This window comes from Perissodus microlepis, chromosome 4 (genome assembly GCF_051167445.1).
Source record: "Perissodus microlepis isolate ML-2025 ecotype Zambia chromosome 4, ASM5116744v1, whole genome shotgun sequence".
In the NCBI taxonomy this organism is placed as follows: Eukaryota; Metazoa; Chordata; class Actinopteri; order Cichliformes; family Cichlidae; genus Perissodus; species Perissodus microlepis.
The window spans coordinates 8,029,932-8,265,596 of NC_140464.1; the positions used below are offsets into that span (position 1 = coordinate 8,029,932).

Genomic DNA, 235,665 nt, shown 5'->3' on the forward strand with positions numbered 1-235,665 from the left:
AAATCAAATGATAGTTTGTGGGGAGAATAATGACATATAATGACAATAACGTTTTCCAAACAGTATATGAACAGGCATCGGCGCGGGCACCAGCTAAGCTAGCACGCTTTTTTTATTATCCAAAATAAATTAAAACAGACTGTTGCGTCGTGTTAAAAAAAATCAAAAGGCAAATTAACTTAATTTGTAAAGACGAAATATTTATAGATTTATTTCCCGGTTGGTCGTTAGTAGCTCCTAAAGAAGTGTACGACACATCTGTTTGACTGTCACCAGCGAATCTGAGACACCACTTAATCTGAAACACCAGTATTGTCGTTACTGTCGAGATTTTTGGTGACTATTTTACGTGGTAAATAGTTAATGTTAAACAAGAGACTGAAATATGAACTTCACTACGTGTTATTAAAATGGTTATAATATTGCGAATTAAATGGCACAGTGACAGGGTTTCAGGGTGTAACTTATTTTTGAAACCAAGCAAAAAAAATTACCAGTAATTTAACATTGTGTTAGAATATTCATGCTACATGATTGAACCGTTTTCCTTTCATAAATGATATGTGATTTAACCTCTTAAAATGCCAAAAGAAAAACCAATACTGTAATGTTTCCTACATTTTGTTAAAAAATGCATAGCTCTCTGTCAACTAAAATAACACAGACTTTTGGACTGTACAGTCCAGTAATGCAATGCAAGAAAATGTCTTACAAAACAACTTTAATTTCAAGAGATGACATTAGCATTTCATACATCCAAGGACACAAAGTGTTGACTATCACATGCAAAGCAAATTACATAGCTTATTTCAGTTAATATTTGCAGTGCCATTTATGTTAGGTCATAAAGTGGAAATGAATATCATTTCTCCGCTCCGTAACCCTATACTGCTATAATTAGCGCTGCTTGAGTGGGAATTTCTGAATGTCAGTCACAACACATTCATAAAACAATCCCTTTTGTTTTAAAGTTTTATTCCTTGTTTTTCTCATTTCTACGTCTCTTTGGCGGGTAAAAAGGAGTCTTCCGACAGACAGAACTCCAATATACACCAAACTTTTACAAGACATTTAATGTTGGAAACTAATCCTCCAGCAATGATAACATTGTTGTTTCCAAGAAGATTAAATCTCACTGACTGCAAGACAGCTAAAACAAAGCCTTTGCAATATACAATCAGCTCGTCTGATATGAAATAAACAAAACAAGTCAAAGTGCAATGGCAACTTTTTAAAGACTTTAGAAGTTAAAGAGTGGCGTTCCACAGAAGCTTTTCCCATTCTTTGCAGAGTGATAACCAAGCCCTACACATCCTCCCACACATACATAAAGATTAAATATGTCTTTGTTGAATGAATGGGAATGCACTGGGCAATAGATAACCAAAGTGCAAAAAAGGAATGATTAAGCTGCTGCTGCTGATTGGTCCTTAATGCAGTTGCAGAGCAGATTGTTTCAATGTTAGCTTACTCAAAGGAATGATTTCATTGCATCTTATCACATATTTTGGGATATTACGGTCCTCTCATCTTTTCACCTCGTCAGAAACTTGGAGAAACATTACTATTGTTACATGAGCAAGAAAAGTTACACAAATATATAACTGTCTACAACTAGTCTACAGGATTTTATGATTAACAACCTCCTCGTGTTAATTCATATTTAGTTTTTGTGCCTGTACAGTAACAAGCAAAGCCGTAGTAACAGAGCAGTTAAGATACAAGGGGTTTGGACCGATTGTCACAGTGTTACAATGGAATGAGAGTTCATTAAGAATGCAGGAATGCAATTATTACTAATGCCACGTCGTCTTCCAGTACAATAAAGGAATGTAAAATATCCATAGAAATGTATACATATACAGCTTTTATACTATTTATGTATAAAGAGATAAACAGCCTCTTTAACAACATAAATGGCTAACAGATATTTAGTTGTTGGCTGCACTATAACACTCTTATTCACATATTTATAATCACATCCCTTCTCACAGACCACCAGCAGGACAGCACACACCTGCCCACATATTTCATGGCTTTCCACAAATGAGCCAATAACACAAACACAGCATGAAAGCTGATGACACACAGTTCAGATTAATGAAATCCAGGACGAGAGCAACAGGACCTGCTTTAGTGAATGACTCAAGGTGGAGGACAATGGTAGCTGCATTGAAATTGGGGTTTGCAGGAAATCTTCGGACAAAGTCACAGTGGACAGTTCAACACTCTATCTGCGACTGGAGCTGCCGGCGCAGGGTGAGGGTGCGCCGGTGAAGCTGCTGCATCTGCTGCATGCGATCTCGCTGGCGGGCAAGGTTCTGGGGCATGGGGTACCGCTGGCAGCCGTACAGGAAGCGGTATGGGATGCGGACGTGGCAGGCAGTAGCTCGACAACGAGGCTGAGGCATGGGTGGCAGCAGCATCCATCGCTTCCTCTCGGCGCAGTAACGGTAGGCCTCCTTGCGGTACTGCTTGTCTACATCGTCGCTGTTCTTCCAGCCCCCGATGATGAAAACATCCTCATCAAAGTGGCAGATTGCAGCACCCTCAATGCTGGTTACCTCTGGCGGAAGGCTTTCTAGGATCTCATCAGATATGCGCACACTAATCTTCTGCCTGGCAACCTCATCCCGAACTGTGTAGCTTTTAGGACAGCAGGAGGCTGTGTGGTAGAAGTTAGTGGATGCCACAGCCATCTGGAAGATACAGTAGTTGTCAATAAGAGGCAGGGAGTCAACATCCTGCCACTGGCGACTCTCCGTGTCATAACGAGTGGTCACCGTCTTCAATCCGTCATCATTATCTGTATCGACGGGTGTGCGTGCTGTGACATAAACATAGCGGTCCTCCACACTCACTGCCTTCACGTCTCGCAGGATTTTGGGAGCAGATTCCAGATTGTGCCACTTGTCCTGCTCTGGCTCATACACACTGACATCCTTGAAACCCGGGCTGAAGTTGCCATGGCCACCAATGCTGTATAAGATATCCTTAATGCAAGTCAGGCCAAAAGAGTGCTTGCGTGTGGTCAAGTTGCTCACCTGCTCCCAGGTGTTACGATTAGGGTTGTAACGTTCCACAGTCTTAGCGAAGCCTGGCTCCATAGAACCAGCTACATAGACGTGGGACTCTGTGGCAGCGATGGCGTGGCCATCCAGATGGTTATGGATGTGAGGCAGATTGACCCAACGGTCCTCATAAATAAAGTAGCCCACACATTCGCTAAGGTAGTCACCTCCCTCTGAAACTCCACCTACTACCATGATAACGTCCATATTTTGACCAAAGCGAGGCTGAAAGGAGGCCATGTGCGAAGACCAGAACTCCATATCAGCCGACTTGAGGTTTTCAAATCTAATAGCATGGCCCTCTACTGCCTCCGACACCAGCCGCAGGCAGGCCTCGTTGGATGCCACCAGTCGTTCATTTTTCACCACTCTGGTCAGGTAGGTGGGCTTGATCTGGGGCAGCCTCAGGAGACGAAACAGCTCTTCAAAATAGCGGCTTCTCTCCTCTGGGTTCTTCTGCACCCACTTCACCACAGCCTCAAAAAGCACTTCCTCAGAATCCACGGTTATCTCTGCATCTGATAGCCAGTCACGCACCAGGTGAAAGGGGAGCGTGTAGAACTCCTCATCCTGGATAACCTTGTGGAAGTTGCGGCGGATCATGTCTGCAGCCCGCAGAGCCAGCTGGTCCAGGGTGTACATGTGAGCCAAGCTGTGGACGGCCACACAGTTGGTCAGACTCAGCTTCTTCTTAAGGAACTCTCCACAGAAATCTTTCAGCTGCAGCAGCAGGAACCTGACAAAGTAAACAAAGGAAATACAGTAAAGATTAGACAATGAAATTTCCTGCCAACTACATAACAGCATTCTGTTTACTCTTCTTTCTGCAAGAAGTGCGCAAAAACAATACTTCTACGGAAGGCCCAATGCATAGCATGCAGAGTTAATTCATCTTTCTGAAAGGAAAAAGAAAAGATGCGATATTAAACTGATCATACCTATCAGCCAGCTCCAGAACTTCATGCACATTGCAGGTACTGACGCGTATTTCTCCCGTATACATATATTGGATAACACTCTCCACCGTCTCGGGGTCCGGCCCCAGCTCTGAGCTCCACTCCTTCATCTCCACCCGTCCGGACAAGGACTCGGAAAACTGTCCCCCCAGCAGTGGGGTGAAGTAGTCGGTGGCCGCAGCAAGGACAGACCTGTGGGCTGAAAACTCACAGCTCTGGAGGCTGCCCATTGCCGCCCCGCTGCTGAAGGCCAGCGTCACGTCGCAGAATAAGCCCTGCTTTCTCTGTTCGTTCTGCCGCCGCGAAAGCTCCGAGCAGTGGGAAGACGAGGTGAATTCCTCGGCCTCTTCCGCGTCTCCGTCTCCAGCAAGCGCACTGGGCGTGCTGGTGCCGCTGCTACCGCTGCTCCTGGTGGAGTCCTCCGGGTTGGGTGCCGCCGCTGCCATTCTACTGCCAGCACTGGAGATGAGCAGTGGTGGGAAATGAAGTAAACTAGCTAAGGAACGGGGGAGACATATAAGCGGAGAACAATGAAGTGCGTTTCGTATTCGTTGCGTCACTTCCGGGGCGAAAAGGGGATGGTTTACTCTAAAAAAAGCCGCTTCAAATCACCCCTTTTTTTCAGCTTTTAGTTTAATTTTAGAAGAAAAGACCTTAGTTTAAAATAAAAAAGAGGTTATTTTTAATGTTAGTTTTAGCGTTCTGGTCTGTGCAGCACATGATAGCATTTAACACACAGGACACAATGGATACATTTTCAATTACTTAATGCAATAGGCAAAAAATTGGTGGCCTTTTTTAAACATGTACTGTCATACATTAAGTTTAAAGTGTTGTTTTTGCGGGGCTTTTTTTTTGTAAATAAACAGAGTCACTGACATGCGCACTGAGTAAAAGGCGTTCCTACCTGTCTACACATGGAAAGGAAAACATAATTGTTTTCAGTCTGCAGGTTCAGAGCAAGCACGCTGTAAATACACCAAATATGTATGTAATCGCTTTAACATCGTTCGTTCGCAGTGGATATGAAAGCCGTTCAATGCATTTGTCTGAAACAAAAACGTCCCCGTCTAATAATGTCTCTGTGATTTGAGAATTACATCTAAAGGCGAAACAATTAACTCTCAGCAGGGCAAAGCAAGTAAACTCGCAGTGATTATACAGGACAGTAAGATACCTAATTCACTCAAATGCACAGTGACGCTACCTTGTTATTAAGTCATGATGTAACTGCTTTTGTCTCACGATACGTCGAGACGTTCATAACCCTGTCTACACGTGTGTACCTCAAAACAGCTGGAGTGATTTTTTTAAAAAATAAATGCTATCCCGGATTGTAGAGTTTTCTTTTTGTCGCTTTTGTATAATATTTTACAAAATAATTGGGAGAATTCAGCCGTTGTCCAGTCAGTGGCTTCCGAATATCGTAAATTACACGTTTACCTTTGAGGGAAAAGTCTATGTAATGTCACCCAGAAAACATTAGTCTCAACAGCTTAAAAACAGAAGGATACTAGACTTCTTTAAGTTTAGATGTTAAGGTTTTCACAAAAGGTAAAGAAGTCGGGTTCCTTTCTTTTTTAGCTCTTAAGACTAAACAAGAAAACGATCCCCATTCCTGGAGGAGATACTAATCCCGTGGGGTTCTGGCGCCCCCTTGTGAATAAAGACAAACACATGCATTGATACATTTTAATGATTACATTTTAATGTACTTAATTATACCGTTATCAACATACAACAAATTAGTACACTTAGCTCACACTCAAAGATAAAAAACATAAAACATGAAGACACTGAAAACACGTTTCTGGTTTCTCACAGATTTGATACACTTTTTAACCACAACTGCATAATGGATAACACTGGTGATGCCTGCCACATATAGATACCCTTTTGGACCTTGTTTTTTTTTTTTTTTTTTTCTAAAGAAGTTCAGTCATTCTGAAAAGATTTTTCACACCAGGCATGAAACAACCTTCAAAACTGCACTCAGAAGAATTAAAAATCAGAATGAATAAAAACCATACCTCATTAATTATACAAAAATAATACATTTTATTTAACCCCAATTGTGCTGGCTCAAAGATATTTTTATTAATAATTTAACTTTTTGTTACTAACTCTCTCATTTATCATATGCAATGGCAGCCTCTTAAATAACCAGGTAAGAGGAAAAACAAAACAAAACAAAACAAAAAAAAACAGTAATTACATATTTGTTGTTCTTATGACTAATAACATTATCTGACCATTTTGATGCTTTCAAAAAATACTCCCTCATATTGTACCAGCTGGGACAGAACATTTCCTGCACACTGCAAATGGCAGCACCTCCTAGGAATGACTCATAAAAATGGTCCCATCACCCACAGTAAGCAGACTACAAGCATCACTCATTACTACTGTGTCAAAGGCAGTACAGAAAATACAAATTATAACATTCTTGTACCATTTGGTTAGTTAATTATTAATTCATATGTACACAAATACAGATCTGATATACAGTATGTTCTGATATTATATAGGAATTATTGCACTACATGTTCACCTCTTGTAGTAAATGGCACAGTGAAGAAAGCAGCACAGAAACATGAAACACTGTCGCACAGACACACATGCTACTTTAATATAATGATGTAGTATTTGGGGGTAAACAACAGTACTTCTCTAGTCATCAGTAACTTTCTGTTTGCTTCCTCCACTGTATACCTCATCCGATTGCTCTCCAAAACACATTTTAAGACGGAAGGTTCACAGTTTAGCAGGTTATATATTAATCATGTGAGCAGCGCTGACAGGTTTCCAGAACTAAATTCTTTCCACCACTTGGCATTTACAGCTATATTAATCGTAACATCTTCCCTATGTTATGGCACTGATTTGAGATGATGTCACAGTATGTGCAGGGGTACTGATGGCAGGGTGAGGGACCAAAAAGCTGCTGCTATACGGTTTAGTCCCTCTGATTACATAGACATGTGCTCTGGGAGTACATAGGAGATGTCATCCCAAGGGTGGCGATACAGACCCTGTTTCAGCCTCTTCTGATCCAGGTAGTGTCCTTAAGGAGATATATAAAAGAAAGACTGGTTATCATACAAAGTAGAAGTGTTTGCTGTCTTGCAGACATTACCATGCACGCAGATAACTCACCAATGAATCCCATACTGCGACCCAAGACAAAGATGCCATTTAGAGCACCAATTTCCACAAACTCATCCGCTTCATCCCTGTGAATGTGTGGTAGACAGGGAAATGGGCTTTTTAATAATATAGACATGCTTCTGTCACATAATCCCAACAAGTTTCAGCACATCTTCCTAAGCAATCATTTTTATTAAAAAGCCTGGAAGAAAAACTATGCTATCCCTTAATTCTAGTTAAAGTGCCATTCTTAAGAGAAACCTGGTTTAAACTTTAAAGAGAAACTGGCTCACCGTGTAAATCCACCACAAGTCCTGAGCAAGTCCACAAAAGCCACACCAATGAAGCCATCCACATTCAGGATCAAGTTGGGTTTCTTGGTAACACAAGCACAGCATAAAATCATTACAAGTAGACTTTTCATACCCTTCATTAATCTCCCTCCCTCCCTCTATATATAGACATTATTACAATAAGAAATACTCATATTAAACATGATAAGAGTTTCAAATAATGACGTTAGAATATAATCTGTGTTAGCCAAATGCTTAGACGGCTCTAAACATTCAGCTTCAGTCTTTTCTGCTCTTTGCTGGATACAGACGTGAAAAACAGGTGACATCCCAAATTTCATTGATTATGGAGGCAGCCAATGAGACGAAGCTCCGCTTAAAGTGATCGTGACGTTAAAAGTGAAGAGAAGCTAAAATCACTTGTTTCAGATAGACGATGAACTGGCAGCACCAAGGCCCTGGATGATAAAGGTTATTTTGAACTGTGAATTATGCAAAGCTACTTTGGTAGAGTCCAACAATTTGGAGCTGGATATAATTAGAATAAGTCCCCTATAATGTAAGAAATTTGTTTTTTCCAAAAGCTATTCCAAGCTTACCTTAGAGGTGGTGATTTTCTCTACTTCCAGAGCATAGTCCAGCAGCTGTGTGGAAGGAAAGTGCTGCTTCACAAAGTCCTTTAAGATCTGGACTCTCATGTCTGGATTGTTAATCTGAAAAGCACAGACAATTCAATTTCAACATCTCTTCTCCCCAGTCAAAATTGTTGTCTTCCTCTATCAGTATTAGCCCGTGATATAAGAATTATTAGATATGGTGCACATCTATATTTCTTGTATTTTTAAATACTTAGTTTAAATACTTAGTTTAGCCAGAATAACACGATGCTGTATCAGATGCTCACACGTTAAGTAGCCCTGGTACTCACCGACTTGACTCTGTGTCCAATGCCCATGATCAGCTTGCCATCCTTCTTCATCTTGTTCACAAATTCCATGGGCAGCATGCCGCTATCAAATGCTTTGCTGAACTGCTTTGCTGCAGCATCCAAAGCGCCTCCAAAACGGTCACCCTAAAACCCCCCCCAAAAAATTAAAAATTACAGGAAGAAAGACATAGATTACATTTAGGTGGATGAGTTTTATAGCTATATAAATCAAGTAAATAAATCAAAGACAGGTGTGGGTGTCTTACAATGGTGAGAAGGCCTGAGGTGAGGCTGGAGATGAGGTCTTTGCCAGCTCGGGCACATACAATAGTGTTATGTGCACCAGAAACAGCAGGGCCGTGATCCGCAGTCACCATTAGACACATTTCGATGAACTGGCAGGCATACCTCGGCAACCTGCACACAAAGATGATGAAATATCATAAAAAGGTTGCATAGTTCAAAGATTTTTCCGGAGCTATTTATGGCTGGGTTAAGAGCCTGACCTCCTCTGGAACCAAAGCAGCCCCAGAGTGCCTCCGAGACCTATTTCTGACTTGAAGACTTCAGTGATGGGCATGCCAGCATAAATGAGCTCCTGACCTCTCTCGTCACAGATACTGGTCATGAAAGAAGCTGGCTTACGGATCAGACCGAGCTCCTGAAAGGTAAAAACAATGAGAAAAATGAAAAACAACTGCCACCACTCCCTTTAAAAGCTCTGCTCTTAAAAAGGTATTCTTTCTGGCATACTCACTCTTGCCCACGAGTAATCCATTGGTACAGTGGGAGGAGGCAACTCTTCAGCTGGCTGAATAACTCCTTTTGCAACAAGGTCATCATATACAGATCTGCAAAATTAAAAATAACACAAAAATTAATTACATTTAGATCAAGAATCGCTGCATAAGAATATTAACCCTCCCCCTCATGAACATGCACTGACTTGATGATATCCCCAAGCTCATCAAAGCTTTTAGGGACAAATGCACCAGCTTCCTTCAGAGCTTTGTTCTTAGCTACTGCTGTCTCAGAGGCCTGGTTGGCACAAGCTCCTGCGTGGCCAAACTGAACCTGAACACATTGTGTAACACATTGAAGAACACAATTAAAGCGACAATTAATTTCTGGAATGTCTCATTACTCATCTGTTTAATATGCATCAGACACTAAATCTGCCCTCTTACCTCTGAGGAGAACATAGTGGCACAGGTGCCGATACACCAGCACACAACTGGTTTTGTGATTCTGCCCTGTTTGATAGCTTGGCAGATCTTGTATTCCTCTGTGCCACCAATCTGTTACAAGGGCACAGACAGTCAGAAATTAGCAGCCAACAACAGTTTAAAGCTCCGAGCACCAGTGTGTGATCATTTACTCCTCACCTCTCCCAGTACGACAATCATCTTTACTCCAGGAGTGTCTTGGTAGCGCAGCACATGGTCCGTAAATACAGAGGCTGGGTATCTGAAGAAGAATTATGAATTAAGTCCCAGCTCACACCACATTTAAATCCAGAGCCAAAAAGCACATACGTACCTATCCCCACCGATGGCCACACCTTCAAATACACCATCAGTGGTGCGGGAGATTATATTGTTAAGTTCATTGGACATGCCGCCTGATCGGGACACATAGGCCACGCTTCCTGGGCGATACAGCTTGGAGGCGAGGATGTTATCCAGCATGCCTCCCGTGTTCCCGATCTTGAAACAGCCTGGCTTGATTCCTCCAACCTGGACAAAACAAAACAAAAGGTGGTTTACTTAAATTAAACAACAACAAAACAGAAAGATCTGGTAAATTCTCATTAGAGGTGAAGAAAAACTAACAGTTGCTGGTCCAATGATTGTGACACCCTTCTCATCTGCTGTCTTGATAAGCTTCCTAGTGTGGGCTTCAGGGATTCCCTCAGCAATGATGGCAATGGTGCGAATCTGAAGACAAACAAAGAGAAATGCTTAACTGTGAAGCCCTTATTAAAGTTTTTATAGGCCACAGATGCTGCAGCTGGGTACCTGTGGGTACTGCATGGTCTCTATGGTGCTATCAAAGGCTGAGCGCAAAGAGGCAAAGTTGATGAGCACATCTACATCTGGATGCTTCTTCATGGCATCGCTCATGTTCTTATACACAGGGAGGAGGATCTCTTTATGTCCCCAGTAGAACTTCTGTTTGTGGTCTCCACTGGAAGGCAGCCAACAAGAAATGCATATAAGAAACAGTAAAAACAGTACAGTACTCTCAGAGGTTCTTACAGTTATATTACAGCAAACGGGCATTACACTGAAAGCAGACACAAGCTAAAGAGGACAGGCGCAGCATACTTACGTGAATGGGTAGACCATAGCTGCGACAGATGGCTCAGCTCTGGAGCAGATATAGTCAAAGTCCAGCATGCCCTGTACTGCACGAGTCTGCATGCCCCACACTATCGACTTTGTGTGTTTAGTGAAGAGGGTAGTTGCCTTTCCTACAGAGAAAGGAAAGCTCTTAGATACTGGTGGCACTGTTAACAGTGTTTAAATAAAATTGGACATAAAAAAAAGAAAATCGATATGTAAGTCCTTGTATTAAAACACTGTCACCTCTATTTTCTCCCAGAGTTTGGAAAATATGAAAATGAAATTTGAAAGTGGAAGCATGGAAATAGTTTTTGCAGAAACCTATTGCTGACCACAGAGGGCGCTATAATACCTATAGTCAACTGTGTATACATACAACGCCTCTACCTACTATCCAGTGATGGATGCAAGTATGACAAACAGAAAGGTTTTGGCATTTATTGTGTAGTCTCGTGGTCGGGGCGTTTCTCACCAACGGGGGCTCCAGTTTTAGGCTTCTTTGCTGGTGAACTCTCAACTTTGCCTTTGTTTTCAGAGAAAGAAGCAGTCCTGCTGGATGCTGGCGTCTAGAAAGTATTAATTTAAAAAAAAGAAAGAAAAAAGTAACTTTTTTTCCCCTCGCATATCTCAAAAAAAAGTTTCTGAGTAAGGACAGCCTAGTTGGGACAGCTTTAGCTGTGATAGCTGTGATAAATGGTAGAGCCGCTGGATAAGTTGAGATCACGTGCACTTGATGTGCATGTGTCCTGGAAATCTATTAAAAATTGTTTTTGTTGATGACCCCAGTTTCCTAGTACTTCATATTTATTCACACCAATTCCCAGTAGGACAATTCATATTTCATTTCACTTTGTTCTTCTGTTGTAGCGCACATCTGAAGCAAAGACAAACACGCATGCACACACACGCACTTCCTTTGCTGAAATCTTGCACTGCACATTTTTAATGGATGCCTCGAGCGGCACGCTACAACCTTGCACTTCCAACTGCAGACTCACGACTAAAGCAGCCCACAGATCCCTGCAATGCTCTTTATATAAGAGCATTGCAGGGAACTGTGTAATCTGGTTCACTATGAGGACAAGATAATAGTGACTGAAACAGAGGCTGTGGCATGTAACCTACATTTAAGGGAACTGACTGATGTAAATACACTTCACAGTGAATTGCAAGAATATCTTGATGGTTTATCAGGCCAGTGCGCGTCATACCGATGTGCTGCTGTTGGAGTTGAGGAGGAAGTTGGCAGTGTGGGCAGCAATAGGAGGCAAGTTGGCAATTGGCCTGTGGCCCAGCGCCATGCCAACAATGGCAGTCATGTGGGTTTCTGTGCCAAAGACATGAATTGGGATGCCAGTGGTCTTTCCTGTGGAGAAAGGTCCAGAGCTGAATTAACTGTGGTGTTTAACAGCTGGCAGGTGCTTAGTCTCAAGACTACATTGATAGATTACAATATGAAGCCTAAATTTACAACATATCTGGAAAAACATACCAACTTCTCCCATCACTCTTAGACCTTCCTGGTAGTTGGGGCCTCCACGTCGCACAAAAATAGTGACCTCATGCTCCTTCAGTGGCTCCTGATAATCTCTGATAGCCCGAACAATTCCCTTTGTCCAAAAGGACAGAGATGCTCAATTAACACATGATATTAAATAAGAAATACTGATATACTAACACCATGCAAACAAAATGCACACTGTACCTTAAATGTTGCTGCAACATTTGTGAAGTTTGCAATGCTTCCTCCGATGATCAAAACCTTCCCTGGAACACATTAATATGGAAATAATTTCATATAGAAATAATATTGTTAATAATAAAAAAGAAAGAAAGAAAGTAAGAAAGTTTACACAATTCCCACCATCAGAGTGCTTTTCTCTCGTCATCAAAGATAGGATGGTCTTGGCATAATCATAGGTCTGCTGTTCACTCGGTGCTCCAGAATACTCTCCATAATTGGCCAGCTCGTTAACCCCACCAAGATCACAGATTGTGTCACTGAGGGTGTTTCATATTAGTAAAGAGATAGAATAGAGGGAAGAAACAGATCAACAAAAGCAACCGCAGCTCTGTTTTTCTTATATGGGGCATTTTCAGCTGCAACAATAAACACAACTTCAGGAAAAACAGACCTCCAGAACACATCCCCTTTATTCATTTAATACTGCACTGTAAACAGATACAACTTAACAGTGCACAGGGGAAATAATTAGTCACGCCTGATGGGTCTGCAAGTCCCGCTCTACACCCCCGACAGACGGCAGAGCGAGCGAGGCACCGCTCTTTCTTCCAGACTCTCAGTAAAACAGCAACATCTAGGAATCCAATTTAGCTGGCAGCTGAATGGGCAGAGTCTAAACTGCTGCACTATCAGTATCCCTACTGCATCTCTGGCATTCTCCCCTAATGCTAAACCCAATTATGCACAGAGGAATGAATTTAATGGTGATCAATACTAGAGATTGTTTAGGCTAAACAAGATTGTTTAGTCTTGAGAGCCATGGATTCTAGTGTGTATGTTAGCACTATGACTGAGTACCTGTACACCACTGAGGCACCGCCGCCTGCCACCATGGTCCAGATTCTGCCTCGAGGATTAAGGAGAGTGAGTTTGAGGCTGGCTCCACTCTTAGCATCAAGGTCTGCAATATAGGCCTCCTACAAAAGGAAAAGGAAGATAAAGTAGTACGGGCACTGTTAAATATTGCCTTAATCAGAGACGGACCTTTTACAAGCATTTCACTACATAGTTGTAATTTGTCCTTTGCCTGCCCTGTAACATTAAAGGGGCCATTAATTAGAAATACTGTATAGATATTGACAGCGACAGAGGATGTGATGCACATCAGTGGTTGTTTGTGACAGTCAGGTCCACAGCTGGTGGCTGAGAGTAAAAAAAGCTCCCAATCAAAGGCACCTGCTGTCCCTCGTCTCCACTTCGACTCGCAGCAGCCCAATTAGACCGGGCCGTCTGCTACACAGACAGACAGTCTGTCTCAAACCAGCTCCCACATGTTTCACCCAAAAACAAACAAAAAAACAACCATCCTGTAAATAAATGAAAAAGGAAAAAACCCCCAGCCTTTTTCCATTTAGAAGCTCACTACATTAAATATTAAGTTCTGTCAGTGTCATTCAAAAGTACAATAATCAGTCATATTCATCTTCTAATTATTGAAACAATCTTTCATGTTATAGATCTTTCATTTATTATAAATATAGCTCCCACAACAAATAAAGCAGAACATTTCATGCATCTATGGGGTAAATTTATTTATTTTCTCCAAATCTTTATGCACATGTTGCAGCCCAGGCAATCTTTTCTGGAGACACGTTTCCTCTCCAAAGTGAGACCTACAGTCTTTTTACGTGTGAATATATTTGACGATACCACTGTTTCTAAATAATTATACAGGAGCTAACCTGTTTAAACCCATTTAAAAAAATAATAAAATTTATTCTTCAGGTTAAAAACAGGTTTACAGGATCCATCGCAATTAACACTATCCCCTTCTTCTTACCTTTAAAGTACTGAGGAAGGTCATCACAAGAGGTCTAGGCCACTTTAATTAACTGAAACAGTGCCATTATTTTAGTTTGGTAAGGCACAATTTATGAAATGATGAAGGTGATGGATGTTCTACTGTACCTCTGATAAAAAGCTAATGAGCAATAATAAGAAACAGTCTCAAGAGGTCACAATTGGAAGTCTGATGCATTTCTACCTCTGTCCCTCTAGACCTCCCCTCACCTCGGGATAAGCCTCCCTGCCGAACGGTGGAGGAAACTCCACATCTCCCCACTTGGCCTTGCAGATGTAATCAGCTGTTGCGTCGATCTTAGCGGCCATGTCCAGCACATAAACTCCATCTTTTGTGACCACTAAAAGGGGAGATGTCAAGATGTAATATTAAAACGTATACTCCAGCATGCTAGTATAAACTAGAAATAATCTTCTAATTAAACACACACCACAATCATATAAATCAGATACAGATTTAAGTTCTTACACTCCCACATTATTGTGACATGCAGTCATTGAAGCTGTATAGCAAATGATTAGTTTGATTTAATTAAGTATGATTAATGTGCTTTAATACACATTAAAATACTACACTGTATTCTAAATGATGGCACCCACATTTGGTTTATATTGTTTTGTCATTGATTTATATAAGATACATTAATTATTTATTTCCTCGGTTTTCTTGTGTTACTTGTCTGTTGATGCACTCCGCCTTATTTTGAACAAAGGAGGAGGCTGAGGGTGAAGCTGTTTTAAATGCCAACCAATTGAACTTAACCATCTGCTGAGACCACATTAAGGGAATGTGGTTTCTTTACATTAAATTTACTTTTTAGTCCCTGTGGTTTCCACTGCTAGTCACGGTGGATAGTTCCCCCTCCCTGAGCTTGGTTCTGTCTTTTAAAAGGGTTTTTTTCCTTCCCACTGTTGCCAAGTGCTTGCTCATAGGGGGTATCTGATTGTTGGGGTTTTCCCTGTATTATTGTAGGGTCACCTATGTCTAAAAATAGCCTGTTTTCATGATAGAGCATTTTTCCATATAATTTGTCTTTTCTGGATATAATAAAACCCACATTTAAAAAAAAAAAACCCAGTGATTATACATCCTTTAACTTACACCACATCAACAGGAAAAACTGCCAGAGGGCATGTACTGGTGCCTAATTACATCTTTGCAAACGCATGCTGCCTTCATCAAACAGAAAGTGCATGTATTATTTAATGTTTTTTCCCCCTCGGTGTCAAAAATGTGTGTTTCATAATGATTTCTTTGTGATGCTTTCCTCTCTAATTTCCTTTTGATGTTCCCTTTCCAATTTTATAACCTGATAACATATTAATAAGCTGGTGCAAAAATAAAGTGTAGATGCTATAACGGTAGCCTGTTCAGATATAGTTTGAGATGTTATTGTGGACTTGAGAAAATCAAAGAAAAAAAAAAAAAAACATACCCAGAGGGTTGATCTCCAGATATGTGAAGAACAGATCTTCATACAGGTTGAAAAGTCCAACAATGAAACTGGCCAAGATGCTGAAGAAAAAGAGAGAGAGAGAGAGAGAGAAACAATAAGTTCAGTGTATAAAAGCCTGATTTTTGGATTGGTTGCAGCAGTGCCAGAATTAAATGGAGATGTCTGGATGCCGTGATGCATAATACAAGACAATCACATTAGAAATAGGGGGGAAAAATTAAATACATGAAAAATCCACTGATATAAAACAAATTGCTGGCTACAAATCTAGGGCTAGCCCAAGCTCTTAGTCACTTACTTGAGTGTAATAGCTTGAAAGACTACCTTTGAAGAAGAAAAGTTGCCAACTAAATACACTACAGCCAATTTATTATGAAGAAAAATTCCCTAGACTTGTCACTGACGCCTTGTTTCCCCCAGTATAATAAGGTTTTATTATTATTATATTAGTGGTGACTCATGTCTTATGAATCTATTCTATGAAGCATGACTGATACAAGCCACAGACTGTTTCGATAAGGAAGGACTACAAAGTATAAATATGAGTGCATGACTTTACCCTTTGCCACAGACAGTATAATTAAATGACAGACACGGGCTTCCAGGTGTAACACCTGAAACAAATGGGGAAGTTCTTGAAACCTCATTTAATCTAATCTGCAAGATGTTCATCTTGTAAATCATAGTCCTACTTATAATAAACGAGACAGTCAAGCAGGATAGAGAAAAAGAGGGCAATTAATTATTAGCCATTCAAAAAGAGAGGAGAAAACACTGCACTGCCCTTCCCATGGACTTTGTATTGCATGAAGGTGCAGTGTGGTGGAAGTCACAACCAACAGAAGTAAGCTGAGGAAGCAAACAGCTGTGCTTTTTGCAAAATCACAAACAGGATAAAACAGAAAAGGAAAACTCCTTTATACTGACATTAATTATACTTAAATAGTTTTTACAGATTGCATTTTAAAGGTATAGAATTTGCATCATGGATGACTGTATGATCAACTTATGAGGTGATTTTATCATGTTTAAAAAATTCTTAACTAATTAGATCATCTTGATAGCAAAATATAATTAGGAATAGGGTGCTAAAATTATCCTTTGATAGTGAAATGTATTTGTGGTCACAAGCTTGTGAATCGATAGTGAAACAGAGTTCTAGAGCTGGGTTGCATATTGTGAAGCCAGCTGTTTTTCACTCCTGTGCTCTGTCTCCATGCTTGTGATACAGATGCATGGGTCATTCGTGTTATTTCAGTCAGATCCACCTGTGGAAAATTATAAAAGATGGCAGATATGAGGGAGAAAATGAGACTGGGCCCATCTGTTATACACAGTACAGTCTATGATCTTTGCCTACGTAGACTCTGATTCCCATGAGTCCCTTTAGTATGCTTATGACACACAGCAATGAAAACTTTGCAAAAGGACTCATCTTTGTGAATCCATCTCTTTTTGAATATCAAAATATCCATGACAAAAAAAAATGTAAAACCTGCAAAACATTCACATGCAAAGCACAGTTTCTATGGTCTGTATTCAATTTCTTGAATTGAATCTAACTATTTTTATCTTTAATCTGCAAAACAAATTATCCTCTGCATATTAACAATAATGCTATAAATATACACAACAGGAGCTGCATGCAAACAATCTAATTTGCCTTCTCCATCACATGTCAAAACAGAGAAGTGAGAGGTTGCTGTAGGGGAGGCAGTGCTTTGCTCTCCTCTCCTGTCTGTCAGTTCTGCAGGCAGCTCTGAGCCTCTGTACCCGTATCAGCCTTTTGTCAGGTCGTCGAGTGGCCCGTGGGGGGAAAAGAATGACCGAAACCCCAAGTGACTCAGCTTCTCATGTCTGCTAGCTAAAATGCGGGTTTTGTTTTCAGTCCAGAGTGTGAGGAAAAAAAGTGTTTGTGGGGGTGAGGAGGTGAGCTGGGGCTGGTAGAGTGATTTCTGGGATGGCTTCTTCAATGTCAGCCAAGACAGTGAGACGGCCAGAATCTGCCATCACAAGAGCAATGCAGAAGAGATGGATAAGAGGGGTTGGCGGAGGGTCAGCCACTGTATCCTTCCCATCAAAATAAATGGACGTGTTCTGAATGTGGCTATAGCGTTTAAAAAAAAAAAAAAAGGCTGGGAGGTGGAGGCTGATCGAAGAAAGGCAAAGCCAAGGAGAGAGTTTGTCATTTGTCTAATGGGCAAATGGAAACCCTCTGCCCGTGTACTGCTCCCCCCACGTGTACTGCCAATATTAAAGTGCTCTCTCCAACTTAATTTATTTGCTGCTCCTCCCTGTTGGTCAGTAGTTCCTTCTATTTTTAGCAGTTTAGTGATGAATACATCAATGTTTGGGTGACAGGGTGTATTAATGAACATAAAATTGTTAATAAAATATTATTTTGCAATGTTTTTATTCAGTTATGTTGTCTTTTTTAATATGAGAAGGTCTATAAATGTTTAATTGTTCTCTTGTTTAAGTGCACATACTGTTTTGTGGGGACTTACTACGAAATAAGGTAAAGGCTTCCTGTAAAAAACAATTTAATCATGTAAGAGGTGTTTTAGTATTTAAACAGGTTTCACAAAGATGCTGCTTATTCTGTGAGGATGAGACTGTGTAAAGGCAATATACGATATTACTCCTGCAAGAGAACATATTTAGGCTAAATATGCAGCAACTGACAGAGTACACAATAACAGAAACCCCAGTCTAGTCTGTAATGTGCAAAAAAAATGCAAACTCTAACTAATGCTGAGTTTCATGCTCATTTTCATAAACTGTACATACTGTGTCCACTCCCAGTCTTTGTCTACCCTGCACACATCAAGATTCTGCACATGCACTCCCTTTACCATTTCTATCCCACTTACACTTTCTTGTCATTGGGGACATGAGTCAGCAGGTCTTTCTTCACCAGGTCTTCACTGATCTTTTCATCCACCTTAATTAGTAGCTTCTGTGCCTTGGCGTCGACGTCTCCTACATCCACCCCGCCCTCGTGGTGAAACAGCACATAGTCCCCTTCTCGAGTGGCGTATATGCACACATAGAATTCCTCCTCCTGACCAATGGATAAAGTTTACAAATCTGTCCATTATATTTCTTGAATACTTTAAATATTTGATTTAGCATCTATAGTAATACGATATGAATAGGCTAAGATATAAAGAAGCAAGGAATTTATTTTACCTGCTTATGTGGGACAAATGGCTCAATGAGGAAGTTTTTGAGAACACCCTTGGCTTTTCCCACCTGCAAGTCATTAACACAATAATAATCTTCTTAGGGAGCACCAAGTAAAAAAAAAAAAAAAAAAAAAAAAGCACATTATAGCATGGTCTATCTATTATGGAAAACAACAGATGTTTAATTACTGCCTAATTCCAATTTAAAGATAAATTTACTGTGGGAAAAGCAGACATGAAATTAAAAATGATAAAGTGCAGAAATAGCACTGTGAATGAAGGAACTGACATTTTTAAAAGACAAAAAAGGAAATGCTCTCATGTAGAACTGCAGGCATAGAGTGCTAACACAGCCACAGCTCATTTAGTAAAAGCTGTCACTGTTCTTCTGTTAAAGGCCAACAGGCGCAACGCAACCAGGGACCGGCTGAGAGCAACCAGCCGTGGAGGAAAGAAAAAAATATATATAATAAGGGTGAAAGCTGCCATTTTCAAGGGGAGAAATAAAAAGAAAAGATTGATGACAGTAGTGAAAATGATTGAAAAACTCACAGTAGCTTATACTCAGATAAATAAAGTGGCAAATATGAAACAGGCTGATAAAGAAAAATAGAAAGCAATGCCTTTATAGAATGTCGTATTGTACCTGAATTTTTCAACCTAACCACTTATGTCACTATTACCCCACAAAATATTAAATACTAATTGAAAAAACTGAAGACGTGTGGGCAAGCAAAGTGTGAACATCATAAAGGAAGTGACAGGATATATTTATTTAGAAGTGATGTTGAGGAAGTTAATCTAGTATGGGTGTTGTTCCTGTAAACAGCACCACTTTCATTTTTCATCGAAATAGAGTCAGAGAGGAAGACAAGCATCAGAAAATATGAGATCAAAAGAGTTAATGTTAAAATGTCCGCGGGAGGGCGGACAGCGTAGATGTCTAAGTCTGTGAATGTGATAACAAGACAACGAAATGACATGGGAGCTTCAAATTGATACCATAGATTTATCCACTAAAAATCTCAGACAAGTTGGAATCTAAGTGACCTTGAACTAAAGAGCAGAGGTCAAAGGTCAGGTTTGCTAAAACGTTGTGAATGCGTTAATGTGATAACAAGGAGACGTAGGATTCTGAAATTGATGCTATAGCTGTTTCTACAGTAGGATGCTGACGGGTAGCACTGGTCAGTGCCAGTATTTTAATAATATGCATTCACTGTGTGCATTTTGAGGGCAAAAGAAGTAAATCACATATGAATAAAATATACATGTTTGTACTAGTGAAGGTAATTTATCTGCAAAATTACTTCATCCAGTTAAAATGATTACTCTACTGAATTACACTTCTCCTCGGGAGGGGACAATAAAGATGACATGGCCCAGCAAACTGAAACACTGCACAGACCATCAACAGAGCAGCAGTGGCTGCAAGTAGTAATATATAGTATTTCTACCTCTCGGCTGATTCCAAACAAACGATGTTTTCTACATGGCCAAATTGTGTGCTAACTACCTCACACCGCTGTGTCTGGGGTCCGAAAAAAAAAGTTAAAATGATATACCTTGCGGCAGTTGTGAAGTGCTGAGGAAAATACCGTGTGTCTGATGGGGTGATTTTATATAGGTGGATTTGGTTTCAGTTGACCTCTGACATGCAGAGATAAAGAGCAGGTTGTAAAGAAAAAGGTGGAAACTATAGAGGTGCACCTTTCTATGTGAACGTTAGGGTGCGTGTCCTCGGATGCTCTTGTTAAGGAAACAACCTTTATTGTTTTTTCTGACTTGTTTTGCTGACTGTTGGGGACCCACCTGTAACCCCTGTGTCTAATCACTGAGTCTTACTGTTGCAGTATGTTTGTGTGACTAGTAGATAGTTATAGGGGTAGTTGCATTAAAGGAGCATTGACTAGTGACTAGGTGTGAATATGTGTTTTTTTAGAAGTATCACAAGAAAAGTTTAAAAAAGTGCAGGTATATTACTACTGCTACATTTATTCTTATTTACAGCCAGTAGCACTGCTGACACTGTCACCTAATTTGCAAGAAGATATGCAGTTTCAGTGCTACACACACTCTTCTTCAGTGCTTTATGAACCAACCCAGTCTCTCCGTAACTCACTTCTGGGTTTATGAGGCAAAGCGGCGTCTCAGTGCTATGTTGATGGAGTGAGTGTTTCTTCAGTGGCAGCACTTGCCTCAGCTGACTGGATTGATTTAATACCAGCAGGCTAGCAATGAAGTCAATAACAAACTGGGCAGCTGTTTAGGCAAACGTGCATCAGGGGAGGAATAAACATAAACCAGGCACATGCAAGGAAAACTGGGAAGGAGGGTAAGAGAAAGGGGAAAGAAGAAGGAAAAAAAGGGGAAAAATAAAAACACTGGGATAATATTGACTGGAGGACGGTTCAGCAAAATGCACGCTCTCAAGCAGAAGGGTGGGTGGAGGGAGTTGCCTGAGAGACAGCAGAGAGGCAGAGGGTGGATGACGTACTGTGGTTTCTTTCATAAGGCGGGGTTTGAGCCACTCTTTGACGCCATTTAGGTCCAGGTTGACGCCAACCAGACCCAGCTTGCCTCGTCTCTTGATGAGCTGGTCCGGCTTCACCACCAGTCTCTGAAGGAGGAAGGGAAAAAATATCATCAGCAAGCTTTGAATGAATCCATCAAATTGACCTTTTCAGTTTGAAAAGCTAAGTCTAAAGTAAATGTTTTAATTTAATCTGTAGTCATTCTGCTTTTATACTATTATGTAAATATTAATTTAAAGGAGCAAATTGAAAATATTAAAGCTGGAGAGGTTTCTAGAGGTAACACTTAATGCATTTTAACAGCATAAGTATGAGATTTGACACCAGTGCGATGGTAAAAATGACCCAAAAAACCCCAAAATCTGATTCTTAATCAATCCTTTTGAAATTTCCTGTGTGGGAAAAAAATGTCATCCCACACAGGTTTCCAGCTTCAGTGCAACTATTTCATTATAAAGTATATAGTAAAAGTACTGAGCCACATACCCATTACCCACGGGAGCTGCTCAACACCCATGCCAAGAACCTGCCGGCGCAGTTTTTTTTCTGATTTTAATAACAGGAGGTTTGGAACTCTGCACTTATTGAGCTAAGCACCTTGTGTGGTGGCAGGTGTGCAAAAACAGGATGGAGTCTGATATCTGAATCTGACTAAGTCTGATGTCACCTATCTTTATGCCACCTCAAGTTTATTCAGTGCAATTTTAACTTTTATCAATCTTCCAAAAAGAAAAAAAAAAAAAAGAAAAAGAAAGATGTAATCTTTGCCTTCTGGGAATTATAATTTATGAATCATGAATTTTATGATGCTTTCTACATTTATTAAACAGTAGAATGCATAATCACTGCATTAATTGGCAGAGTAATGGTAAAATCTGGGGATGTTATTTGCAGTACTGAATGAATTCTGCTTTCAGTGTAAGCCAAATGTTTCAAAGTGAATTAATGAATGGAAAAGGCATGGATAGGGGCCGACATATTCATGTTGCAGTGATAAAACACACACTGTTTTCCTCAGTTCATTTTATTTCAGACCACAAGACTGTAGGTATGTCTTTTATAGGATTGCTAAACAATTCCTTACTGCTCTGGAAATCCCAAGTATTTAGTACCTGAACGATGAGGTGCCATGTATTTGAGAAATTATCTCTCATCTACCAACCATCCCATACGATGCAAATAAAAAATTACATAAAACCCCTACTGGCATCACCCAGTTCCTCTTACTTTAGATGAAAAGAATGACTTATGACAATGGAGCCATTACTATCTGGGTGCTTGCCAGTGAGCAAATGAGGAGAGGGCTGAGGGTGAAAGTTAATGCAATTTCTGAATCAATTCTGCAGCAGGACACATCACTGTGGATCTGCCCTAAGCATCCTCCTAATACCTTCCAGATAAAATCTATCAGCAGAGAGGGAGGCAAACACAGAATGACATTTCATCGAGCAAGATGAGCAACAGAGTAATTAAATCAACTGATATGATAGCTGTCTATGTACGTCACAGCAGAGCAAACTGGAAGCCTGGAGAACCTGTGCAAAAATGCAAAACCCAGCTCAACATTTGGCTTCTGCTGGGTGGTGCAAATATGAATTTTTTCTAAGTCTTCTTTTTTTCTTGTGCGTTCACTTTTCCCCATTTCCACCAAGTATGGAACAGAACTGATGGTCTCCTCCTCTGTCTGTGATTTCAGCTAACAAGCACCAAGAGAGCGCTCAGCTGCCAGCCTAAGTAATCGCGCCTATAAAGAGGATATCCTTTTCCACAAGCAAAAGAGACTGTGCTTTGGAGATCAATGGTCTATAAATTAGAGACATAACAAGATGACTGTTCAGTCAGCTAAATAAAATATTACTTCACCATCCACATATATTACCGCCCTAAATGTTTCTCCTGCCTCACCTCTGTGAGCAGCCATGGGTGCTCCTGAGCCAGTCGGTCAAAGTTGGTCTCAGGTGTCACGTTTGCATAGCGGAACCTGTTCTGGATGGCCGCTGATGTGCAGATGTACTTGTAGAGGAACTCCTTTCCCGTCTGCTCAGAGATGGCTTTGGCTGACATGCCTGCTCAGACGAGACAAACAGAGAGAGAGATGTATGAGGAGATATGCAGATGAGAAGTAAGGGTTGATACAGAAAAGCAAACATGTGGTGGATAAAAACAAAACTAAGCACAAGATGTTACATTGAAGCATGCTTTTTTGGGGGGGGGGGGGGTTTTGTTTTGTTTTTTTAAAACTAAAAAATTATGCAAGAGTTCCCTAATGCACTGCTGTGCTCCCAGAACTGTCAAGAAATGGTCTGCTAACAGGATGACTGAAAGACAGCTCAGCGGTTTATATTCAGTGTGAGTAATAACAGACATACTTAACGGTAAAGCAATAAGAAACACGGTTAGAGGCACTATCAGGCCTTCTATCCTTCTGGACAATCACATATGAGGTTTGTTTCAACCTGACAGGACACGAACAATGAAGCCAACCCTAATGTGATTAGTATGGGTTTGTTTCATCTGCACACTAATGAAGTCATGGGCAGTTAGTTATTTGCTCAACAACCGGATCCACACAAAAGCTCCAGCAGAGCAGGAGGAGAAATGACTAAATAAACTCACCTCACAAATTTACAGTTGCAAGATAAATTATATGATGATTATAAACAATAAATATGCAGCAAAGATAAGAAATAATCTTTGGATGCAGGACCTGCTTTCCTTTACTGACAAAATGTGACGGAAGTAAAGTAAGAAATTCAGGCATCTGTAATAGCATCTGTAAAATTTTACTGCTAAAGGGTGGGGCGTGAACTTTACACTTTTGCCACATGTTTCACTCAGTGAGGTCATCTCCACTGGAGTCAACAGAGGTCAAAACAGGACATCAGTGTTTGGGGTTTATAAGCAGCCAGTTCTACCTATTATGCACAGACACATCTGATTTCATAATACCAAAACCACAGCAAAGTAAATATGCTGATATGAACAGTCATGAACAGCTCCAGGACTTAAAAATGAGAGAAATAATGTAGAAGCAGCAAAAATATAAGGAAACCAGTACTTCTGCAGCATCACCGAACCCATCTCCGATGACAGCTGTTCATTTTTAAACAGGAGAAAATCTCACACTGAAGACTTGCATTTTTCTTTGCATACTGTGCAGAACATCTTGCAGAAGCACGGCATTAGATCTTAGCTTTTTTTTCTTTTTAGGTTCAACTTCAACTTACTGAAATTCTGACCATTTCCATTTCGAACTTGTTAGACATTTCAGTTTTACTGAGAAAATCTACGTATGTGCCTTCTTACCATCATTTCTTGGTGTCCATTAGATCCGATCTGTTTTAAGATCATTGAAGTTTTTAGTTTTTTAAATTAAATTTTTTATTTAAGCATTGTCATTTTAACTGCATACCTTCACTTGTATTTATGTCATACACTTCTGATACACTGACTGATGTAGTTGACCCTCCAACTGTGTGTTGGTAAACTGATGAGGCTCTGGATTCTCCATGTAACCTTTCAGGGATGGAGTACCTGCTCGGTCTGTTGCTATAAGAGATTTAATAAGCTGAAAGCTCTGACGTCTGCTCGCAGTTCTCTGCGTGCTACACTGCGGACCTGGCAGCTATTTCTTTAACGGATTAATGGGACTGTCATAGAGCTTTCTCATTATTGATCACTGCTGTCTCTGAGTCACAACAGCACCGAGTCCAGACCAGCAAATGTGGTTCAAGCAAAGCTCATCGGGGGTCACATACATCATCTCATTTCTCTGTTGCACCTGACCTGTCAAAGGTGTTAAATATCACTGCTCCACAGAAACACTGGTTCAGATTACACACTATAACCTAAATTAATAACAAAGGGTGCTGGATGCCTGGGGAAGGGAGAACTGAAGCAAAACAAAAAGCCGTTTTAAAAGAATGCAATCCAATATCAAAGTTGGAGGTTATTGTATAATTTTTAGCTTTCATTATAACCCCACTAACTATTACAACAAAATCTTCCTGACACAGTTAAAGGACCGAGTTACTGATTGAGTCACACATCCCTCAGTGGAAGAATTTGGTCAGTCTGGTTCATTCATTTACAAACCGGTCAGACAGCCTCCCAGTTATCTGGCAAACATCCACATCACTACTCACTAAAGTCTTACTTAAAAACCAGGATGTAGGAAAAGTACAAGTTAAACGTGGTTTGTGGACTGAGTAGTTCAACTTCTCTTATCAGACAGAGAGAGAAAACAATAGACAAATAGTTAAAGGAAGTTAGAAAAAAAAACCCACAGACGCATTTTTAAGTAACAAAGTGGCGTATTTTACCTTGTTTTTTGTTTTTATGTCGTCAGCAGCTGTATAAGTTTGTTATGGTCTGATGGGTGAATTTCCTCGGCAGTGTTGCTCCACTCTTGCCGCCTGCGGTGACCACTGGTGCGGGAGAACGAGGTTCCCAGTCAGTTTTGTCTCCATCGCCTATCTGCTGACAGGCTTAGCTGATGTTTCCTGGGCTCTGATTGGCTCTTTCCATAACGTACACTTTTGCTGCCTTCATGAACAGTAAGAAATATTACAACTAAGTTACGGAAGACACACTCGAGGCAAATAAACTGGTAACACTGTATATATAGTAATTTAATTTTAATACATAATTTTTAATGCTTATCTTTTTGCTTCTGTAGCTATAGCTTTGATCTTAAACGTTTTTAGCCCACGTGCGCATCTTTCCTACATTATTGTCTTTATTGATGGATGTGTGAGTGGGCAGTTTTATTCATACTGTACTTGAAGATAATCAGACAATTAAATAATACATTTATAATAATCTTTTAAAATATGAAGCATCGACAGAGATTAACCTTACACAGGAAAAGCAGGCATAATTACTAGAAACAATAAGAGGAAAGATTTCCGGGAGCACTTGAAGCTATCAATGGTTTTCTCACAAACCTGGCAGAGAACGAAAACAGTGCGATCTTGCACCCCTGACGTTGATTGGTTGTCATTGTTCTTTATCTACCCTGAGCCAATGAGGAAATCACTTGATCCTACACACAACCAGCACTGCACAGAAAATGAACTAAGAGGTGAACTTTATGACATATAGAGCACCGGGTTATGGCCGAGTTTACCCGTCCATGGTCAGTTATTTTTAGCTCAAAAGGTGCAGTGAAGGGTAAGCACACTTTAGATAGCGGCATGGAAAAAAGGAAAAAAAAAAAATCAATACACAGCTTCTGAGGGGGGGAGAGGTGGAACCAGTAGTATTTGTATTGTAACAGAGTATGCACAACTAATAGATTAAAAAAAAAAAAACAACTAATGGTGTAATAGAAGGATAAATGAAATATCACACTATATTAGAACATGTTAACCATGTCAGCTTATAAATGCAGATTACATCTGAGCACTTGCTTCATCACGTGAAATACTTTTGGCAGCCATCATATCTATGATGAAGTTTGAAACATGTTTACTGTGCCAGATTCTTGTGCAAGGTACACCGATGTTCAGACAAGTATTGCAATCCAGTCTGTGATTGCAGTGTTTCATATCTTCTTGCAGTATTTGCAAAGTATTAAAGCTAGTTCTTGAACGTTAAATGACAAGCTATTAATGGTTTGCAGGCAACAATTTACCACAAACAAACAGTGTAATGGCAGCATGGGGCAACCAACAGCGCCCTCTGCTGGAGTGCTCAACTACAAGCACAGTGAGAAAACGACCATCTGGAGATAATGACTTTTTCAGTTTGCATGCATGGAACCAGAGTAACTAGACAGATTACTGGAGCAAAGCATGTTCTTTTTATTAAGTGTACAAAACAAGTGCAAAAATAGTGATTCATAAGAGCGACACAAAGTAGGACTTGCCCTTCAGAAGGTTCCATCACAGGATACAAATTGTAATTCAATGCATGAAGTGCTTTTTGTAGAGGATGAATGAGTATTGCGCAGTACAAAAAAAAAAAAAAAGAAAAAGAAGAAAATTGCAACACATGGACTTTGATTCACAGCATTTGATAAGTACTAAGTGCAAGCTGCAGAAACAAAATGCCATCAGCATTCTCCCTCTCAAACTATGCACAGTGCAAAGATTTTTTACTAGGAAGGTTCTCTAAAAATGACATTCAATCTAATACACTTATTCAAATACTTAACTTTGGCCCATATGTTATTGTCACTAGGCTGCGCAAACACAGAAATGACACTACTACGTCAAAGGAAACACCAGACAAATTCTGTTAAAGTGGCAGAGCTACTCTTAGCAGGTCAGTAATGTGTAAATACGTCATAGCATGCAATGAAAGTACCTAGTTTATCACAGCTGAGTATAGTGAGAAACACTGATGTAGACAGGAAATCTAGAAAGAAGTGATAAGTGGAGCTGAAGGAGGGCAGACTATGTAAAACTGCAGCTAACAAGACCTCAAACAGCCAGGTACTGCAACCTCTGGCACTGATCTGTAAAAGAAAATACTGAACCGTGTTAACAACAAGCCCAATGGGATTGAAGGCATCTTGGGTTGTGGTGCAAATCAATCGTAAAAAAGGCACACAACTTGTGGATTTAGGATGGCTATAAGTGAAACCCCAAACTAACACACAAACTCTGCACAGAAGAAGCCCAAGTTTAATTCCAGTCATCCTAGCTCACACATCCCATGTTTGCCATTTACAAGATCACACACTTTTGCTTCTTTTTCTTCTCGTGGTCTTTTTTGGTCGGCTCAGGTTCCTTGCACCCGTAGAAGCTGGAGAAGCAGGCTGGTGCACTAATTGGCTCTCTGAGGGTGAGCAGCCACTTTCCTGTACCGTAATAGGTCAGCGTGCCGAGCTCCATCTCTTCAACTTGCTCCCCCTGCTGGCCTTCCTGCTGCAGGGTCAAGATTTCCAGCAGATCGACGCCTGTCTGAACGGGCTCGACACCCTCTGCGCAGCCCAGAGTGACATGGGCGCGGCTTCCGACAGGGAGTGAGGCAGCTGCGGGGACCGACTCTGCCTGCTTTTCAGCATCAGCATCAGCTGGCCACAACTGAAGCTGTTCCTCAGTGAGAGACACTCTGGCACCAAATGTGCGAGGGGTTACAAAGAGGGCACTAAGTGACAGATCGAAGATGGAACCATAGAAATCTTTTACAGCCTAGAGAAGAGGAAATACAAAAAAAAAGATCAAATTAAATGAAATTATGGTTAGTATTCAATGTTAGTTCAGCAATTACAAGTAAATGAATAATGCTTTCATTTCTGGGAAAATTGAATTGTTTCTTGCCTGTTTCTCTGCATATTCTTTGGCACCCTCTGCTTTTCCATAGTTACAGAATTTCGTAGTGCAATGGAGAATTCCTGTTGGTTGAAAGTACTGCTCAAGGTCCACCTCCTCAGCTTTTCCTGAAACTGTTTATTACAAAAAAGGAAAAGAAAGAAATAAGTTTTCACCCCTAATTAAGCGAGTTCAGTTGCTTGGTAATAAAAATTAGACACTCACAGTCAATCAAATGTTTCTTGAAGGCCTCCAAGGTGTCCAGTGTTTTCAGGAAGTCCATTGACGTGCATTTAATCTTGTCCTGGATAGAGGACAGAAGGAACCAGCCAAAGTAAAGAGGAAGGGACACTTCTTCAAGGGGTCCTTTCATGGCTGCCAGATGGGCTTCCTCTAGGCCACGCTTGGTCTTCTTGGTCAGCTGTCCAAGATCTCTGTTCCATTCAGTTTTTGGCTCCAAGAAGATAGCAACAAGATTGTTCTCCTCGGCAATCTCTCCTAGGCGGGCCAGGCGATCCTGGGTGTGGTTGGTGTCGTCTACCACTATCAGCACAGAGGAAGCGTTTCCGTCTGTGCAACGAGCAACTACAGCTTCATCCAGTGCCTTGTAGCCCTCTGCATTAGATTCTGGTTTTTCAGGTTTAACACCATGGTCATCAGCACTAATGACGGTGCAGTGGTCTTTGTAGGTGTCGGCTATGGCACGTGCCAAAAAGGTTTTACCGCTCCCTGGAAGGCCTCTAAGGACAACAAGGGTACGAGAGATTCGGAGGGCATCTTTGGTCTGCTCCTGTTCTAAAAAGGCAAAAGACAGAGAGCCAGAGACTGGGACGATATCCTCTTCTTTTTGAGGCTCCGACTCAGGGCTCACATTTCCAACTTCTGCTGAAGCCTCAGTCTTTAGCATTTCAGCTTCTGCTGGCTTTTCTGAAGAAGTGTCAGACACCACAACGGTCTCTTCTGGTTTGGCTTCTTCCTTCTCCTTAGGCTTAGCTCCGGAGTCACCTTCAGCCTCAGTATCCATTGCTTTTTGCAGTTCTCCCACAGACTCAGCTTGTTCCTTCTCTTTTGGGCCCGGTGGCTGTGTATCTACTGGCTGCTGTGTCACGGCCGAGTCAGGTAATGTTTGCACTTTTATTTCTGGAACAGATTCGGCCGCTTTCTCTGGCGCTGGTTCAGGGGCGCTCTCTGCCAGGGGCGTTTGCAAAGCCAAAGATTCTGGGTTGTTCTCTGGCTGCTGTTCAGAGATTTTCTTTTCAGATGACTCTTCTGGTTGCTGTGACGCTGCTGCGCCAGGCACTGAGTCTGCATCAGCTTTTTCTGTGGGACCTTTTTCCTCAGGCATCGCCACCTTGTCTGTCACACTCAGCGCCTCCATTTCTTTCACGACCTCGCTTTCCTGACCATGTACTGCCATCTTCCCAGTCGCTTCCTCAGCAGCTGGTGACTTCTCAAGCTCTGTGGATTCCACTGGCGTCTCCACAGCTGCTTTTTCCACTGCAGTCTCCGCTTGCTGTGGAGTCTCTGACGCACCTAAAACCTCACCACTCTTCTCAGTATCCATTTCTGGTTCAAAGTCCAACTTTAAACACCACCATGTACCTTAAACATACAATCAAAAGACAAATCGTTTTATCAATTTACTGAATTCAGGAAAGGAAAGGCTCACTAAGGATATTAAATTCATTTATCACTTTTAAAACAGATCTAGCACATTAGCCTAAATTAAAAATTTAAGACCAGGTTACATTTTGGGATTTCCAGAAGTTTATCAGACAGAAAAATCATCAATTCCAGTTAAAAACAAACAAAAAACAAAAACCCCACTTTAACTACAACCGACAATGCAAATGTGCAGCAAACATATTTAAAAAAGGAACTCTTAGTCTTTTTTTCCCCCCCATAACTGTTACTTCTGAAGTCTTTTGATGGTCATCAATTTAAGCAGTGCTGCAAGAATTGCAATCAGAATGTCTTAAGGGGAAGTTACACAATATTGAAGATTTGCAGAGGCTGTATTATACTCCTCTCCCCTAAATCAGTAACACACACACACACACACACACACACACACACACACACTATTTTACATCTGCAGAAGGTGGGGAGAAAAAAGAAAATTCTGGCATGCAAATAACTTGAGCTTTAATGTTCATTTTTGGAGACTGAGGGGGTTTTGCAGCTTTGTGCACATAGAAGAAGTGAAAGAAAAATGCCGTCTTCTTCTCCTCCCCCTTTTACGTGAATTCCTATTCATCTGGTAAAACCACAAAAATCTCCAGTTCACTGGTAAATTGAGGGAAAGCACTGTATTAAAACCTTGCATATGCGCCACAGCTTGCCAGCAAAAAACAAGACAAAGGGCAATAAAGAAAATGGGGCATCGCGGAAGTGTAGTTACTTCATAGTGTAACCGTATGGCAAGCTCTCTGACCAAATATTAAAGCGTTGCTAAACGCTGGATTTAACAGATAGGGTGAAACTACGACGTGTCATTGGGGAGAAGGGGGAAGCTCTCACGAGACAATGTGGCAACAAAGCCAAGCTGGCCGTCGTTAATCCCGGTGTTTTCCAGTTTAGAAAACAAAAAGAAGAAGAAGAAAACCCCTAAATGCACAGCAATCGAAACTAGAGACACGGAGGGGCAACAAGAACATAAAAAAAAAAAAAAAAAAAAAATGGGTTCGTCTTTATCTCATACACAATCAGTAAATGACGATGATTCTCATTTTGTTGATTAAATAAAGTTTGAATTACATTAAAGACACCACGCTAACTGTATTTCTTTTAACCAAATCTATGAGAGAGGACCTTAAATACCGTTTTAAACAAAGGAAATCGACGCAGTTTGGCGATTAGCCTGCATTTTACTATCAGCACATTGTGGCTAGGCGGGGAGTGGCGTGCACCTACCGTTAGCAGCCCAGACAAAACCAATTTAATCTGGCAGTCAGTAGAAATTAGCTGGACCATCAGCAGGCGCAGCGCCACGACTCGACAACTTTAACACGCAGGGTGTAAACAAGTCGACGCGTGTTACTGGGCCAACTTATTTTTAAGGTAGTTCGTGAAAACAAAAGCGTTGAAGCACGCAGTTCAAAAGAGTTTTGTTCGCTAAAACGTCCGCTTACCAGTTATGTCGCCGTTGTGGAGCTGGTCGTGGCTGCCGCTGACCACGCGTTTCTCTCTGAATACAATGACAACGCAATCCTGAGCACAGACGGGTACCCGCCCCACTCTTCAAGGGGTGGAAGGAGGAAAAAAAAAAAGTAAATCCCGGGAACGCGCATCTGGGCGTGGTCAAGAACACGCCCCTATAGACCGGAAGTCTTTTGTGGAAGCTGTACCTTTAATCTAATATTTATTTTATCGGTTATTTTTCTTTTTTCCAGTGTATTTGCATTGATTTCAGGAGAAGCTCGTGAATGGAACTAAAACTACAGAGAAAATAATATTAATAGATGCTGATATTAACATAATAGAGCATCTGCTGTTTAATTAGTTATATTCCCCATTTTATAAAATGAATGGCAGTTAAAATATTAATGACAATTAGAACCTTGCAGACATATTTTAATCTATAGCAGTTATATAGGCTTTAATATATCTCTTGTAATTCCTATTTATATTTGATACCTCATTTGTAGTTTCTTATCCAATTTGTTACAGCTCTCTGTTCCATTTTACGTATATTTTGTTCACATTGGGTCAGTGGAAAAGCCATTGTTTAAACCTGTACACAATGCAAAGTTGACAGTAAGGCTGAATCTCACTTTGCAAAGTATTATGTTTTCAGGCACAAATACTTTTGTCCTAATCACGAATAAAGGTGTTTATAAAACATATCCTCCTTTTAACCTACCCTCAGACTAAATTAAATTATACAGATATCAACAACAGTATAAGTAAAAGAAAGGGAAGTAATTTTCCGTTGTCACAACCACTACCAAACAAAAGTCACACAAGAGTCACAGAGTCAAGAGAGGAAAAAAAAACAGATATCCAAATTTTAAAAAGGCAAACAGGTTTCTAGTATATCTTAGTTTGCATATACAGGTAATATTATGCAAACATTTTATGTGGTTAAAATTCAAAGGCAACTACACACACTGCCACTCATATCACAACAATCGTGTTTCAGTAAAAAAAAAAAAGTTTGCATAAACACTTGGGTACGTGACAGTAACACAACTTCTCTTTAATGAAAAACAACATCTTATTAAAACTTCAGTAAAATAAAGGTTCTGTGAAGAAACTATGAACTGTAAGCAGGCTGTGTTTCTATCAATGGGAAATTTGCGAGAAGCAGTCATCTGTTTGCAAATCACACAGTGCACGCCTTGTAATAGGGGTACTAGGAAGGTGAAATAAGGAAGTTCTCTATAATAAGTTAATCTCTATATATGGAAGCTCTAAGGTAATACTGATTAATGGGACTTAATGGTTGCCAGGTTGCAGTATTTATATCAGTAAACAGAACTTTGTATATCAAGTGACACATTTTCCAGATAACATTTCAGTTTGTCATGGAACTTGCACAGAACAAAAAGATGGGCTCAGCAATTACATCATGACTGTACCTGAATATATTCATTTAAAAAAAAAAGAAGAGTTTTTCAGAACTACTGTAATTCTGCATAAGCTTTAAGAATTATAGCTTTTGTAAAAATGCTACAGAAAATGTTGGTATGCATTGTTCTTCTGAACATCCGAAATTCAAGTTTTAAGCATCTCCCATAAACACTTTTTATTCCTATGAGAAACACAACGAATCACTGTTCATAAAACTGATATATTTTACTACTCTGAATATGATCTTCTCATTTGATTAAGTTACTGCTTTATTGCTGTGTTCCATATAGGTGTGTAAATGAACGCACACACACACACACACACACACACAAAATGAGTTGAACACTAAATGAGTCTTTCTTCTTCTTTTCCTCAACCATTCTGACTGAAGGGGTTCCTCATTGTGTTAGGTGTTGCCTTGCTTCATGAAGGGCCTGAAAACAAATGAGAAATGTCAGGACTGAAAAAAATGATAACTTAAGTGAAAAGGAAAACAAAAGAATGTATACAACAAAGAAGCACGAACCTTCTCAATAGCATCCATGGCAGAATCATCTTCTAGAAGTTTGGCATAGGACAAAGCTCTTTCAAAGTGGGTGACACAAGATTCATAGTTTCCAAGCTTCACTGATATAAAAGAGTAAACTGGGATCAGGTTAAAGAACTGTGCAACAGTATGACTGATTCAAACACATTGTGGTTTAAGAAGTAAAGTATTAAAGTTGCGTGTCTCTGTTTTGTTAATATAAAGTGATGCATCATAAATAAATAACCAATTACATTCTGACTGTGCAACCAAAACATTGGCATTCAACTGCCACTTCTTATCGGCGATTCCATCAGCAGCAGCTACTGAACGGACGCCATAATCTCGAGCTTCTTCGTGGTGATCGAGCTTCAGGTAACACAAACCGATCTCATGTAACAACCATGTCTTCTCCAAATCACTGCAAACCAGCGGAAGCTTCTTTTCCCAGCTTATAAACAAAATGGAATAAAAAGGATTAAATAAATGTGTCAGAAATAAGCATAGTTTTTGGATGAATTCAAGTGCAGGTATTATTTGATTATTTACTTACACTTGAATGGCCTGTGCAAACTCTTCATTTCGAACATAGACTCGGCCAATGTTGTCCAGAGCTCTGGACAGTGCTCCTGGGAGCTTGCTGTAGGTAAAAAAAAAAAGATTTCTTAATGTTTAATAATAATAATAATAGTGATTAAAAAATATTTATAGGAACCTTTCAAGACACTCAAGGACACATAACTGTATGCATAAAAAAAATGGAAAAACTGTAGAATTAAAATTCAGTAATACAGAATCAAAGAGAATAGGCGAGCTTAAAAGGATGTATTTTAATGCTGGTTTTAATAATAGGAAGAAAATCAATATTGTGAGTGTGCTACAGGAGAGATTTCTAAAGATGAGAGGTCTACTCGGCTGAAAGCTCTAAAATCCATGGTAGTCAGACGAGTAGTTGGTATAATGAGAGAAAAAGAGGAGGAGGATCTCAAGGTATAGCAAGGAGTAGCAATGTGCAGAAGACCAGAGAGATAAGGTTGTGCGGAATTATGGAGAGACTTGAAAGTAAGAAGCTAAATCTTAAAATGAATGCAATACTTTACAAGAAGCCAGTGAAGCTGCTGACGGTCAGTAGTAATATGTCCTACAGAACTGGTTCTGGTCTATGAAGAAGTTTGTGTGGTATGTAATATGTAGTTTTACTCCTATTCTGCCTTTCTTCTCACCACTGTTTGGCCAACTCCAGGTCTTTCTGATGATGCTCCAATGCTTTGTCCATGTTTCCCAGGTCAACCAAAGCATTGCCAATGCAACTGTGCAAGGTGCCCAAAACCTCTTTTTTATTAGGAACCTCTTTCTCAGACCACCTCCGCACCATCTTCATGACTTCTTCTGCCTTCTTCAGAGTGCCTTCTGCATTTCCGGACATAAACTCTGGGATGACAAAGAGGACAGTGAGAATTTTTAAACTGAAAGTAAAAGAGAGAATCAAGGTCCATGTTTATCCAGAATGCTATCTTGCCTCTGTCAATTTCATCCAGGCTTTTCAGCAGAAACCCAGATGAGAGTGCGCTATTACGGTGCTTTGTACATTTCTGTTGCATGAACTTCTGCCTCATTTCTTGTGCAGAAGTAGGCTTCTCCTGGTGCCAAAATTCAGTGCAAGTGTCAAGGTAAGACAGACATCTCTGAATGATGTCCTTCACCTTCTCCCCACTCTTTGTTGTACCTTCTATCAAGTCTGCAAATCATTACATAACAGCTATTAATATTATTCAACAAGAATGAAACAGATATAGTTGTTTTTTTTTTAAATAAACATTTTGAACAGTAAATGTTAGGTGACAGTTAGGTACATAGAAACATACAGTGTGTGTAAATTTGAACAAATAGCAAAGTACCTTCATCTTTCATCAGATTTTCTAGATATTTCTTGTCACTATAAAACTCGCCCAGAAGTTGTTTGGTTGTCTTTTCACTCTTTGGGGTTTTCTCAGTCTTCTGTTTTTTCTCCTTTGTGAGATTCTGGATAGCTGCAATTGGTTTGGCCCTCTTAACAGTTCAGAAACATAACATAACACTGTGCATCAGAAGACAGGTCAGGCTAAACATTGCATACAGAAAACTGCAGGGGTTTTTTGGGGATTGAGACAAGACACATAATTGAAGCAATGACTCAGCCTTGTTCTACAGAATACATACAGGTGGTAATAGGATTTAAGTGTGCATGGATTTAACTGTTTATGTAACATTTTCAGTCTCTTTCAGTGGGAGAAATGTTTCATTGTTCTTCTTCAGACATGGATTTACCTACCTGGATGATTAAGCATGCATCAAGACAACTGTTCATTGGATTCATAGCAAGAGGGAAGAAATCTTTCTATTGTCCAGCAGTTTTGATATACAGCGAGCTGTATTGGCTTCCTGCAACGAATCCTGGCTAAATGACAAATACTGTCATTTTTATTGTTATTCCCCTTGTACCATTAGAACAGCTCTGCCTCTAAGCGTGCATGTTAAATACACTGCTCAAATAAAAATTAAGGGAACTTGCATCAGGAGAAAGGCTGTTAAAGAGAGCTGCACCAGTATTTTTTTCCTTGGTGCAAGGAGGAACAGGAGGAGCACTGCCACAGCCCTACAAAAAGACCTCCAGCAGGCTAGTCATTCATGCTGCTCTGACCAAACTGCTCCACACTCTAGCAACTGTGCTGGGAGACAAAGAAAACGTCATTGCAATGGCACGTTGAATAGATGTGCCATCCTAGAGACACATCTACTTTCATCCTAGTTACCAGCTGCAAAGACTTTTGGAGGTTTCCTTGGTCTTACCTCTCCAATGCACCAAAGCACGATTCACATTGGTTTAAGCATCCCCGCTGGTAAGATGATGTCCCTTAAGTTTAACTGAGTTTTTGCTGTACTGTGATAATTGTGACTTACCTCAGTGGGGTTGTTTTTATTATTATTATTATTATTATTTACTGAAGATATATGCACCAAAGACTCACCTCACCACCTATGTTGAGAAATGACAGGTCTCCTTTAATCTCCAATTTCACATTGGAAGGACCTAAAATATGGCAAAGAACAAGTGGTTCATATTTTAGGTAAGGAGATGTGAGATGATTGCAACACTATTAACAAGACACTTACTGCCAACAGAGTTTTCTATGGCCTCCTGTGCTTTCTGGATACCCAGTCTGAACTCCTGCATTTGTGGACGTAGTTTATGGCCTCTGTGGTAAAACACCAGGGCAAATTCAAATTCTCCCATGTAGTATAAAGCTTCTGCCTTCAGGTACAAACCCTAAAATGGTGATTCAAAACAAATGTATACAATAGGCACTGAACCTTTAGCGGGGATATAAAGATACATTTTACTCATTTTCTATCATGACAGCAGAAAAACATTTACCTCAAAAAACGAGTTGTCTCTTTTAAGTGAAGCTTCTGCATCTCTCAAAGCGTTGTCAAACCCTCCCATCTTCAGGTAACATCTGGACCGAGCAACAAAGCACTGCTTGTCACTAGGCTTTAAAGCCAGTGCCTAAACAAAGAAAAGAAGTGAGCCATTTCTAGAGTGCTTAAAAAAAATCAGAGAAAAGGTAACGACGACACTTAACACTTACCTCTGTGAAGCTGTCTATAGCTTTTTTATACTCTCCTGCCTGGTACATCCATTTCCCATCGGCCATTAAAGTTGCGAATACGCCCTTAGATTGCTGGTCTTCGAGGTCTGCCATTTTTGGCCACTTTTAACCTTTCTTTCCGTCAACTTGAAGCCAGTTTAACTCGTATAAACTTTAGCCCAACACATCGATCCACGTTTAGCTGGTATCCTAGCAACACCAACAAACGAATCGCGAGGAAGCAGCGCCCTCTGCTGCTCATTTCCTGCAGTACACCAACCTCCACGCTACTTTTTTCTTAAAATTCCGAAACAAAACAAAGATATAAACCTATTTTAGAAGCCTCTTTATGACTGTGATATTTTCCCCACTCTGTGGTTCACATTTTACTCACTCCAGTTCTTTTTTGGCAACTTAAAATATTTTTAAAGTTTTAATTTCTGCTGCCCTCTTGGTCAGATCTCTTTTGAAAAAGACATTTTTAATGTCCGTGAGATTTTACTAGAACAAATAAGACATATAAAAGTCACTTTCCCAATAACTGTTTGCAGCTCTATTCATGAGATACATCATTCTTTTCTGGCAAATACAGGACATCACTTTTTTTGGCATGATACCAGATTGCAGGACTCACTCCCACAGCAATCTGTAAAACCACACGGTATCTTTATGCAATACTTCTAAACTAATGATTCCAAACAAAAGAAAGATATCAATCTAGGGGAAACCCAGAGGAGGCCAACTTTATTGTCATGGCTGGTACTTTTCCAGGGAAAAGAGTGAATGGTCTCACCATAAAGAGCAAAAACAATCAGAGCAAAATGAGGACACTCTTCATACTCAAGTGCACCAATGGACTAATGGGGAAATGATTAAACATTCCTACATTTCAATCATCACACAGCACCTGAACATTTTGGACAACAGCAAACAGATTTCACTTTATGTGGAGCAATAAAGTTGTCACTTTTGCTCGATGCCTCCACCTTGCATTGAATAAAATTAGACAGCTTCAATGTCAAATAACCTCTACTGTATACTGTAATCTATTTGAGCTTAAAATGCCATGCAGATCTAGCAAACCAATCATCTTCCTGAGTTTTTTTGGTTATTTTTTTTCCCAACGTAGTGTTCATGGTGGGTGCCTCTTTCAATCTTAGGAGAAGAGCATCTTCATCTTACGCTGACGTTTATATCAGACAGCAAATTTACAATAAATATACATTATGACGATAAAAAAATGGAAAAAAAGAAACTCAACTATTATCACAAATCAACACTTTACATTCCAGTAAAATGTACAATGCAGCAATCTGTGAATGGCAACATCAAATGTGAAACAACAGAAGGGACGGGGGACTTTGCTGACAACAAAATCAGTACGGCCGTCTCCTCTGCCGTCTTTCTAGTGTGCTTCGGCTGAATTACATGCGTAGGTCTAGACTCCAGCTGTTGTCAACTTAAAAAAGAAGATTGAGTGCTCCCAAAGGCTTATGACAAGGAGGCAGTTTTCAGTGCGAATTCGTAGCAGCCAACTGTCTGTGTGACAGATTCGTCAAAAAAAACAAAAAAAAAAAAAACGGGGATGGTGCAGCTTGCTCAGTGATTTCCATCACAAATCAATGAGCAAGTTATTAACTGTCATGCAGAGAATACCCCCCCCCCCCCCCCCCCCCCTCAGCAGTAAGTTGAGATGAGCAGGATAATAGCTTGCTCGAGAGTTTTCCCCAAGATGGCACTTCCTGCATGGATCCCCAAAAGCTCTAATATAATAGCTGTGCAATCTTTCCTATTTGAAAAATCCAGACTATTTGGACCAGTGTTGTTAGCCATTACTGACTTTCAAGTTTGTTTAATTCTGGAAGGAAGAAAACTAAATCCAAAACCAGTAAAACTACCAACTCAGTTTGAGCCAACTTGGTGTCCTTTGCTAGACGGGCATTTGCTGCATTGGGTTGCATTCATTCAGTCAATGGCATATACAGGAAACTGACTTGCAAATCAGTCAGTTATTAAATACAGATGATGGGTTGTGGGGTTGACATTGTTGGAAAGTCCTGATGTAGTAACTGTTTAGGTAGTCGACTCTTCCAATTAACCAAACTGGAAGAAGAAATTTCCAGGTCCAGATGCTGAAAATAATAAAAATAAAACCATTAGCGCATTTAGAGTATTCTCAGATCTGGGACTCCTTCCAAATGGCTGGCAGAGGGACAGATTTTTACTTTCAAACAGAACATATGTTACCTTCGAAACTAAAACCCCCTGGACCTCCAAAGAATGCCTTGAAAATGTTGTTGGCATCAAAATCTGGAAAGAAAGAAAACACAAGAAGCGACATGAACACAGAACTATCAGGCTGAATTTTCTCGTATCTTTTCATCATTTGCATTTCAATCTGATCATCCTTGAGACCTCACACACTGAAGCCGGCCCATATGCTCACCTCCCATGTTCATGCCGTCATCCTCTAGATCCTGTCCGGTGTCGTAGCGAGACTTTTTCTTTGCGTCAGAAAGCACGCTGAAAGCTTCGCCCACTTCCTTAAACTTCTTTTCTTCTTCCTTCTGTACCTCAGCACTAGCTCCACTGTGACGGTCTAAAGGGAGGGGGAAAAAATGAAAGCAGTATTATATTTGGTAATTTAACTCAAAGTCCTTCAAAGTCCAGCAAATCTCACAGCTCAGCTGCCATACCAAAAATCACCCATGTCACTTATTTAGGCAGTTATTTTGAAGGATTATCTAAACTGATTTTCATTTCAAATGTCTGAATAAAAATAAGATTAAAAAAAAAAAACAGTTCCCTAAAATAATGTTTTAAAATATATTTTTTCACTGGAAATTATATGGCCATATTTGCTGCAGAAAAACTTCCCCCTACAATTCAGGACTCTTCATTGATGTGATGTTTAGTTCTCTTTCTACATAGAAATCAAGCACCTGGGTGATGTAAAAGTGCCCGTTTGCGGTAAGCTTTCTTGATCTCCTCTTCTGTTGCGTTCTTATCCACCCCGAGGATTTTGTAGTAATCTTTCCGTTTGCTTTTCTTCAGTTCCAGCTGGGCATTCTTCAGGAGTTGCTTGTGTTCTAGGTAATAAAGTCAAAAACACACAGCATGTAGATTAGTAAGCATTGCATTAAAAAAAGTTATGTAATGTTCATAAAGTGGCAACTTAATACTAGTCCAAAGGTGTCAATATGTGGAAAAGGAGCACTGTGAGGTGGTAATATCTCTGCCCCCACCTTTTGTCTTCTCTGTCTGGTAAACCTTTTCATAGTCCCGCACTGCCTCTTCATACTGCTCTGTGTCCATGTAGCTGCAGGACACCAAGGACAAGTCTTTCAGTCAATTCATTACTCAATTTGAACTATAAATTACAAAAGTGTAGGTAAAAAAGTGAAGCTTCTGCTTAAAGAAACCAAATGACATACAAGTTGGTCTGTCTACTAGCAACAAAGTAACAAAATCTTTGGCATACCACTGTGCTCTCCTTAAATAGGCCTTGATGTAGGTCTCATCCAGTTTGATGGCCTTCGTGCAGTCTTCAATGGCCTGTTCTAGTTTCTTGAGCTTTCAAAGAAAAAGAAAATGTGAACATGTGAGGCAAAGAGATAGGAAAAGGTAGTGACCTGTGGTGTCTGTATGCCTACAATTGACATATTTTAATGAAACCAATTTTATGTCTTACCTTTGATCCGACTGTAGCTCTATTACAGTATAGCTTGGCATTTGTCTTGATGTTATTGGGGTCTATTGTTAGTGCCTCAGAGTACAGCTCACATGCTGCCTCATAGTTTCCCTCCTTGAATGCCTTGTTTCCTTCCTCCTTCTTGGCTTTTAGCGCTTTGGCATTCTGGGTAGAAAATTCATACAGCAGCTTTAAAAGCTCCTCTGAGCTAACTGAAACCTCAAGCAGACTGGTGAAGGAGACTTTTTTCCCCCTTGCTAAATTTAAAGCAGTGCAACTGTTAGCTACTGAGTTACTCACTCTGCACGCAAGCCGAGCCTTGTCATGGTCAGGAGCCATACGCAGGGCCTGGACAAAGAACTGCACAGCCTTATCAATGCAGTCCTCATAGTACAGACAAAGACCACGCACGTACAGAGCGTCTGCATTAGTGGAGTCCATTCGAAGAATATCACTGGATAAAAACAGATAATTACAGGCAAAGTGCAATTAAAAAGAGTAAATCACATTAAAAAATGTACTGTTACACCATCTTCAAAGGAGAAGTTCATTTCTGAAAACTCAACTGTTTAATGTATTACAGACAACCTAGTAAAGATCAGAAGAGTCAAATCATGACAATCACTGTTCCCACTATTCAGAACATATAGTAAGCACTACACATAAACACAACAAGGAATCTTCATGTTCAAGGCAAACTGGAGTGATTAAATTTAAGGATCTGTGCCCTGTCCAGCTGTGATTTTTCATCCTGACAGTTCTTCAACCTGCATGGAAATCACTGCTTGCACATTTCAGTGGCCCTGTCTGAGAAAGGCATACTGTTTTGCTGTACTTCATGTTAGGGCAACTACACACCTCAGTGACTTTTCCCCCATTATATCCCTTTGACAATAATGTCAAAAAATAAATAAATCTTTTCAAGTGTGCATTCTTACCTGGCTACAGACTGAGCCTCGGGGTATCGCCCCAGCAGGGCTAAACACTCTGCTTTTAGTATCTTGAACTTGTGACAAGCGGAGGCAGAATCCAAGGCACGGTCCATGCAAAAGACAACCTAAACACAAGCAGATACCTGCAGTACGTGATGCTTGACTTGGTAGGTATTTATGACATAATACACCTCACAAATAACACACACACACACACACACACAAAAAAACAAAAAAAACAACAACTAAAACTCTATCTAATGAGTAGCTTACCATCCTGAAATCTCTCTTCTCAAATCCAATCTCTGCCATTCTCTCATATTCAAGGATAGATTCTGCATTCTTCAGCTGCCAAAGGAATTTATGGTATTCAGTAACCATGAGGAAGAACTTCAGTGCTTCTCAGAAAATGCTAGTCTCTTGAGTGCCATGCTTATTAAATCCAGGTCAGAATAAGTACAAGTGATTGTGAACTACTACTACTGGATTTCCATTCAAACCTTTTTTTGCTCTTTATTTTCACTGGCTTGGCTACAGCCAATTTAATAGTAGATAATCATGTCCAAGTTGTTAGGTCATGCTCTCTGCAACTGAGGCCAACTCACCTCCTGCTGGGCCTGGCTGTTGTCTGACTCCAGCTCTAGAACTCTCTGGAAACAGCGGCTGGCAGCCATAGCATTCCCAAGCAACAGGTGGCACTTGCCCTCTCGCAGATGGCCCTGTAAGTAAAAGATTTACAGTTCACAGCCTAAAGTGATAATACCCTGTAATGACCAACCTCATTAAAAACATATGACTGCCTCTAAAATATTTATCTGTTATGTAATATATTACTAGACTACAACCAACAACAGTGCTGGAGCTTATGTGTTTATTGGCCTTGTAATACTACAGACATAGACCACTGGTGACTTATACAAGATCTGCAATAAACAAAAGCTTTTACAGTCAAGTCTATGTGAAAATCTGTATTGCTCTAAAGCCATTGCTTGTTAGAAATATTTACAAAGGACAATCCTCACTACTAAATATATATATATATGAAATTTCTTTAATTCTTCAACCCACCTTGATGAAGGTGTTGTCTAGTCGTACTGCTTGCTGGCAATCCTCTAGAGCGTCTCTATACCGGCACAACATCATTAGTGTCGCTGCCCGATTTCCATAGTAACTTGCATTCTTTGGGCACATATCTGTTATGTTAAATTAAGAAAATTTTATTAATATTCTACCAGGGACATGTTGGATGCAAATGTTAAATTCTCATCCACATGAGAAATTAGCATAGCTTCTATCCACAGAAATATATACTGAAATTGTTTAGAAAGAATTACCAATGGCCTTGGTGTAATAATTGAATGCTTCTGCATAATCCTTCTTGACATAAAAAGCATTGCCTTGTTCTTTGAAGCTCTCTGCTTCCCTGTGTAGAAATGGGCAAAAAGACAGAAATCAAATAAAGCTTGCAGGCAAATCTAAAACAAGTGAGAAGAGAAAAACACATGACAGGTGGTAAGATAAGTAGAGGTAGACTTGCTGAATTGTTTCTTGACTAGAGGTAGGTAATTACTTTTTTTCATATTCATGTTTTCGAGTAAAGAAAGAATGACACAATGTGCATTTGACAGTTTGCTGGACTGAGTTAGCTAAACATAGAACAAGTCAAACTAGCAGGACAGAGTGCATGTATTCCCAGCCAACACGCAGCAATGAGACTGAGCCAGGAACATATGACACCATCCTGAAGGGCTACTGCCGTTACTTTTTTTGGAGGCCTGTCATACTTCACATCACGAACACTCATTAACTGAATGGTGCCATTAAGTAATTAGCCAGCTTTGGTCATTTCTGGGATGTGAAAGCAAAACTCTAACTCCGATCAACTTTCACACTTAACGATTAACCACCAACTTACATATGTTACTGTGAACGAAACCCAGAAATCCAACACAAGGGCTAGCTAAAGTGGAAGGCAACCGAGCTAGATGCTTTCCAGGGCCAAATTTAGCTAAACTGTTAGCGGTAGCGCGCTGGTAAGCTCTCATGTTGCGACAAGAAAATTAACACGACGGGGGCTTTGGAGCACACATATCAATAAAAGACTTTGATATACGCGTTTTTCATTCGCTGACAACACAGCTGTAATTTCCACCACCTTTCTAATTCTTCATCGCTGAGCAGTTCCATGTCAGGGTCCATGTTCACAGCATCACAGCTCTCCGTCGCCATTTTGCCGTCAATGAGAAAGGCGGGACTACATACTGCAGTCGTTACGTACAACATAAACAGGAAGTAGCACATTTGGGAAGGTAAGCGTTTTCTCAAGCGAAATTATGACAATTAGCAAACAAATGTCGGCAAAATAACCAGAAGTATCAGCGTGTGTATTTTTGAAGACACGTTTTACTAGAATTTGTCATATACAGGCAACATTAATGGCTGGTTTTGTGATATAGTGGTTTTGTGTCTTCCCGAAGCTAATGCTAAGCTATTTTTTGTACAAACGTCTCCAAATTAGCTACCGTTTGCGACGCAAAAACTTAAAATAACTATGTCAGATAAAAGTTGTTTTTTTTTGCCAGTGGGCTCTTCTAACTTGTAAGTTAGCTAGTGTGCATAGTAGCACAGTTTATCTACAAAGGAAACCAAATAAGGCGTACTGTGTTGTTGTGTTTTGCATTGTTTCTAAGTAATGGCTTTGATCAATTGGGTAGTTTTTGTTTTTGTTTCTTCTGTCCTAAACAGATTTTCGGACTGGAGAGTGAGAAACCGTCATGGGTAAAAGCTGTAAAGTGGTGGTTTGTGGTCAAGCCGCAGTAGGAAAAACGGCTGTGTTAGAACAACTACTGTATGCCAATCATGTTGCAGGTATGTCGCTTCCCTACATTATCATATATTACCTCAATGAGTCAAATGACGTATGATCAATGTGGTTTATCCCCGAGTGGTCGCAGCAAAGCATAATATAATTTGTTGTCGACTTGCAGTAGTGTTGATGTTATTGAGTGAGTATTATCTCTGTCGTCCATTAGTTATTTATAACTGATGTGACAGTATGTAATCGTAACTGAAATCGTGATTAAAACGTAGCAAAATTGATTTGGTGCTATATAAAGTTTAAATGAATTAACTCAACGCTCGGTGAGTTAACAGTATATAACAGTTGTATTAAAAGTTTATAACATCTAAGACTCGCATGTTGTCATCTTAATATTTGTGCAGCATATCACATCATTTGTGTCCACCTTTGTTTATTTCCTGGTAGGTTCAGAGCCAATGGAGACCCTTGAGGATATCTATATTGGCTCCATAGAAACTGACCGTGGCACACGAGAACAGGTGCGCTTCTATGACACCCGTGGACTCCGGGATGGGATGGAGTTTCCCCGACATTACTACACTTTTGCTGATGGCTTCGTACTAGTCTACAGCATTGATAGTAAAGAGTCCTTTAAACGAATGGAGGCCCTTAAGAAAGACATTGATCGCCACAGAGACAAGAAAGAGGTAAGCAGTAAATACAATTAATGTGTATAGTGAGGGCATGGGTTTTGATTGGTACACTTCACAGTTACTTGTTCTGTTCTAGCAATTTCAGAATAGAAGAAGTTATGTTTATTAAAAACCTCATAAATATTCTGCTCAAAGTGTGGCTCATCTAATGTATGTGATATCTAATATATCACCATTTTTTTATAAATAGATATACATAAAAAGGTTTAGTATAGGTGGTGTAGTGATTAGCACGGTTGCTTCACAGTAAGGAGGTCTTAGGTTTTAATCCACCAGCCTTTCTGTGTGCCCATCTTTGCTTGGGTTCTTTCTGGGTTGTCTAGTTTCCCACAGTCCAAAGACATGCATGAGTTAGGTTAATTGGTGATTCTAAATTGCCATTATGTGTAAATGTGAGTGTGACTGGTTGTTTATCTCTCTATTTGCCTTGCGTTAAACTGAGGGCCTGTCCAGGCTGTCCCCTAAATTGGATAAGGGAAAGAAAATGGATGGATAAAAACAGTACAATATAGAATACATAAAGCTGCAGAATATTCTGCACCAGTATGCAGAATGAATTGTTATTTAATATTGTAACATTAGTTGTCAGGCTTTAGTCATTGTTGTAGCCTTGCTTTGGGGGTCATGTTTCATTAATGTGCACTTAAAGAGGGATGCCAAGCCTTTGTAAATTCATGACACAGCAGTTTGAGAGCTTTTTGGGTCTGATACAGGTCTCTGGGATATTAAAGAAGCAAGCAAGCCAGAGATGCTAGATATTGATTCATCCGCCCTATGTCCTGGGATGATATTTCTAAATTATTAATTTGAATATTGTTTCCTCCCAGTCATATTTAATTCTCACCAGACAATCTGCTGTATCTGAAGCCACAGCAGCTGTCATGAAGCACACAACTCTAATGTGAAGAGTTGTAGAGTGACTAATGTGGAACTAACTTGATAATCTGATCTATAGGTAACCATTGTTGTGCTGGGTAATAAACTCGACAAGCAGGAAGAGAGGAGAGTTGACTTGAACGTGGCCCAGAATTGGGCGAAGAATGAGAAGGTGCGTCTGTGGGAGGTGTCTGTAGTGGACCGACGTACACTCATTGAACCCTTTGTCTACCTCGCCAGCAAAATGACCCAGCCACAGAGCAAGTCCACTTTCCCTCTCAGCCGCAATAAGAATAAGGGCAGTGGTTCAACAGATAGCTAAAATATCCAAAACAGCTTTTGAAAGGGGAGGCATGTTAAAGGGAACCCTGTTTTATTAAAACATATATATTTTATCAACATGAAGGATTGACTTAGTAAAAATTTGAGAAGGCAGAGAAATTATGTTTAGAAGGAAGGCAGGATGATTGTATGGATCTTTGTAAACAGCGAGCACTGTTAATATTAATAAAACACCTACGTTTCATATTTGTTAAAAACAAAATTCTTAACTAATTATGATTTTTGTAAATTCGTTATGTCTCTGTCATCTGTATCTGTATCACATTTCCCGTTCTCAAATAATTCCCATTTTTTCCAGGTAGAAAAATGTTCAAACTGTTTCACCTGGATTGATAAACATGTGCGATAGACTGTGCGATTTAGAGCTACATACTGTAGCTCTTGATCTACTGACAATCATCATTTTGATCTCAGTTTATATTTGAGATTCCAGAGGTTTAAGCTATCATAGTCACTTGAGGCTCACTGTAATGATGACGAAGGACCTTACACATAGTTTGTACACTGGCTACTATTTTTTTTTTCTTTCGGTAAACCTGTGCACTAAATGTATACACAGACTGAACCAAAAATGGCAGCAGTTTCAAATGTTACCCAATAACTGCATCACACAAATGCTGAATATCATATTGGAAAAGGAATGATGACTGAAGGGGTTTCATAGATGCATTATTTATATTGTACATAAACTGTCCTGTCTGTTGATGTGGAGATTTGTTACACCTTACACGTTTGTTGCTGAGATTTACTGTTTAATATTGTCACGTGAATCACTCAGATTCTTTATCACATTTAGCTTTCTGTACGGGTGTGACGAGTCTGACTACAAGATGGTCACATGATATTTCAATGTTTCTGCAGGCTGAAGTGCTACTTTTTCTTGTTGCATGTAAAAGAGAACACTCAATTTAGTTAAATTCCATTTCAATGTCAACACGATTCATTCGTCACTGATGAAATCGGTGTATTGTTTTGTTTTTTTCTTCTGAGGTGTAAAGTAGAACCTATCACTGGACTGGTGTAGCATGAAGTCATGTATGAGCAGCTTTTAATGTTAGTTTCACTAAAATGGGGAAATGTGAAAATTTGTCAGTTCCAGGGTCTGTCAACACTATATCATGCAGCTTTTTTTTCTTGTGAAGATTAACCTTTCTGTATAAATATCCTGAAAATGTGCTTTTTTGAGATGTTTGCATGTTTTGTAAACAGATTAAAGCCTTTGACTGTGCCTAATTAGAATTTGTGGTTGTGGGTTAGGTAATTCTACATAGAACAGGTGTCACTCTATTTTTCTGTTTGCTATTTTCTGCACCGTCCTTCTTATTTCTACTTTTCTATTTACAAAATTGTGTCAGTAAGATGTAAAACTCAAAAAACAGAAGCTGGAATTGAAGACTGAAGATTTAATCCGATTTAGAAATTTTGAGTAAAACCAACCTCTGCTGTCACTTATTTTATTGCAGTAGGTCTCTGATCTTGTGGTTAAACAGGATCTTCACATGGTTTTGTAAAACGACCCTACTTTCATTTGACTTTCAACTGTAGCTAATCGATTATCACAAGTCACATCTAATATCAGTTAAAACATGTTTGTTGTCTTCACACACTTGAAAATAGGCTCATGGCATTTGAAGGACCACGAGTGATGTGGGTGGCCCTCCACAACAGTCCCAGTTTCTCATGTGGCCCCTTAGGAAAATTAATTGCCCACGCCTTTAAGATGTTTCACCTCTAATTGGAGTCCTTTAGGTTACATGAGTGTGGGTTGAAACGCCTCTCAAGAGTGCCTTAGAGCTGGTGGACTTAAATGTGAGTGACAGGGTGGGTCAATGATTATCAATGTGACCGTGGGCTTTTAGAACTGGAGAGACTTTTCAGATGGGAGGTGAGCCTGCTTGGAGAAGCTTAAAAAATGCAGCTCCCTTCAACTCAAGCACTTAAGACCGCCACGACCTGCATGAATGAGAACCTACATAGACCAACGTACCATTGAAATCAGTGACTGCGCAGTCATTGATTGAAACATACACACTGAAATAGGAGAATTTGGTGCCCTCCAGTGGTCACTGTAAGGAACTGTAGAATAAAATAGAATAATCCTTTAATTGAAATTTGGTTTTAACAGCAGCCAGAAAAACACATATACAAACAAACAGTACACAGAACAGAAACATACACATTTTTTTTTAACATCACACTAGGATCTATATACATCTGGACATACTGGAATCCACATCATAGAGTCAAGTTTGTCCAGCACAATAAAAACAAAAAGCAGCAATTGATTTTCTGCAGTTATGTTCTGAACTATGTGAATAGATTGAGACAGGATTTGCACTTTAGCCTATAACCAAAAACTATAGTACGTAGCAAACACTTTTGTTTACTGAAGACAGACATTGTTTTTTAAAGGCAGTTTTTGTCTATGTGAGGCACAAAGTTTTCTGCCGATGTAAATCAATAAATTCCTCTCTGTGTTTCATGGGAGGGTTTCCGGTTAAGTCCATGAGTTTTGAACTTGTAATTTTGCCTCAGTACACAACATAAGCGGGTGTTAAATCAAACAACCAATGTGATTGACGTACAGATTTTTAGGAATTGGAGACATTTTTAATTGGCCACACTAACATAATTTTAGATATAATTGTTTTTAATACTTGGATGAAAATCTTTGGCAGTCAGTGACTACCTAAAGTCTTAAACCCATGTAGATAAACGCTGTGTTTTCTCCTTTGAGAGGCTCTGCCAGGCCTTTACTGCAGCCACCTTTAGTTGTGCTTGTTTATGGGTCTTTTTGTATTCAGTTTTCCATCTATTAACCAAAAATCAAGCTCTGTTGGGACTGACTGAGCTATTAAAGAGTATTCAATTTCTTCACCTTGAGAAACTCTTGGGCTGCATTTGCATTTCACTTTGGGTCACTATCCATTTGCTTCATGAAACACTGATCAGTTTTAAGCATTTGGCCAAATCTGGATAAAGACTATAGGTGTGTAGACTTCAGGATTCATCGTGTGCCCTTTATTAGCGATAACATCATTAATAAATACTAGTGAAGTGGTTCTGCTTGTAGGTCAATTGTCCAATTAAGTCTGACCCCCATCCAGGAATAATATTTTAATGCTGGGCAGCATGGACAATAATGACTACTGGTTCATTGCCCTAACATTTCACCAAAACCAACATGCAGTGGATTTTGATCTGCAATTTCACAGCTAAAACAAGTTAAAGATAAAAAATGTTACTGGGACATGAATTAATTTTGTTCCATTCATCTGTTGTTTAGAAGTTTTAGCAGAAACAATGTCAGTTAGACAGGGTCTGGAAATTTCAGCAAAGGAAATGATCTGCCGGCTCCAAACAGGCATGTTGACTGGAAAGGTTAATGCAAGATAATGAGAAAACCTCAAGTGGAACATTTAAGAAATTATATTACACTCACCTTAGTTTCCCCCTGAGGGTGTTATCATGTACCATCTCATTTCAATCATGTTCTTTTTAATGGCCTAGAATTGATCCAGTGCAGTAATGTTACTGCACTCAAAATGGTTCAGTGATTATACCATACATTTGGGCGATGACAGTACACAATGGTGTTAATTTTCATGCCCCTAAGCTCAAAAAGCGAGGAAGAGATTTCTGTAAAATGCCAATATGTTTTCTTGTCAAAGGCTCTCTGTGTAATAGCTCAGTGGCTGTATTGACCCGCATAAAAGACAGAAAAAGGGAGAGAAAAAAAGATTTTAACAACACAAATTCTAAAACATTCACTGTGGAAGGATTGATTTGTCACTTGCTTGGATGATTTATGAATGTTCTTCCTCCTTTTGACAACACTAACCTCAAAAGGGAAGATTTTTACTTGCTAGTCACAGTCACAGTCACAGGGCAACGAGGCAATGCAATACCATTGACTCTTTTACTGATGCATGACAGTGTGACTCACGATTGCGGCTGAGCATCCACCTCTCACGGGGACCCATAAAATAGATAACATTTTAAATTTCGTTGTCTTTTCAAAGGAAAAACAAAAAAACTACTTCCACTATGGAAGCTGCCGCACTGATGCTCTTTTCATTTTCACCATCATGAAACACCAGGGTAACAAAACAATTCCACACAGCAGTAAACACGAGCAGTTTATGTATCAGTGCCACCTTTATTCTCTGAGCTTCTGACCTTCTTCTAGCTGTAAATATCAGCTGCTTTTAAGCCATCAGTCGTGTCGCATGCTAGTTGTTGTGCTGACTGCCCACGAGCTTGTGAGACAGAGTATTTGTCCTGAAAGCACAGGGTAAGTTCATCTTAATAAGTCAGGCTGAAGGCGTTTTGAACCTCGCAAAGACAAGATCTAGGTTGTTTTTCGTATTTTGTCCTAAACCATGATGTGTTTATGTGCATTCTGTGAGTCTGTTGGAAGTGTTTGACACATCTGACGAATACTTGGGAACAAGCAGACAAAACGTCTCGCCAGTCAATAGAAAGACCATTTATCATCAATAAAGTAAAGTAAAGTGGAAGCTGAAGAACAAATTGATTTACTCCACTGCTTAACAAACTCTAGTCTCCATTTGTTTTTGTTTTTTGTACCACAAACAGCGGCATCAATACGGCACTATTGATGCTTCTATTTTACAGCACAACAGCATCCCAGTGTTTTGAATATAATCAGGATTATCTGTTGTTTATTAATATTGCAATAGAGATATGCTGTTTTTCTGTGTTACATTCTGACTAGTGTGAAATTTCTCATCTTAAATGTGTGCGAAGTCACATTTCCTGTCTTTAAAACGATATTATATTGTTGTACCAGTAATAAAATCTAAAAAAGTTATTTGCTGTAAAGGATGTAAATTTAAAAAAAATCCAAAATAAAACAAGAAAACCAGGTTAAACTATGTGAAATTTTACATTTATCTTCATTTTTATTTAAAATAATATAGATACGTGTATAATTGTTCATGGAAAGAATATTAAGGCCAATCTTACAGAAAATGTTCATCTTATAAATGATTAAAAATCAAACAAAACTACATAAACACACACATGCACGCACACACACACGCACACACACACAGAAGCAGTGTAGCTTGACTCTTGACTGAAGGAGCAGTGTTTGACCGCAGCAGGAGACAAGAGTGTCACTCTCTCCTTGGAGAGCAGTCAGATAAGATAATGGATCAATATGGCAGACACACCAGTGTCACAGCTTAGCAAGGTCATCGCATCCTTCTGCCATATCACTGAGCTCTAGTAAGTGCCAGGCTCCAATGGTTTTTCTTTGATTGGCATGGCAGGAGGTGGCCAGCTTAATGTTGTGCTTATCTGCTGTTTCCACAAAGGAAGGGCTGACATGTTGGCTTGAGGCGTAAAGGGAAACATCAATATACAATTCAAGGGCTTCTCATCAAATAAAACATTAAAGAAACTGGGAAATTAATACAGACCAAACCGAGCTAAATGCACGATTATCGACTCTCACGCGAGGAGTCCAGACCAGATGCTCCTTTGCTTGGTTTTGGTATTTCAAAGCTGGCTTCAATAAGAACAGCACAGACAGGCAACAGTGTATCATTTTGGCAAATACATATTAAATGTGGAAGAGCAGTGATCTGCTGTTCTACAATCCAGGAGGACTCATTGTTTGGCATTAAATCTTTCGCAACTGCTGGAGGTAATACAATGTATTATTTTGGCCATCTGTGGAGACTCATCTGAAGATAAAGAAGATTAGTTTGTCTCTAAACCATATCAGCCACTCAGGTATATTACTCTATCGCTCCTCTGTGTGCCATAAATGCAGCAGTGCCCAGACACAGTAGCTGTAAACTGTTTCCATTTGCTTTCCCACCTATACTGTGTGTCACCGGTCTAGCTGTAAGAAGTTGTTCCTGAAATGGATAGAAGCTGGTAGCTGTGGGATACCACATGAGCAGATGCTGTGAGGGTGTTGCACACTTTCTGAGAAGCCAGAAAACCTGCACCTGCAGACCAGTAAAAAAGTCTTTTTATTTCAGTTGGCAGAGTGTTTAAAAGGAGTGGTGTTTTGTTAACATCTGAAGCATCTTTCAACTGTATGGAATGTAACTGTAAGTGAAATATTGATCTTCAGAATTCTAAGCATTTGTGTTGTCACTGTTTAATAATTAGCAACCATCTTCCTGAGTTTTCTGCCATTTTTTCTTCGCCCGCCCACACACATATTGTTTTTGCTCAAATATCAGTCTGATTTAAAGTTCTGCCTTCTGGGATGCTTCTGTTTTTCATTTTTATCCAAGACACACAGAGGGATACACACACACAGATATTATTCCATAAACACTAAAAAACATGCACATAAAGTTCTAAAATCTTTATTTTCCAAAATCCACCCCTTCCTCTCTAATGTACAGCACTGTAAGATTTTTTTATTTTGTTTTTTGTCAATCCATCCATTTGTACAGTGTTTCCTGCTCTCTAGAGCTTTGGAGGGATACCCTGAATGGATGGTCATGTTAGCAGTTGCTCAACCTGTCACCCCTGAGAAGGCCTGGCTAATGTGACATTAGGATCTGAAAAGGCCTTAAAATTACATTATTAATTAAGTCATTGTCAACAAGGAGAAAAAAAACACACTGAAAAAAATTTGTTTAAATATTCTCTTGTACTTTAAAAAAAAACATTTCGGCAAAAACCATGTAAACAAAAAACAAAATATAAAGCAAAGCATTTGTTCTTTCCCTGTGTGAGCCTACGGTAACATAATCTACTCTCTTATATGATAGCAATTCTTTATGATACAGATAACGATAGCAACTCTTGTAAAATCTCTATAGTTACTCTAGGATTTCTACATATAATTTGCCTTCTCTAGATTCTTTATATTAAGAAAAAGTTTCACTTCTTTAGGTCAGAGTTCCCACTGAGCGAGAGAAACAAACAAACATACAGTGAAGATTAAAGGCTGGCTGGTTCACTGAGTAGTGCGACTGGGGAGAATCATATTAGTATGGCGAGGGAGACCCGGTGGCTTTGCCTGTCCAAAAAAAGGCTTGGGGGATCCTTCAACACAAACGTACATTGGATCACAAGCTCTAGTAGTAGATGGCAGTTATAGGGTTTTCACGACAGATGGCACTGCTGTGTCACACACAACTACACGTGTAGCACAATGGGAAATGCATAGGATTTGCTCCATTACTGTAATTTAAGAGAACATGATTTGGTATGAGCGCCGAGGGAAGGATGACTTGTGTGTGTGCTCCGAGTCCTCGTGAGATCTTGTCAAGAGTCCATTTTGGCGTAAGGAAGGGTGAATGTCAACAGATATTCAGGGTGGGAGGGGGAGACGGCACACTAGCATAAACAGCAATATGACATTTGATGTTGCACTTGTGACACTTATCCAAAACACTTCACTATGACGGCAATGTTTTGCTCAGTGGAAGTCATACAAAGGGTCTTCTGCTCCACTAAAGAGTGAAACAGCAATGTCATATGGCGCTGAAGCACCCTCTCTGCAGCGCAAGAGCAGCTATAAATGGAACGGCTCAGCCCACAGTCACAACATGTGGAGACTGACCATGAGCATCAAGCATCAAGGGCAGCACCGGGACAACCCATTATTTCAAATGACTCTTCGCTGACATATCAGAGTTGGCCCTTGGCTGTGTTGGAATACATAATACATCGTTACAGGTGTTTACAGTAGAGAATAGATAAAGCCATTGATACACTGGAAACACATCATAAACATAAACATATTGAATGTATTGCTTTAAATGTGAGACTTATCATAGTCCTTAATAAACCATAACGTGATCGTTCTCACCTGATTGTTTTTTTTTTTCCCAAAAAAATTATCACTGAAATTGACATGGGATCATAGAACATACACAAAAAAAGCTTAATATAAACACAATTTCCATTGCTTTTTAGGTAAATTAGTTTTAAGGTGCTTTTAATGTGGTTGCCATGGCACTGTGCTTTGTTCCCGCCCACGTCTGTGTGCAGACACTGCAAGAAGATGTCAATCAAATACTGGTTGAGCAGCCTCCCCACCTACTGTCATCCAAACTTTTTATCAAGCTCTGAAATCCCATCAAGTCTTCAAGTTATCCATTGTGTTTTCATTATGTGTGTGAGTGTTGTGCTTGTGACTGGTGGAGGGAGGAGGGGGAGGGGGGTTGCTTTCCCTGCTGCTCATCATCTCATGCTGAGATAACGCCAGAGAAAATCAAGGGCAACAGCGAGGTGACGAAAGCGGGGTGGAGGAAAAGAAAAACAGCAGTCATGAGGGGAAAGAAACTATGGCGTTTTGCAATATAAGACATCCATAGCAGCAGAAATGTTGTCATGCCGCCAGCTTGGCAAGAACATAACGTACAAGTTGCATTGCGTGAATGATGCACTGGGGCAAAAATCATTCTGAAGACAGATTTGCAAATTGAAAGAAAGTCAAGTTGACAGGTTGACCTTTTCTGGATTGTAATGACTGCTTAATCCTGGGGATACGGGAACGGAAAAAAATCTGGAGGGCTATGACTGTGGCTGTGACTCAGAAAGAAAAAGAGTGACGTGTTTTATTCGTAAGAGTTAAGGGCTGGGAGAGCAGTATTTGGCTGAGGGCTGGAGGTGCAAAATGTTGTTAATGAGGTTTTAACACATGAGTATACTGTATGTAGTTATTGATTCACACTCTACCCACAAATAGCAGTCACTTTTATCCTTCATAAAAGCTCAAAGTTAAGTGGAGGTAATTCTCCAGACAGTTGCTTTAACAATTGCCGTATCCCAACTGCAACGTAACCGCAGCATTTGACCTCAGTTGATCCTTTAAGCAACTTCGCTGAAGACGCTGATCATTGAGAGTGGCACGTGCAACCATCTGGATTGGGTTCAGCTGCTTTAATGACCTATGATGACCTTTCATCAAACCTCCAAACCAATACGTTAAAAATGTTTTATAAGAGCATCAAGTAAAGGGACCTTATTTTGTGGCAACCACACTAAACATACATCTAGACTTGTCTATATTTGTTCTCTAATAAATTACACAATAATATTCATAATTCAAACCACGTTGACCCATGAAATGGCTATAAAAGCGGCCTCAGTTCACCAGTCACTGTCTGGAGGCCTGTCCTGCTCCTTGGGTAATTTTAAGAGGAGCAGAAAGAAGGCATGATGGGGGATCTTGGCCTTTTTTAAGAACAGCTCTTAGGCATAATGGCCTTTCGAGAGTTTGAAGTTGTGCACGCTTTCCATTTTAAGTCAGGCAGGCTGCATAGTTTGCGTGTGGCCTTTGTTGTATGGGTCACACTTAAGGAGGGCCTTGGATTTGGTAAAGGGACAGGGGTGGAGCTCAAATGGGAAGTGGGTCAAGTCTTTAGTAGGGGGAGAAGATGATAGGTGTGTGTGTGGCCCGCAGGGGCCCCGGAGCAGGCCGGAACAGTGCAGGGCCCAGGAATGGGGTCTGGATGAAGGTGGTTGTACCCACTGGGTGGCGCAACGCCAGTGGGTTAGTTGCCACTGTGCACAGAGTTGGCGGGGTGAGGGGGCTGGGCAGGAAGCCAGTTGTCAAACTCTTGGTCAGCTGCTTCTGCAAGGCCAGTTTGGTCTGGAGAAAACAGGAGGGGGAATGGCAAGAAGTGAGAGAAGAGCACAGTGAGGACAGAACACGTTTACTGGACAAACATGTCTCCCAAAGCCATGGCCCTTTTTCCACACAGAGCTGCAGCAGAGTAGTACATGTTCTTACTAACAGACCTGAATTCCTGATGGCTTGATTCATTAGGCACCTCTAGTTAAAATCCATATTTTGTAATAACACAGCAAAAACAGCCAACATTAAAAATGTTCTCAAAGTTTAAGCACTGTTTATGTTATTAAGCTAAAAAATAATAGAATGTGCAATCTGCATGTGCAGCGGTGCAGTAACCTTTATACGTCATTACTTAGTAACAACCTTTGGCACTTATCATAACTTCCTCGGTCCTTGCAATATGCAACGCATGTTTAGGATCCCACTGATTTTCTATGATATTCAAGTCAGGGAATGGTAATTCCCATTTCAGAAGCTTTAAGTTGAATTTCTTTAGGTAGTCACGGTAGATTTTGAAGTATATTTTGGATTATTGTTCTAATGAAAAGGCCAGCGTCTTTCAGTTTTACTCTCTTGGTGGACTGTATTAGATGTGTAGCCAGAATCTTCTGACATTTTATGGAATATTTTCTTCTGTTTATCCATGGCTTGTGCCACTGGCTGTCACAAAACCTCAAAGCAGAATATTTCCATCCTTGTTCTTAAGCCTTGGCATTGCTTTTAGTATTTCATCAAATGCTGCTCCTTTATTTACCCTTCCAAAGACATCCTTGGGTAATTGCGGCATAAGGGCTCCCCTTTTCCCTTGTCTGTCTACAACACACCCAAAAAACAACCTCTGGCTTATCCAGATGTTGCTTTTCATACTTTAAATAATGAACTTTGTGATATGGGTGTAGGTGAGGTTTTGTTTTTTTTGACTCCTATATGTAGGTCCTTTTATTCATGACTGCTGCACACTGCAGTGTGCACTGCCATTTATGTGTCAGCTAAATCTTCCTGCAGCTCCTTTACAGCCATTTGCAGGGTTTTGCTATGCCTAAGATTTATCTGAATGTTTTCTTCTTCCCGTCAGATCCAAAGTTCTCCTCAACTGTCATTTTTAAAATTTACATTTCAGACAAGAAAACTTGCAAGCTGGAAGTGCTCTGACATCGCTTTACAGTCCCTGTATTTGCTTCATTTTAGCTTCACTTTTTTTTTTTTTTTTTTTTTTTTTTTTTTTTACTTCATAGCAGTCCCCAGGTTGTGAATTTTGATGAATCACAGAGTTTATTAAAGTCTGGAAGGACATTTTTGACCTGCTTCAGAGTCAGTTGAAGTTCAGAGACATCTACACAAGTATGTCCAAAAATAATAATAATAACAGTGCGTTAACGATTGAAAAATTCTCATTTTTAATGTGTTTTTGCAGAGGGGATTTTTTGTTGTTGCTTTTTTCCTTATTTTCATTTTGAAAATCAACAAAATATGAAATTATTCAGAGGTGCCTAACTTCCATAGATCTGTACACAACAGCTGAAATCTAGGACCAAAGCATGGATGCACTTCAGCCTTTTTCATCAGGACAAGGGTTAAGCTGGAGGCTGTAACTCTAAAGCTCTCCAATATTAAAGGGATAGTTCTGATTTATTTTTTTTCTTAATCAAAGGTCAATTGCTTTAACCACTGGCCATGATATAGCTTGAATCAGAAATCATTTACACATTTAAATACAAAAAAATAATTAAAAACAATTTTTAAAGAAGTAAGAATGTAATATTTAGAAAATGCAAATGAAACTGATCATAAATAAATTGTAGGCAATTAAAAAAGAAAAATCTGAAACAGTCTCAAGATAAGAAACATTTAAGTCCCCGTCATGATACCAACTTTAATCACTTTAATTTCAGATCATGCTTCATCCATCATTTTGGTATGATGGCTACAATTACTGCAATATTAATGAGTCTTGGCAATAAGGAACGCTGTAATCGATGAAATAACCAAAAAGCATACGTTGCCATAGTGATATTATCCTGTGAATAAGGAGCAATAGAGAAAACACAGGGTTAACTTTGAAGATACCTGGATAAGCCCAAACCCTGCTATATAGCACTGGCCACATGGCGTGCCATATTATTTAATGTTATCTGCTTTATTGGTATCACCATTAGCTAGTTAAATAAGTAGCACCTCATGTAAAACATGGAAACAAATCTAAAATAAATAAATAAATCAGAACAATCCCTTTAATGCAAACATGACTTCTTTGTGAGATCTGCTCAGTCCCCTGCCCACGGCCAGGCCTAAAGTTCAGCCAGCTGCAAGTCTCGCCTTCCAATCCAACCCCAGTCTCAGGCTCTCCTGCCACTGACCTGCGAGGAGAGGGAGGTGAGGTTGTACTGGCTGAATGCTTTCTTCATGGCAGACACAGCCACGCCTGCATAGCCACTCCATCTCACGTTCTGTAGGATGGAGGAGGAGGATGAGGAGAAGGAGAGATGGAGAGGTGTATACATGACAGGAGCAGAGAAATGATTAATCTGGAGTGCTGATTCAGGCTGCTGTTGTCAGAGCTGGTCAGTGGGGACAGCGGGACTATTTTAGACCTGTCTCAGGGTAGGGGACTTACTGAGTATAAAAGTGTGCTTAACCTCTATGACAGTTGCAGGCACACAAGCATGCTGCCTCACCAAAACACTGAAGTCCCTGAGTGAACCCTGTGTAAAGTGATCTGCGTGTTTGCAGTTTTCATTGAATGTTTGTCTGGGCCTGGGTCAAATCAGTTAACTGTTACAGAGAAAAATTAAAACTGTTGTTTAAAAATGCATTAGCTTACAAGCTAGACTGAAATTATTCCAGTTTTGGGAAGAACATCCAAGCATATCTGCTGTAAGAAAAGGCAATTATGCTTTGTTTGTTTTCCTTGAGTGTGTGTATGTGTGCATATTTGCATGACAGTGTTTTGTTTGCCTGTGTCTTTATGCTGAGACTTACCGCTAAGCTGGAGCTTGGCTGGCTCTTGCTGTGGGGGGTAAATTTGGGTTTGGGCGGTTTTCCGGCCAGCCTATCCTTGTGCCTTCTGCTATTCATGTGCTGCTGAGACCAGCGGAAATACCATTAGCAAGCTAACAAGAATCTGTTGTACCACAGTGGAACAACTTCAAGTGTTATCTGCTGAATTAATAATGGATAGGCATTGAGTACGACTGAAGTGAAGAGAAATTACATCACATTACTTTCTACCTCTGCCGCGCTCCTTCTCTGTCTCCAGTACTTAAAGGGTACGTCCTCATGGGATAGAGGTTTATATAAGACTGGTGAAATGCATTTAAGGCTAAAGAAGGGTGCTGACACGTGACAACATATCCTGCATCTTTTCCACTCCAGCATATACAGTCCCACGACACAGATGTAGCAGTAAATGAACATCAAACGCAGAGAAATTCAATCTCAGCCCGGTTTGATGTTGGTATAACCAGAGCAAATAGAGAAAGCTTTTGCACTAATGAGAGGTAAATAATTGCTCAATGAGGAGTTAGTTAAAGCATCAGATGGTATCTGTGTAAAAATAACAGCTTGAATGTATTCCTTTCAATTGCTTGATTCATGCATCCGTAAATGAAGCAGCTTTGATTTAAGTTTGCAGATTTCCCCCATAAAGGTGACGTTAAAATTGTCTCCCGGATCGAGTAATGTCTTTAAAATCTCATTATTCATATTTATCACTTTAATGCACATCTTTTTTTTTTTAGCTTTTATAACTGTGACATTACAGGGCAATGTGATTTAAGTTCAATATGTAATATTAAACCCTCAGTGTCTGGGGTAATTGTGTGTGCAGACACTTTTGTTTTCTAATTAATTCTGTGGCCACATCATCTGTCTGTGAATGTGAAGTAATTATACAGTATGCAACATTTTATCCGAGTGGCATGATTGGGCTAGAGTGCTTTTCCCTGCAGAGTCAATAGCACTTTTATGTCCTTTTGAACAAAATCCTACCAGGTTAGCAAGATTCTCACTTAGTATGCATTGAGAAACCTGCAGGACTTTCCCAAGCCCATGTTTCCCTCCTCATATTTCATTTTATACCACACAAGAAGGATAAATAAGTCTGAGAGTGTTAGATCTTGAATTTTGTTCCCCTGCCCTCCTACATAACAGCAGAAACCTGTGATGCCCTTTGTGGTGCTCGTGTTAAATACGTTTCTTTTTATTTATGCCAACTCTTATGCAATGTGAACAGTACCTCCTTTACAGGGCAAAAGGTGTAAATGATACATTAGTAATTATTTTACCTGACTCAGTTGGGTCTCAGAATTCACAAAGATCTCACACACTTCACACTGGAAGTTCTTGCTGGGAACCCCAACGCTGCCTTTGCTGCCCAGCCGCTTACTCTTGCAGCCTGCACGAGCTGCCACCACTTTGCCCCTGCGTCGTGGCAGAACACTGTGACCCTCCAGCATCAGTTTGTGCTTTGTACCTAGTATAGACAGCAGAGAGTTGGCAGGTAGGTTGGAGTGTGAGTATATAATTTGGTAACACTGAACCAAATGTTGAAAATGTGAAAAAAGATTTCAGAACATTTCTGTTTTCAAGAAAGAAAGTGCAAGCCTCAAGGTCACACATCACGCTCTTACCGCTGTTATGTGCTTCCAGTTGGGAGATTGAATTTACTGTGACTTTACAAACAGGACAATGGAGGTGAGCTTTGCTCTTCTTGGGGTCTTTGTCATCATCTGTACCAGGCACCCCATTTGTGCTCAATGTGTCGGCACGGATGCCTGACTCGTTGGTTGATCCCACAGTGTCTGGGACTTCAGGGGCACTGGTGTCTGAAGCTGTCTCAGAGAGCTGTGAAGAAGGCGAAATCTGAGGGGGGGAAAGAGTGACCAGCTCCATAGAAGAAACCTCAGATACAGGTGTCAGCATAACCGAGCTCTTGGGATTCTCCTCGGGCTTCACCTCCAGGTTGGCTGATTCTAGATCAGACTGAAGACCTGTAAAAACATTAAGAACGGAAAGAGAACAATAGCTGACTATTATTATTTAACAGTATTCAACAAATACAGTTTAATCCCTCTGAGCTCAGTGGAGAGATTGTTTTTTGTCCACATTAGCTTGAAGCAATTGGCCTCTCCCAAAAAGAACAAATGTCATTGATGGTTCGTCATGAACATGTTGCATCACTAGTTATTATTTTGCTTGACATCACTACTACATAATTCACTGAATTCATTGACATTGGTAGCCTATTACTGTGTGGACACCCTTTAACAAATGAATAAAAGTTAAAGGTTTATTTCAATTTTAATGCCTTGTTTATTTCTTCCTCTATGTCTAAAGTACAGTGTATGTGACATTTGGAGGTCTAATTGGTTAGAACCTACCCATATACTCCTATGAAGCCTAAAAAGTGGAAATGTAATTACTTGTTAAACTTGTAATGAATAGTTGCATTTGCAAAGTAACATTTCCTGGGATGACTACAAGCTGTTTGATCAGAATTAATATAATCTCTACAGAGCATGATACTGCCTGAAAAACAATCAGACTCGCACAAAACCTAACATACAACAAACAGGAATATACAGTCACCAGATGAAAATCTTCAAAGAAACATTTTTTTCATGATAAAGTGATGAAAGCCAGGTTAATAGAACCTATCATGTGGCTTGTGCCTTGAGGAATTCTCTGATATAGTATCAGCTTTTGTTTTAAATCATGTGGAACAGACTGGATTACAGTTGGCTTAGGTAAGTAAATGCCATCAGCCTCCTCCCATTCTTCTTTCTCTCTTTCCCCTTCTTCGTTCTCCCTCTCTATTCAAATATCAAGTGGACCTGGAGTCTTAGTCAAAATAAACAAACCCATCGACTGCTGGCCCCATAAGTAACTGGAGTTCCATTACACGTCTCCCCTTCACCCCATGGCCCTCCCGAGGGAGTCACGCACTTCACCCCAGAGCACTGTGTGCTACGCTCAATGAATATCTCCATTTCATTTGGAGAGTGTTCGTTCTTTCTTTCTCTCCCTCAGCTCAGACACACACACACACACATACACACACACAACCCTCTGTGCAACTGTGCTCCATTGATTTTTCCTTTTTACGTCCCAGAGTAAATTCATCATTGGAGATAAGGGTCTTCCTTTCTCATTACTACTAAAGAAAAAGAAACTATATAGAAGCAAGATTAGACAGTCCCCTTGGTGTAATGAGAGTGACCCTTGAGGGATCTGAGCTCCTCTCGAGGGGGGTGGGGGCAGGTATGATCCTGAGTGTTGGTGAAAGACTGGGCCACCTGAGAAGTCTCTAGAGGGGAGTGATACTGATCAGTGGATTAAGCAGAGGAAGACATGGAGGTTGGTGGGAATCAAAGCCCTCAAAAATCCAAGGATTTAGATCATGAGGTACCTCACTCTGTGCTGCTGGATGAATATCAAATACCCCTGCTGAGTTTCAGCAGGGGTAAGATCTCCATTTTTAGAAACACTACATTTCAACAGCTAAGAAAACCTTTACTCTTCCACCATTAGCGCTGAAATAAGTCTATAATTCATGCAATTATTCAACATGAAACTGGTGCCCATTTTGGTAATTTATTAAGACAAACTAACTAGATTTCTGGCACCTAAAGAATAAAATGCTGAAGAAGTCGAATCTAACAAATTAAATATTTAGATCCAGATTTGACTAGGGGGTGGCATGGTGGGACAGTAGTTAGTATTACCCTCTCACAGCAAGACTAATGTAGGTTTGAAGAATCTTGTCTCTATCTGAAGTTTGCATGTTCCCTGTGTGGGTTTGTGCCAGGTTCCTTCTACAGCATAGTGAAATTTATGATTGATTAATTGGTGACTGTTTGTAGGTGTGGAATAGAGCATACTATAATTAGCATCTTTGTGTTAGCCCCATGAGTGAATCTCTAAACCTGTCCAATGTGCATCTTTGGATGTACCAAATGGTACCTGTAACAATTTTGATGAGCAGTATTTCCTTATATTAATGCCATGACTTTGCCACGCATCCAAAAATGCCTTTTGTGTCTCATTGTCATTTGTCCCATTTGTCCTCTGACTGTTTACATTATAAGCAGAGACCAAAACTAGCAAAATATCAGATCAAAGGCTTGCTCTTAGCAGGCCTTCTGTGGAGCAGAACTACAGAGCAGCAAATTATGGATCACTGATATGCAGGTAATCATCATATTTCTTTAACCTGAATAAGACTTAATCTATTAAATAGTTAATCTTTTGACAGTCTAGTTTAATAAAACAGATTTTAATAGCTTTTAGATCTCTCAATTCAGCAGACTGATCCACTGAGAACTTTAACCACTGACAAAATAACAAAAAAATATGGATACTGGCGTCATTAAACACAAATTCTCTTACACATACAAGCGCTGAGCACTTGATTTAGCAGGCAAGTGCTAATTCAAGGCAGCTTCAGAGCATAAACAACTTCTCTGGGGAAAACTCTTGCCTTTAAATCATCATTACTGGTGACAGACATAGTCCCAGCAAAGACGGGTTCAACAGTGGAGTCAATCAAAGCCAAAGGTGATTGATGCTTGTCATGATTGATGCCGGCTCTCTGTCTCTTAGCACCAGGCTGGTGCTCTCTTCACTTGCTCAGTCGCTGCCCTTTGTTAGGATAGGACATGGTTTATAAGCATCGATTAGTCCCCTTTGTACAACTCCCTGTCCTTTCTGAATGTATGGACTGTTGAGGTTCCCTCCAAGAAAGAATAGTTTGTTTTAAAGTGAAAGAAATTAAAATTTTTGTAAGCAAGAAGAGCACTTTTGATCATTTGAAGTCATGAAAAAAAAATCCACATTTTGACAAAATACATTTTCCTAAGAGTTTATAGATATGTTTTTCTTACATTTTTCTTTTTAATACTTGCTTTGTAAATGATAAACTGGCTCGAAATGGCCTCAAGCCATGATCCAGTTGGATATGTTTTTGGCCTTATCCGTGCATAAAGAGATTTCTATGGATTCTATGAATCTTTTAATGTTATGTGATAATGAAATCCTCACTGAAATTCAAGCTCTCTCTTTCACACAGAGGTGAATCCCTGTCCATCTTTACATTTGAAAGATTCAGCCTCTCTGTGATGCTCTTTTGAATAGGCAATCACATTACTTAACACAAATGGCTGTGTGAAGTTCTACAAGGCGTCTTTTGTTAGCATCACACATATTTTTTTTTCAATTTTCATTGCTCCTGACTAAACTTCAGCTGTTTTTATGAAATCTAATATTTTTGCTTTTAAAAGACTGGGGCATTATTGCATTCTGTTTTTAATCAACATTTCACAGCACTTTTTGAAAGCAAAGTTGTACAACATTTGTCACTGCACCTCTAAACAACAAATATAATTTCATTCTACAGAATAACATTGTTTGCCACTGCCTTCCTAACTGCACTGTTTTCTGAACTCACACAATTATGGCTAGATTTACACAATGAAATCACAACACTGTGGCTCGGGTTAAAAGCAGTACTTCATTATCCTCAGAAGACCTTTGTCATCATGGTTACAATAATTACCAACTAGATGAGGTGGTCAGACTTTAAAGAAACCAACATGTTGTGGGATGGTTACCGAAACAATGATTTTGAACACATGCATTTATGTCTCACCCTGCTATACTGTTATGAATGCATGTGTCCTGCTATTATTGGTTCTCTTATTTGTGCTGTGAAAAGGCTTAAACTTTAATTACCCACACCACTCCATGGTGGCAATTCTCCAAATTTTCTTGGAAAACATCTTGTGTTTAATATACACTTTGAACCCCATCCAGTGCTGATGTCGAGAGGTGGTGCACGAGTAGTAAATGTCTTCTGTGTCTAAATGTGCATATAAGCATTTTCTAATGAGGCTGAGGAGGCTGACCTTGTGGGTTGAGAAGAAATCTGTTTACTCTGAGCCAGGGAGCCAGAGTGCTAAGAATAGCAGACAGGTGTGTTATTGGCTCCTGATGGCACACAATGTGGGCATTAGCCTCAGACAGCTCCTCACCAGCCTTTACTTTCATGGCAGATATAACTCATTTCATAGAGTGTTAATTTGGAGCACTATTCCATTACAGTTTGGCATTGTGGTGCATGCCAGCACTGGCTCGCACTGCTGCATTTCAATTTCACATAAGGCCAATCACACAATTGGGCTTATTAAAGAGTGTTCCTCCTCACAAAATTTGCTTAAGAACTGCAAAATTATTCACAGCATAAAAACTAGCATTGACTTATGTACTTTCTCTCTTCACTGACCCCCTCCTCCATGTTCTTTCTCTTTCTCGTATTCTTTCCCTTTTCCCTCAGTGTTCTTCATTCATTTCATCTTATCTTTCATTTTCCACTCATCATCTCATTTCATCTCTGCTGTTGCATTCCTCTTTCAGAGCTCTCCTTTGCAACAGCGGAATATTAAAATGATATTTGATGAGAGCGTTATCAGGCTTCTACTCTTTTGTCCACTTTCTCCTTTCTGAAGGAGACTCAAAAAGTGCTCCAGGCAAAAAAAAAAGTGTGTGTGTATGTGTGTTCATGTGCATGTGGACATGTCTGTCAGATGGGATAAAGTGGAAAAAGTCTCTTTCCAACCCCAGCACCTTCATATCTCATCTCTGATATTCCATCTAGCATCCAAGAGTATTTTGAATTTCTGCCTAGACAGTGATCTTCTCTGGGGGAGGAAAGTAAAAATTTAAAAGACAGAGGGGGAAAAAGTGCTCTGGCTCTTCTCCATTCCCATCAGCTGTGATGGATAAATGAAATGTGTGGACGTAGACAAGAGCAACATGAGATGTAATGGGCTCACTCTGCAGTCAAAATGCCACCGGAGCAATTCATGCTCTCTGAGGTAAAGTTGCAGCTGTGCGGTGAGAAAAAGTCAACATTCATTTTCTGTTGAAAGAAAACCAATGCACTTCTATTCCTTTATCACAAGTTAAAATGTCTATATTTACACTGCCAGTGTGAAAACATTTGAACTTTTTGTAAAAGAAGATAAGTGCCTTTGATGTCTTCTAACTTTATTTTCTATTTGACAGCCCATTAAATGAATGCTCTCACCACAATCTGGAACCCTCTCAATTCTCAACCAGCAATATATGGTTTTCTTTTCATGCTGCACAGATACACCAATTCTGGTTCTGTAACTACCCTCTGCATCTAACTGAGATTGAGAGAAGAGAGCATAGAGTAACTGAGGTGAAGTCAAGCAGTTGAGGCAAAGGGGCTAAAAATGACCCCAGTAAGGCTTTGATCGATCCCAGTCTGCCCCTGTATTTACACAGCATTTCTTTATCCCAGATTTTTCCCCATTCCCATAGCATCTGAGCCTTCCATCCATCACAAGGCACAAAGACAGAGGTTCTAGGGGAAAAAATGTGAGTTACAATTTCAGAGGTCTGAATTTATAGTGGGGATAGGAGGCCAAGAGGATGAGGGATAAGGTGTACAGAAGATATAATCTCAAAGTGTAACACACTGGAGCTGAGAGAAAGGGATAAAGGTGGCCAAGATATGGAGGGGGATGGAAACTGTCAATAATGTGAGAAGCAGATTGGTTGATGGGGTTTAGAAAGATGCAATGGAGCAGAAGAGGAGTTAGAGGAATCAAAGCGTGATAGAGTGATATCGAGAAGGTGGAGAGGATTGGAGAAGGATCGGTTACAAATAGCACACTCTTGCAGATGCCTTCGTCCCATCTTTCTGCCACTATACCTACTTGTTCCCTCCTCTAAGCAAGTATCCATAAGTGTGGGAAGGGCTGCCTCAGATGTAGATGTCTTGCTTATGTCCCGCTCTCGTTCCCGGTCTCTGTCTCGGTCTCGCTCTCTCCCTGTGGATGACTCCCCCCCAGCTCGTCGCTGCCTGTTTTTCTGGGCCTCCATGGCTTTGAGTTTACGCGCGTGCTTGTGACCTTTATAGTGGGCCTCTGCTTGGTTCTGTGGGAATATGAGACAAAAACAGGGCAAAAAGGAAAATCAGAAATTACTTCATGAATAATCTGCTAGAAAGACTGGAGTTCGCGTGCAATAAATGTTAAAATGCACGCCTGGAATATTCACTCTCTCACAGGCATACGCAGGCGGCAAAGAGTAGAGTCTGTTTCTACCTGATAACAGTGCTGGCACGTTGGGAGGCCAGAGGTATAATTGCATGTGGAATATGCAACAAGAGAGAGGATTCCATCTCTACAACTAGCCTATAAATGCTCACTGTGAGAATCAGCCTCTGCAAAACCTAGACGCATCTGGCAATACATGCTAATGTCACACACATCTGAGCGCTCGTGAGCACGCACAAACCCACAAACGCGGATCAGACGCAAAACACATTCTGACTGACTGCACTGCAGCAATAAACACGCAAGTTTCTCTCCGGGCGGATTTACCTTCCCATTTGCATCACTCTCACGACCTCGGTTCAATCCCAGAACAAAGCCCCTGTTGTCAGAGTAAGCATGGATACATACGAAAAGAAAATAAATCGATAAAGAGATCACTCATTAAAAGAGAAGATAAATTTTAGGGATAAACTCTCTTCAGAGCGTAGTCTGGATAGAACGTAGGTACAGAAGGGAAGATTTCAGACCCATAATGAGAGACAATCACAAATAACATACATGAATTGGAATTTACACAAATTAAATACAAATCACAAAAACACCTATTTTTTAAAAATGCGAACATTTCCAAACACACTTTTTTGTAGCACGGTATGATGTAGCTGTTTCTCAAACACATCAAACTTTATTCTTAAGCTTCTAATTTAACACTTCCTGAAGAAACAACTCATGCAAATCCTCAGGTACTAAACAACTTGCATGAAAAGAGAGCTGACATTTATCTGAAGGACTCCTTAGTGAGAAATAAATACATGCAACAAGAAGATATGAGACTTGTGATCTCATTAAGGCCTTTTCAATAGGATCAAAATGCTGATTTAACCGAATGAACAATAGATTAGTCCTAAGCCAGCAGTTCCTAACCTTTTTCATCTGATGTATCCCACAGGCCTCTCAGATGGAATCAAGCACCCCTTTGCCACCAACTAACTGTTATTAACATATATAAGTGGATATTGTTAAAGTGTTTTTCCATCCAGCAGAACAAGCAATGTTATTTCAGTTGGATTTAAGCTAATTATTAACCCAACTAAGATATATACACTCCCGGTCATTTCATTTCATTTGCTTGTTAACACAAATATCTAATCAGCCAATAACATGGCAGCAACTCCATGCATTTAGACAAGTAGACATGATTAAGATGACCTGGAGAAAATTTAGATTGAGCATCAGGACAGTTAAAAAATATGATTTAAGTGACTTCAAAAGTGGCATGGTCTGGTTGTTGTTGCCAGACATGCTGTATTTCCGAAACTGCTGATCAACCGGCATTTTCCCACACAACCAGCTGTGGGGTTTATAAAGAATGGTCAGAACTGCAGTTCTCTGTGCAAAAATGTCTTGTGGATACCAGAGGTCAGACTAGAAAGGACAGACTGCTTTGAAAGCAACAGTAACTCAAATAACACTCCTGATAACTAAAGAAAGCATAATAGCATGAGCGAATGCACCGCATGTTCAACCTTGAAGCAGATGAGCTATAACAGCAGAAGACCATACTGGGTGTCACTTCTGAGGTTTCATTTTGCATGGGCTCACCAAAATGGGATAATAGAAGATTACAGAAATATCGCCTGGTCTGACGACTCTCTATGTCTACTGCTACATTTGGATGGTAGGGGCAGAATTGGCATAAACTATATGAAAACATGGATGCGTCCTGCCTTGTATCAGTGGCTTAGGCTGCTGCTGGTGGTGTTGTGCATTATTTACACGCAAATGCCTATGAATCCTCTTGCTGATCATACTGACCTTTTAATGACCACAGCGTTCCCATCTATTGATGGCTGCTTTGAGCAGGATAACACGCCATGTCAAACGGCCTCCTCAGTTTCCAGATCTTAATCCAATAGAGCACCTTTGGGATGAGAGGGAACAGGAGATTCCCAACATGGATGTGCAGCTGACAAATTTGCAGCAACTGTCAGTATGCGCCCAAATCTCTGAGGAATGTTTACAGCATGTTGTTGAATCTGTGCTCCAATGAATTAAAGGCAGTTATGAGACAAAATGTGGTCTAACCCAGTATTCGGAAGCTGTACCTAATAAAGCATCTGGTGAGTGTTTGTTTTTCCAAGTTATCCATTACATTTGGCTTTTTCAACAATGTATCACTTTTAAAGATTTCAAGTCTTTACAGTTATTCTTAGCTACGTATTTCTTCCAAACAAATCTTTACCTGGATTAGCTGGATTAGCAATTACATGGATACCATCAACTGTTAATCAATAAATTCCAGCGGACCGTTTTCACCATTGACCTCTATTTTACTCTATTTAACATCTTTGTTTAACAAGATATTTCGACTGTTTACGCATCCTCTTAATTTGAACTGCTTTGGTTTCAATCGTTTATTAATTTTTTTTGACCAATGCTTTTTTTGTTTATTCATTTATGCATTCCTTTTGGCTGTCTGTTTCAACTGCTTATTCATTAATTTTAATGAACAGTAACTTTTGTTCTCCAGCCTGTTCAGGTCCACTCAGTTCTTTAATTAAAATTATAATTTCAGTTTTATACTTTTATTTAATTTTATTTTTTTGTTGGATTAGTTGAACAAATCTTTGCATATACCCTGTGGCAACAAAACTCCCCCTGGGATATTTCTACCACTGATTGCGAGTCACTGCCATAAGCAATAATTAAGTTTACTGCTTATGCAGTATCGTGGCAGAGATACAAGGTCAGTGGCACACACATACACAACCACTACCAGCCTACAGTAAACAACAGAAGTTGGACTATAGAGTGTTAACCATGTATGCGTAGCCACCATAACGTGTCCGTCAAAAGATCTGTAAAAGGAACTCAAATACCTCAGCACATTGTCTGACTGATTTGCAGTGAAAAGGCTTCAGTGCTTGGCTTCACAGCTTGATTTGACGAATTCTGCTGGTGAGCCCTCCACCATTTGCTTCTCCATCCAACTGAGACTCAGTGGAGGCTTGAAGGACAAGGTGTGAAATGAGCTTTGGTTTTCACCATCCCAGCAGCGAGACTACAGGGAGATACAGTTTCTTCAAAGAGATTCAAGAATGTCCCGTGATTAAGAAATCGCTGCGATAAAAGGAAACACAAGGCTATATTCTGCCAGACATATGTTGTGGGGGTGTGAAAAGTGCCCCATCCCATAGCTCTGAAATACTGCGAAATTGTCTCATCCAATAATGACTTTCTTGTAGGAAAGGAAACTGACAAACAAGTGAAGTTGTTTTGCCAGTTGGTTTGTTTAATTCAGCAAATGCATAGCTCCCCCATTTCATTAAATTGATGAATTAACTTTTCATTATTTCCTTAAATTACAAGTATAGGGTCAATTTATAAATACAGGCAGCCAATGTTCCCTCTAAGCTTCGGCGCGTGCGTAATTGTGCACTGCTGGCACAGTCTCTGCACACAGAAAATCTGTGTTGCGCACAAAAAAAATCTAACCTGAAGTGAAATTAAAATAAATACATTAACAATTCTGTTTTGCAGTGTTAGTCAGTAAGTGACTGGCTGCTCCAGTATGGGATTAGAACGATGCCACCTTATCCCATAGTCCAGCCAATAATGCGATTCACATTCGTATATACGCAGCTAATCAACGTCGACAGGCTATGACAGCGTCCTTATGTGCCGACACCGGTGTTTTAGCTAGCAAAGCGGCGTGGCTGATGTGGAGTGAAGCCACGTTAATGACAACGTGTACAACCATTGGAGATGTGAGCAGGACAGACGGAACAATTGACGGAGAGAGTGTGGACTATACCACAATTTAAAAACGATAACAGTTTTTACTGTTATATGGCCACGTAAAACCAGAGTTATGATAAAAAATAGATGCAATGTTTGGTTTTCTTCCTGAATACTATTGTTGTTTATATTTACTGCGGGAAGAAACGGTAAAAACTGTGTTTTATAAGGAAAACGCTCGAAAGCACTCTCCGCCTGTGAGCAAACCCCCTCCCAGCCTTTCCTATTGGTGGAAAAATGTACTATGTGGACCAATCAAAAAGTGATATGGCATTTAGATGTTTAGGAAGAGGGAAGTTTTAGGAGTGACGGCGGTGTTTTGAGATGTGAGAGATTTGCGACGTTTAGCGCAAATCTTGTGTAGTTAGTGTGTAGTGTAGTCAATAGTTTTGTTGTGTGTGTCAGAACAATGAGGCGACTGCTGAATGTTACAGGTGTTACAGGAGTGATACATCTCCTGTTGTCAGGCCTGCAGGTATCAGGCTTGGGATGTTCTCCTTTATCTCATAGTGGACAGAAATTATGTTTTGGAGTGTCATAAATAATTTGTATGGCATCAGATTTGATGCAGAACAGCTGATTGTTCTGTGAATAGTTTGAAATGTTTATTTAAAAAACCGCCTTGGCTGCTTTTTTAGGTTAACAGCTGCAAAAAACGTTGTTGTTTGCAAAATGGTAAATGGCCTGTATTTGTATAGCACTTTACTAGTACCTAAGGACCCCAAAGCGCTTTACACAACCTGTCATCCACCCATTCACACACACATTCACACACTGGTGATGGCAAGCTACATTGTAGCCACAGCCACCCTGGGGCGCACTGACAGAGGCGAGGCTGCCGGACACTGGCGCCACCGGGCCCTCTGACAACCACCAGTAGGCAATGGGTCAAGTGTCTTGCCCAAGGACACAATGACCGAGACTGTCCGAGCCAGGGCTCGAACCGGCAACCTTCCGATTACAAGGCGAACTCCCAACTCCTGAGCCACGATCGCCCCAAAACTCAGTTACTTTTTTGAAGAAGTAACTATATAATTAATTGCCCAACATTGGTCATTATATACTGTATTTTGCAGAAAGAGAGTTACAGGACTGTCTCCCAGACCACAGACTCATACTCATAATACAAGTCAGAGAAAAAAAAAAAAAAAGAAAAAAAAAGTTGTGTTTTCAAAATTAGAGTTCAAGTTATTTTTACTTCCAATAGTGTTAACATACTACACAGGTCATGAACACGATTTTTTTACATTTTCATTGTAAGTGGGCTAAAGCAGTTAATTAAAAGTAGTCTAACATAAATGTAAATGCTGTAATTTGATTATTTTAATAAACCATGTAACTTGGATGGATTCGATGCTGGCGTGACCACAGTGCACACGTCTGCTGTTGCTCACAGTGGTCCAAGGGACCGCTCAGGGAGTTTGTGTGTTCGCTCAGACACATGAAAAATTAGAGGGAACATTGCAGGCAGCCCAATATTATTGTAAAATGACAACATGTTATATGGCAAACACAAGGAAGGATATAAAACATCTTTAGCAATTATTCTCCACACTTTCAGTACCCTCACCTTCCAATAACATTACACAAGTAATATAAACCAAACTTTACTGTAAACTCTTTATTCTCTATGACCTTCTCCTCCTCAATCTAGACCAGAATTGTTTGTTTCTTTGTCCATGAACTCCCCCTAAACCATTAGGAATTAAGCATCGAAAGTAACCACACAAACATCTTACACCCCGGAGGTTCTTAGCTATAACGGATGTTATGACTTGGCTTGGCAGCCTCCTAGCAACAGGCTAAAGTGACCTGTTTTTGCATTTATGCACCTATAATACCTTAGAAATCCATTCTATCATTTTTATTTCACAATAATAAGACCTTCTCTATGTCCATAAAAGTTGAACTATATATTATATATTGTGACATTATCACATTGCCTAGCAACCACCTAGCAATGGGCTAAAACGACACATTTTTAGTAAATGAACAACATCTACCACCCCTGTGTTTTTTAAAAAAGCTTTTCGCTGTGTGATCAAGTATATTAGTTCACCAATATACTTAGTATAGTACTTAAAACAAATAATGTTAAAAATTCAGTAGAAGCAATTAATGGTCCAAATACACTGAAAAAAACTATAATAGCTAAATCAGTTTTGGGAAATGAACTTTTTTGACTTCTTGCCAACTGAGATTTATTCTACTCTCATTTCAATAGAGACGGGTGACAAAAACATGTCATAAGAAGTTGCTGGTTTTCTGTGTGTCAATTGAATTTATATCTGGTGACAACAGCTTATGAGCTCACATAACACTTAGTGACCCCTCATGCCTTACGGATGGAACCTCTTCTTATCCTCAAGGTGACCAGAGCCATGAAAATAGAAATATTTTTATGCAAAATGGGGTCACCAGGAAAAGTGATGATTTACCCTTTGAGACATGTCTTAAAAAAGAAATATGGTGCGAGTGTTTGTATTCTGTGTTTGTATTCTGTACTGTTCTGTACAAACTGTACAGAAAAAGAACATATATAGATATTTTATTCTATTATATGTTCTACTAACACATATTTCAGAAGTCTGACATTTCTCCACTATATTTGTATATGAAAATTATAATTATTACAAATTTTAAAAATTGTGACTAAGTAGCCTATCTTTGGCTGAATTCTGAAAGTTTTGTTTATGCTAGAATTTCTGAATAATCTGGTCCCTGTACATGTATTTATCTGTTTTTGTAGTCTCGCCATGTCTATCCAGCCTTTCCTTTAACAATACACTGTCTAACATAGACAGGCTTGCCTGTCGAAAGAAAGGTGCACACCTGCGTGCCATGGATCCTGTGGCAAGATCATACAGTGTATAGGTGAGAGTGACAGAACTGCATCTAATGTGCGTCTTGTACCAAATGATTGTTTTTGTAAAATTGCTGCTCAAGTTCAAGGCCAAACCAACTCTCAGGCCAACAGACTGACTGTCAGCGCTCCCGACAGCCAGTCCCCCACTGGTTATTAGTCTCTTGAAATGATTTTGGTTCATGTTGGTACGGTCATTTTTCAGGTGGTTTATAGATCATCAAAAATTTCTGTGGTGGTTTTTGCATTCTTTGACACCAGCTCTATTTTTCAGTGTTATAAAATACATAACAGAAGAGTTTAAATTGAAGAGAAATGCTTTCTTGTTCTGCACTACTACTACTGTTGTGGAATGAAACATACAATCGTGCTTGTAGTTTTGGGCCACATAAAATGTTACCAAGGGCTGTTACACTGGCCCAACAGGGATAACCCTGCCAGTGACATTCCCCCCATCCGGTTGCACAACATCGCCTCATGATCAGATTTTTTCCCATAATTTATATCTGTCTGTATGGCTAGCACAAGTAGCTGGTTAGCCTATAAGCTTAGCACAAATACTAGAAACCTGGAAACATCCATCAAAGCTACACCCCAGAGTACACCTCTGCATCACTGCAGGTGGGTGAAAGGTCGAACCACTGAGGAATTGCTAAAAACAAGATTGTCAGCTGGTGTTAAGTTGCTCTTTAAGGTCTATTTGTGCTCTACTGAGCAGCAAAGTGAGCTTACTTATTTCCCCTTTGAGAATTATGCATAAGGATAAGTTGGTATAATATATGAGCAAACTCTAAGGAGGATGCATGGAAGTGTTAGAAAAGTATTCATGCTCTCTGAGAGACTGATAAAGCTACAGTCAGACCTGACACTCCTCTTTAAGTCGGTGTGCGGAGGCAGGGAATGGGATTTGCTCTAGTGTGTGAAGAGCACGACTGCATCTCTGCTCCCCCCTCAGCTCCCTGTCTCCTGTGCCTCAGACCTTCTTTGAAGATGGAGTCCAAATAAAAGTGTGTGACAGCGAGTGTGTGCGCTTAGCTGTGCCTAGACCGAAGAAGTCTTCTGGCTTTCTGGACATTTTCTTGCTTATATAAATATGCATAAAATGTCATGGGATGTTTTTCTGTGTTTGTGTGCATGCAATCTAGTCTGCACGTTTGTGTGTGCATGTATGTGCTTTAGCGAGGGTGGCAAAAATGGAGTAGGGAACTGAGAATGCTGCTTCCTGCTGTGGCGGCTGATTGTTTCTGCTCTTTGCTGATAAACGGCAGCTTTCCCTGCTGTCTAATCCCTCATACCAAAACAACTCACAAGAAAGCAAAACCGAACAAACTTTTACATAGAAATAACAATCAAATGACCAATTTTTCATTTAAATATACAATCATTTGGAGAAAGGGAAACACTCAGACCTTTTTCGCATTTCCTTATACACACACAGCATGCAAAAATGCAGTGATCTGAGGTAATTGCAGAAAGAAAATAAGAACTAAATTGTCACAGTCTGGCAGAGGCAGACTATAGGGAGTGGAGAGGTTGGACCCAAGTGCGTACACGCAAAATAACAAGACTTAATATTAACTGAAAACGAGCTATTTATTGAAGGCTGATTTTAGCAAAGAAAAACTAAAGCAAAGACAAAACCTAAACTGGGTGAGCTAAACATAACAAAACCCTGGAACATGAACATAGACATAGAGACCTGGCATGGAGATAAGGTAGGATAGCAGATGCTCAGACAAGGCATGAATGAACACACACAGACTAAAAGCACACAGGAGGTGATCAGGGGAAGTGGAAACACATGGGGAAAAACAGCTGACACAAATGAACATAATGACATGCAGTAGAAGAGTAAAATTTCTACTCTTCAATGAACACAGGAACACATGACCGTTTTCAAAATAAAACAGGAAACACAATGAGACAGACATGACAACATGAACTTGACAACAAATGACATGCAGACATGAAACACATAGGACAGGGGAGGCTTAATACAGGGGTAGAAAACACAAAGGGAAACTAACAAACAAAGAACTATAATGACAACCTAGGCATGATAGAATGAACTTAGAAAACCTAAAGGACTTAAACATAACAAACTAAAACCAAAACGCTGATCGTGACATAAATTCAAGAAGATAGCAGAAGCCCAAAACGATCTTCTCCGAGGCCAGACTCACTTTCTAGTATAGTGTGCTTTTATGTTTTAAATTACACAGTCTGGCGTACTGTCTGTTTCCCTGCCTTGTAGTCCAACATTATCTCTTTCTTCCTCATAAACACCGAAACATAAAGCCAATGCAGCGTGTCTTACCGTCGAGTTAAAGCGCAGGTGGCAAATGTTGCAGGAGATAATCTGTTTCTTCTTGAGTGGCTGTGGAACACCAAAAGTGTGGTTGATCACAGCCTTCTGGACAGGGTCCATCTGAGAAACAGAAACACATGACAAGTATAAGCTATATTAGTTCTATATAATTTTATTTTCCCAAATGATGTTCTGGTCACAGAGTGCAAGACACAAGAGCATCTTACCAGTTAGCTTTTTGGGAAATTGTTGAGATATATGATCCAAATGATAAGTCTTCATTTTTGTTTCCATTTTTTTTTTATATGACCAAGTTAGATTTTTTGATTTATGACTTAAGTGTACTAGTAAAATCGTCCCATGATCTGTTGCGGTTTTCAGTTTGAACCCGAGATCCTGACAATATGTTCTGATCAAACTTGAATTCTCCCCAGTTGCATGTTTTTTATGAATTCATAGATGCAGAAATCTTTAGTGTATAGTGCAATACAACAAATTCACTTTCCTTTAAAGGTGGCGAGTTGTGCATCAGTGTGGTAAAATTTCAAATGGACCTATTATTCTCTTTTCCAACTCCAAACTATCTTTACTCTCAGGCTCCTCTAGAGCAGCCCTACATGATTCATAGTTCAATGTAATCCTTATTAGGCCTTGGTCCAACCCCTAAATTCATCCACTAGTCACTCTGCCTTTTATGCCAGCCTTGATCGGCTTCCCCCTGGTAAACAAATAAACAGCAGGTAAATGGGAAGTCCTCACAGCCACAGCTGTATGCCTGCGATAGATCATACAGAGCTAGGGATAGAAAAAAATATTCCCAGCTCTGTATGGGAATAGGAATAGAAAAAATATCAATAGACAGTCTGAAGTCCGGGCTTTTGACTCAAGAATTATATTTACATACTCTGACCTCATTACTTGGAGCTTTGGCCATGGTTCTTATGAGCTTTATTATAAGAACAGACTAACAGGATATACGGATGGCAGAAAATAAGGAAAACAAGGAAAAGCTATTTTTGAATACACTAGATGGAAATAATAATAATAAAAAAAACTGGAAAGCATTAAATGCTACTGATGATAAGGTAATGTTAGAATCAAAAGGCAACCCATTTCTGCTGTGGGATCACCACAGTCTGAGCTCTTGCTGTGTGCAACCAGAGGGCATGGAGAATACTCCTCACATGAAAGTCAAAGCATACCACTATTAATAAAAATATATTAAATGTAAAAAGAAACAGAGAGTATATTTCAGTGACAGCTGAGCTTATGAAATGAAACTGAAACAAATTAAAAGGTTACTCTGTAATGTCAGCATGAGGCTGCCTTACCCTTTAATGTAAAGAGAATAACTCGGTTCCTGTCAGCACGTGATACAGATTTTCTGATCATCAGTAGCTCTTTGGCCTACATACACGGAACATTACCAGAGGCTTTATTTTGATTAAAGATGCTCATTAAGAGTCGTACTGCTAAACTCCTTCTGATGCACTAGACGAGGGCAAACTTCATTTTGAAGAGATAAGGTGACAGGGCGCCACCTTATTATGCATGCAAGCTAATTACTGTAGTCAAGCTGCTGGTGAACTGCCAAACTGAAGGAGAGAAATTAGACTATTATAAGTATAAAAGTAAATACGCTTTTTCTTATGCTTCCCAAAAAATATGCTTAGCTGCTGTTCAATAAAAAAGGAAGAAAAAATGAATAAATCAAAGATAACTAAGATCAAAGGGTTTTCCATCTCACTTTGTTAAAGTGCAACTGTGGTTTGGTGGAATTACTACAACAGTAGTGACATACTGTGCAATATTCAGCGAAGGAGTTAATAAAATAGTAATACTAAAGAACAAAAAATGGCACAATCCCTAAAACAGTTTAGATGGCCTTGAATGAACTGAAGTTATTTCTCGATAGATAACATGTTACTCCTCCAAGATTTCGTTATTTTTCTACCTAAGAAATGCAACTTCCAGGGTAAACACCACTTTCTAGTACCACATGCTGCATTTCTACTTGTTGTAAATCAACTGATTGTATTCACTGATTGCAATTTGCTATTGGTATTGTTTTTTTTAATCTCCCAATTTTTGTACACCTGAGTTCTTGAGAATTCTAAAGTAAAGATGAAAACACATTTTCCCCTCCTAGAAAGCTCAGATCTATTATTTTTCAAACTTGCTGGATGTAATTTTTTTTTCTTTACTTAAGCACAAAAGACAAGAGATGTTTTGCTGCTGTCACATCGACTTTGACTAAATTAAGTAACTGCTACTGTGTTTGGATGACAATCTTGATGGGTTTCAGGTATGAAACACCACCTCACGCAAACAATCACCTTTTCAGTTTGAATGAAAAGATGATGCAGAACCAAGATGATCCTTATCCTTTAGTGAGTTACACTTTTGTGCGTTGTATTGCAGCGGTGATATTAATGGGGGAAGTGTGGTGCGTAAACTGTTAGATAAATCAACACCTACACCATAAGAATCTACAGGGAAAAGAGTTTCTTCTTTATGAATGTGTTTTCATTGTAATCTCCAAAACTTCACTGCTTAAACTTTATGAGTCATTGCAGCCCACAATGAAGTGTTTACTGCAGAAGGTTTTAGACAGACTAAAACTGTTTTAACTGCCTGTAACTGACAGTAGAGAGTCCCAGAACACCATACTATAAACAGCAGGGTGAAACCTGAGGCTTCATTATAAGATCTGCATTCCACAGTGACAGCTGATTTCACTGGGGCACCTTTCAGCATGGTATCACATATAACAATCACCTTGGATCTTGCCCCAGGTTTGTACAGGGTCTGACCCACTCTATTCCTCTGCTCGTTTGAGAGAAGGGTCTCCGGAGGGACGGGGAGATCACTCTTCACACACTGAATGATACCGCTACGCTTACTGAAACTACACTGGTGGCTGTGCTGACAGCCTCACCTGCCCAGAGATCAAAGAGTGTTGGCGTGCTCATGGCATACTGCTTTGCTTTGTTTCTGGTACACAAGGTTAAAAAACATCAGACTCTTCCAGACTGCAAAAAAACAAAAAACTGTGCCATGTCCAAGGTAGCTGCCTCTTCTGCAAGGATAGAGTCTATTTACTACGGCTTCCTCATGGCCAGGTGTGAAAAGGAATATAAACACATCTGACAATGAAACCTTCGTGCTGCAGGTACATCTCTCCCTCAGGGCTCTTTACCATTGTTGCTTTATTTTGGTTTCCTCTACATGACACAGAGATATCTTTGGAAGCAAATGGCTGTTTCCTTTTACCAACTGTAGCCTGACCAAGGTAAACCTAGCTCTTCCTGCTGCCCTCTGTCCACCTTAGAAAAGCAGGCTGCGCACAGCCGTTTGTTTTAGGAACTGAAGAATGTGTCCATTGTCTGTCTGCAGCCATCCTGAACCGACTGCTATAAATGCGTCTTTTGTCCAAGCCCTCGGTTCTCCCCTGCCATCCTAGTGCAGACAGAACTTATCCTGCACCGGGTGGCTGAGTCCGTGATGGGCTTTCAGGGTAGATAGATAGAGACAGAGAGCGAGAACGAGACACACAAAGGGATGAGGAGTGAGGGTGGAGCAGTGGGAGGATGTAAGAAGGGACACCAGGGGAACCGGAGGATATTTGGTTTTGGAGACAGGTGCATTCATCTTCCCTCCTGCACACGTCTGGGACAACGTGTGCCTTATCAGGGCTAAGAGAACCCGGGGCTCCTTGTTGAATGGACTTTGTGATTAATGCCACAGCTGCACTGTCAGACTGTGTATTATGGGGGCTAATCATCTCCTCCCGTGACTGAAGCGACACTGATTTGATGTTATTTCCGTGGTTATCACAATTTCTGCATTGTGGTTGTGGTAGATTCCAAGTCCTACTGCAAGTTGTATTCTATTTAACAATGGCAGACTGAACAGCATTGCGACTCGGTAAAAACGATTTCCTTTGTACTACCTTGCCGCATTCATTGGTAATCTACTGCCTTTTCCGTCTCCAATAGCTTTTACTTATATGGATGCTTTTATTTCTCTAATAGGGAAGCATAATGTGCAAAACTAAAACCCCAAATTAGAATGGTGAGGCACAGACATTGGTTGGAGAATAAAAACAGCAATTTTCCCATTGAAACACAAGAGAAACACAGACAAAACACTGACAGACACCTACCCCACTGCCTCCACCACTAATATAAATACATGAGGTTTTAGAGGAGTGAATGTTTACCACGCTGCTTTTGCTCCTAGCATGCTCAATCCTCCACAGGGCAGTATAGCCGACTTCATGACCCAGAGCAGTAGGCGGTTGAACAAATGAAAAAAAACTGCACTTTTCACACAGGCTGGCAGCCCCCTACATACACAAATACACATCATAGAGCAAACATTTATGTCTCATCCACCCCCTCACACATGTCCTCCATTGTAAAGAACCAGCCAGATGACTGAATCTCCCTCTTTCTCATCCTACCTTTTATATGTACAGTTTCAAAAGGTGTAAAAGTGTATGCAGGAGCTAAATCTCTAGCTTATACTCCATTTACAGACCACAGAACTGCAAATAGTTTCATATTGCAATGAAAGGACTGAAAACACTTGGACACTGTGGGCACACTCTTCTACACACACGCAGAGTGGAAAAGTAGGAACAAAGAAATCAAAAAATGCTTGCACACATACACACTTGAAATGACAATGACCACAGTGCTGGAAAGTAAAGGATCAAAGATATAAGCTTTTAATTCCAGAGACTGAGCTATCAGAGTCAATGTGCTTGAAAACTGAATGGTTTGTGGGTGATGTTTGAAACAGAGGCTATTTTTACACATAAACTGCAATCCTGAACTTCCCTAGACATTACCTAATGTGTGGAGGAGAAAGTGAGAAGGCAAATGTCCAATACAGTGTGATCGGATGGGATATTAAATCGTTTTTAACCTGCCACATTCCCAGTGCACTCTATAGTATATCTACTTGTATTTTTGTGAAGATGCTCTAACCCTGTCCTAAAGCTTATGAAGTATTTCCAGTAGTGAGAACACAGCTGACCTCGACTATCTCTATCTGTAGGAAAGCCCCAAGTAGCAAAAATGTGGTGAAAAGATCTTTAAAAGACACTGAAGACAGCTTTGCCAGATGTCTAAACAATCTTGAGAACAGGATGAAAAGTGAAAGAAGAATATCTACATTTGGATGAGAAGTGAAAAAGAAAAACATTTAGCATGTCTCTAAATTCCTGAGAGAGACTGTGTGTGTGTGTGTGTGGTCATTTTTCACACAACAAAAACCCCCAAAACAAAGCAAAGACACAGTTTGTACATTCTTATTGGGCTTAAAAGTCAATATTTGGGGGCTGTCTATGAGTGATAGTGCTCTATTGTCTTCTAACAAGCTATGCTTTTACTTTATTGGCAGTGTGTTTAAGATCATTGTCATGTGGACAAATAAAGCTGTTGCCAGTGAGACGCTTACCAGATGGTAATGCATGGTGGGTCAAAATCTGACAGTAGTTTCTGTCTTCATATGGAGCAGATGCATCACTCAGGTCCTGTGTCAAGTCTTTGCTGGATTTTTTTCCACCTTTTTCTTAAGGCCATCATTTTCATTTGCAGCAGATAGTTTTTCAGGTCTTCCACATCCTGTTTTTATTCCCCACTTGTCCAGTTTCCACAGATTGTTTAAGCTTGCAATGCTTTTCTTTGTGAATCATCTTTTTGGTGGAAAAATACTATTTTAAGCCTTTCAAACTATGTTATATTTGACCTTTTCAATAAAGAAATGGGGAAAAAACTGTGTTCCTGTGTCTCAAATGTAAATAAAATGTCAATCAAATGTATTTACAAATACACACTTGCATTATTTTAAACAATGCCTGCATGTCTACCCAATTTTACATTTTAAACCAAAATAAATCAAATATAGTGACACAAGTCACCAAAGCAATATTCAGAGGTCAAAACTTGCTTCATTAAAAACTGTAACCTAAAGCTAGGATAAAGCCTGGGCACAGCACTGGAGGCTGTGGCCTAGCAGGGAAAGTATTGATATAGTGACAAACAGAATAGCTAGCAATAATGACACAGCTTTATAGGCCTGTATTTGTTTGTAACACCCCCTGATATAAACCGAGTTGGCATGAGGGGCATATTGACACAAAAATGATGAAGTATGTGTACAAGTACCCCGACCCTTATACCATAAAAGTATGCCTCATGCTGCCACAGAGAACGAAATCAGGCTAATATGTCTCCTGTGTGTTGTCTTCTAATCAATACCCTTCAGTGTGTGATTCTTTTTCTAGCTGATTAGATTTAAAAAAAAAAAAAAAATTGGCCTTGCCTCAAATTCTGTGTAACTTTCAAAGTATGCTTTGAAAGATGAGACAAAATGTTAAACTGTGTTTTTACAGAGTATTGCTGACATTGAACATTGTTCTCAAATGACTTCAACATCTTATTTTTCAGTCCAGTTTATCTAAAAGTAATGTTTATTATGAAGACCCACTAGACTCACCGTATTAAAGTTAGGGAACAGGCTAAGTGGGGAGGATCCATTGAGTCTGAAGGGCAGGAGGTGTTTGAGGTCGAGCTGAGGTTGCAGAGGTCGTCCTGGGACGGGGAGGGAAGCCAGAAGTGGGCTGCCCTGGGCCGATGTACCTGGACAACACAACGAGACCAATGTTAGAAGTTAAGAAGCATTAGGAAATGTTCACATGAGAGATATTTCTGTCTCAGTGCAACTATAGGAGAGCAACTACACTGCTGGCTAGGAAGGGGACAAACGCAGTGCTCAGGGGAGGCCTGACTTTGATTTATTTGATACCAGAGGCACCATTACACCTCCAGCTGTCACCAAGCACTCACTGTGAAACTTGTTTGTATGTGTACACTTGCATTTGTGACTAGGCAGGCGCTTGTACTTGGGACAACACAATGTGTTTAAAGACGTACCTGTGTGTTTGAGGGTGGATGGGCAGTGTTAAATACCCCAATCACCTCAACTATCCATATTCATCCCCCCCAAGGACACTCACCTGCCCCTTATGTACATGCACACACATACACATAAACACATTATTTAATTACTGATTTATTGGCTAAGAAAAGGTGCCTGCAAGAGGGGAAGATAGGAGTTATCGGATTTCAAATGGATCAGGGATGAAAAGATTTCTAATTTTCCGCCTGGCTGCATTTCAGTAGACCGGTGTGCTCAGCAGTGTGCAGGCACTTATCCCAGCAACAGGATCAATCATTTGATGTCAGCTGCGGGTCACGGCGGCCACCTGAAAGTATGCCTATCATGTGAGCTGTTGTGCCATACACATTTATACTGAGGTAGTCGCACACAGAAAAAAAAACCAATCACCAACTGTAGAAAAACATCAGCACCACAGAAATACAAAAGCTTGACAATAAAAAAGAATCCTTTAACTCTTTCCCCAATAAAGACGACATTTGAGGACATCCCCTGTACCATTAATGGCGTGTTTTCACACCTCAGTATGTATCAGTGAAGATGTGGTTTGACAACCGTTAAAATGGTTTCTAGGATTTTCCCAGGATAGCTGCATAGGCATACACCACCCCCACTAACCTTTGGCAATAAAACATTAAAAGCAATGGAAATTATTAAGATCTTTGGTCCATGTCTAACTATGTAATTACATAACTATATACATTGTCCAATATCCTACACATCCAGTACATGATTCTTTTAGCATCAGCTTTGAACATCATTGCTAGAAAGACTAGACTGGAAAAAATACAGAGCTATTCCACTCACAGATCACCAGAAGACTGCTCAAACACTGCTACAAAGCCATCACACCCAACAAAATAACAGAAGCTGTCAAAATAAAGCGCAGTTGGTGCTCTGCAAAATTTTGTGTTGGTTTTTTTCTTGCTTGTTGTGGCATCTTTGTAGGACCTTTTTTCTCTCAAAATTGCTGTCAAGGTTGCGGTACGATGTTGATATAGCTGTATGGCTTGTGTGAAGCGCGGAACACAGTGATAGATGGGGAATCTGTCAGTAGTCTGGCCCATGGCTTTTTGCGGCTTGGCAGGATTGGCAGTTATGTGTGTATTTGGTGGGTGGGGGGCTGAAACACTAAAGCCTTGAGCATATGCTTCTCAGCACTGGGCTCAGGCCTGCCTTTGCCATGTGTGGGATCTCCTCTGCTGTCTGTCTGACACTGAAAGAGTCAGCACAGGACGGACGCAGCCTACAGACACGTGGGCAGCAGCCAGCAGGGGATCGCTCCTACTCGCAACATTCACAATCACACAGAAAAACAAGGAAAAGCTGAGTCTTCTCTTGGCAGGACTATCAGAGGAGAAAAAAAAGCTGGGCTCGCAGGGAGGACAGTTATCAGCTGATAGTGCTTCCCCACCTCTATGTGACTCCCTAGGCAGCTTATTAAATCAGGGGCTGGCTGTTTGCCTCTTTGGATGATAACACTGCAATGGACGCACAGCCTGAATCCTGGCATGTACGACAGCAAGCGAGGGAGTGTGTGCACTCGGCTTACATGTACTAGACGAGAATCAAACATACACAGTAAGACATATAAACAAAACTGCCTACGCACATCTGAAAACAAATAGCTCCGAGGGCAAGCGGGAAGTCAACACACACACAAATACACACACGCACATAAACTCAAACAAGGTATAATTTTGCACTTGACGCATATTGTACAGGATTTTACTAGGACTACTTTTTAAAGCAAGTACATCCCCATTTCTTGTGTTTGTGCGTGTGTATGTTAGTAAGGACAGTGGATTTATTTTTCTTTTAGCCTCCTACTTCCGTTAACCTCCCATCACTCTGCAAATTTTCCACTCATGTGCGTGTTCCTCTACATATGCGTTTGCATGCATATGTGGTTAGGTGCACATATGCTCTTTCTGTCCAAAGTTATGTCTGCATCAAGGCTTAGATTTATTTATGCCTCACTTGTGGCCCAGACAACCACTGGCAGTTGAGGCAAGGCCTGAAACCAAATGTCCAGCCTCGTTCTCTCTCCCAGATGACTTTGCTAACGGATCTGACTGTCTCTGCCAGTCCTTCCCCAGGCAGGCTCCCTCCTCCTCCTCCCATCACAACAGCGCATTCCTCCCTCTCATGACTCACTGGGCTTGGTTACACAACAGCCACCGTCACATTGTATCTACTCGGATATGTGTGTTTGTGAGGCGCATTTGACTCGTGGAATTCAAGCAGCGATTTTTCAATTATTTTCTACATGCACACCTGAGAAAAATAATGGATTCTAATGTATACATGCAGGCACACTGAGCTGTCCCTCTTTCACAATTGCAGAATTAACCCTTCAACCCCCAAGTCCTTCTACTGTAATTCTCTTGTCAGTACTCCAGTGCTCTCTTAGGTTTCTGACAAATTGCCTTTTCTCACATCTAAATACCCCATCTGTCCTCAGTGCTCTGCATATATTCTCACTGCTGAGCAGCACAGGGGAAAAAAAAGGAGAGGGTCTGGGAGGAGAGAAAACCTTTCTATTTGTGGCCCAGTGTAATTATGTGGATAGCTGCTGGCACAGCAGGGTCTTGAAGTTCGGTGAGTGGATCTCCACCTTCTTTTTCTCCATACTGTTGTTGTCCAAGATGACATACAATTTCACCTGAGATCAACTTGCTCCAAGCAGGTGCCCTTTAAGGTTGGACATACGATGCATGATTCACCCTAATTGACCCAAGCCTTTAATTCAATCTCAGATATCACAAAACTGGGCTAGCAACATTTATTCCAGATCTGCAAGTTGAACTAATATTAGTATCTAAAGTTTAGGGTTTCATTAAACTTTGTCCTCAGCCCTCAGAAGCTGAATAGGAAACTGTACTGCTGTAGACCTCCAAGGACCCTCATGACAGTCGATGTACAGTTGGTATAAAGAGACAAAACAGTACATGACCATTCTTGCTAACAAGCTCTCCAGTTCACAACTCAAAGGTTAGACTAAGAGAAACAAAAGTCTTATTATGAAGTTTCCTATGGAGCTTGGTGCAGAAGGAAACATGATGAAATCCTTTGCTTAAGAACATTTTAAAAGAACATATCAGAGATGTATTTGTCCAAGTCTCCAGTTTTGCATCATTTTTATTTTTTCTTTGTAGAGACGGGATTGTAGGATCACTGGAGTAAATGCTTTTACTTTACAATTCCATATATGATTTCCACATATTTAGAGGACATTGTGTACCGCATCCCTGATGCTCAGCTGTGGCTGCCTGCTGAGTAACAGTCAGATTGTCAGTAAGACCTTCATCATTAGGCCTCTGATGTGATTATCCAGCTGTGATGATGAATATCTACATATCTGAACTTAAATGAACATGGATTTGCAAGGGAAATTGCTGACTGGTGAATTGATGAGCACTAAGTGCAGGCACAACGTGAACATAATTACACTGAACCATGCGGATGCTTCTTTTGTCACTTGCCAAGTACACATAATAACCTCTCTTTTGATGATGTTTAGCACGGTCTTCATAATTCAGTCAGTGACTGTAGCCTTCATGTTCCTAATACGCACACAGTCGAGCTCTGACACGCACACTAAGAGTCATAACACGATGTGGCTCATTGTGCATCTGCCACACTGTTGCCACACTGTTTCACCATCCCCCAGTCGCCCTGCGAACTTCCCAGCGGCTGCTGCCCTGCCTCAGAGGTGCTGATGGGACTAGATCTGACAGCATAGGAAGAGGCAACAACTACAACTCTGTGTAAAAATAGAGAAGTGGAGCTTTTTTAGTTACAGTAATGTAACTAATAGAACATCTTTTTCACTGTGGTATGAAATAACCCAAGACATGTTATGCATACAAACGACTGCTTCAACTGCTCTATGCTTGGAAACTGTAAATCAGGCTCATAGTGTATTAGAGGTTCACGGCTATTTGAGGGCACAAACTGACATTGCGCTGCCTCTGGATGTCACTGACAGACAGAAAGAGACAAAGATTGGAGAAAGAATCCAGGAGTGAGAGAGATAAGTAACTCCTAACAGCCAATTAGCTTCTACTCGGTCAGGTGGTGGTGTGGGGGCCACTGAGGGAACTATTATAGTCTGGACAAGAACATTAAATACAATCAGCTTTAATTAAAGATCCCCACTCCCCCACCACCCGCTCCTTTAGTTATGCTGATAATCTGCAAGATAAGCTGAGAGATGTGGCTGGACTGATTACATGAAACACTAAACAGATCATGAAGGAACTTCACTTAGCAATCCATTAAGCCAATTTGACCATTTCCTCAGCGTGAAATACGATGACCTGTATGCTTCTGTCCATCATGATACAAACACTAGTATTACAACTATGAGCTGCAACTGTTTTTGCTTTCAACCAGACCTTTTGGAGATTGTTATGTGTGTAAGCAATTTCTGTGTTTCAGCGAGAAAGTAGAATATATTCTCAGTGGCATGCAATTAATTTTTTTCCCTCTCCAAAGAACCCTCTCATTTTAGCTCCCCTGCTTCCCATCTCCCATTTTTCCACCTTAGCTTAAAGCTTTTTAAATTTGTTTATTCGAATTATGTTTTTGCTCTTTTTTTCAGGGTCGCTCGGCTTACCGTGCTAGCTGCACTGTGGCTAGATATTATGTACTGAAGTGTGTAAGTTGATAACTGTTTGTGCTACACATGGCAGTTTGTATTTCAGTGTGTGTCAGAGCCATATATAATTTAGAAGGTAAATATGTACAAGGAATATTTGAACAGTGCAGAGTCCCAACTCTTTGATTTCTGATGTCTGAATGGTGAGGTGTGCTTGTCCACTAAGAATTTTTATGAGTATTAAATTCAATCTCAGCACAGTTGCTTCTTTTATATTTTAAGCTAATCTACTCTTTAAAAAAATCTTTCATATGTAGTTTTGGCCTCCTTTCTCCTTCTTTACTCTGGATTGCAGAAGGTGGCAGCCTGCTCCATGTGGCCTGATTATATGCAAGGCTAAGCACAGTTTGACCCCCGACTGAAAATAGGGCATGCTTAGGAAGAGAGATGACTTTATAACTTTTTTTCACATGCAATTTTAGAGGAAATATTCAAAGTCAGACCGTGAAGGTTTTGCGTTTACCTCTCTGTCAACCCCAGAGCCTCACCTGTACTCAGCTAGCCTTACTGTCCTACTTTACTGGGGTCATTTCTGTAATTACCAACACAAAATGAAACAATGTATGAAGTAAGTTAAGTATGCAAAACATTTTTAATGTTTTATAGGCCTCAGGCAGATCTTTTACAGTTTAAACAAAGGTATAGAGAGAGCTATTTTTTTGTCAATAAATAAAATATGATCTGAGATTTTTCTGGGGTACAGCCTTTGGCTTCAGCATCAACAGTGCTTCATCAGACAAACATACTAACCAAAGCCTGGCTTTGCTGTAATTTGTTTATTCATATTCCATTCTAAAAGTACAAAAGTACAAAATTAGCTTAATTGTCTGTAATTTGTGTCTTTTCTAATATTACGGTGTTATAATAATAATAGCTAGTCATGTGTGAAATTATAATATCTCAAATGTTCTAGCTAGTGGCAGGTTGCAAGCAATTATTCCTAAATTCCACATTCAATCTAAAACATCAGAAAGGCTTTCAGGAGTATGTTTAGGTTTACAGTATTTGGCTCCGTTGTGAGTCGTGGGGGCCCAGTAGCAGGACCTTGTGGAGATGCTTCTTCTCCTGGGGTGTGTCTGTAATGAGTTCTGTCAAGCAGTGAGCTGTGCTCTGCTACCAAACCCAACCTGAGCAGAGGCAAGGCCCATCTGTCAAGCAGAGACGATAAGCCCGGAGCCATCAAGAGACAAATTGCTCGGCTTCCCCACTGTGAGACCCTACGAGGCAGTCTTCTAAAGGCAAGCAGCAGAGATGCTTCTGATTCCTGATGCTACACGGGAAAAAGGAGGCGGAGAAGGAAAATATCAAACACATTCATTTATGCAGATGGTGCCGTTGGCCAGTCATTGCTCTGGTGCAGCAACAGCAGCTGTACACAGAACTTCAGTGTGACTAAAAACCAGAAAAAGAGCAGGAAAGAAACATTATTTTTGTTTCTTTGCTTTTAAGCCGGAGGGTGAGCTGCTTTAATAAGTCCCCCACACTTTTCTTAATCCCATCACTTTGGTTTTCAAAAATAACGACAGCTGTTGGACCTTTCCCTTTAGATGAAAACAAAACTAACTTTAATAAACAGATAGAGCTGGAAAGGTGAAAACAATCAAAGGTAAAATTTAAACACATGTCTGAGAGTCAACATTAACCCCCCCACCATCCACCATCATTACCGTGAATGACATTACTCCAGTTTAAAGAGTCATGTTAAAAAACAAACAATACTGAATAAAATAATTCAAAGTTGTGCCATGCTCCTAAATATGCAAAAACCTTTGGCTAGAAGCAGTGCAGGATTGACAGGAACTCCGATAAGGTTCATTTCCACAGCAAATTGAATCATTTGTGGAAGCGGGATTAAGTACATCGTTTTTTACAGGAATAAATATCAAGCTGGTCAACCAAGCGTCACACAACTATCATGCCAAGTGTGACAACTCATTATAAATTAATTACGGTAGATATGTGAGCCGGACTGTTTGGATCTTCAAGTAAGGAAGATGCCTTGTAAAAGAGTAAATAAGGACAAGACAGAGGCAGCTTTCTAATTTTAACTCTCCAGCTGATGAGAGATGCAAGAGATGAAACATTCACTCAGACACTAAGATGCGGGACTAAAGGTGGTTATGAGGCTATGACGAAAGGGAAAAGAAAATGAAGTTGTAGCTATGTTAAACACAGTGGAACTATCCTCTCCTGAATTCCCCACTAGACGAGCATCAAGTTGCATCGCACACACACACAGAGGAGAAAAGCCCTTCACAATTAATGATTCATTTACAGCCGCAATTCGTGTGAGATTTGTAAGAATCGCAGGCAAGAACATTCCCTTTATTTATATAAATGACAACAGCAAAGTGCTTGCAGAGAGAATTGTACTGTACGTTTCTTGTATATTACATTCATTGTTATGCAAAAGAGCTTCTGCAAAGCAGGTTGAATTTGCAGTCAGTAAATTGCTTTGCAGAGCAGATTTTTGCCATCAAATGGACCCGTGATCATCTAAATCCATTCCACCTGAATTTGTTTTTCACAAAATGTCTCTTTCCTCACTCATTCGCCTTTTACTAGGGTCTTTGTTTTAGACATTTCGCATAACACACCTAATTTAAATTCTGCTATCAGGCAAGTGTCTACGGCCAAATTAAAACTTAATGGAAATGTGTACTGGCTATAAAAAGACAAAAGGTTTCCTGTTCGTTTTAAGTCTTAGCTGTAAGGCCAAATCATTTTTATCTTCTTTTACCACATGCACATAACAGGAAAGTCTTATATTATTTGAGAAGGAAAAGTGCAGTTACATCAGGGGAGTAAACGTGGCTAAAAAAAAGAAAGAAAAAAAGTCCTCCAGTTGTTAGCACAGTGATAATTCATTCACAGCTCACTTACTTTAATGGAGGTTTGAGAAAAAACAAACTCAGTAGCAGCTCAAATATAATTTAAACCAGATATGCAGAAAGAACTGCATATGATGATTGAACAGATGGAGTTTTTTCAGTGACCTAGTGTCCACATCCAGGTAAAAAGGTTAGCTGAAGAACGTGCTGGTGTTAAAAGCCAATTACCCCTGGCTGCTTTTGAAAGTACCATCACTCGCAATCAGTAGCGACCTTGGGAATTGAACTAGCTAATTTTGCCCAACCTGGGCTGTAATTGTTTCAAATCAGCCTCATGCCTCAGCATCACTGCCAGGCTAATTGCTCATGAGCGGGAAGATTAATCTACAGAAGCACATCTGTGGGACTTAATTTACGGGTCGCAGTGCCATGCCTTGTGGATCCATTAGACTCATTTGGTTTTCAATCCTGTACAGCATATGCAGCTAAACAAAGGTGAAACAATGGTGGGAAATTGCCAGGGAACAAGCAAACACAAGACCCACACTGATAAATATTTGTACATAGTCAGATTCACGCAGTGCACAGCCCTGGTTATCGACCCATGCATAGATACGCGTAATGACGACAGTACCAAAACACCAGCATCCGTGAACATTAGCTTATGCGAACGAGAGTGGTTTTTGAATTGGACATCAGACAGTACAGCTGTACTCCTCCCCAAAATGAGCCGTCCCTTATCAAGTTCCTCCCTAAACACCTGCTAATGGAGGACACAACTCAGCTAGGCTCAGACACAGTAAACAGATTCTTACAAAGCAGGAAAAGCATCACTGTGTGACAAAGGTCAGCACTAAGCCTGAAAAAAGATCAGTGATTGGATTGTGAGCCACTTTTAGCCTGAGAGAGGACAGGCCGTTCAGGCTCTCTGAAGAGAAACAGCTGCAAGTTGCAAATTGGAAAGCCTTTGTGAGAAAGGGCTCTGCCCTTTGTTGTCTCCTTCCTCCTCTCCTCAAAGAGCTGGCATGCAGATGTCTCCTCTCATTCCTCGCGTGTAATTACAAAGATGGGAGAAGAGCATAAAAGGATCATTCCTGATATGGCATTGTACAGCAGGCGGAGCACACCCGGCAGCTGGCATGTTTTTAAATAGAATTACTTCACTTTCAAAGCAAAAGACTTAACACTGCACTCCTCTGCTGCAGCCACTTATTTCCTTTTGATTGTTCAATACGATGTAGCAGACAGGATAATACGATTGAAAACAATCAATGTGATCACCAGTGGTGGTGGTACATACCTTCAACTCTAGTTATAGAGTGCTCTTGCTTTGCCTGGGTGCAGAGAGGAGACATGGGACTGAGCAGATAAGGATTCTTATCAGAACATGTGCAGGTGTTTAGTGGAGCAAGGCTATAACAGGATTCTTAAGTTACTACTGGCTGGCAGGATTTCATTTGATGGCAGAAGTAGGAAAAGAAGTGCAGATGGATGGTGAGGTGGAGGTACAGAATGGAGTGAGCTGGTGGCCTGGGTGTTATAATTGTGAATCCCCCCCAGAGTGCCGCAGTACCGCATGTCTTTGACACCTGCTGGTGTGGTGATAAGAAGTGAAAACCAATCACTCCAGCTACCCGCCAGCCCCAACTGGCAGCTTGCTGCCTCTCAGCTTGCTACTCGGGTATTTCTCTCAAATATAACTGGCTTTCTGTTATAGGTCAGCTCCCTCTGTAGGCTGACACCTCAGGATCGGAAAACCAGAGAGGTGAGGTTATAGGAGGGGAGACTACTAAAGGACAAGCGAGATGCTCATTAGTTTACAGTAAGCCCAAGTAAAGGGTTATATACCACAGAACCACCTCTATCTATCTATCTATCTATCTATCTATCTATTATCCAATTCACTGCTGCAGGAGGGCTGGAGCCTTATACAGCTGTAATAGGGCAAAGACAGGGACAGGATACACACTAGACGAGTTGCCATTCTAACAAAGAAAGAGACAATCACTGACACCTATGGCCAATTTAGAATCACCAATTAACTTAACCTCATGGATCTCTTCAGACTGTGGGAGGAAGCCAGAAACCCAAAGAGAACCCACACAAGCTTGAGGGAAACATGTAAACGGCACACAAAAACTCCTCAGTCGCTCCAGGATTTTCTTGCTGTTAAGCAACAGCACTAACCACTGCTTCACCATGCTGCCCTGTTATTAAACAAGGATGAGTTTTTCTTAATCTCAAAATGAATGGATAGGTCTTGTCTTCACTTCTTGTTTACAACCAGAAATACTGTGAAAATGAGAAAAAAAATGTAACCAGTTCTACCATTGTAAAACAGATTAAATGGTTGTGATATGCTATACTAAGTCCACCCACCATCGCTGGTGGCAACTGTATGACAATTATCCCTCCCTTAGTCCTAAAGAGAAAACTGAACGCTTTATAACAAACCAGGAAAAATCCAACCTATTGTACTGATGACAGAAGAGCAGTTTTTATTGCACTGATCCAAGCGTGCTGTTGTTGTGAAACATTGTGCATGCAGAGTGGAGGTCTAACCTCAGGTAACGAGCTTATGAAACTTTAAATTGAGACAAAGTCACCACATTTCAGTGGTTTTGAAAAAAATAAACAGTTTAAATGTGGAAAGAACAGTTATAGCTCTCTTTTACTCCCAAATTATTTGGGGTTAGTTGCTTTTTCTCCCAAAGTAACTGAACCATGGTTTATTTCATGCAAAAAACCTATGACTGAGAGTAGCAAGACTTAACCTACATTAACTTAAAGATAACTCATCATCATCACTGTGTTCTGTTCTGAGCAGGGTGTGCACATAAATGAGTAAGTAATTGTTTTCCTTTGGTTTTCAGAGCACTGGTGGAACACTCTGTTCTGCCATCTCACCAAAAATTCAGTATGGAGGGTCACTCCCTTAGTTTCCATATGAGAAACTCACAGGCCTCATATCCCTGTGAGGCAGGACCAACTACCCAAACATAAAAGTAGAAGCATAACCCACAGAGGAACTGTGACTTCATTCTGTGCTGAGGATGTCATTACTTTACTATGTCTCTAGTTTGTTTGATACTAAATTGAGGTTCAAAGTCTCATACATAAATCCTTAAAGAGTAGAGGTGGCCTTTGTTTATGTGAGCGAAATCCAACAAGTCTAAAAATGCAAAACGCCGTGTGGGGCAGAAGATCTTTGTGCCATTACGGACTGCCATTTCAAACTAACTTTATCGCCCGCAGAGGTCAAGGACGTGCAGTCTGCCTCTGAGTGAGTCCTTAGACTCTCCCGAGAGAGCGTTTCTCATTAGTCTGATTCCAGCTGAGGATTATAATGCGAATCCTTTGGATGAATCTTTGGAGAGACCATCAGCTGTTCCAGTCAACCAGTGCAGAGTCCTGAATTATTCATTTCCTGTTTACAGCAGGCGACAGGTGCGTGACCTCTGTGATGAGTGCCCTGGTGTCTGAGAGAAGAAGTGACAAGGGAAGGAAAGGAGGGGGGAAAGGAAGCCTCGGAGGGACAGAGCTGGAGATGAGGAGGACAGGGTGTGTGTGTGTGTGTGTGTGTGTGTGTGTGTGTGTGTGTGTGTGTGTGTGTGTGTGTGTGTGTTTGCGTGTGTGTGTGTGTGGGGGGGGATTCAGAGTAAACTGCCAATTTGTAAGAACAGGTGCATGGTGAGGTTTGGAGTTGGTTTTGCTTTTCAAGCTATCACATTTTTTCATGCTTTTACTTTTAATTCCTTGGCAAGAAATAAAGCCTTTAGCAGATTTTTACCCTGAAAACACTGCAGTGATTTCCTGTTCTGTGGGATTTACGGCAAAACCCCTTATGTGAAACCGGCTGAAATGATGTGCAGGTTGCATCATTATAAATATTACGGAATATATTTTGAAACACTCACTATTTTAAAGATCATTTCTATACACATCTCTATTTACTTTTACAGTTATTCAACTTGGAAGGCATTTATTTCAACCAAGACCTTGTTCCTACAACTCATGAAGTCAGCCAAAGACCTGATTTAAGGAGCGTAAAGATCAGCGAATAAAGGCTTCTTTACACATTTATTGGTAAGTTATTCAAGCAAATGGTACACTACGCATAGCCATCTTTGACTATACAGATTGTCTGTCAAAATTATAGTTAATATTTTGTGCATGAATTTGTGCATGAATTTTAATTCAAGACTTTCTATTCTATATTGAGCAGTGTTAACACATAAACATTGACCATTTTGTTCACTGGAAAGGTGATCATATTAGAAACTCCATCCATCCATCCATCCCAGTCTAAATAATCATGCTCAGACCTCCCACTCCCCACCCACCAGCACTTCTGGTGGTACACCAAGGTGTTCCCATGTCAGCAAAGAGACAAGCTCTGTCAGACGTAGGACATGCCCAAAACACCTTACTTAAGAGATGCCCAAGAGGCATCGTAATCAGATGCCTAATGTGGAGGAGTATTTACTCTACTTTGAGTTCCTCATTCTCTCTCTCAAAGAGCCCAGACACCTTTATTTTACTTGGTAAAATGTGATTTAAATTTTGATTGTTATTCAAACAAAAACAAACTATGTACAAGCTCTCCTAAACAAAATATTAAGTCACTGCTCTCATTTATAGCTTCTCATGTTCTTACACATCCCCAGATATCTCATTTAGCATCGTCAAAACTCTGATTCAGGAAATGAACGATCTTGAATCTTGGCTAGCTAACTGTCATTTCAGATATCTAGAAAGCTCACTGTAGATTGACTGGAATCATGCCATCTGAATTATACTTCAGATCTGAGAAAAAAAAAGCTGAAGTGAAAACTAGTCATATTTTTTGTTACATAAATCTGAAAGAGTGATGTTATGAATACCTTCCCAGACTAAAAAAAAACAAAAACAACAACACATAGTCAAGTCATTAAATTTTAAAACGACTTGTCATAACTGTGCAAAGGGTCAATATTAAAAGAATGCTGTGAAAAAGTAAAGTGGTAACAGCACAACCTACGACATCGAGTGCACCATGTTTGACTGTTTAAACCTTGACTTAGAAAGAACAGAGAGTTGTTGTTCAACATAAGGCAGTCCAGACTCTATTTGATTTCAAATAGATGTTTACACGCTTAAAAGCACAGACTAATTTTGAAAGTGCTGATGGAACACTACCTGCCAAAAACGGATGTCAACTTATCATTTGTGAATATATGTGCACAAAAAGTATTTTTGCATGAACAAAATTAGCTTTTCTGACCTGTTCCAACCACGTCAACTGTGCAGAGTGAAAGACTGCAAAAGATGTAAACTAACAGTAGTAGCAATGACAGGTGGGCTGCCAGAAAGTTGCTTTTGATTTTCTAGTTCTCTTACTTTATAATGCATTTCCATTATGATAGAATGCTCTGAACTATAGCACATAGTTGTATTTTTATTTTACAGTAGACTTGGCAGCACATAACCCATTTCCTAAGGTTTACTTACCATAAAATTAATTTACTACTGCTATAATACCATGTAGAAAAATACTGTATTATTACTGAAATAAGGGTACATTCAGTTAATTTCTTTATCTATTTTATATCAAATATCGAAATGTCAGTTTCAGACTTTCATTACAGTGGTTGAGTTAACTTGAAAGAACCTTTTTTGAACTTTGAAATTAACATGAAGCAGCATAACAGGCAGTGGGTGTAAAGTGTAGCTGTTATGGACAGTTTTATGTGTGTAAAAGAAGTACTAAAAAACACTATAAAAAGTAATATGACATTCCCTAAATGTTAGGCAGAAACTCAAAAGTAGCATAAGGGTTAAGAAGGTCTGTCTTGAAATGCACATCAGCGGAGCGCCATTTACTGTAACCTTTCCCTCGCCTTTTAATAACTGCCACAGAAACGGCAGAATCACGGATCACTGCCATTCACTAGGGTGCACTGAGAGTGGTAGTAGATGTCCTGATGCTTGTGGCTGCACAAAGGTGAAAAGTGTATCCGAACACGAAGTTGGCTTCAGCTCTTGCCGTACTAAAGATGTGTGTTAGAATAGATGAAAATCACTACTGAGAGCCAATGGAATAGGTCGGGACAGGTAGACAAATAGAGAGGCTAGAGGCTGTTGTCGCAGATGATGTCAAAAACACAGGCAACCCATGGGGATTGTTTAGTTTAACACCAGTGAAAAACCAAACTGAATCACAGGAATTCAATCTGGTTCACTCAGCCTGAACAATAGCCTGTGACACCTGATAGATTAAGAATAAGCCTCCCATTTTCTGCACACATATTCATGTGGACATCTGCACGAACACACACACACACACTTGCAAGAATGCATGCAAAAGCAAACAAGCTCTAGACAAAATGATGAATGGATTTCACCTTCAGGCAACTGGGGAAAGAGACAGACATTTCTACCCCTCGGCCAACTCCTGCTTCAGACAAAATAACAAATGGCTGAATGATATAGTGAGCTGTCCCCCCTAGTTGCAAAATGGGAATGGAACCACAGTTTTGAGACAGCAGCTACAAATGGCCCATCTCTATAACCACCCTCTTTTTCTCTCTCTTGTTCTCTCAGCTGTGCATCCACACAGACCTTGGCACATCTCAAAGATGGATTAATCCCGATTGAAAGTTGCTGAAGTGTCCTCAAGCGTCAAAGCGTTACTACTTATGAGGAGAGAGTGTGGTGAAGATGATTCAAAAGTCAGAAAATAAGCTCTGGGGTCATTTAGGATGGACAAACACCCACAATGCAGGGATATCCTGTAAAGTGCACCACACTGCATTAAGCCCAATCATATTTCTTGACAATCTTCTTCCAGGTCTGCCTGTGGTAAGCCTTGGGCTACTGCTGTTGGAACGGCATGAATGCGATGCTTCTACCACTCATGCTGGCATGAATATCACAGTTCTGGCTGCCGAACGAAGCACTTCCTCCTCCTACATTGCCTCAAATGCTCTGGAACATGCTTTTAATGTGGTACTGTAACATTATTAGTTCAATGTCAACACTCTCTAGACTCTAGACATGTGTAGAGAGTCCATTGAAGCAAACTGTTCATTTTAGCTGTAGCTATTAATAGTATAGTATATTAATAGTATAGTTTGACTGCTATTGTTTTTTTTTATGTTAATTTTGACAGTATTGGCCCACTTCACACTTTATATGATCATGTGTCATGTGGGAAAACATAAATTTGGGAGAAAAGTGGATAGTCTTGTTGCCTCGCCAGAAGAAGGTAGTCGGTTCACATATTGGTGATTTTCATTTTGGGAGTTTTTAACACTTCTGCGTGATCAGTGTGATTTTTTTTCTCCCCCAAAAAGGCAAAATAAAATACACAATATTCTAAGCAAAAATTTAAAAAAAATGTCAGATGTTGCAAATATGATACAAATTAAAACCAATATATGCAAATTAATATTAATATGTAAAAAAAAAAAAACAGCAGTCAGAAGGTTCAATAAACACTCCATTTTCAAAAACATTTTATTTTCTAGCAATTATTTGATAGTTCAGGCTTTAGAGGTGAAACTAGCTGTGGATGTGAGGTGGAGGATGTGCTTAAAGTGTTTAAAATGAAGCTCTGTATAAAGGCCTGATTAAAAATGGCTTGGAGTTTAAAGTGCTTTAAGTGATTAGTACAACTAGAAAAGAGCTACACATGCTAGCCCATTTCATTTGTATTGAAATTAAACAAAATCTTACTGCAATTAACTACTGTTTTTTTAATTAGCTGTGATTGTGATACTATGAATATTGTCGATATCTTTTTATATCTATAGCTACATTATGCACTATAAACATTAGTGAACTCACTGCCTACAAGAGAAATATAGTCAATTAAGAAAAACAGCAGCTTCTTTTTTTTGTACTTCTTGCATATTATATTTTTAATGAATATAAATATTTGTCTTAATGTTCAATACATTTTTAAAATTGTTCTGTTCATTTTTATTGCCATGAACAATTAAAGCATAGTGTATTCATCGTGTTTGCAATGTAAACCAAAGTAGTTGCCTTTCCTAATTTATATAAGACAAAATGCATCTTTCTATTAAATCAATGCTAATTTAGATCAAAGCCACAATGTTGCATAAGCTACAATGTTCTGTTTATTTGGCTTTTCTGCATTTTAAAGATTCATATCATGAATATAAGCGTTGTTGTACAGTGCGCATTAGGACAGCATCTTACGTGTTACCTCATTCCAGACATCACATGGATCAACCTCATGTTTAAAAAGGCATCGAACACTATACAGCTGCTTCAGATGACAAGTTTTATTGACCCTTGGCTAACGTACTTTAACCTCGACTGACTGTGCGGGCCTCAGCTAACCCACTTCAATCTGTCTGCTGTTGTCTGCTGAAACAAAGAGGATTTACCGTTAATCTGGTCTTAATAACAGCAGGAGAGCCTACTCTACACAGCACTTCAGAGAATAGGACTAATAAAGGAATCATGAGGATCAAACAGAGAACAATTACATCTAATAAAATCAGTTTTGTTGATTGACTACGAGAAAGCGAGCCGACGCAGGTTTTGATTGGACACGATTACACTTGAATGTATTTTTTAAGATCAGCTCAACAAATACCGAAGTTTAATAATATAACCACAGTATGATGTAATTAACCCTGTATCGCTGCATTTAGACTTGGTTTTAAGGTTCCCGCCATGAAATTCATCAAACAATATAGATCAAATGATATAATTTTAACCTCAGCACTTATTAGCACCACTTTTAATGCAAGACAAAATTTCCACCACTTAATTAAGGTAATTAAGTAACTTGATTACAAACGGCAGCTTCCACCCTTGCTGACACAAGCGAGCAGAACCCTGCACGTATGAAATGGGTCTGAGTACCTAAATGGCACAAAGGCTCCTGATGAGGTGACAAAAATAGGTTTGATTATCAAAGAGAACAAAAACAGGATTTGATTGCAGTAATGAGCAAATGGTTTTAACAGGTGGAAGTATAGCCGGGGAAGTGTACAAGTCACAATCCCACCTCATTAGTAAGCAAATGAATTCAATCACCTCTCTTTGATAAGCGGCTTGATAAATCCCTGCAAAGTGGTGTCTGGCTTTGGCTGCAGCAAGCAGCTTTAATAGGTGCAGACAAACAAACCCCAGTCAATGAAGCTAGGGCTCCACAGGGAGTGAAAAGTATTTTTTTTGTACTGGCTCCAGTAGCTCCACAAATTTTATTCATATGTCCCTCGAGAGAATAGCTGCAGTATGCTTGTGTTCAACAGGAGGGTGGAAGTATCCAATGGGCACGGCTATGTCAGAAAATGTAAATCTAACAAGACAAGCTGGGTCTTCCATGGAATCTAAAAGAGTGCCAGGGCAGCTCCTTGAGCCCAAATCATCTATAATCTACAAAATATCTGATCCCCTGCTGAAGTTTGCTCCTTTACAAAGAAATTAATGGTCTCTAATTTTTATGGAGAGACAGAGAATATTAACCACAAATCCAGAAAATGTCACTTAAAGTTAAATTGGTGTTTGATCATATGGCTTAGTAGTTGGCAGTGAATCTTTTGTTGGCAAGCAAAGCAGTAAGACCTTTATTGTAGTTGGTCACCGGTTTACACACATCTCCTGAGGGATTTTGGCCTACTACCCTTTACAGAAACTTTCTAAATCCTTTAGGTTTCCTTACTGCTCCTTGGGAACTTGAAACTTCTGCTTCCTAAACAGATTCCAAAGAGGACTGAGGTCTGAAGACTGCTTAGGCTACTCCATGAGCTTAATGTGCTTCTTCTTTAGCTACATGTCATGAGACAACATCTTGCATGGAGTGCAATTCATGGTCATTTTGGTCACATCAGCTCACCAATCTTCTTGTTTATGGTCATGTAGCCCATTCCAGCCCTGTGCATATCTACAGTTTTGTCCCTGACATCCTTTGACAGAATTTTGGTCATGCGCATGTTGGTGGAGAGGTCTGCGTGGAAGGAATTGATCTTGTGCACAGCTATACACATAATGGGTTGAGATCAGGATTATTTGTAATTGATTAATTGATTGTAATCTGTTGGAGCCAGAACTATATGTGGGTTCTAGGGGATCAAAAACATATATTTTTCTGGATTTTTCATTGAGAGACTGTTCATTTCTTTAGTAAATGAGCAAATTTCTAAATTCATCAGGGGATAAAATAATCTCCCCCACTCTACATGAGAGATTTTCACCTAGATGAGAGAGCAAGACTGTAACACCATTACTACCACCTGCTGCACCACTCTGTGCTCCCATAACAGTGTCCAACAGCAGTATTTGATCACTGGGACTGCAATCAGAGAGAGACACAATGAACTAAGCAACAGACACAAACAGAAGGATGACTTGTAGATAATATGGATCAGATGAAGACCTAATTCTCAAAAAACGAATGTGGTCCAGAGCCCAAGCAGCACAGATCTCAAGTCTCATTCTCAGCACTGTCTTCAGTGAGGCTGTGACATTTGAGGCATCAAAGGCCAATCGATATATTTGTTGTGTTAGAGAGGGGACAAGAGTGCAGCATTTGAAAACAGCTTAGACTGAGTCAAACTAATCTCCCGGCAGCAAATCCACTCTGCAGCCCTAATCAATTCGTTATACGGCGTCTTCTCGAATACACATTTGCACCTATGCACAGACGCGCACATGAGTAAGGCACTGTGATGATTAGCTTGTCCCATTTAATCATTTCCTATTAGAGACACCTGCAAGGTTGAAACAGTCTTATGTGATTACGTGTAATCACAGAAAATGTCACATTTGAATGATAAGCAGCATGAGAAGACGACGTGAAACGTGATGCCCTGCATTTTTACACCATAGAATTATTAACTTTTCTCATGCATTTGAAAAAAAAGAAAAAAGAAAAAAAAAGCTTTTCTTGTTTAAGTCTCACAAATGTGTGAAAAAAAAAACATTCACACAAGGCTCACACATAATTATGCATATGCTGCGCAGGCGTATAAATACAAGCACCCACACTGGGCTGTGGGGGGGGAAAGCCTATCTACTGTGGATAAAAGACATCCCTTATCAGCTTCCTCATAGAGGAGCTGGGAATGAAGGCATTTACTCAAATGAAAGAGCAGCTTTTGGAGATAAGCCGAGAAAAACGAAGCCCAACTAAGCTTTCAGATTGGACTGGGCCTATAGAGGGAACAGAGGAGGACGGGAAAAAAACAGAGACGTAAAGGATGGATGGACAGACGGATGGATGATAGATGGGTGGATTGTTGATGAAATGATGGGAGGATGGTGTAGGCTCCTTTTTGGTGATTTTAAGTGCAGTTGTGTGAGGCAGATGTGTGCATACAGAGGAGGAGTGTGTGGCTTTTGTCTGCGATAGAAGTGCTTACATAAAGAGTATTTAGAGGATGTGGGTGTAAAAGCTATTGTGTTGACCCCAGTATTTAGTCTGTGCAGGCGTGCATGTGCTTGTCTCTACCTTGTGTCTATCCCTGTGCTCAGAGCTGGCCCTGTCTGCACAGTGAGCTGGCACATCTTCTCCGCTGCACTGGGCTGTGAGCTGTGCTAGAATAACCCACTTCAAAGACACCCATTGTCACACACTAATGTGGCAAACGACAGCTAGCACCACAGAAATCAGCACACACTGAAACTGGATATTCCCTCCGAGTCTCTGCGATGGGGGAAGAAGGGTGGCGTGGGTGGGGAAGGGGGGGAGCAAGGTTTGTTCACAAACACGCTGCTGTGCCAACATTAATCATGTAGACTCTCATAAAATCATTAGAGCTGATCATTCCCAGTCAGTCTCTCTCCATAATGGCTCAGTACTGATGACAAAAAGCAAGAATGCCAATTTCTGTAAGAAATGCAAGCCAACACAGTCACACACGGACACCTTTGTACTGTGCAAAAATATCAACATGGAGAACTGAGGCAGCTGAACTAAACAGAAGGCTTTAGATGAAGAGAGCTTTTATTTTACATGTTTTATATATAATTATGCCTGTACTTTAGTTTGATTTGTAGAAGGGAATGCAGGTGTAGTTCTGTGTGTGTGACAAAAATTTGCATACAGCATTTTTTATTTTTGTATTTTTGTACATCACAGGTTGCGAAAGTGTTGTCCCCTGTACACAGAGTCTGTTAGTTTGTAAGTGCGTCACAGTGTATGCATGTGGTTTGGAGAAGTGGGTGCTTGTGAATACAAAAAGAATGCTTACTATAAATATTGGTAACTGCATCTTGGGTGTGTGCACAGAAAATGCAAACCACACAATTGGGTAATTGCATTTTGTCAATTGATTTATGTATATTCATTTGTTGTTTGTACCACAGCTGAGTTTGCTGAGTTCTACCTTTTCAGTGATTTGCTGAATACCCCCAATCCTTTTTAGCCACAAATATTTGAACAATTCCTCAAGTGTATAATTTATTTCCAGTGTTTACTATTTGCAAACATAATTGATGGAAATAAGCCTCTAACAGCGAGTGCTGATAATCTTTTTATTTTATTTTATTTCTGTTGAAGGGCAGTTCATCGTTTTTTATGTTTTATAGATTTGTTGTCTTTTTATGACTGAAAAAAGTCTGTAATAATTCCAGTTTTTCTGTAAATTGGTGTTTGTGCATGTGTGCATATAGGACAATGACTGGATAATAATTTCCTGCCACTGTAGTTATTATTGAGAACACTGCACTGTTAAACGCTCATGAGATGCCGTGCAGTACAGGTGAAGGTCACCATCCTGACTGCTGACAAAGAGCTGGAGCAAAGGTAGCCATTAGAGCTGGATCACTGCATCTTCTGTTTACACTTCCAACCATTTACACACTCGCTGCACTCTATTAAGCCCATTGGACCCCTGAGATTGGTGGTCAGGGCATGAGGTTCTGATGGCTGGATTTGACTGTAAAATCGATGGCCTTTGTCTATATAACTGCACTAGCATGAGGATCAGTGGCTGTGAAAGTAACAGTCTGATTTGAAGACCTAGAAATACACATGGAACAAAGAGAGAATTGAGAAACACAGATTAGGAAAGATGTTCCATCTCCTTTTTAGGTTTTATTTCCTTTATGCTCATTTATTCTCCCTGTCTTCTAATCCCCCAGTCTGTTGGTTTAAAGGCCTTTAGCTCACCCACTTCAGCTGAAAGCTGCATTACCAGTTGAAGAATTCACAAGCTCAGAAAAATACACAAATACACACAAGCACAAAGTGCAAGTGATGTTTTGCTGTTTCTCTTCAAGGCCTCCATCTTTAGCCTCAGCACCCAGGGAATGAGAGGCTAAATGGTGAAGTTTTGGTGCAGAGAGCAGTGTGGGAACATTTCTCATGTTGTCAGAGCTCCCGCTGAGGCTCACATATGCCTACAGCTCTCAGCATCCAGAAGCCATCACTCCAGCAGGCGGGCCAATCAAACCCATGCTGTCACTTCAGTGAAATGACTTGAACTGGCACTCACACACAGGCAATTTCCCCACAGGGAGCACAGGAACAAGAAGGAGTACATACGAACCATGCGTTCAAATGCTACACACGCAAAAGAAAACACACGTAGCCCTATAATGTGCCGCAACAGAAATCAGACTTTTCCACAACAGCCTCTGTTACAATGAAAAAAATATTCCAAGAAAAAGATCTAATGAATCTAATGAAAGAACCAACCGAGGAATCTGTGTACAGCTGTGCATTCTTTGCTTTTCTCGACAACTGTTCATCCAATCTATCTGAAGCTGACTCCTGGGAGGAGGCGATAAAATAGCACCCTACCTTTTCCAAATAGTGGCTACAATGCCATTCACACTTGGAGAAGGTCTGCAGAGGCAGAGAATAACTGAAGTGTAACCAGTTGTACTAATACTGTACTCCCTGGAAAGAGAAGCGCAGAACTCTTCTGTGCTTGGGAATGATTGGCACTTGAATATACCTGTCTCTCAGATCACTGGATTTGATAGTGATTAGGCTTAGGGCACTCGGTGAATAGAGACAGGTCCAAATTTGGCCTCATTCTGCCGGTCTGCTTTGGAACAAGAAAATAGCACAACTGAAACTCCTTGTTCTTCCGCATAGGGCGGCCAGAGAAGTAACTTATCCAGGAGCTCTGCCAGCTCTCACATCAAGGCCATTTTCTCCATCTAAGATGATAAGACCGTTTCCACAAGGCCAATAAAAAGGGACATGGAACTTGACTGACTGCCCAACCATACAACCACAAGTGGACTTCTTCGCTTTACCTTTTGCTTGCTCTTACACTGTAATTTGAGGGAAAAAAAAATCATAATATTGTCTTTAATTTTGCTAAATTGGAAGTTCAAACTATTTTCAGTAGTCAAGAACAAATCACTACTGTAATAATAAATTCTTTGACCTTCAATCTCTGCTCTTTGCTGACCTCTAGCTTGTCTTAACGCTTGCGTGCACATCCGTGTATCCGTGTAGACAAAGCTTATTATTGCTCCTGCAGCAGTCCGCTCAGTCATCCTGTTCTCCAACCTACCTAAACATCATTTGGTCAGAAAGATTCAGTCTCAACATCAAAATGCGCTCACTCAAATCTGTAATTTCGCTTTGATTTATGGCATGCAGCATTCCTTTATGTATCCAGTTACATTTACATTTTCTCTCAGTAATAGTGGAGATAAATCAAGAGATGTCCAGCAACGTTTACAGGACACTTCCCTCAAGGAATTTGTTCCACACTAAAAGTGTACTCCACTAAGTACGACTAAAAATAGACAGTTAAAAATAATAATAATAAACAGCGATTATACTTCTTGCATTAATCATGACTTCACTTGACCATCTAAATGTTCAGTCTGAGACTCAGGTGTATTATGTTAGCAGTGACTAATGTAGCCTTAAACTACTAACTTACTCCAAAGCTGCACTTTCCTCATTATTAAATTTGCATCTTCAGCTTCATTGGATGTTCTGTCCAAAGACCCAGCCCTTTTTATGACACATAAAGAATTCCATCAAAGACTGGAATTATTATCATTATTAATATTTTTATTTATTTATTTTGGGGGATTTTTTACACTCTAATCTCAAGAGTCCAAACGCGCCGTGACAAAACACACTGCAATATGATTAGAATTTCTGACTCACATATGAAAACACCATATCATCACAAACTACTCTAAAAAACAGTAAACACAACAGCTTGACAACGACATGAGAGTTTCTACGAGAAGAATCAGTCTTTAAATTTACACCTCATGAACTGATTTCTGCTGGGAAAGATAAAATGAGATCAAGATTAGTGACTACAGCAAAAAGCAGTATGGAGAACAAGAGTTTTGGAGTAATAACACATCCCATTGTTCCCGTTACCTGGAAGCAATGGCAGCCCGGGACATTAAAGTGAAAGATTACCTCACACAGACATCGACAACTGCATAAAAGTGGGAAAGAACTTTACTCCAGTGGATAAAACATATAAAATGCAGTAAGATGAGAAACAATAAATATGAAATAATATACTATTTGTGGCAGCACTCTTTCATTTCCACACAAGATTTTTTACATAGATGATGCAGATTAATAGGGACTGAGGTCATGAAAAATACAAAAGTCACTTTAACTACAGATTTGTCATCTGAAGTGAGGTGTTTGTTAGGCTACTAAAGTGGGTTATTTATCTTCTCTGGGCGCATGCGTGCGTGTGTGTGTGTGTGCACGTGTGAGAGAGAGACAGTAGGCAGAGGTGTGCTGAACAGAAGCTGGAGAGTTTCCACCTTCGTCCCTCTGGTCCGTGAGGGATGAATGAAAAGACAGGAGGCGGGAGATTCATCCATCATAATGAGTGATGAACACACAGACACACACACAGAAGAGCACTCACTCCGTCAGTCCAGACAGGGGCCCACAGCTGCTCTAACCAAAAAGACACAGTCAGCGTAACACACACTCGGGAAGAGCTTGTTCGTTTAATCGGCTGATGGTTTGGTGATGGCACAGATGTGTAGCTTGTGGGAAATGAACCAATGCCTTTTCATTAACCTCCTCATTTACACCCCCTCCACCTGCACCACCACTTCAAACAGACTTGCCATTGCTCCCTACTGCTTAGAAGACCCTGCAGCTTCTGCAGATCAAAACTAGAAACAAGTCCAAGTGGACACTGACACTTCAAGGTCAAGCAATACAAATGAAATTATACATTCAGCTAAAATCTGGAAATCACAAATAGTATGTTTATGAATAAATCATTTGTTTTACTTAAAAAAAAATACAACTCTACTTTTAGGGTGTGGCCAGTCCACGATAAGTGGTCACAGTCTGTAATCCTAGCCTCGTGTAATTACCCCTGATCAACCCTGGGACCCCGTTTAGCTCAGATTAGCCCTGCTTCCTATGCATCCCCCACCTCAGATCCCACAGACAAAAAAAGGTTGGAAGTGGAAGAATGTCGCCCACTCCCGAAGAAGCCTATAATCAGCTCTCCCGCAGCCCTGCAACCTGTCCCCCGCTTGTGTGGATGATGGGGGTGTTGTGGATGGATGAGTGAAGTAAGACAAAGTCAAGCTCCCACTACCAGGTCTTTTGCTCTTCAACTCAATACTGAAATATTCAATATGAAGAGAACTGTCTGTGTCAGAAGACAGCAACACAGTGACTAATAATGGCCATTGTCCAGTAAAGGCTGTTATCTGGAACTGAGAAGAAGCCACTGCCGCCAAAGCTCCCCAGTGACACCCCAACTGGCTTTTACGACGACATAATGGCCAAGAAGAAATCAGCACAGGACAAAGGCCCAAGTAGTTAGGGCTCCATTTGACAGAAGAGCAGTTCTTTATGAGCTGACTAAAAGGGCGAGTGGGAAAGAACGCTGACGACAGAGGGAAGAAGATGGTATTTCAGTAAAACACTTCAGCGTTGGAAGCTTTTGGTGCTCCATGGACGATAGTTTTTACTAGTGTAGGGATTAGAAGGTTGCATTTGTGACATGGAGTAAATATCTAGAGAAATGCTAATGTGGCATCCATTTGCATGAGTCATTTGCCCATGCTCCGAAGCCATTTTAAGAGCACCGAGATCGCAAATCACCACACAGTCACACTTATGGCGGGAGCCATCACATCCAGAGGTCTGACACAACAGTATGAGTGCATTTCTTTTAGATCTTTGTGAACTGGATGTTTTTCCCAAATTCAGCTACATTTTCTGTTTATTTGTCTCTGAAAGTGAAATAAGGAGTACTGATATGCAATGCAGGAACAGTTGCATTTTGTTGTAGAAAGGTATGACTGCACTGAGCCATGAACATGCTCTAAATAAGGATTTTAGATGAAGGACAGGGGCCCAGCAGCTTGGGTCCATTAGTCATTCTTTGTTCAGCCCATACACACAAAAATGCACCTCCATTGAGATTGAGTTAATTATGCAAATGAAGTTCTCTTTTCTGGATTTAGTGGGACAGCTTTTACACTAATGCCTATGCCAATTTTATCAGATTCAATCAAAACATACTAGTAATCATCAAAGCTTTATTTTTAAGCCCACACAAGGCTGAGATCTTCAAACATCACTACTTGAATAGTTCAGGGTAAGCTGGTCAATTTTATTTATTAATAAAAAAAATGAACAACGAGTTGTTTGAAGGCACACTGAGACGTCAGGTTAATGACGTCGTTCTTCACAACGAGCTTATGATGCTTATTATCAGGAACTGGTTTACAAATGTCCACTAATTATAGCCCCCCCCCCCCACACACACACACACACACACACACAAGCAAACGTATTTATTTTATTTATTTAGCTGATGTTTGAGAAGGTAATTTTTCTCAAACAGACTGATGTTTTGTTTTGTTTTGTTTTTGTTTTTTTATTATTGATGACTCGGGACGTTGTGACGTTTTAAAAGAAAAAAGAACAAAACCATATTAATAATAATCTACGGTGGAAGTTTTCGTGATAAAAGCGCCAAGTTCCATGTATGGGCCGAGAGGACTAAGGAGTGTGAGGTGTCGGTAACTCCGAACCAGCCAGGACGCACACTTTTGGTTAAGCTTCATATAATCTGATGCGGTGATTGTTGATGCACAGGCATGTAATCGACGGCGCACAAAAGCGCGCAGGACATTCATGAATAAATCATAAAAAAGACACTTTAAATGGTCAACTAGCGAGCCCGATAAATGACTGAATCCCTGGATTTTTCATTTTTCCCGACAAGGACTTTTAGCGCGGCTGCTCCACATAGTGTGTTTGCATTAACATGCTTTAAGATCTTTTTTTTTAACCCATCGACACTGTTGCAACACGAAATCCTGAAACGGTTGTATTTGGAACCTTTCAGGAATCTTTCGTGTATTGCTTACTCAGCGTAGCCGCGTTATCACCGGTAAAGTGGAGAACTGTAGGTGTTTAACACTTACCGATCAGCATCGTGGCTCCAGGACCGTATCTGTGAGTCTACAGCTCGGCGTGTCACCTGCCGTGAAAACGGTAAAAAAAATAAAAAATAAAAAAATATTTACGCACTTTTATCCCCAGAGAGAGAGGACAGCACGCAGGTGCGAACGGTAGGCGTACGGCACTTAAAGAAGAGCCTCGGAATGTGCTGGAGCCGATTTTAGAGGACTTGTTTCCTCTCCTGTCTTTCCAAAGACAACTCTTTTTGTCAACACTGTATCCTTTACTCCCCCGTCTTTGGTGACCAATTCCCAGGAAATCTTAGATCCTATTGATGCGCGTTCTCCTCAGTTAAAATCCTATTGCTCGTGCTGCTGCTCCGCGTGGCCTGAAGGAGGCGAGGGATAGGAGTGTGGGAGCGAAGCTGGGTGTAATTGCCTGTTTCTTCTCTCTCTCTCTCTCTCTCTTCTCTGATGTCTCTCTGAGTTCTCTCCTCCTGTCATCCTTTCCCCTCCAAAGTCCCACATCTTTCTCTCTCCTCCCCTTGGTGAGCCCCTTTAACATGACAGGGCTGCACAGAGACAAGCTGCACACCTGTACAACTTGGCAACACATTAGCCATCTTGTCAAACTTACTGCTTTGTAGGTCAGCACTAGGAATGACGTTGGCTTCAGATATGTTCTGTCATGCAGCCCCAAAAAAATAAAGATAAATTAATCAATAAAATAAAGGCAGAAGCAGTAAGCAGGTCTGGATAGAAGAAGCATGACAGGTGCACGGTAAACATGAAGGGAAAGAAAAGAATATTTTCTGAGACAGGTTTCCGTTCGTGCTCTCATAAGTATGATTTGTGCGCACTTGTCAAGGCAACTGTCGTGTGCGCACTACAATGTGTGAGTGAGAGCAACGTGAGAGTGACTGCAAGTGATGGTTTCTCACAGCCGTCTCTTCTGCCAGTCTGCGCCTCCTTTGTGTCTCTTCTTGTCGATGCATCATTTGGTGAAGCTGACACATATTCGGGGATTTGAAATTGGCTCGAGAGCGCAGAGAGCCTACTCGGAATTAAATTTCTGTTTGTTCAAATGACGTGTTGTGTGTTATGTGTGTGTGTGTGTGTATATAAGTAGATTGTGATTTGAAGGGCCTTGGTGTAATGCTAAGCTGTCCTGGAGCTACGCCAAAGCACATCTCCCAGGGTGCTATCAGGAACTTAATTACAGCATTAAATTGCTCCCTCTCCGCCTCTCCTGCGCTTGCAGTTCACTTCCTCTTCGTTTCCATTTTCGCCCCTTTCCGCTTTTCTACTTAAACTGTATTTCTACCTAATCATATACTTTGTCTCTTCTCCCCATCTGTCTGTCTCTCTCTGTCTATATTGTTCCTCTGCTTCTAGTTTATTCGATTTGCTGCTTTGGCTGAAATGCCCACTGGTCCTTGCTGTGTTCATGTCGTCATTGTGAAGAGGGCTTTCAGATGTTTTTTAAATTGTTCCTGACATCTGCTGTCCAAGTCAAAAATAACGTGTTCATCAGCTGTGTCTGCTGTCCATTCAAAGGGTCTAATTCAACCTCTACATTAAACTGATAGTATATACATGATGCTCTTTAACAGTCAGTTTGTCATGATGCTATTAAGAGTGCTGTTCCAAAGAGTAAAGCTGCAAGTGAGAAAGTGGAGCATGGCAGCAGGGAGAGGTTGTAGTGATCTGATTGCTGATGAAGAGCTCCTTTTTAAACATGAAATATTGTCTCTGACAGAGTGTTGTGCAGGGTGTGAACTACCTTTCTTCTCCAATCCAGGTTTCTGTTCCTTGCCATTCACAAAGGCAGCAGTAGACCCAGAGACTATCCTTTGGGGCAGAGTAGGGGACACAGGGGCAGCTGGGCTGTCCTGTTGCCTCATGCCAACCATCAGCCTATGGGCTGCCATGCCAGAGCCTGGGCTAATTAGAAACACGGGAATCGCTCCAAGCTTTACATCAGTCAGCCTCCGCCAAGAAGATTTGTTCTAGCCTATTTGTTCCATACTGTATGTTAAGAGAAAACAATACATGGTTACACCTCTCCGAGGGATAATATAAAAGTCAGTTTTTCCACCGCAAAGCCTATGTGTATGTTTTAATAATATATTGAGGAAAGGCTCTTTTATAATACTGTTCATTAAGGACCTTTTGCAGTGGCTTAATAATAGTTGCTCTTAGCTGCATCACAAGTCAAGTTCTAGAGTAAATCTATGAGGCTGAAAAATGAAATCGGAGCACAAGTGCCAAAAACTGCAGTCCTTCAAGTGGCCACTTGAGGCTGGCACCAAAAGTGAAACTAATCACATAGACTTCTCACCTTTACAGCTGAAATCAATATGTTTACATCTCAAGTGGGGGTAGGGAGGAGGGACAATTATAATTAAAAAAAAAGTTGTGCATCATTACAGGCATGGCCACTTAGATGAGGGGTGAATCACCATACAGAGAAATGTAACTCGTAGCTGTCGAGTAGGTCTTGGCTAATTTGAGTCACTAGACCTCTTTTTAACTACCTGACAAATAATATTCTAGCAAGCTCCAAGATTATATTAGAATTTAAAGTTTATAATTTAGAATTTCAAGACTCCCAAAAACAAAGACAGCAAAAGCATTACATCTAAAACTGAGTCTTCCAAACAGGACCTCACAAATCAGTGAGTGATGTCACAATGTCTATGCCCTCCTTTAATATGGCCTAAAGTTGGTGTAGGTAATTATATTCAGCTTTTGAGTCCTAAAGCAATTACAGCACTACAGTGGAAACCCATGCCATGAACCTGCCAGCACACAGTTCTTGTGCTGATGTTAATGCCAGAGCAGGTATAGGTGACAAGGAAGGAGTCCACACACTGAGAACTCAGTAGTTACTGAGTGGCTGTAAAACGGCCTGTTTCAGTTTAAGAATTGTTTTCAATGAATTGCATTCTCAAAAAAATGTTTTGCCTCACTCCCATTTCTTCTTGTTGCATGTTGAAGCTATACTCGAAACCGATCCAACCATGCAAATTATAATTTTTTGCCACTTTTCAAGTGGTGTTAAACTTTTGATTGGGACTGTATTAGAGAGCCTGATTCACTGTGTCTGTTTTCTTCAATTGCTGTACACTGGTTTATAACATAAATTTTAATGTTTCCAACATTGGTATAAGAACAATTCTAAGTCAACTGGATTCCAAGGGCATAAGGCTAAGTGAATTTATTTATGACTACATGTAAAAGTCAGGGTGAGTTGCAGGGATTCACTACCTTTGATTTAGTTCTGGTGGAGTGATCTTTACTGTGTTTGACTTGACAGACTGTGGCATGAACCAAGAATACACTATGACCAAGTGAAAATTGTAAAATTAGCTCACTTAACTAGTGAAATTTCCATCTAAATTAAAACGAACAAAATCAAAATAGCCTCACATGGTGAAGCTTTTTCTACATGCTTAAAAAACACGATGAGGAGCACAGATACATTTCCACATGAGTGGAACTTTTTTCACATTGCCAGCATTTTCACTCATTTATGCCTAAATGGATGTAAGAACAGATGGTCTCTTAAAAATAAATACTAGATTGACTTCATACAACATAAAGGAGTTTTCTTTTTCATGATTATATTGTTCACACTTTTGAGCCATTTGACCTCCTTTGTCATTGGATCAGTGTTCAACTTGTTCATTTCAAGTTGCTACGCTATACACTGAAAAACAATGCAGGAAAAAAAAAGTCTGACATTACTGTTCCTTTGTGAGTTGCGGGACAGCAAATCTGCAGTTAACACTGGTGGACTTGCTGCTGAGAGCCAAGTATCTATGGTGATGAGTGACAGATCCTGGAGAGGAGAGAAGGTCAAGCTGTCACACTTAGGTTTAATGAAATTGTGTTATCTTTCCACAATTGTGTTCTTTTATACACCGTCTGGCTCTGTGTAAAGCCACAGATTTTTCACTGGAGTCAGTTGTGAGACATGGCGATTTAAAGAAGAAGATCTGACATGTCGAAAAGTTTGTTTACAAGTTAAAAAACAAAACAAAGAACACGATTGCAAAAGAAACATTTCTGCTAAATGTGACATATGCACAGAATATGAATTGTTGGGAGGTTACATTGCACGGAGGTGAGGTGGAAACTCCAGAAGAGGTGAGCGGCTTGTGATTATTATGCAGTACGTGTAAACGCTGTAGAGTGCTGACAGTGTCGCTGCAGTGGGTTGGGTGGGTGGAGAAGTGTGGGACAAAGAGCGAGTGCGTGATGAGTGATCAAGACCTGGTGGAGGAGGGGGTTAGATGTGAAATATGGAGATAAATGCTGTCACCTGACAGAATGACGGCGGTGTATCACGCCATGCAAGCCTAATATCATGTGACATCCATTTAGCCGTGGCATCTGGGCATCACTACAACATCCTCTTCTTCCTCCCTTCTTCACATTCACCACAAATATCACAACTTCCATTAGTTATTAACAGATGGCAACAAACAGCAAGAAAGACTCTGATGGGAAGTTCATCTAGCAGTCTCTCAACAGCAGCCTGATCAATACCTGTCAACGCCTGACAGCGTTGTAATGTCCACCTTTTTGTTTTCCAATATGCGGCGGGGATGTGAGAGTACGATAAGAATGGCACCGCTGTTCTTGATGAGTTGTTTGTATAAATCTATGAAAGCATGAGGACGAGAGCTTGGGAGTGTGGTTTACTAAGCAAAACAAATGCTTTTTTCCCAGCCCTTGAGGTTAATGGATATGATGCATAGCTGCAGATTATCTTCTTTATTCTGTACAGAAGTCATTTTTTCTGTAATTTAGTGGACAGCACAACAAGAAGCGCAATCAAATCTAACCACAGCCATGCTGTTTTATGATCCCAAATACATGCCAGAGCGTAATGAGTGACAGGCTAATTAATGAAAAAGAAAAGAAGTTAGCTCTGCCTCTCTTTCTCTAGTGTTCCAAGCCATCGGCCTCCTCAATTAGAGCTTTCTCTGCCAACCTGCTGCTGAGGCTTGAATAGGTAATGGCTGGCAGCAGCAGAGGAGGCTAACAGCCATCGCTTTCTCTTTCTAAACTAACAATAGTCCTCTCCTCTCTCATTCCCTTCCTCCACAAACAGTTTTCACTCTCCTCCTTTCTCCTTAAATCATAAACTTTATCTCTTACTCGTTCTCTCATCTCGCACGCGCTCCTCTTTGAAAGCCTGACACTAAGCTCTCACTTTTTAAATTGACATCTACGGATCTCCCTCTTTCGCAATCCCTCTGTCAATTTGCTTACTTCAATGGCATATTTTTTTTCCTCTTCACTATCTCTCACTAGACCCAAATCTCTTTCACGCCCTCTTTCTCTAACAAACAAACAAATGAATTGAAGAGCACTGGAAAGGAACATCCTCAGAGCGTAACGGCCATGCCGGCTACCTGACTGACTGACTGAAAGAGAAACCAACTAAATGACAGAAAGACTGACAGCAGGTTGAAGGAACACTGAGAAGGTAGACTGTGAGGCGCTAAAGTAATTTAAAAATGGGCGGACAAGAAAGACAGATGCTGATGGGTGACAGTGTAAGATGCCCAGTGCCATAAAAGCACCTGAAGGCAAGTCTAAGAGCGCGCATTAAAGGAGAAGAGACCAAGTGTCAAGTTATTTGCTTGTTGTTCAGCTCACTGATGAGCCTCCCAGCTTGTGTCTCTATGTCCCTTATTAACATATACTGATTTGAATGACTAGCAAAAAGAGAAAACAAGCAAATTACACAAATTATATGACTACATGCAATTTAAAATACAATTTAAAATCACTCCAAAAATGAAAAACAGATACTAATAAGAGCACAAGTCTTTTTCAACAACATGCTGTGTGGTACACCTTATCTGTCTTGATAAGGAAATGTGTTGTCATCATGGAATGTCATATAAAATGCTTAGTTAGCTCCCATCTGTGTTGTCCTTTGCGGCCATTCTTGAAGCTGCAAAGGATTGCACCTGGGAATATTGTGCTGCCATCAGATAACAGTTCTGGTTTTAAGACCTGCAGTGTCTGCATGAGGTGCTGGAGAGGTGGCTGTGGTATTCAGTGCAGGTTTGTCAGCCTGGAAGGTTGTCAGCCTGTTTTGGACCTCTATGTTTAGTTTTCATTTCACCTGCTGACTCCTTTTGTTTTTCACTTCATATTTACTCACCAGTTAGGTTTGTGCACATGGACACACCTTGCACATTAATGTGGCACAATGTTAACTTTGACAAAACTGCATTATTGATGCCCCAGAAATGAAATATGTTAATATTTCTATTTTTTAAATAATTGTTCTTTGACTCTTAAATGTGCTGATTAATTTTGGGGGTCAATGATTAGCCATTACTAAAAAAAAAGTAAAAGGTAAATTTGTTTAAGGAAATTTTATGCATCTTTTATGTTTTATAAAAGAGTAAAAAGCCATTGGTAATAACATTTGACCAGGTTGTAAAAAAAAAAATCAATTTGGCTAGTTTTTATCCAGCTCATTAATTCATCATTTAATTCACCATCACTTACTTTCTGTAAAAGGGAGATCCAGCGCATCAGACAAAAGTACACTTATTAATAACTTATTGCTGCACCATTTACAACATGTATAATCTATCATATGTGAAGTGGTGAATGTTGCTGAAATAAGTTAATAATACATGTATTTTGGATTAATAGGCTGAAGATCCTTTACACAAACTAGGTGGTCATATTGATGAATTAAACAGCAGCAGTAAAGACTACAGAAGTAATGCAGCTAGAGGACATACAGTAAATTAATTATTAATTTTCCACAGCCTTCAAACCCAGAATTTCTTTAACAGAATGGCTTACAACAGCTATATAAAGAATTAATGAATGATTTATAAACCATTAACCTCCTAGGACCTGGCGTCCACATATGTGGACATCACATTTTGGGTTATTTATTTCAATTTTGCTCTACAAGGGCCTGATATCCACTTACGAGGACATTATACTGCTACTGTTCTACTGAAATTTTAAATGAATGTCCTCGTATGTGGATCTCATTTTTCTTAGAAGCAGAAATTAGGTAAAAAATCAAATCAAATCTGGTAATTCTTTATTTTTACATTCATCGGGTCCCAATCAGCCCAAATATCAAAGAGAAATTAAAAATGCATGCCGTGGAAGAGTTCGGGTCTTAGGAGGTTAATAGAATGGCAACTTATTGAACGGATTGTAAAATGTGCTGCCCAGAAAATGACATCATTCTCACAACTGTAATGTTATAAGCTAGGATCATGAGTTTTGTTTATGACCAAGATTTTTCTTGTTTACATGATAACATCTGGATTCACCAGACTTCCCTTTTTCCATTAGCAAAGGATGGCAAGTTGCTTTGCAAGATATATTTACATAAACTCCTCTAAAAATAAACATAGCTCCTCATATCTGTTATATCTAACAATATTTCTTGTTTGAAGTTTCCACTGTAATGAGAACATTAGAAACAGTAACATCTGTCTGGTACTAAATCATATTCTTACTGTATATAACCTGGTGTCACTCAACATATTGGCTGCTGGGGTGTTTCTTAAAAAAAAAAAAAGTAGCACATAGTGTCAAATATCTAGATCATATGCGTTAACCCAGAGGAGAGAGAGGCTGACAGCCCAGTATGACACTGCAAAGTGTGTGTGTGTGTGTGTGTGTATGCGTTGTGCTTGTAAGCTCTGCCACCTGCACATTCCAACTCATCACAACAGGAGAGAAGACGTCCCATTTAGCATCACTGTCACATACAGTTTCACAGACAGACAAACATAAGAAGAGAGAGGAAGAGTATGTATGTGAGCGTGTGAGAGGGAAAGAGAGATCGTGGTAAGAGGGGAAGATGGCTTCCCTAACATAAATAAATCATCAGTGTGTTTCGTCGCCTTGGCTGGGTTCACAAGTGGAAGATGAAGGAGCGTAACAGTGAGGGGGAGGAGGAGCTGAAAAAGAGGGAAACCGATAAAGAGGGAAACTGCTAGGTGAGGGGAACAGCAGGCAGGTGGGAATCCTGATGTCTCAGGTGGAACAGAAAATGTCTACTGTCAAACTGATGTAATTGCTGCCAAGAATAACAGGACACGTCGGGGGTCCATGTGTAAATTCATGCATACAGCTATATAATACAGTCCAAACTATTCCATGTGAAATTTAAACATCTCTGCTGTCTCTAAAACACAGGTAGGAAGATACTTATTGAATGTCTCATTGAAAATGTAGATCTAAACCCAGGCATATGAATTTAATCTTTAAGGCAGTTTTCTTCTCTTAGAATGTGTTATTCATATTATCCAGCACTGCTCTGTCTTTATAGTATCTGTGAATGAAGTTTTTGGTGTATGTGCACTCGCCAGCCACTCGTTAGGTATGAATGACGAAGAAAAGCTATTTAAATGATTTTGAATGTGGCAAAATATGTTGGGGTCAGGCGGGCTTGACGGGAAATGTTGATCTGCTGAGATTTCCCCTCACAACCATCTCTAGGGTTTACAGATGATGGTCCAAGTGTCAGTTCTCTAGGCAAAAAAATATTTGAAAAAAAGTATAAATCAAGTCATCAAAAACTGAAGCAGATGGGCTACAGCAGCAGAAGACCCCACCGAATGCCATTCCTGTCAGCTAAGAACAGGAAACTGAACTTCAGTCTGTATGGGCTCACTCAAATTGGACAACAAAAGATTAGAAAAATGTTTCCTGTTGTAATGAGTCTAGATTTAGTGTCAGAATCTGGCATAAACAACATGAAAACATGAATCCATCCCGCCTTGTATGAACCGTTCTGGCAGCTGCTGGTGGTGATGATGTAATTTCTTGGTATTTTCTTGGTACACTTTGGGCCCTTTCGTACCAACTGAGCATTGAGCCTATCTCAGGATTGTTGCTGTCCATATCCATCCCTTTATGACCACAGTGCCCCCATCCTCTGGGTACACTGAAGAATTGAATGTTGTGGCTCATATCATCTCAAGATGGTTTCTTGAACGTGACAATGAGTTTAAATGCCTTCCACATTCACCAAATCTCAGTCCAGTAGCGCACCTTTGGGATGCGGTGGAACAAAAGATTTAAATCATGGATATGCTATTGACAAAACTATAGCAAATGTGTGATGACCATGTCAATATTGACTAAAAACTCTGAATGAATGTCTCCAGCACCTTGCTGAGTCTATGCCACGAAGAATAAAGCCAGTTCTGAAGTCAAAAGGGTGTTCACAGCCAGTATTGGAATATTTACCTACTCTAATCTCACACAGTAAGTCTTCAGTGACTTGACCCTGTTTACCAACATTTTGGCACATGATAAAGTGATAGATGAGTCCTGATTTTCCATTAGGAAAAACATCAGCTTTGCAAAAACATTTAGGATTTTAATTCTATTACACTAATCAAAATTTAATAAGCAGACCTCAATAAAGTCTAATATAATAATGGCCTCAAATACATAACCCATTTTGTTTTTTCATTTGATTTTCCTCTTAATAAGCAAACGCTCTGCCCAAGACTAACAATGATAATTTTATGTTGGTGGTAATTGAAATGTTTCATCTCCAAACAAACAGTCTAACTGTTACCTTTAACACTAAACTATCCTGGCATTTTTATTTGCCATTTTTTAAGCGGACACATGTCAGCTACAGCACATTTACAACTAGAACTAAATCCAAAGTAGGTAACTGTTTACTTGCTTCTTTCGTCTTTATTAAATTTTTGTACTTCATATCTGACTCATTGTTTTAAAGGGTAAGTTTTATACCGTTTTGCTCCCAAGGCCAACTAGAGTGACTCATGCTATGCAAAGAATGAATAACGCTCGATTGTACTTTTATTCCCTAATTGCTGCCTAGGTACTCCAAACTGTAATTAGAGGGGGTCATACATCTGAACAATCGTTTCAGAGTTAGTTCAGCTGTGTTGCCACCACTTAAGAAAGGATTTGAAGGAGAACAGTGTTGCATGTTTGATGATATTTAGCACAGTTCAGCCACTCTCAACCATATACAGGGAGTGCAGAATTATTAGGCAAGTTGTATTTTTGAGGAATAATTTTATTATTGAACAACAACCATGTTCTCAATGAACCCAAAAAACTCATTAATATCAAAGCTGAATGTTTTTGGAAGTAGTTTTTAGTTTGTTTTTAGTTTTAGCTATTTTAGGGGGATATCTGTGTGTGCAGGTGACTATTACTGTGCATAATTATTAGGCAACTTAACAAAAAACAAATATATACCCATTCCAATTATTTATTTTTACCAGTGACACCAATATAACATCTCCACATTCACAAATATACATTTCTGACATTCAAAAACAAAACAAAAACAAATCAGCGACCAATATAGCCACCTTTCTTTGCAAGGACACTCAAAAGCCTGCCATCCATGGATTCTGTCAGTGTTTTGATCTGTTCACCATCAACATTGCGTGCAGCAGCAACCACAGCCTCCCAGACACTGTTCAGAGAGGTGTACTGTTTTCCCTCCTTGTAAATCTCACATTTGATGATGGACCACAGGTTCTCAATGGGGTCCAGATCAGGTGAACAAGGAGGCCATGTCATTAGTTTTTCTTCTTTTATACCCTTTCTTGCCAGCCACGCTGTGGAGTACTTGGACGCGTGTGATGGAGCATTGTCCTGCATGAAAATCATGTTTTTCTTGAAGGATGCAGACTTCTTCCTGTACCACTGCTTGAAGAAGGTGTCTTCCAGAAACTGGCAGTAGGACTGGGAGTTGAGCTTGACTCCATCCTCAACCCGAAAAGGCCCCACAAGCTCATCTTTGATGATACCAGCCCAAACCAGTACTCCACCTCCACCTTGCTGGCGTCTGAGTCGGACTGGAGCTCTCTGCCCTTTACCAATCCAGCCACGGGCCCATCCATCTGGCCCATCAAGACTCACTCTCATTTCATCAGTCCATAAAACCTTAGAAAAACCAGTCTTGAGATATTTCTTGGCCCAGTCTTGACGTTTCAGCTTGTGTGTCTTGTTCAGTGGTGGTCGTCTTTCAGCCGTTCTTACCTTGGCCATGTCTCTGAGTATTGCACACCTTGTGCTTTTGGGCACTCCAGTGATGTTGCAGCTCTGAAATATGGCCAAACTGGTGGCAAGTGGCATCTTGGCAGCTGCACGCTTGACTTTTCTCAGTTCATGGGCAGTTCTTTTGCGCCTTGGTTTTTCCACACGCTTCTTGCGACCCTGTTCACTATTTTGAATGAAACGCTTGATTGTTCGATGATCACGTTTCAGAAGCTTTGCAATTTTGAGACTGCTGCATCCCTCTGCAAGATATCTCACTATTTTTGACTTTTCTGAGCCTGTCAAGTCCTTCTTTTGACCCATTTTGCCAAAGGAAAGGACGTTGCCTAATAACTATGCACACCTGATATAGGGTGTTGATGTCATTAGACCACACCCCTTCTCATTACAGAGATGCACATCACCTAATATGCTTAATTGGTAGTAGGCTTTCGAGCCTATACAGCTTGGAGTAAGACAACATGCATGAAGAGGATGATGTGGACAAAATACTCATTTGCCTAATAATTCTGCACTCCCTGTATTCTTTAATTTACACTGTACAGGCATACACATACTTAAATCACTTGAAAAATATAGAAAGAATTACAGTGACATTGGTCAAGCAGACTGAGAGTGAACAAAGGGGCATCTTCTGCTTTTATGTTCCAGGCTACAATTACACACAAAGACTACATGAAGGCAAAAATCAGTCTCCTATTCATTACCATTAGAGTGACTCCAGGATGTATATTACCACATATTATACTCCTACTGTATTGTTTTTGCAGTATTGTTCATGAAAGAGAAAGCGAGAGAGAAAAAACCCAGTCTACATAAACATGTTATTGTGATTTTTTTTATTAGATTAGTTTTTCTGGTTTTGTCACGACTACAAAAACAATTTGTCCCCTTTATATAGCTCTAATAAACATTGAATTATAGCTGCTAACAAAACACTTGGTTGTCTGAGTATTGAGGCATAGAAAATAAAGGTTTGAAAAGTATCTATATTTGGGGGGCAAAACTATATTTGTACACTTTTTTAGCATTCACCTTGAAAGTTGGCTTGTCTTTGGGTTCAATAAATAATACAATGAAGCAGTCAGTGAAAGCCTGTGTGCTTGTTGAGTCAGATAAAGGACATGCTTTACGTAGGAGAGTCATTACAATGGCAGAATGCTGCTTTGTATAGTGAAGATAAGGCTATTCAGAGTTAAAAGCACAGGCTTTCACATAATAAATGTGGCTAGTGGCCATCCTCACACTAAACAAGGTCAACTTGGCTTTTATTGAGGTAAAGTGGGAAAAAAGGAAGTGATTAAACAACGTCAGGTAAACCACTTGTTTATTCATATAATAGGAATTAAACTTGTATTTTATATATGCAGTATGATGAACAAATGTTTGTGTGAAAATGTTTTTACACTTGGAGCCACTATAGAGACAAATGCGATATATATATAGATATAGAGACAATATTTACATTGTTGTAAATTGGCATGTGGCTCTTCACATTGGCATGTGAAGAGCCACAGAAAATGCAGTGGAAACACTGGGATTTTGCTTTCCTCCCAAAAGATGAGAGCATCTGACGCACTTGATGGTAGTCCTGGAAAATCTGTAAAATAGGACCCATAAAATTGAAAGACTGCAGGGTTTGGACCTTGGAAAAAACACTGTCACGGTCTGCGAGTGTGTTTGGTGGACCCAGGTGCGGACACAGACGCAGGAGGCAAAACTTTTGCTAAGCTCAAAGCGAGCCTTTAATCAGGGCTGATGCAGAAGGCAAAATAACAAACCATAAACTATGGGAATGACAAAACTAAGAACCTAAACTGGGAGTAACTAAAGGCTATGAACGAAGACCATGAACGAAGACCAGGAATGAACTATGACGAAGTACTGTGGACAGACTATGAACACGACATGAAAAACTGTGAACGAGAGCTCGGTACTGGCACATGAAGGTGCAGGGAAACATGACTGGAGAAAGTGACTATGAACATGTCCAATACCGACTCTTGCAGGCTAGAATCATGACGTGCAGCTAGAATAACAGGGTGCATGAACAGACGACGTGACACAGACTGAATGAAACACAGAGACTAAATACCCACAAGGATGATTAGGGGAAGTGGCCACACATGGGAGCACAGCTGACACACATAAACCTAATGACAGGACAGGGGAAGTGAAACTAAATACAATGAACAAAGAACACTGGACTCTTTCAAAATAAAACAGGAAACATGGAGATTAAACATGACATGAACTTAAGATAACCACACAGACATGAAACATGACAGGTAGACACACGGACCAGGGAGACTGAGTATAGGGGGAGATGACAGAAAACAACTAAGAAATAAAGGAATAAACAGCAACCTAGAAATTCACCAGCCCAAAAATGAATACAAAAATACATAAAACTCAAACACTGGGTCACACGACCCAGTACCCTGACAAAAACTGTATATGAGTGCTGCAAGACCGAGTTAGAGCCCCACCCAGCCCATAACCTCGCTCTGTTTTTCTTTCTGCTAGTGATCGTAGAAATGACTCCTTTACAGGGACACAGTCTGTCTAATTCTATCCACCTGAAATATTTATTCTCATACATCACAATTTTTTTTGCTTCATATTTAAAGAAAATTATAAGACGACCAGTGTATCAGCCTCTAATTCAGATTGTTATTTGGTTTTTATTTTTTAAACCTCTTTGGTTGTTCTATTACAAAACATAAACATGGCAATCATAAACTTTGTTGCATATGTGCCTGGTCACTCATTTGGCTCTTGTATCTCCTTAGCAACGCATTGTTTGTCCATTGTATGCATATACATATGCATATCCAGGCCGGGTTAGTTTCCAGCTAATCGTGCCCTTACATGCCTCACGGGTTCTCAGTGTTGATGTCAACAAGGTAAGCAGCTTTCAAGTCACACATATCAGACAAGACAGAAAATAAGAGAGGAAATTGAAACTGACTGCATAGTTTTGAGGGACATTTTTTGAAAAAGCAAAATCGTTACAAAAGTCTAATCTCTAGTGCCTTTAAAGACTTACTGGGGGCGAGGGGGGTTACTTTGCATGAAGACAAACTGCATGACATAGAGGCTTAGAAGGTCTTCCATTCTTATTTTCCTTTATTTAGTTATGAGATGTGATATGAATCACACAAGAAACACTTGAAATAATTTTCATACATTTCTGACTTTATAAAATACAATTTTTAATAGGTAATTTTAATACAGTCAGCCAATCTAAAAATGTAACTGAGAAAAAATGGTAACACATGAATGAAAGAACATGTGGGGAAGTTGGCTTGAACATCTATGAGCTGCTTTCACTTGATAAATGACTTGTTACAATGTGTATTTCCACAGCCTTACTGGAAGGCAGGCTGCTCTCGCTGACTATTCTAAACTTGCTTGGACCCACAATATGTGTATTTTTGTGTCTGTCTCCATGTTTGTGTCTGTTTGTCTGCATTTGTGTTTCAGAGCAGCTGAAGCATGTGGCGTGAAAGACAATGGCACAAACCTAAAGGTCTAGAGCCAGGCATGCTGAGATTCATTTCCCTGCCATTCAGCCAGAAAAAATATCACAGCAATCATGGCCTGCACCCAGTATCACTGTGTGTCTACGTGTATGTGTACACATCTATTTAAGTATGTCTGTATGAAATTTGTCTATATATATATATGTGTGTGCAAAGGTGTTGTGTGTTTTGTCAGTCTTGTGCCAAGTGAGGCTATGGCTTCTGCATCTGCTATTGTGAGGACGCATCGCCTCGTTGCCTTCCTGTTTTTCCATCCCATCCAACACCCCCAGACCCGCCTATGCCTGTATGGCAGGTCACATGGGCGCTCTGGGTGGTTTCACATCCCATCATTTCCTGTGACTGACTGTCGGGGCACATCAGGGTGCCACGCGAGTCTAATGCTGATGAGCTGAGACAGCTCTATTCTGACTGGGAGGGGTCTAGTGGACCAAGCACAATGTGTATGCACCACCCCCTCCTCCATGTACACACACACACACACACACACACACACACACAAGTAAACAAACACACAGACTTACTGTAGAGAGCAAACTACATAGCAACAGTCTGCTAGCACCACCGTGCAAATTCAGTGTGTATGCATGCGTAACTGTGTCACTACAGTACAAGTATGAATCACACCAGAAAGCCTAATACTAACTATATTTTTGTGGTAGGAATTATGATGTATACACCATTAATATGATAATATATGCCTACAAACGCATAAAATAAATCAAATCACAGCACTTCATTTACTGTTTGGTTGGTGAAAACTAGAGACAGGGAGAGATGATCCAAGGCCCACTAACAGACAGGCATAAATCAAGGACAAGAGCCACAAAGAGGGTCAGTGTGAGGCGATGAATGAACAATCTGTGTCAGAGGAAAATCCTGTTTCATATTGTGAAGTGGATTGGAGGAGGCGATGGCCTGTTATGTGCACTATGTCACACGTACACCTGCACACCATCTGTGCATGCATGTGTAAAAGCAAGTGCGTGTGCTGACGTGGACCCGTGCGGACCTCTAGCTTGCGTGGACTCGCAGTCACAGAGATTCAGAACAGACACGCACCTGGGCCGTGTGCATGCACGGAGACAGATGTGGTATATATGATAAAATGCCTGTTAAAGAGATTAAAGGAAGACAGACAATGTGTCGGGATAAAGAGCAGGGGCCAACAAGGAGAAACAGAATGAAAAAGGGTTTGACAGAAACAGGCTAACAGTGTAAAGAAGAAGGGAGCACAGGAGAGCCTGACAGACAGAAAAGTTCGAATAATAGATAGCGGCAGTGACAGGGAGTCAACGTGATGGTGAGACAATAAACAGATAGACGTGTTCTGTCACGGGGAGAGAGGCTGAGGGAGAGGAGCGAGAAACACTGGCCTTACAAGCCCCTGCTACACTCTTGTTTTTACAATGGAGAGAGAGACAAAAAAAACTCAAGCTCACTTTAGAAAACCATCCCCTTCTCACATAAAGCTCAGTAATTTTCTTCCATTGATTATTGATTAATTGGCTTGAAGAGAATAGAGTAACAAAATTACATTGAAGCGCTTGCATCGATTCATTTTCATTCTTTCTGTTGCTTCAGAGCCTTTCATGTCCTGTATAACCCTCAGGCTGTGCACCAAATGAAAAAAATCGCTTACAACCTTGAACAGCTGCAAGTCTGTCCATTTTAAACACTGCTAATCCACTTTATATATTAAAAACTAATTATATGTGGACATGAACTGAACATTGACCGGGGCAACATAACAGTCTTTATAGTCTGCAACACAAAACCCCAGATAAGCATGTATAAAAATACAAAAAGATGATGCAAAAAGAATTCCTGTGTCAACTGAAAATTCATGACTGCATGAAAAAAAATAAACATGGAGTTTAGAATCAGTGTCTGCATCAATTTTTAAAGGAGTTCCATATATTGTTCCTCTGAAAGAAACAGTATCTGTCTAAAGATGGTTTTTGAAACAGGACTGTACATTTTCCAATAACTCTAACAGAAGCTACTGAGCCAAGAACCCCGAGAGGTTTAACAAAGTCACTGAGCACCAAAGGAGCTCAATGACTCCTTAATAAGGCATTTACAGATATAGTAAATCTAACAGATGTCTCATAATGGATGATTCAGCTGACTACATTCAATGAAAATGTTTTATAGCATTTAATATGTATAGAATTTATTCTCTACAAAATCTGCACCTGGCATTTATAATACAGTTAAAGCCAGGGAAAGAGTTCTGTTATGGAAACTCAGCCAACTATTAAGGTGAAGCAACTCAACTGTTGAGTTGCTCAAGCTGGCAGTTGGCTACAAAATTCCCACCCATCTCTGCCTCTCCTGAATTCAACTCTTGAAAATGCATAAAATATGCCTCAAATATAAAACCATATATTTACTGTTAAACACACTTATGGTGTGAATGAAATCAGAGTTTTCTATGCACCCGTTCTGTTTTGTTCTCTACTTCGATACCCCTAACATTTTATCCATCACGCCAAATTTCCAACTTAACATGCTGCAGAGATTGCAAATAAATTTAGCCCATTACGCAACATGACAGGGTCATTGTGGGTGACATGGCTCTTTATCCCCCCTGTCTTGCTACAGTTGATCTGTGTAAAAGTTAAACCAACAATTTTCTCAGATGGGAATTCATCACACAGAATCTGACCAATGAAGTGTATTCACTCAGAGACCTTGATGTAAAAATGTTTGTGAACTCAGAGTGTACACACAGGGCATCTTTTATAAAACTAAGGATTGATGTTTTATGCTCTATATTGTGCAAGCTGTGAATACTCAGACTGTGTGCTCAATGTAAGGAGTGACCAGTTGGGACACTGAGAGGCCAGGAGAGATTAAAACTGTATTTCTCCACCAGCTTTTCAGACCCTTCCTCACCTCTGACGCTGTTAGAAAGCAGGAGACAACGACACGGTCATCAGCAGCCTGTTCGGAAGAGCGTCTGTTTAAACTGGCTGGTCAGAAAATGAATGGTGCAGTCAGGCACTGTGAGCCGTAGTGACACACTGTACACAGCAACAATCGCCACACTGCAGTGAGGCATCTGCCAGCCATATAAAATCCTGACAAGCCAGGATGAAGGAAATGGAGAAGCTGCTTTCTGGAGAATGGCTCAAATCATTTTCATGTCAGTGCACGTGTCAGTTCGAGCTGAGAAGAATGGCGGTAGGGTAGGCGAGAAACTCTTGTTCTGATAGTGTGTCCTGACATAAAGCTGCACAATGTCTTCATCTTTTAAGCAGCTGGAAGTCCTTTCTGTGATTGTGGCACTGGAAGCAGAATGGATGGAGAGGAGGGATTGGGGGATCGGTACATAACCGAAAACAGCTTTTTTAAAACTCTCCTCTTTAGTTTGTCGCGGAGACTATTCTGGTATGGGGCACTGAGGGTAGAGTTCAGACATTTTTCACCCCACATGCCTGCTTGACACAGAAACACATAGACATGGGAAAAACACACAAAGCAAACTTGGTTTTGCACGCAACAGAGAGCTTTTTTTCCACAGTTTAATCCAAAATACTGACACATTCCTGGGTCAAACTGAACTTAACACAGGAGTGAATACAGGGCTTGGCAGGAATGTCACAGGACCATGATCACTTTGGCAGGTATATTCTCAGTAGGGAAAAATGTGGAAAAGGGGAAGAGGGATTCATGTATTCCACAGGGAAGTGAATGAGGCTTGGGACATTGTTGCTATATCCTTCTGTGTATTCTGGGATCTTGCCCTTCCTCCATCTCTCTCATGTCTGGATCAGGTGCCAAGGCTATTGTCAGCCTATCTAAAAGCTATTGTTGCCACTATTTTAAATTTTTAAGATATTTTTGGCACTCAGGCTTATTTTTTTATGACATTCTACCTCAGGTGTTCATTTCTGTGCCTGCTTCTCTGCTCTGGGAAGCCATTTATTACCTAGAAAACCAGAACAGCGTGTAATGAAGTTGGGGAGGCACTTAATATTCATGAGTAATGCAGGAACCTTACCAAACCTTGACATGACCTTCACTCAGTTGGTCAGGATAACAATGCTCAATTTTCTTTGAACTTCAGGGCCCGTTCATAATGCAAGTGTCCTGTGAACTCACAGTAAATGGTCTGTGTGTGATCCGTGAAATATAGTGTTGATAGTGAGAAAACTATGACAGGTAAAATAAAATTAGACGTTATCTACTGGCTGACAGAAAGGATGAAAGCCTGTCTCCACTCTATTTAGCTCTAGCGTAGGTTCTTTGACAGGACAGGAGGGACTGACTCTTGACACACATACACACACGTTCACATATATGGAAAGATAGACGCTGCTGGCTAATCCAGGCTAGCTCCCGCAGGCCTATAGGGGGCTGGTCTAATCCTGTTATCGGGCCCAACAGATGCTGTTGACAGAACAATAAGCAGGGGGCCAACATGGCAGCGCAGCCCCAAGGAGGTCATGAGCCAAACTCGCCACAGCAGCAGCAGCAGGATCGCTGCCTGGCTGGAGCAAGCTGGACTCAGCGCCGGCCACATACACCAGATCTCACAGGCTGAACGCACACAGTGATCAGTTTCGTGGTATGCAGACCCCATTTTGCTTTGTCTGCAGTGTCAGAGGTTCTGGAGTGTGGCATTTCCAAAAGCTCTGAAGCTGGAATCATATTTCAAATCATGTCTTAAAACTTTAAACAGTTTCCCATTTTCAGTTTCTTTGATGTGACAAAAAAGACCTTGATGGGACAATTAACCATAAAAGCCTACCATGTAAAATTAAGTAGGAGCAACTGGTAATGTCTGCCGTACAAAAAGATCAGCCGTTGCCTAAAACCACAAACTAAAACTGCAGACATCTGACTGACGTCTAAACCTAACCGGAGTTTCTAATGAATTGTTAAGTCCCGTCCTTCCACAAACAAATTTGTATGCAGAATTTTCTATCTACCTTTTCAGCTTGTGCTGCTTTAAAAAAAAAAGCTGTGATCTCTCCGTGTATGTGTGTGTGTCTGTGGTTTCTTCTAGATCACAGAAGAAACAGAATGCCTGGGGGCGCTGACTTTACGTCTCAACTTCCAGCAAAGGATCCTTTCTTCTGCACACCGACTGAGTACTGCACACAACGAGGAATGCGTCAACATTAGATAGATACAGTGCGGTATGGCAAACTGGCTTTTGCACACATATACGCGAACACACACACAGTCTTGCACCATGCGACCTTAGAGAATGCTGTAGTGGCAGCTCACCATATAAAGGTTCAAAATAAATAAGTACATATTTGGTTGTTAGACATTTAATTTTAACAAGCAACCCACCCAGCCTGTCACCCATCGGCATGTGCCGACTCAACCTGCAGAAAACACAGTCCGTCTTTGTTTGCTGCAAACCAACACAAGATGAGGCATGTAAGCAATGAGCGAGGAAACAGGAAAATTACAGAAGTGATTGGAAAAATTAAACGGGGTACAAAAAAAAAAAAAAAAGGAGAAATCCACTGGAGCAACATGATTGCAATGTCAAAATAAGAGGTATGTGACAGACATTTGCCATAGCCAATGGGAAAGACAGATGACACACGTATATATAAATTAATCACAGCCTACAAGCGAGTTATCCATGAGCAGAAATAACAATGACGTTGGCGGTGATGATGAGGAAGCGTTTTCCTCCCCTCTCCCCGACTTTCTGGTTTGTGTCCCAGTTTAACTAAATCCCATTAAAAAGGCTTTCATCTCACTGCACTTCATTACTGGCATAAATGCTGCGGCTCACCCCAGAGAGAGGCAGGGATTAGATGAGACGAGCTCATCTAAAATGTTACGCTCTCGAACCCCAGCAGCTTTTTTAATAAAGACACTCACTTTAAATTCTCCATATTGGATTATCCAAATAGACCCTCCAGCGCACAAGGTGCCATTAAGGTCAGGCTTGCTGTGTTATGTGTAGGCTTGCGCGCAAGTCCTTGTGCCCTTGTACAGTGGCTAAGAACTGACTCGAATTCAACTACGGAGGTGGCTGAACGTTTCCTTTAAAAATTAGAATGGGTCGACCAACATCCGTAGAAAATTGAAAACAAACTCAGGGAAGAGGCAGAAGGAGGAAAGGGAAAAGGAAAAGTGGCTTTAAAGGCAGGGAAAGCAAATGGAGAGAAGACCGCAGGGAGGGAGCTTTGCATTGTGTGTGTATGATTGGATGCGATGGGTCAGAGGCTTTTGCACGCATTTATGAATGCTTATTTTAAGCAGAGCCCAAGCTGGGCTAATCTTTACTGCTCGCCTGAATGAGGGTGCTGATTAAAAGCTAATTATACGCTACAGATTTGGCCTCTGGTGAAGACTCTGCTGATTTGACACGGCTTGGACTCCGGCCTAGGAGCATGCCTGTGGGCTTCAGCTCCAGATAGCCAAGCACGTGTGTCTACAAATCAGAGGGGAATAAGACGTCAGCATGCAGGATGGATGTTTTGAGGTCTGTGTTTACAATGGCAGAACATAACCATTTACAAGCAATTTACAATTCTAAGCTATGCTGCTTAATTATTTCCATTCTCTGCTGTGGTCCTCTAAACATCATGCAGAAATATTATAATTTTATTTGACTGGTAAATCTAAGCTAAGCTTATTAGCATAAGTGAAATGCTAGCTAAAACTCTGCTATGTATTTTTAACATGTGTGGCATTCTTTTCTTTTAATAGCTTTGTACTCAGTCCATCACACTGACGATAAGTACTGGGATGATTTATAATGGTTAGTAATTGCATGGTGCAATGCACGCACACATGGATGCACATGTGATGAGCTAATAGTAAGTTTGTTTGAATGCAAACACATTTTTTTCTTTGAGTAATTTTTTGCTTTAAAGCTTATATGTATTTATATTTAGGGAGCTGTAAGTCATCCTAAATCACTCGAGGGAATATCTTCAGATTTGGCAGAAATGTTCATTTGGATTTAACGATGAACCAACTAGAAGTCTGTGAAGAAATAGGTCAAAGGAAAAATATCTACTGCAACATTTGGATTGTAAAGTCAGAATTTGGCATAAACAACATTAAAGCATGGATCCATACTGCTTTGTATCAGTGGTTAAGTTTGGTTAATGGTTAGTTTCTAAGCTCACTTTGTGTCCCTTAGTATTAATTGGAGATTATGTATCAGAATTTCAGGAGCGGGACCACGCCTCCAAACACACTCCTTCTGGTTCTCATCTATATAGGTTCCCCCACTTCTGCAAGCTGTCATTCTCGTTTACGGGCCCCACCCTCCCTACCCTTTTCAATTCTTTAACTTCTTCACGTCTATTTAGTCCATGGGTATCTGCCAGGCCGTCGCCAGACCCCTTCGAGGCCTTCACCAAACTGCAGGTCAATTCATGTCCAAGCATTCACCTTTACCTACTAAAATGCAGTCAAACCTAAAATGAGGACACGGGCCCAGCTAGTGAACTAAGTATTGATGCCACACCCAACTTGAGTATTGTCATCTACCATATCTATCTCTTTATGACCACAGTGTACCAATCCTCTGAATGCAGCGTTGAACATGCCAGAAAGCTCAAATCATCAAATTAGTTTCTTGAACATGGCAATGACTTCACTGTACTCCACAGTCAACAGATCTTGATCTCATCAAGCATCTTTGGGATCTGGAGGAATTGGATGTGCAGCCCACAAAATTGCAGCAACTGCATGATGTCATCAGGTCAATATGGGAATCTTTCCAGCACTTTTGACCTGATATATTAAGGCAGTCCTGCAGAAAAAAAGACATCCAGCTTGGTGTGTACAGCGACCATACAGTTACACCGTTTTGGTAACTGTTCTGCACCCATCAGCTGAAGTCCTTTTGAAGTCTTCACTACATACTCTATACTACAGAAGTTTGCAAAAACATGGCTGTCAATCGATGTTGATGGAAGCATTTAAATGCAAGACAGTAATTTAAGTTATTTTAGGGATCCGAACAATGTTTTCACTGCATGTTTACCTGGGTGTAGTTACAGTGCGGGTAAACATGACGCATGCTTTTTTTCTCATTTATGGAGCAGATTAAACCTAGAAATCTTGTCAGCAAATGGTACCCTTGATAGATTTTAAATCTTATTTTGTTTACCTTTTGCCTGTTTTCAGACTCTTTAGAGGTTTGTTAGTTGTCACTTGTCACTCACTGTCTCGCTCGTTCTGTGCTGATTGCCAAACCTCTTGTACGGCTGACACTGTTGTTATTTAGCTTTCAACCCAATATGACTCACCTTGCTTCCCAGTGTTTCTACACAAAACCAAATTATCTTAAGAAAGCCTGCGTGTTTATTATATATAGCAGCACAAGTAGGATATCGAGTGTTTATTAACAGAATCTGAATGTATTCTCAGATAGAAAAAAAAATGCATAAACAGATTTATGTAGTGATTAATTGGAATTTGTGAGGTTAAATGTTATATTTGGCCATGATGTAGGATTACAGCAGCACGTATATATCAGAGGTTTCTTTACATCTTAGTCTCCTTTTTTTGGTGGCACAGGTCTTTCATTTTTTCCTTTCATTTTATCTCTAAAAAGCTCAACCTGGAGCTATGTTGCTGTGTGGCTGAATTTGACTTTCATTCTGCATGAAATGTGCTTAGACTTCTCTCCCCTTCTTTCCCCCTGCTTGTCATTCTACTGCTCAATCAGAAAGACAGGAGGGGGTTAATATTTCTTATACATGCAGCGACAAAAGAAAATAGACTAAACCCTTTGTGGCCTGTTAGCATCTTGTTCTTGACATTATTCCTCCTCAAGCATGCCAATGTTCAACGCCTATGACCCCCCCCCACCCCTGCAGGGCCTAACCCCAGTGCAACACCACAACAGCATGCACAGAAAACAGCAAGACTCACAGCCCACAGGGTATTTCTTTGGCTATTTGTGTCTTGGTAGTGACAAAGATAGTTTGTACAAGTGCTTATATTCTTACCCAGATTGCACACACATCACATAAAAATGCATTAGCTTTTTATTAGTTGCATTATGGAGATATTTATTTTTCTTGTCAGCTGAAAAACAAATGCCGTTCTTGAGAAGGGGTCAAGAAGTAGTTGACTGTAGTATGTTTCAGCAAGCTTCTGCTAAAGATCATTGTTGATATTTTTCAGTATATCTATCTCTTGGGTGGGAGGTTAAAAAATGATATTAAACTGTGGATTTAATCTTATCATGAAGAATAGCCAGTTTTAAATCAGTTTCTACTACCGAGCTAAAGAAAGTAGAGCAACAGCCTGCAGCTGGTCAGAAGTCTTGTCAACAGTACAGAGAAGACAACACTACATGCTCACCTTCATGTCAAGGACAAGACCATTCACAGCTAGATCACACCTGGTCACCACCTGCGCGTGTGTGTGTGCGTATGTGTGTGTGCGTGCATATGTAGTATAGGGTGTAGAAGATTTGTTTGAGAACCGGTGTATGACTGGAGGCATGCTGACAACTCTAACCTTCCCTCCTATAACTGCATTTTCTCCCTCATCCCTTTTTCTCTCTCCAGTTCCCTCCCCCTTTCCTCCTCCACCTCTCTTGCCTGTCTTTATTATTAGTGGCAGCTAGAGGCAGTGGACCAGAAAATTCCCATCAAGAAACAAACCCACATCTGCATATTACAGCCCTGTTTCACGTCTGCCATGAGCGAATAAATTAATACATGAATAACAATGAAAATCATCCATGAGTTGCCTCCCTCGCTCTCTAAATGGCATGGTGTGTGTGCATGTATGTGTGTGTTTGTAAGAAGGAGCTGTAGTAGTCCGCTTTGGCCATGCTATGAGGGAACTAGGATTATTTGCATAAAACTGGCATACATACAGACCTGTAGGTAAATTGAGAAGTCAGGCAGTAATAAAGGTGGAGCAACAAAACAGTTGAGGGGAATTTTTTAAACCAAATATTACTTTTTTCAACAAAAAAATATTTAGTCTACCCTCCCTGTACCCGTTTTAAATTTGAGAACTTTTGTGGTAAATTTAAACATGACAAATCATGCATCACATCTTATACAGACTGCAAACAAAATGCAATTCTGAGAATGAAAAATAAGAACTGAGTTAACTGCATTTTTGTTTCCTTAAAAGTCCAACTTTGCAATCAGCATAAAGACGTACAGAAATTAGAAAATACTGCTATTCTGCAGGTAATATATTGATGCATTAATATGTTGTATCTGATGACAGTTAAATTTTCGTAAAATAACAATGCTAAGATGTTACTGTACGCAGATGCGATATGAAACAGGCAAAAAGATATGCGTTTATGACCGCGTGTGTGCTTAGTGCACCATACATGCCCTCCCCTCACCCTCACTTTCGTCTCATTCCGCCTAGTTTACATCTGTTTACAAAAGCTTGTCTGCTTCAGTTTTATGTATGACACACTAAGGGTCTCTAGAGTTCCACTGCTCCATGCACTAGCAAGCGCTCCAACATTGTCAGACTACTTTGCGGTTGCTTCCTCTCATTCGATGTGACACGAGGCCTCTCATGAGATTAGCTCAAATTCCCCCAAAATTATACTATAAAATGCTCTGGACAAAAATGCAATGACCTTCTGCAAAGACGCTTCTGGTGTCTGAAGGCTTGGTTGTGAAGAATTGGAGGTATATGTGAACTTTGGGAACTCTGAGGAACTGCAAACTTTCTGGGGCCATATATCATGTGTCCATTAGCAGACAGCTCTGCCTCGCTCTGTAAATGACAGTGTTTGTCTACGTCTGCCTCTCACACATACCACCCACTCTCTCTGTTCAAGTCAGCCTCTTTCCTAAGCTTTTCTCTGTCTCAGTCTTGCTGATGTGATTCTTCCCTTTTTAGAACCCCCATCTTCCTTATTACTCCTGCTCATCTCTATTTCCCCTTTACTCCAGACTACCTTTTCCCTCTCTAACCTCCACTCCTGCCCTTACATACAGCTGGTAATATGTCACTCTGCTGTAATTTTGCCTTTCCAAAGGCCTGTAATGATGGGGAACAGATGATGGCTAAGGTGGAGGTGAGATGAGGGGGGGGTTAAAGGGACTCTTTTCTGCCCAGAAAGAAAGCCTTTCATGAGTCTTTTAGCAAAGAGCCAGTGGGGGAAGAGGGCAAAATTGTCCAAAAAAGACAGCTCACTGGGTTGTATAGTACATTTCCTGATTTTACTTAAAATCTACAACATATGTGATGTTCCTCACTGTATGTTCAGGGAGAAGGAAAAAGCATTTCTCTGTAATATGCTTACATATATTACACTGAAAAGACCAGCGGTTTAACTCTGTTTGAAAATGGAGAATAAAAAACAAGCACACGGCCAGACAAAACGAGGGCAATGATAAATAAGAAAAACAAAAAAGAGTCATGCTAGGTGACCAAAATGACAAAATACTGTTGAAAACCGCCTGATATTTTCTGACATTTAGCAAACTGGCAAACGGTACGACTCATCTAGCAGATATATCTGCGGCAGCTGTGGCTGTACGGGTCTGTGTAGCAGACAGGGCAGATAGGGGCTGATAGCGAGAATCGCTTGGCCTTCTCTGCAGACACAGCCAGTCAACCTGTCAGAAACCGAGTAAACACAGACATTGGATGATTTCTGAGAAACGTGACCCTTTCTCTGTGGCCCGGTAAGAGCCACACCTCACGTTTTTTTTGCTCCAGTGGGTCCTGTGTGTCAGCCTGGTATGCCTGTCGACCTTTTCCCAGAATCTGAACTGCCGTCACACAGAGGTCTGGACCCTGGGGCAAAGTGGAGAACAGGGGGAAAGAAGGACAGGGGATGGGGGGTGGGAGTGGAGAAAAATGGCAAAGTGCAGGACTCGACGGCCACATCACATTTCAGGAGATTTAAACACCCACACGAGGGGAAAAAAAGGACATGGAAGACAGTGCTTTAGATAAACTGTGGATATGCTTATAAAGTAAGTCCCTTTCTATATATATATATATATATATATATATATATATATATATATGCTTGTAGCTTATCAGTGATTTGTACTTTACATATTCTTGTTTATTTAAATAATTTTTTGTTTTGTTACAGACAGTACTCTCTGGAGAGGTTTTAATGTTTGCTTGAACTGTGAAATGACATTAGCTGAAGCAAGTGCTTCCTGGAATTAGACACAGAAACAACCCAGCAGCAACATCAACCATGTACAAGGATCAGAGTAGACACTGCGGTCACTATATAAACACCACACACCAACAATGTCTGTACATGTATGTCCAAAGGCATGTATAAAGGGAGTGAAGTAATTTTAGTCTGTTGAGGGGGGGAAAAAAATAGCGAAATTGCAAGGCAGCGCAAAAATAAAATGCAGATGTGCAAATGCATTCATGCAGAAAATCCTTGCCTTTAATCCAATTCCTCACGCTTTTTAAAAACAGAGCCGGAGAGATAGAGTCAGACAGAGACCGCGATGAAGAGTCTAACCATGAAAAGGAGGCTCACACTAACACAAACATAAACTAACACACACACACACACTGCAAAAATGTTCACATATCAAAGCAAATAAGATAAGGACAACTAGAAAAAAAAAACCCTCACACACACACAGGCACACGCACACACAAATGCTAATTCTATCATGCGTGGTTTCTGTCTCATGGAGGATGTATCCGTAGGACACATTCATGCTGCCTCACAATGCTAAGGAAGATTAACAGAAAACACAAACAACCACACACAGCCGAACATCGTGTTGTCAGAATGATTTGCGGATCCACAGGCTTTGCTGGGTCACATCAGGACAGGGTGCTGTCCACAGTCCTGATCCCCCCCTCTGGACCCTTCTAACAGGATTTCATCATTCGCTCTGGAAAAAGAGGGGGGTCTGCAAGTAAACGAGGGAGTACAAGGAAGTATGTGTGTGTGCATGCGCGTGAGGCATTTAAGTTTGGGGGCGGGGTAAGTTTTAATTGACTGACTCCTTACATTGATGCATGTCCTTGGCCAAAATTAATACCAATACTAATTACAGCATAAAGGATTAAAGACCTTTCTCCCTCTAAGGACTGGTTGATCTGAGGCCTCCCTACTTAGCAGTAGAGGAGAAACAAAGTAGAAATTTGCTTCAAACATGCATGCACACATGGTTATGCATGCGGTGTGCATGCTAACATACACACATGCAACAAAACATTGAAGTTAAAAAACACATTTACATGCATCACTGAGGCCTGTAATAAAATAGATCATACACAGTCATGGTTGTCAGCAGCAAACATAAACACTATTCCAGTTTAAGCAGTAATTAAAGCTGCAAACCTGATATCTGGATTGATGGTAGTCACAAATCAAGCCAGACATTTCACCGATATTTAATTATTAGACTACTGCATTGAACGTTAAAACCCATATTAAAATACTATTAACCAAACCCTGAAAAGATAAAAGTCATAATTCTATATTGTTTTCATGCCAGTCATCCCAGCAGTCAAAGACCTGATGGACTTATAACTGGTTCTGCACTAACTTCAGATTGTGGGAGAATTATGAAGATTTGCAATAGCTTTTGTTTGGCCTTTACAAAACATTCAACTTCATTTGTTTTTATTGACTTCACACTTAGATTGGACTTGTAGAAACAGCAGAACTATTGCTATTAAATTTAAATGGAAGCGTAAAGCTAGTTTGGACTACTAATGTTGTGTTGACCAGATTATGTTTTGTTGCAACTTTAATTTCTGCAACATGATATGCTGTCTGAGCCTTTATTGTCAAAGCGTTGAGGCGTATAACAGGGAATTTTTGCAATAGCAAATTCATAAGCAAACAAAGAATACAGTTATAGACTTGTAAAGGAAGGGATGCAGGAAAGGTTAGAGGTCATAATTATATTTTTAACAGGTTATTGTCAACAAGCTTCTTTCTACACATATATGCACTCAATACAGGTTCATAGCAAGCATATGATATGGATCAAGCAGAGGTAAAACTCCTACACATCTGCACCTTAAATATTTAACATGATTTGATGTAAAGAATATGTGTTACATTTGTTAGCTGGACTTTTGTCTTGTACTTTTACTTTTAAAAAAGATTTGGCTTACGTGACAATCTGGCTAAATTTTCTTGAAATGATGAAACAAGCTTCACCTTTCTTGACATAGAAATGCAGCCTTAGTTGTAGTAGTAGTAATATTTTACATACATGCATCAATATGTGTAAAATATGTATCCACCAAGAGTACTTTTGACTAAAAAGCTTTCTGTGGCATTGAAATATTGCAAGCATTGTAGTTGTTTTTCTCTATAGACAGAATGAAATATAGCCAGCATTAGGAGTCATAAAAGAGCCATGACATCTTAAAAAATATTGAGTTTAAAAAGTTCACTTCTTGTTGAGCTGTTTACTTTATTTCATCTTCAGTAAAGTAATTCTTCAATCTCAAAACAAACACGTGAGTATTCGTGTGAGTATGAATTTTTAATATCATTATGGAACATTACAATAAAAATGAACACTAAAGTGCATAAATTTGCACCTGAACTCCTGAATTGTCACCCAAACATCTGGACTATTTCTCTTCATTCAGCCCTGCCAGCAAGCTTCTCTACATATTATTGCCCATGATAACAGAGAGGACTCTCTTAATCACTGGCACATTCATCTTTCAGTATGACTAGCTGCCCCACATGTCCAGCATCCATGCCAGAGAAAGGGAGAGGAAGAAGAAAGAGGTAGGAGGGGAGACAGGAAAGAGAAAAAAGAGAGCTTGGACTCATGTCAGCTCAGTGAAGCATGGAGGGAGGGAAATACACGCCGACATGGAGAAGATTCGCTGCAAGTAACACAGACAAAGACACACACACTTACATACACTCTTATTTAAATATTATATTCTTTATCTATGCAATAAACCTATAAACATCTACACCAAACACAGATACTGATACTGTACATATGCAGACTGACAGAATCAGGAGCGTCAAAGCCTTTTTTTTTTATATTTCCACACTCTGAGTTACAGACTGTGTAACATTTAAGAAATCTAAAAATATCTGAACCAGATGAGGAGGATGTGCACATACAGACACACAGAAACGCAGCGTAGCTGTGCTGGAGCTGAGGACGCAGCAGAGCTGGCTGCCTCGGGGAGTCAGCAGAAGGTGAGCAGAGATAAGGCTGCGTGATTGTGACTGCATGTCAGAGAGAATCTGCACACCACAACAATTCAGCGTGCGGTTCGACTAATACACACAACACCTAAAACAACACATAAACACACAGCCACAGAGTCACAAACTATATATGTGTGTGTGTGTGTGTGTGTATGAATCACATGCACCAGTGTACCAAAACTGGGAATTTAAAGTAAACAACACGTAGCTTCTTGTGTGTACGATAAAGTGTTGGGTACATACTACTGTAGAATTTATCAGGTGTGCTCGATGCTTGCTGGACAGCTGTCTCTAACCTTAAAAAGCTGGTGGCATCAAAGGCCAAATGATCAAACACTTTGCATTACAGCATGTCTTATGATAAAAGTTGCATTTCAGCGCACAGCAAAGACATAAGCTGACAGCTAACATGTGACTTGCAGTCTGTTGTTCATGTAAGGGAGAATTTATCCCCTTTTAATAAAAATAGATCCAAACTAAAGACACACATTTATCTGTAAAGTAACTGTCAAAAAAGTTTTCGTTTATTTTATTCCTCACATTTGTACATTGATGAACTGTTGTTATTAGTGCAAGTACAACAGCTGCTCTGTTCTCCAACTCTTGGTTGATTATTTCAAAATTTGTTAAATTATTTTGATATGTGAGTCCAGGCTCCAGGTATGCTGGTTTAGAGCCTAGACAGAGCCGTGCTGTTCTTATGCATGCGGAAAAGACATAGTCTGGATAGCACCATATGTTGCCCCCCGACACCCCTCCATACAATCACTGATTCTGCCTTGGAAAATGTGTGCTGATAATAAGACAGAAGATCACACTTTTCTAAAGCCCAGAGGACAAAAACCAGTTTGTAATATGGCTTTTTATGGCTTGCTATTTAAAACAATTAGTTCTGAGATGGCAAACTTTTATGAACAAAAATTAAAGTATGATTTTGCACCTATCCCAACTTTTTTATATATATTTCCTGCAAGCTTTTTAGCCATTTAGGGCAATTAAGTGCTGCTTTGTGTAAATATATTCTAGAGCTTCAAAAACAACACATGACTACAGATTAGCTTCAGTCTCCAGACGTATTTGCAGCAACTTGGAACTGACTCGGTTAAACCAAATCTGATTCATACGCAGTATTCATGAAGAACTATTTTACATTAAACTGGATACAATTTTAAAACATGTTAGGAAAAATCCCTGAAGGATATTATGTGATCGCTGAATTATGGTGTGGTTACTTGAACTGCAGTTCAATATCTCTGGAAGCGTATGAGTCATTTATCTTTTACAAGGACTTCTACATGAAGCTCTGAAGACTCAGGGCTACTGGTTAGCCAGCATAAGGCTTTAAGATAGAGTGTGATTATTAGCAAAAAAAAAAGAACAGTGAAATATTTTCTGGGTTTGAAAGATTTTACTTTTCACATTAGTTACAAAAAAAAAAGAGAAAATGTGTAATTATTCAAGTCACCTTGCATACTAACTGCGTACTTTCCAATTTCTTAAACCGATTAAAAAACAAAGTGCAGAAATAATCAGAGGTAATAAAATAGCCTCAAATAATGTCAGACCATTCCCAAATTAAAGTTTCTTCCTCTCTGTAGAAAAGTAATACCAAAATTATGTACGCTTTTTTGATCAGACAGTTTAGGATGGCACATGGGCCCTTAGCAGCTGAGTGCTTGGTTCAGCTCTCAGCTGGCTGGACCTTTGCTGCATATTATTCCCCTGCACTCATTTCCTGTCCCTCTCTACTGCCTTAAAAAAGAAAACAATTATGTTAAATGTTATTTTAAGAAGCTACTTTATCATTAAATACTGAAATATACAGATTGTTTTCTAAAAGATAAAGGCTGATTAATTTGGGGAAACCCACTGTCATATTGGATTTTTTTGCTATGATTGCTGTGATTTAATGTTGATTACTTTTACTTATTATTTCAACTTATGCACATTTTATTTTGCAAGGGTTCCAGTGTAGCACTAACAGTGTTGGGCAAGTTACTTTGAAAAAGAAATTAATTATAGTTACTAGTTACTTCTTCAAAAAAATGAGTTAGTAACTGAGTTACAAGATTCTAAAAGTAATTAATTACTTGAAAAGTAACTATTGCGTAACTATTGCCACTCCAAAAAAATAATTTCTGTCCACTATAAAGGAGAACATCACAGCCTGATACCTGCAGGTCTGACAGCAGGTGTATCACTCCTGTTTCTACCTGGAGACAGCAGTCGCCTTATTGTTCTGACACACAACACAAAACTATCCACAACACTACACACTAACTACACAAGACAACACATTAACTACACACTCCAAACATGCTAAACGTCACAAATCTCTCACATCTCAAAACTCGCTCTCTCTCTCTTGCCGTCACTCCTAAAACTTCCCCCTCTTCTTAAACAACCAAATGTCATGTCGCCATATCATTTTTTGATTGGTCGACATGGTGCATTTTTCCACCAACACGAAATGGCTGTTCTTTTGTTTTGTTTTTTAAATTTTTTGGTCATAAGCAGAGAGTGCTTGCTGCGCTGTCCTTGACAGTAAACGTGACAAAACTATTCAGGAAAAAACAGACGTGTATATTGTTTATCATGACTCTGGTTTTACGTGGCCTATCAACACAAATTAAAAACTGGTATATATCACCTTGTTGCTTTGTCTTTAAGTGGTCATGTGACTGGCTTACCATGACTACTTTATTCTTCCTCAGTTAAACAGCAGCACTCATGTGATTGTTTTGCCCTCTTAGCTCCAGGTGTTGTGCCAAAAAGTGATCATCTGCTAGAAAGTGTCCGCGGGAGCGCGCGCAGCTGCTTAAAGCTGTAGCGCCCAGATTACTTACGTGCGGTAAGGTGAAGACAGCTTCAACCGTCTGCTTGTTGAAAAATAGTAACGCGACCGCACCGCATTTTCTTGTTAGTAACGGCAACAGCGTTGTAACGATAGAAATAGTAATTAGTTAGATTACTCGTTACTGAAAAAAGTAACGCCGTTAGTAACGCCGTTACTTGTAACGCTGTTATTCCCATCGCTGAGCACTAATGGGTTTTACAGATAGCTCTTTCAAACATCAGCTAAGGAGTATTTAAGCAGGAAAAAAATGCTTAATGGCATCCTGTTTTCTTTCTTTCTTTCTTTCTTTCTTTCTTTCTTTCTTTTGCAGAACATTTTTAAGAATGATTTAGCTGTAATGAAGGGAGATGTTTAAAAATAGACGCTATGACCAGAGGCGGAGCCAGACATTTGAAACACCCGGGGCTTAGCCCTAAAGGGTAGTATGCATGTGGGATTTTTTTTTTTTTTTGGGGGGGGGGGTTAGAAATGACTGAAAGATTAATAGGCTCTGTTTTGAGTTTTGTTCAAAAAAGAATGACTTCATATAGGGAAAAATATATATCACATGTGCAGGACACCTTAAGCTAGGTTTTTAATTAAGCAGCAAGGCAGAACAAAGTCGGGGCTGTATCAAGACGCGCGGACTAAACCCCAATTCAACCAGACCCAGAACTGATCCGGAATTAAAACAGGACTACAACAGTTCAAAATCAGGACTACTGAGGACTTAACCAAGACAGAACCAGAATCAGAACTAGATGATAGTAGCACTAAAAATCATCATAGACCTGCACTACACTTGTTTTTTAATTCTACCAAAGTCCACTATTTAGATTTAGAAAAGTTTATATAATTATTTATCCTTGTTGTGCAAACAAGCCTGCATAACTTAATAAATATAGAATTTGAAAAATAACAAACCTAACAAGAAACACTAAGTACAAGATACATGAGTACCTATGATACGGTGATACTTTTGGTAAACAACCATTTGACTAACATGTGTGTCTCACCTGCTCTTGTTCCATCTCTGTTCCTCTCTCTCCCTCTTTGTGCTGACAATCATCAAATATACAGTTGAAACCAGATATTTACAAACTCTTCAGATCAAAACACAAACACTTTTTTAATTGTAACATCAAATCAGACTAAATGTTTATTTTTTTTAGATTGATAAATATAAAAAACATATTTGTTAACTTTAGGAGTAAAGAGAGAAACTATCTGTATTTCTTAATTGCAAATGGCACCAAATTGTATTCAAAACTGAGCCACACTTATGGAGCTCCACAGTTCTTTTCCTGGTGTTTTGGTTGACATCTCTTGATTTTCCCATGTCACAGAAACAGGCTCTGTGTTTTGCCTTATATGCATCCACAGGTGTGCCACCAATTTACTCACATGGACTCTACTAACCTATCAGAAGCTTCTTCAGCTCAGAATGGAATCGTCTGGAGTTTTCTTATTAATTAACAATAAACTTAGTGTATATGTACTCCTAAATTTGATCAAAGTGATAAAAAATAGAAGCTCTGTCTCTCTTTATTCTGACATTTAACTAATTCAAAAGATATTTCAATATTTATCTAAAACAAAAGTTTACTCTAAATTGATGTTGTACAGTAAAAATGTTTTTGTTTTCTCCCTAAAGTGTATGTAAATATCTGGTTACAAATGTGAATATCCTGCTGTGTACTGAAATCCCTCTTGTTTTGCATAGAAATATACTGAACAACATACAAAGCATAATATATAAAGTCAAAGGAGCTTGCAAAGAAAAGCGTCTGGACTTCTTTAAGTTTACTTGAAGACGTTTCACCTCTCATCCGAGAAGCTTCTTCAGTTCTAAGGTCAAATGGTGGAAAGTCCCAGATATAAACCTAGTGGGAGTATCCCCCCACAGAGGGACAAAAGGACCCCCTGATGATCTTCTAATCGCCTGAGCCAAGGTGTGAAACTGGGTGTGGGTCCCAATCAGCCAGAGTTTCGGGTGTGTTCATTGTGAAACCTGGCCCCACCTTATCATGCGAATTCCTGAGGTCAGATGGCCCAGGATGTGAGTGGGCGTTAAGGCGTCTGGGAAGGGATCTCAAAACTGGATTATAGATGGCAGAGAGTTGGTGTCGTAAACCCCCGCCTCTGTTCAAAGATGGTCGCTCACAGTGACATAGATGGCTTCTTTCACTCCTCTTTCATAATATATAAAATAACATTTACCTGAGTTTTTTCTTTGAAAGAACCCTCTAATGTCCATTCTTATATTTCAGTACATAACTGAAACCGATTTAGTCGGGGAGGGTAAGAACTGAAAATATGAAATAAACACATGTAAGCTAAGACTCTCTAAAAAAAAAAATAGCATTTGTTCGGCTTTTCATTTCGCCATTTGTTGATTCACTTGAAGAGCAAGTAACGTAATATTGGTCAAGTGATCAGTTTGATATCAATCTTTCGTGATGCACCGTCATATTTACATTATTTGTACGGTACGAATGATTTGCTTTGGTACCTGGTCAAACTTAAGCTCTCCTTAGTATGGCTGGCTCCGTTTCTCCAACAGCGCACTCACAGGCAGCAGCTGCCCCGCCCCCTCGCTCAGTCGCTTAGTGCCTGAGCTTGGATCATACCAATATCAGGGGGGATTCACGCACAGTCGTAAATTCCCACAGTGTGCACTATGTGCTTCGAATATTGTGTGTACTTTTTGTTTTATACAGTTGTCAGCCAGGCATCTAACTATGAAAAAATTACACTCCAAAAGACCCCGGGCTTCTGAAAAAACAACCTGGGCTTAAGCCCAGTAAGCCACCCCCACGCTCCGCCCCTGGCTATGACACTTTGGTCTATTGGTGGAGCAGTGTCTCTCATCTGAGAATATCTGCAATTTGCATACAGCCCCTCAGCTGTCTTGGAGATTAAACTGTTTAACACCCCTTGAGTCATTTCAGGGTTTGACATTTAACCTGTTAAAGAGCTCTCATCGGATAAGGTTACTCTTCCTCCTCAGAAAAATCTAACCGTAATCATATCTTAATTTTGCAAATGCTGATTTGTGTGACAAAATCACACCTGCTCAAATGCAAACACATCTAAACACATCATCTATTGCACCTGTTTGAGGACAGTGACAGACTTCCAGCACAGAAACCAGCTTTGCTCAAGTATAATCACAACGTTCTCCCTGTTTGCAACATGAATACAAATGTGACTTCTGTCTCATATGATTAACATGTTGCTACATGTAAACCACCTAAAGCAGCGGTCCCCAATCTTTTTTGCGCCACGGACCGGTTTGTGCCCGACAATATTTTCACGGACCGGCCTTTAAGGTGTCGCGGATAAATACAACAAAATAAAACTAGTACCGGTACCGAAAAAAATAAGATTTATTCATAACACACGTGAAAAGACCCAGGAAAACCGAGTTAACGAAAAAACGATAACAAAATAACGCTAAAAACCGATAAAAACCCTGAAAACCATACATTTCACACCTGAGTCTCACTCTCGCGGCCCGGTACCAAATGACTCACGGACCGGTACCGGTCCGTGGCCCGGGGGTTGGGGACCGCTGACCTAAAGGATGTACCAGTCTGTGTTTGAACTGGGTTTCAAAACTTTGTTAAACTCATAGTACTAAGAAAAAGTTTTGAGTCACCCCTCTGTTCTTTACATTTTTCTGTAAAGAACACTTTTCTATAAGTGGTCTTATAAAGTTTTTTTTTCGACATTGGCGGCTTTTTCAGTACTTTTAACTCTACTCGTTTGGCCCCTTAGACCTATTATTCTAGCATAAAAAGGGCACCTAATTCAAGGGATTCATCGGACATAATAGCCAACTTAGCAAAGTCACAATTTTGAATTAGATCTATAGGCACTTTGTTCCTAGCAAGCTTTTGCAAAAATACATAATTTGTTCTCGTTTGTTTAGACTGAATCTATGAAAAATGCCAAAGATAACACAGTTTGACTAAGATAAAATTGTAATTTTGCACTAACAAGGTGATTTGCAAAGAGAGTCAAAAACCTTCCATATCTTGGCATGGTGAACAGTGTATCCTTAAGGAATTTGAGTAAACTGGACAAGTGAAGGGTTAAAAAAAATATCTATAGCTGATAAAACAGTATCTGAAAGTTCTTTCCTTAAAAAAAGTTAAGTAAAAATCAGCTGACAGAGGATCCGAGAGATGCACTTGGCCCTTTAGTTGATTCATCTACTGTTTGCTGAAGTCTGATCAGAAACAGCCTCAGTGTAAGTGTGTCTGTCAAGAAGTCATTCTTAAGGAAAGGACACTGGGAGAAAAGACTGAGGTATGCCAAATTACACAAGAGCATCTACAGCCATCTGCACAATAGAGGCTCTGTCATAATGCGGGGCTTCATTTCAGCGAATGATGATGGGGATCTTGTCAAAAGTAGATATGAATCTAATTTCATCCCATGGATCCTGGAGAACTATTCCTGGAGACTACTTAAAGAAATTAAAAGAAACCTTTCCCAAGAGAGTTCGGCTTGTATTGAAGAATAAAGGTACTCATACCAAATATTGATGTTCAAGTCTCTAAGCATTGTACCAACTCTTTTTTCCACATTAATACTGCATTTCCATTCTTATTTCCATGTTTTTAATAAATAAATAAACCTATTTCCTATTTTCCTGGCAAATTATAAAGAAACGAAGGTGACAGACTTTTGCACAGTGCTCTGTGTATTTTCTTTTTATTGAGATAAATGAGTCTGCATACATGTTTTGGTCGCATGTACGTCTTTTGCCGAGGCTGGAGACAGAGCAAAGAAGCAAATGAAAGTGTGAACACGTCAAATTTAACTGAGAGACTGATTTCCCTGCAGCAGGGCTCTAAACACGACTGTGACTAGAATGAAAAAATGTCCAACTCACTTCCAGGAACACAACCATCAAACACAACCAGCACTTAATTAGCTTCTTGTTTTCTAACTTCACTCAGCTCTGCTCTACTTGTATGCTACTGTGTCCGTGCGTGTGTTTGTGTCTTCAGCCCAAGGCTGTGTCTGAACACATTTCACCAAATAGAATCCAATTTGTTTAACTTCTATTCAACACAAATACAGAGGAACGGCACGAGGAACTTGTGTCAGTGTGCTGTGAACAGTGTGTGGGAGTCTGTTAAGCTGCATGACCCTTGTGCTAGACACTGTTATAAAAATCCAGTTAAAGACTTTATCCACTTTTCTGCATGTATATCTTATTTTGCAACTTTAAACAAACGGTCAGTCAAGCAGCGCTTAAGACCTACCTGCGTTGTTTGGTATCTTGCCATTGCTGACTTGCTTGAGTCTTTTTTGGTGGGATTTGCCATTGTAGTGAATCTGGGCCTGTGCAGCTGAGTTCAGTTGTATGTTGCACACATCACACAATGTGTAGCTTCGTTGCTTCCTCTCCCTTTTTGGTCTGCAGAGCGTAGAATGCAAGGCGCCCCCTGGTGATTGCTCATCTTGTCGTACGCCCTCATCCCCTATGCTGCAGGAAAGCTCGCTGTCCATCTGCACTACCAGCTCAGCGCTGCCCGTCCTTTTGTCCAGCTCGATTGTTGGCAGCAGCGACGGGCTGAACGGACGTTTCATACCTTTGGTAGAAGAAAAGGGTAAGATGGAGAAGATGTTTAATACAAACTGGAAGAAAGTACCCTTAGAGGCTAGCAATTACATACACACAAAACCCAAGGAAACATTGGATCCTTCTTTTTTTTCTGAGAAAGGCTAGAGAAGATGTGTAAAACATTATGGAATAATTTATCACAGTCTGGTCTGGCCTGGCCCATCCAGCAAGGAAAACCCTCTTAAAACCTGATAGCTGCAGAGGACAACTGCAAAAATACCCTTGATTCCTAAAGTGTCGAGGACTGTGTGGAATCTAATACCACGTGCAACTCATTGACTGTCAGCACCCTCTGAACAGTGACACTTGTATAAAAACAAAAAACATTTATGAAGAGCCCAAAAAGATGATTCTGTTCATCTGGATGTTTATTTGGACATTTATGAAGAGATTAGGAAAGTGTGAAAAGAAATGCTGGGCACAAGTGCAAGCATGATCACACTGTCAGCTGTTGTTCATATGGTGGAGGTCCGGGGTGCAATGAAGTACCACTTGGGGGAGACAGAGTGCTGCAGTGTGACTCTCAGAGGAACAGTAAGGCTCCTATGTCAAGCTATTTCACTTAGGATGACTCCATGGCAGAGTGCTATCTGTCCCCCCCTGCAAGCCAAAATGCTGCAGTGGAAACCATGCCGCCTCTATGCAGGATCTTCAAGTAACTGTGCATGGAACAAACAGGTGCATAGAACAACTGCATATAGGGGGAAAAAAACTATAAACTATACAACCTACAGTATTTCTTCAACATCAGCAGCTTTAGGAAATATAGAAGTATATGGGATATTAAACACTTTATTTACCAGAACTATGTACAAATGGATAAAGAGACTTCTGTAAATGTGTCTGCTGAAGATAAGCAGGCCAAAAATATTGAAAGAGACAATTAAGATTCTCCAAAGAAAGCAGTTGAAAATAAGAGCTATTTGTTTCATATGCATCCACTCCACATAAATAAATGAAAAGGTAGCTCTACGGCAGCTCTGTGAAGGATTGAGCCATCACCACTGTAAAATGTCCCTGAAACACACCCAGCTGTGCATTTCTGCTGCTGGCTTTTTTGCCTCCGCCTCAAGTTATTTATGTAAACAACCAAACTGCTCAAACACATGCACCAAACACACATACGCAGAGAGTAAAGCTGAACCTATGACGCATACGTACATACAAGCATTAAGAGAAAATGCTCACAGAAGGACACACAAATGTGAGCAAACACACACACACACACACACACACAGTACTCAAAAACACATTAGAGCAAGCAGCCTCCATGAAAGCTGCTATTCACATTGCCAATCTGGGAGCACTCAAGAGGCTCCATCAGATGTTTTCTCAAAAGCTTTGAGCAATGCTGCTCTCTGGCACTGAATGAAAAAAAATCTCTGTAGTCCTTAACCACGCAACCTTCTCACTCCTGCCAGACAACTCAACTAGCCACCCTAAATTAGCAAGGTTGTAAAAACAAGAACCTTAGTGAAGACATGCAGAACACATAGAGAGCATATTGCACCCTTGCAAAAGATATTTCCTAACAGACCATTAAAGAATCCTAACATTCATATATACATTTATTTTTTTCAGCTGGACAATTGTCTAGTCTGCAAAGGTAGATTGTGACCTTATGCAGACCATGCTTTCAGATCATGCAGGCATGACTGTTACCATAGAGACCAGTGTAGCACAGATCTGTATGTTAAAAATTATTTTTATTTTGATGTGAATAAAGTTAACTTTAGAGCTTCAGTGGAAATGTATGCAGCATGACACATAAAATTGGCCAAGCTCACAGAAGGAACGTATTTCTACCTGCTACACTATCTACATTTTGAACATGAGTCATCTGGTTATACAGCTATGAAGAAAACCTTTATATAGGGATTTGACACACGTAAGACTGACGTACGTAAGACAGTTTTTTTATTTAGAAATATTTGAAATTCTCTGTGTATGTTATAAAAGTGAGATTTTCATTTAACTGTGTAAATTTGATCTTACACAGATTTTCACAGCTAATTCAGTCAGCTTTGTTGTGTTATTAAAATAGAAGAAGAAACCCGGAATCTCTAGGCTGTATGCTCTTAAGCTTTTCAAAAGCGCATCTATATTTGGAAAAACAGGGCTGCAGATTGTCTCGTGCTTTTAAGTACATACAGGGTTGTTCAAGGAATTCACTTCTAACAACACTCCCCGGTGTCCCTTACTTCTCTGTCAATGTTATGATACAGGACAATGGACAGAACCAGCTACTTTTATGAACAGCAGCTTGAATGCACCTGCTGCATGGAGGATCACCAGGACCAAAAGGTTTCTCCAGCTTTCAACAGTGAGTATGTGAGTCTGTTTGTACTGAATATCCTGCAGTGACTTTAAAGACACTTCCAGCTCAAGGTAGAAGCTGTGTGAGACAAGAGTCCATGCCGTGTCCACACAGAGATCTGTAGGCTGACACAGGACAGGAGATTGTCAGGGGGTAACCCTGGGGAAATGAGGCAGGGCAGGAGGCTCTGCCAGCCTCGCCATGTCCGCTGTTTCCGCTGTCTGATGCACCCCCACGCTGCACAGCCTCCTCCCTCGGCACATTGGAAACATCAATCACTGCTATGATCTTGCTGAAAGACTGAGGCTCACCCAGCATAGCAGCTCAGCAATAAAAACTCTATTTACAATCTTACGTCCGCTGCTCGCTGATCCTGAAATACTGTTGCACTTTCCCCAGCTTAAACCAGCCCTAACCACTGGCCCACCTCAGATAGCTCCCCCACCCATCCTCTGTGGCCACAGTTGGCATGGGGGCATCAGTTCTTCCTGGTTCAGGCAGAAACTGGCTTCCAGATGGACCGGCGCAAACACTGCATGGCAGTTAGCAGCTCCTAAATCACCCTGATGAGAGGGGAATACTGACAACAAGTGAAGCCAATTGGAAGCAGAGATTTGCATGCAAGTTACATGTTCCACATCCAGTTCAAACTGCCATGAGACAGACATGCATGTGTACAGGCATGGCTATACACAAACCATGCATGTGTACAGTTGCACACACAAACACAAACATATGCTGACCTCAGATTTTTTTTAGTAAAGGGCAGCAATTCATCAAACATGCAGAAATTGCAAACTAAACACAAGCATTTAAAATTGATAAAATATATATTGAATCTGCTGTCAAAACCACATGGACTCATCTTAGCAACGCAACAAACACAACTGAAAAAAAATGAAAATAATCTAATCAAGCTAACAAGCATTAAAGCAGCTACAACACACACACACATATGCGGAGATGTCGTGCATTCACTGGGTAAGAGGAGATTAAAAAATAAAAGGAAATGAAGTAGAAGAAAAAGACTCCTGTCTAAATAATTGGATACAAAATATCAATAGCCCAGGTTTCTTGCATAAAGCAATCCTGACAGCAAGGACTGTAAACAAAATGACTGCAGAAGGGGATAATCTATTTCCCTGTCTGATGCATTTCAGATGGGGAAGGATCAAAATCCTCCTGACAATCAACTAAAGCACAGAGCATTTACTATAGAGGTCAGTGGTGCCAGGGAGGCAGAAAGAAACACATGGAAAGAGTGAGGAGAGATTGGTAAAGACAGAACAAAGTCTCTTGTATAATTGGCGTCATCAAAGTATCATTACTGTCATGATGACTGTATTGTCATTACTGCAACTACAGAACGGGCCTAAGGTCCATGTCTTTGTGCCCAGCACATCAATGTTGATTATGTAAAGTCCAGGCTGCGGTCCTCTAATGAGTGTAATTATACAGGAATCAGTGCAGTGCTTACTGAGAAAGAAACCTCAACTGTTGTATGGCTAGTTCAGTAGTCGAAAGCTAGGACAGAGTGTTTGCAGTCCCTATCACCCCAAACCCAAGCCCAAGAGTAAATAAAGAGCAGTGGCACATGAATTGATGTGTTTTCTCTAATCTCTGTTTGCAGCAGTTCTTTGGGAGCGCACAGGGAGGGCATTTGTTCACTCTGTTTGTGTGTGTGTGTGTTTGTTTGGCAATGAATGTGTGTTTGTTTGCAAAAAAGAAAAAAAAAAAACAGGGGAAATTTATTATATTATATGTATAATTATTTATACAGCATCACGCTGATCCCATCAGTGAGGGGATCAGTTACACCTCAAAAGAGAAATTGGACAGGACAAAAGGCTGATTTCTTATTAAAACCTACAAGGTTTACATGCGGTTACATGAGGTTAACAGCATTAAAGATATTTATATTATAAGATATCCAAAATGACAAGCTAAGACATATCATGTCTGTCATAGCCTTTGTGAAAGATATGGGATGTGGTAACAGTTTACAAGCTTTCTTGTGATGTATCTCCACCGAGCAGAACTTCATAAAGACCAATTATCATGTTTACTTCTTGTCATTTGAACCGTCTTGTAAATTAAACCGCTTGTACATTTGCTTGCTTTTAAAAGTTTTTCAAAGCAGACCATTTCTATTGCAGTGTAAACACCCTACTGCAACAATCTGGTGAGCCTCTGTGCTCAAGCGCTTGTCAACAGTATGAAAAAAAAAAACAATTTCCTTTAGGCGGCTGGTGGGAGAGAGATAAGCAAAGTGAGAAAACCCAAAGTTTCAAATTTGCATTCATGTGTTACAAATGACACAAGTCTGTGTCCGGTCTAAGGAGCTGGTTGTTTCATTAAAACTAAGGATCTGCATAACACTAGTTATTTCAGTCTTGTTTTATGAGACTTAAGCAAATATCCTAATACACATCTTGCCAAATTAGGATTTCCTTTTCGTTGTGTTACCTCATCTACTTCACAACATTTCCATGTACTCTTTGGTACCTCTTTTTTGTAGCATAAACAGAAGTTTCAAACAGTAATACGCAAACTTTATAGCAACCCACAAAAACTGGAGTTTCCTTTTTTTTTAATCTCTTATTCTGTTTTACTTTACACGGTTTTATCTTTCAAACAGTCACTCAATCTTTGTCTTAACTTTTCTCTTTCTGCATCTCAAAGACACATCCCCAGGAAGCAGCTATTAATATGTGCCGGATGGTTTCAAGTTATGTGAAATACACATTCTCATCCTTGTTTGTTGAATCAGAGTGTGTTCAAGCTTACAGGAACATGAGCAAAATTAATATTTATGTTTTTGGATGTACATTGATGGATGACTTTCGCATTGTTTTAGGATGAAAGAAAAAGTCAGTTTTCTCTTTTCGTGCTTTGGGGGGATTTTAGAGCAACATGTTAAAAAGCCTATATGAGCGTGACATCCTATATGGATTGTTACCCCCCTTTCGTTAAATTATGCGCGCCAAATAAGCCAGATGCATTAAGTCACAGTGGAAATAAACATGAATTGTGTGCACTATTAAACAAAAAAGAAAACTATACAATGGAGAGGGTAATCTACAGCTTTTCCTAACAGAGCTCAAGTGGAATTTAATCCTTTCATTGAGATTTCACTCAGAAATGTTAGTACTTCAAAACGGTGCTCGAGAGAGGAACGTAGAAAAGGTGGAATGAATGGAGCCGTAAAGATGAGCATGTAGGAGTTATTTAGTTCCACGTCGATCAAAGGATGAGAAGAAACATCTGCTCACCAGTTTGTAGCTGTATGCACACTGCTGTTTTGAAAACTATTAAAGTTCAATAAAGGATGCAACTTGGTATTTTTGATTTGTGCAGCTATAAAACATCAGATACTCATCTGTTACAACCCTGACAAATAAAGATTTTACATTGTACGATTGTTCACTCGCTTCTTTTTCACTGAGTTTTGCCTTGTATTTATTACCTCGCAAGAACAAGTTCTGTGCCTTGTGCTTTTCAACTCTTATTATTCAATGACACAGTTCCCTTCCAGAGTTACTGTCATGCACCCGGTCAAGCATAGCAGGTGAAACTGATGCCAAACACCAGCTTTTACAGTTTTCAAAAGGCACACAACCACCGCACTGAATACGCTGACTCCATCTAGTGTGGCCCATTTATTTCTCGACCACAAAAAAACAGACCAGTCCAGTTTTTACACTACTGTTCAAACATCCGTCTACCTCAAGTGTTCCAAAGTTAGCCGATGCAGGAAAACAGGCTCATATTCGCCTTATTCACATTTGACCACAAACTCAGCTGGGGAATTGCCCAGCAGGAGTAAACACAGACACTGGGAAAGTTTCCATACAACACTGGATATACTTAGACATGGACAAACCCAGACTCAGCCACAGTTACAACATATGCACACACTTACACACACACTGCTCAATCAACCAGATGCACACATCCACAGAAATGCAGATGGGGAGACACAAACTTAACTCTCCTGGAGTCCAGATTTAAGATGTGACTTTGTTCACCTCCTATCTAAGAGGTGATTATTTTACAATCTGCTTTGGCTCGTGCCACCAACCTCTTGTCAGTTTGTGTCTGTGTGCTTCAGCAAACATCTAACACAATCTGTAAGAGCTAAACAACACAATCCCCTGACAGTTATGAGCCGTTGTGAAAGCAACAGCAATATTTGGGAGAGGCACTGCTGAAGTCATTTCCAGCCAGGAATAAATCTAATTAATTTCTTAATGGCTAGTCATCTTCATCCCATAGGGCATCTGTTGGCTGAGGTGTGACACAAAACGCTGGCGGTTTGTGAGCCATGCCTGTGGTGTTTGGCGTATCTGCAGAGGTATTCTGATGACCAGATTTAAAAATAACATCAAGGACATTTGCCACCGCTGGCTTGAACATGCATGACTGAGAGAATCACTCAGATTTATTAGTACTGACTGGTGCTGGCTTCCCCTTCACTCACTTTCACTGCAAATTATGCCAGAAAAAGCAGTCCACCCTCTAAAAGGGAAAATTTTGACTGTCCCTTTTTCACTCATTCTAACTAATAATTACAAAAATGTACAACCATCTGCTTTACCAGCAATTCACAACCAGCAAGATTCAGATAATGCTGTGTGCTCTGACAGATGTCTGGGGAAATGGATTTATTCAGATGTGACAGGCCACAGATTTTGCAGAGAGAGTGTATGGATTTTTGCTTTCAGATAAGAAACTCTAATCCTGCAAGTAAGGATGATGTGCCCTGTATGACTTTCTCAAAACACTAATGCAATTATCAGCTAATATGTTCCGATACTTAAATGCCAAACTCTCACATTTTCAAAGAAAAACATGCAATTCCCCAGATAGTTTACAGAGAGTTTTTCACATAGAGAGGGAAGCAGGGAAGCATTTCTAGCCCAGATAGCATGACTGATGGATGGGAGGAAACAGACTGCCTTTAGGACATAGGAGAGAAGGAAGAAGGGTGCAAGTTGGGGACAGGTGCAGTTCATCACTCTACTGCATGCAGCTGAAATTAAGTACAGCCTTTTTAACTTCCTTTTTATGCCTGCACATTCCTGCACCCACAAAAACAAATACGCAAACACACAGTCCTCCATCTGTGTAAACTTGTTATTCCACTAATATATTTTTAAAGTGGGTAGATGATTGTAAGCTCTTTTTAAAAAAAAAGTGAATCAGAAGGCAGTTGTGGCTAGGGATGGCCTCTGATCTGTTTCTCTTTAAGAGCGAAAGAAACTATGTGGAGCAGACGTTCTCTCACAGTGTTATGTATAATTAAGGAATCCATGGTATTTTGACCACACAGTTTTTAGACAAGAATGACCTGAACAGATTCAGACTTAGCTGGCAGAGAAAGAGGAAGGCTGTTACAGGCTCCTGTTGGCAACGTATTAAAGGGATCATGTTCATCTTTTGCTGCAGCTCCACACAAGCTTTCATCTGTCATCAAGTTTAAACACATTTTTATAAAGGTGTAAAAAAGGTGCTGAACCCTGAAATATTATTTGAATTACACTGGTTGAACACGTTTTGATTATTTTGATGTTATGTAACCACAAACGCCTGAGAGTTGTTAAAATGTAAACTTCTTTTTCTTTACCTGAACAAGACGTTTCTATCTAATTTATGTTTGTATATATTAATAGGGAAAAGATAATCAATCCAGCTAAATACAGGCGTGGTGTCTGTTTAGAAACTAAGTGATGCTTTGATTTAAGCTCATGAATCAAACTTATGATAAAACAAAAGGGATGTTTAAATCCAAATATTTCTCATATGAATGTAGCCTTGCGACTGTTAATCATGAAGGTGTGTTATTAATTATTAAAAATTAAGACATTTACTTTAATTTACTCATAACAGATTAAGGTTAATAATCCAAACCATATAATATGTAACTGAAAAAAACAGGTGATTTTGACACAATGTTTTCTATAAATTTCATTTTTCTTCATTATCAATTGTCATGAGAATCTCTATATGTTACCTTTAGTGGCCACACCTACAGCATATACAAACATCATGCATCAAACCTGCCAACCTGTTTCCCCAGCGAGCAGTGTACAGACGCAGTTGTAACCTGAGTCTCATCCCTCCGCAGCCGCTTTTCCACGGTAGAAATGCTTTCAAAATTAGAAAGTAATAAACAAAATAAGCAAACAACAAGAAGAACTAGATTTTAAACTGCTGGATTAAAACCGTCTCATATTCCTCTCTATTTTTTTTTATTACTGCCTCTTTTTGCTGATAGCTTTTAGGGAGGAGGCTTCTTTGAAGCCCGTGGTGTATTGTTTACAAGCATTCCTAATGAGCCACTTCTTCTCATTGGTGTGATGCGGGGCTGGCTGATGGTAGTTGTAATCACTGAGAGGATTTGATTGCATTAGCCTCATCCCTACCTGTTGTTAATGACATTAGTTCTGTAGGAGGACATTCATTAGAAGCAAGAGAGCTGAGTTAGGTTTCCTCACATGTAGGGAGAAACACTGACAAAACTGCCTTCTCTGATGTAAACAAATAGAATTTAGTGATGCTTTTGACTATTTTATGCTTTTAAAAGTTATATAGGAAACAGGTATTTGTTCCGATGCAGAATCCACCCTAAGAAATAACAGAAGTTCTGTTATTTCAAATGAGGTGAACCACATAAAACTAAACATTTCCACTTTTCCACACATGTCTGAATGGACACATACAGACACATCAGTGCAACAGGAAGGGGTTTCTGAAGATAGAAGAATTGCAAAGGTGTCCTGGTAAAGGGAGATAAAGGCCACTGCTACTTCAGTTTGACATGCTGTTTCAGCATGTGGTAAGTGAGACTGATTCAGCTGCACATGTCTATCTGTGTGCGTGTGTGTGTGTGTGTGTGTGTGTGTGTGTGTGTGTGTGTGTGTGTGTGTGTGTGTGTGTGTGTTTGTGTGTGGTGGTATTCACGACTATCCAACTGTATTATCTAGGGATCAGCTATGGTGTTGATGCTGGCGTGCAAGTTGTCCTTGCCAATGAGCTACTCCTGCATCCATCCGTCACTGTGGCACTCCCAGGATTACATACCTAGAACTAAGAGCACTTGTTATTTATGTTGCCATGTTACTCAGGGGGATACACAAAGACAGAGATTATTAGAGGTGATACATACAGTACAGAAGGGCAAGGAGTCTGGTAGCAGATGGTTTGATACCCGTAGAACACTAACTTTAACTTTTAGTAGCCAGAATTGTCACAAATTCTGAAAAATGCATGGAAAACTTTGGAAAACTCACCTTTGCTAAGGCTAAAATTATTAAGTCAATTATTTTTTCACAAGACCAGGATTATATCTTTTAATATTTGTTATTTACATTTAATATACATCGATGAATGTATGATAAAAAATGAACTATGACATCTACATAGTCCTGTAAATGATAAATTTAAAGTTGATTCGCTACTCCTAAACAATAGATGTCCTGGAATAAAAGGAATAAAAGAAGTCAGAATAGGAAACAAAGCAATTGTGGTTGGTTTACAGTTTTCTACAAAGTTTTCTTCTGGTTCAATAATATCCCTCCGTACAGATTTTTATGCCCCATGCATGTAGAAACCAAACCTCTCATACACATGCCTCTAGCTTGGCAGTGTACCAGGTTACAGAGATGGGAGCTGGATGATGTGAAAACAACACCAAAGTGCAACGACAATGACCATAATCTGCCTGTAGTTTGGTCCAAGTCTAAACTTTTTCATTTTCATTCACTGTCATCCATAATTTTTGGAGTAGTCCTGCAAACAAACAAGCGAAACAGACCAACCAATAACTAGGTTATATTATTATAGATTTGTTGGAGCAAATATTTCTTTATAGTAGACACCTCTTAAATGCAAGGTCACATCTAGCAGCCTCGCTGTGTTCACCCGCTAACCACCACTATCTGCGTACTGTTTGGTGCTGGGAAAGTGCCAAACTATCAGAGTCTGCCAACACTTGTGTGAAAGCATTTGCCAAGTACTGGCTCAGCGATAGTGAAACGAGAGAAACAGAACATTAGCCTTAAAAAAAAAAGTTCTGTCTTTTGAAATGTGTCAGTACCAGCAGTAAGCCACAAGCTTTATTTTAAAGGCAAATTGTCTCTGAAGTCAACTTCTTCAGTGGTAACCTGGTAGCAACCAAAGCAAGCAGGAAATTGTTGGCAGAGCACTGTATACCTCTTTTTGACAAATTTCACCTAGCAACAGTCAACAGCATCTTGGCAACTGATCAGGCAATACACATTTTTCCTTATCACCCAGTCACCATCAGGGGGGCTGAATGATCTCTAGGCCTGCGTGGCTGGGGCCTTCTTTTAGAATTCACACTTCTCTCCACATACTCATCCTATAAGGGTCAATGCTGCAAATAAACCTAGAATTGTGGTTTCCTTTTTGACTTTATTTTAATAATAAATCTGAAAACATAAGACTGACCTCTTAAAATAGGCCTCACTCATTCACATCTTTGGCTTTAACTTGAGACTTAATAATTTAACAAGTTAGCTTTGCAGTGGTTAACATTTAATGAAAATAAATACAGCTCAATCATTTTATACATTAGTTTCTTGAGTTTCTTGACTTTCCTTTCAGCAGTATATAGCCAGGACAGAGAAAAATAAGTAAGAGGTGAGCAATTGATTAAAAATACTGAATACTTCTAGGTTCAAAGGAATGTTTAAACACATTAACACAGCTATAGAGCTCCAATGAAACACATCTCTCTGTCAAAAAATATCACGAATGGCTTTGATACCATATTTACATCCCTGTCAATACTCACTCATAGCAGTTTGTCTCTTATAGTTTACACTTGCCTCTGTTACATCTCTTTGATCATGTAACTTTAACACATTTGCAAGCAGTAATCTATTATAACATCATTATGTCCATTGGGAAAGACCATCTCTGAATCAAGGAGGGGGCCTAAGGGTACATCTGTCACCATCTTACAATGCTGTGATTGCAGCCATTCCCCAACTCTCTGTGAATGGTACTCATGGCCATTGATCAGTGGGCTTTGATCAGTGGTTGTTGATCAATGGTCATGAGAATTTGCATAATTAGAGAGGAACTGACCTCCCAGCCCATTGTTCCTTCAGTGGGCTGGTTTCAGTCATTATGCAAATGTACGGTTTATAAGATTGGGGAAACCTGCAGTCAGCTGAGACTGAAGAAGTCACTTGGATGAGGGGCGATAGTGGCTCAAGAGTTGGGTGTTTGTCTTGTAATCAGAAGGTTGCCGGTTCGAGCCCCGGCTCGGACAGTCTTGGTCGTTGTGTCCTTGGGCAAGACACTTCACCTACCGCCTACTGGTGATAGCCAGAGGGGCCGATGGCGCAATATAGCAGCCTCACCTCTGTCAGTCTGCCCCAGGGCAGCTGTGGCTACAACTGTAGCTGCCTTCACCAGTGTGTGAATGAACAGTGGTATTGTAAAGCGCTTTGAGGGCCCCGAAAAGCGCTATATAAATGCAATCTATTATTATTACGAGTGACGAAACGTTTCTCCCACAAAACGCTACATCCAGATGAACAGAATAAACTTTTGGAGATTTACTTACGTGGATGATTGAGAATGCATCAAGACCCATTGTCCATTTTATCTGAGAATTGCAGTGACAAAAAAAAAAGAACAAATCCATCCACATATGCTAACATTTGCACAGTTTCCTGTGTTCATATGCTGCCCTGTGTATATACTGCATAAATAAGGCCAAAATTCTAATCAGGACTATGCGTCTATTGCATGTGAGCAAGTGGTAGAGCCTGTGTTCACAATGTGGCATCCTTGCTGTGAGCAATCAGACAAAGGCCGTACTCTGCTGCCCCTGCACTCCAAAAGCCAAAGCAGAGATGAAGCGCTGCAGGAGTGCGGGTGGAGGGTGCATGACGCTGCGTGCGCTCCTGTAATGCAAGTATTATCCATGCCAAAACTTTTATAGGGAAGTGTATTGGCTTTGTTAACCTTCGGGCACCTACAGAAAGACTACACACATACTGTAATCTATGCTTGGAGTCTTTCCAAACAAGTCCATAAGCACAGGCAGAGATGATGAACTGCCAAACAGATGAATAAATAGACACATTCACCATCGTAAATCTGTAAATCAGCTATTAGTAACCTCTGTGTGGTACCTGCGTCACATACAGTCTTTTAGAGCCAAGATCATGGGTAGCTACTGTGGTTATGCCATGGCTGATGCAGTGCAATTGCATGCACACACTTCTGTGCAAACACTTACACAGTTTGTACTTGACACTGTGTTTTAGCCCGTTTGGAAAAAGCAAAAGAAAATTAAACTGCCCTGCTGACAAAAAAGACAAACGACTGCAACCTTCGAACTCCGCGAGCCAATTAAGTTGCCCCTTAAAATTCCTCGCTGCTCTATGACCGAAGCTGTCTGCGAAAAGCCAAGCATCACGTCTTGTGCCTTTCACTTAGCACAGCACACGTGACTGCTTTTGGGGCCTGGTTGTGCCTTTGGGCATGTAGCCAGTTTCCTGTCTGAAGTGTGAAGGTTAAGGGAGGAAAAGGCTCATGAGGAAAAACTTTCTGGCATGTATGACTGTAATGAAACAATGTAGTGCTAAAAGTACCACCTGTATTTCTACATAACACACACCTACATGCAATAGCACACACATCCTTTCCCCCTCCCTCCTTGCACTTGCTGGCACATCTTCCCCTTTTCTATCAGCATGTAAAAGACCCCCAGGAACCTATTAACACTGTTAAACTAGGGTAATTATGTAGCTGACACTTTCAACACCGAGCAAGAGGGAGGCTGCCTAAAATAAAATGACGAAATGTGTGCGTGAGAAAGCGCAACTGCACAATTGTGTATGATGTTCGATGATGTGCGCGCCTCGTCAAATGCTCTCACAGGAAGTGAAGTGAATCAATCAGGTTGCCACTCATAATTACGGGACTATTAATAACAAAACATGCTGCTGTTACCTCCACAACAGCCTTAACTGCTGGAATGCGTCCACTAGGAAAATAGTCTTATCACCATATCAATTATTCAGCCCTCGTTAGTAAACAGAATTTGCATGCTCTTTATGGCTGCACAGACATTTCACTGCTGGTTATATATATCTGTTTCCTAATGTATTTTGGGATAATGGTGAGGATCAAGGGCCCTCTCCATCACTGTCTTTGCGTCAGTGACTAAGACAACTGCTGCTCATCAATCATATGTTAAACCTCTATAGAGAAATCAACATACTGACAGCCTTTTAAAAACAGGAGGATCAAGTAGCTTAGAAAAGCCCAGGAGGATTTGATTGGCAAGAATAAGAAGGCACACGCAGGGGCTACTATTTATGAGATTGTTTACAGATAAGGAAAGTGGTGATATTAGGCTTTTGGCGACAGGTAATTGAAGACTTTAAGTTAAAGAGTTAAAGTAAGTGACAGTTATTTTAATCAGAAATAAACTAAAGCTCAGACAAAAACCACAGATAGCATGTAAAATGACAGATGTCCTCTCAGTAAATTTACTAGATAACCAGAATTGCATCTGCTATTTACTTGAAATAGAAACAAACATTTTTTTTTAAACTTATATTTTAATAGGACGCCTCTATTTTAATAAATGCAAACTTAAACTATAGGCCATAACATCGGAAAATATACCACAATGACTTTGTTTTCTTTGATGCTTGACACTGTGGGTGGGTACCAGCTTATCAGTAACTAACTGAACACTAATCTTAAATCTTACATATTCAAATCAACTCAAAGCACCTATATGAAAGTGAAGAATACTTTCTCCTGAAGGATAAATGATATGCTTCATAAACCATGACAGTGGATTTTAAATCAACCAATCAAGGTGTGATATAAGTGCAAACGTTCAGCTTTAATTCAATTGGATTAACAAAAGTATTGCATTAACTATTTAAGAAATAAAGCAATTTTTAGAGAATCGGGAATTGACTCTGCAGTCAGTGACTGCCTGAAGTCTAGAATGACTAAATGCTGCATTTCCTCCCTTGAATTGCTCTGCCAGGCCTTTACTCCAGCCACCTTCAGTCGTTGCTTGTGTGTCCCTGTGGCTGCAGTTTTGCCTTCAGTAACTGAAATGCTCTGTTGGGTTGTGATCATGTGACTGACTGAGTGACTGAAGAATGTCTTATTTCTTTGCTTTGAAAAACTCTTAGCATGTGTTGGGTCATTATTCAACTGCCATCTGATTAGTTTTGCAGCATTTGGCTGAATCTGAACAGAGAGTATAGCCATGTACATTTTCACATCATCAATACACACAAGTGTTCCACTGGCAGTCATACATGTCCATGCCATAACACTCCAACATGTTTGACAGATGATGTGGTATGTTTCAGATCATGAGGTATTTTTGTCCTTTCCTATACTTTTTTCTTCCATTCATTATGGTACAAGGTAATCTTGGTTTCACCTGTCCAAAGACTACTTTCCAGAACTGTGCCGGCTATCTGATGAAGTCTAATTCTCCTTTTTAAGAAGAAACCAAACTATACATGTGGCCACTCCTAAAGTTTTTATGAAATGAGTTGTGACATGCAACAGGTTTATTTGAGGTTTTCAGCCTATAATATCCTCCTTCACTTAAATCAACATCTATATTGACCTCAAATTGAGAATTCCAGTGAAAAGCTAGTTCAGCACGTGGAATTACTCTAGATCTTTTATCCACTTAATTTATCACGACATATTGAAGGAACAGAACATGCAAGGAGATGCAATTTCAGTCAATTGTCCAATCATTCTCAAGTCTCTGAAAATGGGGGACAATGTATAAAAATGATTTGAATTCCTAACGACTTAAAGCAATACTTTTGTTAAACCTACTTAAACCTTCAAGCTGAAACTCTGCACTTAAATCACACCCCAACTGTTTGATTAAAATTCACTGTGGTGTGATGGAGGCAAAATTACAGAAACAGTGTATCTGTGTATCTTTGCTCCAACACTTACTGATCTAACTGTATGATGTCAACACGGCTTTAGAATGGCCACAAGATGAGAAGGAGGTTTAAAAAGCATCTGCTTTTTTAGCCTAATTCCGAGACAGTATGGAAGCCCGCTTCCGCCACTAAAAAAAATAGTTAATAGAAATAGAAAACTGCGACTTATTAACTCGAAATTGTGACTTACATTTCTCAAAATTTTGAGTTAATAACTCGAAATTTCGAGTTAGCGTTGCTAATCAGTAATGTATGTGAATGACGTCATTTCCTTGTTACCCGGAAGTTGAAGCCCTCGGCTATAAATGCTAAAGCTACCAGTATTGCAGCCAGTCATCAATGCACAAATTGCTGATTATTTTCAGCGTGGCTTCAGAAATGATGAAATCCTTGTGTTATTAGCTGAATCACATGGCGTTACTATCAGCAAACGTACTCTCGAAAGCGCCAATTTGTTGCGATCCGGTTTTGAGTACACATTCCACGTAGATTACTGATTGGCAGCACTAACAGCAATAATTTCGAGTTATTAACTCAAAATTTTGAGAAAAGTAAGTCAAAATTTTGAGTTATTTTCTTGAAATTTCGAGAAAAGTAACTCGAAATTTTAAGTTATGGATACTTTTTTTTGTATTGGCGGAAACGGGCTTCTATAAGCAACCATATAAAAATATTAAATCCTTCTCTCACAGACAAAAAAAAGACAAAACACTCAAAAGGAATAAAAATTAGTATAAAGAAAGTTTTATTTCTTTGTATTGAGATTTACTTCTGTAAAAAAGAAAATCATACAGTGAGCTGCTAATGTACTGTAACTGAACACAGCCCTATGACCAGAATAATAACGTGATATAAGTAATCCCACTGACTACTTTAGGTTACACATTTGGCAGTATAGCCCATGAGAATAATAATCAGTTGTAATGTAATACACCTTCAGAGCAATCTCTCCAGCCTGGCCAGCAACCAGCAGTTTAACACTTAGTGTGACACAATGATAAGTTGCTGTTATACAGGATACACTCTTAGAATAGTGTGATGGATCAGTGGATATAGTGGTGACAAGTGAGAATGTCAGAGGGTGCTACAACAGTACTATCCTTAGGTACTATGTGATATGTCGCTATACTGCACAGCCACTCTGAAAGTTGGCCTTGGCTTACCGCTCTTACTCAAATCACTGAAGACTGCCACTTTGAAATCAACAGCAGCCGCAGCTAAACTCAGACTGACTTCTGGCCTTCTGCTGGGTGTCTGTTATTACAGCCGTCCAGTTTGTTTTGATCAACTTTTTGGTTTTGCCCGGTAAGAAATCCAGTTGCCTTATCTAATTTTAACAGACTTGATGGGCAAACAGAGGGAAAAACACCACAGAAAGAGACAAGAAAGTGAGAAATGGAGGTTTCAAGCTTGCTTTGCTGCCACTGAGCTCAGTCTCTTTCTGGAATAAGAGCAAACCCTAAAACTTAAACCCTCCTGGCTTCATAGCTTAGGCACAATATCACATATATATTACACTGATATATGATTGCACTTTATTTAATATCACACTGGTGTGCTAAAGCTGGTGTAAGACAAGAAAAGAAAAGCGCAAAGACCAATACTTGAAAACCTGTGGAGGTGCGAAGCTGCCCATCCCCGCATGTTGGGATTAATTAGTCATAATGTCCTTATCTTTCATCCCACAAGATGTCTGTTGAGTGAAATATGGCAGCATCTTATCAGTGAGTATGTGTGGGATGATAGTTTTGAAAGCCAATAAAAAGTTAAGATAATTAAGTCTAGCATGAGTCTTTTGGCCCTCCAGATGTTTATACAGGATATTCAGTAGGATATGACAGCATCCTCCACCCCGCTGCTAGTCCAGATTAAAAGGGATCCAATGATTTATCCACCTGCTGTACAGCTTTCCTTTTAATGAGCTTCTACATCGACTTCATCAGCAACGATATTCAAGCTAACAACCTAAGGCTATTCAGCGGCATGGGTGGATTCTTTTTAGCCACGGCCCATTTCCATATCTAGGGCAGCAGTTGTAGGTGCAGTGACAACATAAAGATGTAGTGAAAAATGCGTCTAAGAACCAATTACTGTCTCTGACTCTCTCAAAGATTGCAAGAGGCTTGACAATTTTTTACTGTAAACAACAGGCTTCGAGTTTTAATCAAGAATAAACTTTATAAGCAATGCAGAGACAGAGATGGGACATTTACAGTGATTTGATAGTGATTTGGCGACTTTTCTTAAAATTTTAAACTGGTCTTTAAGATCCAGTTCATTAAGGAAATTCATTATAAAAGATTATATGACTATGAGAATATGTATGCTTGTCATCGACCTGGTCATTCCACACAGCAAGCACCAGTGACATATGCTCAAACAGAAAGGGAAAAGCGGATGAGAGTTCTTTCCTTTTTAATTAACTTACTGTGACAGTATGTGACACTTACAATAGAATTCAAGAATAAAGTCTGACATCCTCAGAAACTTTTTTAAGTGCTCCCACAGTAATCCACTCCTCTGGTGTGGATCTGGTGTGAATCCACTCCTCTGGTGTGGATTACTGGAGTTCGTATGCGTCCAACACATATTTTATCCACCTGTCTCATACTCTGTTGGGTCCCCCCTTTTGCTGCTAAAACAGCCCTGACCCATCAAGGCATTGACTCCACTAGACCACTGAAGATGTGGTGTGGTATCTGGCGCCAACAGGTTAGCTACAGATCCTTTAATTTCTCCAAGTTGCAAGCTGTGGCCTCCATGGATTAGATGTTCTTTCCCAGAACATCTCATAAATGCTCAATTGGGTTGAGATCTGGGGAATTTGGAAGCCAAGTCAACATTTCAAACTTGTCATGCTTCTCAAACCATTTTTGAACCATTTTTGCTTTTCTGCAACAATACTTAGGTAAGTGGTAGCTGGAACCAAGATTTTCCAGCAGGACATTGTCCAAAGCATCACACTGCTTCTGCCCGCTTGCCTTCCTCCCATAGTGCAACCTAATGCCAAGTGCTGCTAATGAAAATGTGATTAATCAGACTAGTCCACTTTCTTCCATAGCTCCGGGATCCACTTCTGATGCTCATGTTCCCATTGTTGACAAGATTCAGCTTGGGTACCTTTAATGGTCTGTGTAGCCACATACACAACAAACTAGAAGAACCAGCATTAACTTTACTGGATCGGACCACACGGGGCAGCTTTCGCTCTCCGTGTGCATCAGTGAGCTTGGCTAAACATGACCCTGTCACTGGTTCACCACTGTTCTTGGACCACTTTTGTTAGACATTAACCACTACAGACTGGGAACACGAGAGCTGCAGTTTTAGAGATGCTATGTCCAAGTTTGACAATTTGGCCCTTGAAATTCACTCATTACTTTCCCATTTGTCCTGCATCTAACACATCAACACTGAGAACAAAATGTTCACTTGCTGCCTAATATATCCCATCCACTAACAGGTGGCATGATGATTACATAATCAGTGTTACTCACTTCACCTGTCAGCAGTCACAATATTATTATCACTATCATTATCACTTATTAGCCGTAAGATTTAGTCATGGTGACCGATAGAATTACAGTTTATAGGTCACAGAGACCACAAACTATTTGTGTCCTTGCTCAAATTACTGAAAAACTATTGATTTTGAGGAAAAATGGCTAAGAAAAATAATACTGACAGATGTGAAAGCAACAAAACAGCTACTCTTGGCACCACCCCTAGAGCCACATGGAAGTGAAAAGATTTCCACATGCTCAACTGTCTCACGAGCAATCAGTGTGTAGACAGGGAGCACGTGTTAATTCTTCAACTAATTATGCCTTTATCACCACATTAATCATGAATCCATTGAATTCATTATTCCCAAGTAAGAAAATGCCAATATGCAGTCATTATGGCCTATTTTTGACTACAAATGATAACGGCAGTGGAGGTTACTGAATGACAGGAGAGAGATGAAAATCACTCTTCCAGCACCAAATGGACAGACAGTTAAAAAGCAGGAGTGAGCTTGATTGTGTCTCTCTATCACCGCAAGAAAAAGGAAATGAGGAAGATGAAAAGAGAACAACATAAAGAGGGAGAGAAAAATGTAGGAACGAGCGCTGCTCTCGACTCAGAGTTAGAGACAGACAGAAATGAGATGCCATTGTACAGCGATGTGAACCTGAAGTGGTCCACGACTGATGAGCAGCTCTGATTGGGTGCAGCAGATGGTGAGCACATATACACACAAGGAAATGACGAGAGCTAATGATGCATAGAAGAGAAGTACCCCTCTCCTCTACAGAGGACAGTCACTCTGCTTTTTGCATGGACAATCCTTATTCTAAATGACCTTACCATCTATTCATGAGGTGTATGTATGTGTGTGTGCGTGAGTCCCTGTGGGCTCGTGTCTGCCCTGCTTCAGGGTGACCAGCAAATTGAAGTCTCCACATATACAAATACACATACATGCAGACACACACTTTTCCTACTTTGAAAGAAAATGCAGAGATCTGTATCTTGGTTTGTGAAAATAAATCTCTTCAGTGTTTATTTAGCTAAGAAAAGACAACTGTGAACAAATTCTCTCATCCACCAACTCACTGCTCCATTTCTGTATACTTACAAATCCCTATTGAAACGATGTGTATTCTTCACAAGCCAGCATGCCTTTCATTTTTATACCTACAGGCATGCACAGAATTTTCTGCCCACACTCCACTGAAACAAAGGTGAATGGCATTTGATTTGTGGGGTTAAAATTATTAATAATTTAACAGACAGCATTTCTACTGGCATTTATTCATGTTTATATACACTCACCAGACACTTTGTTGCTGGTACTTTGGCTATCAGAACTGCCTTGATTCATCATGGCATAGATTCAACAAGGTACTGGGAACATTTCTTAGATATTTTGATCCACATTCACATGTCAGCATCAGACATGCTGCTATAGATTTTTCAGCTGCACATCCATTATGACAAACTCCCACTGCACCACAGTCTAAAATGTTTTATTGGGAGTGAGGTCTGATAATCATAGAGACCAGCAACAATACTCAGGTAAGCTGTGGCATGTAAATGATGCTAAACTGGTAATAAGGAACCAATTTTCTTCATTCAACAGATTATCCCCTACACCCTTACACCACAGCTAGCAGCGTGAATGACTGATACATATCTGGCCCTACCATCCAAATCTAAATTTATCAGAGCAGGAAGTCTTCTATTGTGCAGTTTGGATCCCATGCAAACTGTAGCCTAATTTTCCTGCTCTTAGCTGACTAGCGTGCTCCCGGTGTGGTCTTCTGCTTCTGCTGCTCTCTCATACCTTGGTTGTAATGAGTTGTCATTCAAGACACTGTTTCCCTCTTATCACTCTTATCTTCTTATTCACTTCTGATCTCTGACCAGAGAACTGCTGCTCACTGGATATTTTCTCTTTCAGAACATTCTTTAAACCTTGGAGATGGTTGTACAAGAAAATCCCAGTAGAGCAGTGGATTCTGGAATATTGAAGTCAGTACTAACAATCCTCTAAGGTCCCTTAAATCATATTTTTCCCCAGTATGTTTTTCCCAATAAGTCATCTTGTCTATTACTATTTGACTAAATATACAAAGTTGCTATCATGTGATTGGCTGATTAGAATGTGTTAACAAGTAGATGATCAGGTGGACCCAGTGAAGTGATGGGTGAGCCCCGGGTAATCTAAACAGTTACAACATAAAAATAGCTTAGAGCTAACATTTATGGCACTGATTATCTCAATAAAATGCAGCATTCTGCTGCAAAACCTTGAGTCATTTATGTGGCTGTTACTTTAACATGTGTACATGTGTACTTTAACATGGGAAGAGCACACTTTGATGGCAGTGGCCTCTTCCGGCGGGACATTGTTCCCTGCCATATGACAAAAACACATCAGGACTGGTACAAAGAGTATGGCATCAAGACCATGGTGTGGGATTGTCTTCAAACTCCTATCAGATCAAACATCAGCAGGATGCGCTGAAACAAGCCCAATCCATGGAGGACCCACACTGTGATCTACAGAACCCAGAGGATTCACTACCACTGTCCTCTTACTTAACATCAGAAGACATCCTCCAATGTCCCAAGTTCATTCCCTGAAGTAACAGAGCTTTTTTGGCAGCTTAAACAATCTATACATATTCTCCTGCTGCACTGCATATTCCTTCTCTTCCTTTGTCTACCTTGCTTTGCTTTTTTATGATGGTTTTTAGCATCTAACCTCTTATGAAACAATTCCCTGGTGAATCTGTCACAGTATCCTGCATGATGATGCATCTTTGGCAGCTGTACTTTTGTACTTTTCAAATTATTTCAGGTCCCCAACGTAAGCTGCCAAACACTGCCAAATCTGCTATAATCATCAACTGATTTTTGATTTCTGATTGCTTCACACAGCTGTGCTTCAGATCTTACAATCATCCAACAAAGTACAAACAATGTTTTGCTGTCAGCTACCCCTTTTTGGGGCAGTTATGGATTTTTATTATCATTCACTCAGCACTGCTCATTTGTTCCAGGCAAAAACCCACTTCTCCATTTGGGCTATATTTAAAGGATTTCACCTTTCCCTTACCCACTGAAGGAAATTTTAGTCCTCTTTATCTTTGTGCAGATTATACACCATCTGTTAATCATGAAGATAATGTAACCTCAACCACCTGGCATAGAGGCAATAAGCAATGAGGGGGGAAGGGTCAGAGGGATTTTTATACACACAGCGTTAGAGAGGGTTAAGAGGTAATATAAGAACTGAGTGAAATGAAAAAGCGTAAAAATGACTGCCCCGTAGCCAGTGCTCTATTTACCCAGTGATGGGTGTAGGGGTAAACTGCCCTTGAGATACTGATCTATTGGTTTCTTGGCGAGACCATGTTCATCTAGGCCATCTGTGGCTCAAGGGGGGCAGACACGTTGATTAGATGTCGCTCAGAAAACAGCAAGGGATGCTTTGAGTGTGTCTCATCATCACTGCTTCCTTCTCTTCCCTCTTTTCATGCTGCCTCCATCCCTCCAAATGCAATGACTTAACTAATGTGCCTACTCGGGAGAGTCCAAATAAGCAGATGAAATCACTGAAACTCTTATGGTGCTGGAAGTGTCTGTGAGTTTATGATTTTGGAGAGCATGTGGGACTCACACTAAGGCACACGTTTGCGGAAAACATGCACACATAAATACATGCACACACACTTTACCCCATGGATGACTCTTCCAAGTGAAGGGCAGCGGATTACAGGCCAGTAAAGGCTTAGCATGTAATTCAAACCATTTTCCATCACATTTATACTGACTTGAGGCCAAATCCCACCTGATTAACATGTCAGTCAGTGGGGACGGCACCTGCTGTATTAGTGCTGATCAGAGACAAACAGTGACAGACATACAGGTATAAATGAAAGTAGATTGGCTTATGGCATCATTTTGGTCGTGTGATAAATGTTTGCTTACAAATGGTGTTTCGGAATCTTCATCACATAATAGCTTTTAATGCACAGAACATGCAGACTAATAATTGACTAACAATCATGCATCTATTGAAGACAAAGTACTCAGCATTTATTCACACGTGCATCCCAAAAATTATATATATATATATATATATATATATATATATATATATATATATATATATATATAATATGGATGATCCACTCCTATTCGCTGTCAATGCAAACAGCCCTGCAGCAAAACATTTTATGGCGTAAACGATTACACACACACACACACACACACACATAAACAAAGGATTTAAACAGAAGTGCGTCACTCCAATCTTTTTCATACTTAGGAGGCTCACAGAGTATGATGTGGTAGCTTAATTTGATGTGATTCTAATGACATTCCTGGATGAGCCTGTGTGTATTTTAGGATACTGCTTTGCCTGTTTTATTAAATGAATGGCCTCTATATATATACTTACAGAGTCGAGCCAGTGATTATCTTTCATACATGGAAAAGACTTTCTGGGGAACTGGTCACAGCTTACCAGACCGACACTACTCCAGAACTATTCTATTCAGGTTCATTTTTCTTTTCATCTTCAGTGTGAAGGCTTAGGGCTTCAGCTAGAGCTGCATGACCCCAGCTCACAAGACTTTCACAACATTTCACAACAGAAAAGGTCAAAAAGCAATTGGTTATATTACAGTACACATGTGGATTGGCACTGCTACATACTTCACTTGACATAAATGTGTTGGATATGTATGGGATAGTAAGTAAAATGGCAGGGTGTGCCTTTTTTAATATACTTATTTCAACAAATACAAATGTCTAGATTAACATGCCTGGATGCTGTCCAAGTTTGTTTAGAATAAAGTTGGAACAATGTGTAAAATAAAAACAAAATGCATGAAATCACTACACTTTGTTTAGGTATGCACTGTATGTCAGTACATACCTAAGCAAAAACACTATTTAGCATACTCTGAAGCTACTTCAGTATGTAGAACAGCAAGTGAACACATCAGTTTATACAGCTTCTGCTGTTCAGCACTGATTTAGACTGTCCTTTGTTCAGTAGTACATTCATTATTGAGTCCAAGCTGTTTAGTGGTGCTTCTATTCAGCACAAAGTAGACTATACAAGCAATTCAAATAAGGTTAAAAGCTGTTGGTAATGAAATAGTGATTTAATTCCTGTGACTTTTGCTGGCTTTTTATAGGGCTTTTATTGTGTTATTAGGCTTTTAACAATAAATTTTTTTATTGTGCATTTCTATATATTGTCACAAAATGTTCAGACATACTGTATACTGTATGCCTGCATTTTGCTTGTGTTCTAAGAGCGAACAGCCAACTGACTAACCAATACGAAACATTTTATAGCTTTTGAAATAACGTCTGACCTTACAAATGCAAGGGAACAAACAAATATGTTCATATTAAGGCTGGCTAAAATCAAAACAGGCATTTCTAAATGTGCGTAGACACGGTCTCTGCTGCTGAAATGATCTGAGTCAAACATGTGTCAAATACACAGCCTCATTGTGGACAATCAGTCCACATTCAGTGTACTCTCCCTGTTTGTTTTTTTCTCCTTAAGTGATGAAAGAAGCTTGCTACGTCTCACACACACCACAGGCTGAAGACCTGTTCCAAGAAGGCAGAAAAATAAAATATTAAATGTGAATTTTTGACATTTCTTGTCCTTATGTAAAAGAAAAAATAGTGAGGTTTGATCTAAATTAATCACTCTAAACACCAAAAAAAGTAAAAAGGAACAATTTGGAACCACATAAACTGGAGTGCATCTACATTTTATGAGCAAAGCACAGAGAGATTTGTTTTTCTCTGTGTATTTAGGGCTTATATCAAGGACAGACTAAAACTGTAATTCAAGCTGGGAATTCTATGTGAAACTTTGAGTTTCAGATTGGTTATGAATTTGTCCACCGTTCCATTTTTTGCAGGCATGAAACAGACTGGTACATAATCAGACGATTTCAATCCCTGGCTGGTTGATCAGTGCATCTCTAATTAAGCCCCTGTAAAAACATGATCCAATGTGGAACCTAATTTAAGTAAAACCTTTATTTTGTTCATAGTAAATATTTTATAGAGAGCATAATGAATGGTGTGTTGGAGAACATCGTTACAAAGCTGGGAGATGCCCACACATTCTCACGATTCTGGTTTTAGGCCATGGGAAGCAAACCCAAAACCTATTGACAATTCTACACTAATTTTCTTCGCAAGCCCCCGATCATTTTACAGTTAGACAGAAACAATCAACCAAATTAACTAAGACTCCACTATAAAAAGAGGAATTGCTGCAAAACCCATGCACATCACATGCCCAATAGGATTAGAATGAAATTCACAAATCTTACAGATTTTTATTGATGTGCTTTGTAAAAATCCAAACAGTCAGCATAAATTTTGCAGTTTAAAAAAAAGTTTTGGAACCATAGAGATCCAAATCAATTAACTTAGAGAGAGACAAGACTTTAGAAGATCCTGTACAATCCACTGGTTTGTGACTGTCACGGCTGGGGGCAGTCGTGTGGTGTATTGAAAAAAGGATCCAAAATGCAGGTACTGGCTGGGGTGCGAGTGAGTGTTTATTTACAGCGGTGATAAGGTGACAAAAACAGGAAGAGCAGAGCGGGGAGTAAACAAACCTAAACTGGGAAAACTAACGAACAAAACTTAAACCAGACACTCACGGGAGGAGGAGCAAAATGCACAAAGAGAGATGGCAGAGAGACGCAGAAAGAATACCGGGTAACATAGAATAATGCAGACTGACATGGAATTAAACAGACGACACGACAGAGAGCACAGGAAAACACAGGGCTTAAATACACGGGGAGTAATCGGGGAATGGGCCACAGGAGGGAGACACAGCTGGGAGCAATTAGGCTAACGAGACAGGGGAGAGGTAAAACTGAACACACTGACATGAGACATGAACTTTCAGAATAAAACAGGAAACTAACAGACACAGAGAACCAGACAGGACACTGAACTTGACAGGCAGACTCATGAGCAGACACAATAACACCATGGACAGACAGAGAGAACACAGGCAGGCATGAAACAAAAACACTAACACATAGCAAACCTAAACAAAAAACAAAACAGAATAACCGAGAACAAAGAATAATATAAAGAAACACAAAACACCGAGTCCTCAGACTCAGGACCATGACAGTGACCTTGTGGCCAAGAGATATATCGCTATCCTGCTGGAAGTCACAGCATTACTAAACCAATTCAATACTTCCAACAAAGTAAAAACCTGTAACAATGAAAACATCCTCTGAGTTTGCTGTTGCAAGATAAAACATTTTCTATCAGGCAACACAATCTTCTTCCAGCACACAAAAGCCAAGACAGAAAATGTTGAGAGCATCAACAGCAATCAGCAACTTGGAAAAGACAAAAACAAGGGCGATGTTTGTCAGTATTCAAACCTAATCAAGTCACGCGTAAACTTTTCCTTGCACGTAGGCAGGCTTTTGGAATAACATTACCATTTGGCTTCATTATCCTCTTCTTAATAGAGCAAAAGACAAAAAGATAACACAAATGATTCAGCACAACAAAGTCATATTGAATCAGCTTTACACTTAAACACTGGCACTGGTTCAGGCCACTTTCTGAGAACGGACATAACATAAGGGAGAGCAAAGTGGAGCCCCTCCCTGTGTTGTTTGTTTTCTTGCTGGAGGTGGACAGAGTCTTACAGTCACCCATGCATGCAAGGCCAGTCTGTTGTAATTTAAAGGCTCAGTTGTTTAATAAGCTAGGTCTTAATTTGTTCATAGTGCCTGTCCTCAAAAACACAGGGGGGAGCTCAGAGAATATTCGGTGAAGGAAAGAAAGGAATGTATATCATATTCACTACACTATACACGTTTTCCTAGAATTTGTTTGGAAACTATAAAATACTGTTTGTAAAGTGAATGTGAAACTTGACTGCATATATGGCACATGTTTAAGGAAACAATCCTCCACAAATCTCTCTAGAGCAATCTACCAAATAATAATTTTCTTTGTAAATTATTATTAACTGCTTAAGTGCAGCCAGTATTTCAGTATTTTAGTAGGAGGAGTTAATGAGTCAAGCAGAGCATTGGCATGGCCCTGGGAGTCCAGAAGGTGTGGAGCCTATTACTGTAACAATTCTGTCTTCCCATCCTTCCTGCTTAACTAGAAATCACAGGGCTAATTAGCTTTTTAGTTAGCACTCAAGACAGCAATTAGAATCAACTAATATTCACAGCAAATGTGTTTCTAGACAGCAACTCTGCTGATGTATGGTCCAAAATTACATGTTATTGTAATCACACTATGTTTTTCACTAACACAGTAACGTAGTGTGTTATTGTACCAAATTCAGTAATTACATTACAATGCATGGCAGTACAGACTCCAACACTGCTACTGACATATAGCATAGTGTACATAACATGTGCTATAAACACAAATACACATAGGTTGGGCTACCATGAGGCACTGCAGAGAAAAACTCTACTGTAAATGATACATCCAGTATTTTCCCTTTGATGACAAAAAATGTGCCATGCTGTTTATGAAAATGCTTTTCAAACAGCATGAATGACACAGGAGATCCAGCAAAGCCAGAGTCCAGCAGGCAAATAGATCAGGCAGCCACAAAGATAATCATTATACAGGATTGCACTGTGCTCTCCTCAATTGTGTGGCCACCTCACACAATTAAACCCAAACTGTCATGCAGGAGGCATGTTTAAGCACAGTGGTCCAGTAACCACGCTGGCACAAATGTATTTATATAGAGGTGCATTGCCCTTTTAATGACAGATCAACAGAATTTTCTGTAAGAGGCAAGTGTGTATGTTTTGCTCATAACTGTAAGTATATCTGCATACAAATATGTAGACTAGCTACATAAATATGTAGCTAGTCAGCTTGTAGTCCCAACACTATTGACAAATAACTGGTCAATAGTCTGACAAAGCTTCAGTCACATGCAGACTGCAAATTGAAATCAATAGCTTTCATTTTGTGGCAATTTAGGTTTTCATTATCTTTATCTGCTATTGTGACCAGAGCACAGAACAGTGCATTTTAGCTGGGATGTCTGCTCGCTACACCAGAAGCCTATAAGTGAAGTTGGCAGATACCTGTAGAAACTAGCTTAAGATACAAAGGAGTAGGAGATACATTAGCGGTTTGCCAAAGCAACCAGAACCTGGTGTCTCCACCAGTGACTAAACATCAGCTACAAAGTAATGGAGGGCCAGGGAATTGGTTCATAAGCTGATGAGGGTCAAGTGCTCAGGCAGAAGCTGAGGATTCAGAGGCTGGTCTGTAGGATCATTACCGATAGCATTTTGGGGATTGGTGTCCCTGTAATGCTCTAAAAGTTAAAACTAGAATTTTAAAATGGAACCTAAATCTGATTGGTAACCAGTGCAGCAACTTTAACACAGGGGTCATATGAGCTCCCTTGTTCGAGTGGGTCATTAGCCTCGCTGCAGAGTTTCGAACAACCTGTAGACGAGCTAGCCCGTTCTTGTTTAGACAAGTAAACAGGCTGTTACAGTTGTCAAGTCTTGTATAGACAAAAGTATGTATTATCATCTCGAGTTCAATTGTTGACGCGATGGATCTAAGTTTTGAAATGTTCCTCAAGTGAAAAAAGCAGGTTCTTACTGTCTGATTTAAATGTCCCTCCAAAGAAAAAGCTTCATCAAAAATAACACCCAGGTTTCTAAGGTTGCGCTTCTGTGAGGAACCTAAGTCACCCAGTCGCCGTTTAATATCAGGTATTGCACTGTCTGGTGCAATAATCAAAGTTTCTGTTTTAGCCGGGTTTAGCTGTAAGCAATTATTGTTCAACCATTGTTTAATGTTGGCTAAACAGTCAATCAGATTGGAGAGTTTATGAGCATGAGCAGGCTTAAATGAATAATATAGCTGAATATCGTCAGCAAAAAAATGATAAGCTACTTCAGGAAACTGCTGTATTATCTGGCTTAAAGGAAGAATGTATATTAAAAACAGAATAGGTCCCAGTACAGAGCCCTGAGGAACTCCACACAACAACTCTGTAGATTCCAACATGATGTGGTTTGCAGACACACTAAAGCTCCTTTCAGATATATATGATGAAAACCAGTCTAGAACAGAGCCAGACATCCCAACCAGGTCTCTCAGTCTGTTTATCAGGATGGTATGGTTGACTGTATCAAAGGCTGAGGAAAAGTCTAACAAGACTAGGACTGTGTGATCTCCGGAGTCTGCTGACATCATAATATCATTAGTGACTTTCAGTAGTGCTGTCTCGGTGGAATGCAATTTACGGAACCTAGATTGAAAACAGTCATAGATGTTATATTTCTCCAAGTATGCTGTAAGGTGGACAGCGACTGCCTTCTCAAGGAGTTTTGACATAAATAGGAGTTTGGAGATAGGTCTTAAATGTTGAAGTAGTGTTGGATCCAGGTTGGGTTTTTTGAGCCTTGGTTCCACAATGGCATGTTTATCAAAACTGGGGAACACCCCAGTCTGAAGAGAAACATTAAAAAGGTTCACAACCCAAGGACCAATGGTGTTAAAAGCACTGATGAAAAGCTTAGTGGGGATAATATCTGAGGGGCTTGATGATGGCTTCATTTTGTCCACCAGGGCAAATATCATTTCATCATATGTTACAGTTGTAAAAGTTGACCAGGAGTGCAAAGCGAGTGCCTCACTTGGAGAACAAGAAAGCTTTGGGGGGATTTTAGCATTGACTTCTTTAATCTTATCAACAAAAAAGGAGTAGTTTATTACTATCTACTTTAGAGTGTATATCTAAAGGTCCCACATCTGGGGATACAATAGCACTGATTTTATCAAAGAGAAACGTGGGATTTCTCTTATTTTTTGATATGAGTCGGGAAAAATATTCTGATCTAACAGTTTTCACCGTATTATTTAAGGAGAGCATGAGATCTCGAAGATGGAGCCTGTGTACTTCAAGTTTGGTTTTCTTCCATAGTCGTTCCATTTTGCGGCATATTCTCCTTAAGTTTAAGATCGACTCATTTATCCAAGGGCATGTCTTCTTTTGTAAGGCCGAGCTTGTTTTAATAGGTGCCACTTGATCCAAGATGGATGTGCATTCCCTATTAAAGGACCGAATAAGAGTATTTACATCGTTTCCGGTAAAAAGTAGAGAACTGTCGAACATAATGGAGAACAGCAGTAGTCTCAGTTATTATGCGTCTATGAGTTAACTACACAGGTGTTTGTTTCGAGCTCAAATTGAGTTAAACAAAGATACAATTATGATCACTCAAGTGTACATCCTCAGCAAACACACTGACAATGTTGAGGCCCAAGGACAAGACAAGGTCCAAGGTATGGCCTTTTAAATGGGTTGGACCAGAGACATGTTGGACAAAGTTAAAAGACTCAGATATAAATAAAAGTTCAGCTGCAGAGTTAGATGAGGCATCATCAATATGAATGTTAAAATCCCCAAGAATTAAAACTTTCTCCAGCTTGATAATAGAAGATAAGAAGTCCATGAAATCATTTAAGAACTCAGTAGCAGGGCCAGGAAGGCGATAGAGTAAAACACAGTAAAAGATGTTCGTAGAGCCCACCTTAATTGTTTGCAACTCAAAAGAAAAATAGTTTTCAGTTTGCATACCTCTGCAAGTGTAACTGTCCTTAAAGACAACAGTCAGCTGACGTGGTATATAAGTCCAGTGAATTAATATTTGAATATCTGGGCACAACCCTAAAGTCTATGACCTTGGTCTAAAATATAAAAACTATTAGACCAGTCAGTGTACAGTAACATTTAATACACAATTCCTCAACCCAACTAAAACACAATAAAACAGAGCTACTAGCATCCTTTTTAGTCTTGTTTAATTTTAGGCTTTACTTTGTTTCCAATGATGAGATGTCACATCCTATCTCGAGAGCTAGCTAGAGAGAAAATGTAGCTGAGCTGATTTCATTCAGTAGTCCACAGAACGAAACCTTTAGGTGCCTCACTTTTATTTCAGTGCTGGAAAAAAATCAAGATAATTTTGAATGGATTTGCTTATAACCTGCGTGATTATCTAAATGCTCATGCTACCTGCCAACAGCTTTAATTTCAGGGTTTTTATAAGATCCTTTATCTTCTGCCTGCATCCAGATAATGCCCTGAGATCAAACACTAAAAACAGGGACAGCTTCCAGTTTAAATGTTTAATTCATTGTAGTGAAAGTACACGTATTTATTTGGGGCAACTAAAAACTTAGTTATCTCTACTGTCACTGTTTTGGATGTTTCTGTGACACGGCAATGCTCCCCCTCATTTCCATAATCCTTCAGATAAGGAAAGCGACAGGTAACATCCCTGAGCTGAACATTAAATTTTTTTTGGACTGAATATTATAGCAATAACAGCTTCTGATAATCACACAGTGAATGTGCTGACTGGTGTTTCACCTACAGCTGGTTGTCTGACAGCGCTTTACTAAGTATGTGGAGGCTGCCAGATGCCTAATACATTTTTATGTTTTGCAATCTTTTGACTAATTCATTAAAATCTTTCATCTTGCTTGCCTCTAACACACAGACTACACAGTAAAAGAAAAACGCGTGCACAATTACACGTACAGTGCACTGCAGTAGCGCCGCTATAAACCCAAATCTACTCTCTTCAGATCCTCGCTGGCCACGAAAGCACATAGCAATGGATAATAATGAATAGCAGCCTGCATTGCTGAGCACTTTGCAATATAATCTACAAAACAATCGAGTGAGGTAGTGATAGAAAAGGCAGGGAGGCAGAGAAAAAGAATGACCCCTCAGAACTGCTGAAATAGCACTGCAGGCTGAATGATTGCACAGCTACTCCACAAAAAAAGAAAGATTGAGAGTGAGATAGAGAAGTAATGCACTGAATCTTCTCGTTTGTGTCTTTACTGTTCAGCTTTGCTGTAGAAAGCTTTCAGCATTATAATAAACTTCACAGAGAGGCACAGTCTTTTCACACTTTTTCCACTGTGTACCATTTAACAGCATGTTTTGTGTACATATGTCTGTTTTCTGTCTAATTGCTGTGCCCTTCCACCCTTTACCCGTTTCCTCCTCTCCTTGCCGCTCCCTCTCTCCTTGTTTCTGTCTCTGGGTGATGAGTCAGGGAGCAGCAAGGGGTCCAAGATATTTGCATCAGTACCTCGCCTCATTTCCTTTCCTAATGGGAGACATGGGAGCCTGGCAGCAAGCAGAAATGGGGGCTGAAGAGTAATAGATAGGTGGGTGGAGGGGTTGAGAAAGCAAGAGATAGACAGATGGAGAAAAAGAGATGCTATAAAAAGAAACGCTGGATGATGAAAGGTGCTCAAGTAGGTTGGTGCACACTGAAAGACATATTAGCATTAAAATGGCAAACAACCAGCAATGCAAATGATGCGCATTTTCATGTGTGAGTCATTTGTAGCCCAAGTGTGTTGATTAAAACAGAGGTAACACTGATTCATTGTTGCTTGCGCTCAGTGACAAGATCAACCTAGACAACCTCCTCTCCGAGATGCTCGAGAGCTCGCTGATTCATCCACTCTGCTAATACTGCAATGTTGTTGGTCCTATGTGTGTGTGTGTGCAAGCATGTATGTGTGTGGTGTATGTGTGCCTTTTGGTGGTGGGCAGTCAAGCACTGCTCACTGGTTCACTCCAGTACAGGAGGAGAGGCCCACACATCATCCCCATGACAACACTATGCTCGCTTGCCAATATGAGCACCTCTACCTATCTAAGTCATTAGGCAGCCAACCACCGATGCATTACCCATTATCAGATGTGCATAATAAACAGCTAGATCTCCAGAAAAATATGCACAACAAACAAAACACTTAAAAAAGCCTCATGAAATACAATGTAATTTAGTCTGTTCAAAGACCTACATGCCAGCTAATGGGAATGAAGGAAACACAAAAACAGGTCCCAGTCCCTGACTGCCACTACTCCCTGTTGTGGGACTCTATCATCCAGCTGCAGGAGGTGATTTGGACCTGGAAGCATCCCTGTTTGCCATCCATCTGGTACTGCACTGCTGGGAATGGATTCAGTGTATGTGTGCCTCTGTTTGCAGCAGTGGACGACTGCGTGCCAGACCCCTGGGCTGGCACCACTCTGTGCAAAACCCAATTCTAGCGTTATTGTTCTCCAGGGGGAATGAGGTTTGTGTCCCTGCACAGCTGAGCAGGCTACAAGCTGAAGAGAGAGAGGGAAGTCAGGAGGGGGGGTGGGCATGAAGGGTATGCCAGGAGGGATGAAAGAGGGAGTAGCCAACCGTGGAAGTTTTTACTCAGGGTAATGCCTAGGGCGACAGTTAGGGGAAGGAAGGGAGGAACTGTACACACTTGGAAACAAACATCCGCCACAAGCTTCTGCTTTGTCACTACATTATAATGAATGTGATCACCTTCATTCCTATAGCCAAGCTTTCCAGCTGCACAAAAACTAAATAATGACATGAATGAAACCACATTTACTCCAGTGGATTTTGAGACGTGTTTCTTTTCAGTTCTCAATACATTACTTCCTAAAGCAGCCAGTACATTACAAAAAAAGTGTTTCTCAGATGATCAAATAGCTTTGGACACGCCCCAAATTCCTTGTCTTTACAAATCTGACATCCTGTATACAAAAACACTTTATGCTAGCATGGGGCAGAGGTAAAAAAAAAAATATGAAGGATTTAAATGTTTCATTCAACTACTTATTTTCCAGTACATCTTATAGAACTGCATGCAAAGGTTTTAGGCACTAACACTAGATGCTTTAATAATAATAATAATAATAATAATAATAATATACTTGCATACACATTTTCAACTTACTGGTTGTTACAAGCATGCTGGACACCCTGACAATATTTTTCACAGGATTTAGGCTCAGTCTGAGATTACATAAAAGAGATAGAAGAAACTGACTTGATAACATAGAGGTCAGGACTCTGCAAGGGCCATGTCAACTGGATTTGTTTTGTCTCTTGAAAGAGAGTTCCTTATTCCTTATCATATTTATACATGAACTATATTGAAAAATTCTGGTGCGGTAGTTGCATTTGTCTCACTTTTAGCACACAACAGAACATGGTCAGATGACAAACACACAATCTCATTACTGGAAGTAAACTGTTTGGTTTAGGCAAACGGTGGTAGCTGGGTAAAGCATGCAAAAGGCAGGATGCATGACATCCACTCAACCACTATGAATTCTCCAGGCAGTTATTTGCTCTATTTTCACATGAGCTCAGACATCACAGAGAATTTGTGCTAGGGTGCTGGCAAGGTAAAGTCCATTAAAAGCCTAATCTGACAGACTAGGACAAGTGACTTCACATACAACTGTGCTGAGCAATGTCAAGACAAGTTCAAGTTTATCAGAACAGATAAACTTGACAGATATAGGGTTTTTAATACTACAGCCCCAAATTCTGATATATAGGCCAATATTTGTCTTTCAGGCACATAAACAAATTCAATAGAGTTCATTAACATTTGTTATAATTAGTTTTTTCTTTACTCATTCACACACTGCCCAGCTCTGCTCTATCAGCTGTTTGCTGTGTTTGCCATGTTCCAAACACATGTTGCAAATGAGGAAGTAGCAAATTTGTCATTTGTCCATTTAAGATTAGTCAAGAATAACCATGGACAAAAAAATCATAGATGAGAGTAAATTCAAGCAAAACATGTTCGGTAGACAAAAAATCGTGGGTTAACAAACAGAGTAAAACATGCAGGTGGGTAGTGTATCACCATTGCAGTGAATGCACCACTTGCTTGGATGTATATAAAACTTCACCACATAACTGGCAAGGAAGCCCCTTGCATTATAAATTCCAAGTGAAAGGAAGGTTTCATGAGTACTTGCATACTGCTTCCTGCTCAAACTAAACCTGAGATCAAAACTCTTTGTAAATCTGTTTTATAAATGAGGCCCCTGTGCTACAGTGCATGTGTAATATTGGCTTATCTCTGGCTGTTTATGTAAGGTGGTTGTTATTCTGCAAAATGAATTTGTGGCCAACTCTTTGATGCTGTGATGGTGACAACTGATTGAGCAATTTAACGGTATCGCCTGTTGGATAAGATCAAGGGAGCCCCTGAGAGAAACAGTGCATCTCAAAGAATTTATAAACCATTTAAATTGAACATTAAATCAAGTGAAAGTTTCTTTCTTTCTTTTTTTTTAAATAACTCAGCTTTAAGCTATACATCCATGGTGAATATGCAAGTCTTTCAAACTTAGTTACATAGGCTTTGTGCCAAAATCTTGCCATTTCTTAATTGACAACTGAATATATCTTGATGGATACATTTGTCTTTTATTACAGTAGGAGGAGTTCTGACAGCCGTTAGAGGGCCAAAACACTGTTAACATGTGTGGTTGCACTTTAACTCCCTGAGATGCTAATAGATACTTGTTCCCAGTTAAAACAATTATCTCCTCACTCCTTCTTTAATGGGGATTGACATTTAAATGAAGTAGTTAATGTGTGCCAAGGACAGAGTATGCCATGTTAACAATTAAAATGTTGCTTAATGGAGCATGCCAGAGCTATTTTGAGTGCATGTTGTGGGAGAAAGAATAGTGCGTACTCTATTAGTCAGAAACCAGAGCGAATCCCTGAAGTGGGCCAAGGTCAGAGCTGCTCCTTCGTTTCTAGGCTAGCTGCTCGTCATCCAGGCACTTCAAAACCCTGACAAAATCATTAACATAAACACCAACCTGGGAGAAGGCTTTTAGCATACAAAAAGTAGCCATTGAGAATGTTCTGTCATTTATGTAACACCTCTTTTGGCATGTTGAAAAGCAAGGGCTAGCAGGTTTACATGCAAGCTGAGAAGTGCCCTCAGGGCCCATTGCTCCTCTCTTTTAAAGACAGGCTTCATCTCACTTTTCACTCGCTGTTTTTCCTGGTTTAAAGATTTATTTCCACACTGTTAGAAAGACTTGAGCTCACTGTTGCAAAGTGTGATGAACTTGGCTCATGCACAGTGGCTTAGGAGTCTGGAATAGACTTGAGAAACAAGCAAAAGAAAAAGAAAAAACAAAACAGGGATACCAGGGATACTTGTCTCTACTGTAAGTGGACAGCAGGAACAAGACGAAGCAGGAGCGAGGGTTGTTCCAGAGGAAGGTGGAGGAGGAAGTTACAGAAATACAGAGCTCCAGTGTATGTTTTTCCTACCAATCCCGTCCTTCAACTTTAAACCCTCTGAAGGCTCTAGAACCTCTCTGTCCTGAGCCAGTATGGGAACAAGGGTGTTCTCTATGTTCTTGCTGCCTTGTGAGGGGTTCGTTTCCCATACAAGCAGGTTTTTGGAGTAGGTTTTTGGGGTTAAATATGCGAGCTGTGTGTTCATGTGCCACAGTAAAGTTTACCATGGAGGAGGAGTGCCTTGGTACAAGCTGTGAAGTGGGAAGGCTGTCGAGATCCAGCACAGGCAATGACTGAGCACACTGTTGTAAACATTTAACAAGTTCTATCCTGCTTTCAGAGCAAGTTTATGGACTCTTATTAAATGCTTCAAAAATGTTTTGAAAATCATTCAGGTAAAAGTAAAAGGTTGTCTAAAAGTTGATGTCATTTTAGGTATTTTAGCATATTTCATTTAGTCTGAAAAGGCTTGAAGGTTCAAGTTCATAGTCAATTATCCTGGATTCAATTGAGAGATATTTCAGATTCAGACATATTTTAGATCCCTTTTATGTACAGCACTATAGGTTTAATCTAGCTTGAGTTGGGGAGGATATAATAATATTGTATAATTAAGCCTGTGCCCTTAACTCAGCGACAATGATATGAATTTTTATTGCTGCTTTTCACCTCCAATTCTTTGTATTTCATTTAAAGTGAACCTGTTATACTCTGTTTCATTTTATTCTAGGGCTCCACTGGAGTAGTTTTGTGTAATTAATGGTTCAAATAGTATTTATTTATCTTGTACTGGAACTTGTACTTGGCGTGGGGTTTCTGAGTTCACAGAGCTGTGTGCCTCAGATGACCAATAAATCTCATTTCAATGACATCATGCAGAGCCAGGACTAGAAAAAAAGTCTCAAATGCAGACTTTAGAAGAGTCTGAACCCTAACCTTTTCACCTTTAGAGATTACTTGCACACAGGCTTTCTTCATTCCTTGATATACATGACTCCTCTTTAGTAACGCTGGCATCTTGTTGGTACACTATATATACTAATATATTTCTAAAATAAACAAATAAATGACTTCACTGCAATTTTCCCACTTAGACAAAACCATTGAGTGGACCAAACTGAAGCTTCTGATGAACCAGTTTTGGCACCTGGACAGTCCTGGTACAGCCGATTGTCAATTTGCATTTCAGAAGCTACTTAAAATACTGAATAAACTGATTGAGGTGTAATGGGTTTGCCACACCTGTGGTTAATCACCTATGATTACTTGTCAGGGATCCGTCCTAGAATAGATCTGTGCTCACTCAGTAACAGCCACATAGCCTTTAATAAAGGACTGTAGAAATTTCCATAATGAGACTGACATGGATATTTTTGCCACCTCAGTGTAGGTGGGGGAAAAGGTTTGCTGCTGTCTGGAGATGAAAACTAAGCTGCTGCTACTGTGATGTTGATTTGTGCGAGCCATGTTTGTCTAAGTTGGGGTTTATGTGCATTCAGTGTCAACATACTTGTTTAGTAGTGCACGGAAAGGGATCAGATGTCCTCAGGTTCACAGCTTCAGATATACTCATATTTCCTCTCCTAGTTTGCCGTGAAAAACAGCAGATCTCCATTGTTTTTGCTTTCACCTCAGTTTCCTAGCTATTGATTTCCTGCGGACTTGGGGGTTCAATTTGTCTGAAGAAGAATAGTGCACTGTTTTGATTCTTGCCTTGATTCTTCAAAGACAGTCACTGAGGCATCACTGGGTTGCAGATCTTGTAGCACCCTGCTCACTTCACTGAGAGAATGAAGACCCTCAGGAACCTCTGAGCTTTTTTCAGTATTGCAAATGACCGTTGGTCAAAAAGAGAATGGTTTTGTTTTGATATCAGAATTTCTAACTTCTACATTGGCGATTTTTTTGATGCCGAATCCGATGTCACAACAAGAAATTGCCATATTGACGGGATAACATTTTTGAATATTTATATCAGTAAACAGACTGCAAAATGGTGATGAGGTAGTGGAGTGAATGAGAAGAGGGGGGGACTATGTGAATACAGCAGTTTGTGTGGACACAATCAAAGGAAAGAGTGAGAAAGTACAGCTGGAGTTTGTGTAGTGAAACAACCTGTAGTTAAACTGTTTAAAATAAAAGGGGTATATTTGAGCTTTATTTAGATGTTAGCGCCTGTTGACATCAGCTATCTACAATCTTTTGGAGTTATTAAGTCGTATCTGTACTTTCAGGTATCTTTTTCCTTGCTTTGGCTTGAAAAGGACTGTATGTGGCTCTTCAGAGAGCAAGTGCATGCATTCCTCCGCTCTCTTTATCTTGTGTTGTGCACACTCTGTGACAGCAGTGTCTTTGCAATTGTTAGCCCAACCCCAGTAGACTCTGTTTTGTCAGCAAAAATGCTCCCAGGAGCAGAGCACTGAAAGATTCCCATTCTTCTTTTTACTGACAGGAAGAAATATATAGTTCAATTATAGGGTCTATCAGGCTAGCGTGAGTTTGGGATGGCTTAAATTGAACTGGTGGGAGACAAAGCCAAGCTGATGAGTAATATAGTACAAGTGGAGCTCCCTGTACCCTCAGCTTTTGCCTCCTCACTGACTTAACATACACACTGAATCATTAGTAGAATGAGTCTTTTAATATGTACGGCTCAAGTCAGGATATGTCAGAAGTACTATAGATGCAGGAACTCGCCAAACAGGTAAGAAATGGAGAGAGAGACAGTGAATCAATTCTGTTAACAGAAGCGATTTAGTGGATCAGCGAGTCGATATGTGCGCCAGCTGCGCGAGTTAAGAGTTGATGTCTCGGCTGCTGCTGCAGGGCTAAGAGGGATTTTGAACCAGAGGAAGTGGAGTTAATAAGGAATCTCAAAGAGCAGAGAGCTGGCCTTGCTTTCTTCATCCACTCATGGCCCACCAGTTTGACATGGAGGATAAGGGGCCTCCAGCAGAGTGCAAACGCACATCACCCACACACTCCTGCAACGCAGAAATGAAAATCACCTCAGCTGTAAATGAGAAAATGGATAGAGACAGATACCGCTGGAAAAAGTGCACAGACCGACGACACAAAGTAAACAGTGTGAAAGCATACTGAGACTGTGGAAAGAATAAACAATCTCAATTTTCTAGAGCGGCTAAGGCTTCATATGGTAAGAGCCTGATAATCTGACTTCTAATCCAAGACCAGGCCCCCACTGATAGGTTTGCTAAGCCCTGGTTCATTGTGAGGATATGGTAGACGTAGATGAAAGAGGGCAGTTGAATGATATGAGCAATTATGAGTCAGCTGCTACGTCAATAGTGGCATCACAGGCTCATCTTCGGTACCAGAAGTGCTATGAGGCTATCTGTGGTGACCTGAGCCTCACCCATCAATATCCAGCCCCCTCTCATCACAGCCTGCATGGTTCAATAAGAGACACAGTAAAACAAGAGTGTGTGCCTCAGAGTCAGCCCTCCAGATGGTGGAGGTTACTGTGATCACCATGGATTACATGTCTTTCCACCCTGATCAATGCGAGATAGAGGCAGGGGTTGGTGGCTTGGTGGGGTGGAGGAAGCTTTGGTACCACCTCCTGCAGGCTGTAATGACTCTGATAGCTGTTGGGGGCAGGAGAAGAGCTTTTTGCTGTGCTGGATATAAAACAGATGATTGTTTTCATAGGAATTACATATGAAAGCAAACTGAAAACACACAATCCACAAAAACACTATCTCGTTTAGTCACACTGTTAACAATAAGCACAAACATTACACAAATAGCTGACAGGCATGAGTAAAATGTACTAACAGCGAACAAAAACAGTGACAATATTCCTCTCATACTGGCTTCAGTGGCTCCTTGTTAAACTCATAATTTATAGTCCTTCTCATCAACATACACAGTGCTGAATAATCAGGCCCCATCATATCTTAAAGACTTCAAAGTACTATTTTATCCCAAAAGATCATTTGTGCAGGTTTACCCACTTGCTACATGTCGAGCATTTTGAAAAGTGCAGTAAGGTGGATCGTTAACCTATCCGGTTCATTTCCTTTAGAGCCAGCTCCCAGTTTGCCCTGGGGGGAAATTATGGACTAAAGATCAGGTTTAAAATGTTCATTTTATTGTAAGGATAACAATACCTTTCATTATATTAGTTATGCTGCTGTAGGTCCAGGCTGACAATCTCAAAACTGCAAACCCCTGTGAAACCCTACAACAAAACCTGACATTCAAACAATATTTATTTGTCACATCCATATAACATGTAGTGAAATGCTTGTGTCCAAGCTGCGAATGTAGCCGTGCCATTCCAGGGCTTGTTTTTTGGGCGGGGATTTAGCATGGGGGTCTAGCCAGGACCCTTACTGGATACCGTGTGGGAATCAAACTTGCAACTCCCGCTGCAAAGGTGTGTAGTCTTATCACTACACTACCCAGCTCCATTCAACGCCCCAGAAATGTAACAGCATCACGTTGATGCACCCCACAGTTATTATGATTGGCCTGTTCAGTACATTCAGTTCCTCCTGCGCATTTTGGCTGTTTTTTCACCATAGTCTTTGAATTTATCAGTGGGGAAATGACCATCACCTAAACATGAGGAATACTCATCGAAAATCAATATATATAATCACAAATGCTCAAACATTCCTAAGGGAAGATTGCTAAAACAACTGGAATGGGATTGAAGGAATATACAATGAAGTGAGGGACAAATATATTTGACCACAACAAAGACTGGAGACCAAGGAGGGAAAGAAGTCTCAACAATAAATACTACACAAAAACTCAGGACCGTGATAGTTTTCATTGTCAATAATTTTCCATAAGGAAAGCTCACTGGAAGAAAAATGCTACTGTGATGGAGCAACAAATCTTACAGGTACAGTCAGTTTAACCTAAGCTCCCAGCAGATGAATGTAAAGTAGATGATATATAGCAGATCCAAAACACTGTGAGGTGCCAGTCTAACTTGATGGCTGTTAGAGCTGCATATTCATTATTTGTTACTATCTGGCATTTGGGTGACGCACGCAACAGAAAAAAAAAAAAACATCTTTCACCTGCTGTTCTGAAATTGTCTTTTGGGATGTTGATATTTTCTCCAAAGATATCCACACTGCTCAAACATTTATGCTACAGACAGCAGGGCATTTCATTTTTATTCCAAGCTTTATCTTTTGAATTACAGCTAAATCCACCCACTATTTTATATGGTAGAGCAAACAGTGGGCGCATGTTTGGCTATGAAAAGAATCATTCTTATTCACACTCTCAGCAATGGCTTATATCATAATTAACTTCCCTTTTTTCACTAGAAAAATACTAAATAATATGTCAACCAAGGTTGAAGCAAGGTGAGGGCAAACTGTCCTACAATTCAACTAAAAAGCTTTTATAGAGAGTGGTTACTCTAAAGATTTTGCCTCAGATAAATCCATTGCACCCAAATATTATTACTTAAACTAATGCGTTTCATTTATTAAAAGCAACCAAATAAAAATAGCTTGCAGTGAGGGGGTGGGCTTTATTTTTCACTGCTTCCTTGCCTTGGATTTAACAGTAAATTCCCAAACCTTGCTACAAAAAAAGTGAACATGAATATTGCTCCAATAATCCTGACATTCAAAAGCCCGGAAAGTGATGAGGGACAAAGACTCAACACGCTATCCAGATTGGGAAACTAGTCATCTCAGTTATAAATAATCCCGATGCCGTGAAAGCAAATGAGTAATACTCTTACTTCTGTCAATAATGATGACTGTTTTGCCTTTATGCAATACGCAGGTCCCACAGATCTCCTCTGAAAGCCTGTAGTTGTGTTTAGCAGCTAACAGATGTGAATGTGAGTAAGTGACTGTATGTGAATGAGGGTGTTACTGAAAAAAAGCACACCTACAAAAATAAATGTACAAAAAAAAGAGAAAAGTCAATAAAATATTTGCATATTCATGAATGCTGCTCATTATGAAGGCTCTGATCAAGTGATTTAGCTGCCACCCTACCTGAGAAGTTCAGTTGGACCTAAACAAGCAACCTTTTTAAGGTTTGTTGTTGCTTGGAGTGGTTGAGGTGGTGTACCTGGCCCCGAACACTGAGCCAGTGTTCAACCCCAGAGCACCGCCATTCAGCAGCAGCTCAGCGGCATAAATGCACCTCTGTGTATGTGCATCTGTTTGTGTAAGTGAGTGTGCCATTCTAACACTGGAGCCACTGTGAGTGTGAGTCATTACACATCTGTGAATGTGTGCGTGTAGGCATCTAAGGTTGATGGCAGCGAGGCAGACTTCTGCTGCTTTCTGTTAATGAACATAATGATTTTACAACAAATCAAAATCAGATCAAATGAAGCTCAACACAGATGCTGAAAGTGCTACTGAAGAGGTTCTGCCTTCTGATGTTATTGTAGGTGTTGAAAATGTTCCCCTCCCATCTATTATTCCCATTTGTCTTCCAACTTCACTGTGCCAGATCCATTTCTGTTTGGGCACAGGGCTCAGAAGGGGGATTCAGGTGTCACGAGGGGATAGAAAAGGGGTCTACAGAGGGATGCCAAGAGACAGTAATGGGTTCAGTTGTGTCACATCTACTGCTCACCACCGAGAAGCAGGCAGTCTCTGCTTGGGATAAGCACCTTTGGTCAGGCATGCCAGTCAGGAGAGTTGAGAGAGGAAGGCTCTAACAATGGGAAACGGACAGAAGGCAAGTCTCGAGATCTACGCAGCTCTGTGTGCAGCTGTCAGAATCCCTGACCCCTACCAAGTCCACCGCCACCTTTCTGTCACATCTAGTCTCACACAGGGCAACAACCCAGGCCAGCTAAAGGCTCTGGGGTAGACACATACCACTACTCCAACTAGACAGCATGGCATGAAGGTCAGGTTTTCATGCCTTTTAATATAAATATAAACTTTTCATTGCACCCATCAACCAAAGCCATGCACAGCTAGTTACTTGCCCCACTGCTGTGCACCCAATCCCCTCAGTGTGTGGAAGAAATTCACAATTTATGAACATTATGTGTTAATCCATTCTCCTTGAAGAGCTTTTTTTAACTGAATAAATTCTTCTGACGACACCTTAGCTGTGACTTGTGATGAAATGCCTTGTACAAATTTCAAGATTGTGTTGAATATGATAGCACATCTACTTTTCCATGACAGAACAGTGATGTCCTCCAGTGCCAGGCTACCCCCAGCTAAGTTGGATTTAGCTGTGTGTTTGTTCTGGCAGACAGAAATATGACAACATGTGCGTCACAATTTTAGCACAAAACTTTTCAGACAGTCCAACTGAAGGTCACGGTACTGCTCTGATTGGTTTTACAGCACAGGTTGAAATCAAGGGTATCAGTCACACAGAGAGAGGGATAAAGACTGAACCAGAAAGGTCAACAATCTACCCACACATGTGTAGATTCAGTCTTGGACCTTGCAGGCTCCAACTGTGTCGGCTCCTCAGCTTGAGCACACTGGTCACCTTCGCTCAGCAGGTGACGATACCACGTAACAGTAACAAGGAAGATGATCATGAAAAAGTCAAAGTAAATAAGCTAGTGGGCAGCTGAACAGCATACGAGTGAAACCAAACAGAAAATTACACTCAGCAATATAAATGCATGTGGATCACAGAAAATCTTTTTCAAATGCACACATTGAAAAGTATAAATATATCCATAAAGTCTTGACATAGTGGTAGCAAGAGTACCATGACAGTATTCGTATTCCTCTGTGTGTATGTTTAGCATACTATTTAAAAGCCTTCAAGCTTCAAGCTGGTCTCTTGTCCAAGCAAAAGAGAAGATAACCTGAGGACCATCAAATCAAAAAGAGGGAGATGCTGTGGCCGTTATGAGAATGTCACTGTAAGCCTAAGTGGCTTTACATCTTTAAATACTCACACACAGCCTGTCAGAAAATGTTTATAATTACCGATATCAGAAAATTCGAGCTGTGTAGAGCTCCCATGTAATGCTGTCTCTCTCACTTTTACTTTGCTCATATCATACCATTTTTAACACTTTTCTCCTCATTTCTTGTTGTATTCTATTTAAAGTCTCACCAGATGTCTCTGCAGACCTGTGGAGTAAATAATTACATTTCTTCTTTCATGTAAGGTGCCATCTTCCCCACAAAGTAACATCTACAATCTCACAAACAATGCCCATAGAAGAAAAGATATTTTCAAGCCCCCAAGTAGATGAAATGTAGTGCAGACACAGAGGGAACCCTCTCAAATCTACCGCTAATGCTTCCTCCAAAATGACCCCTGTGAGATGAACAAGGGTTTTCAGCCCTGAACCCTACAATGAGTATAAAGGCACTTTAAAGCATTTTGCTGAGACACGTTTCACCGCTGGCTGCCAAAGTGGAGGTAAAAAACTAGTAACCACAGCTAACAAGACAGGCTGTTTGTTGACGTCTTCTCTTTACCATCAATGGCAACAACAAAACCTAAGCAATGCTTCAGTCACTCACGCACACCCCATCTCCGCCCTAAACTATATGCCATAGTTAGTAGTAGGTCTATTGTTCAGTGAAGAGAAAAAAAAGCCACATTATTTTTCATCCAATTGAAAAACTTCTAGCATCCTTTCATAAGCGTTAGAGCAATATTATGTGTTTTACCTGAAATGTCCAAGTGACTCATTCAAAAACAATTTCTTACATTGAACCTGCTCTGCTGTGCATGCACTTCTACCCACATCCACGCAGGATGATGTAGGTGTAGGTCAACTGCTATTGGGCTAAACGAGAGCTTTAGGTGAGATAATGAAACATTATCAAAACATGAATCAGCGCTGTGCTGAATGTGGCTGCCAGTTATTTTGTCAGCTATAATTCAGATACAGATATCTATTCAATTCAGTCCAATTCAAGTTTATTTATATGGTGTGAAATTAGAACTGTTGGCTATAGGTTCTTTATACTGCAGGGTAAAGAACCCAACATCAGATCACCTCCTATGAGCAAGCACTGTTAAATATGATCTGCTAATCATCTGTTTGAATAATAACTTTTTCTTGTTATTCTCAAGTTAAATACACTCACTGGCCACTTTGTTAGGTACACCTGTTCAACAACTTACTAATACAAATTTCTAATCAGTCTAATCTAATTAATATAATCACATGGCAGAAACTAAATGCATTCAGCCATGTATGCAAGATGACCTGCTGAAGTTCAACCCAAGCATCAGAAATGGGAAGAAATGTGATTTAAGTAACTTTGAATGTGACATTCTTGTTGAAGAACAGGCTGGTCAGAGTGTTTCTGAAACTGTTGATCTACTGGGATTTTCCCACACAACGATATCTAATGTTTACGGAGAAAACAGAATACTTTGAGCTGATAGTAAGGTAACAGTAACGCAAACCACTCGTTGCAAGAAAAATATACAGCGGAGCAACTCTGAACAAACAACACAACAAATCCTTAAGTAGATGGGCTACACCAACATAGGAGAACACCAGGTTTCATCTTTCTTCTATCAACTAAGAACAGGAAGCTGAAGCTGCAAATTGCACAGGCTCATCAAACAGAGGATTGGAAAAACGTAGCCTAATCTAAAAAGTCTTGATTTCTGCCTCAGCATTTGGATGATAGGGCAGAAACAACTGCTGTAAACAACATGAAAGCATAGATCCATCCTTTCTTGCATCAATGGCTCAGGGTACAGTAGTGGTGTAATGGCGTGAGGGATATTTTGTTGGGACACTTTGGGCCTGAGCATCATTTAAATTCCACCTTAAAATGCCTAAGTGCAAGCTGCAGACAATGTCCATCCCTTTATGACCACAGAGTATCCAACCTCTGGTGACTGTGTCCAGCAGGAAAACACACTGTGTCCCAAAACTCAGATTATTTCAGGCCGGTTTCTTGAACACGACAGTGAGTTTCCTGTACTCAAAATGTCTCTCCATTCACCAGATCTCAATCCAACAAAGCATCGATGCAAGGTGGTGAAATAGAAGATTCACATCACGGATGTGCAGACAACAAATCTTCAGCAACTGCATGATGTTATCATATCAATGTGATTCAAAATCTCTGAGGAATGATTCCAGCACCTTGCTGAATCTATTGAACAAAGAATGAAGGGGTTCTGTGAGCAAAAGGGAGTGAAAAATTAGGTTAGATCAACAATTTTTAAAGAGGTTTGAAGTAGTACGAGGCAAACTTTACTTAAAAGTTCCCTTTCTACAGATCATTTATATGCTAAGGAAGCAAGTAAACAATTGCACGTGGCAACATAAAGTAAAATGTAATGTGGTTTGGAATTAAGTTTCATAAACATACTTCAAAACTGAGGGAACAGGAAAACTTGGAAAGTTGTGTAATGATAAAACAAAACACCTGATGGGCTGCAAGGATAATTGGATTAATAAATAACAGACTGTGTAGAAAAAAAAAACACTATACACTTCTGAGTCTTCAGAAGTAAACATGGTTTTACAACTTTGTGAGCAAATTGTTCAGCAATTTAAAGAATTTATTTTCTCAATGTAAAAATGGCAAAGGATTTGGGAATTTCATCATCTTCATAACAAGATTAAAACAAATATACAGAGAATCTAGAAAAAACATTAAAAACTGATACTAAATGGCTGTGACCTCAGCCAGTGTATTATAGATAATACATAACACTGTAGCAGACATCACTGCATGCTCAAAAACACAAAAATCCCTGTCAAGTAATGCAATTCATGACTGCACTGCACTCAGAAAAGCCACGGAAATTAACTGTTTTTGAAACATGGGATGTATATGTATAATATAAATATTGTGTTTTACATGTCCATATTTATCCAACTTCATGGTGTGCACATATGAGGTAAAAGAGCGAGACTCCAGAACTTTACTCTGAAGCAAGGGAAAAACTATTTGTTTGAATTGCTATCCTGTTAATTAGAAATCAAACAAAGTGCAGTTTTTTCTTTTTTCTTTATAATTCATCTCTTCATCATAAAAATGTAGCTTGACCTAACAGTATAGTTTAGGTAACAGGCAACTACTGGCAATGTCTTTTCCAGATGGAACTTGCACTTTGCACACATGTCCACAAACACTGCCATTACTGTACTGTATTGCTGAAACCCTGTACTGTAATAAATGGCTTGTGGCCTCATGGCAAATGTATCGTTACACACTATCTCCTGTTGTTGACTAGTCTTGGCACAAGCTGTACAATGTCAAACTTTCTCCTACAAAAGAAAAAGAGGTGGCAAGACAAATTACAACATTCATCATCAGACTAATTCAGCAGGAGAAGCCTTCTCTCAGAGGTTCTCACCATAAATAACCTCCGTATAGATCCGCTGCACTTTGTGAAGCACTCCAAAATCGGCCTTGTGATATTTCACTTTATTTATTCATTGCAGCAACTACTGGGCAGTATGAATACAACAAAAGAGGCATTTAGCTGAAAATCCATCAAACGTGCCAAAGGAGAGTCAGAAACCACTTGGTAAAGAAAGCTGGAGATGATTCCAACAATATGCCAACAAACATGCCCTCCTCCCACAGTACCCCTGTGTTTGATAGTTCATAAAAGCACTAACAAAAAATAAATCTTTAAAAGTCCAGAATTCCTCCATGAGCAAACGTCTGTTATTACTGCTCCCACTAGACCATATGTGACAGAATTGCGGTTAATCGAATAGTAAAAATGTGTCACAAGAGATTGCATGCAAAGCCAGTTTTACCTACTTCATAAGCAAAACATTCTGGAGAGTGTAGTACGATGTAATATGTGCATTTTGCACAGGTTACATAGCAATAAGACAAGCTGAACACGTAAAGCTAAAACTAAAGGAGTCTCCTTAACACTATCAAGGGCGAAAAGTCTTATTTGATTGCAAATGTAATTTAATTAGGTATTTAAGTATTAAGTATTAGAAAGCTTGCAGTGCGTGAAGCCATTTTACTCTGTATGTAACGTGAAGGCAAAAGTGCACTAGAATAACTTCATGTTTTTACTGACAAAGGGTGTCTTGTCAAGTCATATAAAGGGGTGAGGGGTGCATGACCCACAGTTTAATGTATACCAACAAATGAATCTTACATATATCTTTTAGATACCTTCTCTTTCGTTAGTTTTTAAATTATGTCTCAATCTCTTTTTTCATTTTATTAAGCCTATTCGGGAGATTAGTTTGCTAATATTATTTTCAGAGAACAAATCAGTTAAATGCATTTTCCATGCGAAACAAGTGATAAGAAAGAGGATTATTCGGCGGCGGCTGCTGATGCGCAATTACGCATAACCTCAAAAATTCACAGTCTTTCGCCAAACCCTCCTAATCCTCCAGAGACTGAGAAAATAAAACTTTACATGCACTAAATGAGCCCTTTACTCCACTCTGTCTGAAACCGGCGCATCCACGCACCTGAAAATCCCGAATCATTAAGTCAGTTCAGTCCCGTGAAAACTTTTTGCACTCGGCAGTCTTCTTCACATGTCTACACTCAGAAACGAAATCGCTTTGCCTTACCGGTCCCGTTTCGTTTCCGAGTTTCCCGGTGCTCGTCGGTGCCCGGCAACGGCAGAAACAGATGGCTTGAGACTGGCAGCCACGGCAAAAAAGCAAACCTGTCCAGTGCAGCGGTTTTGTAAAGTTTAACACAGTGCGACAAGCTTTGGAAGGAAGTGGCTTTTCACAATAATGGCATACCAGTAGCACTAAAGAGTCGTGATAGACTGCCAGGGCCGCGAGTTAGAAATTTGCTTTCAGATGCGAAAAAAAAACATTTTTATTTAACTTTCGGCCTCAGTTTAAACTGCATTATGAGAAAACCCTCTTTACTTAAGATCTAAAAAAAAAAAGACAAACAACTTTGTCTTATTTTGAAACACATGACCAGATGTCTTTGCTCTTTTTATGGGTGTCTTGACAGTTCCTACACTGACCAGCTGTTTTACCTCCAGGAACTCATCAACACGTCTATGCAAACTATTCTTTGTTTTTGGGACCCCAGATAACAGGATCAGTACCATTTCTTTACATATAAATGTATTTCACGACACTCCCGTTCTTTTATTTTCCCAAATAAGACTTGTATGTATATTTTTTTTCTTCGTACACTCTCCCCTACAACTTATTTTTCCTAACAGACTTACATCAAATACAATATTAAGATTCCTTAATTGACATTTATGTGGTTGCACCAAACAGGTAGCTTATTTATTGGTAGCATGACATTTGACTTACTGCAGCACGATGGTTTGCTTTAAAATATTGCCAGTCAAATTTGTCATAGCAGGCATGTTATGATGACGCGTTTATGTTAGGATATTTGAAGGTTTCCCAGACTCCAAAAATAGTTACAGCAGGAACAATAAACATACCACAATGCCAGCCTTGTTCTCATTGTCCAAGAAAAACATTTCAGAATGCCAAGTTTGCTCAGGATATGCCTTAAAAATCCAGTTTTAGGTATTTATGTAGTTCATTTGTTCTATTTAATTCTATTTCTCTGTTGGCTCGCATACTGATTACAATCTGACTCGACTAACCGAAAAGCAATTGGCCTGATTATACTGAGCAGGGCCTCTTTACAGTAGCATGACTCCAACTGATAAAAATGCAATGAGCAGGTTGTCACCAAGGAGGTGATGGATACTCTTGGCTCTCCTGTTTATGAGCATTAGACATGTCCTTCTTCATTCAAATGTTCTGGCACAAGCAGTGACCATAAAAAATAACCTACAGTCAAGAACACGAGGACCACAGAGAATGAAACACAACACCACCTCCCCACACTGACAACAGCCATTACCGCTGCTGACTAAGATGCCATCAGTGTTCAGTCTGCCAGTGCAGATTTTTGTCATTTGTACAGTGGTGTTAAGCTTCCGGGGAATGAAACCTACCCACAGAACCCCCACCTGCAAAGGTACAGTGCTACGCTTGTATGCCTGCACACAGAGTTGGTAGTAATGTCTAAACGACAAGATGTAAGCCAAATTCATGTACCTAAAAAGTATCTGACAAGGTCCCCATCCAAACTCTGAACCCCATTAAAACAGTGTGCACCTGCCTCACATAAGGTCCCAGGCTTCACTAATGGTGCAATTTGCCCTTTCAGTGCTGACAGCGATGATGATTACTGGCAGCTTACAGTGTTTTTTAAAGACATGGGTAAACACTGTGACCTTTGTCCAGTGGTCTTCATGGGACAGGGGCCTCTGAGTTAAAGAAAAACTATGCAAGAAGCACTCACATAGGTATGCTTGGTTCTACTAAGTCACAGACTTTTGCTTAGCATGCAGCAAAAGAAGGGGCAGCAGAAAGGCAAAGTTTAAATGGATTTAGCAACATATTTAACTAGGGATGGGTATCGAAAACCGGTTCTTGTTGAGAACCGGTTCCCACTGTTTCAATTCCTTGGAATCGTTTGCCATTTTTGCAAACGATTCCCTTATCGATTCCAGTCGCCCCGAATGACGTCACCACGTTGCGGAGCGTCATTTACCCAGCAGGAAACACGGCGCCTTAGCGTCTCAAACGCTCAAAAGTTTGATTATACTTTATGAGAACGGATGACAACAGGGCAACTTGCAATACTTGCAAAGTAGATATTTCATTTAAGGGAGGAAACACTACGAATATGCAAAAGCATTTGCTCACAAAACACGCGATGACCTTAAATGAATGTCGTGTTTTTAATTCCGCTCCGGACTCGTGAATCTCAACCCAGCAGCAGCGGTAACGTTTGCACGTCCTCTCCCGTTAATGCGGCAGGTAAATAATCAACTAACAGTGCATATTATGTTAGCGCGATCTGCCTTATTACAAAACCTGGCATTACTGTGCATTTAGGCGACCATGATGAGAGAGACAGACAGAGTCTGGCTGGCTCAGATGCTGGCAGTTCTCGCTGCAGTCTACTGGTAGCGTCTCCTTTCAGGCCAGGATAGACGAATGTAACCGAGCAGTGACTAAGTTTGTGGTAAAAGGCTGCCGCAGCAGATGCCCCCGATTTTCGGTAAGTGAATGTGTTTAATTGTAGGCAGGGACATTACTGGATATTCTTGTGTAATTGCCACAGAACAATTTATGTTATACTTTGTTATTGCTACAGACGAATATTTATTTTATTATTTTACATTTACAATTTTTTTTCCTGGGGACCCTGTGACACCCCATTGAAGAGCCGTAGGCTGGATCTCTTAAGATCTCACTGCTGGGTTTGTAAGGCCATGTTACTCCTAAATTTCTACCTTCTTCAAAGAGAAGATATAAAACAAAGTTCTAAGCTAATCGACTTTAGTTCTCCTTTTTTAAAACGAATCGATAAGAGAATCGATAAAGAATCGAATCGTTAAACAGAATCGAAAATGGAATCGGAATCGTGAAAATCTTATCAATACCCATCCCTATATTTAACCTCCTAGGACCTGGCGTCCACATATGTGGACATCACATTTTGAGTTATTTAGACCAAAATACTCAATTTTGCTCTACAAGGGCCTGATATCCACTTTTTTTTTTTTTTTTTTTTTGTGTCCCGTTTGGATCTTTAGCCATCAGAATTGTTGTCTTAAGGTCAAGAAAGATGCCAAGCGGATTTATTTTACCAAGTGGATCATCATGGCCTTGCCATATTGGTCCATTTGATTGACCTTTATTATAATTATGTATTTATTTTATTTTCGGGACAGACATGACTTGGGGATAGGACAGGGAGAAAGAATGAAAGAAAGAGAGGGAGAGAAAGAAAACCAGAGGGGAGAAGAGACGGTGAGAAAGGGGGGAAGAAAGAAAGAAAAACAAACAAAACACCTGGATCACCTGTATGGAGAAAAAAAAACAGAAGAGAAAGCAAACAAAAAAAGAGCAACATAATAAAAACAGCACCATCACAATAAACTAGCTAGCAGGCCTGATATCCACTTACAAGGACATTATACTGCTACTGTTCTTTCAAATTTTTAAATGAATATCCTAATACGTGGCTCTTATTTTTCTTAAAAACAAAAATAAGGTAAAAAAACAAAATCTGGTAATTCTTTGTTTTTACATTCATCAGGCCCTAACATGCCCAAATATCAAAGAGAAATTAAAAATGCATGCTGTGGAAGAGTTCGGGTCTTAGGAGATTAAAATATTATCTTGTTCAGTTTATGCAAATTCAATTATTCAAATAAACCAATCAATAAAGAACAGGAAAAAAATTTTATACAAAAGGCCAAAAGCAGTTACTAAGCAATCAATGGACACACTTAGACTGGAATAGACAAAAACATCCCCATTGTTTATTTTTTCCTATTTACATATTTTTCTTGTTTAGTTTTGTTTTGTATGAACACACAAAAATTACAAGATGGTCAAACATTAAAACCACTGAAACAAGTGAATAAATCTGATTATTTCTTAGAGTGGTACCCAGATGATATAGCATGTTAGGCAGAAAGTCTGTTCTCGAAGCTGTTGTAAGCAGGAAAACTGGGCCAAGCCAAAGAATCGGAGAGATCCATGACTTGGATCTCTCAGATCCCCCTAGTAGTAATGACGAGAGCTTATGGGGGTGTTTCCAGTATGCAGTTGTTAGTACCTACCAAAAGCAGTTTAAAGTAGGAAAGCTGGGAACTAAGAAAGGTCAGTGGTGACTAAACTTACTGATACAGGTGGAGCATAGAGGAGCAGAGGATGGCCCATGTGGTCTCATACACAAAAAAGCTACTGTAGCACAAACTGCCCAGAGCCTGAAGGCTGACAGCACTAGAAAGATGTCAGAAGACAAATACACTGCAGCCTCCTGCCTCAGCCCATGAACAGCTACAATGGGCCACTGAATGTAGTTTGGTTTAAGGAATTGCAGTTTATTTCAAGACACCCTGCTGCATGTGCAATATTTATCTAGTGAAGAGATCCCTGCAGGATGAACTATGGTAAGATGAAACGTCAGCAAAGGTAGTGTGATGCTCTGTGTAGCGTTCAGAAGGGAACCTTGGATACTGGCATTTGTGTAGATGCTACTTTGACACCTACCTCTGACAAACATTGCTGCAGTCTTTCAGGAGCATTATGCACAATGAATCAGATCAAACAAACATGTTCAAGGTGTTGATGTTCACACTGTTGTAATATCTCACTTGAATTAAACATCAAAGATCAAAGGTCAGACCTCACAACTTACAGGAACTGTAAACTGCTGCTAATGTCTTGGAGCACATCTGACACCCAGGAATACTTTTCAATATTTTATAGAGTGAGTGAATTGCATTGCTATACCAGAGCTGTTTTGTTTTGTATGATGGCAGGGATATAATCACACAGTATTAGGGTGGTAGTTTTAATACTGTAGCATATCCAGCTATCCATGCATTCTCTTCTGCTTACCCAATTCAGGGTCTTGGGATGCTAAAGCATATCCAGCTGCTGTGGGGCAAAAAGAGGGGTACATTCTTAACAGGTCACCAGGCTCAGATAGACTACCAATCACACTCACACCTTGGGGCAATTTAGAATCACCAATTAACCTAACCCTGCTAAGTGTGTGTGTTTGAATTGTGGAAGGAAGCCAGAGTACCCAAAGATAAACCACACAGTCACAGGGAGAACATGCAAACTCCACATGGAAAAATCCCAGATGGATGGTGGATTTAAACTCAGGGACTTCTTGCTGTGAGGCAGCAGCGCTAACCACTGGGCTATATATTTGGATTGGGCTGATTCCCTCATTCCAGTATGTGCTCCTCTCTGTATTCATAAAATGAGAGCAGTATCAATGTCATCTAATTCTGAGAAAAAACTAAATATGTTTGACAGTTCATTTAACTTCCCATGTTGCAATATAAATTATATCATTTAAGATGTACATCTGATTTAATACTTACACAGAATATGAAACCAACAAAAGGACAACAGTCCTTGTTGAATAACTTTTGTCTCATCAGTGTTTCTTAGAACTGCTGCCATTGTAAAGCTAGTCTTAGTGTATTTTGATATCAGAGATTACATGTAGTTCCACAGAGGAGCCAAACTGAGTCTCGCAAACACTTAGCAAAAAACACATTTAATGAACTTACAGAATGGGGAAAATAAACAAAAAGCAGGTAAATAAAAAGGTAGCTGAACCCCACCCCACCCCCGACTCTGTGATGAATGTGACTCTATGTGGAATCACACTTGCGGCTGCTGGGTGAATTAATGGGGAGGGTTGAAATGCAGCGACAAGCTTTGGGATGCCCTCACCTTTCTCTTGCAGAGAACTTCCAATTAGCAGTGATGTATACAGATGGATGCATTAAAATTGTGCCCAGCACTTACTGAAAAGTGTGCCTAATCATTTGCAATTAATTCAGGCAATTACAGCATTTCCCAAATGCTCCCATTATGAGTTTTGAATCTGTCTTGTTCATTATTAGAAATTGCAATAATACAAATAACAAATCTGTTGCAATACACAATTCAAGATAAGGAAGTTTCATTTTGTTTATTGTTGACAGTCCTGATATATTCACACTTTGCTCAAATCTGTGAGGGTCTGGAGTTTGCTCCATATCTGACACAAAATAGGTGCTGAACATTTCTGGAATGTAGTAAGTCTGCAGGGGTTTGAACTCACTGCTGGAAGGCCCTATAACCCAATTCCACTTACCCCCATAATGCCTAGTATATCAAATTTGATAAATAGAGGTTTTCTGAGTTTCTGAGTTCCTACCCTCACCTGTGGTCACGAGCTGTGGGTAGTGACCAAAAGAACAAGATTGTGGATACAAGTGGTGGAAATGGGCTTCCTCCAAAGGGTGGCTGGCCTCTCCCTTAGAGATAGGGTGAGAAGTTCAGCCATCTGGGAGGGGCTCAGAGTAGAGCCGCTGCTCCTTCACATCGAAAGGAGCCAGTTGAGGTGGTTCGGCCATCTGACGAGGATGCCTCCTAGGCGCCTCATGGGTGAGGTGTTCTGGGCATGTCCCACTGGGAGGAGGCCCCGGGGCAGACCTAGGACATGGTGGAGAGATTATATCTCTCGGGTGGCCTGGGAACACCTTGGTGTTTTCCCAGACAAGCTGGAGGAGGTAGCTGGGGAGAAGGAGGTCTGGGCTTCTCTGCTTGGGCTGCTGCCCCGCGACCCGGCCTCGGATAAGCGGAAGAAGATTGATGGATGGATAGATGGATGGAGTTTTTCTGAGTTTTTGAGACTTCTACATCATCATCATTAGTGTGAATCCTAAAAAAAAAAACCTAAATTAATTGTACAATACTTTTTTAAGCAATAAATAGCAAAAATATTGGTAGATGTATCAAATATGATACAAATTCAAACTCATTTATGCAAATTAATATTTATTCATTCATGTTCATATAATTTAAAAGTTAGTTGGTTTGAAACAACACAGGAAGTAAATATCATGGAGACACAAAGCGCACGTGGATAAAGCAGCTGCAGTAAAAGTAAAGGAAACACAGGAGTCACAAATGTGGACATCAAGAAACGTGAGTGAAACAACAGGAACCAAAACTCAACAAATATACCTAAGAACCAAACACCCTGATGTCATGCCCTTGAAAACTAGTTATCATTTGGTTTTGGCATCAGCTACTCTACAATAGACACTGTCTCCACACCAGTGGACAAAGCATCATCATGTTTTATATATATGAACACAAAGATACTGTATACTCATCTGTGGATAATTGCTACAAGGTCAGTCCAATTCTGCAGTAGCCTACAATCCATAAATCTTGACAGGCCTCTAAAGCCTCTCAAACTCCCACTCACACTGTTCTCAACAATCTGTCCATGCGTCAACCTGGTTTCCACAGCAACCAAAGTGGCAAGCTGTGTCCATTCAACATGAACTTTAAAACCCATCTTAAAATGGAAGAAATGGAACAAGTGCAAGAGCGAGTGGAGGAGCAAGCGAATGAAACAAAAAGGTAGGCAGGAGGAAAAGTGATGTCCCTTCAGGCAGTTGATTAACTTTAGCAGAGTGTAGCCAAAGTGGCATGTATAAAGAAGAAGAAAAAAAGTGGGATGAAGAAATGTTAGGTTAAAACAGGGCTGACTCTTAAATGGCTTCAATTAGATTCAACATTTCCTTTTCACACTTATTTGTGCCCACCATCCTTGACATGTCTCCCTCTGACAAAAGTAAAAGAAGCTGTTTTTTGTTGTATGTGTGAAAAGATGGTGTGTTGTCTTTCCATTTCAAGAGTGAAAGAAGTGTCCTTATTTTTCCCCCACTTACTAGCAAACTCTACAGTAAGGTTCTTTGTTTTGTTTTTATGTTTTTGTATAAAGTGCCAGTTTAATGTACCCGATTGCTGCATTGCACCCATACTGAGCTCTTTGAGACATAAGCTGCTCATTAGGTGTTTCTCTTTATATATTAAATGTATGAGCACTTAAAATCTCATAAACAACCACAATATGAGTAATAGTTTACTTTCATTCAGTAGGGGCTTGCCACTGCCCCACTCATGGTTGCTTGCCCTTGGCCATGGTTTTCATTAAAAGAGTCCAGTGAGATGAAGCTAATTATGCTGGCTGTCTATTAAGGCACAAATAGGGGAAATAAAAGGTTAGAACAAGTCTGAAAAAAGAATGAAAGACTGCAGGTAAAACAGCAAAAAGTGTTACAGTTACCATAGACGTTTATCGAATTCCTGGAAGAGAAATTGCTTAATCTATATTTCAGACAGTGTCGTGTCTGACAGTCAGTCAGTTTTTGGCTGTCCATCTAAGATCAATCAATTTTCTTGATGCCTGCAGTGGGAAAGATTCATATGTGAGTGACAGTTACTCAAATGAAAAACCACTGAGGGAGAAGAGCAAAATAATAAAAATGGAAAATATTCTTGACAGATACAGAGTTGGGATATTGTAATCATGTAATAACTCAGTAATGTAATGGTGTAATTAAATTACAGCTGCAGTTGTGTCATTACAAAGCTTCTTCATTTGTCTGCACTGAAAAAAAAAAATTACACAATATGTTTATTTATTCCTGCACACTAGCAGCTACAATCAGCTGATACGAACATTACTTTTAATTTTGTTGCATAAAATGGGGCTCAGGGGGTTGGGAAGCGCATCTGTACCCGGAAGGTCGCCGGTTCGATCCCCGGGCTCTCTGTCCTGGTCGTTGTGTCCTTGGGCAAGACACTTTACCCTACCGCCTACTGGTGTTGGCCAGAGGGGCCGATGGCGCGATATGGCAGCCTCGCTTCTGTCAGTCTGAGTTTGCACCTTGTGATGCAGCTTTAATCTAGAAAATTATTAGCTGAAGACACCCTTGTGTTAGCAGGCCGTCTGTGCTGTTGTGTTGGTAGTAAAATGTCCTGTACACAATTTGCACTTTACCGTTGTGCTCATGTACTTTTATAATAATAATAATGGATTGGATTTATATAGCGCTTTTCAAGGCACCCAAAGCGCTTTACAATGCCACTATTCATTCACTCTCACATTCACACACTGGTGGAGGCAAGCTACGGTTGTAGCCACAGCTGTTTTAGACAAACTTTTAGGACTTGAAATGGACATTTCTTGGTAAAGGTTTATCAAAGAACTGCTTACTTCACTGACTCTTGAGGAAACACGCCTCCTTTTGGGAATAATTGCAAGACAATAAGTGTTATTGCCTACCAGCAGTTTAAGTTTGCCCTTTTTGTTCTTATGAAAAATGGTTTGTCTTAATGAAGGTATTTTCACGATATAAAGGGATTCTTGAAATGTCAAAATTAATTTGTAACAAGCTGTTTTCTTAAACTGTTCAAAGTTTTGGAAGGTGAACTGGCTTTGTGAAGGGTTGAAGTCTTTCCCAGCTGACACTGGCTGAGAGAAAGGGTACACCCCACACAGGCTGCCAGTTCATCAGAGGGCTAACACAAAGAGTCCTTCATTAAGTCTTTTGAGATTAAATAGAATACAGACTTAGTGAATTGGTAACATTTAAACACCAGGATCTCTTTGTGATTCATGTAATTCAAACATTTTTTAAAATCATTTTGTGTGTGTGTGTGTTTTATTAACCTGAGGGTATCTTTTGTGAAACTGAAAATGAAGTTTGTACCCAAGTATTAGAAAAGAGAAAACAACATAATTATTTATACAATTTGAGACTGATGTGAAAATGATATTTTTCAAAGTGATTTCCCTACTGGTTTTGTTTTTTCAGCACCTTTTATGAATTGAATTCAAGCATTGTTGGGAAAGATCTTAAGACTAAGTTCAAGTATAAATCTACAAACATTTCCATTAATGAGTCCCTTGACACGTGGCAAATCAAAGGTATACTAATATTGGTATTAAAGGACAAACTCAACCTGGTGCAGCAGTCCTTTGTCATAACCCACAAATGCAGCGACAGCACACAAAGCCAAACTGTCTTCTGTGATTTATAGTGCAACAATTAACCTCTGAGAGCTGCTTGTGACTTTCATGGCATTTTTCCCAGTGGAGGAAAAGAACCTCCTGGCTCTCGACCATTATGCACTATCACATTTTTAATTCCACTGGGAGGATGCAAGCACAAGAGCTATACATATTAATAAGTTGGAATGCTTATCCTCATGCTTTTTAGACAGAGCAGTCTGTCACAGGGTTGATCCACTGTCAATATACCAAAACATTTACCCAACACATGTATATATATTTTTGTGCAAAGTCGGCTGAGAATAATACTTTAAATGCTGCAAAGAATCTCTGGTCAGGATGTAAGCAATGACCCTGCATTAAAAGCTAGAAAATGATTCAACCATAGAGAAACCCAAGTTTTTATTTATTTATTTCAATACTTGAACTTGCATCATAGATGATTGCCTAGCTATTCTCAGCAGGCTTAACTGTCTGAATGACACACAGGAACTATCTTCACACCTCTTCTTCTAAGAGACATTGTGGGGGACAAAATTGAGAAGGTTACCTTTCCCTATGGAACAATATACCATAAATTCATATTCTTTTTGTTATAATTATGTCTAACTAGAACACCTATTTCTGTTTAAGTAATACTTAATGGTGTTTATTTTGACCAGTGGGTAGAGCCTTGAATAAACCAAAGTGCTGCCTAAAAAAAGAAGCAAAGGAATTACTACTTTATCATCATGCTAAAATATTTCTAATTTCTATATAACCTTTGGCGCAAATTGAATGATAAATATGCAGCTAGTGTTCTAATAAAACTAATAAAGATTCAAGTAATAGTGGATGTATTGATTCTGCCCTGATATGGATTCTCATCCATATTATGACATTGTGTCTATTCAAAAGTAATGAAACAGTCATAGCTCATGAACCTGCACCGTCACTTAATTACAATGTGACAGATTTATAGAAAAGAAAATGCATAAATAAGCTGAGTGCATTTGTGTCATTGGCAAATTTCTCATTATGGTGACATAGTGATTCTCTGAAAGAAAGACAGTGCATTAAAGAAAAATAATATATTCTAGCACTCCGCGCTTCTCTGCAATGGAGTCATTTGTGGGAAATGAGGTTGCTCATAATCAGGGTCTATCAGGAGCACCTACTGATATAATCAGTCCTCATTTGGCTACACAGCCACATGGAAATTATTTTCTCCCCCAGTTTCTCCTGAACCTTCTAAAAATGTTTCTCTGAGGCCTTGTTTCATTTGGTGTATGGTTTAACTCCCTTTTTTATATCTGTGTATTGGTGTGGGCTTGTTTTTCATTTCCCACAGTCATCTACGTCCAACCCAGTAGAAACTGCAGATATAAACAGAAATGTAGCCTTCTGTGCAGTAGTCTAGCGCAGCGGTCCCCAACCCCCGGGCCTCGGACCGGTACCGGTCCGTGAGTCGTTTGGTACCAGGCCGCGAGAGTTGAGGCTCAGGTGTGAAATGTATCGTTTTCAGGGTTTTTATCGGTTTTCAGCGTTATTTTGTTATCGTTTTTATCGTTTACTCGGTTTTCCTGGGTCTTTTCACGTGTGTTATGAATAAATCTTCTTTTTTCGGTACCGGTACTAGTTTTATTTTGTTGTATTTATCCGCGACACCTTAAAGGCCGGTCCGTGAAAATATTGTCGGGCATAAACCGGTCCGTGGCGCAAAAAAGGTTGGAGACCGCTGGTCTAGCGGATAGGCAAGAACTCCTGTTTTTTCCCAGATTTTTTTTTTCTTGTTAGATTTTTGTTCAGGTTAGATTCATCTAAATCACAGTGATTATCAAATGACATTTCCACTAGCACCTAAAAGTCTAATTAAAGGTGTTGGATAGAATGCCATGCAATTCAGTTTGAACATTTGGGTCCAAAGATGAATCTAATACCATCATCAGGTCAACATTTCAGTTTTTAATTTAGTTTAAGTACATTAGACCCACCTAGTAATCCACAGACAATCTTACTTAAGCTAAGCCATGAACAGGCCAAAGAAAGCTTTCAGCTCTACCACACGGTTGACCATGATACTCTCAATAGTAGGCGAGCACCTTGGCAGATCATCTGATGTTGCTGCTTGAGGAAAGTGCACTGTAAGGGCAGTACAGCTCTAGATAAAGAGAAAAAGAAACCTTTAAATATGACTTACTCTTCCATCCATCCATGTTCTTAACTGCTTGTCTAGTCAGCGTGATAGAGTTTTTCTTTTTGAGTTTGTCACAATGAAATATGCATAGGAGACTGCACCCATGATTGCACATACAGGGAGTGCAGAATTATTAGGCAAGTTGTATTTTCGAGGAATAATGTTATTATTGAACAACAACCATGTTCTCAATGAACCCAAAAAACTCATTAATATCAAAGCTGAATGTTTTTGGAAGTAGTTTTTAGTTTGTTTTTAGTTTTAGCTATTTTAGGGGGATATCTGTGTGTGCAGGTGACTATTACTGTGCATAATTATTAGGCAACAACAAAAAACAAATATATACCCATTTCAATTATTTATTTTTACCAGTGAAACCAATATAACATCTCCACATTCACAAATACACATTTCTGACATTCAAAAACAAAACAAAAACAAATCAGCGACCAATATAGCCACCTTTCTTTGCAAGGACACTCAAAAGCCTGCCATCCATGGATTCTGTCTGTTTTGATCTGTTCATCATCAACATTGCGTGCAGCAGCAACCACAGCTTCCCAGACACTGTTCAGAGAGGTGTACTGTTTTCCCTCCTTGTAAATCTCACATTTGATGATGGACCACAGGTTCTCAATGGGGTTCAGATCAGGTGAACAAGGAGGCCATGTCATTAGTTTTTCTTCTTTTATACCCTTTCTTGCCAGCCACGCTGTGGAGTACTTGGACGTGTGTGATGGAGCATTGTCCTGCATGAAAATCATGTTTTTCTTGAAGGATGCAGACTTCTTCCTGTACCACTGCTTGAAGAAGGTGTCTTCCAGAAACTGGCAGTAGGACTGGGAGCTGAGCTTGACTCCATCCTCAACCCGAAAAGGCCCCACAAGCTCATCTTTGATGATACCAGCCCAAACCAGTACTCCACCTCCACCTTGCTGGCGTCTGAGTCGGACTGGAGCTCTCTGCCCTTTACCAATCCAGCCACGGGCCCATCCATCTGGCCCATCAAGACTCACTCTCATTTCATCAGTCCATAAAACCTTAGAAAAACCAGTCTTGAGATATTTCTTGGCCCAGTCTTGACGTTTCAGCTTGTGTGTCTTGTTCAGTGGTGGTCGTCTTTCAGCCTTTCTTACCTTGGCCATGTCTCTGAGTATTGCACACCTTGTGCTTTTGGGCACTCCAGTGATGTTGCAGCTCTGAAACATGGCCAAACTGGTGGCAACTGGCATCTTGGCAACTGCACGCTTGACTTTTCTCAGTTCATGGGCAGTTATTTTGCGCCTTGGTTTTTCCACACGCTTCTTGCGACCCTGTTGACTATTTTGAATGAAATGCTTGATTGTTTGATGACCACGCTTCAGAAGCTTTGCAATTTTGAGACTGCTGCATCCCTCTGCAAGATATCTCACTATTTTTGACTTTTCTGAGCCTGTCAAGTCCTTCTTTTGACCCATTTTGCCAAAGGAAAGGACGTTGCCTAATAATTATGCACACCTGATATAGGGTGTTGATGTCATTAGACCACACCCCTTCTCATTACAGAGATGCACATCACCTAATATGCTTAATTGGTAGTAGGCTTTCGAGCCTATACAGCTTGGAGTAAGACAACATGCATGAAGAGGATGATGTGGACAAAATACTCATTTGCCTAATAATTCTGCACTCCCTGTAATTGCATTTAGACGTACGCTCAGACAGTAGCAGAGAAACAAAGACTTTGGGATAGACTTAACAGTAGGCTAAAAGACCTTCTTTTTGCATTAAAAATATATTTGCTGCCATTTATTAAAGCGAGGCATTGATATGTTTGAAATGTAAGGTTAGCACAATTAACTTTGCAGTACTGTATATTTATTTGTAGGTTTTCTCTCAAAGTGCAAAATTTGGAAAGAAGAGCATTTAAATAAATCTTGCAAACACATTTACCGAGGTTTGTCGTAGGCTATTTACTGAAAAATAATTATTTAATACTAAAAAACAAATTTTTCCTCTGATATGGTTGTGATAGCTGCAGTTAGTAAAGTCAGTGACATTCAATCAGGATCTGATGGCAAACATTATTTTGGGTTCTTTTACACATTCTGCAGGTCAGATTTCAGGTTCATCCAGAGAATGGCTTCCTCAACCTCTGAGGTATCTTACAGTCAACATTGATTTCTGACAGAAGAGTTTGCTTTGATATGACAACACATCAATTCTCCTTAAGCCGGGCTGCCAGTTATTAGAATTGCCATGCTGTGCCCAGAGAGAAATCAAATCTACATTTCTAGGATATTATTTTTGCTAGTAGATTAGATCTGCTTGATTCTGACCCATTTGTGCTGCACTTGTGCACAAAGCTAATTTGCTCTTCTTAGTAAATGTGGTCCTTTATGTTTGATGTCTTCAAAAACTAAAATGCTACCATATGACATCAGTCACTTATCTGACAGTAGAGCTGCCACGATTAGTTGACTAGTCACGATTACGTCGACTATCAAAATCGTCGACGACTAATTTAATAGTCGATGCGTCGTTTGAAGCTTTGTAAGATCACAAAAGACGCAGGAATAAGTAGTAGGATTTAAGAGTGTAATAACGGACTGAAACAGAAGATGGCAGCACTGCGTGTACAAGGATGTCAGCTGCCATTAAACCCCGAAGAAGAAGAAACTGTGTCCCAGAATTCATAGCGCAGCCCAGCTCAGTTTCCAACAATGGCGGCAGCTAGTTAGTTTTAATATTACTCTTATTATTCTTTCTGGGTCACAAAATAAACGTTTAACATATTTTCAGGCGAGAATGTAGCTGTGTAAACCTCAAATATCTGCTCAGTTTATCAAGACACCACATATTTTCAAAAGCGCTCTGACGTTTTCGGAGATGTCTGTTACCCACTAGCTCGATAGCTAGCCGGGGGCGAGGCTCACTAGAGCCGTGAGAACACCGGACTCCCGGCAAATCGTTTTCAAACCCACCGCTGTCTTTCGCTACTCAGGTTAAACATATATAAGTCACTTAGATAACTTAAAAATGTTATTGTTTGGCTTTTTTCAGTATTTTATTTGTTCCTGAGTAAATCGGTTTGGCTGAGATTAAAGTTATAGTTTTTACACAGCTGAATAAACGTCAAGCAGACAGCTGATCATCAGAAGTGTGAGATGCTCGAGAATATACTCCGGTGTCCCGTTATATTTTAGATAGCAAGGAGCAGACGGCTGAGTTTATTAAACTTCACCGAAACAATCTGCAAATTTCATTAAAATTTAATAAACTATCATCTTGTCTTTATTTTTAGTTAGCACATACCTTAAACACTTAAAGCTGTAAGCTAATGATAGTTATATAAGAGCAGATGCTGCTGGTGCAATAAGCTGTACGTTTTACGTTCAATGGATGCATGATCTGATTAGTCGACTAATCGCAAAAATAATCGGTGACTAGTCGACTATCAAAATAATCGTTTGTGGCAGCCCTATCTGACAGTGATGTTTAAATGGCACAACAGGGTGTAAAGCTGTTACAACTACAAGAATAAAGTCTATACAACATTCCACTGATGCATTTTGTTGACCTTGTGTTGTATTACGCTCCAGCATCCTCTTTATTTTCTACTTGTCAATATTTGTGCTCTCCTTTCACACTTTTCCATGACCTCCAAATACTTTCTGTCCATGTTTATTTCCCTTGCCTGCACCGTTCTACCAAACTCAGTTTCCAATCATTTTTTAACTCTCCCATGCAATCGGTTCCCCTGATTTCTGCCCCACCTCACACTCTGCGTCTCCCTTTCCATCTCCCCCTCCCTTTTCTCTAATCGTTCTGTTTTGCACTGAAGGTTACTCATGCCTGCAGGGCTATGAAAATGTCAGAAAGGCCCACTCCATTTTCAGCTACGTAAATAGCCATTTCCCGCCAGAGCAAACCCACTTTCCCAGGTCTGACCTGCCACGTTCCACGTTCCACATCTCACTTCCCACCTCCTTCTCCAATACCTGAATAGAATAGTGAGGGGGGAAAATAACGGTCCTCCGTTATTGCCAGTCATTTTGATATAACAGAGTGTTTCCATTGTCTTCTGTAGGCATTTACCTCTTGTTCTATATTTAAACAATCTGAAACAACAATAGAAAAATGGTCACAATGTCAAAGGCTTCCGTGGTCCTGGTATTCAGTTAGCTTTGCAGTGCCACTTTGTCTTTCCCGTTTTTCTATCTGTGTCATCAGGTTTAGTGTCAGTTTTTGTGTTTTTATTTTTTCTTCATGTTTCTTTCTTGTGGTTTTTCATCACCTGTCTTGTTACTACTTCCTGTATTTCTTAGCCTCCCCCCCCCTCATTTGTATTACCTGTTGTGGTGTAGGTGTGGTCTCTGGCCCGCTGCAGAGGAGGCGTGGCACAGTGAGCTCTCGGGGTGGCGTGGAGGCGGGGTGAACAGGTGTGCTAGGGACACCTGATTGATTGTGACTCTTTTTATGTTGCAGTGACAGTTGAGGAGGGCTGGTGAGCGGACGTGACAGCCGAGCGGGAGTGCCTGTGTCCCGAGCGTATGCCAAAACCATAGTGAACTATTACAATAAAAATAAACGTGTTGTCACCACACCAAGTGCTTTTGTGTTTATACGACGGGGTCCACCTTCACACCTGTGCTTGACCATTTCCACCTTTATCTTGTTTTGCAGTCAGCCTACAGTGTGTGCATGTGTGAATGCACTCTTGTATTTCCCTGGGTTTTTCTTAGATTGCATGTTTATCCATTGCATATCTACCTCATGCTTCTTCCACTCAACTTTGAACTGCTGTTTTGTTTTTGCCCATTTTCATTGTTCATGCATTTGAATCCCCTCTTCAACAGCACTTTACATGAGAAATTCTATTGACAAACTTTACTAATTAAATCCTCAAAATGGGATTAAATATTCTGATATAATCACAAATGTGCAACGGCAGTGTTGAAAGAACATGCTAATATAACTTTCCAGAACTCACAAAAGAAAAGAAATGGACTTTTAAACCTTGCTTAAAATCACTTTGTACTTCCCAACCTGAACAGCCTTCATACTGTCATTATAATTTATCAGCACTTTTCATTGACAGACATGGAGAAAGCACTTACAGTGAAGAAAATGACAGGCAGTGAAAAGAAACCCCTCTCTCCTCCAAGCCACAAAAAGTTGCAAATCAAATCTTGGTTCCATTAAAATTTTACTCTTAACACTCAAGGGACAAATGCTCTTTTAAGGCTGAGCAAGTGCAGTAGTTCTCAAAGGTTTAGTGTTTTCCCTGAATTAAAATAGAGCTTTGGATGCAGTAGTGAGAGGATGCGTGGGATGGAGAGGATGTCACAGAAATATTAAACTGGATTTGTGCCCTGAGTGTTTTACTGAATAAATATAATCACTTATTTGATCTCTCGTGTTCTCTAAAACAAATGTTCCTGCTTTTCTGCCCCGCACATCCTCACACTTTGAGAGTAGGGTCATGCAAGGCTAGTTCATTTCCGTGTGCTGTGTCCCAGAAAACCCTGACGGGCTGCACGTCAGTCCCGTCCTCCTCCTCTTCTCCCCTTCACTAACACTCTCCTGATCTTCGTTTTCAATTTCCTGCAGCTCTGCAAGACAATGGAGAGCTACATCAAAGGCCTGCATGACGGGTTTTATAGCTCACATCAGCAAAAAAAGAAAAAAATTCACTCACAAGTCCTATTCAATAGCATTTGAACAACTCATCATCTTTCAATCCACTTGCAACCAAGGTTCCATTTTTCTCCGAGGCTTTTTAAGAAAGTCAAATAAAAACTGTTTAGACAGCTGAAGAGTAGAAATCATTTCCAGAGGCCACGATCCATTACTATTTTTTTTAAAAAAGTATAAGGAATAGAGGCGAGATATGATATGTGAAAACAGACAATATGCCTTTACGTCAATGTCAAGGCCATACAAGCTGAAAGTATCATTTTTCATGGTCTCATATGTATTCCCTCTGCTAAGACATGATTCATGCCACAGCCTAACCACATGTTATACTCCGGATGTGAGTGCAAAAGTACACATGCATGTACACACATTATGGTATTGTATTCTATTGTATTGTACGAAATAACAGTGAAATAATGCACAAAAACCCCATAATTGAACAGTACATATATAAAATGACTTCAGGATCCATTCAGGCAAATTTACCTCGGTTTACTCAGTGTTGCTCTTCTCATAACAATGGGTATATTGAGTCAGCACTGTCAGTCTGGCAGTGCCCCCCTTCCCGCCGTGACGGAAAATGACTTTCAACAGCTTGATCGAATTAATTGGCTTGACTGTTGGGCAGAGAAGGATAGCTAGACCATTAGCTATTGAAAGAGAAAAGATTGACAAGTGCGTTGTTTCACTGAAATAAATGAGAGGGAGGACAGCGGCTGAAGGCAGAGTGAAGGGTACACAAAGAAAACAGGCCTTAGATGAGGACAAAAGAATAGACTTTGCAAAAATGAGCCTGCTTTGTTTCCACTCCTTGGCAGGAATCAGATGTTTTGCTGTGCTCCATCTTGTGAAGCATGACTCCCTCTTCTCCTTAGACACAAAACCTATCATTTGGACATTTGTGGACAGAAGAAAGAAAAGCGGCTTCACCAAAGACAGGAATAGACATTTTGAGGGATGTGGGGAAATTGGGGTGTGGTGGCAGCATGAAAAGCATTCAGCACGGAAAATTTATTTTCCAATAGTAGAAAACGCATGGTACTACATTCATTCATGCTCTGGGGATAGTATGTTATTACTGTGATAGTCAAATCCAAGAAAAAGCAAAACAATCAATGCTTTTATGATGTTGCTAATCATATGGATTGTTCCTAAATAATTCCCTGTGTTAACCATAAGGAATATTAGAGACCAGTGAGGCTGTGGCCAAGTTGTAGCACCGTGGATGCCACGCTGCCGTATAGCTGCTTGTGTCAGGGTTACTTTGAGGGCAGGGCAGAGGTGTGGAACTCATTCTAATTGGATCTGTCAAAACTCGCTATCAGTTAATGTAGTGCTTCTATTAAGCAAAGCTGCAGCCCATGACCTGCAGCTCTCCGAGCATGATCAATGGTTCCATTTATTATTTGGCTCTTGTTGTCGCTGTTATTGGTGGTGGTGATGATGATGATGCTGTCATTAATGACGCTCATTCAAAATGCCTGTTACATTTTGTCTGTGACTGATTCCATTATTTACATACTGCCGTCATGCAAGTAGCAATGCTAAACCCACCACCTTTCTTTTCTTGCATAGAAAGCAGTTTGCCTCAGATTTACTGTTAAACATTTGCAATAAGTTTCTTTAAAATAACTTCTATGTGATTTTGGACAGCATCTTAGTTTTATAGTACTAAAAACTGAACAGTTCCTTACATTGCTCACTTTATCTTCTGCTTCTGCCCCTTCAATAAATCTACTGTCTTACCCTGCAGTTACAGTAAGTCACTCTGGAAACGAGAACAATTCAAATAAACCATTCTAAGATTTGCAGAAGTATCCTCTCTCCCTTGACTGTCTCAGATGGAAGAAAGGGATCAATACCTCAATTCGCCAGAGTAAATCTGTAGAAATCCTTTTATGCTACATGAGCCCTGTACTTATCTGTGGCTATACTTGCACACAGAAACAAGGTTTTTCCATAGCTTTGATTGCACTGCTTGGGGACTTGAAAAGTGTTTATAAGCCATCCCTGTAAGCATGTTGTGTTGTCTCATTCGGTTCATATCAGATTATTCCCATCAGAGCTTGTCCCGTGTCTTGGCAAGGTTACAGATGATGAACGACTTCACTTTCAGTTCGTTTTTCATCTTGAGGACATATACTGCCGTTCCTCCTGACTAATTCAACCCCTGACTTTTCTATACTCTATGCAGGTATTCATATAGCTCTTTTTTTCTACCTTAATTGGAATCACTCTATATTATTGTACATTTTCTGCCTCTATCTGTCACATGCATAGTTTTCTGCAAGACTTTTCAGGCAGTTTTTTTTGTTGTTTTTGCTTTTTCGTCATTGTTTTCTCACTGCTTATCTGAGCCCAGGCATCTTCATAATAAAGACTGGTTTGTATAAATGTTTTTTCAGTTCTACGCATCTGCACATCATGTGTCTGTGTGCATATTTAGGCCTCATATAATAAGAAATAAACAAACATTTAGAAATACTGAGAAACTACATTGAGACACAACATCTGCAAATTGGTTGTTTCTGCAACAGCCAATTTAGATGATCAATGTTCTAAATATTTTCTTAGAAATTAATGAACCACTGGAATACCATACAATACCATAAATTATTGTCAAATTGCTGTTTGTTGTAGAACAATCAATCTGAAAGCACAAGACGTTGAATCAAAAATGACAAAACCAGATTACATGACGAGGGGAAAAAAGTCATATTTGAGAAGCTGCTTGCTTTTTACTAGATTAATTAATAACATGATAGAAAGTAAGGCTCTAGGTAGCAATTATAATTTATTACTATACAACTGAATATCCCCTTGTTATTTATTTGATTAATCATCAAATGATTCAGTTAATGAAGATTCAAAAGTGGAAAAATATGTTGTTTTTTAGAGGGCAAACATGTCTCTGACTCACTGGAAATCAAAACATATATTACACAAACACGCATCTCAACCAAGACAATATTAAAAATGTAAAAAGTGAGTCTCTGAAGGATTCTTTGCTTTTAAATATTTCAACAATTAACTAATAGTCATTCATTTTCCCACTGGACTCATTTAATATGGAACCAATATTTTGTTATAGTTAAAGGCGTTCAAATTAAAATATTCAATTAGCCCTTTCATCCTTCATCACCCCAAAAGAAATACATTTTTGTACACATTTAAACAGGACCACACTCAATCACCCTGCAATGATCAGCATAGACATGAGTAAAAAAACAAAACAAAAGAGAAAAACAAAAAAAACACAGTGTGCTTTCATATGAATCCGCAATAATCTTCACTAGTCTGAATGAGTCAAAGCGACTCAACATGGATTAATAACAAGGATTAGTGAGACATAAACTGCAGCAGAGGCAAAAGAAAAAGGGACAGAATGACATATTTATTTGAGTCTAAATCTACAAGTATACAGTTGTGGTCAGAAGTCTACATACACTCAGTGGATATCACAGCAATTTGGGCTTTTAGTGATTTCTGCAAACTGTTCTTCTTCCGGCGAAAAAAGGAATTCGGTGCACAAATTTGTGTTTAATATGAATTTTATCTAATCCACAAAGAAGTATACGTATAATGTATAATGTTGACCAAGTATGGAATAGGAAACTTGTGGTCCCCATTAAAAGATATGTGTAGTACAATCATTCCGCTCTGGAAAAACAGTTCAAAGAATTCATTAAAAGGTTTTTATGCTAGAGCTGTAGAAGCATTAAATGCTGCAATAATAATATCCACATGAATGTGCTCCGTGCCATAAATGGTGTGTGCAATTTCAGATTGTAACTATATAAATACTGTATAAGTATTTATATAGTTTATAGCTTTATATTGTTTTTGTGATGAAGATTGCATTTAATTTAATTATATATGTTAAAGTTTATAAATACAAAACAGATATTCTCTTTTCTTCTAAAAGCTCAAAACTACCGTGACATTCGCGGCCAGGTTGAGTGTTTATAAAAAATCTGACCACAACTAGGTCTACATACAGTGTAATTAGTAATTATATAACATTTCATAACTCTCGAGTAATTTTGCTGCTGCTTTGATATCCTGCTTTATGGACCAAAAGGCAGCTGTGCTTGTTTTGTCTTTTTAAGGGTTCATTTTTTGCCAGTAAAACAGCTGAACCATCTGCAGAGTTTAGGGGCACCAAAGGTCCTGATGAAGCACTTATGGGGAGTTCATCTTTGAGATTCTAGTAATCAAGCAGGCAGTTCTATCACAAGGAAGGCAGAAGAAAGAAACAAGACAGCGAGGAGCAGACAAAAGCTCAGGCAGAAAGTGGCAGACAGTAAAGACGAGCACCTCTTTTAAGCTGCTCCATAATAAAGCATGAAATAGGCTGGTTAAGTCGTGGCTCTGGCACGGACACTAGTCCACTTCAGAGAGCTACATCCTCAATCAAAGAAGAAATGCAACAACAAAGATGTACTCTGTGCACAGTATAATTGCTTTCATGTCCCCAAAAACAGAAGCATCTGGGTGTTAAACAAATTGAATGGGTCGAAATTGTAGTTGTGCATAAAATTTAACACCCACACTCCCTCCAAATCAAAAGAATCCAGCTAAATGGACTGCAACGCACTGACCTGAACTACAAATAAGACAAAATACAGACAGACACTGAAAATCTCAAGGCCGAGCTTGTCAGTAAAGGTAACCCGAGCCGTTATGTTGCCATGAGAATAGGGACAGTGAAGTCCTATCACCTCTACAAGAAGGTCGACAAGCAACACAGCAACCTCTCAGGTGGCAAGAGTGGCTGCCTGACAAGTAGGCTGGCCCCAGAGGAAAAGCCCATCTCGGTGACAGCTTCACTTTACCCTAGGAGATATCTGTGTCTGTCTGTGTCCTGTGTGAGAGTCCTGGAGTGAGTATGTCTGACAGCTACACAGGAAAAAAACACTATTGTGTTGAACCGTTGACATCATGAATGTATTGGTTGTTTAGACCAGTTTGGCATGAGTCTAAAAGCTGTGAATTTAATGTGCAGGCAGAAAACTGACCCATCAAGCAACTGATGGACTTTAAAGATTCCATTCATATTGAAGCAGAGGCTTAAAAATCAACTGCTGAATAGCAGAATTTATAATAATAATAATAATTCTCCTCAAAATACATTTCGCTATTGCACAGAAAAATAAAGTAATCGAGAAATTAAGCTGAACTTTAACCAGATGAGACATGTGTGCTCAATTGCTACAGAGCATCTACAAGTTTGTCCTCCCCTGAGAGGCTATTCATCCACACTCAGAGCAACCTTAAGAAGCCAGCGCCTGGAAAGAACAAGGTCAGTATGTCATAATGAAATGCAAGTAATACCAACAGGCTGATAAGCATTAGATGAAAAAAAGCTCATTTTGTGGTTTAAAAAAAGAGATGCCAATTCGTAATTAGGCTAAATTAAAAAACACTTACAACATGCAGCTGAATCAGAAGAAAGGAACAGAGCAGTGCACCACAGTTTGCAGTAGCATCAGTATGGTTGACTGTCCTTCGTAGCTTAAAAAGAATCCAGCCAGCTGTGTTAGTTTCTTGGCTAATAAGCGGAGGTGGCCAAGTCACCTAGCTACCATTACAAGTTGCTAATTAGGTCAAATTGATCCTCAGTCAAATTGAAGGAGGCACTCAAGATTCATATTTGAAGATCCACTGGCTGCCTGTAAGACAAATCTTTTCCTTCTCACCAAGAGGGTGAACACTGAGCCTCCATCTTTTCATTTTCATCTATTAGTACCACCATTTTTTCCTAGATTAATCATCATTTGAATTTTGAAAAACAAAACAAAACAAGGGACAACGTTGGCTCACACAGTTACATGGATAATTAAACATAGATCTAGGGGGGGGAAGTGTGCACACAAAATGTAAATAATAAATGCCCAATATTATTATTATGCATGACAAAATCACTGCAACTCTTAATATTGTTGAAAAATTTAATCTTGTTCGAAAAAGGCTAAACCCACGCTGATGTCAAAACAAGCATGTTCTGTTGGTGAACTTGTCTAATTAAAATTCACATTACAGTTCAGCTCCAACGCAGCCTGTGAGTTTCCATGTCTCCAATGTCTCAAAAGACAGAATGTCCCCAGTGCCGCTTTCAAAACATGAGGATACGTTCTACTTGCTTGTACTTACAGATGTGCGTGCCATAAAAACTAATGATTCTATTGGGTGTCTTAAAGGATTCCCTATATCGTACAAACAAATCTACACTGCATTTGTGTATGTAATCTCTGTGTATGTACACCTACCTATGTAATCATTCATTGCTCAACTACTCCAACTTGCTTTAATTTCAGAAGACACCTAATTGCAATTAAGATGCATGGGGTGTTGAGCTGGGAAGTAAAAGGAAGTAATCAGTGCTGATTATAGAGCCAGAGCCTGATCAGAGTAAATCATATACTGACTGTACGTCTCCTCTGTGCCCGCCTGAATCGGAGTCGGGAATGAGACGGAACAGAGCCTGTTTTTAGTGTGATTATGTCCATGGCAGCACAACAGACTCCAGCTCGCTGCCAGATTTGAAAGGATTATGCCGCGTGTGACACCATGAGGTTGACCTAATCTTGTGGAGAGACACACAAAGATAATTTATGGGTCACATCGGACATGAATCTGTCCAATATGTTTTCCAGCTTTTAAATTTATAGTTTCCCCACCAGTCTCTTTAGTTTCAGTTTATGGGTTTGTTTTGCAAACTATTCTATATAAAACACAAAGTGCTGCTTATGTATGTGGAGTTTGATTTGTGTATGTAAACACAGGAGCTTAATGAAACTCCAAGTCTAGCTGTCTAGGTCTGCATTCTGAGTGCTGCCAAAATGTGAGGGTTCTGAAAAACCGGTAAAGACATTATGCAACTAAATGTATTTTTTGAATTCTGTATGTTTAAATGAAAATTTGCAAGTATAATAAATCACTTCCCCTGTTTATTTGATGTTAAATGATCCAAGCTGAAATGCATAAGCACATATTGATCTAGCGATGCAGAAGAAGCATGGTGATCTGAAACAGTCAAAACATTTCATGGCAGCATTCAGGTTATAGTTTAAATATGTAAACAGACGGTCTTTGAGGACGGTGTTTTTAAGTACCACCTTTTCATGTAATGTTTTTACTTATAGATATAAAAAAGCATCTTTTCTTGTATATCAGTTGACTGAAAAGAGTGCACAGTATTTGCTTTGCTACTGAGTGCACTTATTTTTTTTACAGATGCTCCACACATCTGTAAAAGTCGCTAATGAGAAACTTCACTGAAACATTTGGGGACTGAATGCCTTGCTCAAGGGTTTTGACAAGTTTGACTGTGAGTAGAGTCACACATTCATTCTTTCTCAGTCTTATTTTACTTTATCTATGTATTCAGACTCACTTCTATTGCATCAGAGCCCCGGGCCATAGAGGACCAATTTTTTAGTGTGAAAATCCACATGGAAAGCTTCAATCCTGGCTTTAGTCACACCATTTGTTAGCAGTAATGAGGGCAGATGAGAACTGTAGCGTTTTGCAGATTGTGAACATTGGCTATCCAACAGTGACACCTACTGGCTAATAAAGTCAAAATTAATCATTTCAAAAGACATGTCTGATTTTATTTGATATGAATTAATGTAACATTAATTCATATTAAACACACAAAAAGGGATTTAGACTTAGTAGACAATTTCTTAACATTAGGCTAAGTATTTATATAAATTTCAGATGATCACTGTACTCCCACTTACATAATTCAAACACACATTGAATAATATATTATATTAATATTACATCTAAACTAATTGTAAAATAGCTAAAAGTTCATGTAAAATGAATCTTTTCTTAATGACATGTCAAATGCTCATGATGGTTCATGTTCTTTGCTTCTGTACTTGACTTGAGATGTAAATGAGGAAATACTCTATGTACAAAACAAATGCAAATAATTACAAGCATGATTGGTGCATTAAAGGTTTTGGCACGCAGGGCTCGCAGAACAAAGACTTAACATCTGTGAAGCAAATCTGTGAGAAGAAACTCGAGAATAGGAAAACCCACACAGAGCTCTCTTATTGATGTCTTAATCGAGCAAGTCAGTGAAATTTTCCTGGCAGTACTCTTTAAAGTTGAAGTCCTCAACAGTGAAAGGTACATTCTTCCACTTCTTCACTTGTAGCCGCTCTTGACCAGGGCTCTCCAGAACAAAGTTCTTAATGGCTAGATTTGGCAGTATGGCACACTTCTTGTACTTTATTTCATTTCCCCATTTCTGTGAATTTACACAAGAACAACACTCAGAATCCAACACGAGCATGAACGTAACATTGTGTTTTGTTTTTATTTGAAGAGGGTACCTTGCTGCATATTTTACAGCTGATTGTACACCCAGGCTCCCAGTCCTCAAAGCTTCTTTCTAGACTCAGTTGGTCTCCAAATGTATAGTGTTTCCTGAGGACAATCCAAAAGAAAAGATATTTTACTTTGTCCCCAACATGCTTTTGCGTTAACTCTTAGATCAGAACATATTTAACTCACTTAAAGTCAGGGTTGACGTTGACGTACATGTTCTCAACTAGCTTGATGTCACTGCCAGAAGCCACAGGGGTAAAACAGCTTCGACACAAGAGCTCGATACTGGAAGCAGTGTTACGACTCCTCTTCTCTGCTTTGCGCCTCTGTTCAATTTTGGTGCAAGTGACTACCATCTCTTGAAGCTGAGTAATCTGGAGACAAGGAAGAATGGAAGGTGATGTTAATACCACGGGGCTGTGAAATGTATTAAGGACTGGTAGAGTATATACACTCACCTTTGTGCAAAAGTCTTGAGGGGTCATAGTTTGCACACGGTCAATGGCTTTACCAGTCAGCTCCTCCAGATATTCATTCATGCGCTCTCGGCGATCTTCACGCCCGCCTGCTTGGGCTACGACCTCATACTGACTGTTTTTTGCTCGTGCACGTCCACTGGCCTGCTGCTGGGCGATCTCATTAGTAAGGAGTCCGTAGCGCACCACCAGGTTGCATTCAGGTATATCAAGACCTTCTTCGGCCACACTGGTAGAGATCAGGAGGTTCAGAGAACCCATACGGAAATTCCTGATTGTTTCTGCCTGTTCATTCTATAAGAAATATGCAAATAAAAGCATGGAAACATGCAGAAATGTCCATAGAGATGTTACTGAAGGTGACTGACTCAAAGCTTATAGGCGAAGATTGTATATCATCATACCTGTGTCATGTAGGTGTTGCCATTACCAGCGCCGATGAGGATGTCTGCCTTGATGCCAGCTTCCTGCAATGCCCTGTTTTTGAGGACCCAGTCTTTCAGGCAGTGGGTGCTTTTACGAGTTTTACTGAAGATGATTGCCCTTGATGGGACACCTGACCCAAACTGTTGTAACAGAGTGCTCTGAAGTTCATCCATCTTTGGGTTATCAAAGCGAGAATCCATAGCAAGGTTCCTTAGCTCCACCTGATTCTCTGTGTGCCACAAAATAGTGACGCAAGTGATGGTTATATTTGCTGAAACCATGAAAATGTGGATTATAATGAAAATATGAGGACTCTCACCTTCAAAAAGTTCCAACAGGAAGGTGTCTGTCCCATCAATTGGATTGGTTCTCTTTTTGGAGTAATACTCCTCTAAGGAGCGATAAGCATCAATCATCCGTAAGGTGTCATTGATGAGGAGGGCATCATTATATTGCCTTAGGTGTAATGCACATTGTGCAAGCAGCCTGTTTTTCTCCTGTATGCCTGGTCAAAGAAACAGATGTAAGCAGAAGCACTGTTTCATCTAAAGATTTACTTACTCTAATTAATTCTATGAAAAAATATGCTCAAAACAAAATCACGTTACAAGGTTAAAAACTAAGTCTGTACCTCGGTGCTCTAGATTCACCACATCTGCCTCATATTCTTGTGTTCCGCACTCTTTAAGTCTGAAGTCTGGAGGAAGGTTCATGCGACTGTGGATGATGTTCATCATCGATATCAGATGATCACGAAACGGATCCTCAAAGAAAAACACGTGTTTGTGTTTACTAGCAGATACTGTTTTTCGACAAGTGGTTGTTGTCCTGAGGCCAGCATTTGTATGATACCTCTGGGACAGCGACTGCTTCAGCCAATAACATAATATTACATTAAAAATAAAAAGATGTTTACAGTCTGATACTACAGGGTTATTTTTTATTATATATTATATATTAAAATGTGCATTTGCTTCTTAGTTTAGTATTTTTCCATGATTTGTTTAAGATATCTAAACTTAATATGTGTGTGATAGCTAAGGGTCTCTGCTACAATGCAAGTTCAGCATACCCATGATAGCTTAACTGGTTTCACTAACTGTAACGTCAATGGTAAAGCAAATGTGTTAAACAGGCCATTAAGTCAAACCTGAGTTTCCCAATGTAAAAGCATTTTCATGGGAAAGGCATGTTGTTGGCAACATGTGAGCAGTCAAAAACACAAACAGGTTTACAAGCAGCACAGTGAATTATTTCACAAAGAAAGGGAAAGTGGTAAAGCTCTGTCACTAAAACACCGGAAGATCTGATAGATTATTTCTTTTTTTTTCTTTAGATGTGCACTAGAAAACTTTACCATCATTTTTTTCTAAATGAGCAAGTAAAGAATACATACAAAAACATTCAAATTTAGAGTTATCTTGCAATTTTCATATAAAATCAACAAGGTTAACAAGTGCTCTGTTTGTGTTTCATGCCAAGAGGTGATGTTAGGAATGGGAATAGAAACAAAGATAATAAGGGAAAAACATAAACTTTAAAGAAGGATACGAAATATTTTTCCCATATCTGGCAATTTCTTTTTTATTACAGCAAATGAAAAACTGCTTCTAGTGCTACTGTCACAAAAACAACAACAACAACAACGTGTTGTTTTTATAAATACAAGAAAATTGTAATTTTCGTATTTCAAATAAATGGTCTTATTGAAATAAAAACAGGTATAAAAATATGCTTACTTTAAGTCTTTCTTTTACAATTTTGAAGATTTTTCTGGGTTTGGGCACCACTTCCTTCAGTTCAGATGCATATTCTTTAGCTGAAACTATGACTGAGTCCAAGTTGGCACAAATCTGAAAGGAGGAGCATTTTCAAGCAAAGCCAGCTAATTAAATAGAGATAAATTATATAAAAACCTCAAATAAAAAATGAATCCCTGACCTCCAGTACATGCTCCACAGCCTTGTCCAGGGTCTTTGCGCCTCCTGTTCCTGGGGATGCTGTGAGGCCCAAGATCTGTGGCAGTGGTTTTTCTCCCTTCAACTTTTTCTCCACATAGAGTCTCATTACTTTGTTGTAGGCTTCCTCCTTGTGAGTATGGTGGCACTCATCAATTATCAGCAGAGTAATATCTGTAGAAAATCCTCAAGTCAGTTCATTTCAGCATAACAGCATAATCAGACGTGTTTAAGCTCACTTTGACTCACCTGAGAGCTCGACATGTCTTGCTTCCTCTTTGTTAATCAGAGCGTTGTACAAGATCTGCGCTGTGCAGATGACTACTTGTGACAGCTGCACCACTAACCCAAAAAAGTCCTTTTCTTTATTCTCTCCACTGACTTTCTTAATAATGAAGGTACCACCTAGGTGAGGCTCAAACTCTTTGTTGTAGTGTTGGTCAACAAGATGAACCTGAATTATAGAGCACATCAAAAACATTATATTTAGTCACCTGTAGTCACAGCAGGTGTATAATAGTTTTTATTGTCTTAAAAATTAAATCCCCTCTTTCTATTTTAGGTACCTTGTTTACGAGGACCATCACTTTAGCATTTGGTGTGGTCTCCAGGTGTTTTTTGGCCACATACACTGCAGCGCGGGTCTTTCCACCTCCCGTCGGTAACCATATTATGATGTTCTCTCCTTTAAGAGCCCTTTCAACCACTTCCTGCTGGTAGTTATGCAGTCCAAAATCTGCCATTTCGCAGTGCCCTTTTGTTCAGTAATATTTTTGAGTGGCATAGAATAGAGATACTGTAGAAGAGAAATGGACACCCAGTTGTGACTTCGAACTCTTAGCCTTAAAAGTCTGCTGGAGCAAAGCTGGTGACAAAACAAACAGAAAGAAAGTCAGCCTTTTGAACTCACCAGTGATGAAGCTCTGTGTAGTTTTGTCTCTTTTTCAGCCGTCACAAGACAGTTGCAAGTTGGTGATGTTTTTGATTTTGTTTGGACTGCCTGTGTCACGTGGAAACTGGAAAATGAAACTTATCTGAACTCAGAAAGTTGGCCCTCATGAGGGAGTCTCTGGGTGAACAGAAGGTGATTACTAAAATATCTACTCTTAACTCGCTCTGCCTATTGTTTTTAGTTTTGCTTTCCTCATGTAACAAACAGCTTGTTAGTGTTGCAAAAAAAAAAAAAAATCCCCTTGTCTGTTTTAATGTCAGCACACATAACTTGATCTCTACCCTCTGGCAAAAGAGCTTCAGCAGTATTTGGTTTCAGTTTCCTTTCATTGTGTTACAGTCAAATTCTTCATCTTTACAATGTAGTCTAAATGTTTATAGATCTAAACCATAAAAAAAAAATTTCAGCTGTTAGTTGACAATGACATTTTCTAAAGACTGAGCGCAAATGAAACATCTAAATTTGAGATAATCAATGTATGCACAATATCATATTTTTGTAAACTAATTTGTAGTATTACATCTAAGTGCACTTTAAAATGACTACAATGGTTCATGTAAATTTTTGATGACATAAAGTGTACACGATGGTTAAGGTTCATGATAGTTTTATCATTTGCTTCTGTGCTGGACTTGAGAGGAAAGTGAAGAACTCGTTACAACAACATGCAAAGGGGATGATACAATGGCCGTGGTCTGGGTTCATTCAAACGTCCAGCTGCAAAATGATTAACTTGCATTTTCCTGAGAAGTTTCCGACCGGTAAGCTAACATAAACATTACTGTACAAGCATTAACATGGAATTACTGTACAAACGTTAACAAAAACACGGTCAACGCGACGCACTAGCTCTCTCAAACTGACCCATTCAGAGTTGACGTCACAGCTCCAGGGTGCTTCCTGTAACTGCGGTCAAGTGAGCCCTCACACACGAAGTCAGGTCAAGCTAGCCGCACCGCCAGCCGCACCTACAATCGTATTGCACTTTTCTTACGTATATTACGGTACGGGTGCCGACTGGCTTAGAAGCACTTCTGGATACTTGCATTTTTCCTTTTCTCAATTATCAAGTACACGAGTCCGTTCTCATTTTAGACTGTAGGACCAGCAGTGATGCTGTGTACAAGTAGGGGCATCATCAGTGACAGAGATGCCAAAAGGAAGAGCAAATTCATCTGCAAGGTTAGAAGCAGCACTGGTGGGCAAAGGTCAGAGGTCACTGAACAAACGGCTCTCCATTATGGACACCCCATCACACCTGCTTCATTCCACCTTTGTAAAGCGGCATAGCTTCTTCTCCCTCTAACTGATTCAACCTTTCAGCCATGAAGTACACATCAGGAAATCATTCCTATTGTTATGTCTGTAAAAGTGTACAATAACTCTTCGGTATGTGGCACGATCAATACAATGGCTGTGCCTTCACCTGGAGACTGGCGGTCCATCACACGAGGATTCCAGGAGCGCTGGAACTTCCCTCTCTGCTGTGGAGCTCTGGATGGGAAGCACGTCCAGAAAAAGGCCCCCCATACATCATATAGGAGACACACACATTGATATACACTAAATATTTATTTCATTTCTTTTTTTGTGGTGCCCAAATTTATGCACCTGCTTAATTTTCTTTAAACAATTATTGCACACTTTTTGTAAATCCAGTAAACTTCTTTTCACTTCTCAAATATCGCTGTGTGTCTCCTATATGATATATTTAACTGACATTTTTTATTGTAACAACCAACGATTTATACAGGAAAATAATGGCTATTAACAAGGTTGCCCAAACTTTTTTTCGGTGTGAACACACCGTAGACTCCAGTGAAATATTCGCGTCACCTTTAACAATTTTCTTGTTATAAAATTTAAAAAATACACAATATCAATAATACAGCACAGCAGTTTAGTTGGGGATAAGGTCAGGTTGAACAAAAATATACAGTATAGTGAGAAGACAAATGTATTGTCAACTCTTACCGAATTTGTATTTTTTATTTTTTTTTATTTTCAACGTGTAGTGTAATAATTATATATTAATGTATGTCATATATATATATATATATATATAGCTAATATTTCAAATCTCGAAGTGGATTAAGAAGTAAAATAGTGAAAAATGCAAGTATTCAGAAGACTCTCCTGTTTCTAACCCAGTTGCACCCGTACCGTAATATGTGTATGAAAAGTGCAACAGGATTGTATAGGTGCGGCTGGTGTTGCGGTGAGCTTGACTGTGACTTCGCAAGCCAGGGCTCACTTCACCGCAGTCTTCCTGTAGTGTACTGCAGTGTAGTATACCGTGTATTATAAAAACATATTTATTAGTATTAGTATGAAAAGTAGACAGTATAATTCTGCGTCTACAAATTTTTATAGTCGACGTCATCGATTATGTCGACGAATCGTGCAGCCCAATTTGACACTAGTATTTAAAGTATTATTAAATTATAGTATTATTATTATAGTATTATTAAACACAGTATTAAAGACTGTGCCCTATTTAAATGACTATATCTGATTCATCCAGGCGCCCAGTTCCCAAAATGTTAGAACTGTTGACGTACACTGACCTGAGAGCACAACATGTCTTAATACCTCCATGTTAGTCAGAGCATTGTATAAGAGCTGTGCTGTGCAGATGAAAGGCTCTGACGTCTGCACCAGTAACACAAAGAAATGCTTCTTACTGGTCTCTCCACTGACTTGGTCCAGCTCTTTGCTCTCAAACTCTTTTCTTCAGGATTGGCCAACAAGACAAACCTAAATTATGGATTGCATTAAATAATAACTTGTTATCATCTTCAGCTAGAGAAGTTTGACATAGCCAGGCTTTCTGTCTTAGTTAAGCCAGGCTTTCTGCTTAGGGCTCTGTGTGCACTCAGAGGAAATAAAGCATTTGATGGATCATTTTACACTTCTTCTGCACAAAAATGACAGATTTGACAGATGCCTAGTTCAGAGACATTAGGAGTCAGTCAAATAAAGATGTGTAAAGAATATTTACAGCTAAAGCCAGCACTGGTGTTGCAAATAAGTCAAGAGAGCTGCAGACAATCAGTAATAATTTGAATTAATGAGTTTATAGATTTGTTTTACGACTCAGTAATAAATTACATCTAAACTTAAGCTCTAAAATAGATCTAATAAAGATTCAGAGTGTTCAGACCTGATGCTATCCCACTGCTTATTGAAGGTTAAACGCCTCATCCGTGGCCAGATCACAGCAAAATTTATCTTTTTGACTTATCCTTGGGAATAAGTCTGCTTTAAACAGACTTTATAATTGTAAAACATGTATGCCTTACTCCAGTGTGACAAATTGCAATTTGAAATAATCATATCTCTAATGTAGATCAGTTATATGGTGTTAAACCACAACAGTTAAAATACATAACTATGTATTGATCCAGTAATACTGAGGGTGCATCCCCAGGTGTTAAAACATTTCAAGTCTCTGAAGTCAGCATTTTCACATATCCTTTTTATTTTTGTTTTTATTTATGTAACAGTTTTACACGGACATATAAACAGAAATATATATTTTTATATCCTCATCCCAGCAAATAATGTGTGTCTATTCAGTCAACTGAATGCACATCTCTTTTACAGTGGTTGCCTAGACACATCAGAAGGCTGAACAACCGTGCTCCTGACGTGGATAATACCATAATTTATAGAAACAGTTGGGGATTAAATGCCTTGCTCATGGGTCTGTCATGTTTGACTGTGACCTGTAAGTCATTCATTCTAAGTATATTGCAGATTCAGACATTTCCATTACATCCACATCTTTCAATGTGAAAATCCTCGTGGAAAGCTTTAATCCTGGCTTTATGAAAACATTTCTTGTGCTATCCAAGACTGACACCTACTGATTAATAAAGGCAAAATTATGAAAAATCAATCATTTCAAAGCGAGCATTTGTTTAAATTAATCAACTTTAGATTTAGTTTAAAAATTGATATGCTACGATATAGAAAAAATAAAAAGGATGATTTCATCTGTTAGTGAACAATGATAATTCTTAAGATTGGGCTCTCATAAAACGTCTGATTTAGTTACAGAAATTGTCCACAATGTCAAACTTTATACACACATCAGCAGCATTACATCTGAACACATTTTAAAATAGCTAAAACAGTTCATGTTAATTAATCTCCTCTTGATGGCATGTCAAATATTCATGATGTTTAAGGGTCATGTTATAGAAGAACGCAAATGAACTCAGGCACTGGGCATAAACGAAGCATTCACTAATTGCTAATTATAAACATGACTGATGCACTAAGGTTTTTAGCTGCCTTAGGCACCACGGAACAAAGACCGAGCATATGTGGAGTGAATTTTTCAAGTCTGTGTTCATGCAAACATCCAACCATACAACAGTATGGTTTTCTAAAAGAAACTGGAGTCTCAAAATCAAGTAAAGTTAAGTGCAGAAGAAAACCACACAGAGCTTTCTGGTTCGTGGCTCAATCAAAGAGGTCAGGGAAGTTTTCCTGGCAGTACTCTTCATAGTCGAAGTCCTCAACAGTGAAAGGTACATCTTTCCATTTCTTTACTGTTATCCTGCCTTTGGGGGTTTCCAGGGCAAAGTTCTTAATGGCTAGATTTGGCATTAAGACATGCTTTTTGTATTTTATCTCGAATCCCCAGTCCTGTGAATTTGTATAAGAATAACAGTCAGATTCCAACATGAGCATGAACTGTGGATCTATTTAGATACAGTATTAAACAGTGAGTTCACTGTACCTTGTTGCATTTTTTGCATCTGATTCTACACCCAGGCTCCCAGTCCTCAAAGCTCCTTTCTAGAATCACCTGCTCTGCAACTTTGTAGTGATTCCTGAGGACAAACAAGAAGCAAAGATATTTTTATTTGGTCTCAACATACTTCTGCTTTAACTCTTAGATCAGAACATCTTTAACTCACTTAAAGTCAGGGCTGACGTTGACATATTGCGTATTGTCAACAAGTTGAATGTCACTGCCAGAAGCCACAGGGGTAAAACAGTTTCGACACAAGAACTGGATACTGGAAGCAGTATTACTCCTCCTCTTCTCCGTTTTGCAGCTTTCTTCAATTTTACTAGAAATAATTGCCTTTTGTTGAAGCTCACTTAACTAGAATCACAGAGGAATGGATGATAATGTTAGTAACACTAGGCAGTGAGAGCGAGAGCAGTAAGTTATGGCTCGGTAGTGTCCTTAAACATCACCTTTAAGTAAAACTCGTGGTGACTCATACGTTGCACACGGTCAATGGCTTTACCAGTCAGCTCCTCCAGATATTCATTGATGCACTCTCTGCGATGTTCACGCCCGCCTGCTTGGGCTACGACTGCATACTGACTGTTTTTTGCTCGTGCACGTCCACTTGCCTGCTGCTGGGCGATCTCATTAGTAAGGAGTCCGTAGCGCACCACCAGGTTACATTCAGGTATATCAAGACCTTCTTCGGCCACACTGGTGGAGATCAGGAGGTTCAGAGAACCCACACGGAAATTCCTGATTGTTTCTGCCTGTTCATTCTATAAGAAATATGCAAATAAAAGCATGGAAACATGCAGAAATGTCCATAGAGATGTTACTGAATGTGACTGACTCAAAGCTTATAGGTGAAGACTGTATATCATCATACCTGTGTCATGTAGGTGATGCCATTACCAGCACCAGTGAGGATGTCTGCCTTGATGCCAGCATCTTTCAATGCCCTGTTTTTGAGGACCCAGTCTTTCAGGCAGTGGGTGCTTTTGCGAGTTTTACTGAAGAGAATTCCCCTTGATGGGACACCTGACCCAAACTGTTGTAACAGAGTGCTCTGAAGTTCATCCATCTTTGGGTTCTCAAAGCGAGAATCCATAGCAAGGTTCCTTAGCTCCACCTGATTCTCTGTGTGCCACAAAATAGTAATATTTTTATTGGCTGAAATCATCAAAAGTTGCATTATGAGCTATAACATAAAGTTATGGTATTAACACATAACAGCAAGTGATGAAAATGTTAGGATTTTCACCTTCAAAAAGTCCCAACAAGAAGAAGTCTGTCCCATCAATGGCCTTGGTGCTCTTTGTGGAGTAATACTCCTCCAGGGAACGATAAGCATCAATCATCCTCAAGGTGTCATTGATGAGGAGGGCATCATTGTACTGCCTGAGGTGTAACGCACATTGTGCAAGCAGTCTGTTGTTGTCTCGTACTCCTGGTCAAAGAGGACAGATACAAACAGCAGTATTATTTTATTTAAATACTGATTACCTTAACTCTCACAAAATCCGTTGTATTTACTGCTGCCATCAGCAGAAGGATTAAATGCTACGGTCTTACCTCGCTGTTCCAGAACCACCACATCTGCTTCATATTCTTGTGTTCCACACTCTCTCAGTTTGAAGTCTGGAGGAATACCCATGTAATCGTGGATAATCGTCATCATTGACTTCAGATGATCACCAAAAGGATCCTCAAAGAAAAACATGTATTTGTGGTTACTAGCAGGTCCCAATTTTTGCCAGGTGGCTGTCATCCCAGGGCAAAAAATGCCTCAGACAGTCAGTCAGTCAGTCAGTGATGTGACACCCAAGAGCCCTTTTAGCACAGGCAAAATTAAAAGGAAATTTTTGAAAATCTTTATTTAAGATTCTGCTACTACAGATATATTTGACTCTTATATTAGCATTTTTCCAAGGTGGAATTAAATTAACACTAGTTTTGGGAGTGGCAATAGGAGTACTTGTGGTCATTTCTGAGGTGAACTAGTAGATGAGGCTTTTTCCATTAGTCTCTCAGTGCATTTGTTCATGTTACAAGAAAATGCAGTTTTTCAAAATCCATCAGTTGTTTTGTTTTTTTAATATCTGCTTACTCTATCTCTCATGTTGACAATGTTGAAGGTTTTTCTTGGTCTGGGCACCACTTCCTTCAGTTCAGGAGCATACTGTTTAGTTGAAACTATGGCTGAATCCAAGTTGGCACAAATCTGAGAGAGCATAATCAATTATGAGAAAAAGACACTTGTGGGAGGACATTTGAGTGGCAAATGATATAAATAAAAATGAATCCCTGACCTCCAGTACATGCTCCACAGCCTTGTCCAGGGTCTTTGCGCCTCCTGTTCCTGGGGATGCTGTGAGGCCCAAGATCTGTGGCAGTGGTTTTTCTCCCTTCAGCTTCTTCTCCACATAGAGTCTCATTACTTTGTTGTAGACAGACTCCTTGTGAGTATGGTGGCACTCATCAATTATCAGCAGAGTAATATCTGTAGAAAATCCTCAAGTCAGTTCATTTCAGCATAACAGCATAATCAGACATGTTTAAGCTCACTTTGACTCACCTGAGAGCTCGACATGTCTTGCTTCCTCCTTGTTAATCAGAGCGTTGTACAAGATCTGCGCTGTGCAGATGACCACATCTGACTCTTGCACCACTAACCCAAAAAAGTCCTTTTCATCACTCTCTCCGCTCACTTTCTTAACAGCATAGCGTAGACCCAGTTTAGGCTCAAACTCTTTGTTGTAGTGTTGGTCAACAAGATGAACCTGAATAATAGAACACATCAAAAACATTATATGAAGTCATCTTCTTATACCAGTTTTACGATGGTTTTTATTGCCCTTTTTTTACTTTAGGTACCTTGTTTACGAGGACCATCACTTTAGCATTTGGTGTGGTCTCCAGGTGTTTTTTGGCCACATACACTGCAGCGCGGGTCTTTCCACCTCCAGTCGGTAACCAAATTATGATGTTCTCTCGTTTAAGAGCCCTTTCAACCACTTCCTGCTGGTAGTTATGCAGTCCAAAATCTGCCATTTTCCAGTGTCTTTTTGTCCAATAATACTTTAGAATGGCATAGATTTCAGATACTGTAGAAAAGAAATGGACACCACATTGCAATTTGAAGGCTTAAACGTCTGTAGGAGTAAAGCTGGTGACAAAACAAGCAAGCATTCTGAGAGGCATAGTGAATAGAAACACTTGATATCATTTATATATGAGCTGCTAGAAAGAAAATGTAATTTTAACTGACCAGTCAGTGCTGACAGAGCTCTGTGTTGTTCTGCTTCTTTCCTCTTCCGCTGTCACCAGGCACTGCAAGTTGGTGAGGTTTTAAACTCTGTTTGGACAGGCTGCGTCACGTGGAAATTGGAAAACGAAACCTCTATGTTCTCAGAACAGTGGGCCTCATGAGGGAGTCTCTTGAAGAACGGCAGCAGGTGATCATTATGCAGTGACAAGGGAAGAATGAGCTTCACTAAAATAAAGTAGGTTCTTCTAAGAAAAGCCACACCCAAGGTACTACTTAGAAATCCCATCTAAATGTATAATCTAAAAATCTATTTATTTTTTATTCAAGGAAATTCCCTAACTTAACGTATTCATTGTTTCTAGTTTTGTTTTCCAGACACAGCTTGTCAGAATTAGTCTTTAAAAAAGGCATGGGGATTTTTTACATGTACTCATTCACTTGTTTTCTGCCCTCTGGCAAGAAAAGAGCTTCAACAGTATTTGGCTGCTTTACAGAGCTTGGGTACAGCGTAAGTCACCATCAAAAAAGTTGTGTCATCTGAAAACATATAAACTCACAAGTAAGAATAACCAAAACCAAAAACTAAAACCAAAGTTGCCCTTTTTTCAAAGGAGCTTGGAAAGAAAGTGGCTTCTTCAGTTCTAAAACCAAACGGCGGAGAATCTCAGGTATGTAAACCTTAATAGTGGTTGTCCCTTAAGAGGGTGATAGGCCTCGCCGTATCATGTGACCTAAGGTAACGTGACGCAAGGTGTGAATCGGGGTTAAGGCACCTTGGAAGGGATCTCAGAACTGCACTGAAGGTGGAATAAGCCACCCACTCTGTTCAGCTATGGCCTCTTTTACTCCACTTTGAAACCATCGTCATCTTCTCGATTCAAAATGCGAACATTGGCATTCTTAAAAGAGTGACCTTTAACCTTTAGCTGCAGATGTACCACTGAGTCGAGGTGGCTCTTCTATATTACACCATGCATGTTTTTTTTGGACTGGCTGTTTAGAACTGACGAAGCCTCTCGGATGAGAGAAGAAACATCGTCATGAAACTTTAAAAAGTCCTGTGGCTTACATTCTAAGCTCTGTAATTAGTTGGGACATCGTGTAAAATATCAAAAACAAAATGCAATTATCTGCAGATCTCGTAAAGCGTTAAAAGAGGAGAGCATGCTACACTTTGGTGAACACGGGCCTCTACCAAATTTTTTGCAACATGTTGCTGCCATCAAATCCAAAGTGAACATATTTTTTCTCTTTAAAATAGTATCGTTTCTCAGTTTAAACATTTGGTGTGTTTTATTATGTTCTACTGTGAATAAAATGTGGGTTTATGAGATTTGCAAACCATTGCTTTGTGCTTTTATTTACATTTTATATAGGGCTCCATATTTTGGAATTGGGGTTGTACTTCAAAGCAATCCAGCTCGTTTAATTTTTCATAGTATGAAGGCAAGTTTGTGAAAGTTGCAAAAGGATAAGCTAAAGTTAATGTACAAAAAATCCCAGCTGAGCCCAAGTAGGACATTTTTACTACTTTTTTACAGCACTGTGTAAACAATATGCAAGAAGCGCTAATAAATCCTTTGGTAATTTCCATTACCTATCCACTATGTGAGTCACAGCACAAAATATCAACAGTAAGGAGTGCTTTGATTCACACAATGTGATATCACATGCATTGTGTAGTTCAATGAAGTTGTCAACGGGAGTGGACGGGTTGTGTGATACAGAGAAACGAAATCAAAAGCTCTGTGCAGAATGGGCCTACTGAGGGAGGCTCTGGAGGAACAACAAATCACAACTCAAATGCAGTGACAAAGCCTAAACGTCATTGACAATAA

The 235,665-nt window shown here is 39.9% G+C and overlaps 9 protein-coding genes across 16 annotated transcripts; 1 reads left to right on the forward strand and 8 right to left on the reverse strand.

The window, feature by feature from the left end:
* Positions 1-704: 704 nt before the first annotated feature.
* Positions 705-4,587, reverse strand: LOC146388232 (kelch-like protein 11). The gene is made up of 2 exons (XM_084925400.1): positions 4,010-4,587; positions 705-3,807 (listed from the first exon to the last, which is right to left on the reverse strand). Exons 1-2 carry the CDS (start codon positions 4,471-4,473, stop codon positions 2,223-2,225), a joined length of 2,049 nt encoding a protein of 682 aa, XP_084781526.1. The 5' UTR covers positions 4,474-4,587; the 3' UTR covers positions 705-2,222.
* Positions 4,588-5,713: 1,126 nt separating this feature from the next.
* Positions 5,714-25,923, reverse strand: aclya (ATP citrate lyase a). The gene is made up of 28 exons (XM_084925402.1): positions 25,786-25,923; positions 23,369-23,529; positions 21,427-21,549; positions 18,934-18,996; positions 18,615-18,805; positions 15,721-15,800; positions 14,495-14,625; positions 13,283-13,401; positions 12,605-12,741; positions 12,446-12,507; positions 12,233-12,350; positions 11,952-12,106; positions 11,213-11,306; positions 10,727-10,868; positions 10,414-10,582; positions 10,228-10,332; positions 9,935-10,131; positions 9,781-9,862; positions 9,583-9,693; positions 9,342-9,469; positions 9,153-9,246; positions 8,902-9,056; positions 8,662-8,812; positions 8,396-8,539; positions 8,067-8,180; positions 7,468-7,550; positions 7,184-7,260; positions 5,714-7,091 (listed from the first exon to the last, which is right to left on the reverse strand). Exons 2-28 carry the CDS (start codon positions 23,525-23,527, stop codon positions 6,997-6,999), a joined length of 3,279 nt encoding a protein of 1,092 aa, XP_084781528.1. The 5' UTR covers positions 23,528-23,529; positions 25,786-25,923; the 3' UTR covers positions 5,714-6,996.
* Positions 25,924-27,243: 1,320 nt separating this feature from the next.
* On the reverse strand, positions 27,244-31,980 carry cnp (2'',3''-cyclic nucleotide 3'' phosphodiesterase). Its single transcript, XM_084925403.1, has 4 exons — positions 31,854-31,980; positions 28,948-30,324; positions 28,732-28,856; positions 27,244-28,602 (listed from the first exon to the last, which is right to left on the reverse strand). Exons 2-4 carry the CDS (start codon positions 30,284-30,286, stop codon positions 28,135-28,137), a joined length of 1,932 nt encoding a protein of 643 aa, XP_084781529.1. The 5' UTR covers positions 30,287-30,324; positions 31,854-31,980; the 3' UTR covers positions 27,244-28,134.
* A 924-nt stretch (positions 31,981-32,904) lies between these two features.
* On the reverse strand, positions 32,905-38,054 carry odad4 (outer dynein arm docking complex subunit 4). 2 transcript variants are annotated; one of them, XM_084925408.1, is made up of 11 exons: positions 37,450-38,054; positions 37,236-37,367; positions 36,974-37,127; positions 36,829-36,890; positions 35,719-35,869; positions 35,340-35,558; positions 35,044-35,251; positions 34,374-34,460; positions 34,075-34,271; positions 33,821-33,921; positions 32,905-33,728 (listed from the first exon to the last, which is right to left on the reverse strand). In XM_084925408.1, the coding sequence occupies exons 1-11, from the start codon at positions 37,561-37,563 to the stop codon at positions 33,693-33,695; spliced, it is 1,461 nt and encodes a 486-aa protein (XP_084781534.1). In that variant the 5' UTR covers positions 37,564-38,054; the 3' UTR covers positions 32,905-33,692. The 2 variants fall into 2 exon arrangements, with proteins under 2 accessions (XP_084781534.1, XP_084781535.1); XM_084925409.1 differs by having other exon boundaries at positions 36,974-37,056; positions 37,450-37,560.
* A 113-nt stretch (positions 38,055-38,167) lies between these two features.
* dnajc7 (DnaJ (Hsp40) homolog, subfamily C, member 7) lies at positions 38,168-44,385 on the reverse strand. Its single transcript, XM_084925407.1, has 14 exons — positions 44,228-44,385; positions 43,407-43,495; positions 43,141-43,265; positions 42,678-42,791; positions 42,346-42,420; positions 42,079-42,197; positions 41,441-41,594; positions 41,141-41,305; positions 40,931-41,022; positions 40,695-40,768; positions 40,392-40,538; positions 39,896-40,048; positions 39,697-39,759; positions 38,168-39,581 (listed from the first exon to the last, which is right to left on the reverse strand). The coding sequence occupies exons 1-14, from the start codon at positions 44,371-44,373 to the stop codon at positions 39,544-39,546; spliced, it is 1,554 nt and encodes a 517-aa protein (XP_084781533.1). The 5' UTR covers positions 44,374-44,385; the 3' UTR covers positions 38,168-39,543.
* nkiras2 (NFKB inhibitor interacting Ras-like 2) lies at positions 44,272-48,031 on the forward strand. Of its 2 annotated transcripts, none has more exons than XM_084925410.1 (4): positions 44,272-44,381; positions 44,818-44,940; positions 45,338-45,579; positions 46,541-48,031. In XM_084925410.1, exons 2-4 carry the CDS (start codon positions 44,847-44,849, stop codon positions 46,781-46,783), a joined length of 579 nt encoding a protein of 192 aa, XP_084781536.1. In that variant the 5' UTR covers positions 44,272-44,381; positions 44,818-44,846; the 3' UTR covers positions 46,784-48,031. The 2 variants fall into 2 exon arrangements, with proteins under 2 accessions (XP_084781536.1, XP_084781537.1); XM_084925411.1 differs by having other exon boundaries at positions 44,354-44,381; positions 44,787-44,940.
* Positions 48,032-53,140: 5,109 nt separating this feature from the next.
* On the reverse strand, positions 53,141-196,063 carry znf385c (zinc finger protein 385C). Of its 3 annotated transcripts, none has more exons than XM_084925404.1 (10): positions 195,959-196,063; positions 147,114-147,443; positions 82,944-83,086; positions 76,446-76,556; positions 67,126-67,345; positions 61,015-61,374; positions 60,670-60,857; positions 59,366-59,464; positions 58,744-58,833; positions 53,141-56,401 (listed from the first exon to the last, which is right to left on the reverse strand). In XM_084925404.1, exons 2-10 carry the CDS (start codon positions 147,439-147,441, stop codon positions 56,171-56,173), a joined length of 1,770 nt encoding a protein of 589 aa, XP_084781530.1. In that variant the 5' UTR covers positions 147,442-147,443; positions 195,959-196,063; the 3' UTR covers positions 53,141-56,170. The 3 variants fall into 3 exon arrangements, with proteins under 3 accessions (XP_084781530.1, XP_084781531.1, XP_084781532.1); XM_084925405.1 differs by having other exon boundaries at positions 195,854-196,019; XM_084925406.1 differs by lacking the exons at positions 147,114-147,443; positions 195,959-196,063 and adding an exon at positions 109,278-109,878.
* Positions 196,064-219,726: 23,663 nt separating this feature from the next.
* On the reverse strand, positions 219,727-226,780 carry LOC146388239 (ATP-dependent RNA helicase DHX58-like). Of its 4 annotated transcripts, none has more exons than XM_084925414.1 (13): positions 226,671-226,780; positions 225,765-225,870; positions 225,421-225,650; positions 225,104-225,308; positions 224,838-225,028; positions 224,636-224,749; positions 223,528-223,660; positions 223,216-223,401; positions 222,875-223,125; positions 222,453-222,764; positions 222,181-222,368; positions 222,000-222,093; positions 219,727-221,914 (listed from the first exon to the last, which is right to left on the reverse strand). In XM_084925414.1, exons 3-13 carry the CDS (start codon positions 225,595-225,597, stop codon positions 221,726-221,728), a joined length of 2,040 nt encoding a protein of 679 aa, XP_084781540.1. In that variant the 5' UTR covers positions 225,598-225,650; positions 225,765-225,870; positions 226,671-226,780; the 3' UTR covers positions 219,727-221,725. The 4 variants fall into 4 exon arrangements, with proteins under 4 accessions (XP_084781540.1, XP_084781539.1, XP_084781541.1 ...); XM_084925413.1 differs by having other exon boundaries at positions 225,765-225,923; XM_084925415.1 differs by lacking the exon at positions 225,765-225,870 and having other exon boundaries at positions 222,208-222,368; positions 225,421-225,719.
* Positions 226,781-229,263: 2,483 nt separating this feature from the next.
* Positions 229,264-233,987, reverse strand: dhx58 (DEXH (Asp-Glu-X-His) box polypeptide 58). The gene is made up of 12 exons (XM_084925419.1): positions 233,828-233,987; positions 233,434-233,663; positions 233,135-233,339; positions 232,869-233,059; positions 232,667-232,780; positions 232,132-232,264; positions 231,821-232,006; positions 231,446-231,696; positions 231,024-231,335; positions 230,738-230,928; positions 230,557-230,650; positions 229,264-230,462 (listed from the first exon to the last, which is right to left on the reverse strand). The coding sequence occupies exons 2-12, from the start codon at positions 233,608-233,610 to the stop codon at positions 230,277-230,279; spliced, it is 2,040 nt and encodes a 679-aa protein (XP_084781545.1). The 5' UTR covers positions 233,611-233,663; positions 233,828-233,987; the 3' UTR covers positions 229,264-230,276.
* Positions 233,988-235,665: the final 1,678 nt, after the last annotated feature.

Coding starts and splice junctions, on each gene's coding strand:
- aclya (XM_084925402.1), bottom strand. CDS start 23,527: ATGTCAGCCAAAGCCATCTCTGAGCAGACGGGAAAGGAGTTCCTCTAC. Junction 15,801..18,614: donor GTCCCCAATGACAAGAAAGT/GTAAGTGGGATA, acceptor CTTTTTCTTCAG/CATCTTGGCCAGTTTCATTG. Junction 10,583..10,726: donor GCTATGGTCTACCCATTCAC/GTAAGTATGCTG, acceptor GCTGCCTTCCAG/TGGAGACCACAAACAGAAGT.
- nkiras2 (XM_084925410.1), top strand. CDS start 44,847: ATGGGTAAAAGCTGTAAAGTGGTGGTTTGTGGTCAAGCCGCAGTAGGA. Junction 44,941..45,337: donor GTATGCCAATCATGTTGCAG/GTATGTCGCTTC, acceptor ATTTCCTGGTAG/GTTCAGAGCCAATGGAGACC. Junction 45,580..46,540: donor GCCACAGAGACAAGAAAGAG/GTAAGCAGTAAA, acceptor TCTGATCTATAG/GTAACCATTGTTGTGCTGGG.
- cnp (XM_084925403.1), bottom strand. CDS start 30,286: ATGGATACTGAGAAGAGTGGTGAGGTTTTAGGTGCGTCAGAGACTCCA. Junction 28,857..28,947: donor CAAGAAACATTTGATTGACT/GTGAGTGTCTAA, acceptor TGTAATAAACAG/TTTCAGGAAAAGCTGAGGAG. Junction 28,603..28,731: donor AAGAATATGCAGAGAAACAG/GCAAGAAACAAT, acceptor CCTCTTCTCTAG/GCTGTAAAAGATTTCTATGG.
- LOC146388232 (XM_084925400.1), bottom strand. CDS start 4,473: ATGGCAGCGGCGGCACCCAACCCGGAGGACTCCACCAGGAGCAGCGGT. Junction 3,808..4,009: donor GTTCTGGAGCTGGCTGATAG/GTATGATCAGTT, acceptor TTACTTTGTCAG/GTTCCTGCTGCTGCAGCTGA.
- LOC146388239 (XM_084925412.1), bottom strand. CDS start 225,597: ATGGCAGATTTTGGACTGCATAACTACCAGCAGGAAGTGGTTGAAAGG. Junction 225,309..225,420: donor TGATGGTCCTCGTAAACAAG/GTACCTAAAATA, acceptor TCTATAATTCAG/GTTCATCTTGTTGACCAACA. Junction 223,402..223,527: donor GGTGAATCTAGAGCACCGAG/GTACAGACTTAG, acceptor TTCTTTGACCAG/GCATACAGGAGAAAAACAGG.
- dhx58 (XM_084925419.1), bottom strand. CDS start 233,610: ATGGCAGATTTTGGACTGCATAACTACCAGCAGGAAGTGGTTGAAAGG. Junction 233,340..233,433: donor TGATGGTCCTCGTAAACAAG/GTACCTAAAGTA, acceptor TCTATTATTCAG/GTTCATCTTGTTGACCAACA. Junction 230,651..230,737: donor AACGTCAGCCCTGACTTTAA/GTGAGTTAAAGA, acceptor GTTTGTCCTCAG/GAATCACTACAAAGTTGCAG.
- znf385c (XM_084925404.1), bottom strand. CDS start 147,441: ATGAAACGTCCGTTCAGCCCGTCGCTGCTGCCAACAATCGAGCTGGAC. Junction 61,375..67,125: donor TTGCTTAGAGGAGGGAACAA/GTAGGTATAGTG, acceptor ATGTTTTTACAG/GTCTTCAGTCTGATCTAGAA. Junction 60,858..61,014: donor ACTGGAAGCACATAACAGCG/GTAAGAGCGTGA, acceptor TGTCTATACTAG/GTACAAAGCACAAACTGATG.
- dnajc7 (XM_084925407.1), bottom strand. CDS start 44,373: ATGTGCTACTTCCTGTTTATGTTGTACGTAACGACTGCAGTATGTAGT. Junction 40,769..40,930: donor TATTTAAGGAGAGCACAGTG/GTATGCCAAAGA, acceptor GGTGTCCTGCAG/CTACATGGACACAGAGCAGT. Junction 40,049..40,391: donor GGCACTTTTACATCACCCAG/GTGCTTGATTTC, acceptor CCCTCCCTTTAG/ACCGTCACAGTGGAGCTAGT.
- odad4 (XM_084925408.1), bottom strand. CDS start 37,563: ATGGCAGACCTCGAAGACCAGCAATCTAAGGGCGTATTCGCAACTTTA. Junction 35,870..36,828: donor TTCTCAACATAGGTGGTGAG/GTGAGTCTTTGG, acceptor TGAACTGTTAAG/AGGGCCAAACCAATTGCAGC. Junction 34,272..34,373: donor TTTGCACAGGCCATTCAAGT/GTAAGTAAATAA, acceptor TTTGTTTATAAG/CTGGGAAAAGAAGCTTCCGC.